Below are 288358 nucleotides of genomic sequence, written 5' to 3' on the forward strand. Positions count from 1 at the left end.
TTATATTTTTCTTGAGAGTGAGCTGGTAGAAATCTTTTCAATACATCTGCATGTGTGGAAACAAGCTGTTTCACACTAGACAAGATTTTTTTCTTTTTGTTTTAACTGAAGAGGTTAAAATATGTGATATTTTTTGGTTTATTTCATGAATAAAACTGAAGTCAAAGGCTATCCTTCTTTTCCAAAGTAATTGCCTAACACCTTCCTGAATGTTTGCTACATAGATAAACAGTTTGCTAATTTGTCATGGTAAACACTGGAATATTTCTTATTACAGCTCAGTTTTTAAATAAACCCACATCTTTTCATATTTCCCAACAGTAGGTGACTGCTTCCTTCTAATAGGAAATGTTACAATTGTATTAACTTTGTTGGGAATGATCTTAAAACAATAGTTGCATTTTTTTTTTACCTTTAATATACAAAACATACATAGACACGATGGGTTTCTTTTTTACTTCCCTTCTCCTTCTATCATCTCACCTATACTAGCTAAAAGGAAGAAGTTAGAACAGGAGGTCTTACTTAAACCGTGCGCCACTGGAGGGTAATATTCTCTTTCTGTCTACCCTGACTTTTGGGTGAGGCAGCTTTGTATTAACAGGAAAAGCAAAAGGACTTAAACACAGAGTAGAATTGGGACTTATTTCTTTATTATGCACAGCTGCTGTAGAAAGCAAATAACATTATACTGAAATTGAAATGCAATGACGATTGCATATTATTTAACCTATTTTCAAGCCTCTTTTTTCCAAAGTATACTTGGGTTTTAATAGGATCATCTTCCTTTCTCAGGGTAGCAGAGTTAATACATGGATATCCAATGTGCCTTTTACAATCATTCTGACATTATAAAAGGGACATTCTTTCTGAAATGCATTCAATTTGATTTATTAAGAATATGAGATATGAAGTGACTGTCTTTTTCTGGCAAAATAACTGCTGCACTGATACAGAGGCACAAGTCTCATAGCAATGAAATAAAAATCACTTCTTTTCAGCCAGTGTAATCTGTATGTGCCTCTTGAGTAAAGATTGATGAATAGGAAGAAAAAATATTTCTGAACATTTTGAGGATTACTAACTAAAGTTTTGTATCCACTACATCTGAACACTTAGTGGCTCTTCATGAGCCCTTGTGCAACTTTTATTTTGTCTGATTAAAAGCAAATTTTGGCCCTGTAGTTTGGATTTACTTGATGGAAAAACTGAAATTAATTTCAGTAGGAAGTACAAATAGTTTACAAAGGTTAAGCTACCAATCACGTAATAGAAACAATACAATGTGAGCTAGATCACCATGGCACAAGGATTGAATTCCTGAATAGTCAAAATGCATATTTTATGAACTCTCTAAAGGCCGACATGTATTTGTTAACAGCATGGAATAACTTTCAACAGTGAACAAATTGATAAGAGAAAAATATGTTTATGGACAATTCATAAACAGGACCTGTAGCTAAATAATTCATTCATTCAGAATTGTAAAGTTTTGTAACATCACTGTAGAAAATATCTCTGACCAATTTAAAAGTTAAATCCATAGTTTTTTTTCTTTTAAGATCAAGAAAAGATCTTTAATAACAATATAAATTAAAGGGAAATAAATGATTTTGTTTACCAAGTTAGTAGTATACTTAAGCGTTACTAAGCCAATAATTGTAAAGAATACTTAGTGTGTAACACATACAGCATCTCAAGTTAATTGCAGGGCTTAGAGAAATAGAATATTAAACAGTACAGTTCTGGATGCAGAATAGATTATATACAAGTAGAGTGTTGCTACTATATAAATAAAACTGTCTGTCTATCTATATCCATACAACTATATAGTAATACTCTATCATGCACCAACAGCTTTAGCATTTGTACTGGATACTGAAACAGAGAGTACTTTGGTAAAATCATTGGATTCATATTATTTACTCTGACGGTTATAAAAAGATTTAGTTGCATGTTATCTTGTATGATATAATTAAGGGGTTAGTCCAGGATTCTTTATAAAAAATATTAATATGGTCTTCCCTGGGGACAGTACAAGATGTGCATTTTAGTACAAGTATGTACATTTCATAAGCTCTGGTCATAGGGAACTCCATCAATTCTGGGAGTGTTGACTCCTGGTAGGGTCAAGTCAGACAGGTTAGAGGGTAAAAAATTAAAAGCAGTTCAATCAAGGGGTTCAAAGAGAAACTGGTAAAAAAAAAAAAAAAAAAAAAAAAAAAGTAGTGTTTAAAAAAAACACAACAAACTGTCCAGGGAGAAATAGTAACCCTGTAATTTCTGGAAACTGAAACAGTAAGAGATGTTTTACTACTGTGAAATCCTTTACTACAGTAGTTGTTGTTGGAGTGGAAATACATGGGACACATCTTAGGAATGAAGCTAGGGCATTTGTTTCAAAATGCCTCAAGTCTGTAGGTGTGGCAGAAGGCCACCTCTGTTTCTCCCCAAAAACTCTGCCCTGTGACAATTTGGTTATTATGGGCTCTGCAGAGGTACACACCTTACCCTATCTCTTAGGTAACCTGAGCTGGATATATTCCTGAGGAAGGGGGGAAACCAGCTCCCTCTGCCTATGTGACTGGCATCACATACCTGGGTAAGGGACTTGGGCTCCCTGGTGCCAGTCTGCCCAGCAACTAGCTTTAATGTTAAAGCTTATCCTACATTTTAGCTTACTTATACTTATCTATAGGGAATAGAGAGGGAGAGAAAAAGTCAGAAATGGATGGGGAAGGGAAGGGAATGTATTTTAAAATAAAAGAAGAACTGGATTTTGCTACAAGGCCATTATATTTTAAACTAAAAGCAGCAATGAACCTAATGATGAATATATTAACAGCCTTTAGGTGTATAATCTCCAAAACATGTGCAGGTTTATAAACAAGATCAAGAGGAGGACAGTAACAGATTTTTTTTTAAAATGCCCAATGTTTCAAATTAAAAGCACATTTTAATTTTCCCTGTCATACACCTCTGAGTAGTTGGACCTGCCATCAGGGGCTTGTTTCATAAGCAGTAAACTTGGATTCTGGATTCCTAAATGGCTGGTATAAGGAATGAAAACTATTTTAAGTACACAGATACGATGTGCTTTTTGTTTTGTTTTAAGGTAAATTTGAGAACCTTACTCCATAGGTAAGGAGCATCAGAGAATCCTTGTGTTGATTAATGCAACATGTGTTTTGATCTGTAGAGGCAAAATAATGGGATTTCATAGTGGCATGTTGAGAGAGAGAGCCATACTTTAATTTATGCTAATACAAGGGGCCAGTATATGGGTTAAGAGATCTCTTCACCTCATGGAAAGATCATTTGTATGTGGTAGCAGAAGTTACAAAGGATAGCAGTGTAAAATGAGAGGACTGTGACATCTTACTGGGACCAAAGCTCATCTTACACTGAGTGCAGTAACGTCAAAAGGATAACTGGGGACAGCTGAAATATACAGATGAACATAGAGGAAAGAAGAGGGAAGGGTCCAAGAGAATAGAAAAAGAGTACAAAGAAAAGTGGAATGGCATTTAGTACTGGCTTCCTCCATGTCTGGGAAGCCAGTCCAATCTGTTGTAACTATATTTGGGCTTTTAGAATCAGACACAAAATAGAGATCTCTTGAAATAAAGGTAAAGGAAATGAGAAATTTCTGAATACCATGTGGTACCTAAAGTGAAAAGAAACAAAGAAACTATCCTGAGTAAAAGAATGGAGTAGTTTTGAGGACTACTCCAAAGCAAAATCTATCTTAGAATTGTGGAAACAAATCTCAGCAACTTGTAACTCCATATTTTCAAGCAATTGGTGCCAGCAAAAAAAGACATAACTTTAATAATGACAATAGGTAAACCAAAATTACTTAGTGAGTGCATTCACATGCATATTTTACAGTGGAGTAGACTAATTAGCTCTGCAGTAAAATGTAACTGTCTATACATGTGTTGGTATTAGGGTGCAGTAAATTAATTAATGCTGCCAAAAGATAGTACTGTCCCCAACCAATCTATAATGCTCATTTAAGATATGAAATATACCAGAGATATGTTTTTAAATAGAGGACTTCGAGGGTCCTGAGTCTCCACAAGAGAAGAAAGAGGGGATCTGGTGGCTGTCTATAAACTCACCAGGGGACCAGTGGAAAATAAGTGAGGCTCTGTTCCCCCAGACACCACCTGAGATAACAAGGAATAACGTCCACAAATTGATTGAGAGTAGGTTCAGGCTTGATATCAGGAGGCATTACTTTATGGTTAGGGCTCTCCCCTACCTTGGGGGTCTTCAAGAGGAGGTTGGACAGATATCTGGCTAGGGGATTATGATTGCAGTACTCGTTCCTGCCCAGGGCAGGGGGTTGGACTTGATGATCTGTTCAAGTCCCTTCAGACCCTAGAAACTATGAAGAACAGAAAATGAAACCACTGAGAAGTGTATGGCTGACATAATGCTTAAAATTTCTGATCTTGCAATTTTGAGGAGGCTTGTTTCTTGACTAGAAACCAGACTTTAATTGGAGTCTAGAGCCAGCAACACAAAAAGACTAACCCTTTAACAAACCATTGATGAAACAATTAGCCAAGCAAAGCAAGTAAGTGCCAGGAACCAAGAAAGCAGGCAAGCTAAGTTGTCCAGAAATGGTCCTGGTTACATGAGTGAGAATGACTATTAATGGCCAACATGCCCCCAGGGGACCTCAGTTGCCTCTGCATAGTGTAGCTTCCCACTTATAAGTAGCAGCCCTTTCAATGCCCTGCAGTATTAACCATGACCAGGTCACAAAAGCCCTGGATGCAGGTGTTGCAGTGGACGTAGGCTTTCTGGACTTTAGGAAGGCTTTCAACACTATTTCTCACCCCATCTTCCTCTTAAAATGAGATGACTGTGGTGTCAATGCCTACACAGGCAGATGGGTCACAAACTGGCTGGAGGGCCGCACCCAAAGAGTGGTGGTGGACAGGTCATTTTCGACCTGGAGGGACATAGGCAGTGGGGTTCCCCAGGGCTCAATCTTCGGACCCCACTGTTCAATATGACCCCACTGACGCCCAGGAAAAAGCCAACCTATTAAATAGGTACTTTGCGTCGGTCTTTCATCAGCCCCATGGGACGCCTGTGCCTGCTACAGGGCCGGGAAGTCCGGGTGAGGGTGATCCCCTGCCCTCCATTAATGCTGACTTTGTGAAGGAACATCTTGAGAAGCTGGATACCTTCAAGTCAGCCGGCCCTGACAATCTTCACCCCAGGGTACTCAAGGAGCTGGCGAGCATCATAGCCCAGCCTCTAGCGCAGATCTTTGAAAACTCTTGGCACTCTGGTGTAGTGCCCGAAGACTGGAAGAAGGCCAACGTGGTGCCTATCTTCAAGAAAGGGAGGAAAGTGGATCCGGCTAACTATAGGCCCATCAGCCTGACTTCTATCCCGGGGAAGATCTTAGAAAAGTTTATTAAGGAGGCCATCCTTAATGGACTGGCCGACGCCAACATCTTAAGGGATAGCCAGCACGGGTTTGTTGCGGGTAGGTCTTGCTTGACCAATCTCATTTCCTTCTATGACCAGGTGACCTATCACCTGGACAAGGGAGATGAGATTGATGTCATATATCTTGACTTCAAAAAAGCCTTCGATCTGGTGTCCCATGATCGTCTCTTGGAGAAACTGGCCAATTGTCGCCTTGGGTCCCCCACGATCCACTGGCTGGAAAATTGGCTCCAGGGTCAGACCCAGAAGGTAGTAATTGATGGAAGTCACTCATCGTGGTGTCCTGTGACCAGTGGAGTCCCCCAGGGCTCTGTCCTTGGACCCATACTGTTCAACATCTTCATTAACGATGTGGACACGGGAGTCAGAAGCGGACTGGCCAAGTTCGCCGATGACACCAAACTTTGGGGCAAAGCATCCATACCAGAAGACAGGCGGGTGATCCAGGCTGACCTGGACAGGCTCAGCAAGTGGGCGGATGAGAATCTGATGGTGTTCAACGCCGATAAATGCAAGGTTCTCCACCTTGGGGAAAAAAACCCGCAGCATCCTTATAGGCTCGGCAGTGCTGTGTTGGTTAGCACTATGGAAGAAAGAGACTTGGGGGTCATCATTGACCACAAGATGAACATGAGCCTGCAATGCGATGCTGCGGCTAGTAAAGCGACCAAAACGCTGGCTTGCATCCATAGATGCTTCTCAAGCAAATCCCGGGACGTCATTCTCCCCCTGTACTTGGCCTTAGTGAGGCCGCAGCTGGAGTACTGCGTCCAGTTTTGGGCTCCACAATTCAAAAAGGATGTGGAGAAGCTTGAGAGAGTCCAGAGAAGAGCCACGCGCATGATCAGAGGTCAGGGAAGCAGACCCTACGATGACAGGCTGAGAGCCCTGGGGCTCTTTAGCCTGGAAAAGCGCAGGTTCAGGGGTGATCTGATGGCCACCTACAAGTTTATCAGGGGTGACCACCAGTATCTGGGGGAACATTTGTTCACCAGAGCGCCCCAAGGGATGACGAGGACGAATGGTCACAAACTACTACAAGATCGTTTCAGGCTGGACATAAGGAAGAATTTCTTTACTGTCCGAGCCCCCAAGGTCTGGAACAGCCTGCCGCCGGAGGTTGTTCAAGCGCCTTCATTGAACACCTTCAAGATGAAACTGGATGCTTATCTTGCTGGGATCCTGTGACCCCAGCTGACGTCCTGCCCTTTGGGCGGGGGGCTGGACTCGATGATCTTCCGAGGTCCCTTCCAGCCCTAATGTCTATGAAATCTATGAAATCTATGAAATATATTCATCGGCAACTTGGACAAGGGGGTGAAAAGCACCTTGCTCAAGTTTGCAAATGACACTAAGATGTGGGGAGAAGTGGCCATGCTAGAAGAGAGGGACAGGCTACAAGTAGATCTGGACAGGTTACAAAGGTGGGCAGATGAGAATAGGATGGGTTTCAATATGGACAAGTGCAAGGTATTGCACCTGGGGAGGAAAAGCTAGCAGCATACCTAAAGGCTGGGGAACTCCCCTCTTATCAGCACAGAGGCAGAAAAGGATCTTGGAGTCACTTTTGATTCCAAGATGAACATGGGCTGCCAATGTGGGGACGCAGTCAGGAAGGCTAACCACACCTTGTCATGCATCCATAGATGCATCACAAGCAGGTCCAAGGAGGTGATCCTCCCCCTCTATGCGACATTGGTCAGGCTGCAGGTGGAGTACTGAGTCCAGTTCTGGGTACCGCACTTCAGAAGGGATGTGGATAGCATAGAGAGGGTCCAGAGGAGGGCCACTCGCATGATTGGGGGCAGCAGGGTAGGCCCTATGAGGAGAGGCTACGGGACCTGAACCTGCTCAGCCTATGCAAAAGAAGGCTGAGAGGGGATCTGGTGGCCACCTACAAATTTGACAATGGACCAGCAGGCAATGGGAGAGTCCCTGTTCCCCCGATCACTACCAGGAGTTATAAGGAATAATGGCCATAAGCTGACTGCAAGTAGATTCAGGCTAGACATCAGGAGGCACTACTTCACAGTCATGGCTGCTAGGAGCTGAAATCAACTTCCTAGGGAAGTGGTGCTCACCCTTACCCTGGGGATTTTCAAAAGGAGGCTAGACAATCACCTAGCTGGGGTCGTTTGATCGACCCCAGCATTCTTTCTTGACCATGGCAGGGGGTTGGACTTGATGACCTGCTTAGGTCCCTTCCGACCCTACCTACTATGAAAGTCTGAAACTATGACAAATGCCTATCTGCCTAGCCTCAGAGTTTCTGACTCCTTGTTTTTAGTCCTCTTTTCTCAAGCTATGCTTTCCCAGTTCCTGGGCCCTGCCTGTTTGTTCTTAATATCCTAGGCAGCCTATAGACATTCGCATTTGGGTTCTAATTAGAATGTATTGGAGGAGACTCAGTTAATCGGGTCTGCTCCACATTCAATTTAGAACACTCCAGTATTACCTTACCATCACATGTATTAAGACCCCCCCCACACACACATTTTCAAATGGCCACGGGGTGCTTTAATTAAACCTCATTGAATTAGCTTTAGTTAAAGCACCCCTGTGGCCATTTGAAAATGCACGGGGGTCTTAATACACATGCTGGTGAGTCATTTTAATTAAAGAAGCTGTCCTGAAACCTCTCTATTTCAACATATCATCCACCCCCTCATCCCTGACCATGTATAGGGGCAGCCCTAGATTTTACTTGTTTCTTCCTGGTTTCTTGTTTCCTGGCTTCTGCTTGTTGGCTTATCTTCATCCCTATTCTGTTTTTTGCCTGTTAGTTCCTATTTCTTGCCTGCCTACTTCTTGTTCTGCACTCCAGCCTAGGCCCTGATGCTTCCAGACCACCTCTCTGGTTCCTTGACTCCTTTTTCTTCTAGACTTCAGTTCAGACTCCTGTCCTCTCACAGCTAGATCCTAGCTTATAGCTTAGTTTGCCCACATGCTAATCGTGTACAGCTATAGCTGCTTCCTCAGGATACTCCAGTTAGTGCTTCTACCCAGGGGGACCATCTATATTCCAGTGCTTTATAGAACTTGGCCTCCTGATCACTTGACTTTAGTTTGAACTTTTGTTCTCTGACCTTGTCTATCTCCAATACCCTGATTTGTGACTCTCAAGGGTTAAGACTCAACTACCTATGTTCTGGTCACACCCCTGACAGTTCGCCTAGACTGAAACTCATGGAGTGTGGACAAAACCCTGACACAAACTTTATAAAGATACAAAACAGTACAAGGCAAAACAGTATGGAGAGCCCACACTATATTTAGCACAGATAAATCGCAGAATAGCACCAGTAAAGTATGGGCTGTCATTTCGCTCAACAGAAAACTAAAAGTAAGGATGTATACTCCATGCAAGTGTGTTGTAAAATGAAGTAAACAGTGAACCAGAAATGTCTAATTTTTGGAAAATGGACATTTAAAATTAGGAAGAAAATATGCAGGCATATGGAAGGTCATTTCCCAATGATTCTATAGTGTTTGGCTTCAGGAGCACGTTGACTCGGATAGATATATTGAACTGTATTTTGCAAATAATGAGGTGAACTTAAGATCAAATATATGGGGGAAACAAACCATTCCGACTGTGGCACGTATGACATAATATCTCCCAGATTTTTATAAAAGGGTCATGACAAAGATCAGTTGAACTCAGTCACTCACTCATAATTGGAAGCTATTTGTTTGGGGCATGGGTGTGACAAAGGAGCCATGAAAATGAATGCCAACAAAAAGCTGGAATGAGTAACATGGCTGTTCTAAAAGATTAAGTAATTCACTAAGCTGAAATATAAATGTTTTGTAAAATATAAAAGTCAGAGTTCCAGCATTTTGCCAGCATAAGTAAAGCATTGATTAACGTTTTACATCCATTGAAAAGATGCATTGTGTTAAGTGTTCCTGGACAGTCCTTAAGAAAATTTGAACACTTTCCACTTCATTTCTTTATCAGTGCCAGCAAAGATTATCCCTAAGATGGAACTGGGCCAAATCAAATATATCCTCTCTCAGCTTGGAGTTGCTCATATATTAGAAAGCTCATAAAACCTTAATTGTATTGCCTCCAACTTCAAACTTAAACTTAAAAGAAAATACACCTGGCTGGGTTCCTTCAATGGTCTTAATCGTATCCCTCCCCTCATTAGAGTTCATTACTACATTAACAGTGGTAGAAAATAAAATGATGTTAATAAGATAGTCTGGAATATAAGGTATAGCATTATGTATATATTTTTAAAGAAACACAATTTTTCTCCCTACTAAACCTGAAGTATCTTCAGATTCTCCATAATAAATAGCTTACAGTTTTATTTCAGATGTCATTGAGGCAATGTTTATTTATAGTACTATTATTTTTAGACTTACTGCCTTTAACATCCTATTAAACATAACAAGTTTTTGTTCCTGTAGTCTTGGTCTGTAAGCAAAGGCTGCATACAGACTTTCAGGGAGTTTAGGGGGAGGTTAGATCAAATTAAAAATAGCCATCTGACCTAAGGTAAGACAGGATGGGGGAGCTAGTGGAGGGCTTGGGAAGGATCAGGTCCATGGGAGGATCAGAGGGCCAGGTGAATTCCATGGGGCTTTGTTGGGCTCTGAGAAGGTTTGACAAGATCAGTAGAGCTAATGGGGTCCATGTGTGATGGGGCTTGGGGAATGGGGGGCTCTCTCCACCAGTTCCCTGGGACCAGGGGCTATTTTTAGTCCCCTGACCCCTCCCAACCCCAAACAAACAACCTCCCTGCCTACCCCCCCATTCCTCCCACACCTCCCCCTCCCCGCCACTCCAGCTTCCTCAGCTCCCAGCATTGGTGTACACTAATAAAAGTGGAACTGGGAAGGGCTTGCAGGATGGTTTGGTGGACCGGGGGAGGGGCATGACTGGTCTCTGGGGAGGGTGTCCATGGGGTCGGGCTTGAAGTAGCTTGGTTCCAGGGAAGGGGTAGGAAAACCCTGGGGCTGAGACTAGTAGCTGGACTTTCCCAGCCACAGGGCTGTTCTGGGAACTGTATAAAAGTTAAGTTGGATCAGTCTTGCCAGACCCGAGCTAAGTTAGACTACCTTGGAGCTACAGTTAACTTAGATCAGGTTGGCCCTTTTTAGACCAATCTAACTGTCCTGAACTCTGTACTGTTTCCACCTAGATTCACCTAAATAGTGTAAGATCTTCCTCTGGGTGAACTAAGTTAGATCCATTTTTAACACAGTCTAACCTCTCCCTAACCTCCACAAATGTCTGTACTCAGCCAAAGTTAAGCAACTTTCAGAGGCCAGCATTTTCTGATATAAAGTTGAATAACCATAAAAAAATAATAATACTTCTTTCCTTAGATTGCTACTTATTACTCTTTATAGACATCATTGCACAAGCTCTCAATAGTCTATATGTGTCAAAATACTAGTTATTGTCTTGTTTGTATTTGTATATAGAGCAGGTAACATATGGAGATAGCTGTCACTGCTCCACCAAATAGCCATCAGTGTAACTGCCTCTATTCCAACTTAATAAGAAAAATACATCAGTAGTAACAAATGCAGATAAGTCTCCATATCCATTCAATTGTTTGTCTCTCTGCAACTTCTATCAAAGGTGTCACCTAGTATTACTGAAAAGGTATATTTTGTGATGTGCACTGAGAATAGGACTAACATCACCTATTCATTTTCACATACTGTGATAAACCACCAAAAAGATCTAACTGCTCTGAGAGCTCTGCTGTGAATATGACTGCTGTGAATATGCACCAGTGACCCAGAGGCATATGGCTCTGTATCTCATTATTCTTACCTCAGCCATGGAAATTGGATATTAGTTATGTCACCTAAGATCCTAATATATTTTTATTCATAAATTGGTTCTACCTGTATCTTCTGTCTCTAGGAAAACCTTACCATTGAGATCATAGACATTAACCAATGCTGCTTTTTTTAATATCACTTTAAATAGGTCTAGGGACTTGTTCCCATTGGGCACATCTACATGAGTCGTTTACTGTGGAATTGCCTAATTAATTCTGCAGTAAAGTCTCAGAGTCTATGTATATGGACCTGTTAGGCTGAAGTGAACTCATAAATGCTGCATTAAGTTAGCAGTTGTAAGCACAAGTACTATCCTGTGGTCCTGCAGAGGCATTATTTAGTGCATGGCAACACAAGTGTAGGTACCCTAGCCAGCCCCAGACTGGCAGCCTGACTCCCCAGGCCTCCTGCCAACCAAGGCTGCTCCAGTCCAGCTCAACATGCTGTAGTCCTGAGCACATGTATAAACACAGTACCCAGGAGCAATAAAATCCAACACAAACTGTACTGGAGTTTATTCAGCCAAATTATGGGCGTAGGTGTACCTATTGAATAGTATTTTACTCTGTAAATACTCCTAATGTAATTAGTAGGAAAATGAATATTGAGACAGGGTATCAGGCTTCATTAGCTGCTCATTTGTTCAATAGCATTTGTAGGAAAATACTAACTTCTTCAATAGGGTGGAATGTTGCTCATATATTTTTAATTTTACTGGAAATCATCCATGCTTCCATAATGGATGGCATTTTTTTTCTGCCCCCTTCAAATACCAGTTCTTTTTTGACCATTTTCATGTGTTTTTTTCCTACCCAGAAAATCTTTCCATGTCTTCTCTTTTCTTTCTCTGAGCAGTTTATTGTCTGTCAAAGTCTGATCCTGACACTTTTCTTTGCTTTGTTTTTTGTGCACAAAGAGCAAAACATACTTTTAGTTTAAAAGACTTTCATTTTGGACGAGAGAAAGCTGAAATACAAAGTGAGAACAAATCTCCATGAGAGGGAGGGAGGGAGGGAGGGAGGGAGGGAGGGAGAGAGGGAGAGAGGTGAGTATCTGTAAACTCTGTAGAATAAAATTTTTTGTAAAATCCTTCATCCCTAATCCTTTTACAGCCTTGTCACAAGATGACAGACAGGTAGAGAAACTTTTCATTTTAGGGTGTAGGAAGGATGGATTTGTGGGCAAGGAAGTTGATTTGGACACAGAAAATCCCAGAAGATTCAATTCCTTTCTTTGGCATAGTCCTCCCTTTCTACATATCCCTGGGCTCACCACAGCCATTCTCTGAACTTCAGTTCCCCATCTTGGAAATGGGGAGAATAATGCTCTTCTCTAAGTAGTTTTTGTAATCTGAGAAATGTTTTCTCTTGAGAGTTGTGTCCACAATTATAAGTATCTGTCTGGCAGCGTTCAAATATTAGAACACATTTGTTATCATGATATAATAATATCCCCAATTTAGGCAAGAAGCTGAGCATGCAACATTCGTGGAATATGATAAGTATATGCTTAAAGTTGGAAAAACAAAACATACAAATGTTTGTTACAATGTTACATTTAATACTATTAAATGTGCATGGCAAAATGTAAGCATTTAACAGATTTTACCACAAGTTAGACATGGAGATGATGAAGAAAGCTAAGATTGGTTTACTTTTCCATAAGCTATCCTCAAACTTTAAACAAAAATCAATTTTTTTTTTAATGTTCAGTGAACATGAACTGCTTTTGTAAAGATAATTTCAATGCAGTCTGCAATGTCTTTCAACAATACTGTTAAAAAATTCACATCAGAACTTGTTATTTGTGCCTCAAATGCACCCTGACACTTTATTTTAATAATGTTCATGTTTTTGTTTGATGGCTTGATATTGCCTGTGTTCTTTGTGCTTTTCAAGGTAGGTAAATTATCATGAAACTGATTACCTTTCCAGTAAAGGGTGATAATGTTAGTTTCACACTGACAAAAACATGTTTTGGGGTTATTTTTTTCTTGGCACCAAAACCCAGTTTTGCTCTTCTCTTTGAACTATTTCAATATTCCAAATCCAATCCTACTCTCATTATAGTCAGTTGAAGCTTTTCTGCTGTCTTCAAAGGAATAGGATCAGGTACTTTTAATCTGGATAGAATTCTCTCAGATGTGGAAGACCAGCACAAGCCCTCTCTGTACCAGATGTACCACAAGGTAAAGGAACTGCCTAGTAGGCACTAGGGACATCTGTATCAAATGTCATGGCCTCAAACTTCCATACAAGGAATATGGCAATGCTGGAATTTTTACTCAGTTTATGGTGTCAATTAACTGAATGAAGATTGAATGAGTGCTTCTGACTCTATTAGAGATTAAGTTAATTTCAAAGGAGAAGACTGGGGATTTATTTTCAACATCTGAATCCAGGTTTTGTATTTCTCCTGTACGTGTTGCTTTTAGGTTTGGGCCAAGTCGGAAACCAGTCACTTGGCAGAGATTTCCTTTATAGATTTCATAGATGTTAGGGCTGGAAAGGACCTTGGGAGATCATCGAGTCCAGCCCACTGCCCCAGGGGAAGGAAGTCAGCTGGGGTATAGGATCCCAGCAAGATAGACATCCAAGTGTCTCTTGAAGGCATTCAAAGTAGGTGCTTGAACCACCCCCAGCAGCCATCTATTCCAAACCTTGGGGGCTCAGACAGAAAAGAAGTTTTTCCTTACGTCCAGCCTGAAACGGTCATGGAGGAGTCTGTGACCGTTCAGCCTTGTCATCCCTTCAGGCACTCTGGTGAACAGATGTTCCTCCAGATCCTGGTAAGCACCCCTGATAAACGTATAGGTGGCCACCAGATCACCCCTGAGACTACGTTTTTCCAGGCTGAAGAGTCCCATCGCTCTCAGCCTCTCTTTTTAAGGTCTGTTTTCCTGACCTCTGATCATGTGTGTGGCTCTTCTCTGGACTCTATCAAGCTTATCCACATTATTGTTGAATTGTGGAGCCCAAAACTGGACACAGTACTCCAGCTGCGGCCTCACCAAGGCCAAGTACAAGGGGAGAATGACGTCCTGGGATTTGCTTGAGAAGCATCTGTGGATGCAAGCCAGCGTTTTGCTTGCTTTACTAGCAGCAGCATCACACTGAAGGCTCATGTTCATCTCGCGGTCAATCATGACCCCCAAGTCCCTTTTGTCCACAGTGCTAGCTAACATAACAAAGCCAAGCCTATAAGCATGCTGCAGGTTTTTCCTTCCAAGGTAGAGAACCTTGCATTTTTCAGTGTTAAACACTATCAGGTTCTCATCCGCCCATTTCCTGAGCCTCTCAAGGTCTGCCTGGATCTCCCTCCTGTCCTCAGGTGTGGATGCTTTACCCCAGAGTTTGGTGTCATCGGTGAATTTGGCCAGTCTACTTCTGATACCAGTGTCCACATTATTAATGGTATTTACAAAGTCTTTTCTGGGATATATGGTATCACTTGCTACAGCAAATACTGTCTTAATGTTTACATGGAAAAGAAAAGCAACCTCTATAGTATTATTTGTCTTGGAAATTATTATTTGTCTTGGAAAGGGTTAAAAGCCCACAGGTATTGGAGGGAGGAAGTTGGTGAAAGGCTGAATGAATGGCCACTGTATGTGCTCCCACTTCACTCTAATGAAAAACAATGCCTGATAGGAAGAAATTACCATCAAGGTGTACTTTAGCTTATCTATCTTTCCTATTCACACCCTTATGGAACCTGATTTGGGAGACCAGCAGCCATCAGGAAAACTAATCAATATAGATCCTTCATAAATAGTGCTTTCTGGACAACTGGAAACTAGTTTTTATATAAATATATATAAAATAAATATATATATGGATTTCCTGAGATACACAGATTTCAAGAGATCAAGCTCTCTGAGATGCTGACCCCCAGAATTGTCACCCTCTCCTGAAATCAACTGAAAACAATTAGTGATGATCTAAAATCATTAATATAGAATGTAAGTACTATTACACTAAATTCAGTTCTATAGCAGCTTTATTATCACAGTGGGAACATCCTAACTGTAAAATCTTGCATTAGCCTTCACCACTTTTTTTCTTGGGCTTCTACTCTCTCACGTCATAATGGAAATCAGCATTAGAAGTCTGTTATCCCCAATGCCACATGTGGGTTGGAATAAAAATAGAGATCACCCTGCCAATATATGGTGTCAGCTACACATTAGTTACACTATAATTAAAGTAATAAACAATAATCACTAAATTGCAGTTTGTCAGACATAACGTAAAAGGAGGATGGCAGCCATAGATTCCAAGGGCAAAAGGAAAGTGCAATGTATCTTTATGCCTAGTTCTCCAACCTACACTAGTACTAGAATCACTAGAGACAACTACGACTACTGACATCTAAAGGTGACATTCCATATGTTTCCTTCCTTAATAGCAGCCAACAGCTTCGTAGCCAGTTTGAACATGCCTCACTTGCTCCCGGGATGTATGAATGCAGTGTAATATTTCACAAGGAACATTTATATGATGTTTATGAATCTCATAAAATGGAACTCTTGCTTGAATATCAATATTTATAGCAACATATATACTTCAACAAAAATAAAACTTAAAATTTCATTGTAAGACAGTCAGTGCAAGTAGTATTTTTTTTATTTGTTGAACAGTAGAATGGGCATTTTAAGAGGATGAAATAGACACATGTACAAACCAATATTAATAACATTTAATATTTACATAAAGTAGATTAGTTGCAACATAGCAATGGGCTTCAAATGTATCAGACTAACCATTAAATTGACCATTTGGGGGGTTTTCCTTCCTATCAAGATTAATGGCATGAAAGGAATCTAGTCACCTATGGTGTCTCATATTTGACGTTACTTCCAAATTTCTAATGGAAGAAACATCTACATGGAGATATAAAACCTTGTTTAAATAGGAATTATCTAGCATGGAAATAACCCACCCAAACAGGTAGCAGCATGACAGATACCAGAACCAATCCAACCTCATAGTTACCACAAGAACAGCATCTAAGAACTAAGACTGGGAAAGAGGTTGGTATTTTATGAGGTATGTAGGATCAACAGTGCTTGGATTCAGTTAATTTTGACCTGTTTGTTTAAATATAAATATGTGTTTAAGATTAGAGGGGGAATGAGTAGGTTCATAAACCTGAAATAGTTTCCTAACTCTAAAAAGAAAAAAAAGAAAAGAAAAAAGAGATCTGATGCTCCATTACTTAACATACACTTTAAGACTGCACTCTCAAAAACAGTCTTCCTTCTTTCTTCTTTCCTCCTCCTTTCTTCTGTTCTAGTTGCCCTTTCTTGTTGTATACATAATTAGTTTTGTTTTGTTTTTTCCTCAGAGATACTGGGATAGCATAATAAAGAGGAACAGTCTCTTTTTGTATTTGATGTGTTTAAAAATGCTTCATTGTTTCAGTGTTAATTATGGGATATCTTTAGAAAACTGGCACCTACTGTATGTGTATAACACAATTTATTATTTATGAATTCTGACTGACTGTTTTTTTCCCATTATAAATTGAATGGCTTTCAAATGGCTAGCAGTATGTTCCCATCTACATATGGATTAAGTACTTCTATAAATGTTAATGAGCTTTTTGTGGAAATAATGGAAGAACTGGTTCAGTCCATTTTTGTTTTTCAAAGTGTTCAGGGAACACAAATATTTGCTGGACAATATAATTGTGGCAAGCCATTGAGTGGAACTGTGATCAACAATTAGCATGTGACATTGCACTTTCACTAGAAAATGATGTAGGAAACTTCTGTTCTTTTAAGGTGAATGACTGGGTTAGTTAATAGCAGTAGTAGGTGACCTAAGTACATGAAGACTTGAGGAAAGCCAAATAAAGAGCAAGTCTTTATGTATTTCTTAAATAACAATATGATTTCTGGTGTACTTTAGCATTATTCCTGTTAAGGATTTCTCTAATTAAATGGCTAGTAAAATCCCCCATGAGTTTCAGTCCACTAAGAACTGAATATTTCCTTTCTGTAGAGATACTTAGCATTTATAGGATTAGACCCCTATTTACCCTAATGATCATAAGATTTGGTTTTGCATATATTTACATAATCAGACTCCTGTATTAGTTGCTTAATTGTTACAACTGGATTATTGTTATTCACTTTTTTTTTAACAGATAAAGAAATGGAAGGAGAGAAGTTAAGTGATTTTTTCTGAGTCAGAAATTACTTATTACCAGGTAATTCCTCCCATGTGTTCCATGTAGAAACCAGCATTGACTAATAATCCATAAATGGAAAAAAGAAAATCATAAATCACTGTGGTTTTTCGTAATTAACTCAAATGGTTTTCTTTAGCTCTAGAGAGCTTTGATGCCATGGTCTTTATATTATACCTTCTTTGCTTGGATTACTATCTTGTTCTGTTCAGGTACCTATACCACACCTATAGCTTTCCACTGTTTGGACACTTGTCAGCTTGTTCCTGTAGTACCTAAGAATGGTAATGAAATTTTCATAAGCATTTGTGTAAGATTTTACTCACTGTGCTGTCAGTTAAAATGACTAAATAAAACAATGCTTGTAAAACTACTTGCAAGAATGTCATTTATTGTTATCAGCAGTACAAACTTGGGATGGGGAAGAATTTCTTCAATCCTATTATTGGATTATATTTTGAGTTTGTGTTTATTTTCTACACAGGATTCAGTAAGTATGTTTTATGTTTGCTTCACTCTAGCATAATTCAGGGCCTACAACTACACAGGAGTGTGCTTTAAAAATCTGTAGAATTTGAAAGGAGGAAAAAAGTATTGTCGTTTTCTTGTTTACTTAGTAATTATTTAGTTTATATTGTTATGTATTCCAATTCAGAAGCAGCTGAGGAGCTGATGTTTCTTCAGCATCCCAAAGGGATGTCAGATTCCCTAACCCCAAGTGGGTTGAAACCTTGGCTAACCTGCGAAGATGGAATCAATTCAGACTCAAGCTTTTTGAATGTTTGTCCCTAGCCTAAAAGACATTGTAATAGCTAATCCACTAGCTCTAAAATTCATATTTTGCTTTTTAAAACCAATCTAATTTTAGATCCAGTGGATAAAACTAGCGCTATTTTTCTTAAAATAGAATTATAGAAATCTTGATAATGCTGCAAAACTAATGATGTGTAGGAGAGAACAAGTGTAACTACAAGAAACACCAGGAGCTGACTACCAGTTGGTCAATTTGTTGTGGCTGAAAAACTGCTAGGTTTATGAAAATGTTGGGAGACGAGGAAAGAACTGAAATTAGAACAATGAAAATACAATTCCCACAAGAAATCTCAGCAGATTTGGGAAAGTAGATTTCAAAGTATTGATTTAATTTGAATCTAGAGAGCACTGATATAAGTTACACTGGAAGATGGTAAGTTAAATGAAATTTGGACAGATTTCTGAGATAATTAAAAATGGGAAAAGTTAGTTGGATTTCCTAAATTCTTACCTTTCTAGGCATCCCTCTCAGGGTTTTTTTGTAAAAAAGAGAAGCAATGAAAATTATATCTAAGGGAGCTTATGAGGCTTCCTTTCAATAAGGTGCCAGCTTGTGTTCTGTCTGTTATAAACCTTCTATTTCAAGATTTATTTTGCATTTAAAGGAGTCCAGTTATACTATATCCTGTTAATGAATTAGTTTATAATTAAGAAAAAAATAAATTGCAATTTTTATGGACATATCTGCAATTTGTAATCATGCCAGGTGGATGAATGATCCTATGTGTGTCCATCACATTAATTTGATAAATTAAGAATAAATGAATGAATATTTTCCTTCATAGATAAGGGAAGGTTATTTGTTTCTAAAGTTCTCTCTTACTACACATAGTAAAAAGATTGTATCTGTAGCTCATCTTACAGTTCTAACCTGCGCATTTCAAAAGAACAACGGAATGGTGGTAGAATAAGATTAGGTCTCATCAAATATAAATTTCATTATGCTAGCAACAAAAAGCATGTGCTTGGTGGGAATATCAATATTTTTAATCTGCTTTGATACTGCTTGAAGTATAGCTATAATAATTTTACTCCTCTTTTTCTCATCTAATTTTGATAAAGGATATGAATTTAATGTAAGCTGAAATGAAAAATTCTTATCCAGTCTTATCACCCTCGGATTTTTTTTGTAAAAGAGTCAATCTTATTTACCATACTTTTCTTGAAGAAAATCATGCTCTTCTCTGAATTATTCAAAAGTGTGTGTTAAGTGGTCAGCAAAGCTATAGTGTATTGTTTGTGCCTTGGTACTCCAGGCTACTTAAAACACATGAAATTTCTTATATATCAATAGCCACATTTTTCATTGTACACTGGAAAGCACCTGAATAAAAAATAAAAAAAAAAGTTAAATAGCACAGTAATAGGTCAGCAAAGGATCCAGATCTTTTCACATGCAGGTTTCTCTGTAAATGGTGAAGGTAATTTGCCTTTGAATTTTCAGGGAAGAAGATTAGGTCTATAGTGGATATAATAATATCTATGTACTTAATCATCATTTTTAAAATGGTTTGAAATCTTGGATGAAAGACAGGACATACATTTTAAAACCTCACTATTTATCTTGGGTTGGATTTAGATTTAATTTCCTATGTTTCCTTTATTCTTGTAGATTCTGCCCTCCGCTGTAGATTCTTTAGCAGATACCTTATAAAATCAATTATTTATCATATATGGCACCACTACCCATTCTGTTGCATAGGCCTATAATTTGTTGTTCTGCACTAAGCACTCTTCCTAGACCTACATATTCAGACCATTTATAACTAGCCAATTGCTCATCAAGAATGATGGGGGGAGCAGGCAGGGATGGAGCACTATGCCCCCACCATCCAGGCCCACTCCCCACTTCCCTCCTTGTGCTTGAGGTCTGGACCCACTCCTCACCTCCCCACCACAGTGACAGGGAGAAGGGAGGACTGGGCCCAGGCCCGATGGAGGCCCAGACCAGGCCCAAAGTGGGGAGAAGCCAGGCCACCATAGCAGGGGTGTGGGGAGAGCAGCGGGCCTGGGCCAACCTGGTGACAGTGAGGGGACAGGAGGAACGGGGCAGGGACTGATGCCGAGGAGGGGGGGATGAGTGGGCCTGGGCCTGGGCCTGGACCCGAGTGGAGGAAGGAGACCCACACCTCCCCTCCCCTCACTGCTGCTATGTTGAGCTGGGCCCACTGCTCCCCCCACACGGCTGCAGCAGGCCAGCTTCTGCACCCCTCCTCAAGACCAAACCTCCCCCACACCCCCTGCATTAGACTCATTCCCAGGCCCACTCCTCCCCTCCCCCCACCACCACTGCATCGGCCAGGGCCTGCTTCTCCCCACCCCCCACTGTGGTGGGCCCGCTTCTTCCCCCACCCCCCATGCTGGGCCCACTCCTCTCCCATCTCCCTATGCTGGGCCCAGGCCCACTTCCCCCCTTCCACTTGGGGTCCAGGACCACTCCCCCATTATGCACCATGAAAGCAGGGGGAGGGCAAGAGCATGCACAGGCCCACTCCTCCCTTCCCTGATGCTGTGGCCGGCCCAGGCCCGCTACCCACCCATGCTGGAGCTGGGGCTACTCCCCGCTGCCACTTGGGGTCTGGGCCCACTTCACCCCATGGTGCTGCTGGCCCCAAGGTGAAGGGTGGAGGAAGTGAAGACAGCTCCTTCCCCACTATGTCGGGCCCACTCCTCCCCTCACCACTGCTGCATTGGCCCTGCAGGTGGTGACAATGGAAGTGGGGAGGGGAAGGTCAAGACCGGTGCTAGTGGCTTTGCCTCCCCACTACTTCCCAACCCCTCTGCCATGCCCCCATGCCTCTGCCGCTGTCACCTCCAAGGAGCAGGTGGGGGGCAAGGCTAGCTCTAGTGTCCTGTCTCCCCCCTGCTCCATCATCACTACCTGCAGGGAGCAGGGCAGGGGGGGCGAGGCCATTCCATCCACTCTGTTGCCATCACCTCCAGGGAGCAGGGTGCTGCACTGGCCTCGCCCCCACCCCCACTCCGTCCCCTGTGTCCCCATCATCATGGTGGTGGGCTCCCACCTATCTGAATGCTTCTTTGTGCTCTAATTGGCAGTTTATCAGCCAATCAGAGCATGAATAAAGTGTTATGGACAGACATACAGAATGAACTTAGGCTTTTATATTATTAAAGCAATGCTTTTTCTTACATGCAACATCTAAAAACTGTTTTACTCCATATGTACAAAGCCTGGATCCTCATTTAAGTCCTTATTGTTTCCCATCTTGAATACAACAAATTCCCTTTTTCTGTCCTTGAGAGATCTCGCTTCTCTCAGTCTATTCCAAATGTTGTTGTTACAGTCATCTTATCTTCCTGATTTGAACATATCAGCACTTTCTTTGATCTTTACACTGACTACCATACCCATAAGAACATAAGAACTGCCATTTACTATGTCAGACCATAAGTTCATCTTGCCCAGCAGCATGTCCCATAATGGGAGAGAATGGATGCTGAAAAGCAGAGTGGACTGGGTGTGATGAGGGTATTTTTTTTTCCCACTGTTGCTCTCACTTGCAGGCTCTAGCCTTTAAGGTCTAGGAAGTTCTAATTCGGAGGCTATATCCCTAACTCCCATGCTCAAGAGCTACTGATGCCCCTTTCCCCCAAGAATTTATCTAATCCCTTTTTTAATCTAGCTAAAATGTCAGCTTTCACAACATCTGGTAACAATGAATACCGCACTTTAATTACATGCAGTGTGAAAAATATTTTTTTTTGTTAAACTTTCTACCTACTACTTTCATTTTGTGACCCCTAATTCTTGTATTGTGAGAGAGTAAATAATCAATCACTATTTATTTTTACCATTTAGTATTTTTCAAACCTTTATCATGTCCCCGCTCAACTATCTCTTTTCTAAACTGAAAAGGCCTACCCCCTTTAGTTTCCCCACATAAGGAAGTTCTTCCATATCACTCATTAGTCATCCTGTTGCACATCTCTGTACCTTCGATTGAGGTATGGGGACTAGAATTGGACACAGTATTCAAGGTGTTGACACACCATGGATTTATCAAGGGGCATAAGGATATTTTCTGTTTTGTTTATAATACTCTTCTTAATTGCTAATTTACCCCTTCATCTTCTTCATTAAATACAGGTAATTTTGGTTATTTTTGAGGTGCCGAATGACTGTCCCACTAGCTTGATGTGATCACTTATCACAATATTGATTTCAGCCTTTGCACAAACCATTACCTAGTTTTTATTGCTTATAAGTCAATTTCTCCAATAATTATTTCCATACTCACACCCACTTTTTGCATTGAAAAAGCACATATTTATCTTTTGTGAATATTTACCTTAAATTCCTAAACAGAAAACCAAAATATGGAATTTGGGGTTGAAAAAATATTTATCAGGGAATTTTAACACTCAAAACTCTTTATCCTATCAGAAGCACATATATTTAAATTGTAGATAAAAATTAATTGCACAGAGTACAGGCAGTGATTGAATAAATAAACAATTTAAGGTAGGTTTTGAAAGATAAGTATTTGATAGGGCTGTGTGAAGCTTTGATCCCTGATTCAATACAGCAGACATTTGGCCCTATTCAGTGGCTGAATCTCTGAATCTGAATTAAATCAGAATATCCTTTAATCTCTCTTAATTGAATCAGAACCCTCCAAATTGATTCAGAGAGATTCAGAAAGATGTGGCGATTTGGACTTAGAGACAGCTTTAAATGTTTTTTCTACATACCTCTAGGTAGCAGGCAGCTTGTGAGTGCTGTGATGCTGGGGCAGATGAAGTGTCCCACAGAAGCATGGGGGGCTCCCCAGCACACTGGGCAGCAGACCCAGAATTGGACCAGAAGCACTTCTGGTCCACTTCTGGGTCTGCCTGGGACCGCACTGCAGGCCTCCCTGCACACACCCCCAGCTCAGAGATTGGTGCCTCCTGGGTTGCAGGGCCACCTGGGATCCCCCTGAGGCTGATTGCCAAGCTGGGGGAGCATGGAGGGGCCCTCCTGCATGCTTGCTGGCAAACCCAGAAGTGGACCAGATTCCAGTCCACTTCTGGGTTCACTGCCGAGCATGTGGAGGCCCCCCTGCACTCCTGTGGGATGCTCCATGTGCCCCAGTGTCGCAGCGATCACAAGCCACTGCCAGCCCTTCTGACCCCTCCCGCTCCCCCAGCCCCAGCTCCCGGTACTTTAAGAAAAGCCCTGGTACTCACCAGGTGCTGCCAGGTGGGGGGTGATCCCTGGTGCTCCCCACTTCCCCATGCTGCATGGTGGACTCTGCACAAGCCCCCTCAACCCCGCTCCCCCAGCTGCCCTGCCTGCCAGGGCTCTGGTCCTTTAAGAAAAAAAAAAAGCTGAGAAAAGCCCTGGGACTCACTGCTCCTGGTGCAGCCTCAGGGCTTTGTGGGGCTCATGCAGAGCCCCCATGTGATGGGGGGCAGTGGGGATCACCCCCTTCCAACAGGAGCGATGAGTCCCAGGGTTTCTTCAGGTTTTTTTTTCCTTAAAGGGCTGGAGTTGGCCCATGCAGGTCATCCATGAGGGGGCTGGGAGAATGCGGGGGGGGGGGAGAGGGCTCGTGCAGATCCCCCCACGCGGCATGGGGCAGTGGGGATCACTCCCTGCCTGGCAGCAGCTGCTGAGATGGGGCTTATTTTCTCCCATGTCCTGGGAGCTGGGGCGGGCAGGGCAGCCATTGCTGGGCTGGGAGAGGGGCAGGGGATGGGCCTAGCCTGGCTGATTCAGAGATTCAGCTGAATCAAATCAGGACAGTGATTCGAATCACCGAATCCAATCACTGTCCCCGAATCAGCCTAATTTGAATCTGAAGTGAATATTAGCCGCTTTGCAAAGGCCTAGTAATGAGTTCTTAAAACTAGTTTCAGGTGTTAATATGTGGACAATCCAGGAGTTAATGCTCCAGGAGCCACTCAAAATTACCATGTAACAAGGCCTTATGAGATTCAACAGAATTTCCTGTCATGATTGAACTTTAATGAACCCTTGTAGCTTCCCAGTTTAGGGCTACTCTATAAGCTAGAGCTTGGTGCAATTTGGACATCCCTAGAAGCTTGCTGTGTAGGGTGTGCTAGATTTCTTTGACTGTTCACATGAACAGTAACTCTGCTAAGTCATCTCAGTGCTGTGTGTTGCAGCCTTGTCCTTCACTCCTCCTGTCTTTCAGAATGTTTTCCAATGGAACTTGTAGTGCGGTCCTTGGGCTTATAGAATCATAGAAAGTTAGGGTTGGACAGGAGCTCAGGAGGTCAGCTAGTCCAACCCCTCAAAGCAGGACCATCATCAACTAAATCATCCCAGCTAGGGTTTGTCAAGGCCAGGCCTTAAAAACCTCCAATCACCTTTCTACGTAACCTGTTCCAGTGCTTCACCACCCTCTTAGTGAGAAAGTTTATCCTAATATCCAACCTATACCTCCCTTGGGACAATGTGAGGCCATTGCTCCTTGTTCTGTTATCCATCACCACTGAGAACAGTCTAGTGCTATCTTCTTTGAAACCACCCTTCAGGTAGCTAAGGGCTACTATCAAATCCCCTCTAAGTCTTCTCTTCTGCAGACTAAATAAACCCAGTTCCCTCAGCCTCTTCTCATAAATCATCTGCCCCAGCTCCCTCATCACAGTCCCTACACCAGTGCCATACTGAACAAACATAACTAGGGCTTTTAGTACCATTTTATGCCAGTTTGATCCTTTTATGAGACATAAATAGCTCAGAGAGGAGAGATTTTTACCCAAAGACTGGAGGGAAGATTACTGTGAATGAAAAGAAAATGAGCTGCCTGTATGAAATCAGAGATGCAGGGTGGAATAGTGAACCCAAAGACATATAAAAAAAATCAGTTCAAAATTATCATTAATAGTGAGGAAGAAGAGGTTTTGCCATGAGCTATTTGACACAAGGGAGGTATAATCCAGAAGTTCATGGGAGAGAATGTTCTCATTTAGAGCACAGGTACTGAATGAAATAGACTTTTCTCAATCTTTTTGGTGCTGAAGTGATTTTTGGCATATTAAGTCTGACCTCCATATCTATACAGTGGAGGCAAGACTAATGCTTCTTTTTTTCTGTTTCAGACTGTAAGCTAGATGTGGGGTAAAGTCTCTTATTCTGCATACATAGTACCTGTTACAATAGGTTCTAGTTTCAAGTGGAGAATCTGAGCACCAGAATGAAAACATAAATAAAGATTTCAGCAAAATTATTTATTGACTTTATTTATTGATGTACTTATGTGATTTTATATGCTGCCTTTGCCAGCAAAGGCTCAGGGAGGCTTACAGCAAGGGAAACAGAACAGCTTTAAAGGACAATAAGAAACGATAAAATAACAAAATAAAGCACAGACCCAATAAATAACATCTAGGCCTCACTTTAATGGCTAAATCCCTGCCCAAGCAGAAAGGTCTTGTAGTGCTTCTTCAAGAAGTCCAGGCTCACGCTCTTGCTGGCCTCAAGGGGAGGGGAATTTCAGAGCTGAGGGGAAACTTCTGAGAATGAACTCCCACATGCTTTTGCCAAGTGAACTTGGTATACTGATGGTATTTGCAGGAGGTTGCTCTTGGCTGACCAGAGGGATTGTGATGGGGCACAGGAAAGAAGGCAGTCCTTTAGGTATGTGGGTCCCAGACCACTTAGGGCTTTATAGGTCAAAACTAATGATTTGAATTGATCCTGGAAAGCCAGAACTTGTGAAGATGCTAGAGGACCGGAGTGATGTACTTCTGGTGATCCACCCCTGTCAGAAGGTGGGCCACCATGTTCTGCACCAGCTGCAACCTCCTCATGGTTTTCAAGGGTTTGGGTGGCTTCATATGGAGCACATTACAGTGGTCTAGCCTTCAGGTTCTGAAGGTATGGATCATAATCTGAAATGAAGGGTCACAGCCTTCTCACCAGATGAAGTTTGTAAAGGGGCTTTTTCAAGCCACTGTTGCCACCTGAAGATCCAGGTTCAACAGAGGATCCAGGAGCCCTATGAGGCTGTGACCCTGAGTGACAAGGGGAGGCTGAATCCTATCAGTGATAGGTGTCTCAGCACTTTGTGTCCCCCAAGACATGTGGTCTGCCTTTGCAAAACTTTCAATTAAATATTTCTTAGGCAAGTCCTAATGCAGCAGCAACAGCAGCCTGTACCACATAGAGCTTGAATTTATTTTAGCAAGCCAACAGTGAAAGCTCTTCACTGGAATAGAGCAGGCCATCCTTTACTGCAGCATATCTCTGTTGAGAGCAGAAAAAACTGACACTGAGTCCACTAAAATGTCATTTTGCTTGCTACTTCATGTTTGCTTTGATGACAGCATAACTTTACAATGTGAAGGTTACCTTTGATTCTGTCTTGAATAGCCAGTAAAGTCTCTGTTCAATAGAAAACTTCTATTCCTGCTCAGTCAGCACTGAATTCTGCTTTACTTGCTTATGGTGAGTCTCACCTTAATCTGTGAAGAGTCCTATAGAAACAATCAGACTTCTGTTACATCCAGGAGTGCAGAACATGTGTAAGTTACTATTCAGCCCCAGTATGGCTAGTACAGCCCTGGATGTTGGACAATGTTTGATGAGAGGGTTCTTTTCTTCTATTCCTCTAATTATGCCAAGTGAGAATAAGATGCAGATCTCATCATTCAGGTGTAGTCTCATAATTCAGGCAATGTTCATGACATCCCAGAGGATTTTCTCAGTTTGTATCACTTGATTCAGAGGACTAATTGCATTACTGAGAGAGGAATGTTAGCTTCTAAAATAATGGGTACTGTCCACTGATGGAAGAAAGATGCCAGTTTCTCCTCTGCCCAGATGTGTTCTCAGAGTTCCGAGCAGGTGTAAAATGCAGAAGGCAAAAAGAATCTGGAGGTCAACTGAGCTTGAAAGAAAAAAAAAACCTCAGACAAATGACAATCTTGTCAGTAATGTCAACCTATTAAGCTTCACAAAATCAAAGGTCTGCTTCTGGGCTGAGTTCCATAGTGAATCATATGAATTCTATTTAATGACACAAAGATCCAAGATAAGCCTCTGATAAACCATCTTAACCCTTCTTGCTAAGCGGAGAAGGCTGAAAAGAGAATGGATGTGATAACTGGTATCGTCAAGAGCGCGCGCGCGCGCACACACACACACACACACACACACACAGAATCTTGTAATTCAGTATGAACTGTCAGGTAACCTGTCTGGACCAAGAAAGCCCCAGATATGAAATATTCTTAAAGGAAAATTTACAAAAGAGAAGTGGTACCTATTGGGAAACAGATACAGTATTTCAGGTAGAGAAGTAAAAGTTGATACTCTTCTCTCTTCTCTTCTCACTTCCTCCACCCCCAACCCCAGGACAATACATCTACTCCAAGAATGAAATTTGGTACAACAAGTCTTAAAGGGTTTTTTCACATGTAAGTGGGTGACTTGTCTTATGTTGAAGTCAAATGGTAGAAGTGTTTAGAGGATTGGTGCCTAAATCATTATTATATGGTACAAGGCCATTGGTGCTCAGCCTCCCAGATTTGGCCCATGGAGCTGTATCATCTAGCTTGTGGGTCTCCACCCCAGGTCCAAAAAGTTGGCAGTTAGGGAAGTAGTGTTAATTATTAATTGCTACTCTCTTACTGCCAAACAGAATTAGGGAGAGCCCTGTGGGCCAGATGATGTGACCCTGTGAGCTAGATCACCGGTCCATGATAAGGCAGACACATGAGGTCACTCTGCAGCTGGATCCTGGATCGCACCTGTCTACTGACCTTACTCACAAAATCTAGCCTGCAGACCAGTGCTGTGTTGTTTACCCAGCCTGTGGAGCCAGAAGATTGAGCACCAGTGCTTTAGGTGCTCAATCAAAACTTAAGCATTTTAGAAAAGCAGACAGTATTTCTGCACGTGTTCCACAAGCTATTTTAGTAAACTAAACACAAGGATACTGTAGAGCTGAGTGCAGCAATTTTATTGAAAAAGTCCACTTGTGTGTGCAATTCCTTTATTAAAAGGTTTCAAATACATTGGACAAGGAGCCATTGATGATCAAGATTTAATTATACCTTTTTATACATATTTTATTTCCAAAACTATACAAACATTGGAAAACTTTCCTTGTTCCTCCATATTTCCCAGGATTCTGTAGTGACAACATACATATATATCTCCCACTACAAACCACAAACCTACTTCCTTTGAGTTGACATTTTACATCTTTGACAATAAAAAAATGTCAGTAATATTTACATGTGCTTAAGGTTGCATAATTGAGCATCATACAGGTTCTGAAAACCAGTTGCTAAATGAGTTTCAAGAGTCACCCAAATGGGTTGAATGGTTTTAAATGCACATACACTACACATATGTGATTTATTAGCAAAGACTCTCCATTCCCTTTTATGATTTCAAGGTTATCTATAAGTTGTATGCTAGACATGGTATGGGTCAGTATTTTAATAAAGGTACTCACAGAGTGAAAAGCAGCACTGACAATGACTATTGATGATCAGAAACATGAGTGGTGAATTGAATATGTGTATATGACACAAATTAGGAAGTTCCAAATGAACCTGAAGTTTGCCAGAAAAAAGAAATGTTTACTTGTTACAGATATGTTTCCCATCCTTCTGGCTAATTTAAATGGATTGTGTATTCCTTACATTACCTTGAAAAGTTCAATCTTAATGTGGGAAAGAATCACTGAAAACGAAGGTAGTGAGAGTCTACAGCAGATCTTGCAATGTTGAAGAATGTTGAATAATTGGAAATTCAGCTGAGACAAATTATCACTGAAAAGTAAAGAATAAAACAGCAGCAAATACATAGAGCTAATTTTGCTTTGTAACCTAAGGGTTATATTGGCCATATAAATTGTTCTGTCTACATGTTGTTTGTTTGTCTCTTTAAGGCTTCTCTAATATCTTACGTGAAAGCGTTGTCTGCTTGAATCCTCCATGCATGAGAGAGAGGGGCAATTCTGCAAGGGAAAAAAAAATCCACATTTTTGATTATAATAGCATAGCCAGAAACACAAAATAAAAGACAATACTTTATGGTACCTTTGCTGCATTTATTTTGGCTCAAAAAAGATGCATGCACTAGACTTTAAGTACTACAAGGTACTGAAATATTTACAACATTGTACATGTGCTCTTAAAGGGAGGGGAGAGGGAAAAGTCTGTTTTTATTAGTGTGGGAGGGGAAGTTACTTTTCTAATCTAGTAACACTTATTTGAAGTGAGAGATGACTCTTCCAAAAAGAAAAGCAGAGGACAATGTTATAGCATATTTATAGCCAATGCTTACAAACTGTACAGTACTTTACCTTGGAATTCTAGCTTTGATCACTTATGATTGAAGTGACAATATCTCACCATTAATGACAGTCACCATATTTTCACTGTCTTGATACTGCTCCATTTCAGCTGGTAGAGCTGCATATTAGCTGTTTATAGTTCCTTATTTCAAATCACTTAAACATACGCAACAGTGATGTTTAAATCACAATAACTGTATGGTAGTTTTGGACAAACAGTATGATATAGTTGATATTTATTGGGTTTATGGCACTATAGAATTCAGACCACTATAAAGTGTATCAGAAATACTTTAAGTGGACTTAAAAAGGAAACCATCTCTCTAAGAAATTTAGTGAGTAAGGCTTGTATCACCTATTTCTATTCTGATTTTAAAGGTAAAGGTAGGATACCCAGTACACCAGGTTAAACAAGCAGAAGGCAGTTGGAAAGAATATACGGGCATAAGAGTCCATTTTGGCAATGCGGATATGTATTCTTCCGTGTCGCCATGCCCCTGTTCGGCAATCCTCAAAACAGCAGAAAAAACTGGCACAGTCCTTGCCATCAAGACACTCATACCCATACTCTTCATCCCTTTCTTGGAGGTGTGTAGCATTGTTCATTTGAATAGTTGCTGATCTTGGTCGGATATCAATTGTAGGTGCCTGTGGTAAAGGATTGGCAATATATGGGAGGGGGAAGAGGAATACAGCATTACAATCTTCATAAGAAAACTTTCTAAACAGTAATGTTCAACTTGTACAAATTATGGTTTTAGTTTAGGCTAAATTCCTAAAGAATTAGGAGTTCTAATAATTTTAAATCTTTAAAAATACAGATTGCAAATATTGTAATTGCAAATATATTGCAAGTATATATACTTAAATTTTATAGATAAACAATGCAGATTATTATTACGGATTAATACCTATGGAAACATAGATGTCAAATTTAATTCCAAATAAGCTAAATAAATTCAGAGCCAATAAGCTAAACATTTGAGGTTAAAGGAGACATTCAGAAATGCAACTAAATGGCATTCTGAAATCTTCCTTTTAGTAGCTGATTGATAGAGGATGGTGATTTTTGGTGTTGCACATGAAAGGAATTAAGATAACTGGAAATGCAGGATTTTCTTAAACACAGTTGTTTTACATGCTAATGAATAGGCAAATGTATATAATTTGCAGAAAAAAGCAACTGGGTCTTCTGAACAGAGAATGCTAGAGGTTCTCTGTAATACTCTCTACTAGTTTGCATTTATTAATACATGCAGCTCAGCATATACTACTGTTCACCATCTAGAAGCCTCAACATGTCCAACACTGTCAACAGTAGGTGGACATGTATTTCTGCAATGCGTTGAGCTAATTAAGCATTTAAAGCTATTTTGAGCACTTGGTGAACATCGACAGGCATGGCATAATGCAAACTACAAAAGTACTCACTGATACCTTGCCATTTTTTAAGACAAAATATAATTACAGCATTTTTATTTCCACAAAATATGTAAATGTTATTAGCTTTACATTTAAACATTCTTTCCCTCCCCCCAGAACTAAATCTCTGCATTTCTGAATGGATATTAGATTTAGGTGCAGTATACAGCTAGCTATATTCACTAATTTGAATAACAAGAGTGTGTGGATCCAATGATAGCATTAGAAAATGTATGCATTTTAAACCCTTTCAAAACTCTGACAATAAGCATGACAAATCATTGGAGTTAATTATGACAGAATTTTGCTCAACGCTAGAACAGAATTAAATTTATTATTTTAAACTAGATTACAAATCTAAAGAAGGCATCAGAGTTGAGTTCTAAAAGGGTGTATCGCAGGGTTTTGGTGTAGCTGGTGGTATTGGATCCCATGGGCAACTGAGCAAGAGAGCAACACAGATGCCTTGAACAAGTTAAACTCTCTTAACTCATGCGATCCAACAATGTTGGTAACTGTTGAACTTAATATAAGTTCAAAACCATAGTGAGTCAGTGTTTGGGCTGCTGAATCAACTCTACAAAATTATTTAGAAATCTGTAGCCATTCTACTAATTACAGAGGGCACCTTGAGTAGAATGTTATGATGTCTAATTAAAAAAAGTCATTTAAGCTCTAATAGTTAAATTCAGCAGTTGCATGCAGTGAATTTCCATTCCAAAAAACTTTATACCTTGAAGGAAAACATCCGAAGAAGCTTTCATTTTGTAGACAGAAAAGAGAATCAGAATTTTTTAAATTCAAAAAAGAAAGAAAGAAAAGGGAGAAAGAGACAAAAATAATATAATATAAAGATACTTTTCTAAAACATAGTAAGTCAAAAAGAACTGAAAACATAGAAAGGTAAAGGCAGGAAGGCTATTAAATAAGGGTCTACTGACATAGGACAAGAAAATTTCTGTCTTAGCAACTTGTAATTAAAGGTGGATCAAAGGTGCACAACACAGAACATCATTTCAATTTTCATAGTCTGAAGGAATTAAAAACTGTCATTTAAACTGGTATATTTGGATACATGTTTTAGGCCAATATCTTGGCTATTGTAAATTCTCTCTTCAACACTCCACCCCATAGCTTTTTGTTTCTTAAGATCAGCCCATTGTTATTTCTGTCTCACGTACTCTACTCAACAGACCTAAATAACCCAGTCAGGGCACAGTGCTAATATGGCTAAATTGTTTTCTCTACCGAAGATAACTCATTTCTACACTTATTCTCTTGTGCTGTGCATTGTAAGCTAAAGAGAAAGCTGTCAAAATGCCCAAAGTTTTTAGTGCAGTAAGTGCTATTGCCTTTATTTCATTTCCTAAGTTGCATTTGAAAATCTACCCATGCAGAAGTAGATCATTTGTGCAGTCTGCAGTGCGCAAGTGCGTGTGTATATGTTCACGAAATAGAATCTGGTAGATTTTTATTTCTTTTCTTTTTTGTTACTATCGCCACCTACTCATAGGTTTTGTTGTCATAGGAGGAGGAGAAGTTGATCCTTTTTGAAAGGTCAAGGAACAAGTCTGGCTGGAACAAAATATTCTGCAAATGCAGAGACAACAAGGGGATTTTTAGTATTGTGTATTATGGCTGTAGAAAGGTCTGTTATTGTGTACTTGTTCCTCCCATACCAGAAAGCATTAATGAAATCACTTTCTAAAGAAAAGAAAATAGAAAAAGAAAGTAGGAGAGAGAGAGGCTACAAGGCAAAAATAAAATAAAGAAGCAATGAAAAGGAAAGAGAGAGAGACAAGGGGAATTTGCAAGAAATACAATTTCACAGATTGAAAATAGAATAAAAATAACAACCCAAGAGATCTGAATCCTTGACTTTTGATTCTTCACTCCCCAGTAAGTAAGGGTACTTAAAGACAAAATAAAATCAAATAAATCTATATGAAAAGCTAAGGGAAACATTTGTATTGTGATCATGAACTTTTAAAAATATGGGGTGGGGGGATGGTGAGAACAATACAAACCCAATATTAGACTATCCATTTTTTAAAGTATGCAATAAAAAGCTCATAATTTCTGTAGCACAAGCAGGAACCTACTGTGTGTACATTGGCAGAAAGCATCACCCAAGAAAGGACAGGGATATTGATGATTCTCATAAGAGTGATTCTATGTACTGTACTTTGAAATCAGGATGTTGATTATAGCTGTAACTCAAAAATACTTTGGCTAGATGGATCCTGCCAGTAAGAAATGTCTTTCTGGGCATCAGGACAGTTATAAATATATCATCTATACATTCCCAAAGATTGAATGAGTTTGCATTCTTATTTACCTCTTATTTCCACTTTACATCTATAGCATAATCTAATAAAAGGATTAACATATAGTGAGCTTTAACTATTATCTCAAAACATATAATTCAGATTTATGCATATCTATTTAATGGTAAAACAATACATACTGGGTTTTTCTTCTTTTTATCTTTATCCTTGCTTGGTTTTCTGTTGCTGACAAAGTAGTGCAAGGTCCCATATTCCACCAGTGCAGAAAAAACAAAAATAAAGCACACTGACACAAAAAGATCCATTGCTGTCACGTAAGAGACCTTGGGAAGAGATTTACGAGCAATAGTACTGAGGGTGGTCATTGTCAGGACAGTTGTAATACCTGGTGAAAAGGAGACAGAATTGAACAAAAATATCACTATTTTAGGTGACAAAGTAAATCTGTCACTTGTCTCATGCTCACTAGTTTTGAAGGATACCCTGAAGTGCTGACATAGTGACAGTGTTGAAAAGCAGCATCATGAGCATGGAGAGGCTTGTGTACTCAGTGAGAGCCTCCAGGGAAAAACAGAAAATACAAATTACAACGCATGGTTTCCTGTAAAAGAGACTTAGGCTATAACCCCTACATGAACACTGCGGGGCAGCGGGCAGGAGGACAGACACACACATATACGCGCACACAACTTGTCGAGAGTTCCCCCAGACTTAGAAAAATAAAATGTCCTCAGAAACTCTAACCATTTTTAGTTCTGAACTTAAACCCAATCAAGTTTCTTTGTTGCTGGGGTATATTTTCTTCGTTTTTAGATTCTGGGCAGCAATGTAAGTGCCAGTCCCAAAATGTCCTAAGAAAAGTGACATTACAAGGAGTAGAAATGCCTGAAATCTCACAAGAGAACATAAGAAGAAGAACATCAAATCGAATTGAAGATTAGGAGAAAATGTAGAGTCATGGCATATGTAATTGTCAGTTGAGATTTTGGTCATGACTCTGAAACTAATATCCTTAAGTCTGAATAAAACAGAGCCAGAACTTAATTCTTAATGTCACCTGTAATATCTTTGTTGATCTCTTTAATGTCAACAAAAAGCCAATACTTCTATTTAATGTTTCATTTAAATCTGATGTTTATTAAAATGAGGGACTAAGGCTGTAAACAAATGGCACATATATCCCAGGATTAAGCCATTTTATCCCAAGACAAAGTGCAATTATACAGACATCCATGTTCTTTGTCCCAGGATAAATCCTAAAAAGTTTCCCAGGAAAGAGGTAGTAACATTTCATCTAAGGCTATTACAAAACACATCTGTACAGTTACTCTGAGATTTCATTACTGAATCAATGGCAGAAAAGTGGCACTACTTTCAGCTGCTCACAAAACCCTGATTATGAAGGTGACATGTACGTATCAATCCAGGGATATATTTGTTGCAAGACAAACACTGGCATAAATTATCCAGGGACAAAAGCAATGTCTCTTCCTAATTTAAGAGCCCAGTTCAAAATGTATGGATGTTTGTGGATAAACGTTCGTTGACTTAAGTGGGATTTGAAGATAATTTTTATAGCACTGATAGACTGACTAGCATATACAGTGCAGTGCAAATTTCCTCATATAATTCTGTCAATTCATCATAACTGTCACCAATCCATTGTCTTTGAAATTATGGTATGAATCTTAAAAAGTCATTGAAAGCTCAGAATTCCTATGGGAATTGTATTTGCAAGCATTGAAAACAGGACCAGTATTCCTATATATTTTAAGATTTGGATTAGGCTCATAAAGACATTACAGAAAAGAGACACAATCCAATTTTTTATGATGATAGGATTTTAAAAATATATATTTTTAAATGTTACATTGAATATCAGTATTGATCACTAACTAAAAAGTGAGCAATATATTATGGCAAAGAATTTATTTTATATACTACAAAAAAGGGGAAGGGGAAAAAGGGCTTATTCATGACTTCCCAAAATCTGCACAGAAATTATACGTATAGAATCTCTGCTGACCCTTGTAAAGCCAGAGGTTAGAGTATTTTCTCTACCAGAATGTCAGATGTGGTCCAGAGCATGACTTAGAAATTTTGCTGAAAAAATACTAATCTGTGCCACAAATTGTTCCCTTTTAACTCCTTTGGGGTTCCAGTGCACTAGACCCAACCCCAGAATTTAAATCCAGGTGTTTAGAGATGAAAAATAGGTTCTTAATATTGTACTACATGGACACATACTTTGTATTGTTAGTGCTATGACCTGTTTCTCAGGAATAAGGTTAGTTTTATTTGTCTTAGTTTATTTTAAGATCAATCCATGAAGAAGTGACTAATTTTAATTAATTGCACATGATACTTTCATGACACCATATAATAACAAGTGAAACAAATGCCACCAAGTTCATTTGAGGTTAGGCCCAGAGGCTACATTTGACCTATGGTCCAAAAGGTAAAAAATCAGTGCCTGCAAAACAGAAGTCTGACATCTATGCTACCATGAAAGGGCACATTACAGAGTTAAGCTGAATTCTAATTTAGGCATAAAACAAATGCAGCTATGGGAATCCTCTTTATGCCCATATAAATATTGATCATAAACCAGATTCAGCCACTGTTACTCAATTAATGTTTGACCACAATGAGAAGGCGTACTCAGGGAAAAAGGGATTATTGAATTTGAATGCAGCTGGCAGAATTTAGCCTCACATGGTCAGTGATTTATCTGTGAAATTCCTAGTAGGAGCAAAATTAAAATTTGCAGGCTTTCTGACCAACTCATTTTATATATATAATACCATATTCACTTGAATAGATGACCCCCCAATAATTAGATTTTTATTAGATGACAATAATTTCTAATTATTGAAGGTTTGCCTGAATTTGTCCCTCTCCCACACCTTCAACAGGGAAAATACATCTGAGGGGTAACAACAGCAGTGAAGATAGAGCAAAATGGATTCAGTGTGAGCTGTACAATGTAAAGTGCCTATGTTGCTGCCTGAAAGTTTAGGCACCAAGTCTACATTCCTCTAGCTAGACTAATACTAGTACTTGTAGACCAACTCAATGGTACAATAATTTCTCTGATTGCAGTGTATAATTTTGGCATTTGCTAAAAAAGAAAATTCTCTCCTCCAGACAAATGGCCTGGGAAGTATGCAGAGAATAACTGACCCAATAATTCTCTTTTATTTAAAACAAAACCATACATTTAAGAATGAAGGATGCCAACATGTAGACAGATAGTCAGTCAGTGAGACTTTCTCAGACTTCTTTTTGAGATTAATAAAACATGTTGGCCTAGAAGCCTACCCATTTGCAATACAAAAATGCAAATAGCAGGACATTACTAGACTGCAGTTCATTCTTGGGAGACTTGCATTGTCATGGGCAAGTGGATTTGGACCCCAAAACTAACTGATAGTAACTAACTGATATAACTGATCTAAGCCATAGAAGAATGAAAAAACAAAAATCATCCCTTCCCATTTCTAATGTTGAAGTCAAACATTAAATCATAGTTTACAAATATATTTTTCTTTTCTCTTTTTCATTATTGTTCATTTTCACTGATAAGCAATAACATTTCTGTCCTAAATAGAAACAAAATCACTCAGCCCCAGGCCTTCAAATGCACACAAACAAAAACTATTTGCATATAGACAAAAAACAAAACCAATAACTATTAATGCTTAATAGACATAAAAGAACAACTTATTTAATGGTTTTGGCACACGTATTTATACATAAAAAGAAGAGTTGAAGTTATTTCTTCATGAATACGCATCTTCTAACCAATACATTTGAGTCTTCAGCACTTTTATGCATAAACTGTTCCATGAGGAAAACTTGATTTCACATAGAGGTGTAGCACCACAGCTCTGTACCTGGGGCAGCTGCATGGCACTTGGGGCAGCAGCAATTCTTGCTGTGCCAGTTGCAGCAGTGTAATCAGTCACTACTGTGGCAACAAATGCTTTTGCATAAAGGCGTTGCCCCAGGTTGCTGTCTTAGTTGCCCCTCTCAGATACGCTACTGATACATCCATAAATGCCATGGATGTATCTATGTCTAGTATTGTATCACATACATAACATGCATACTATTCCTTGATATTGGCTGTATTCATGGTATAGGCCACAACATTAACATAAAAACAGATCTTGTCAGAAAACAGAAATATATTCCTCATCAGTTGTACATTTTTGATGGAAAAAAAGCTCTGCTTTTAATTAGAAAATAGTTTTGTTAAAACAAATAGTTAAGTTTAACAGCCAGAGTATATAAAAAAGACCAAATGGGTCTGAAACTGGGTCCTGTGCAGACTTTTTTTTACAGTCAGTGTAAAGCATGAAGCCCCTTTGCAGATTCAGGGCCTAATACAGTAAAAACGAGGGAATCATGCAGGATATATGCAAATGGAGTTTGATCCATAGTATACTCTTATAGGGGATATAAATTCTATTTTCTAAGTAAAAGAAATCAGAAATCTCGTATATGATCCACCTGAATCCAGATGTTCCCCATGCACAGGATCTGTGCTAGATACACGGATCATTTCATACATGCTTTAGTAAACAGAGATGGAAGGTACAACAACTCACCCAGTGATGTTCTTGCTGGAACAGCATCTTTATTAATCCAGAAAGAAACCCAAGACAGTACAACAATGAGTGTACAGGGGATATATGTCTGAATGGTGAAATAGCCCATTCTTCTGCTCAGGTCAAAGTAAACAGACATGACTACATAGTCTCCTGTAAAATAAAGTTATAAACAGGGTAACAGGTTAAAAACCCTCTAAATTTATCAGCTAAGTGCATAGCTGTTCCACAAGTGAGATGTGTATATTTGATTGCTTTACCAGGTCTGAATAAGAGGTCATGAAATAAGTGAATATGCATGTTCTGTGGAGTTATGCAAGTAGCAGTAGTTTATTTACTGCTTTTGCTAAAACAATACAATAAAATTAAAATTAAATTATATATAATATAATAACATTTATATAGCTAACAATTTATAATTTTTGCTAAAAGCATACAGTACAATACAATTCTACCATTTGGCACAAAATTAAAACAGAACATAGTATATGATGATAAAAACATAAGTAAAACAAAGCAATGGATTGTAAAGTAAAGCAGGGAAATTCTACTTGATTTTGGCTCTTATTCTTTGCACAAGTTACCACAGTTACATCAGAAGTATAGTACAGATGCTTACCAATTAAAGAAAAGCATTTTTTTTTTTCCTGAGTAGCCCACTATTTTAAATTTTCCATTAATGGAAAAATCTAGTTTCCTCTTATTTTTTAAATGGTGATTTAAGTCATGTGTCTCATTCTTCCCACAAGGACATATTCTATCCAAATGTGGGGTCCAAATCCACTTGCCCATGACAATGCAAGTCTCCCAAGAATGAACTGCAGTCTAGTAATGTCCTGCTATTTGCATTTTTGTACTGCAAATGGGTAGGCTTCTAGGCCAACATGTTTTATTAATCTCAAAAAGAAGTCTGAGAAAGTCTCACTGACTGACTATCTGTCTACATGTTGGCATCCTTCATTCTTAAATGTATGGTTTTGTTTTAAATAAAAGAGAATTATTGGGTCAGTTATTCTCTGCATACTTCCCAGGCCATTTGTCTGGAGGAGAATATAGATGTAATTTAACCATCCAAACAAAGGTTCATTTGGAAATAGAGAGGCTTCTAAATGCACTTCTTAGGGTATTCAGTAGGTGTAAAAGATCTAATTTTCATTCAATGGTTTAGAGTTCTTAACTGAGCTAAGGTGCTCACAAAGTAATTAGAGAGCTTTCCTATTTTTGAGCAGCCCATAGTTCTGCTTCATACAATAAAATGGATGCTACCTTAAATCTCTAGATCTTTAGTGCTGCCAGTATTGCCCTTTTGCCCATCATATTGTAAAAGGATAAAACTCTACCCAAAGCTCATTTTGCTCTAGTGCTTAAATTTGCAATATGTTTATTCCAGCTCAGATTTTACTTAAAAAAGATTCCAAGATATTTAAATGAAGACACTAATTTATTTTCCTGGAAAATTCAAAGTTGTTTCCACTTTACATTCCCCAAACCCAGTACCTTGAATTTAGCTGTGTAGATTTCTGAACTATCTGAGGTGAAATAATGCTGAAAAACTTCTAATAACCTTTGGAGGAATATTTGGGATTGCAACATTAATAATGCACCATCTGCATAAAGCGAGACAGGGATAGAGCTGTTCAATATCATGGGTGTGTGGTATTGATTCCCTGTTAGCACATTTTAAAACATGCAATATATTAAAAAGTGACAAAGCAAGAAAAAAAAAAAAATCCTTGTTGTATGCCTGTCAGTTAGGGAAGCTATTGGACAGGGCATTGCCAATCCCGTAATGCAGCCTAGATGTTGTATCTGAATAATAAATAAGATTTAATTATTAAATTATTTAATAATTCTAATATTATAAAAGCTTTAGTCTGTCCATAATCCTTTCCTTGCACTCTGACTGGTTGTCTGAAACAACCAATCAGAGTGCTCCAAGAGCATTTTGGACAGGAGGAGGTGGTGGAGTGTCTCCATGATAGTGGAGACAGAGTGGGGCGGGTGAGGCCAGAGCTGCTTGCCTTGCCCCTCCTGGCCCTGCTCCCTGGAGGCAGCAGTGACAGCACGGGGGGTGGGGGTAAGGCCAGCAGCCTCACTCCCCCCACCTTGCTCCTTGGAGACAGCGTGGCAGTCGGTTGAATAGGCCTGGACCCCAAGTAGTGGTGGAAGGGAGGGTGGGGAACAGCCCTGGGCCCCAGACTCCATGTGGCAGGGGGGAAGAATGGAGGAGTGGGCCTGGGCCTGACGCGGTGGGGGGGAGGGGAGAAGCAAGCCCAAACCTGATGCAGTGCTGGTGGGGGGTTGGGCAGGGAAGAATTGGGCCCGGGTCTGACATGGCAGCAGGGAGAGAGCCTGGGATTGACACAGCCGGGGTGGGAAGGGAGGATCGAGCCCAGGCCCAATGTAGCAAGGGAGGGGGGGAGCGGGGCCAAACCCCAAATGGCGGGGGCGGAGGGGGTGAAGGGAGGGAACGGGCCCAGAATAGGTCGGGGCAGAGATGGGGTTCTGTTACTGCCCACTGGCCCCATCATCCTTGACGGGCAATTTACTAGTTCAAATAGACCTATGCAAACACAGCTGTTTTGGTGATACAAGGATAGTTCATATACAGATTGCTGATCACTTTCCAAAGTATTGTAATAAACATACCCCCTCAGATTCCTTCAACAAGCTTGCATGTGAATTCCAACCTGCAGGGTAACTTTCTCCTGAACACACTGCCTCCCTACAACCTTCCTTCTTTCACTTTCAACCTTCCTTTTTGAGTAATCTGTAAATCCCTAGCATAGCCCAAGATATTAAGCTATAAAGTTTTCTGAGCTGGGTTTCCTTCTCTTCTTTCTGCTACAGTTGTTACACTCTGTATAAAACACTAAGGATAGGTATAGACACTACACTTATATAAGCGATCAGAAACTGCTCTATATCCATAACAGAAGTTCAACACGCATAGACAGGTTTAAAAATTCCAGAACCCGGTCTAAGATTTGCACCCCCCCACCCCCCCCCCCGAAGGGCAAATGTGTGTTCTGTTTGCTACCAATCTAAACTACGCCACTTGTAGAAAGCCCCATAACTTAGATCAATTCTGCCTCCAGCTTTTTGAATGTCTGTACTTAGCCATAGTCACCGAGACAGGTAGTAACAGTTCGCTTAATGGTTTCTTGCATCTTTTTTTAGAAGATCCGGATATGAGAGCTGGATTGGATGGGCTCATATCTAAAGTTCTACATAATTAGTTTGACTATTATTTTCAACATTTTCTCTTATTTCAGGACTGATCTCTGGACTGATCTTTCAGATGCTATGGTTACTCACCTCTCCAGACTTTTTAGTCACCAGAATAGGTTATGATAGGGACAAACTCATGAGCCAACACTCTTTACACATATTGATACCAAAATCTAGATTTCAACACCAATCCAGAAAAAAAAATAGAATGATTTATTCCACCTACTTATATCACTGGGTTGCTGTAAAACCCCTTTTCCTTACTCAGTAGTACATTACACATGCTCCCCCACCAAAGCAGTACTGTGGTAAAGAATAGAAATGAATAAGTATAATTATATTATACATGCCATGTCTCTGTACGGCTAGCTTACCTGTGCAGCCCTTGTATATTCAGCCTTCTGTCACAGTACTAAAGCTTGTAGAGAATTGAAAACAGAGGCTAGATTTGTCGTTTAGTGCAAATAGTATGCTTGCACTTGATAGGAAGTAATTAGTAAATTGAAGTTATATGTTAAAAAATATAACCCCCCCAAAACAGTACCTACTAAGAGCTTTTAAGATGTTAGTAGGCTGTTGTAGCTCCTGACCTTTGAGCAAATGTAAACATCATTCTGATGTCAACAATTCTCAATAATTTATTTCCATAGAGATGTGTAAATGCCTTTTTATATAACACTTGTTATACCTACTGGAGACAAGAGCTTTTCTGTTGCCAGATTCTTATATTGTAAATGTTTGAAAATAGCATGTTTCTGTCAACATGTTCACTTGATTCAGACACTGATTTGCCTTCCCTACACAAACACTTTTGTGTTTTTTAAATATTGATGTACTTCCTAAGGAAGTATCCCTGAAAGTGTCAGGTTGCAGCAATAGAATCATAGGGTACCTATACATGTGCCCTGGGATGGTGGTGGGGAGCATTTTAATTGGAACTGGTCTCAGGAAATGGGAACTGGTCTCAGGAGCTGCTCTAATTAAAACTTTTACAGCATCTTGTGCATTCATTATCCCACATTTCAAAATGGTAGCAGAAGCACTAAGGCTTGTTTGATGAGCTTTAAAGCACTCCTGCTGCCATTTTAAAATGTGGGGGCACTGAATACATGAGATGCTGTGGCATGTTAGAGCATTCTGATTAGTATCTGAAAAGCCCTAATTGCCTTCTCTTTAAAACACATTGGACCATGTATAAAAGTGCCCAATGGAGAAGTAGCGCTGGAAGGGATCTCCAGAGGTCATTTAATACAACCCCTGCCAAAATCTAACCATATCTATATAACTGTATAATCATAATCTAAACTCTATGTAAGACTATCATCAGCCCTGACATAACACAAACCTAAAACCCTAACCTGCCACAGGTAAAGCAGGGGAACCACAGCAGCCAAAGTCCTGCTTCTATGAAAAGTTGTTAATCTATGCTCGAGAGATCTTGGATAGAGGTCCATGCCCCACAACCACCAGTCTGTACCAATCTGACCATAGGGTAAAATTCCTTCCTGATTCCTAATATGGCATTTGGTCTGACCCTGAGCAGAGGGGCAAGATCCTTTAACTAGGAATCTCCAACTTTGGTCCTAGCAGCAGAATTGGCACACCTCAATCAAAGTCCCCAGCTTTACCAGTAGCCAACCCAAAATGCCTCTGAGGAGGTTCTTTGGGTAAATCTGATATCTTTTATTAGACCAACTCAAATAGTTGGAAAAATTCTTCTTATCAAGCTTTCACATTTAAATACCCTTCATCAGGCTGAGGAAGCATCTGCAGTTGGTGTGTGCTCTTCCTGGATGGAATGAATAGCAAAGAAGCCAGAGGCTGGTATGCATGCAAGAAGGTAGCCAGGGAAGATGTAAATTGAGGAGTCAGTGAGTGAGAGACAGGCGGGTGGGGGTGTGTGTGGAGGATGGGGGAAAGGGGAATGAATGTAGTTGGTACATAGTGGAGAGGTACCTGGGAGTCAGACTAGGCAGGTTATAATGTGTCATAAATCCAATACTTATATTTAGTCCTTGATTTTTTGTGTCCAGGAGGTTGATGAAGTGAAGCTCATAGGCTTGTCTGTGAAAAGTGTTTTGTAAATTCCCTTTGTGGATTAGAACTGATTGGAGAGAGAGTGGTTTTCTTGTGAGAAATGTGCCCTCACAGGTAATTGGGTATTTTTAGCTTCAATAGATTTCCCAAGAATACAAAATGACCTATGGGGGCACATTTCTCATAATAATACCACTCTGGGAACATCCAGACAAGCCCACATGTGCTTCTTGCTACATCGAAAGCAGCTTGTGATGCAGCAAGAGGCATCCTGGGAAAAAAAAAATGTTTCCTGTGCTGCATATTTGCAGCGGGGATTCAAAATTTGATACCTGGATATCCAGGTATCAAAAAAAAAACCTTGCAGAAAAAAAGGGGCAGACAACCAGAGGCAACCAGGTTCCTCAAAAGAGATGCTCTGGTAGCCAGCCAGAGCATCTCTACGGCTGCCCCATAGCCCCAGTGCTGAAACACACTGCCTCCACATGCAGGGCAGCCTGGACCAGTGCGGGCTACATGGACCCCAGCTCTGCCAGAGGTAACTAAGGGACTGGGTCGGGGGGGGGTGCCCTCCCAAACCTTCCTCTGCAGCAGCAGCCCGTCAGGGAGCTCAGGGCCCTCCTGGCAAAGCACCCCCCACAGTGCAGGGCAGTGGAGCTCAGTGCCATGTGCATTTGGGTAGCTCCAGGCCACTCAGGCTGTCACCCAGGGCCCCACACCACTTGCAAGGACTGCCTGTCATGCCAGGCTGGGTCCTGCATGCATGGGCCCCACCTGGGCTGGTTCTGTTCATGCAGGACCCGGGCCAGCATAACAGGTGGTCCCTACAAGTGGTGCAGGGCCCCAGATGACAGCCTGAGTGGCCCAGAGCTGCACAAAGCATACAGCACCAAGCTGGGTGGGGCCTGTGAGATATGGTACAGGCAGTGCCAGGTGCCAGGTGGCCAGGGCCAAGTCAAGCTGCCCCGCACCATGCAGGTGGGCTGTGCCATGAGGCCCCAATGCCTGAGTGCCCCAATATCTGCTACTGCCATGGGTGAACTGTGGGTCATAAGGAAGGCTGGGGCTCTGTGGGGGGGGGGGCTCTGGCCCCTGCTCGGATTTGTGGCCCCTGGTGGGGGGGGCAGTCTGTGAGCTGTGCAGGGGGCTGCACACTGTGAGGGGCAGGGTACCCAACTCTCCTGAGCACATGCCCCCACCACACCCACAGTCTCCCTACAATCCACCTACAAACCCCACACCCCCACAAACCCCTCACCCACATACCTGGCCCTGTTGATCAGGAGTGAAGGGACTGGGGTGAAGGGCAGGCTGTGAGTGGGGGGCAGGCTGTGAGTGGGGGGCAAGTGCAATGCTGCTCAGTGCTGCACATCCTGGTGATCAAAGTGGGTAGGGGCAGCTCTTGTTTTTCTATGACAAAAAAGCCAAAAGTAAATGCCAAAGTGTATGGATATTTAGAATGTATTTTATTATGATGATAGAGGCACTGGTAGGCTTCTAAATTGCTTTAAACTTGTAAATATATGAATACAACTTTGCTCAACTGATCTCTCTCTATATCGGGGGAGGGCAATCAGGTGGAGGACTGCTTACTGAGTTTTGGCGAGCCGTCAAGGGCCGCATAACAGGCAGCCAGGGTAAGATATATATTAATTTTCTAAATTTTTTAGGGCCCCATGGACTGGATAGAATGGCCCAGCGGGCCGCATCTGGCCCATGGGCCACATTTTGCCCACCCCTGCTCTATAAAGTGACTTTTCATTTTAATAGTGAAAGAACACTTTTGGGGTATTTCAATGAAAGAATTTGGGTTTCTTATCAGAGAATTTGCAATATTTAAACTGGGAACACCAGGATCTCTGCTGGTGGGACAAGTGGCAAGACCAAGGCAGAGGATCCTGTCCAGGGCCAGCATTGGGGACACAGGTGGAGGGCAGATGAGGTGGCTGACCTGTTGGCCATTTGGAGCCAAGAGGACACACTTGGAGAGTCCAAACCAGGCGCTGCAAGAAGCACATCTTCTGGGTGATAGCTGCCCAAATGGCAGAGCAGGGCCACCCCATCGGGGTCTGGCAGGCCACAGGTCCAAGGGGGTGGATGCTGTAGCAGGTGGCAGCAAGTCACAGCCAGGCACCAGCCCCCACTGCCAGGCTGCTGCAGTGGGTAGAGGGGGAAGGGGCCACTCTAGGTCAGGGCTGCTTCAGCAGTCTAGCTGGCACAAGGGGTAGTGTCCCCAGATACCAACTGGCTGGGGCTCAGAAGCTCCTGAGGGCAAGTAACCCTGAGATGCTCGCCGGGCCAGGTTTTTATACTGCTGGGCTCTATCTTCCCCAGGCTCTAGCTCCCCCTGGCAGCAGTTCTGGGAGGAACCGGGCAGGGTTATTTTGCCCCAAGTGTCACAACTTGCCCCACAACTTGCTCCAGCCTGTCTCTCACCCACTGACTCTTCAATTTACATCTTCACTGGCTGCCTTTCTTGCATGCATACCAGCCTCTGGCTTCTTTGCTATTCATTCCATCCAGGAAGACCACACACGAACTGCAGATGCTTCATCAGCCTGTTGAAGGGTATTTAAACCTGAAAGCTTGATAAGAACTTTTCCAACTATTTGAGTTGGTTTAATAAAAGATATCAGATTTACCGAAAGAATCTTTTCTATGTCCTTAGACCAACATGCTACAACCTACACCTCTAAGGAGGTTCTAAATTCAGGAAAATAGTGCCAAATTTCTACCAGAAGTACTGCCATAGACGAAATGCACTGGGGAGTTTTATCTCAATAATTGTAGAGGATTGCAATTCAAATGGTAGAGGATGCTTCTGTCAATGAAGGCAAAGTTAATATTGAGTTCTGCAGGGAGAGAAAGGTAGCAGGGAGAAAGAACTATTTACTGTATTGAGTATTTAGATGATAATCAGAAAGATAATTTCCCAGTTTAAGTACAGACTCATTGTGTGAAATCCTGGCCCTACTGAAGCCAATGGAAGTTTTCCACTGACTTCAAGTAAGCCAAGATTTCTTCTTTTCAAGTGAAAGTTTTTTAATCTTTCTTGGACTTCTGTTCCCATTTGTAAAATGAAAAACAAATCTTCTTTATCTCAGAGGGATATTGTGAAGATGAAGTCTATTCATGATTAGGGCTTTTCAGATACTATGATGAAGATAGCTCATATAAGAACCCAGTTAGGGAAAAACTTTCTTAATATTTTAAATAGAACCAAGTTTTATGACATGTAGACACAGAATGTCTTGGTTCTTCTGTTTTACTTTTACATGTACAGTGAAAGCAATGCTATTAAGAAACACTTTTAATAACAGACAAGTATCTGCTGAAGTGCCTTTTTTTTAATGAGTGCCCATTGACTCCTCAATCTATATCTTCACTGACTGCCTATCTTGTATGCATACCAGACCAGCCTCTGAGTCCTTTACTCTTCATTCCATCCAGGAAGAGCACACACCAACTGCAGAAACTTCCTCAGTCTGCCAAAGGGGTTTTGAACCCAAAAGCTTGCTTAATTTCCCCCCCCCCCCCCAACTATTTAAGTTGGTCTAATAAAAGATATCAAATTCACCCAAAGAACCTTGTCTGCTTTTTATGAAATGATGAGCTTGTTTCTTCCCTCAAACCCTTTTCACATCAGTATTTGTTTGGCATCTCCAGTAGAGTTGTACTTGATTTCCTAATGTGTAAGTCTGCATGAGCAGATACATTTTTGTTTTTCACCTCAACATCAATACTGCATAAAAATTCCAGGGAGCACTAAACTATTTTACTGAAGTAGTAATGTTGTGCTAAAAGACCAGAACATCTTTCCCCTACAGCAAAAAAGTGAAAGAAACGGTTCTTACTATTGACTGAAATTTCCTCTGGTCTTTGAAAACTTTAGGCAATAGGCATACCGAACCTAAGGGGCATCCACTAAAGAACTTTCAGCAGTATTCCCCTGGTGCTAATCAGGAAAGTCAGCAGAAGTGATCTTGTTCACTCTTTCCCATGGTGGTCTAAAATCCAACTTAAAATTTAGAGAAATATGAGAAAACAACACTATGAACTCTGCTAGGCCATAAGTTTAAGAGCAATCAACCCCAGCATAGGGTCTCCATGCTCAAGGTCCTCAAAAAACTCCATATAGAGAAACAGTCATATCATAACAGGTACCCAACAACTCTACTCTCTTTACAGGACACATGGTAGATATGTTCAGTCATTCTGTTTCCTAGGCTGTCTTCCCTACCTATTCCCAAGTATTGTTTGCCATGCAAACAGTCCTGCCTTCTCTTGGGGTGAATGCTACAGGTGCAGAGGATCCAACTTGTGAAAGAAGTACCAGTAAACTCTTAAAGGTTGCTGTTTGTTTTTACAGGTTTCTTACCCAAGGCACTGGGTCAGAATAGCAAACACAAGACAAGAAATGTCATGAAAAACTGAAGAAAAGCAGTTAAGTTATATTTTTTTTGAATGAGTGTATGTTCCAGGATTAAAGTAATATATTCTGTCTTAAATAACATTACAGAGAACAATGGAAATGCAAGTGATGGGATATTAGATGGAAACATATTGCTAAGTGTTTGCTAATTTATGTAAGTGATGTTGGAATCTCATGACAAGAGCCCCTTGGTGTATATTAGATTCTGACTAACACTGGTACTTTGCAGATACTGAAGACATAAAACAGCAGTAAGCATATGAGTCAATGTGGTGCCTAATTCCTGCCCTGGGACCAGACTAAATCCATTGCTATGTCTACAACTCTGGTGTAATTGACACTCTTGAGCCAGATTTTGACTGGTTCTGGTTCAGATGTTAAAAGCCTTCCTTGTTCCTTCTCTGACATGGAAAGATCAGGAACAATCACTGTCCAAATGCTGGGGATACAGAAGCATGCATCTATTTCAAGGGCATGCATCAACTGAGGAGGATAGGTGGCACTACAGTCCTCTCAAGCTTAATCCATTTCTACTCACCCTGCACACTGGTGAACTTAAAAAAGTACTGTGTTTTCCTGAGGCACAGCCCTTCCTAAGCTTCCCTGGTATGTTGAAACTTGCATTATCCTTAACAATGTCTGCATCCACATGACACAATTTTACTTTTGACATCTTAAATTCTGTAACTTCGAGTGTAGTGGCTCAGGATTTATGATGCCACTGACATGCACAGTAGCTGCATTTGGGAGGTGGAGAAGGGAAGGGGCAAACATCTACCAATATGCTTCTCCTACATTACATCACTTGAATTGAAGATCCCTAATAACCTTGTATCCCACATCTTCGGTGGCAAGGGCATATCACTTGACAACAGCTGATCAGTAGTAGATTGGAGGGGGCAAAGGATGGTACAAAAAAAGAAACAAAGTTTCTGTCTCAGAGAAAAATGTATGAAAACTGGCTCCATCACATATGAAATAAAATAGCTCATTTCATTCTGGATTTACAATGTTGTGAAAAAGGTTGCCTATTTCATATGATTTATATGGAGAATCAGCTACTTGATTGATTTTTATTAGACATTGTTGAAAGTGAGAATGTAATCACAATTAATCATCATGAGTCAATACTAATATAATCCTATTTGTGCATATATGTGAACACTCAGTAATGCGTCTTATGCACATGCTACAAGCTAAAGTATTTAAATTATTTTAATAAGTAGATCTGAAATTTTTGGCAATAAAGTTATATGTGAATTTTGCGCAAATGTAAAACCAGTGCAGGCTAATTAGAGAACCACTCTGAAAGCATATTCAAAGGTAACTATAAGGGGTTCTTTTATTTGGTTTCTTTCAGTGCACCATATGATAGCATTAGAATGTCCATTAATTAGCCTTCTTCACTGATACCTATACATTGCCCCCTGTCCCCCATTTCATAAAAGTTTTACAGCTGATATACGTACACTTCAGCTGTTTCTGAGAAGGAAATTAGGGAAAAAATATTATTTCACTTATATTTAAATCTAGCTTTAATATCTCCAAACTTTAGGAAAGGAAACTAACATTTGGCAAGGGCCTGCAGGGATGTCTCATTAGTCAGACCGGCACAACTGGCCAAATGTGACCAATTTACATGCTTCTCAACAAAATTGTATTACAGATTGTGAGTTACATCCTCTACAGAATTTATGTGCATTGAACAGGCTTAAGCACCCTCAGAACTGCTCCTATGTGCTAACTGAATAAAGGATAAATCTTCTCCCTCTGAGAGCAGAGGGCATGCTGCATCCAGTATGCATAATTTGTCTGGGATTCTCCCTATAGTCCTCAGTCAGATAAACACGGCCTTGTGGTATGCAGTGCTGCAGACACATCTGTGGCACCACATACCACACATTCAGGTGTTCTCCATGCTGCAAGGTAGCAATGTGGGGGGTGAGGTTTGACCCTTGGAGATCCCAGGGTCAACCTGCCCCCCCCTCCAAAAAAAAAATGGGGCAGTGCATGCAGGGACAGTGCACGCTGCCAAAAACCAGACTACACCAGAGCCACACTCTGACTGCCAGCCAGGCACTGAGCAGCAGGATCGCTGCTACTGCAGTCCCAGGAGGCCCCCAGAACCCCAGGTAACATGCACGAGCCATGCCTCCAGCAGCTGCGGGGGCACGGCAGTGGCGGGAGCACAGCAGTGGAAGCTTGGCAGCAGTGAGCAGAGAGTTCCTGCAGATGCCACCGGTGCTGGCGGCAGTGGTGAGCGGGGTTGAGTGCTAACCAGGGGTCAGTGACGACCTGCAGGCGCTGGCGGTGGTGTCGGCAGCAGGGTGGTGAGTGGTGCCTTTATACAGGGGGTGCACTGCCATGTGCAGGGGGTGCACATGCACCTGTATGCACCCCCTACATGTTGCCCCTGCCAGGTAAGGCTGCTGGAGCCAGCCCAGGGCTTCTAAAAAATACACCAGAAAAAGTAGTGGGGGAATGATGGAAAGAAAAAGGAAAAAATAACAATATATAAGGATACATATAAGTGTTATATTTAGACCAACCTTACCAGGATTGGATGAATCTAAATGCCCACTTGTGCAGGTGTTCAAAGGGTTTAATTCAGCCACAAAATGGCTCACCTGATCTAAATCAGCTCAGATCTCTTGGCTCACCTCAAGAGAAAGGGTTAACCCTATCTAGGAAGGGGTTAACCCAGTCTTGTGAAGGTCTGCTGGTGTCTGCAGTAAAGCCACAGGGCTGAAAAGCCCAGCTGCTCTCCAGCCCTAGGGGATGTGCTATTCCTTCTCCCCTGACCCTGACCAGGCTATTTTTAATTTCACCCTGGACCTGCCAGCCCACACCTACTTAGACCTTCCTCACCCCAAGCTGCCCCCACTGCCTAAACCTAGACAGAGTGCAGCATATGCATGCTCCCACCCTAAGCAAATAAATTGCAATGTATGTAGGTTATTGATTGTTGTTAAAGAACTGATCCAGATAGCAGCTGGAAATAATGTGGGCCACTGTTTATAAACTAGGCAGAGTTTTGTTAATACAGTAGGTAACAGCCATGTGGCGCTCACAAACCCAGGCATATACCATCAGCTGTCCATTTTTTCCACTCCTAATTTAAATAAAAAAAAACCCCCATAATTCAGAACGTTTGCAGAGTATGTTCACTGGGCAACATGAAGTAATACATAGGAATGGGATTTTTTTTAATCAAAATTAATAAACACAAAAGGAAAAAAAAAAGAGTACACTATTTTATGTAGAATCCTATATCCATCAGTTTATATTAACTGGAAAATACTAACAGTCATTCCTTAGTAATACATCTTTTGGTCACCCAAGGTATATGTCACCTAACAAAGGAAAGAGACAAGGAACATAGGTGGTTAGCATGTTAGTTTGCAACCAGGACAAAAGCAAGACAATATGACACCTTAGAGACAAATTGAATCAGAGAGGCATGAACTTTTGTAGGCAGCAACCTGCTTTATCAAATGCTAGAAATGGACTGATGGAGAGAAAAGAATTGATAAAGAAGACTATATAAAGAATTTACGAAGACAAGAACATAAATTTCTCAATAGAAAACAAAATATTGAAGATATTAACCGTTATTCTTCATATTGATTTGCACAAGTGCATGTGAGGCCTTCTGAATTCTGTAGATACCTAACACTGTGCCTCTAAAAGGGTAGTGAAGTACTGCATGGAAAAGACTGGTGCTGTTATTATATTGAATAATAATGACTGACAATTTATTTGGCAAGATTATGTTATCTCGGTAATGCTAGCTCAGAGGAATACCCTAAGTGTAAATAGTCCCCTTGCTCTCTTGTGTCAGTGCACTGTACTGTTATGTCTGGCATACTGGAGGGTAGCAGGATCATCACGAAGCTGCTAAAACCCATTTCTCACTAGTAGGCAAGGAAAAGACAGTAGGTTTGGGATATGGAAAGAGGACCCTTGTTTCATGCTTCACAGAACTGCTATACAGGTTCACTGAGGATAATACACTGTGCTGGCCGTAGCCCTGATACATTTTACTCCTTCCGTTGAGAAGGTATAATCTTTTACTCAACAGGCAGGGAGACTAAGAGGGAGACTGTAATTAGAGAGCCACAATTTCTTTTTCTTCTTCAAAGCTGTGTGAAAGTCATTGCAAGAATCTAACCCATTATTAATCACGATGTAATCTGCTAAAATCAGTTGTCTGCCTTAACATTTCTGTACTTGTTAAGTATTATTTTTATATATGATTTGAAATTGAAAATGAGGCTTCTTCTGTTTACTTTTCAAAACACATATTTTGGATACTGTAAAGTCTTGCTATCATTGGTGGGTTACTGGTTTATGTTCCATAGTTAAGGAAGGACTGAAAAATGCAGTTCAATGAGATGTCTTACTATCTCTTGTTATTTTATGAGAACAACATAATTCTCTCCTTAGCTCACATACTTTACCAAGGGACCATGATTTAATATATGTGAAGCATCTAAATAATTGTATCTGGAGGTCAATCATCAAGTCATTCATCCACTCTCCACCCCCCACCCAGGTTTATAAACTTCTCTGGGTCTTAACACTTTCTGACCTTTAAATCTCTGAAGCTTGGTGGGAGTATTTCTTCTGACAGTATGAGTTTACATTTTTCACCATAACTGCTTTAATTTGAGCCAACGCATTTGATGACAAATGCACATGATTAATGGATTTTAATATGGACAGCACTGGTGTTTAACTACTAAGAAATACAACAAAATACATAACACCACTAAAAGCCTTAATTGAATATTGAGTGTCCAGTGTGTCATGCATGATTACCACTGATACTTCATAGCTTATGAAATGAGTGGGTTCTCTCCCCCTGCTGTCAATTCCAAATACTCATTTCCAAGCCATGATTATATTTTGATTATGTAATGAAGTAAAACAACACTGTTCTTCGACAAAGCTTGCACTGTAATCCATTTATAGAAAATTATCTCTGGGATTCAGATCTCTCCAAGCCTTGTTTTCAATTTACATTCCAGAGAATGAATCCGGCTACATTCAGCAACACAAAGGGAATGCTTTTTCTTTTCTTTTTTTTTTTTATTGAGTACACCAGTGTGTGTAAATGCATTTCTGACGTCAAACACATTCTGTTCATGTAGAAGAATTGGTTTCTCTTTGTATAATGACAACCCAAGCTGATGAAACTATGGTAGAATATTATGAATCATTACTGCTATCCAACAAATGAAGCAGCTCTACATATGAACCGACTTGCATCCTGACAATTCATGGAGTTTGTTCAGTCCTTGCCCACTCATTTCAGTTTGAATTTTGTTATCTCAGTTCACTTCACAGATTGTGTTCCAATTTATTTCAGTTTCCAATTACAGGAGGGGCAGCTGTAATGCTGCTAGAAAGTAGATAAATGGCGGTCAAAACTATTATTGTAATTTGCCCCAGCCTACTCTTTCCCCAGTGAATTCACAGGAACAAATCCCAGTCCTGAAAATTCATTGCAACATTTTTGCATGCATAATTTCATTGTGGAATTGGGAAAGGTTGGGTATGTGTATGATAAACAATACATATTTGAAAGCTAGTAATTGAAAAAAAAAAGAACACTGGTGACTGTATACCCAGTCTTTTATTCCAATGAATAATTGGTGCTGTTTGAGATGCATTAAATACCAATAAGTCCTTTTATTTTAAAAAGCAGCATGGCAAATGTAGTGGCATTTTCAAGTACTTAGCAGCCAACACAGAAGTCTTTTGGTGTTCAGAGTAGTGTTCATACGTGTCAGCAGCATTAATGTGATAGGCAGTAACAGTGTTGAAAGAATCATTATGCTCCAGTGTGTGAATAATCTGATAAGTAAAGCACCTTCTGCTTCCTTTCCTCCTCCTCCCTAGTAACCCTGCAGAGGAGCTCTGTGTTTCACCTCTGAGCTGTTAGGATTGGCTAGAAGCTTTTTTTCTAATTAACCTATGTGACTCACTGTAAAAACATAAAACTTCAGCAGATAGCAAATTTAAAATTAATGTACATGCATATGACTGAAGCTTAAATGTTAGAGCAGCTAGAGCAGAAAATATAGGGTTGTACTTCCAAAGTAACTCAGAATATTGGGTTTGGAGTTCTTTTGTAAATCCAGCTACACATGTTATAAGGGAATTTGCTGGGGCCTTGGCTCTTTTTTGCAATCCATCTCTAATTTAGTTGCCTAAATAAAAAGCTTCAATCTTTGAATATATGGCCCTGATTGTGGGTACAGAATACTTAAAAAATATGAAACTCAAAATTTATTTTGAACACCCAACCTATAAGAGTTATCCTTTTAACTATGAATGTTTAAAGGAATAGTTGAAACCACCAGATTGTTCCACAGAAGAAACATTGCCCTATAATACAGCTTTTCACAGTTAGAAACACTGAGCTTGAATACCCCTTTCTTAGGAGTATTCAACCATAGCTGCTTTTAGGGAGAGGATACAGTACTGGAGGGAGTATTATCTTGTTTCCATATGGACATTTCAAAGTGTTAAAGTCAAAATTAATTTACCTATCCTTTATAATTCAGATTAGATACATTGCTAATCTTATAAACCTGTATGAGTTAGAAATTGTAAAGAAGCCATACAGGTAATCATGATATATACCTTATGCCTCCTTTGGATAGTTTCTATCAAGAAAAGAAATTAAACCAAAAATATCCATCCTGTTATGTAAGGTTTGGGAAGGTTAAGACACATCATTGAATAGCTGTAATAGAAAGGTAGGTCAACATTTGTATATTTTGAGGCAAAAATGTATTTTCAAGAATGGCTTAGATGATGAGGAGAAATTCCACCCCCCTGTGATTGGGACATGATTCTGCAGGTACCAGGATTCAGAGAAGAAAGAGGTATGGAAGTAGGAGTGAAATAAACAAAGCAAGAGAAGACTTTGCACTTTCAGAATGGATGGCCTCCAGCTGTGTGAAGTCCTTGCATATCGCATCACAGAACAAGAAAGCTCTTTGTACCTACTTGTCATCTTACACATCCTTTTTCAAATTTGCCTAGCAGCTCAAGAGAGAACACTGGCACATTTATTAAATGCTGAAAGTGACCTCCACAATAGAAGAAAGCAAATTCATTAATACTTCTTATTGACTTAACAAACAACTTCCATTTGGTGGAAGCCAAGCTCCCAGGCACTAGCACAAGTGTTCAATGAATGCATGTCCTGGGCACTGATGTAACTGTTAGTGAGTAGTATATAAAATTGCTTCCTAGATTCGCTTTCAAGTCTTTCTAAATTGTCTGTGACATAACAAAGGTTAGTCTGAAATTTTGCTCAAAGCCTTTCCTTCTGAAAAGAGGAGAAAAATTCAAGGATACTGTGCATTTAATCTTTGATCTTTATATTTCCAGTTATTTTCAGAGCCAAGAAGCAGCATTACATAACCCTGAGACAGTAATGAAATTGGATGCTTTTCTTCCACTTTCCCTTAAGAGGAGGGAGGGCATGAGATGTGGGGAACAAAAGTACTAGAGGGAAGCTAAAGATTTTATAGATTCATTCTGTCTGAACCCCCCCAGCAGGAGAAATATTTATACAAGAAAGTACCATCAGAACACCAGTGCTTCCACTGAATTCACACAGAGATCACTAGAGAGAGAGTCTCATAAACAAAAAGCTAGGGGGATGCTGGGATGCAGAGGGACACAAGCTGCTTTATTGCTTGAGATCTTGCATTTTTTTCAACCTCAGGTCCATTTATTTTTGGTTTCCTTTAAATATTTCAGAAGAATTGCATCAGCGTTTCACTGGAATATTTTGTTTTAAACCCCCAGGAAACCAATCTAAGCAACCAAGAAAAAAACAAAACTCGCCCAGGGAAACAATCCTGGAGGGTAAAACTTCAAGGAGCAAAGTAGTCAAGATCAAAACCAACTTTTTCCAAAGCTCAGTATGATCAGCTCCCAAATGTCAGGGGCTTCAGAAAGTCAGGGCAGCTCAGTGATAAAAGGAAACAAAATTCAGCATAAGCACAAGAACAAAACAAAGATACACAGAAGAAAAAGTGGATTGGCTCCTTGGCAAAGAACAGGCAAAGAACCCACAAGGAGGCAGTGTTGAACAGGGCACTGAATCAGAAGTTCTGAGCTTTGGTCCCAACTCTGCCAGTGACTAGCTGTGTGATTTTAGGCAAATCACATTTTTCTCCGTGTCCATCAATTCCTTCTCAGAAACTTTATTTCTTCAGAATTTACAGCTTTATTGTATGGTACCTGGTAGTCTGTGACCCTGAATTATTCTGAAATTTCTAATACGATGATTTGATAAAGGCTGTTTTTCTTCTTTTCTTTTTCCCCAGAACTGAATGACACCACTTTCAAAATCTTTAAAAAAAGGGCCATTTTTTTAACTAACAATAGTTTCCCCAGTTTAAACATACATCTGAATGTATTACTTTACATCCTGAAATAATATTATTGTTTTGGCATAATAACGTTTATACATTATAGAAAAAAGGGGCCTTAGAGTTCTGGAGGTGAAGAAAGCGGCAATTAATAAAAGAGCACTTTCCCTCATAATGTTAAACTTCTTCAACTACCGTTCATATTATATGTTTCAGAACTGTGTTGTCTATTCCCTTTTTTTCAAATATAAAGGCAGGAAAAAAGAGATGAAGGGAAGTTTCAGCTTCTGGGGCTGCTGATTTGTTTTCCTGTATTCAAATAACACTTCATTCAGAGTCTAATCCGAAAATTTAAATGGTCTTATATGACAGACTTGCTATTGTTAATCAGGTACAAGTAGCAATGACAACACATCTATTACCATTTTTTTTCAAGCATGAAGGTAGAGAAATGGGCATACATTAATATAAAATGTCATTCCTGATTGTAGTACATCATTATAGTATTGTATCAAGAAAAAAAAAAAAATCAGAACTCCCAACATTTTCACTAAGAATCCCTAAGAACGCCAGGACAAGAACTGTTGTTCCCTCTAGCTTTTCTCTTTTTCTCTACTGTGCTATAGCAGCGGTACTGAATGTTAATGGGGCATGGTCAAGGTAACCAATTTACTGCATGGGTGCTTTTGGTGCTCATAAAACAAGCTGCAAGATGGGGATGATTGACATAGGCTATTGTTGTGGGACAAGCTTGGTACTGTGCCTTCGTGTTATTGCCTACATTGTTTGTATGTTTGAGGAACATTGAGTAAGGATTTCATTCCAATATATTATTAGCTAGTTATGTCCTTTATCAAAACAATTTGGTACATGTTTCTGTTTTTTGCAATTTGTCTTATCTCCCATTATTTAATGCATGGAAAAAATCTCCGCTAAAAAGGATGCAGTCACTATAAAAGGCATTTGACCATGGTGATTTCTTTGGAGGCCCATCTCCTGGGCAATGGATACCTTAGTAACTACAAAACATGACAGAAAGGTCAGGGGAAAGGAATGAGAGAAGTACCTCTACTTCACTTGTAATGATTTATAGGTTCTTTGAGCATCATTGAATTGAGGAAGTGAACCAAGCAATATTACAATTGTGGGCCTGATGAAGCGACTTCACCTATTTCCCTCATTGTTAATGGCAAGAAAAACATCTGACACTGCCCTTAAAGGAAGTCACAACTAAATTTCCAGTTCATTGGATATTCCAAAATATTAAAAAAAAAAAAAAGAAAAAGAGAAAAGGCAAGCAAGAAATGTTTCTTTTCAGGTAGAACACAATATTTGGATTGTTTTTTTTACATTCAAGGTTTCTTTTTCCTTTCAAAATCAGTGTGAAGACATTCATAATAAAAAGCTATTTTAAAGAAGTAATTGAAAAGTTTCCTATAGAAAAATTCAAAAAGAAATATTGTGACTTTTTTAGAATTTGTTGGTTGAAGTGTTTTGAAACAAATAAATTAGCAAACCCCATATGGATTTGTGAAGTATTTTGTCTTCCAATCTGCATTATTTTTTAATAAAAAAAGCTTGACCAGAAAACTATCTAGCTCCAATAAGGAGGGATTGTGTTTCAGAATGGTGTTGTTAAGAAGCAATATTTCCTGGAGCTACTCCTAGATTTGTAGACCTTAATAATAGGTCCTTGCTCATGGCTGTGCTTAAAGGCACAATCAGAACTTAATTAAGGGACTTCATGTACAACACCTTTAAAGAACATTTTGTGGGCCCTCATTCCAAACCCAGAAAATTTCAATTATTCCTTGCTTCACTCTACTTGCTCCTGTGGTAGTACATTCCTGATAGCCTTTTGTGACCATCAGAATGATTTGTTCCCACTGTAATGGTTTGCCTTAATAGACTATAAGATCCACTCTTATCCAGTCTCCATTTTTATGGTTGCATATTCTGGTTAGAGGAAAAGGATCTTAGGAAAAATGAATTAGGCTTTTCCTGTCTATTTGTAAAATGCACAATACTGATCAGTGTATGTCAAATAATAGAAAGTTGGGATGCTCTGCTCCTGTTCCTGCTATCAATTTGCAAACAAGTGTAGTCATTCTGTATAATATGTATTCCTGTGCACTGAACTCCTAAAAACAACCTGTGCACTTCCTATCCTCTGCCAAATGCAACTTCTGTCCAAGGTGCTCAATGCCATTATTGCACATTGCTTACTTGTGTCATTATCGCCTCTTCCTACAGTGAGTGTTGCACCCCACAGGGGTGAAAGGAATGTACAATGTTTGCAAGTAATGGTCATTGCTGGAAAATGCTGTATCTATATACATCTAGCATTAAATTGTTATGTATCAGTGCCCCCTCTCCCCCCAATAAAAATGCTTCCAAACTGTTATAGGAACCTAAGAATTGTTGCTATTCCTTCCTTCCGTTTCTACAACTTGCCTACCCAAACAATTTCACATTATCTCCTGCTATATAAAATATACAACATTTTGCACATAAACAACATTGACCACATGCAGCATGGCAAAACATCAATGCCATATGATGAGTCATAATACTGAAGAGCCTATATGATTTAGTAGAGAGAAATTTAGTATTTGAGAAGGAAAGGTTCTGTTCCCAGCTTACTGGGTGACCTTAGTTAAGACATTTAATTGCTCTATTTCTAAAATGGGGATAACAAAGCCTACCAACATTTTATAAAGTACTTTTGGATTTAGGATTGAAAAGTGACGTAGAAGAGTTAACTATTAGAAGTTGTGTAGGATTTCCTAATATTTCCTGAATAACATAGACTCTGTGTAGGGATAGCAGCTGAGTTTAAACCTATTTGTCCATTTCTAATATAGCTACCAGACCAATTACACCTGTGGGGTAAAACCTTTAAAACCATTGGTATAAAATATTATATGGTTCAGTAAATGAGGTTATAAGATTGGAATGCAAAAATGCACTGCAGTCTTGTAGAGATTTGAAAGTGTGGTGAAAAAGTCACCAAGCAACAGTTAAACAATATCCAAATTTGACTGGGACCATTTGGATTTTGGTAGATTTTAAAATAATATTTTTCAAATTCCCTCCCTCTCCCTAAGGAAGATGAATCCAAGCTCAATACAGAGTAAACACATACAGAAAGTTGAACAGAGTTTTTTCCTGTATCAGAACTTTAGTTGGCTGATTACAAGTGCCTGATCCTGAGGCAGTCCTAGCCACAACACCATGTACAGCTGGTTCCAGGCAGCTCAAAGTCAGGTCAGTAAAACAGGGTCTTTAAGGAACTTTAACCCATTCCAGTACTGCTGTACATGTAATCTCTATGGCTGTCTATAGACATTACATTTTTCTAGTTTTAATTCAGACTACAGCCATCACTATTATACATGTGGATGTCTATAGTCTGAATTAAAATTGTCTCCAGTCTGAATTAACTAATCCTTATTGAATGAGGATTAAAGTTAGTGCAGACTAGAGCAGTCCAAATTAGCCAATTTAAACTGTAGTAATTAGCATGTATATATGCCATTGCTTTTAGGAAAAACAGTCCTTAGGAACTCAGATAAGCATTCCTTAGAAATGCAGATAAGCATTGCAAATATCAGTCCCCTCAAGGGAAACTCAGTTGGGTTTTTGCAACACAACAGAGGCTATCAGGCACAAACTAACACCTTTGCAAAGTCAAATGTGCCAACAACGCCTCAGGATGACTAGGTATCAGTATCCTGACTAAGCTCCCAGCCCTGCCCAAGCACAGGAGCTACTGGTTTGTGAAGAAGAGGGAAAATCTTGACTATTAACCCTTAATTTGAGTTGAAATTTGATTTGAACTGTGTGATGCGAATCAGTTAACACAGTTTAGAAAATGGTGAGCACATCTACAAATGGCCTACACGTCTCCTTTCCAACACAGTTGCTATGGTAGCAGGGAACTGTAGCTGCAGAGATATAATACATCAGCAGGGAGTTTCCCTACAAGAGGGGAAATCTTTCTTCATGAATCCGGATTCATGACCCTTCTTATATGCTACCCAAGTGGAACAAAGATCCAAAACTGAGGTGAAGAAACCAGCCCAACATGTTGATTGTCATGATGGTTATACAGCATGCAGTCAAGCCTTTCAGAAGCTGGATCATACCTGAAAATATATTTTCTTCAACAACTGAATCAAAAGATAGAATTTAAATATATAAACTTTGGAAATACATTTTAGAATGGCAGAAATATGCTTCCAGATGTGTCTCCCATTGAAAAAAAAAGAAATTTCAACAATCTCAATATTCTGTGCCTTTATCCTAGGGTCTTTTATTTTCAACCTAAATTATTTGAGGTGCTGAACACAAACAAGAAGATGGGTAAAAAAGAAGACATAGCCTGTGTACATGTTTAAAGAATTTGCCAAAACTTATTTCTTCATCAGCTTGCATGCAACCATAAACAAGTATGTCCATATATTAGTAAAAGGCTCTTATTTTATTTGCAAAACATTCCTGGAACAGAAATGTTTAACTAAATAACTATTATACTGCAGTGCTGTTCACCTCACAGCAATAGCTTCAGGAAGATCCCTTTGTGTTAAATCCAAAAACTCAGTCCCTGTGCCAAAGATCTTACAAGAAATATTTGATAGCATTTGCTTGACTTAAAAATCTACTTACCTTGTTCCCATCACTATGGTATCTGGCTACGTAGAGTTTAGGCTTAAACTCTACTTCCCTCGTATTTCTATTTTTCATTTTGTCTTGTTTTTTTTTCAAATAAAATCAGTTGGGGATGGCATGTCTTTTTTTTTAAGTGTCTACTTGAAGGTGAATTCTACTGGAAAGTATAAACCTTGTTCAGATATTGTGTATGTACATATCAATATCAACATGTGAAATTGTTTGATGAGTCTAATTAAACATGTTTGCATGATCTCTCTATACCATACTGCCCATTGTTTTGAAGGTAACAGTTAAATAAAGGCATTCAAGAAGCCAGTAGCAGAAGCCCTCTAACTTTTGAGCTTTAATCTAAGCACACATTAGCCCTTTGGGGGGCTTAGGGGCTGTGAGCCTGTATGCACGGCCCTAGCACAGCACGTTGTGGGTAGGGGGGAGTCTCACACTCCTCCCAGTGCGTCCCATGGGCTCCCTGGACTGCTGAAGACTCCCAAATGGAGCCAAACAGCCAAGCCATTCCTGATTGCCTGACAGGGACATCATGACTTCCCATCTGGACCTGATGCAGCAGCAGCTCATCATGGCCACAAGCCATCAGCCTGCCATCCCATGCATGCCAACCCATCACACCCTGCCCCTGCCAAGTATGTATGCATGTCCTGGTCACCTGGGTTCTGGATATGCATGTGTCCCAGATGTCTGTATTCCCACCCAATGAAATTGGTGGCCCCAACCCCACAATTCAGCAAGCTGCCTAGATCCACAAAGCCCTGCTGAGTAGCTTCTCACCCATGTGGACTGGGTGCCCTCCCCAGATAAATAAGATGGAGGGCTTCAAGTACCCTCACCATGGCACCAGGCCATAGGCATCCTACCCCAGGCTCTTTTGGCCCTGCATCATGGGCAACACTGACCATCACCCACACCATCACCCTACCCTTCTGCCCCACTAACCCTCTCCAGGGGCACACAGGATGTGGGGGAAAGCAGTGTGAGGAAGAGATGTACCTTCTTTTAACCAAATGTTGAATCTGCCAAACTTTTAGTGTGTTTATTTTTTAAAAAATTGTGTAATGTTCCCCTCTGTTCAGCACTGGTGAGGCCACATCTGGAGTACTATGTTCAGTCTTGGGCCCCCCACTATAGAAAGGATGTGGACAAATTGGAGACAGTCCAGTGTAGGGTGACAAAAATGATAAGAGGGCTGGTGGATGTGACTTATGAGGAAAGACTGAAGGAACTGGGCTTATTTAGTCTAGAGAAGAGAGGGACCTTAATAGCAGTATTCAACTACCTGAAGGATGGTGCTAAAGAGGATAGAGCTAGACTATTCTCAGTGATGGCAGATGACAGAACAAGGAGCAAGGGTCTCAAGTTGCAGCAAGGGAAGTTTAGGTTAGATATTAGGAAGACTTTCCTCACTAGGAGGGTAGCAAAACACTGGAACAGGTTACCCAGAGAGGTGGTGTAAGCTCCATCCTTCAACGTTTTCAAAACCTGGCTAGACAAAGCTTTGGATGGGATGATCTAGTTGGGGATGATCCTGCTTTGAGCAGGGGGTTGGACTAGATGACCTTCTGAGTTCCCTTCCAACCCTCACTTTCTATGATTCTATGAATGTTGCCAACTCTGGAACCTGGAACCTTCTTCTCAGTTAAGTTTGAGAGAGTGGGGAAATCCCTGGCTGTACCAGGTGGTTATGATGTTGGGGGGGGGGGGGGGGTCGGGAGGAGGGTAGGGGAATGGGCTCAATTTAACAAAACATAATACCTTGGGATGACAAGGGGTATGCCACACTCAAAACTGCCACCCTTCAGTCTAATTAAATGTTGCAGCTGCCAAACTTTTTCGTGTGCATAATAAAGAAAAACTCTGGAATGTTGCCCACTCTGGAACTTGACCAGAGCCCAGGAGACTGCCTATCTTCTCAGAGGCTGAACTACTCCCCCAACAGTGTGACCAGTCCCACAGTGGCCTTGTCCTGTAGGTTGGTGTCCCTACCCCCTCTATTCTGAGTACTCCTGCCTCCTTCTGGGGCTATCCTGGAACCTCTTTGTGGGGCCCTGTGCTATGGGGTAACAAGTTGGAAGGTGGATGGAGTCAATGCCAGTGTTGGCATCAGTTCTCAGCAGTCTGGTCCCCTTCCCCTCCCCCAATGCTGCTTCTTGGAGTGGGCCCTGCCAGATGCCTTCTTGGTTCCTTGATCATGGGCCAATGACTCCCATGCATTGTATTTCCTGTTTCTGGGCAATCAATGTGAGTGGTGTATAGTGTTCTCCCTCTGCAACTATCCAGGGTCCCCCCTCCATGGGCATCTCTTGGGCATGGCATCCCAGGAAGGAGTCCCTGGACTGAGGCTTTCTGTGGTGGGGTGGGGTGGGGTGGGCAGAAACCTGCCCTACAACTCTGGCCCAGTAGCACAATGGTACTCCTATTGGAGGTGGCACTGACACCACTCAGGGGTGTTGTAGCAGGATCCCAAGTGCTCTTTGAGCCTGCATATAAACTCCTCATCCTACTGCTGTGACTCAGTTTGTAGCAGCACAAGTGGCCTCCCTCAGAGAGCAGCTGGCCATCTGTAGACTTTGTTCTTGGACCTTTGCAGTGCATTCCTGGTCCTGGGCCTCACTTGTGTGCTGCAGCACTGTTGGTGCAAGCAGTTGCTAACCATTTTAACCCCTAACATTGAAGGTCCCCTTTGGTCCTCATGTTGCCAGCACTGTTTATGCACAGGTCTCCAGTACTCTGCAGGTGTCCAGGTGACCAGCCTAGATCCATCACCTCAGGTTCTACAACCAGGCCTTTTGTACACAAATACAGAGCCTGCAGACAGGGAGACACCAAGGGACCTCTGATGAGTACCCTGTCTGGACCCTTTCCCCCACCCAAGGTTGGAAACCATGCAACTTCTTACAACCTAGCACTGACCATGGCACAGAGCCCCCACATGCTGCCTCCCAGCTGGGGAAACCCAGACTCCTGAGTTCCATCTTGCTGCTGTGGGAGGGCTGGGAACCCAAAAATCAGGGACCAGAGGGATAAACCTCCAGTTCCCTGGAAGGAGAGGGAGGAAGGGAGTGAGGGGAGAGGAGGGTTGCTTGGGAGAATTCCTGATTCCCACTGCATCTTACCTGCCACAGTGCTCATTAGTAGCTGTTCTGCCAAAAGGCGAAGATTTCAGTGTATATCAGAGTCTGTTTGGGTTAGGGTTTGTGTCAGGTGGATCCAGGTACACAGGCTGGCCTCTCTCAGGAAAGCAATGCAACCTTGAGGTATGGAGCAGTCAATTGTTAATTACCCAGATTTATGGTCCCACTCAATGTAACACAAACTGATAAGCCTCCAACAACAGCAGGGGGGACTGAGCCTGGTGCCACACCTTCATTCCAGGCCAGTGGTGTAGGGGTTGGGAGAGTGGTTCTTTGAGAGGCAAGAGGCCAATGAACATCAATAAATCATTATCATCCATCTTCCACCTGGACAATTGTCAAGCCAAAAGCATGCTAAATATCAGAGTAGCCAATTACATCCTTCCCCATGAGCATACCCCAAAGAGTCACATTAGACAGTTCCCTCACCTATAACCATCACATTCAGGAAGTCAGCAGTAAAGTCTCTGAACAAGTATCTGCCTTATGAGGTTTAGCCAGCACAACATGATATGCCAACTTCAGTGCTCAGAACCACTGCACTGGCAATGGTTATGCCCCAGCAGATTACTATGCTCCTGTATGGTCCAGACGTTATGACACAAAAATTCTCAACACTGTACTTAACAGTGCACAGAGACTCATAACAGACTGCACAACCCACACAAACACAAATGTATTCTCTGCACTCCAGGGCATTAGACCAAGTGACATAAGAACAAACTGCTCCCCTGCTGCCACGTTTCTGGACCTGTGGAGAGCCTAACAGGCTGGGTACTCTGGCCTTGTGTGTTGTACTAAATTTAGATGAAGGGTGGGGTGAATGGAAATGAAATGATCACTCAGAGTAATATGGTCTGAAATCTATTCCTATATAATTTTATATCAACACCAAGCAAGTTCCCCAAAGGGCAGAACCTTGACAGAGAGGCATGGATGAAGCTGAACAGACTGATATATGGACACAGATGCTTCAAAACACCACTGTACAAGATGAACATCTTAGATAACCCCCATGTGAATGCAGCACAGAGTTTCCCAACTGGTATGCTGCAGCCCAATGGCATGCCATCAGAAATAAGCAGGTGTGTTGAGGAATTTTGGAAAAAAAAGTCATACATTAGAAAAATAAATAAATGAATAAATGAAATGCATTGTTTATATAAATTAGTTTTGTGGATGGAACCAAAGTGTTTTGTGTCATATTGCTGTTCCTGTGTACAGACCCGAGATAGTACATCTAATGACTTTGCATATGGTAAAAAAAAAAAATTAAAAATTGTGTTGAGTAGAGTATTCATGGAGTGTACAGTTACAGTGGTGAATTTTGAATAGGAAAGATAAAATGGATGAATATTTGAAAAGACAAGATGCCTACACATCTACTTGCACTGATGAAGCTGAACATGATCACAAGAAAATCAAAGGGTGAATTGACACTACTGTGAAAGTTATTTGCATTATGGATTTTCATTTACTGGTGAATCAACTTGCCTTCTTCTACTATGTCTGGTGTGTGGGAAGAAACATTCAAACCATGCCATGAAGTCAAGTCAAAACAACAACCTTCAACCCACCTCTTGCCAACAAGGATAAAGATTTTTTTCAAGCATTTTAAGGCTCAAAATGAAAAACAAATGTGAATGATAAAAGACAGTGTAACATTGTCTAATAAAGCGCTGGAGGCACTTTATTATTTGGTCACTGAGCTTGTTGTGAAGACAAAAAAAGCCACATACAATCACAGAGTCTTTAATTTTACCAGCATGTAAAGAGATTGTGAGAGTAATGTTAGGTTCAGATGCAGTCAATAAAATCTCAAAGAATCCCCTTTAAGACAACATGATAAGTTGCCGCATTGATGATGTCTGCTGACATTGAAACTGTTGTTCGAGAAAAAATAAAATCAAGCGGAAAATTTGCTTCACAGCTTCATAAGTCAATAGACATCAGTGGCCATGCTCAGCTCTTGGTTAGTGTCAGGTACATTGATGGAGATGGTATAAAAGTATATTTGGTATTTTGCAAACAGCTACCTGGTAACACAACAGGAGAGGAAATATTCAGGGTGATAATGACCTGTCTTGAGAAGGGAGAACTGGAACAGAAAAACTGCCTGAGTGTCTGCACTAATGGGGTGGCCTCTATGACAGAGAAAGTGAAAGGGTTTTTAAACAAGGTTAAGCAAGAAAACCCTGATGTGCTGGCGACCTACTGTTTCCTGCACCGTGAAGCACTTGTGGCCAAAACATTGCCAGGAGAACTCTCTTCAGTACTGGATAAAGCAATAACAAAAGTAAACTTAATAAAAACACAGGTCTTGAAAAGTTGCCTTTTCTCATTGTTATGTGAGGATATGGGAGCAGAACATCAGAGTTTGCTTTTGCACACAGAAGTACATTGGCTTTTCCATGGAAAAGTTCTGTCATGTTTGTGTGAGCTGAGAGAGGAAGTAAAAATCTTCTTAACTTTGGAGCAATCTGCATATGGGGACCTGATTGCTGATTTAGCATGGTATGCAAAGCTTGACTACCTGGGAGAGAGATTCCAATGCTTCGATGATCTGAACAGGAAAATGCAAGGAAGAAATGAAAACCTTTCCAGTACTGATAAACTGCATCGGTTTAGAGCTAAGCTAACTCTCTGGCATGAAAAAGGAAGGCAAATTAGAAATGTTTCCCCTGGCAAATTCAGCAGATCCAAATAGCTGTGGTTTGGCCAATGTAATTTCTCAGCATTTGAAAAGTCTTGAAGAGATACTTAGTATTCATTTCCCTTAAGTTCATATTGAAGATTTTGACTGGATCCATGATTCTTGGAGTTCATCTTCAGTCATCAGCAATGTGTAGGGGATGCATGGGGGTGCATGTGCATCCCCTAAGAGCCTGGTGTGCTTGGCTTAGGTGACGGGCAGGGAGGGGCAGGTAGAGCACTGGTGTCCCCCCCGAGAAGTGCCGATGGCACTTCCGGGTACATTGCCGGCACTTCCAGGCTTAGTGTCTGGCCATGGGGGACACCCTCCCCTGGTCAGCAATCAGCTGTGGGGGAGACAACCCTCCCTGCCACTGTTTCTATGTTTTGATGGAACAGCGTTTTGTTTTGAATTTCGTTTCAATTTGAAACTGCTGTTCTGTTTCATTTTGTCGAAACAGTTTCACTGTTTCAATGTTTTGCCCATAGGCTATAATGGGGAAGCACAAAATAACCTACAACTTTGTCATTTCTGGCATGATCTGGATGAAAGTTGCAGGAATAGTAGCCCCTTCTGAGGGCATGAAGCCTGCCAAGGAACAGCGACATGATTAAACATCAGAATTGGACAGCAAGGAATGATCAGAAAGCACTAGGACTTAACAGTTGGCCTGTGCAAATAGGCAACTATTCAATTTGGATTTGGATTCAGCTGATTTGGATTCAGTTGATTCGATTTGGAGATTCAAATTGCTTTTCCAAATCAATTTGGAAAAGATTCGGAAAAGATTTGGCAATTTGGAGATTCGGTCATAGAGTATAATGAGGAATCAATGAAATACCTAAAACTTTGTTGTTTTTTGGCTGATTTGGATGAAACACGCAGAAGTGGTAGTCTCTCATAAGATCATGAAGCCTACCAAATTTCAAGGAGATAGGTGCAGCGGTTTCAGGGAAATTGCACCTCAAAAGCTTGAAAGCAAAAAACTCATGTCACTTGTATGTGTCAAGGCACAGTGAGGTCAAAACTGCAGGCTTGCTAGCCCCTGCTAAGGCACCATAGCCTGCCAAGTTTCAAGGAGATAGATGCAGGGGCTTGGGGTAAAATGCACCTCAAGCTGCAGACAAGAAAAACTTGTGACATGGGTGACATTGTGTGTTAAGGTGCAGCAGGGTGAAAACTGCAGGCCTGCTAGCCCCTGCTAAGGCCACGAAGCCTGCCAGCTGTCAAGGAGATGGATGCAGGGGGAGTCTGGGTTCTGGGGCCCTACATCTCTAGCTGCTGACAGGCAAAACTTGTGACATGGGTGGGTGACACTTGTGTGTGTGTTAAGGTATACCCTCACTCAACTGACACCAAGGCAGAAAGCAGGGCAGTTCAAACAATGCTGCCTTTTATGCAGTTTTTCCATCCCTCCCTCAGAGCACTGGGATCGGAAGGGACCTCAGGAAAGGATGACAGTCACTGGCCAGCTACACAGTCAATAATGAAAGCCCTCCTTCCCCCCTGTTTCCCCCTCTTCTCCCTCCCTCTCCTTACTTTAGTTTCTGTTTCGCTGCAGGAAAGCTCAGCTTGAGCTTTGAAACTCAAAATGTTTCAAAAATTTCAAAATGTTTTGACTTGCCTCGTTTTGTTTCACGGCTGTTTCAAAGCTTTCTGTTTCATTTCAATTTTGCTGTTTTGAGCTTGAAACAAGTCGAAACAGCGCTGAAAGAAAACTGCCAGTGAAATTTCACACAGACCTACAGAATATGTGATCTCAGTTTTGTTTCTATTTTCAACAACATAACTGCGTGAATTTTTTCAAGCCTGACTAACATAAAAAACAAAGTGAATGCCTGAGATCAGTGGAGCAAGAGGTCTGAGTTGTACTGTTATCTGTTCCTGCCAGGATAAAGTGCCACTGTACATTGAGACAAGCCCAGACTTCACATTGAAAGTAAGTTTTGTTTAAATATTCATAAAGTGCTGGGGGACGAGGGATTCACCTCCCTGTCTGACATAGGACGCCTCCAGGGAAGAAGCCTGCTTAATCTGTACATCACAGAGCAACCTTCTCACAAAAGGACTCTGAAGTACCCAAGGGAATAAACTTCCACCCTGTACCTGCCCTGTGCAATATGAAGTTTCTTTTCTACCTAGAAGAACTTTTACAATCTTTGAAATCTCCTCAGCCTGAAGAAGGGTGTGTACACCTGAAAAGTTGCGAAAAAAGCAAAAATTTTGCTACTATTTAGTTGGTTTAATAAAAGATATCACCTCTGACCCAAGAGCTTTGTTTATCTCTATTTCTCAGACCAACATGTTTATAACATATATCCCGTTTTTCTAAAGACATTTGACACAGAATAAGGGAAATGGTTTAACTTCTGAATTCTAGTTTTATGTCTGCCACCGAAGGGCCCAAATGACACTTTTCACTTACATAAGACACACAGGTAAACTTAACTCCATGGATGTTGATAGGAAGAGAATCTGGATGTCTCATTGAGCCTCACAGAACTGACCGAATCAGGGAAACATTTTTAATTCCAATTTACAGATGGAAAACAAGCTATTATAAAGTGTTACCATTGGTTACTCAAAATCAGATCATTCATCAGTATCAAAATTCTTTCACTTCCATGACTAATTAATGATTTCCAGGAAAATCACTTAACCACTTCAGACTCTATTCTTCCTATTTGTGAAACTGGGTTGGTTATAATTTTGTGTTTATATAATGCAATAGAGAAAAGTACCATTTAGCAGACATTAAGGGTATCTGGATTTAGCATTTTAACATTCCTTTATATGACTTTTAACAATATAAACAATTTTAATCATAATACTGATATTTATATTATTATTTAGGAGTGTTTTCAAATACAGAAAAAAAAATGCAATTCATTTTTTTTTTCAATTTGAAATGTCACCCTAGAAAGTGCCATTGCAGACTGTGACAGAAAGACAAATAAATACCATTATTCATTCTCATTCTGCCATCAATCTACCTAAGGATGATGCCTCCTTTGTTTGTACATTCCAAACTAATCATGGTTTCTTGAGCATTTTGTCTTGTCGAAGCCAGGTGCAAACCTTCTGCAACGTGCAAATTAATCTCATTCACAATCACCAACATGTAACAGTACAAGCAAATGCTGCCAAAAGTAGGTGTCACAAAGCAGTGTAATGTGTGATTGGTGAGGAAATTGAACAGAGGAAACTGGCTTTAACAGAACAGTTATTTATGTCCTGGGAAAGGAGATGACAAATGTGATTGTGTATATTTTTAGCCTTCTTGAACTTTTTAGAAGTGTATTATTGGTGCCAGATGTAGAAAAAGAAAGGTAAAATCCAGAATCCCTCAGTGTTTAGATAAAAAAGAAAGCTTAGGGAAGGGTTAGGAGGAAGAGAAATGTGTCTTGTAATTAAAGAACAAGAGGGCATAAAGGCACTTACTGACAGAAATTTAGGGTTTTGGTTAATGGAATAAGTCTGAATAGAGTCCAAAAGTAGAAACTATCGGAGACAACAATGAGCAGTGCAAAATGCCACACATAGTGGGTGTGTCTATGCGTCCATGAAAGCACTTTTCTTAATGCACATTAAATCTAGTACTTCCAATGTGAGGGACTAAACAAATGTGTATTAGGCTGCCGTAAAGTAGTGTAATGAATGTGCATGGGTTTTAAGTGACAATGCACAATAGCCTATTTTACTGTACATTAACATGTTTTCTTTACATGACACTTTAATGTTCAGTAAAATAGGCAACTGCACATTAAAGCACGTGCAGATGCATCTAGTGAGATGATATTCTAGTCTAATAGACCAAATTGGACATAAAAGAATGAGAGAGGGATGAGGTCTATAAGAGACAAATTTTGATAGAAGAGAGAGAGAGTGTTCACCCTCTGGACCAAGTCTGAAAGAATTCAGCTGAGGAAAATGATTATTTTCTGTTCTATGATATAGCTGGGCTGGAGTGATTTGTAGCTATGATAATCCAGGAAATATTCAAGAAGTAGGTTTATTTTTTTGGTGATAGCTCTTATTGAACCAGCTATTTATTTGGGAGTGTGAGACAAGAAGCCAGAGGCTCCCATTACTTTAAGTAGAGAGTGCACCACACCAAACTTGCAGTGCGGGGCTCCAGCAGAGGAGAACATAACTAGAAGAGATGGGGCTGAGAGGCATATACATGCACAGTCTGAGGCAAGAGAGGCAGTCTAGCCCTGCATGCTGTTGGGGAAGGAGCTCCTAGGAGAGAGGGGCTTCAGGAAATAAGCCATTCAAGCTACTCAGGGAAGCAAGACAGAGCAGATAAAGGGGAATTATGGCTTGTGGCTGGTCAGTGACCCCAAAAGGGGGTTAAGTTTAGTTTGGGAAGAAGTTTGCTTATATTTGTGTTATGTTTAAGTCTATGACTAGAGGACCAGGTTGTGGCTATGGGAGCGGTATAGAGGCCACGGGGGCTACTGAGAGCCACCCAGAATGGAGACCTTAAGGGGCTGAGCAGCAGCATGAGAGCAGCCTGACCTTGGTCAGGACTCCATGGGGCTGGGATGCAAGACAGCAGCTTGCCTGCATCAGGGACCCCAGGGGCCCAAGCAGCCCAAGAAAGGAATGACAAGGACCAGGGCCCTAAGCAGCCTGAGAAGGGCAAGATGGAGATGGAGTCCAGAAGCTGAGGTCCAAGGCAGTGGATCTAAGCTGAGGGGCACAGCTGGAGAAAAGGGGCTGAAGCCAGGAAAACTGAATCCCCAACAAGTTTGAGGCCTGAGTGGGGCAAGTGTTGCACTGGGGCCAGGGGTCCTCTCCAAAGTCTTAACAATTAGCAAAGCATGGATGTGGCTACAGGGGAGGACAGAGACTTTGTTTAATGCCCCTAAGGTGATTTAGTGCCTGAAAGCAAGGCTGGTGCCAGTCAAGCGTGTGGAGCACAAGGCAGTAGAGGGACTATGGATCACTCTGGCAGCCTCCTGCAATACTGAATATTCCATCAAGGTATGGCAGACAAGTAAGAAAGGGGAGGGTACCCCAAGGAGCTGGAGTGGGGCAGGACCACCAGCCAACAGGGAGACATGATGGCCACTCTTGGGCCCAAGATGTTGCTTCAGAGAAACATTAGACAATTTTTGGGCACAAAGTGCTCTTATTCAGTTCAAGACCTTCATCTTGAAATCTCTTAATCCCTTTTCCAGTCATACCCTACTTACTCTTCAGAATAAGCCTATACAAGAGCATGTTCATAGGTCCTACAAAAGGAATTCCTCTAGGAGACTATATTTCAAACTAAACTATGACACTCTAATTGCTTCTGGTCTATTCAGTTGAAATATTCCATTGTATGTGTATGCGGGTGGGGTGAGGAGCATAAGTCACTTAACATTTCCAAGTGTTTTGATCCAGGAAGCCTTAGAAAAATGGCGGAAAATTTTCTTTTAGTTCTTCATCACTTGTTAAGATTTTCATTGCTTAATTAGAATAGATGAAGTGAAAGGCATAAGAAAAATCAAACAGAGATCTCAAACTTGACCAGTGGGAAGAAAATAAGAGAGGGATAAATACAAGCTTTGTATCAGTGGAGACATCATAGTCAGTATCAATGTTTTGGTAAATTTAGAATCCAAGTTGGGCTGGCCAACTTAGGGGTTATGTTCCCCACTTCTGTGTGTGACTCCTTGCCCCAATCCATTTATTGCAAGACTAGGCCTGGCTGAGTTCACTGACTTTTTGCAAAACTTCCTCTCACTACAGTGAATATGGTGGCAGCCCTAAGTAATTACATTGAGCTTGATTGATGTAGTCGTATTTTCCATACATTCTGTCCAACTGTATTTAACAGCCCAGTGCTCAAGGTAGTGGAGAATCAAAATTTATGCCTTTCCTATCCAAGATGGTTATCCATTAGGACACAAGATAAAAATAAATAAATCAATCAAAAAGTTTTCCAACACTTCATAATTTTGCAGTCATAATTACACGTGGGCACAAAATTCTGAATGCAGCTATTTATATGTTTGAAATAGACTACTAACTACACACATACCAAATATAGTTTAGAACAGGAACTAAAATAAGGTCCTACAAAATCCATTAAAAGATTAAAGCACTAGCATACAACAATTGTGACTTTTTAATATCAAGGTACCAGTCTTTTCTGGGAGCAAAAAAACTAGGGGCAATATCAAATTAGAGGCTTCACCTTCTTGCCCAATGTGATTTTTTTCCTATCATTTTAAAATATGGTGTTTGTTTTTTTTAAATGAAAAAGGTATGAAAACAGGGAATGGGGAAAGGATAAGGATTGTTTAAAATTTGTACAATGGAGGACAGAATATTCTAGGATATTAGTGATGTGCTTCAGCGGTGAATTCTATCTACTTTTCATTTTGTTGCCAACATAAAGTCCATATAATTGTGTTTATAACTGCATTTTAGAGGGAGCGGCATGGTGCTGCATTGTAGAATGCAGGTATCTTTCTATAGAAAGTCTGACTCACCTCCCCTTGGAATCAAGAAAGGAAAAGATCGATCTTAAAGAGAAGGTTATTAATTTTGACATATTAGGTAAAGGATGTGGACACACTTTGGGATGATAGTAAGGTTTAGGGGCTAACTCAATACTCCCTCCCTGAATGAAGCAGAACTGATGAGTACAGGAGAACTGTTGCAAAATTCACTTTCTTAGGAAGTCTGGAACTAAAGCACAAAAGGAACATGAAAAAGGAAATGGGGATAATTCATAGAATGATAGAATTACACAAAGTTAGGGTTGGAAGGGTCCTCAGGAGGTCATCTAGTCCAACCCCCTGCACAAAGCAGGGCCAGTCCCAACTAGATCATCCCAGCCAAAGCTTTGTCTAGCCAGGTTTTGAAACCCCCCAAGGATGGAGCTTCCACTACCTCTCTGGGTAAACTGTTCCAGTGTTTTACTACCCTCTAAGTGAGAAAATTCTTCTTAATATCTAACCTAAACTTCCCTTGCTGCAACTTGAGACCACTGCTTCTGGTTCTGTCATCTGACACTACTGGGAACAGTCTAGCTCCATCCTCTTAAAAAAATGGACTTCAGGTAGTCGAAGGCTGCTATTAAGTCTCCTCTCAGTCTCCTCTTTTCTCTACACTAAATAAGCCCAATTCCCACAGTCTTTCCTCATAAGTCATGTTCCTCAGCATCCTCACCATTTTTGTTGCCCTTCATTGTAATCTCTCCAATTTGTCCAACTCCTTTATGTAGTGTGTGGCCCAAAACTTAACACAGTACTCCAGATGTGGCCTCACCAGTGCTGAATAGAGGGAAATATTTACTGTCTTTGACCTACTGGCAACACACCTACCAATGCAACCCAGTATGTGTTAGCCTTCTTGGCAACTAGGGCACACTGCTGGCTCATATTCAGCTTATCATCCACTGTAACCCCCAGGTATTTTTCTAGAGAGCTGCTGCCCCTAGCCTGTAGTGCTGGATGGGATTGTTCCATCCTAAGTGCAGGACTTTGTACTTATCCTTGTTGAACCTTATGAGATTCCTTTTTTCCCAATCCTTCAATTTGTTTAGATCACTCCCAATCCTAGCCCTACCCTCCAGTGTATCTACTACTCCCCCCAGCTTGGTGTCATCTGCAAACTTGCTGAGGGTACACTCTATGCCATTTTCCATTGCATGGCAGTTACTTGCATGCATAAGCAGTGGAAGGGAGAGACTAATGGGGCTCAGTCCCCACAAATGCAGAGCAGCAGCAGGCATGGCCTTAGGGCAGCCCAGCCACAAGCTGCTGCAGCACGGGGGGTGGGGGGCAGGGCAGGTACACACAGCTGTCCTGCACACTCGCAGTCAGGATCACAGCTGGCTGAGCCACAGACAGATAAGTTTCTTTTAATCTGTTTTCTTTATCACTGTCTGGGCTTGGAGAGGGGGGAGGGGAGGGCAGATAGAGACCCTCACAGTGCACAAGACAGTAGGGAAGGGTAAAGGAGAATTATTCACCCCTGCCCCTGCCCTGCTCCCTGCTGCACTATGGGGATTATCCCACGACCTGGCCCATCTGGGGCTCCATTCACATGGCAGTGCCTGCAGCTTTCAAAGCAAGGTGCAGAGGCAGCCTGCAGCTATGACCCACCCTTTCCCTGTGCAAAGATTGGAGGGCCACATGCCTCCCACCCCTTGGCTGCCCGGCACCACGCCTCTGGAGGAACCACTAGGCTCTTCCTGAGGATGATGCATGGTGGGATAGGGTGGGCACAGGAGTCCCAGGGGCTGGCCCCACTCCAGACCCCAGATCTGAGCCACCCCCCACAGGCAGTGTGCAGTCAGGGCCAGGGCAGGGAGGCAGCTGGGGCTGGGGCCAGGGCTAGGAGGCAGCCAGGGCTGGGGTGGTGTTGCGCTAGGTAATGCTGCTCCCCCTGTGGTCCTTTCCCCTCCCCCTGCAGACTTTCCCATGGGGGGGCATGTTAATGCATGTGTATGCATATGCGCATGCTCAGCCCACCCAAATTATTTTGTTCTTCTGCCTATGCTTGCATGGCAGTTTCCTTGCATGGTAGTTTGGGAATGAACAATGTAATAGAAATAGAGGCTCCTGAAGTACCACAAAGTTTGTATACAGCCAGCACTGCCATGGTACTTATGATATCCCAATGATGTTTCTTGTAAACAGATGTAATACCCAGATACAGCGGCTTCACATTGGCACTTGTTTGCATGGGCTACATTCTGGAGCCCTTACACCCCTCCACAACCATTTTGTCACATGAGAATCTTACTGAAGTCAGTGCATGGGCAAGTGGTCAGAGAGGTGACCAACATTTCTAAAATCTGACCCCTTTTTACCTACGTATGTTATTAAAACTTATTTATACTACCATAGGACCTAAGGCCACACAATGGGCTAAAATCCCCTAGTGGTCAGTGATTTACAAATGGAGAAATAATGAGTTTCTGCCTTAAAGAACTTACAGTTTAGGTGAATTATGAGAGCGAATACTCCAAAATAATATAAATAAAGCTGACTGATATTCCATATGAGAAAATTATTGCTCTTTATTCTTTGATTTCATTTTAAATATTAATACTACTAACAACAACAACAATAAAAATAAAAGCAAGTGGAAGAAAAATGAGCAACATCTTTTGTTTATTCAGTAATGTCCTTGATTTTCTCAAAATAGCAACTAACCTGATATTTTTTTACAAGTTATTTTGTAAGCAGGATATAGACTAATCCTAGGATAGCAGCAAATGTAGCAGAAATAATAGAATGTTTTAATAAATTAACTTTGGTAAGTGATATTGAACTATAGAGTCAGTAAGAGAAAGAGTGATAGTGGTGATCAACACATTTACTTTCTTTTTTGTGCCTGTACCCTTTTTATTATTCCTGATAGCTTTATTTTAGATGACCATCCTACCCCAGTAACCTGAGAAAAATTAACCTCCAGTGTACTGCAGGAAGACCTGTAAAGATTCAGTTTGTAGATTTTAGTGATTTTTTTTTTATAGTAACAAAAATAATTTCCAAGAAATTTTACTTCTCTTCCACCCCACAAACCCCCAATTGTTACTAGTTTTAATTTTTGCATTTACACAGCTTTGGATTAACTCGCCACCTGAACAAAAGAGAGGAGGTCAACATTGTAGACCTAGACTTCCAAAAGGCCTTTGATCTGGTATCCCATGATGTTCTCCTGGGAAAATTGGGTGATTGAGGGCTTAACTGCTTGACAGTTAGGTGAGTAGGAAATTGGCAGTGGGGTAGGACCCAGAGAGTTCTAATGAACAGATCCGTGCCATCCTGGCGAGAAGTGACCAGTGGTGTCCCTCACGAGTCTGTGCTTGATCCAGTACTTTTCAACATCTTTATCAATGATTTAGATGTGGGGGTGAAGAGCTCACTGGCCACGTTCATGAACAACACCAAGTTATGGGGGAGCATGGTCACACTTGAAAATAGGCTAGAGATACAGGTGGATCTAGACAGGCCTGCAAATTGGGTGGATCAGAACCAGGTGAAGTTCAACATTGAGAAGTGTAAAGTGCTCCATCTGGGGATGAACAATCCCTAACATACTTACAGGCTTGGTGGTGCCAAACTGACTAGCAACACGACTAAAAGGGACCTAGGGGTAATAATAGACCATAGAATAAACATAAGCCATCAGTGCGATATGGTAGCCAGTAGGGCAAACAATACTCTGACATGAATCAACTGATGCATGTCAAGCAAAACCAAGTGATTCTTCCACTTTACCCAGCATTGGTGAGACTGCAGCTGGAGTACTGCATCCAGTTCTGGGCACTGCATTTCAACAAGGACATGGAAAAGCTTTAGAAAGTCCAGATAAGAGCTACCCATATGATCAGAGACTTGCAAGACAAGCCATACGAGGAGAGGCTGAAGGGCCTGGCTCTCTTCAGCTTAAAAAAGAGAAGGCTGAGAGGGGACGTGGTAGCAGCTTACCACTATATCAGGGAAATACATCAAGGGCTTGGTGAACAACTGTTCACCAGGGCACCCTGGGGGAAAACCAGGAGTAACGGTCACAAACTCCTGGAAGACTGTTTCAGGCTTAACACTAGGAAAAATTTCTTCACAACTAGGGTGTTCAGACTGTGGAATGAACTCCCTCCAGAAGTAGTGCAATCACCTACTCTGGAAATCTTTAAAAGGAGACTGGATGGTCACCTCGCTGAGGTCACCTGACCCAAATTGTCTTTCCTGCCTTGTGCAGGGTGGCTGGACCTGATGATCTTGTGAGGTCCCTTCCAGCCCTTTACAATCAATGAATCTATGAATTTACATATTATATCAATAAAGATAATATTTATTCAAAAGGTAAAGGTTTGATTCAGATCACATTTCTGCTTCAATAATCCAGGTTGGAAATACAAATACCAGTTGTTTGCTGCTAACCAACTCTGATGGTACCACAACCTCAACCAAGTGGCAGCCTGAAGTAAATCATCTTTCCATCAAAGAGGAGAAGAGAGGGTGGAGGAAGGGAAAGGAGAGGAATCCTAGCTACAGCTGACTCTCTCCTGCAGAGACCTGCAACTTCTGTATATGGATCTGTGGCTGAAGAAATGGACTCTGAAGTCACCTCAGGACCCATCAATGAGCTGTGGCAGAGATCCTCCTTAAATCAAGGGATTGCTAATAATGACAAACACCACAATATGATCAATGAGACCAATCATCTGTATTTTAAGATACCATAGTCAAAGGAAACTGATGTCAGAAAAAGATTTATTGGGGTGGGTTTTTTTAATGCACAATAGGCAATGGGAAGGAATAATTTGCATAAAAGATCTGATTATTAGCATTTCTTCAATTCTCAGAATTATTCACTTCTAAATGAGAACAAATAGAAATATTGTGAAAAGTCCCACAAACATTTTCAGCTCTTTGTAAGAAGGAGCTATAGCAAAACTTATCTGCTAAAAGGTGAACAGGGAATGTTTTATTTGTTGATTCTTGCAAAACATTTAAAAAATTTGCCATGTATGGAATGATATAAGTAGAAAGTATTATGACATAACTTTTATCTTGGTCTCTACTTCTAATAATTATACATTCTATTCAGTGGTAGTAAGGGATTTATTTAATAGACACTATGGGCACTTCCTCACAAGCGTACACATGCAGTTTGCAGTGGCGCAAACTGCACATGCCACATGCAGGAATTCACCGTGCTGCTAACTTCCAGTATGAGCATTTTTTTGACACCAGGAGATCCCAGTGCCAAAAAAATCCACACCAGAAAAAAGCAGGGCAGCACAAATGGCAGCAGTGTGTGACATCTGAAACTGGAGCCTGGCCAGTCAGAGCCAGGTTCTGGCTGCCAGCCAGGCTGTACGTGCTCGGATCACCTCTGCTGGAGACCTGGGAGGACCCTGGGTAAGGCTGTGGCCAGTCCAGGTGCTGGCCTCAACCTCCCTTACCCCATCTGGAGTAACTTACTGCACTCCAGAGCACTTGTACATGGGTGTTCACCAAATGTGTGCCACTGCTATTTGGCCCCAGGGAATGCATGTTCCTGCATGGGGACATGCCTTATGAGGTTTTTAGATAAACGGCATATTTATAGCAGCTATAAAATAAGTCAGAAATTATTAAAGATATTCTTTATTTAAAAGGAAATATGGAATCATACTATTTATAATAAAGAATTCAGGTTAACAATGGAAAGAGGGACTGACTGTGTTCATTTATTAAATCCTGAAGTCATAAGGACACAAATGCAAAAATTACTACATTTAATGTTACCCTGCTATGTTTTTCTGGCTGGAAAACAATTGCTGTGTGACAGAGAAGTATTTTAAAATGCTACCAAAGCAAAAAGATCTCATGTGTGCAACTGCAGAGCACATCTACCAATAAATGTAAGATAACAGCATGTGCAATTTGTACCTACAGGATAACTATATTACAAGGAATATTAAAAGCCTACACATACTGTGCCTGTTGCTAGTTAAATGCCTATCTCTATTTTCTGTTTATTTCTAATATGTTTTAAATTGCTATTTAGAAAAAAAATTTAAAAAGCTAGGCCTAATGGAGCTACACCAATTGATACCATCTGAGCATCTGGTCTCTTTAAAACTCAGTGGTCTTAAATTCGTTTTCATTTTGTTTTTCACAATGGAATATTTTACTTCATTTGAGTGTTATTAAGACACATTAATGTTGTGTGACTCTGACTCTTGTTGCACTGCCTTGGGTTTATTGCATTTAATCAGGCTTTTCAATTATATCTACTCAAATATACTGATAAAAAAAGCCACGGCCTCTCCGTTAAGTAGGTTACGAAAAATGCTATGTAATGACATGAGGTTGAGAAGCTAGCAGTTGCACTTACAGAGTGAAAGGATTTAATTGGGCAAGAACAACCTTGGAGGCATATGTGTTTATTATTTAGGACATATATATGCCAGAGGCAAATCCAAATTTACTTCAAATGAGCAATCCCTCCACTATGCAACCTCCACATCAAACCATCCCTGCCTTCAACCATTTTTGCTGATGTTAAATTTAACCAAGTGTTATAACTTTTTAAAAACTTATTCAAATATATTATACCCACACAAAGAAGTATAGGAATGAGCTGAGGAAGGAAAAGGTAGAAAGGAAATAAAAAAGAGAGAGAAAAATAATTATAGTGAATCAATAATCATTACAGTGAATCAATTATTATGTTTCATTGAAGGGAGGATCCAGAACTAAAGCAGGAAGAATCCAACGGTCAGTACAATGTGTGGATCATACAATCCATTTCATAATTCCACAGCTGCAGAATAGTCCAAAATTGGAGTTTACGATATCAAAATAGATTCACACCCTAGTTTTATTATACAATTGTTTAATATACCGAGTTGCTTAGGACCTGGAGCTTGCTAGCTGTTGAAAAATTTGAATAGCTTTTCAAGTAGGTCACCAGAATACAGCTTTTATTTCTATATAATGTACTTAAAATATGGATTCATTGTAACTTTAAAGTAATAATGAATATATAGGTTCAACCACTAAGCAATTGTGTATAATATTTTGGAAGTAAGGATTTTTCATCACAATTCATTATAACTAGATCCTCTCCAGATGCAAACAATGAAATTACAATGATTTTCTTATGTGATACTACAACTGTTTCTATGACAATCAATCATTAGGTGGAGTATTATGATTTCTTTGCAAACAGGAAGAAAAAAAATCCTGGCTGTGAAAGGAAATCTTTCATTTTAATATGCGTAATATGTCTTGAGACTTAGCTGTACCTACAAAATATATTCACAACTGCACCAAAGGCAGCACATTTGTTTGTATGATGTCTTTTAAAGTACTTTGCTAGAAAATTATTTTAAAGATAGAATCAAACTATGGATCCCATTTATGTTTGTTTTTTTATCATGGAAATGAAAGCCAAACAAGACAGCTCTATTTTTTAACCTACTTTACAAGATCTATTTATTTTTCCTATTACTGTATTAAGTCGGTAAGTAATTTCTTTTGACATTACCTTTTGTTGTATCCAGAAAATTGTATTATTTCAAAACCAATTCTTGCATTTAGTAGTTCTGCTTTTTCCAATAGCTCTTCATTAGAAGAATGGAACTGTTTATAAAATCTGGCAGCCCCCTTCCGTTCCACTTTTTTTGAATATTCACCTACTTCATCCCTACCAGCCCTTCCTGAAGTCCATTTAATACTGCAGCAAACCGTGCCTTCAGGCAATTACAGAGCTATGCAAACATGACCCCAAAGAGTATTCAACAGGGCAATTCTACTGTATGATGGTGAGAGAGTTTTCATGCTTCAGCTGTTCTTCCCTCCAGGGAAAGTTATCATTTTACTTTATAGTGGGCAACTCAGGCAGTTTTACAGCTGTGAACAGGAAAGACTGATCAAGGAGTAAGACAGCTGAATATACTGTCATTGGAATGTCAACACCCATGTGAGTACCGGAAACTTTAACCTTCCCCAAAGAGAAAAAAATATTTTTCCAAAAGATTTTCAATTCACTTTATGAGTACAGCTAGTAGCAAAGAAACTTGAGGCAGAATAATGGAAATTTTAAACAGTATGTTTTTTATAAATGCAAAATTAAATTAAAAAAATCAAATGATTTAAAAAATGGAGGACTTCAAATTATGCATTTCCAAAGGAAGACAGGATATTCTCTATCCATTCATACCGTTTAGATACAAAATCTAGGCTTTCACTATAATAAAAGATAAGAAAAACTCTGGAAGACTTTTTGCTCTGAATGTTTTTGTCCATCAATACTGACATTGTAATCATCCCTCAAACTCAATTATGAGTGATTTATAACACATTACTAATGTATTTTCACCATTTCAGCCTTCCTTATGGCTCAGTCAAGCTATTTTCCAAGAATCCAGATAAGACAGCTTACAAGGTTGTAGAAATGTATCATTCCTGGAGCAGCTACCATTGTCATATTAGCCCAACAGTTTCCACCAGCAGTTGTTACTAAAATAATGACTCAATTTTCACAAACCATCAAAGCTAAGCTCTATTGGAAGCTATATTGCAATCCAATAAAAATAATTATGTATGTAGTAGAAACTCCTGTTTCTTGGTGTGGAGCTTGATCCTAAAGTAGAGAGTCAATCTGAAGTTTTACTCTTGGTTTCACCTGCCACATGAGCAGGCTCAGGGTGATCAACAATAATTTCAGTCAACTGGCTTTGACCATTCCATTTAGGCAGATCCCAAAGAGGTACAAGGAGCAGTTACTTCTCCTTAGACATTTATAGAGTTCTACCTCCTCTTCCCTATATAGGTGAGCCATCTCAGGGAATTTGTGATATTATCTGGACTTTGGAATAAGATCAGCCACTTGCATCTTGACTTAAAACAACTTTGTGCTACCAGGAAACTTTCCCAATGCCTGCCATGGCTGATTGGAATTCTCTCTCACAAATGATGAACAGCAGGCTGCCAATTTGCCAGCCAGGCTAAGACACAGATGATATTGGGAAAAAGAAACACATTGTGATGAATACCAGCTACTGAGGATGTTTTCTCATTGATAAAAGTGTGGACTCTTTAATCTCCTGATGGATTTTTTGTAGCTACTCTAGATCAAAATAATATAAAGCTCAATTTTCTCTTTCCATCTTTAGGTAAGAGACTTAAAGGGAATGAGCTTTTCTACCATTTATACACTGGCTTTAAATAAAGTTGCCTGCAAGAATGGATAATAAGTAGGGTACATGATTCGTACCAAGAAAAACTGGATCTGGTTCCTGACTACAGACTTCCAATTTGACCATGGACAAGTCATTTAATCTGCCCTAGGCATCAGTTTCCTATCTCTAACAATGGGAAAAACTCTACCTTACCTCACAAGGTTGTTTTGAGGCTATAATTCGTGACTGAATATAAGGTGATCAGAGATTACAGTAATTAAAGGTATCTATGTACATAGGCCTCCTTGGGCACTTATATGTAGTGGGCATAAAGGTTTATTTAAAAGGGAAAAAAAACAGTCCAAGAAAAAGGTTGAATGCCTAAATTTGAGTCATCCATGACATTTTGTGAAACCATGGACTTAACTTATCGTATAATTGACAAACATTAATAAGAGAAATATTTTTGTACACTAAAATCACCCTTTAATTTTTAAAGAAGTGATCCTCAGATGTGGACAAATTACTTAGAGTGAATAAATTTTATTGAAAATAGTTCTGATCTTTACAAATATACTGTCTATAAGTGATGAATTGTTTACTGAAAAATTGGAGGGACATTCAAGAAATATATTTACTATGCATATTTACAGTTCTCCTTTCCTGATTGTACTGTAGAGTTGGACAAAGAAGGTATCTTGATATTGAGTCCTGTAAGCTTAAATAGAAAGCAGCCCTTTCCTGATCCCAAATTATCCATAACCCTTATTACATGTGGGTGTAAACAATAAACAATAACAAATATTGAAAGTTCATATATTGTGATTAAAATCAAAAGTATTGATTTGTCATATTATTGTCAGTTTTGCTTTTGGCAAATAAATATGACTAAATTTTTTTATACCTGAGTACTCAGAAATCACTGAATAAAGCAGGGATAGAAAATAACAGCTTTGTTAGTGAAAAATTCACTAATACTTATTTTATGTATTCAGTCATCTCTACCCCAAGGCTGCTTTAACAAACAGGTAGCAGGAAGACAACTAAAAGAACCTTCTTTGTAATTCCTTTAAGAGCATTCACCAAGAATCATTTGAACTCACAGAAAGAGAGGTCACAGCCACTGTACCATTGGCTTGTTGAACATAAAGATCCGGGGGTTCAGTCTGCTCTCTCTGCCTGCTACTTTAAATGTTTCATTATCCTACAGCGATGATGTTCCTTGGGCTCTTTCATCTGAAGTAATAATTTAGTATGGCTGTTTTAACGCCAGCATATTGAGATAAATAGCCTGCTAAAGGATCTAGAGAGTAATAAAGATACACAAGACAATGTCTGACATACTAGGCTTGTTTTCTCTACTGTCTTGCAGCATTTTATGTCATCTTTTTTGTCTATGCCAAGTGAGCACACAGTAGCTACTGAATGCTGCTAAATCAGAATACTAGTATGGTGCACACATTCATTAGGACAAATTCTTCAGTGCTGCTTAGGAGGGATTGTAAGCATAGGTAGATTTAAAGCACGTATTTCTTAGGACTTGCTCACTTTGCACCAGGCTGGTCTCTCAAGTAATTGTAGAACATCTTAAGGTTTGTTCTAACTTACATTGTCTGAAGGAGGCATTATAACTTTATTTGACTTGTAGCCAATGTTATGCAGCTTTGCAACAGTACAACAGTTTAAAATCTAGCCTAATGCAGAAGAGATTCTCTCCATCCTGGAACCTCACCTCCTGAGTTGGCTATGCCAGCAAGATTCATCCCCTAGCCTAAATTAGAGCAGCCTAACGACTGCTCTAAAATTAACTGATACATGAGCAGTGTCACTATTGATATAGGGAGGAACTGGCCATGATTCTATTTCCTCTAGCATGCAGCAATGGCTAAATTAACACCAGCCATTACATGCCATAGTGTAATTGTTGTCTCCTCTCCACTGGAGGAAATCAGATCATACCTTGATGCCTAGTATTATTGTTGGTATGAACATTCAGAAAACATTATTTAGAGATTATCAAATGGATAAGTAATATGTTTGTGAATAATTAGGCATAGAATACACCTTGTGGCACTTTATTTCTTCATTGCTATCTTAATTTCCCAGCAGAGACCTTTACATATGACATGTAAAATATACCTGTCAATACGATATTTCAACTTAATAAAGAAACATGAGGGGAAAAATGTTTGTTGTTAGATCTATGGGACCTGTGGGGATTGACTGTCTGCCAACAGTTCACTTAATTACAATAGTACATTAAGATAAAATAGAAGAGTCTGTAAATATGTTCTGTTTAACAAAATAATAGCTCTGAACAATTTTTTGTGATAAAGTAGAAACCAGACTAAATACTATTTAGTCATTTATGCAGCTTAATAGATACAGAACAAGATAAATATTTAATTACCAATCTGACACTGTTGATCAGCTATAAACAAAACACCGTTTACCCTGCACAGTTCTGATCAGCACTGTAAAAATAAAAATAAAAAGTCAGAACAGGAAGAAAATATAATGAAACAAGCAAACATTAATTTTATATTTTCTGGGACAGATCCTCTGGTCCTTACTCAATTTTATTTGTACATGTCTTTTATAACAGATATTTGCCTTACTATGGGAACTAAAGCTAAAAGATTTGCAGATGTATTTATACAACAGCCCAACTCCAATCTAGAAATACGAAGAATTCAAGCAATGAGACTAGGTATGTGAAGAATGGGAGCTGCCTGTGGCCCTGTTTAAGTAATTATAGCCATGTATAGACATTTATCTTCTTCTCAGAGAGTTGCTGCTCTCCCAGTATGAGCCATGACTGTACAGATGTTCAGGATTTTTCTCCCAGAGCAACAATGGGGCCATTCTGGGAGAAAAATAACTTGGAAATAATCAGAGTTAAATCATTCCCAGGAGAGTTTCTTTTAGGAGAGTGAATGTCTGTACATATTTCCTTCTAAGAGAAGCCACAGCACAATTCCCTACCATCCCCAGGTGTTGTAAACCCCCCCCCAACACACACACACACACACACCCTGGGAGACAGTGTGTCACTCAGGTCGGACTCTACTTCTTCAGATGAGCAAGGAGCAGAGAATGTTCCCTTCATAATCTCCACATTGTGCTGCAGGGAGACACTGGGTGACCCTGAACAGCCTGGTCAGCCAATCAGGTTGCCCTTTACAATGCTGCCATCTCTCTTCAGGCAGACTGAGGGAACCTGCAGAACACATTGAAATGTGTGCACAGGGGCCTCCTGGCTGTGCAGCACCAGCAGTGCAAGCTCTTTACTCTTCAGGAGCTCAGCATTCAAATGTCTGTTCAAGGATTTCTGGGTAAGGTTTTTGTTTTTTAACCAGGAAAACAAATCTATGTAAGTATTCATAAACCATTGCTGGCAGATGTTTGCCTAATCTGCTCTCAAAAAACCCTGCTGTGATCAGGGTTTTGTGACTTTGTTAGAGTAACATGCCCCACTGTTTAACTGCCTTCATACTTAAAAAGTTTTTTCTCCTACTATTTAATCTAAATCAGTCTTGCTACAAATTAAGCTGATTGCTTTTTGTCCCACACTTAGTGGAGATGAAGGATGGCCAGCAACCTCTATATAACAACCTTTTACACAATGAAATACTTTTACCATGTTTCTAGTCTTCTCTAGTTCAGTGCCTAGTCTAGTCTTCTGTAGACTCTCTCCAATTGTATACATCTTTTTTTTTTTATGTGGTCCCCTAAAACACATATGGTACTACAGCTGAAAGCACTTTAGTGCTGAGTACAACTATTACCTCCTATGTCTGACATATGTATTAATACAACCATGAGTGAGATTTGTTTTTAATGAAATAGCACCCCTTTGTTGCCTTAGATGGAGTTTATGGTTCATTATATCCCTCTGTCCTCCAGCATTCTCCAGAATTCTAATCCTGTCTTACAAGTTGTTTGCAAACCCTAACAGCATTTTTTCCATGCATATTGGTGTGAACAAAGTGGCACATTAAAGAGAAATAGGTTATTTACCTACTGGAGTGAACAATATTGGGCAAAGATTGAACATACTTGTAAGCATCACCTGGGCTTCAGGGACTTTATTATACCTCAGAGCTCAAATGAGTATGAAGTTCTTGCCAGGTATTTCATACAGCTTTGGAAATGAGTTACTGTAATGCAAAGAATGAATATGAGCAAAATCACTGTGCTACAACAGCACAGATTACAATACACAAAGAACTTACTTAAGAAAGGGAAAACAGTCCCCTTTCCTCATCTCTCAATCTCACTTTATCCACAGCTCAATCACAGACATTCTGCACCAGCCTTGGAACAGTTTTTCAGTGAGAGAGAAAACTAATGCATCAACTGAAACTACATGGCATATTTGTAGACAGAATATTATTATTTCCACTTCAAAATCTGATGCTGATGAGTTATCTCCAAACTCAGAGTGAAATTATTTGACAAGTAAATTAACACATCTGGAGTATTGTGTTCAGTTTTGGACCCCCCCCCCCCACATCCAACTACAGAAAGCATGTGGACAAATTGGAGAGATTCCAGCAGCGGGAAACAAAAATGGTGACGGGGCTGGAGGACATGAGTTATTTGAGGAAAGACTGAAGGAACTTAGTCTCATTTAGTCTAGAGAAGAGGAGAATGAGAAGAGATTTAATAGCAGCCTTCAACTACCTGAAGTGGGGTTCAAAAGAGGATGGAGCTAAACTGTTCTCAGTGGTGGCAGATAACAGAAGAAGGAGCAATAGTTTCAAGTTGCAGCAAGAGAAGTTCAGTTTAGATATTAGGCAGAATTTTCCCATTAGAAGGGTAGTAAAACACTGGAACAGCTTACCCAGAGAGGTGAAAGAAGCTCCAGCCTCGGAGGTTTCCAAAACCTGGCTAGACAAAGCTTTGACTGGAGTAAGCTAGTTGGGGCTGGTCCTGCTTCGTGCAGGGGGTTGGACTAGATGACTTCCTGAGGTCCCTTCCAACCCTAACTCAAAATGATTCTATGAACCCCTTGAAAACTTCCAAACATTCCAGATGAATTCACCCAGAATGCACCAATTACATTTCTCAAATGTTGCTATAGCCTTTTTTAAACATTAATTTTAGGCAGCACCTGGAACTCTTAACCCCTAGATTGTCCACACGTTAACACCTGAAACTAATTTTAAGCACTGATACTCATTTATGCCACTCCAAGGCAGGAATACCTCTGATCTGTGTTACCCAGTTTGTGTTGCACAAAAAGTATAGCCAGTCTAGGCTACACTTTATGGTGAACACCCCACCTACCCCCTCCCCCCCACTGGCCCAGTTTGGCCCCCTCCATGACCTCTCTAGCACCCTAGATCTCCACCCTCACACACACACTTGCTTGTGGCTTCCCATGCTGCTTGTCCCATGGGAACAGGCAGGGAAGGGTTAACATGCCTGCCTGGCCACCACCGCTCCCGCCGCCACTGCTGATCTCTGGGCGGTTCAGCCCTGAGAAGAGTAGCAGCCCAGCAGTGACAGTGGTGGGAGTCAGGCAGGCAAATTAACCTTTCCCATCCTGCTCCCCTGGGACAGACAACAAAGGTTTCCAAAAGTAAGTGGTGGCAGAAGCCCAGAAAGACAGACAGGGAGCCCTAAAGGTGGAGGAACCAGGGAAGGACTAGAGGGAAGTGGGCAGGAAAAAAGCCTGGAGGCAGGGAGTAGGGATTCTTACTTTTCAGTTGTTCAGGCTCCTGTTGGCCTGAATCTGTGACTGTTCCAAACTTTAGCTAACACCAATCAACATTTGAGCAGCCCACAGTATAATGTGTAACAAGGCCCTATGTTGCTGTGTTATCCATTTATTCTAATGGCATACATATAGGCAACAGAAATAGCAAATCAGCACCTTCAGAGTTAATATTTCTTATGTATCTCTAATCCCAGCTGTCCTAGAAAGCTATTGCCCATTAGCTGTCTCTTCATCTTATTTTTGGTAGTACCAAATAATTACTGCTCATTCACCTGCCCTTCTGTGTCTTGTCCTGCTGTGCTTAACCATATCCCAAATTAGAACTCACCCATTCACTGGGGCTTAATAGGTGCTAACACGGACTTTCTGCCCATCTTTTCCCTATTCCTGCATATAATGCATATTATTGAACCCTGGGAAGGAGAAGGCAAGAGTGGGTGTGACAAATTAGGAAGGGAAAGAAAAGGGAACAGGTGCTGAAATGAGGGGAAGGCAGTCCCCCTACTTCTCTCGAATAGTAAGGCTCTCATTGCTATACACTGCTTGTACATGTTCATTAATGTACTGTAGTTACTGCACATTAAGTTTAGTACATGAATAACCAAGTACTAAATCAATGCACAGTAACTCATGCTATTGAGCTGTAGTGACGATGCACAGGTTTTTTTGGATGTTAACTGCGCAATAGCCTAATACTACTGTGCAGTAGTGTATTAACATGGGTTTTGCCCAGCACACTACTGTACAGTGTCATTAGGCTACTGTGCAGTTAGTGTCTCATCTAGATGCAACCAGTTTATTTTCTACCTATGGGGACTTTTTACCATCTTGTTCCATCTATACTTTTCCCAGAGCCTGACAAAGGGACTTTAATCATGAAAGCTTGCAGAAAAGGACACTTTTCTTGTGATTTTCCAGTTGGTCTAATAAAAGGTATCGTTTTGGAACCAAGAGTTCTAGTTTTTTGTATATCTTTTTGTCTCAGACCAACATGGCTACCAAGTACACCCCAGTAACTGTTAGCCATCCTCTACATTCAGTTCTTAGGCTGTCTGGATATTTCTGCCATCCAAAATGCTTTATAAGCTCAATTAGAAACCTATTTGACAAAATGCCTCCCACCACTAAGCCAAATATCTTGTCCACATATCAGAGAAATATTCTCAGTTCTTCTGCCATCCACCTAGAGGAAGGCTTCATCATTATCATCAGCTGTTGAGTTAAACAGACAATAGAGCCTAGATAGACTGACCCTTTTGTATATTCAAATACCTGATTTGCATAAACACAAAGACCCCAAATGGGCTGTAAACAAAGTTAAGAGTATGGAGTAATCTTTCAAAGTAAGTAGGTCTGAATCTTATTTTCATATCCTTATTTTTAAAGGAGCTCTGTAAAATAAAGTTGAAATTTCAGGCATAGGTGGAGAACAAGCTTGTCTGAGGAGAATTGGACTTAGCTGCAATTACCAGTATGATAGAAAGTTAGCTACATGCTGCTATCTTTGGCCTCTACAGCCAGCATTTATATTAATATAGAAGCAAATACCCCTGCCCCCTGTTCTACTAATCACTGTTTTCACATTGGATTTATATGTGCAACTGTCTGCACCTACTTTGGGCAGGATCAAAGTCAGAATCAGTTTTCATGCAAATATTTCTTATAATAAATAAAAAGGAGCAAAGAAAATCAAATGTACAAACATACTTCAGGAAAAAATGCCTTTGAAGAGAATGTTTTTGAAAGTTTTCTGAACAGCCCCAGCATGCCATTCAGAGCAGCTCAGCAGGACTAAATTGCTTTGAAGAGTATTTCCTGTTACCAAGCAAATGTTAGCTAAAGTGAGCTTTTACAGTTTTAAATGCTTAATTACTATTGATTACTTTATTTGTTCAAGCACATGAAAAAAGGCTGATGTGCAACATTATATTAATAATAAATCTCATCTTTAAGTTGTAATGGTTGCATAAGAGCATGACTGCGATTTCTCAAATAAGATTTTCAGTCCCAGAGGAAGATGGTTCTCATTGTAGGGTAATGCATTGTTCCTTTAGATTAGTTCTGTCTTAGCATTACCAGGTACATTATAAAAGGCCTTTTCTTCACAAAAAAAGGAAGTAATGGAATAATGAGTCCAAGGCTTGGAATACATGGAAATGTTTCTCTCGGAGAAAAGACCCCTCCATTTAGAAAACAGGGAGGAACCACAATGGAAAGAGAAACAGTAAATAAACTCATGTCAAGTCTGAAGAAAAATGAAGTCAATGTGAGATTTGCTTCAAGTGAGTGCAGGATTATAGACTAATAAACAAATATTTATTTACTGCTGTCTCCTCTGCTGTGCCTCTTTTTAGGACATGTCTGAAGTGAAATATAGCACTGATATTTTCACTTTCTTGTTTATTTTTGCTTTGGTGGTTACTTCGTGGCAACCATTGATCCTTCCGGATCATGGTGTATGCATGAGGACTACCCAGACCTTCAATGCATATGTCTGGGCAGGAATTTTTTGGCAAAGTGGAGGCTACCCAGACCTTCAATCTTCCCTTTAGGCCACTGAAACAGAATCCAAAGTCCAGGTGTTTGGTGCCTCCATGACTGTAGTTGTATAAGTGTCCAGGAACTAAACCCAGGTCTCCTGTACGAGAGACAAGGACTCTGCCACTGAACCACAGGGGACTTTCTTTGGGTATGGGGTAACTACCATGTCATATATAAAGCAAAATATTAATAACCATGTTCTCTGACCCCATTTCTTGTCCTCTTTTGTACCTTTCTTTTGCAAGGAACTGTGAAAGGTCAAACTCTTTCTTAATTAGCTGACAATATTTCCTACAGTTAGGATGGCAGAATATGCTGTAAAACAAATGTGGTTACAACTGCAAGGCTTCACTCCTTTCCCTCTGCTTTCAAGACCAAATATGTTATCAGTAGTTAACTTCCACATACTCAGGAACTCAGAACCCAACAGATCTTGAACTGTTTTTGTTTGCACTGCAGAGGTATGCACAGCGGGCAGCCCTCAATGCTATCCGTGCTCCTGTGCTCTACTACAACAGCAATGCTGAGCTTTGAAAAATAATTATTGTCACAGTATTCCTTTTAATGAATAGAGGAAAACTTAAAATTATAAAAAAACCCCAAGTGTCTTTGAACTTAACTCAATAAAATAACATTGAATGAAATCAAAAGTAACCTGAAGAGAAAAAATCTCTTTCATTTCACTATTCCTTTTGAAAGTAAGAAATCAAAGGCAAGGAGTTTGGTGTACATGTAAGAATTTTAGCATGTGATTTCTTTCTGCAGCCTTAATGACACTCATCAGTCTTCAAATATCTATTTTTTTCCATCAACCAACACTAGAGCATGTACGTTTCTGACTTAATGCAGTGACTTATTAAGTTCCATACACTTTCCTGCTTATTTAATGGGTAAATATTTCTACTTTTATTAAAAACCAAGTCCTCCCTGGTTTATCATTGCACAGTCTCTTCTAAGTACATGAGAAGAGTAACATAAATGGAAATAAGCAGCACAATTACCGGAAATACATTGTTTCTAGTTTGTGGTAACCTTTAAAAATATAGGGCTAAAAGGCAGGTTTGCCATCAGGCACACATCAGAGGCAGTGTTTAACTGCTGCTGCAGAGACAGGTGCAGGAGGAAACTATGATTTTTAATTATTCCCATTACTTTGGGGGGCGCGTAAATCATTAAGTACAGACTAATAGCAGATTAATGCCCTTTCCAAAACAGTTCAGTTTCACTGCCTGGTTTATTGCGGGGTTTCAGACAAAGTTTCAGTTTTTCCATGTCCCATTCCTCCTACTCCCCATCACTACTAGGTACTAGGAACTGCTGCATGACAACAACAGACAATAGACAGCTTATCACTTTGCAACTGGAGCACCATTTTGTAGGATTCACTAAGATACAGAAAATGTTAAAATAAATGTGTTCTACAAATTGTCAGTGCTGAGTTCTAGATAATCAGATATCTTATTTTTAAATATCACAAAGATACTATGAATGAAAACCAAATAGAAAAAGTTGCTGATCTTACCCGACGTTGTCTTCACCACTTCTGTAGTGTTTCTCAGTCCAACAAATGAAAATTGGTAGAGCCTCCAAGATCTGGTGTCTCCAACTTCCACTGAACTGCGCTTCCACTGGTAAATAATCTCTTCTCTTGGGTAGCCATCTTCAAGTGAATCAAATACAGTTTTACAATCATTTCAATTAGCTGTCATTTACATTTGTGAAAAATGTCATTTTTTATTTATCCAGAAAAATATGGAAAAGTATGTGCTAGTGGAAATGTTTGCTATTATTCTTTATTATTACCATTTATATAAATCCATATGTTATTGCATTTAATCTGGAATTGAGTCTTTTTTTTTCTAAAGTTAGGTTTTGAGTTTATTGGTTTTTGCTTCCCAATCTGAAAGATCTAGACTGAAAGCTATGGCTGTACTGAGGTCAGTGGAAAAAATTTCTATTGACATTAGTAGAGCATTGGTTATCCGATTTCTCAGCGACCAAGTGCCCCTGACTTCAACTGTTGTATGGGGAGTGACATCCATATACAACCAGTATGAGAACTTTACAAGGTTTTAATACAATGTAACACTCATGATGCCAAGTAGAAGGCATAAAATAAGCATTATGAATATATAACTTTTCTTATACATGCTGTGTGTCACAGAACACATACTGTTCTCAGGAAATATTTTTATCGGTGCATCTATAGAATGTACACATTTCTAAAATAAGGTTCTGATCACCTGCTTTTAATCAAACTGAAGACAACACATCTATGCTGATTTACACTGATTTAAAATCTAACTATGACTATTATAACTCAGCTATATAAATATAAATCAAGTTAACATAGATGATTTTTTGAGTTGTATAGGTAGTTTTGAGTGTACTGCTTACAGCTTGAAAATTCCAGTGGGCAGGAATGTTCATCCATTGGGAAATTGTGTAACTGTAACTGACACTCAGCATCTATCGTCAATCTAGGAAGAAAGAGATGACAAGGATTTAATATCAGAATGTACAAAGCATGCTATTAAAATTTCTACTGAAATCTACAGCGGAGCACAAAACATTGTATTGTCTAACATATACAATACATAACATTCTACACTTACACTGTGTACAGTGAGCATAATTAAAACATCAAGATTTATCTATTCTATTCATTTTCCTATTACAGCTATAGGACGCTGGTTGCTATACATGGACATTTCTGAGCAGTACATCTTGCCTTTTTAATTGTACTAAGCACACTCTATATACATGTATTTGCTGCTGACAAAAGAATGTGCTTTGTGGTGTGGCATCAGATGACAGTATTATTCATGAGTTGCAAAGTCAGGAGTGAACTATGCGGGTCATCCCAATACCAGTACCAGTATAACTGGTCATAGTATGCCATCTTGTATTATTTAAAGGTATTTTACAAGGGAAAACAAATGTTTAAAAAACTGAAGAGTTTAAAAATGTGTATTGAAAACTAACCTCTTCAGTGCTATCGTTCAATGGGACCTGACAGATGTGACAGTGGCATTGACAGATATGACAGTTTATTGCACAATTGGCCACTGAAAGTGCTCTACAGCCATGCACTGACAGAAGTGCACAGCTTCAGAGTGCTTTAAAAATGCCCAATCAGGAGACAAATCTGAACCTTCATTATATGAGGTGTCAGATGAAAGCACTCAAAAGCGGAGCACTGTCATTATTATCTGTCAGTGCTGTGGGGAGCAGGACTCGGCTGATGCAGCTGAGCTGTGGTGGTAACACTGTCTTTGGAATGGGAGGAGGGGAAGGGAGCAGAGGGAGCTCATTCTGGGGGTTGCCCAGCTAGCACTGGAGGGTGGGGCAGGTGGATTGGAGCCCCAAGGTCAGGGGAATAGAGCGAGCTCCTGCTAAAGACGAATTACAGCGGGGATCTTAATATCTGTCAGTACCCTATATGTAGTCTCCACAATCTGAAATGTGTTGCATGGTACTTACATCAGAGGGAATCAGTAGGGAAAGAAAGAAGTCTTGAAAAGCCTAGTGGAGCAAAAAGGACTGCATAGTGCAGTACTACCTGTGGTTTCTTCTCCTCCTTCTGCAATTCCTATTGAAACTCATAATATCTTTGGTAAAAACTTTCTTTGCTGGTCCATCTTAGCCCCTCTATGAGTTTGTATTGCCTCCTGAGTTTTGTATGTTTATATTTTCTGACTTCTGGTTTCTACTGTGTGAGACTAAAGAAGGTATGGGGAGTAAAGGCCACTAATCTTCCTGACCAGCTAAATCCATCCATTAATGATCAGGGACCTGATCCCACTGCCCTTGAAGTAAATAAGAGTTTTATCTGTGACTGAAATGAAAGCAGAAAACATCCATTGATTCTTTGTACTCAGAATATTGCCTTTCCTTCCCCCTCATCAATTCTGCTTCAGAATCATCACAAATATACTAAGAAGGCAAAACACTCTGTCCATGATATTGATACTGTCTGCTCTCAATATAGATTTTTCATTGGTGCCTGTGTTTCAAACAGTTTGAACTTGCTACCTAGTCAGTAAGTTCAGTGACAGTTTTGATTTGTTTTCCATTGTGGGGACATTTAAATTTCATTCGCTTGCATAAGCCCAATTGGATTTTTCACGAATGCAATAAAGCTTAAATCTGAGTGACTCAGTCTACTTTTAGATTGCTTTTAGTTAGCTAGGACATAGCCTCACAAATTCAGAGATGCTTATTATTTTGATTGGAAAACCATTTGAGATTTGTTATTTGTCACAAGAGTGATCAGCAGCACTAGGTATGTGATAGATTTTTTCAGCGTGGATCTGAGATAAGGTGATCCTACTTCACTTTGGACTCAAACTAGGATTTAAGATCAGAATATAAACATTATGGCTGCATCCAGGTGAGTGTGGATATTTGCTTTCCCGGGAACAAGTAGCAGTGATGCACCTTGCGCTGCTGCTATTGTCCCCAGAAACTAACATGCCATGCAGCAAGTTACCCTGGGTGGGGTAGGGGAGGCTCGGGCCAGCCCTGGGCTGGCCCCAGCAGCCTTACTTGGGGTCCTGAGGGACTCCTGGGCCTGCAGCAGTGGCAATTCTGTCATGTAGAGCCTGGCCAGCAGCAACAGCATGGCTCCAGGTGGCCTAGCTCCACTTTTGAGTGGCATATGCTTCCTGTGTGTGAACTGCTCTGCTTCCCCCCGCAGGTTTTGTTGATCCCTGAATATGCAGGGGTCAAAAAAAAGGAAAAAAAAATATGCAGGGGTCAAAAAAAACCCATGGAAAAAAAATGCAGAGCAGTGTATGCACAGGCAGTGCTCCCTTGCAGTGTGGAGAACATCTAAACGTGCGATATGTGGCACTGCAGACATGTTTGCAGTGCAACATACTGCACAGCCCTGCTTGTCTGGATGCAGCCTACTAGTATTACTCCTATATAATAGCAGGTTTCATAGTAGTTTGGGGTCAGAAGGGACCTGAACAGATCATCTAGTCTGATCTCCCACCACTGGCAGGAGCACACGCTGGGATCACACGACCCCAGACAGGTGCTTGTCCAACCTCTTTTTGAATTTACCCAAGGTAGGAGTGAGGACCACTTCCCTAGGAAGTTGTTTCCATATCCTAGCCACCCTAACAGTGAAATAGTGCCTCCTAATCTCTAACCTGAACCTATTCCCCAGCAGCTTCCTTGTCACCCCAGGTAATGGGGCTTTTACCCCATTACTGAAAAAGAGAGTCAGGAAGCAACCAACTGACTCCAGAGCCCTGGAGAATCTGTTAGGAATCTGTTAGGAACAGAGAGGCCTTTAAGAAAAATGGCTGCTTGCCCCAGGTGTGGAAAATGCAATCAGGGCTGTGATTGATGGGCCTGATGGGGAAATAGTGGGTCAGGTGACCCAGGGGGTAATGGCTACAGGCTTCATAACTATAGCACCATTGCGGAAGCTCTGACCTGCCATGGCAAAGGAACTCCAGGCGACTGGATGAAGCTCAGTAACACTAGGCATTGAAGTGAAGTTATTTTTGTTAAGTTTATTCATTATCATTTTGGTATGAGGCAGACCTAGGCTGGAAGTAAATTTTAGTGTATGCAGCTAGCTTATACCTGTGGCTAAGCTTAAAACCAGAGGGCTGGAAACAACAGTTAAGGGAGGTTGGAGGCAGCAGGGAGCACCTGGAGCAAAGGTGCCACTGTTTCTAGAGGATGAAACTAAATTGGGAATCAGAACCTGAGGTTAAAAAACCTGTGTAAGCAGGTCCAGACCCTGAAAAGGCAGAAGGAAAGGCCAGAAGGCTGAGGAACCCAAAGCCTAAGAGGGTGAGACTACAGCTGAGGAGCCAAGGTCCCAGGCAGTGGATGTGGGGTGAGGGGTAGAGCCAGAGTAAGATGGCTAAGACCAGAAGGCCAAAGCCCTGATGTGTTTAAGTCCTGAGAGGTCAAGTGGTGTGTTGGGTGTCTCTCTCCAGATTTATACCTAGTGATACATGTGAGGCATAGGTGTGGTTATAAGGGAGGACAGAGGCCACAATTCCAGCCCTTAAGGCAATTTGGGCAATGGAAATGGAGCCATGAAGACAGAGAAATTGTGGGCTGTGCAGTAGGTACAAAGGCAGAGGCAGAGACAAGCCTCTAAATAAAGCTGGCAAAGATGAGCCTAAGGAGGAGCAGGGTAGGAAGCTTGAGCTCCCTGGCCTCTGAAGACCACCTCCCTACTTTACTTCAACATCAAAGCATGGCAGGTAAGACACCAGGATGAGACCCTGAAAGTAAGGCAGGCACTAAGGTTCAATACAGCCTTTGGTGCCTGTCGTACAACATAGCACAACTGACTACATGTTAAAATCCAATCATTAAAGAGAGAAACTGAGTGGCTTGAAGACAAAGGTAGTAAAGCTCAGACAGCGAAAATAGTGTAGGTTGAGGTATGATGTCCAATTTAACATTTCAAAAGGAGATCAGGATCTGATTTAACAGACTAACTTTGATTTGCAGTAGATTTTTATGTTAATCGTTATTTTATCACATCTTGAAATATGCATAATGAATGTAAAATAACTACATAATAAAACTCTTTTTGTAAGTCACATAGTTCTTCAAACATCTTGAAGATTTTCTTATCTAAGGTTTCAGATCTGTTCATTAGAATCACGATGGGTATATTCTCTTTCAATATGTAGATTTGCATCTTATAAAACCACAATTTGTAGCTTGAAATGGTCCTCAGATCTTAAAGAATTTGATTATGTAGAATAATTTTAGAATCTTTACATTTTTAAATGGTAATCTCTTCTAAATAGAATCTATCTTTTTATCTTTGTTTGTATAGTGCCCAACAATAATGGAGCTCTTATTCTATTTAGTACCTTTTATGCTACTATATGCCTTAAGTTATGTTTCTGTATCAGAAATTATTTTAAATCAGTTTGGAAGCATTTCCTATTTATGCTAGTCTTGCATAAACACAGTTTTCTTTACTTAAGGAATTGAATTTAAAGTCAAATTTGAATACCTTAGTGTATATAGCACCCTGCCATCGTTCCAGATCCTGAGCATCCTATTGGGAGTTGTTATCCAATGAGCATCAGCCTTCTTGGAGTTTCGGAAAAATGTATCTGGTATCCATATCTTTCCCACCATGTTGCTATTCAACCGAAGCACTTTTATAGTACTGTTGAATTTCAGACGTCTGTCATACCAGGTTTGGGCAAAAAATATATCGATTGTATACTCCTGTTGTATCAACCAGAAATATTGATGAAACATTGTCAAAAGTAGCATTCCATAGATCATATCCGAGCTTCACTTGAAAAAAACTTTGTCTTAAATTTGCTCCAAGCACTTTTTTTCAGATAAAGCTAAGAAGACCTGACATGAGCACCAATAAAATAATGGATGTGATCAATTTGGGGATTGATTTTTTTTTTTTCCCCTCATTAGTAATGCACTTCAAATTGACCCGAATCCGAATTGAATTGAAGACTTTATCTTTTTAAAGTCATGGTGCTTAACTTCATACCAAATAAATTTCAGATGGGAGGCAGTAGGGAGGCAGGGGGGTGATGTTTGATCAGTCTGGGGAACAGTTGATCCCAGTGCCCTCACAGAAGTAGGCAAGCAGTTCTCTAGTCTCCTCTTCCTGCCTTTCCCTGAACCCATCTTCTTTATGAAGATCATACCTTGGCAATGAGCATGAGTGTTCTTCTTGTCTGCTTGCTGAATACAACACCCACAGGACATACAACTGCTTCTATCCCACACTGCCTAGACTGGAATGTACTTATAATTTGAGCTATATTCTCCAGATACTTTAAGGTTTTCTCTGAGTATTGGGAAAGAAATCTCCTCTTAAGGAAATATTAATAAGATAGATGATAGGTTCATCAGATCACAAAAAAGTAGGGTTGGAAGGCTTCCTACAAGGTCCAGCCCCCTGCTCAAGGCATCATCATCCCTGAGTAAACCATTTAAGTCGGGTTGTTTGCCTTCCTTGAAACATCCTAGGAATCATCCCTAAATATTGGTTATTTGACTTGAAATGATTTAAATGGATCCAGGTAAATTTCTAATAATTTAGATAGAAAGTCAATCCAGGTTTCCCAAATTGCAAGTTGATGACATTTAAGCTTTCCAAATTCATCTCTGTGTCTGAGTTTCATTCTCTTGCAGAACTTGGTCATTCTTTATATACATGTAGTATAGTTTCATAGGAAAATAAGACTGGAAAGGACATCACAAAGACATCTAGTCCAGCTCTCTGTTCAGTCATCCATGACTAAACTCTCCCAGCCAAGTGTCTGTGTAACCTGCTTTTGAAAGTTTCCAAGCATGGAGATTCTATTTCTCTAGGTAACTTGTTTCAATGCTTGACCATGATCATAGTCAAAACATTACTCCTAATTTCCAACCTAAGTTTCCTCTGCTGAAGATGGAGGCCATTGCTCCTAGTCCTGTCCCCTACAGCCTCAGATAAAAACCTATCTTTGGGTGCAGACAGAAGTGCAGCTTCCAGGTGTAACTCAGAACAATTTTTGTAAAGAATTCTGAGTTACAGCATTACCTCGGACCAAACAGAAGTTCACTGTTGGTTCTGGCGGGGAGGGGAATCTAGCTGCCAGCTGGGAGCCTGCAGCCAGGTTCCCACAGTAATGGCCAGGCTCTCTGCCAGTGCTGGATGTTTTCAGAATTGGAGGGGGAAAAGGAAGCAGAGGGAGCTCATGCTTGGGGCTCCCCAGATGTTGCTGAGGGATAGGGTGGGTGAATTGGAGCCCTCCCCTCCCCCCACCTTGGGGGGACTGCAATATACCTGTCCTGCCCTCTGTGGGATGTGAGGGGGCTGAAAAAACCCTGATTGAACTCCCTCTGCTCCCTTTTTCCCCCTCCCATTCTGAAAACAGCAACAGGCTGGGAGCTTGGCAGACACAAGTCACAAAAGAGAAAATATTTTGAATCATCTTTATCTGATACCTCATGTAATAAGGGTCAGATTTTCACCCAATTGGCCATTTTTGAAGCTGTTTGCAGCTATGCACTTGTGTTTGGTAGTAGCTCTAAACTGTTTTCTGTGGCCAGGCAAAAATTGTCACTTCTGTCTGCCTGCACCCTTACCCTCTCTTTAATCACTTTTCAGGTATTTGAAGCCAATCCTGCCTCAATTTACTCTTCTCCAGACTAAATGTCACTAATTCGTCTTGCCTCCCAGATCCCTAAACTGTTTTTGTTGCTCTGTGCTGGACTTTTTCCAAACTGTCCACATTCTTCTGGAAGTATGGGACACAAAACTGAATACGGCACTCCAGGCAAGGCCTCACCAGTGCTGAGCAGAGGGGAAGTGATTTGCAAGTGATGCTCTTGTTAATACAACCAAGTATTTTATTAGCCTTTTTTTTTTTTTTTCAGCAAGAGCACACTGTTAGCATATATTCAAACTATGCTTCACTGTAACCCCCAGTACTGCAATTCAATTCTCTGCAGTACTGCAGCCCACTAAGTCATTCCTTAGTCTGTATTTGTGCCTCCATCCCAACTGTAGGACTTTGCACTTGTCCTTTTTGAATCTCACATGATTGATAGCAGATGATTTCTCCAGCATAGTCAGGTCATTCTGGACCATTAATGAGATCATCAACTAAACATTTAGACATTGATGACTACTTTTTGAGTATGATGATCTAACCAGTTATGTATACATCATCCAGTACTTTCATCTTGCCTGTATTTCCTTACCTTGTTAATAAGAACGTTGTGAGGAACAGCACCAAAAACTTGCTAAAGTCAAGGTATATCGCTGTTCTCCCTCCAGCCACAGAGACTCTCAGTGTATCATATAAGGAAATCAGTTTAGTCAGGCATGACTTTTCCTGGTAAATCTATGCTGGCTGCTCCTAGTCACCTTTTTCTCCTCTTGGCATTTTTGCAGCAGATTCCTTGAAGACCTGTTCCATGATTTTTCTGGGTATAGAGGTCAAGCTTACTAGTCTGTAGCTCCCTAGATCCTCCTTATTCCCTTTCTTAAGGATGAGCATTGTATTTTCCATTTTCCATTCATGAGGGACCTCACCTGACCTCCATGAGTTCTCAAAAAGGATAACCAGTGACTCAAAAACTACCCCCAGATAATTATTTCAGTATCTTAGGGTGTACCCTGTCCAGCCCTGATGACTAGAAAGCATCTAGCTTCTCCAAGTAGTCCCTAGCCTGTTCTGGAATTACTCTAGGCTGTTTATCTTCTTCCCTATCTTAGCTGACAACTGCATTTATCAACTGGCTGCTGCCCCTACTTGTGAAAAATGAAGCAAAAATGGCATTAAATACTTTGGCCTTCTCAGAATCATCCATAACTAGATTGTCTTCCACATTATCCTGTACTCCTCTTCCCCTCAGACTTGCCTTCCAGGAAATCCTACCCACCAGTTCCCTGAGTTTGTCAAAGTCTGCTTTTCTGAAGAACAGTGTCCTTGTTCTGCTGCTTTCCTTTGTTCCTCCCATTAGGATATTGAATGCTATCATTTCATGCTTATTGTCATTCAAGTTACCTTCCACCTTCACATCCTCAACCAATTCTTCCCTGTTTGTGCCCAGTAAGTCAAGAACAGCTTCTCCCCTTAGTTGGCCTCTCTACCATCTGTATCAAAAACTTATCCCCGGTACACTCCAAGAATTTGCTTGCCTGCTTGTGCACTGCTGTTTTCCTTCCAGCAGATACCCCAACAATTAAAGTCCCACATAAGAACCAAGTCCAGGACTTGAAATCTTCCATTACTTATTTGAAGAAAGCCTTGTCCACCTATCATCCACCCACAGTGACACCCAACAGTGCTCTTCCCTCTGACCTTTACCCAGAGGCTATCCACAGGCCTATCTTCTACTTTTGCACACGCAGACATATGTAAATTGCCTTTATAATACTACTTCAATTCTGACACAAATTGTACAATATCTATTTTACACAGGCTCTTGTTTGTGAGATATGAAGATTATCAAAATGCTGATACCCGCCCCCTGAATGTTTAGCATGTTCTAATCTTAGTCTTTCAAGCCTTCCATGATGGACATAATGTTGTAAAACCTGTGCTGTAAAGTTATCAACATTATTCTTAATGTAAAGCTAAGATCCATTTCCACCTTCCCACACAGCCATGACCTACCCACCCCTCAATAGCAATGATATAAAAAATTATTAAAATAAGTGTATACTGCAATGCCAAAATATTAAAATTGATACAGTTTTGCACATATAAAGGTTTATTACATGCATCAAATGAAACATGCTGAACAAATAATGTAACAAAATTTACCTACCATATTGATAGCATTCACCGGACCAATGCTGTTTACATACATGTCAGTGTGAATTACTGTTGGCTTCACTAGAAGGAAAGTAAAAGAATCAGTAATACAAATAAAAGTCAACATCCAACATGCATAAGGCAATTGTGTCTAGAGTATCTCATAGGTATTTGTGAGTGGGTGTATCTATACATGCTATTAACGTGGAGCAATAAACTCCAGCACATATCACACCAGAGTTTATTGCTCCCAGGCACCACAATTACACATGCATCTGGGATGGCAGCATGTTGAGCAGGGTCAGAAGAGCCCTGGCTGCTAGAGAGCCTGGGCGGGTCAGCCTGCCAGCCCGGAGCTGCTCTGACCTAGCTCAACATGCTGTGGAGGGGCTGGCTGGGGCACAAGAGTGTTTCAGTGTGGGGCTAACTGGCAGGCAGCCCCACACACTGAAGCACTGTCATAGCCCAGCCAGCCCAGTCAGTGCCTACATGAGCACTGTTGTGTACTAAAGAACACCACCATAGGCTAGTACTTGTATTTACAAGTACAAATCTAGGGTAGAGTTAACTAGTTTCCTGCAACCTAACAGATGTGTAGACACTGAGACTTTATTGAGGAGCTAATTATGCAGCTCTACACTAAACATCTTGTGTAGATGCGCCCTGTCTGTGGTATATATGATAGTCCACACACTAACTGGGGTGTAGACACATGTAATTAATAACTCTCAAAGCCAGTGGCCTCACTATAGTATAAGTCAGGTCAGCATGAGATTGTGCATGCATATTTGTATGGAGCGTCTGAAGGAATGGTTGCAAAAAAATAATTTATCTGTGAGCACTATTTGAGAGAATACATTTTTCAAATTCTTTTTATGACATATTACATTGCTTATTCATATTATAAGACCAAAGGCACGTAACTGGCATAGCCTGAAGTTAGGGCTGAAGATAAACAGTAGGGGTGTGCAAAACAGGCCATATTCAATTCAGATTTGAATTTGGCTTGAATCGAGAACAGTAATTTGATTCATTGATTCGGATCACTGTCCCCGATTCGATTCAGCCAAATCTAAATCTGAAGATTTGATGCTGATTTGGAGAATCAGTGATTCGGCCATAGATACAGCTTTAAATGTTTTTTCTATATACTTTGAGGTACTGGGCACAGCTCGTGAATGCTGCAATGGTGGGGCAGATGGAGCGTCCCACAGGAGCGCGGGGGGGGGGGGGCCCTGCAAGCTCAACAGCAAACCTGGAAGTGGACCAGAAGTACTTCTGGTCCACTTCTGGGTCTACCAGGGAGCATGCTGTGGGGAGTCCCATGCTTCCCCAGCTCAGCAGGCAGCCACGGGTGCCCCCCCCCCCAGACCCAGAAGGCACCAGTTGCTGAGCTGGGGGGACACAGGTGGCCCCCCACATGCTCCCTGGTGGACCCGGAAGTGGACTGGAAGTGCTTCTGGTCCACTTCTGGGTCTGCTGCTGAGCACACTGGGGAGCCCCTTGTGCTTCTGTCGGATGCTTCATTTGCCCCAGCAGCTCAGCATTCGTGAGTCACCTGGTACCTTGAGGTATGTAGAAAAAAACATTTAAAGTTGTGTCTATGTCCAAATCGCTGAATCTTTCTGAATCTCTCTGAATTGATTCAGATGGTTCCAATTCTATTTGGAGAGATTAAAGGGTCTCCTGATTCAATTCAGATTCAGAGATTCAGCCACTGAATCGGGCTGAATCTCCACCGAATCGAATCAGGGACCGAAGCATCGCACAGCTCTAATAAACAACAACTTCTTGGGCACATCTACACAAGATGTTTACTGTGCACTTGGCTAATTAGCTGCACAGTTGGCATCACACATCTACATGTGCATCCCTATTAGGCTGGATTAGATTAATTAACTCTACAGCAAAATAGTACTTGTAAATACAAGTACTATCCTACTGCGGAGCAAAAAACTCTGCAGCAGCACATGTAAATGCTGCTCCAGCTGGCCTGGCAGCTAGCCCCACAATGAAGCACCTTCATGCCCCAGTCAGTCCCTCTGCAGTACATTGAGCCAGGGGGAGAAGCCCCAAGCTGGCAGGCTGACCTTGCTCGATGTGCTGCACTCCAGGTGCATACACAGATGCAGTGCCCAGAAGCAATAAACTCCAGAGCACTAAAATCCAGAGTTTATTCATGCACCTTAATTGCATATGTAGATGTGCCCCTTGACACCAAAATTGCAACAGTATTTGAAGCTTGTAAAACAGGCATGAAAAACAATTATATTCCCTCATACTGACCACATTACTCCTAGGTACCCCTGCCTAAAACTGAACCAATCTTTCCAGATGTCTTTTTATGAATTATTCATTCTTTTTAATTCCTTAACTTTTGGATTGGAACAAGAAGCCAAATAGCATTTCTGTTCATGTGTACCATAGGAAAATCCTCTCCTAACTTTATGATCCATATGCATATACTATCACTGAGTGTTAATTACATAGGCCCTCATAATAATTTTCATTGAAATTGAAAATTGTCCTAGTTGATTTTAAACCTCTCTACTGACTTGTTTGAACTAGCCAACTACATAGACCTCTCTCCTCTCTGCTTCCCTTTGCTCTTGTTCATGGATTCTCTTTACTCCTTTCTGTAATGTCATTATATTCTCTCCCACAGCTTTAGGATATGGAAAATAAGTTATACACTGCTCTGCTTCTTCAGGTACTCCTCTGCTTTTCAAAGCTTATCTGAAACTAATATGAGTAAGAGCCCAGCTAATGAAAATGATTTTAGAGCCACTGACTTCCACATCATGAGGATCTGGCCTATATATAAGTTCTCCTATATTTATACTTACTTTCCTCTCCCTCTGGTTCTAGTATTTATAACACTATAATTATATTATATATCCATATAAATAAATGCTAACATTTCCAAAACTAAATACTGAAAAGTTAAGTGCTAATTTCTTATGTGGGCATTTAAATATGAAAGTAAGTCAATGTTGTTGAGATCCTGCTGCTTTCACAAATAGAATTTGTAAATATTCCTCACTTCTACAAATGAGGACAGTTAAATGTATATGTCTTGCTGTGGATCTAATGACCTACCATATATGCCCATGTTTTAAAACTTTAGCCACAAGCACAGAGTTCTTGCTCAGATAGGACTCTGAACAAAATTAAGATTTACTGGCCGTATCTACTGGAGACTCTGACTGCGCAGTTGTTTATGCACAGTCATTTAGTATTTGCATAAGAAGTACTAAATGACCACACAGTAGTCGACATTACTGCACAGTAGCATCCCCGAACAGCTTCCTGGTGATACTGACTGAGCAGGAGCTCATAACTACTGCTCGGTAGCATTGCATCATGTTTTGTGCCACACAATGCTACTGCACAGTAATAAGAAGCTGCTGTGCAGTCAGAGTCTTGTGTAGACATGGCCACTGTGTTTTATTTTGTTTGCATCTTATCTGGGGGATTCAGCTTCCAAAACAATAGCAAATAAGAATTATCTTTTTGCCCCACTTCCCCCCAAATTCAGGCTAAAGTAGGTTAAAAAATTTACACACCTCCTATATCAGGCCGCAGCTTGTTGTCATATCCCTCAAGCAAACCATTTAAAATAAGAGTGACGTCACTCTCATGGACTTTGGGAGTCAAAACCCAAGTTTTATTAGTTGTATAATCTTCATAATCATCATCCCCCTTTTGGATAGAACTGTTAGGAAAAAATATTGGAGAAAAGATCCATATGAAAAGTCTGTATGTTGCAGTTACATTCATACATTGCCCCTTTAGGGAGATGCACTGAATTAATAATCTTCTTTTAACAGTACTGCAATATTGTACAAACCCATTTGGGTATTATATCTAGAATGTAACATATTAGTTGAGGTTACCACTGACTGTAGAGAACTTCCTTTTCAGTAAAGCAGAGATTGTTTCCTATCTGTTCTATGGTGAATTGATGGTTCTGCCCTTTTAACATGGCTATATCTTCTGCTTCTGACTGAAGTAGGATTTATTATAAAACAAATCTAGTTGTCACTTAGCTTATGCAATATTCTACCAAACTATCTTGTTGTCCATGCACAATGCTGTTATGTCACTTCCCTTTGAGAAGATAACTTGATGGATTCTATTACTGACGGGACTAATAATTAAAATAGTTCAAATAAACAGTCATGGAGCTTCTGTAGATTTAAACAAACCTGTGGTGGTTCTGCAATTGGAAACCTCATCACATATTTTTACTTATAATTTTCATTTTCACTTTTGCTAACCCAGGCCTATGCCTGTGCCTAACCAGAAATAAAAATAATCTGCTATTTTTTCTCTGTCTCCAAAGCTGTACTCACATGACATGAAACCTAGCCAACTAAATACTGAAGAAAAGAAAATACAGCTACCGAGGCCTGAAAAAATAATAGCTGCTGGAGGGGGTCCTGCAACACAAAACTTCAGTAAGTTCTTCCCTTCCCCTGTCTTCCCCAGATATTCACTTTTTTGTGGTGCCCTACATGGAACACTCTTTTGTAAATAAGGAGAAATGGAGATCATAGAGCCAGTTACCGTGACCTAGACCACATCTCTCCCGTTCCCAGTTCAATCTGAAAAGATACCTAATGCCTCCCAAGAACTGAAGAGATACCTAATGCCTCCTGTGCTTGAAACCATTGAGAGTTGAAAGCATTTGGGCTATCTCAGTAAGCAATGCAGCCTGGGCTTTTGAGTACAAGACAGGACCAAGAGGTCATATAATCAATGCAATACATCCCAGAGTGAGTGTTCCTGGGAACAGTGGTCTAGAGTCAACACTCTGCTTATTTTGCATGCTAGTTAACACTGGGAAGTTTGAAGTAGAGAGAGCACATGACACATCTTTAAACACTTATCTTCCACTATTAAATGCATTCCTCCACCAATGCTTGCACTCCTCCCTCCCCCTGCCCGCTCCCCACCCCCACCCCCATTACTACTTAGACCTTAGACAACCTGAGCCTCCAGTCAATGCTATACAGGTACTACCCAACCTTCCTCTTCTTCTCAGACACAGAGTTACAGATAATGAACCTTTAATGTTTTATTGGTGATCAAAGGATCAGTTTTAATTGGCATTGTGCTGCATAACACTCTGCTGTATACAGACAAACAGTACATAGATAATTAAGCTGGTAAGGGATACTGATTTATTCAACTGCATGGAGTTTCAAAGATCTAATTGCATTTCAAAGGAACAACTGTTTAGTAAGGTACCTTACCTTCCTGTGTCAAGTAAGAACCCATACAGTTTTATTCCAAATGTAGGGCACTGGATTCCATGTTCTAACTCTTTGTGAAATATATGGAAACTCTAATTGATTGACTATCATGTTCCCTAGTGTGTAATCCATTACAAATTCTTCTTCTGAGGTCCAATGATCTCTTTTCCTAAATTAAATGGAAACTGAACATAAAATATATCCTTTCACTTGTGAAATGTATTTCTGAACATGAAAGAAGTGAACAAGTGTAAAATCTTGTGTTCTTGATTAGATTGATCCTTCATGACAAACAGAATGAAATCCTTAATGGTCTAAAAGGATAAAGCTTGGTTCAGAGAAGACGTTACAGGTTGGATTTGCAGGTTTCATGCTGGCTGGTTTGCAATGCCCTGGTAGTGCAAGATGACTTAAATCCAGTAAAGTGGCATTTACAGATAGTCATCACCAGAGCAGAGCACAGCAGTAGGAGAGAGAAATGATGAACCTGACTCATAATTTTAACAATGACTCTTCACTAATTATGTTCTAATAGTCATTGTTTTAAGACTAAACATAAATCAGGATATTATACCACGTAGATGTTTCTATTTCAATTTGTTGATTTTTCTTGCTTTGTTTAAGATCTTTCATATATATCTTCAAAATGTAGATTTTTGGATGTATTAAGTAGATATATGACAATGCAGAACATAATCTTATAAATCTGGCCTGTAATATAATAGTACATTTTAAAAGTATTCTCTAGACCACCAGTGCTAAAGTTTATTATTGGAAATGCAATGTACATTTTAGAAGCAATAGTCAACTTAAAATCATGCTCCTGATACATGGGTCTGGCCATGGTTTAGTCCATGCTGGTTGGGTCTGACCTTGGTTTAATCAATACTGGACACAAAACAAGAAAAAAAAAATTGGATCCAAGTCTGAAAACAGCTATATAAAAAAGACGTTTTTATAATCACAGCTGTTCATTGTTGTATCACTTGCAATTTGAAAAACTGCAGAGCCAGCAGTTATGAGAGGTTTAGGTCCTTTCTGCTTAGATACCTACCATAGAAATGTTGGTCCAGAAAATACTGTTTTATAAGAATTAACTCACATAATAGTATTGCAGGTGATACTGTGTAAGACAGAAGGTGGCATTTCAAATATCAGACTAAGTAATAATGGCTACTCAGAAAAAAAAACAACCAGTCTTTGTACTTGTAAACTGAACCAATGTAATGTGGAAATAATATTTTTAAAACACCTAAATAAAACTCCAAATCAGTTCATGGAACCCCATAAAACTATTTTTCAAGCAGAACCTGCCTTTAGGTTGAGTATATGCTCAGGCCACAAACTTTCTGCAAACATGGAATATTCATTCCAGAAAGCTCAAGTTTATACCAAAGAAGAATTCTGATGTCTCTAAACTGAGTTTTCTTTAATATGATACTTTCCTATTTAAATAAGACAGAAGTTCATCTAGCTCCAGAGATAATTTTATAAATAAAATGGACAATGTTCTAAACACATGGGGAACTTTTACAAATTCTGGATTTAAAAAAAAATATTTTCAACATTTAATAACTAACACAGCTTTCTACAATCTCCTTTTCTCCTTGTCACTTATATAGTCAAAATATGATAATTTCATATTTTTAAGTTCAAATGTATGCTTAATGCTGCTGATCTTTATGTTAAGATATGAAGTATATTCATGCTGTTTTAAAAGGTCAGGGATTAAAAATAAGAAATTATTATCAATGTTTGAATAAAGCAAATATATCTAATCCTATGAAGAAATGAAACAGGGAGGAGACACAACTGGTAACAAAAAGTAAAGAAGCCATAAGGTTTCCCAAAATATCAGAAATAATTTTCTATCTAATTAGGTTAAAGCTTATTAGGCCAAGAGTTGCTCTTATTGTGTGCTTGTTGGCAAACCTACCATAACGTGATCAGATCCTCTATTATTTACAGTAAGGGACTAACTATATTGTTCATAATGATTATATGCTTCTTTTAAAAAATAACTTGAGAACGACTCACTGCAATACCGACAACATGTATTGTCAATGAACTGGTCCTGAGAGATACTGTGGACTGTAATATTTGTTACCTTTTCAAATTTTCAGCAGACGTTCAGCACTTCTCAGGATCAGACTTTATGTTAAAGATAGAAATGTACCCTGTTTTCTACCACTCTGGAGACTTTTTCTTAAGTCCACAGACAATGTTGTTGAGTGGGAGCTCACTAGTACTGATGGTTGTTGCCTGTCTAATGATGGTTTGCAGGAGTCACAGAGCAATCTGCTCCTTACAGAGAGTGTCTATTAACCCTACATTAGCTGCCATGTCTGGGTGTTTTGGCATTCCAAACCTAGAAAAGTGTAAACATTTCATTCATTTGGGAAATAGTCTAATATCTGGAAAGAAAGGGCACAAAATCCTACAAGGAATAAGAAGGAATCATATGGTAGTATATGTAATTTATAGTATACAAATCTGTCTATGCAAACTTATGTACAACAGTACCTGAACAACCAAAAGAATTATCCCAATCTGATGTTCAAGGTATTAACTGTCCAAATGCCATTACTGCTCTTTAAGGTTGAGACTGAAGCCTCATTCATATCCTTAAGACTCTCTGAGGCCACGTTATCAAAAACAGGCTGCCCTGTCTTCCAAGTAATGTTAGTGTCCTGAAACAAATCTGGTAAAGCTGTCCTCTGAAGACTGGTATTATACTTGTATCCCAATGAATGGCAGAGGCTTCAGACTGAGTACTCAAATGGTAAACCAAATGAATGTATAGACTTACATTGTTGCATATTTTACAGTATAATATTTAATATAACAAAGACAGGTATATGAACCCATGTTCTGTCTGTATATGTATATACAGACCATAGGTTTACATATGTATAAAGGTTTGGTTTGAAGGTGTATATATATTCAAATATATATATCTACTGGTTTGAGGCAGAAGTTCTGAGTTTGAATCCAAGCTGCATCAGTTACTCTTACCCTTTCTCTCTTTCCATTTCTTTTCTCATAAGAAAACATAGGAATACTACTAATATTGTCATAGGTCAGATTCTGGTCCCCTTCATGCTGAACAGAGCATTTGAAATCAGTGGAAGTCCTTTGGCATTAAGGTGCTGTAGAATGTGACTAAAGGGGTCAATCTGAACCTCAGAATTTGGTCCTGAAAACTTTTGTACTCCTCTCTGACTTGTCAAGCTCATAAAGTTATTTATGTGCAAGCTTGCTTGATTCTTTTTGTAACTCGAGACTCATGTTGTGAGTCAAGTTTCTGATATGCATTTTTGCAAAGCACTTTGAAGCTGAAAATTGCTCTCAATTAATAATTATTTATTAACTTAGATCAGAGAGTATATGAATTTAGAGCACAAGAAGCCTCATGTGACAACACAACACTATGAGTTGCATATTTGTTTTATTTATTTAGATTTATTAAAAAGTGACCAAAGCTCAGAGCAGAAGTAGATCAGTCCACAAATTTGGAATCTATTCCCAGTTCTGTCTCTTTTTTTTTTTTTTTTTTTTTTTTTTACTTCAACGCTTCTGTGTCTCTGCTTTTCTTATTGTTCAATATGGATAGTAATCTAAAATTAATCTAAAATGGGTGCAATTTGGGTAGGGGCTTGGCACCCTGGGCTGAGCCAAGCAGAGCCCCAAGGAGCTGCCACCTCTGTCACAGGCTGTGTCTAGCAGGGAAGCCGGGTGTTTGCCCAAGACAGAGCCGGTCAGAGAAGGGAAAGCTATGCTGGGTGCTGGGGTCAGATGCAGTCCCAGCCCACCTGCTGCCACAGGCAGGAGCCCCAGGGCTGGCTTCTAAGGGTGCCTGAGTCCTGGGAAGGCAGCGAGGCATCCAATCGCTACAGGAGCTGTATTGCAAATCTGTAGTGAGGCAGAGGATGGGAGAGCTGCTAGTGGCAGCAACACCAGCTGATATTTTTCTTCCTGATGGCAATGCGTGGACCTGTGGAATAGACTGAGGCCGGAGCAGCCAACACACTGTTAAGGTGCCATATAACATCTACACATGGGTTACAACTTAACTAATGGGGCCTAAATTTGGTCCCTGTTTTATGCAGGTATAACATTTAGTGACAGATTTCCCTGAGTCGCAGTATTTAAGGCAGATTAATCATGGGCACATGTCGACCTGTCCTTAATGCACCTTAAATATGACAACTAATGTGACGTTTTAGCCTTACATTGCCTTAAGGGTGCACATGTAAACATGCCCCTTGATTATATATTTTATACTATTGGGCTTTAGTTCATATTATGATACAGTGCTTATCACTGCAGTTTCTTATTGCTTCCACGATAACACTAAATATCATAAAGAGAAATAGCTTCAATAAAACATTTTATTAGGCTTGCTCTTCCATTGTAATCATCAACTCAGAGAAAATTTGATGTGTTTAAAGAAAAAATCAGTCCCAATATTTCTTACTAGCTATCCCTAGCATGTGAAAAGCAAGATGCAACCTTTTTATATAAATCACGATCAGTAATAATCATTATGGCATCTACTTTGGACCAGACTGAAAATTTCTTACTTCCATTATTGAGTAATTACTCACACAAGAAGTCTCTCAGAAGACTGGACAGTAACTCCTTACTAATATGAATTAGAGGTACCTAAGCAGGGATTTCCCATTTTAATTGGAGAAAACATGGGTTTTCCCTTTTAACAGGGAAACCCATAGATTTTCCCCTTTTGCAAAGAGCTCTGCAGGCTGGCTGAGTTTCAGCCTGCACATGCTGTTTGCAAAAGGGGAAAGCCCTGCCTGGAGGGGAAGGGAGATGGGGAAAGGGCAGGACCTGATGCAATCGCTTGCCGGAGGCTGCTGCAGGAGAAGAATCAGTCTATTTTGTTCCTGGAAGTAAGTGGGGCTTCGGGGTTGTGGGGCAGGGCTAGGAGGGAAGCTGGCTGGGGGCTGAGGGAATGAGGATGTGTTGGGGGAAGACATGAAGTGCCTGCCAGATGGCAAGCACTCCTGGTGGGGCTTTTCCCAGCACTTTCCCCTCCCTTAGCCCAGGGAGAGGGAAGGAACAGAGCACACCCCGGGGTGTAGTGGCAGAGGGGTGAAAGGCACTGCCGGTTCTCCACCTCAGCTCTCTCTGTGCCTGCTCCCAGGAGCAGTGCTGGGGGGCGAGAGCAGCAGGGTCCCTCTGTAGGCCACAAATGTGCTGCCTGGCCAGGCGGGAGGGGGAGCTCGCATGTGGAAGCCACTGCCACCACCGCACCTCACGCTGCTTGCCTGCGGCTGGTGGCAGGAAAGCCACATGGGATGCAGGGTGCAGTGGTGTGGTGGCAGCTATCACGTGCTAGCTCCCCCCCAGCCAAACAAGCATGTGTGGCCTGCAGAAGGGCAGTGCTGCCCTCACCCCTGCTGTGGGCAAGCGGCGTGGGGCATGGCAGCAGTGCAGTGGTGCTGGCAGCCACCACCACATGAGCGGAGGTGCAGTGTGGGGGCAGCTGCCAGCAGTGGTGCAGTGTCAGCCACCAGAGGCAGTGGAAGTGTGGTGGCAGCAGAAGCCGCTGCATGCCAGCACCACTGCACCACCGCTGCTGGCCCTGCACCACTTGCCCAGAGCAGGGCCGGGGGGTGCAAGAGCAGCGGTTCCCCTCTGAGAACTGCACATGCTTGCCCAGCTGGGGGGGAGTGGACCTCTACCACACCCCATGTCCCATGAGGCTTTCCTGCCACCGGCCGCAGGATAGCGGCATGAGGTGCAGTGGCGGTGGTGCACTGGTGGCCGTGGCTACCACGTGTGAGCTCCTTCTCCTCCCCAGCCAGGCAGCATGTGTGTGGCCTGCAGAGAGGCACTGCTGCCCTGCCCCCCCCCCGGCCCTGCTGCTGGGAGTGGGCACAGAGAGAGCTGAGGCAGGGGGCTGGTACTGCCCCTCACCCCTCCACCCCTGCACTCCAGGGTGCACTCTGTTTTCCCCCCACCCTCTCCCTACCTGCCCACCTGCCTGCCCAGGATGAGGGAAGAGAGTGTTGGGGAAAGCCCCACCAGGAGTGCCTGCCAGCTGGCAGGCACTCCATGTCTTCCCCCAACACATCCTCATCCCCCAGCCAGCTTCCCCCCCCCCAGCAGTGGTGGTGTGGTGGCAGCCACCACGTGTGAGCTTCTCCCCTCCACAGCCAGGCAGCACATGTGTGGCCTGCAGAGGGGCATCACTGCCCTCACCCCCGCTCCCTTCCTGTGATGTACTCCTCCCCCATTTTCAATTTTCCCCCCACCTCCTTACTTTCCCCCCATCCCCCTACACACACCTACCTGCTGGTGTGTATGTGTATGTCTGTATGTGTGTTTGTCTGTGTATCTGTGCCTGTGCCTGCAGGTAGGAGGCTGAGGGGGGCTATCGTGGGGGGAGTAAGGGGTGCAAACAGGATTGGGAGACTGTGGGGAGCGGGGGGGGAGGAGTGAGAGGCACTAGCATGACCAGGGGAGTGGTCCATGGAGGGCCTTTAACTTTTATCATGAATTTTGGACTTTTTATCAGAGAATTTGTGATTTTTTTATTTTTTTTTTTAATCAGGAAAACCAGGATCCCTGTTCATAAGAAAGTACTTCACAGGCAGTTTGGTTTATGTTTTAGAAGGTCACTCATTTGTTAGAAGCAGCATTATATCCACCCCCACACCTGAGGGGCCACATATGTAGATGGTATAAATTCATATTATTCAAATGATTTTAGGTGAGATATGCTGACTTACCCCTTAGCTGTGGATCTGTCCCTAGATTTATTTATTTGTATTTGAATATCAACTGATTTTGACCATTTTAAGGTTTTCCATTAAAGAAACATCAAACAGGAGTCAGCCTTCCCTGGAGGAATCTGCCAGCTATATCCATTACTTTTTGCAAAGAGAAACCTGAGTGGTCATGTAGTGCCTGAAGAGAAAACTTGTATCAGTACTGGACAGCCACTAACTAATTAGTTCAACTCCAGTAAAAAACATTTTCTAGTTTGGTTGGTTGGAGTTTTTTGACAATCTAATCTTTTATACCAAGCAGGCCATAAAAGCCATAGAGCCTGAAGCAGTTATTTAATAGACAACTCACACACAGAGTAAATCTTTCACTTAAAGCACTGATGTTTTCTTCCTCACTTACAAGAATTTAAACAAAGCCTTCTGTCTTACTTAACAATGCTGTTTAATGAACAGTTGAGCTGAACTATTCTCTGGTATTCATAAAAAAATATTCCTATCTGCCTGTCATACATTATTCATGATGATAATAGGGGCATCTGAGGCAAGTTCCCAGTGAGGATAGTGAGACATGCAAGTGGGTAGAGAAAGGAACTTTTGCAGGAGATTACAGTATATCTGGCAAGGTATCCATATTTGTAGAATTTTAGTTGATTACTAAAGCTATTTTAACTATATCAAAACTCATTCAACAGGAAAACATGTTAATAAAAAACTGTGGGCCAAGTTATGACCATTGCTATAAGCACTTAAAACTAAGGAGCTTACATTCTTTAAGTCTCATGGTAGTGCCCTATCTGCTAGACCATACTATCTATGTTGCACTAATACTTATACTTATTAGTATGACTACTTGTCATTACCATTAGAATTAGTATGAGATGCTATTTATTACTAGTGTGATAAGCCCCAGCACTGTAACTCATGTAACAAAAAGGTGGTCTCTGTCCCCAGGTGTGTACAGAAGTTACACTTTGCTTGGGTGAGCACCAGCCCAGCCTCACCCCACCACCAGGGCTGTCACAGAGAGGAGTGAAAAACCTCTATCTCCTCCCTGAGCAGATGGGGGGTGGAGGAGTGAATCCGCCCCTGCACTGCATGCCCCATGCTGGGTGGGAGCCGGTGAGTGGGGGCTTTTTTGTTCCAAAGAGCTGGGAGATGAGGCCAGACAGGACAGGGGATAGGGCCTGTGTGATTCAGAGATTCAGTTGATTCAGCAGCAGCCAAATCTCCAAATCAGATTTGGCTGAATCGATTCGGGACAGTGATTCAAATCACCAAATTGAATCGCTGTCTCCCTAATCGGCCAAATCTGAATCCAAAGCAAATACTAGCCACTTTACACAGGCCTATGAGGCAAGTGGGGGAGAGAAACAGAGCTCCCCACCACACAGGTCCAGCCCAGCTACCCCTGCTGAGGTCTTACAGGGGAACCAAGCTGGGGGGGCCTCTGTTTTTCTCCCTTGCCTCAGCTCTGCTGCCACTGTCAAGACACTCATGTGGGAGGCAAGGAAGAGAAGGGAGCCCCAGCCACCATACAGGTCCAGCTCGGCTTCCCACAAAACCCCAGAAGGAGTAGCTGGGGTGGGGGGGAGCATGTGTGGTGAGGGAGCTCCCTTATCCCACCCCCCATGTAAGTATCTTGACAACCACAGAGACTGCCACTCCTGAAAGGAAGGAAAACAGAGCCCACTCCTGGTGAGTCAAGACTAGCTTCCCCTAAGATCCCAGCAGGGCTAGCTGGGCTGGGCCCATGAGGCAAGGAGATTTTGGTGTCCCCCCCACCACACCCCGTCACCACCCCAGGTCTGGGTGAGGCAACCTCTGCTGTTGTCAAGATGCTCATGCAGGGAATGTGGGGAAGGGATTCCTGGCCCAGCTCCCCCCAAGACCAGCATCCCTCCCCTCTTTCAGCCCAACCACTAATGACAGTTGCTAGTTGGTAGGTGGGCAGGACTGGGGGGAGGGGCAGTTCAGAAGCCTCCTGGGGGGATGCTGGAGTGCCCCCCTCTGCTGGCTTGGGCCAGTGAAGGCAGGCTCTGAGCACCCCACCCCACTTCTAAGAGGTGAAAGCCTGCTGAGTTCAATGGTGCTCTAACTCATGGTGCTTTGTATAAAGTGCCACAGTTAAAGCATCTCCCCAACAGGCTACCTGAATTTCTGCACACCTATTTAAAGAAATGATATGGGAAGTAGTCCTGTTTTAACCAATAGGACTACTTATAAAAAAAGGTGAGGTCTATTCTTAATACTTTTGTCAGGGTGTTAATGTCACCTCTTAGATGATGTGATATTTTTAAATTTCTTCTAGGATAAATGCAATAATATAATTTAAAAAGAAAATAGACCTCCCCCACCAGACAGCAGTGAGGGGAACAACCCTGCACCACCACCCCCACTGCTCCAGAGCAGGCCAGGGGTATGTTGCTAGGGCAACGTGGGCTTGTAGCAGCAAGGAGCTTCCCTGCTCAGCCCTGTTCTTCCCTGCTTCACCCACTGATCTGTGGAGGCCCCAGGGGGAGGCCAGTAGGTCAGGGAGCCCAAGCCCACAGTGGAAAGCCTGCCTCTGCACCCGCCTCCACCCAACATGGAGACCTGTGGAGCACATTTCCACCTGCTCCCCTGGGAGTGTGTGCAGCAGCAGGAGCCAGCCTCCGCCCCTGTCCAAGCCCACAGTTGAAAGCCCACACCTGGTCCCCCACAGGCTTGGCTTTGGCCATGCCACCTATGGAGGAGGGGAGCTGGGCTCTGCAGTTGGGCTTCAGCAGCTGCCACCTCCCATGGGCAGCACCTAGGGCTCAGGCACTGCTACAGGAGGCAGGGGTCTGTGGACCTGGGTTCCTGGCCCTGTAGCTCTGGCCCTGTAGCCTCTGGCAAGGCTAGGAGGAAGGGGGCTGTGGGTAGAGGGCTAGGAGCAACAGTAGGGCTAGGGGATTGTGGGTGGGGAATTAGAGGCACCAGCAGGGCTTGCGGGCTGTTGCTTGGGAGTGAAGTGCCGGGACTTGCATCCTGGTGAACTAAGAGGGGAGGGGAAGCTCTGATTTTCCATGTTAAAAGCAAAATCAAATATCAAATGTATAGGTACTTAGAATGTATTTTACTGGGGTGATTGAGGTACTGGTAGGCTTCCAAATGGCTTTAAAATTGTAAATAGATCAATAAAACATTGTGTTCAATTGATACATTTTATATATATATCAAGCCACTGCCTCTTCATCGGGGGTGGGGGGGGAGGTGTGCACACTCAGATACCCTGCACAGCCAGGATTGTAGGCAGGTAAGTTTCTTTCCATCTACTTTATGGCTGCTCGGAATTGGGGGTGCAGATTGAGACCCCCTCACAATGCAGGAGGGAGTGGGGCAGAACCATTCACCCCTGCCCCTGCCCCACTCCCTCCTGAACTGTGGGTATTGTCCCATGACCCAGCCTGGACGGGGCCCCATTCAATGTGAATAGGGCCCCAGCCAGGTCATGGAATAATCAAACCCCAGCAGCTTGTCCAGCGGCACAGTGCAAAGGAGCCAAGGAGGGGGCACATGGACCCCCGATCTGTGCACAGGGCAAAAACAGGCTGCAGCTGAGGGCTGGGATCTTCTTTCTGCCTCCGCACCTTGCTACCATTGCTTTGAAAGTGGTGCAGCATAGCACCATGTGGGTTCTGCCACTGGGTGGGCTGGGCAGTGAGGTGGGTTAGTCCCAGTTCCATTGAGTACCACCCGAAGTGCAGTACAGCTCCCCGCCCACTGGTAACAGCCTGGCACTACCCTGGCCCCAGCCTGCAGCAGCAACCTGCCCTACCTGCGCTGTGCAGATCCAGGGACATGCACCCCCCCCCCGTGCCTCCTGGGACGTGTGCAGCAGCGGAAGCCATCACCTCTCCCCATGGCCCCCAGACAAGCCAAAGCTTCTTCCCACCCCCTCCCTGCCCACGCAGGGCCTGCCGGGGCAGGCACAGGGGTCCTGGGGCCTCCATCCCCTTTAGCCTAATGGCATAGATGAGCCTGGCCCTGGCCCGGGCCCCCCTGGGTGATGCAGGGCCAGGGGCCAGGGCTGGGGCAGGGAGGCAGTCATGGCTGGTGAGGGTCTGGGGGGCAGTGGATTTGTTGGCATGGGGGATACTGGCACTGGTGCTGGGCAATGAACCCAGGCAAGGGGGAAGGGGCAGACACACGGGGACAGTGGGATCCAGCCCCGAGCCTGGCTCGGCTCCCTCCCTCCTGACCCCTGCCCCTTCTCTGTAAGGCTTTCCCACGGGGGGGAGGGCGTGTGTGTCCATGTGCGTACACGCTCACCCCCCCCCCCCAACATTTTTTCTCCCTCTGCCTATGAGTGACATTTCACTTTAATTGTGGATTGAGGGGTGGGGGGTCATTATCAGAGAATTTGTGATTTTTTTTCTTAAATCAGAGAAAACTATGATCTCAAATCCTCACTATTTGGTAAAGATAATACTTTGCAACTGGGGCAGATTAACTTGACACAGCTAATAGTTACTATTCCATTAATTTCTAAGTAGTAACCGCCATGCACTCCAGCTAGTCACATTAAGAGATTAATCTTTTCCAGCACCATTAAACTAATTCCCACAGTAACTCACACAATCATGTCATGCATACTGTGAGTTTCTGCTAGGGAGGAGAATAAACTACTCAGCAACAAATCTTGTAAATCTAATATTAAAATACTAGAAAAGAAAACAATAATGTTTCTTTCTTCAGTGCTATGAAGATTAAAGCATCACATTTAGGGATATTCATAGCAAACATCCTAACACCAAAAGAGACAGGAAAGATGTAGATACTTGCTAAAGCAGGATTTTTCTCGAAAGTATACTTTCTAGGTAAATTGCTAGTGACCAAAATATCATACCTTGCATTATTCTATTAATTTTAAAATTCAACAAAAATACCAATGCACTTTGCAAAATCATGGCAGAATCATCAAATTAAAAACCTAAATGGCTAATAGAATAGAAGCTCTGTTGAAAAGGACAAAATAAGATATTTAAAACCTTACAGTGGAACACTGATGATCAATTGCCAGAAGTGACTCACTTAGAGTTCTGTTGAAAAAAACGATGAAAACATTGTCAAAAGACAATATTAAGGAACAAAGAAGATGATGGGGGAACTTCTATGAGGTTTGCCTCTAAGTGATCTGTTGTGTTCATCTCCATGATATCTGAGTTTTTGTTGGTCCTGCATTTCCTTGATATTGCACTGACCTATTCCCCATTAATAAGTAATCCTTTTAAGAAAACTACATTCTAGACAAAGAGATTTACACTAATTACACATACGAATGTTAAGATTGTTCAATATGAATTTCTTTGGCTAATATTAAAATTTATCTCCTTGTAGTAAAGAAAATAGTGTCATTTATTCAAATAAGTGAACATGTGTCCTTGAAAATATAAAGGTGTTATAGTAAAGTAGTATTCCCATATCAAGCTTTTAAATATTTGGTTAGTTGTTTAAAACATTTTAAGAAAGAGAGAAGAGAGTGCTTTAAAAATCATTAGAGTCCTTTTACTTCCTTTCTGCTTTTTGAGACATATATGTTTAAACTTTTTTTCACAAGACTAAGAACTAGAAATGTACTACTTAAATGTAATGAATACATAAACAAACATGACATTCCCAGGCAGCCTCATGACTCAAGGAGGTCAGGCTTGAAAGAAATATAGAAAGACTCACAACTAAACCACAGGAACAGAAACGCAGAATAAATTTGACCTAAGCCCACAAAGCATAAATGGTCTACCTAAACTGACAAAGAAGTAAAGGGCCACATGCATGTTTACAACTGAAGAATCTTATCCCCCCAAAAAAGTTTTTTGTATGTCTTTTTGTCTCAGACCAACACAACTACCAAGTACACACCTGAAACATGGAAGATGCCGAATTTTAGCCAATTTTGTATTTTAAACTTCATTGCAGAACAACAAGGACATTTTGTTACCTCCCTGCCTGCTATCTGACACCTCTAGGGAAGGAATTCTACCTGATCAACACATCAAAGAGCTACTTAACACACTCTCATGGGCCCAGAGGGACAGCTTTCCATCTTCAGCTCCCTCTGTACAAAAATGAAGTTTATTTCCTACCTATGGGGACCTTTTACCACCTTGTACCATCTATACTTTTCCCAAAGCCTGACAAAGGGACTTTGATCCCAAACGCTTGCAGAAAAGGACAATTTTCTTGCCATTTTCCAGTTGGTCTAATAAAAAGTATCATTTTGGAACTAAGAGTTCTATTTTTTTGTATGTCTTATCCCCAAAAAGGCACTTGTAAGCCTCTTCAGAGAAAGGCCTTACATTTCAGGGATCTGAGATATGGGGTTTCAGCATCTCTAAAGTTATTACATATTGAAACTTGAAATCCAACAGCTTCCTTTTTTTTTTCTGCTAAATATGGAAATATCTGTCAATTCACAAACTAAATACAATGCTCTGGATGCTACATGCCTTATTCCAGTCATTCAGTATTTCAAATCCACTTTCCTGGCATTAGTCAGTCATTGCACGCATAACACTCCTATTCTTAAATCTTTTTACTGACTCTTCCTAAAATATTGCATGGCATTTGAGGTTTTACTAGTTGCTATAAAACCTTTAATCATAGAGAGCTGGTTTATCCTATAGTCATATCGTATCCACCCCCAAGACATTCACCCACATACGCATCTCTTCTTTATCACATCATAAATTTAAGCCCTTCCACAGCTGTGATTTAACTAGCTATGCTCCACATCTGCAGATTCAGCTGAGGTTGACTACTGTATGATTTTGTCCATGTAACAGTGCAAAATGCAGAGTTCAAGGAGGTTAAAACACTGATTAGCTTGTACCTTGTATCAATTCTTCTTCATTATAATTTCTCTTTCAATATAGGTGAAGAGTGCTGGGTCAGTGCATATTGCACTTTATTGTATGGTGTGATTTATACTGTGAATTTGCTGATTTGAAAAAGGGAAATGAAAGACAGGATGGCTCCAATGACTGCCATAGGATTTGGTTCCTCAACTCTAGTCCAGAATAGTAATGAGTAATACCATGACCATATGGCAAATATTTGTGACTAACAGTGAAATGGGACAATGGCTTCAGATTTGTTCCAGAATTGAGACCCTAGGGTACCTGTAGATGTGCCAGGAGGCTGCTCCAATGTGCTGTAATTACAGCGTACCGGAGCAGACTCGATTGAGTCTGCTGGAGCATGCTAATTAGCATGCTGTAGCCAACCTCCATGTCTTGTGTATCAGTGTTCCCATGCTTCAAAATGGCAGCAGGGGTGCTTTAACTAAAGCTCATTCGACACTGCCAGAGCTTTAATTAGAGCAGCTCTCAGAGCCACTTTAATTAACGTCCTGTCCCCCCTACCCCTGGAGCACATGTAAAAATGCCCCTAATTACCAGGAAGAGACTTAATTGTTGGCAATCTCATTAGAGGCCTAATATTAATAGAAGCCTAGACTGAAATACAGCATCCCAAACCAAACAAAGAAAAGCATGAATTACACGTGCCCCCAGTGGCTGGGGGGACATGGTGGCGGCGGGAGCACGGCAGCGGTGGTGGGAACATGGTGGCAGTAAGCAGGGAGCTCCTGCAGATCCTGCCAGTGCTGTCAGTGGCAGGGCAGGGGTGGCAAACACTGACCAAGTGTCAGTGACCACTCGCAGACACCGTTGGCAGTGACCAGCGGGGATCACTGACCACCCACAGACACCACCAGTGGTGTTGGCGGGGGGTGGGTGGCAAGCAGCGACCACCCACAAGCACCCTCAACAGTGCTGGTGGTGCCTTTTTTGTAGGGGGTGCACCACCACTCTCAGGGGATGCATGTGCATTCATGTGCACCCGCTATGCATTGCCCCTGAAGAAAAGTAGAAATGCAACAACTGAAAGATTTCATGCTGATAAATAAAGGATCTCACTCTTCAAAGCAGGTAGGATGAGCAAATACTTAACCAATATTAAATTACATTATAGTACCAGGCTGCCTGGTATAAGTGTTTCAGGGAAATAAGTGCAAGCAAGGAGGTAAAGTGTGCAGAATGACTAAGGAAGAAAGTATCTATGAAGAAACATAATTAGGGGACAATTCAAATACATATGCAGCACTTATTTTGGCAACCATGACAGAGTACAATATGTCAGTCCTGCACTTACTACATAAAGTCTGATAGTCTTAAAAGTCAACAAATGAGTCAAAGAAACACCTACTATTTCAAGCGGTTATTTTAATGTATCATACATACACCAACCAAAGCTTGAAGTGTGATAAAAATATTTTTCAGATTTTATATCATGGAAATTATATAACATATCCAATTAAGTAAAGTTTCTTCCTATTGTGCCTACTACTATGTCACTGAAATGTCAAGAACACAAGAGCAGCCAGCTTACCCCCACCCCCTTCAATATTTCTGTGTAGTTAATTCCAACCCTGGGTAGAGATAGAAGGAAGTACAGATGTAGGTGGAGATGAACAAAAGGAAAATTAAGTTGTATATAACCATTTCACAACAAGGTTCTATTCTGGTTTTGTTCTCATTTTATCCACAATCGCACATTTATCCTTAATCCCAAAATATTAACATTGAAAAAAATATGATCCTTAAAAGTGTATCTGTAATTTGGAGGTCAGCTTTTTCAGAATGGGTTATGGGTTTTGTGTGCCTCTGGTTCTACATTACAAAAATGAGGCACCTCAGACCTAATTGTCACAGCTCACATTGCTGACTTCCTGCTGTTTTCAGCTGGAGCTGAGTGCTCAAGAACTTTGGAAATCAGTCTTAAGCTGAAAACTCAGAAATTGAGGTACCTTAAATTGGCAGTCACTTTTGGAAAAGTATGCTGTGTTTGCCTAGTGCACACACATTCTCCCCAGTTAGATTTTAATGTTTCTAATTGCCAGCTGGTATTATATGTAATTTCCTTTTTCCAAATGAACTACATTTATTTTAGAAAAGCTTGTCCTAACATCTCAATAAGAGATAATAATAAAAGGAAAAAGCCCAATTCTACTCTCACTAAGTAGGATCATGATTTAAATGAATGCCGTGTAGATATCTATTTAAAAATTAGCAACTCAAAGAACAGCTCTGTTCCTCAATAAAACCTAAAAAAAATATGGGTTTTGTAGTGAAGGATTCACATCCACGTTTTTCAGGAGCTCTCTTAGGACTTCTAGTATTTCATCAGTATGGCTAATTCTGCCCAATGACACAAAAAAAGAGGGGTCACTTTTAGAATCCATCATATATGATGTAGTCAGCACCAGTACCATAATGTAGCAATTCTTTAAACTCATACTTATATGATGCTTGATCCCAGGTCTAGCTGACGGCACAACCTTGAATAACTGCTGCTTAATGCATAGAATCTAAACACTTTTAAACCCCATTTTTGGCTATAAATGTATTGTTTTAACAACAAATTAAACTACAATACTTGGCCATATGAAAAACATAAATACTGTCTCTCTATGAATTTCTTATTTTTTTATCTTCCCTTACCTCATCAGCTGGCAATTCAGACAACGGGAAAAAGGGGTATTGGGCTGGATGTCAGATGCTTGGATACCTATCTTAGGTCTTTCACTTCTTTAGTCAAGCCACTTAACAAACAAGGATCAATGAAGTCCAGCTATGTAGAATGTTTTGTTATCAGTAGATGATGACATCCACTATGATAAATATTATTAGGATGAAGATATAAATGATTGGAAGGAAAGTTATGAAGGTAAATGTTACTGTGTCCTGCTGGTTTTCCAATAGATCTGTTATCCAAGTTGTCTTTATGTCTTAATAAAAACTATCAAAACAAAAACAAACAAAAAGGGCTGATTTATATTGGTGTGGAGATTTTCTGCATATTGCATGTAAAGCAACATTAAATAAGGCTTATAAACTTGAAATTATTATTTCTCAGTTACTTGTTCTCAGCTGAAAGTCGCATGCAATCCAAACTAGAATGATAATAAATGGAAATCTAGGGCATCAGTTATTACATTTTGAATTACCCTATACAAACAGCACAAGAAAGGAAGGAAGAATAAGCCCTCTTCTTTCTCCTGCATGGTTACATTAGGTGTTTTGATTGTGGCTTCCGTGCAAGTAAAGAGAAGGAACTGCATATCTATTACATGCTCTCCTATCAACAAATGTGTTGGCAGATCCAACTTGCACACAATACAAGCAAGGCAAGAAGAAGAAAGCACCTTGCAAATGGGTGCACTAACTAATTCCAAATTACAGAAGTAATTCCTTGCAAGTAAGAATCACAAGCATATTGTCCTGGAGTTCATTTTAGGGCTTTGCAGTGCTCTGACATCCCATATTAATGGGTAAGCTGAATGGCTTAAGCAAACCCCAAAAGAACAGGCATCCTGTGGTGTGATTCAAAAGCAATGAAGAGCAGTCTTTGTCTGTATATTGTATTCTCATTTCTCATTCCTTTCAGCTGAGGGGAGGATTCTTATTATTGAAATGCTTCTCAGAAGTGTGTCTTGAGGAGGAATTTGAATGGAAAGCGAATGGTCGTTTGGTACACAACTTACTAATTAACTCATCATGATGCTAACGCATTCACAAAAGTTCATGAAAACAGAAAGGACTGAGCTATTTGAATTCTTTTTTACAATGCATTCGATTTTGCTTCATTTTTAATGCACAGAATATAGTAAATCTTGTGTATGCCTAGATAAACCAAGTGATATAAATCAAGACACTGTTTGCACTTATGCTAAAAAAACAAACAGAATGTGCAGGGGTGGATTTTGAGGTTAGTCCTTATCACAGTGCAGATGTATGATACTTTAAGAAAATACAGTGTATGTTAATGGCTTTGTGTTAGCTGAGTGGCAATATCTGTGTTATAAATATGGCCATGTGTAGACATGTTTTATTTGTTTACACTAATATAATACACCTGTTATCATGTCTTTATGATGTACATAGTTTGCTGTGTGAATGGAAAAATAACACTAATCAGTCAGTCAGTCACTGATGTCATCACAAGTAAACACAGTGGAGAGCAGGAAGCAGATTCAGGCAGATTTGGACAGGTTGAGAATGTGGGCAGGACAGAACAGGATGCAGTTTAACAAAGATAAGTGCAAAGTGCTGCACCTAGGGAGAAAGAATCACCAACACACCTACAGACTTTCTAAGGAGCACAGCAACAGAAAATGATCTCATAGTCATACTCGACTCCAAAATGAACATGAGTCGTCAATGTGATGAAGTGATAAGTAAAGCCAACTGCACTTTTTCATGCATTAGAAGGTGCATCATGAACAGGTCTAAGGAGGTGATACTTCCCCTCTATGTGGCATTGGTAAGATTGCAGCTGGAGTACTGTGTCCAGTTCTGGGTATGACACTTCGAGAGGGATGCGGATAACCTTGAGATGATCCAGAGGACAGCTACTCATATAGTTAAGGGCTTGCAGGGAAGATCCTACAAGGAGAGACTGAGGGACCTGAATCTCTTCAGTCTCCACAAAAGAAAGCTGAGAGGGGCCTCAGCCTTGTGGCCATCTACAAATTCATTGGGGGGCAGCAAGGAATAGGGGACACACTGTTTACCAGGGCACCCCTTGGGGCTACTAGTAAAAATGGCCATAAACTGACAGAGTGCAGATTAGGATTAGACATTAGGAAAAAAATCTTTACAGTGAGGGTTGCCAAAATCTGAAATGGGCTTCTAAGGAAGGTGGTGCTCTCCCCTACCTTGGAGGTCTTTAAGAGGAGACCAGACAAGCACTTAACTGGGCTCACCTGACCCCAGTGCTCTTTCCTGCCCTGGGTGGGGTGTCAAACTCGATGATCTACTTAGGTGCCTTCTGACCCTAAAAATCTATGACAGAGTAGGCAGTATGCCTTTCACTGAATCTGGATGAGGGCCATTAGTACCCGTCATCTTCATATAAATGCAGATATGGTCACTGAGGACACATTCATCTCTCTTTTATTTCCATAACTTTGCATTTGATGGTGAATGGAGTTTCCCTCCTTGCACTTGCTCTACCTGCATAACCATCACACAGCAGTTGAAGGACTGCTACTGAGGTGCTCTCTGTTGATAACGATTTGCCAAAAAGAAACAGCATAGGAGCTAACAGTAGGCAGCTAGCAGTCTTCATGCTTATATATCAGTTTGCTAAGAATGTAATGCATTGCTCACAAGAAGTGCATGCTGTGCTGCTTTCTGCCAACCAGATCAATGGGAAGGTCCTGAGAGGCTCATTCTACCTCCATTTTTCCCCTTTGGGTAGTATAAATCTTTTTCTATGGTCTATAGCTAAATACCACAATTCAGGCCTTGATGAATGTAATTAGATTGTTCAGATAAAATTGGTCAGCGAATACACTTAAAACGTATTCACCAAGCTTTAAATATACTATTTAATAGGCTTGTCTATTACACTCATGCTAAAGAAAATAGAATATGAAGGAGTCATGCTAGAGTTTGATCACAATGTAGATGCTTTAAGATGACACATGGCTTTAAGACGACACATGGTACATTCATGGCTTTACTAATGAATCCTCCTTACTTTAGAAGAAAGAAGCATGTCCAAAATCATTCATTTATTTTCAATAAAATTCATAGCTAATATCAACTGATTTGATTAAACTTTTCTATAGCAAAGTAGATTGACTTTCCTGCATTAACAATAAATGTCCCAGTCATAAGAAAACTCAGAAGTTCCTCTCATTGCCTTATTCTACACTATATTCTAGCTCAATGATACTATGTTTAAATCCAGTTTGCTAATTGTGAGCAAATTCTTGCTAAAATAAGTCATGAACCTATGTTGTACTGCTGAATATCCATTAAAATATAGAAATAAAGGGGCTTTCCTATTTGTCTGTACTATTAAGTTTGACTGGGCATAGAATCATAGTTTCAATCAGATTAGGTGAATTTGAATTCTGCTCATATCATAGAATCATAGAAAATGAGGGTTGGAAGGGACCTCAGGAGGTCATCTAGTCCACCCCCCTGCACAAAGCAGGACCATCCTCAACCAGATCATCCCAGGCAAAGTGTTATTATCTATCTGGGTCTTGAAAACCTGCAAGGATGGAGCTTCCACCACCTCCCTGGGTAACCTGTTCCAATGTTTTACTACCCTCCTGGTGCAAAAATTCTTCCTAATATCTAACCTAAACTTCCCTTGCTGCAACTTGAGACCATTGCTCCTTGTTCTGTCATCTGCCACCACTGAGAAAAATCTAGCTCCATCCTCTTTTAACCCCCCTTCAGGTAGTTGAAAGCTGCTATTAAGTCCCCTCTCAGTCTCCTCTTCTCTAGACTAAATAAGCCCAGTTCCCTCAGTCTTTCCTCATAACTCATGTCCCCCAGACCCTTCACTATTTCTGTCACCAGCCAGTCAGCCCCCACCTGTACTGGTGCGTGGGATTGTTCCATCCTAAGTGCAGGACTTTGCACTTGTCCTTGCTGAACCTCATGAAATTCTTTTGGCCTAATCCTCCAATTTGTCTAGGTTACTCTCAATTGTAGCCCTACCCTCTACTCCCCAACTACAAATTCATAATTTCTACTGTCCAGCTACAAATTCATCATTCCTTTTTTTCACCTATAGAATAAAGTGGATATTATTAACCTAAACCCATCTCCAGCTCTCAGCTTCAGCATTTCTGAATTTCTGTTAAGATACCTCCCACCTGTGTTAGCTTTGCTCACTGTACCATCCTCCAGTCACTGACCCATTTTGCTCTTCTACAGTCTGTGTTTGAACATACTCCAGTTCATTCCTTTTGATGTGCTACATGGCATATTGTCCTTCAGTGCTCGCACTATTTCTACCTAAAATGGTATTTAAGTTACATTATATCTGAACTGGCTTTCCCCATTGAGAAACATTGGAATAGAAGGAAGAAGAGAGGATCAATGCCAAAATGAACTCGTACTACTCTTTTTAGTTCAACAGGTGTAATTCTGATGAAAATGTGCTTCTAGTGACCTTCATGATGATCTCATACTATTACAAAACAGCTGAAAAATGAAAGTTAATAGTGGCACAGCCAGCTTTTGTTGTAGCGTAGATTTTTTTTGTGATCTTGATAGGGAAGAATGAGCATTTTTAGCTACCCTAATCATACTATATAAAAATCACCTATACTTCCAGGTTGAAAGAGTGAATGATGGTGCCAAGATGCCTCCTAGCCAGGGACTTCCAACATTTTCAATCCCTCTATCAAAAGAAATGGAAAAGAAAATGTTGCAGTATATTTTCTACAGATGTGGGAAATACATTATAAATACAGGTTACATAGAAGTAAAAAAATATATCATTCTGGTTTCTGTATGTCACTGTAAAAATGTCACTACTCTTTATAAAGGTGGTATATGTTACTACCAATACTTTGAATAAATCGTGTTGTCCTACTCACTTTATGAAGGTAAAACAGACTAAATCCCAACAGATGTTGTGATGTTTTTGTCCCTCTTTTGCTGCTTTTCTCAGTTGCCAGTAGTAGCTAAAGCAGGACAATAGGAACAACTGCCTGTAGGTGCTGATGTGGGGGGTGGAAAAGGCAAAAAACCAGCAGCTATTGCCAGCAGCCATATGTTTCTGAGTGTGGTGGCAACTACAAGTTGCTGCTTCTGCTTTCCCCTGGGTGACTAGCTGCATCCCTACACTGCTGGTGGCTAGTAACCAGAATGTGAACTTCATAATGCACAGAAGTTCAGTGTTTGGATCCACAATGCATTATTGGGTCCAATGTTATGTAACATCAGTGTGGCAATACCTTCCTTATATGAATTAATTGCCACTCTTATATTCAAACATAAATTAAGGGAAAAGTAGAGAAATATTTCTCTTTTTTCAAACAATGAACATTTCAGCAGATATTTCTTGACCATCTCCAATACTCACTTTATCTGGCAAATAATGTCTCCATTCTATTACTGAAAAATGTAAAGCTTTATATTTCGAGGTAACTCTAAAATTAATCATCTAACAGAGAGAGGTCATGAGTTAGAAGCAGAATGTGCTTGGGGCAAAGTAAAGATATATGCCCCCAAACTTTTAAAGAAGTCACGTATCTGAAGTAGAAGCTGGAATGGACTGAGCTCAAAGGAGGCTTAAGTGATCAATGTGTGGAACATTCCAGAAACAATAAAAGAAACATTTAGAGGGAAGCAAAGATTGCAGTGTAAAAGTGCTAGACAGGGGTGTATATAAGACATTCCTTGAGGGGAGAAACCACACAAAAAGATCTCAGAGATGGGGACTGAGGTAAGTAGAGTTTCATAATATATTCAACAAAGAATAATACAAGCCACAGAAAGTCATACCGAGGTAAAAAGCCTCCCTTAGCTGGAGGTAAGTATTAGGAACCAATGAATAGATAACTTAAGGAGGGAATTTTTCACCTCTCCACTGTAACAATAACACACAATTGATGGATCACCTAAATGGGTAATGTACTCTCATTTAGATTTAAAATAAAAAATCATATATCATGCCTCACAATATTTGTGCAAATGCAAGGTTTCTCAGGCAGCCACGGATAGAAAAATTAGTCCTTCCTCACAGAGCCCACAGGGAGTACCCACATTGTGCATAACTGACAGCTACAAAGCTGAAAGATGGATGATCACAGATTCAAATCCAGACCAGGTAGTGATGGAAAGTCGATACCATTGGATCCTACTAGCCTGATTTGAATTAGTCCAGTTTCATTGTACAAGTGGTCCAATAAAAAGAAATAGCTATTACACCCTTCATTAACTGGGAGACTTATTCATAGTCTCATCAGAGAAGTCAAGGACTTGTTGGCACTAAGGGCATTTATACACATGCTCTGGAAGTGGAGGGGGGGAGGGGGCTTTAATTAAAGTGGCTCAGAGCCACTTTAATTAAAGCACCCAGAGCATCAAATGCATCAGCATCCCTGCACTAAAAAATGGTGGCTGGGCACTTTAACTAAAACTCATTGCACGAGCTTTAGTTAAAGTACCCCCGCTGCCACTTTTCAGCATGGGGATGCTGATACACATGATGCTGGAGTCTGCTGGAGCATGTTAATTACCATGCTCTAGGAGACTTGATTAATCAAGTCTGCTCCAATGCTGTGTAATTACAGTGCATCAGAGCAGCCTAGCTCCAAAAGATCCTAGTCCAGATAGCTCTAAAAATAAAGAGGATCTTTGCAGTGAATCTAGTACCTAATTATTTCAGGCCTGAAGTGTAAAATGTGCCTATCAAGTTAGGATAAAAACAGCTGTTCGGGTAAGATGTGTGAAAATTCCTTATGAATTTATCCTGAATTCCATCCACTAATAAAGCCATTTTGTATCTGTGGCTAAAGAGCTAGCAAGTGAATGTCAAAGTTAATATGCCATGTGTGCCTAAATCTCTTATGCACTTCAAAAATCTCCCTCACAATTAATAGATAAAATACAGAACATTGTAAGTATCTGTATGTTTTGTCATAATGTGTCCAGTTTTGGAATTTCTCTAGAAAAAAATCCTCTTTTAGGGGGAAAAGGATACAGTGGAATTGCCTGGTTACTGGTTTTGGTATGTTTTGCTTATATTACTCACTGTTTTCAGGGTTATGACTTAATCCTACAAGGTACTGAGGTCAGTGACCCCAGTTTCATAATTTATTTTATTTATTATGTGGTTAACTCCAAGCAAATGCTATGCTTATATCCCTGCAGGATTAAGCCATGATTCAACCCTTGTCTTCCAATCTGTTGTTTGTAGACACAAAATCTCTATTTAAGAAACACACACATCCCAATTTATTTTATTGCTTGGTATGCTTGCTGTTAATTGAACTGAAAATTCCTAATAAGAGTACATGCCATTTATAGTTATAAATTTCATTTTTAACTTTCCATCATTAATGAAATATTTTCATTATTATTATTATTATACAAGAAAACTGAGAACAGCACACAGGTAATTTAATTACAGATAACAAATACTTCTAATTCTTTGATTTGAATGACTATCACAGTAAATTGTACATTTAAGTCACTTTTATTTTTTATCTGTACTAGAGAGTAAAACGTTTGACATTAGATTGTTGAACACCAAAACTCAGCACTGGTTTTACATGCATTGTACCTCTTCATTTTCATTAGTAAATGCTATAATTAAGGCTGAAAAACATGTTCTCCAGTTTTCATATTCATAACTCTCTTAAAAGTTTCATTTTGGAATAAAATTTCTCATTCTTTGTCTCTGGCCAACAGTGAATTTTATTGGGAAGTGGAATAAAATCCACTTGTAATGTCTGTGATGTTTTAAAATGCCATGTTTTCGTTTCAAAATCAAAGCCATACTTTTTTACACACAAACAATAAGCACAAGTACATCAATGGCCAAAGTTTGAAATATATATAGATATTAACTGAAAAATAATGAGGAACTGGCTATTTATCTTGTGTGGAAATTACCTTTTTCTGAAGAATAGGGGTGGGTTGGAGGCAGTTGTTGGAGAGAAGGAGATGGACAATGTCCACCAAATCTACAAGAGTAACTATAGTATGTGTGGAAATCCTAGCTAATTGTACAACCAATGGGATATAATAGAGGCAGCCAGAATGGTTTTACAAACCACCAGGCTGTATGCAGGATTTCTTCTTGTAGCATTACCCATATAAGACACCTTGAATAAGGTGGTTATTCTCATTGTACATGGTGGTTAAGTATTTTGCTGCAACTGTTTAGGATAACTTAATCACATGTATTTCCTTATTAAAGTCTGAAAGCCATTAAGTACAAAACTGCTGTCTTCAAGTCCTTAAAAGCATAATCAGGGTTTTTAACCTTTCCTTTAGAAACCATGGAAAAAAACCCCCAAACCCAAAAAACTACTAATGTAAGGATAGTTTAAGCTCTTTGTAACAGGGGCCATCTCTCCCAAGTGTACCATAGCCCAAAGCACAACTGGGCCTAATTCATAAGCAGAGTCTTCTGGCACAACTAAAGGACAGTTTAGCATTTGTTTTCCAGCTTTGCAAAATATCTCATCACTAAAAATCTCCAGAACCTCCAATAACTCAAGCCTACAAAAAGTAGGCCACACAGCCTCATACCTAATGGGGACAAAAAGCAGAATCTTTGTTTTTACACAGAAATGAATAGAGTGGCTTCAGAAATATTTCTGTTTTTCAAAGCCGATGCATGTGTTGGTTCTGTTTTCTTATAGAATTCAGAGACTAGCCAAACTCCTCAACTTTCCTTCCAAAACTTTTTTTCTTGTCTCATGTCCTGTCAGTACTGATATAATCTTCATCCTGTCTTGCACTACAATACCAAAATGTCTTTGTCTCTCATATTTGCCCTACATATACATGACATTCTTACTTCTTGTAGATCAGTATGTCTTTTAGATCAGGAGTTGTGTAGAGCACGTCCATAGGCTGGATTGGGTCCATGAACCTCCTTGCTCCCCCACCCCTGCTGCTCCTGCCTCCCCCGCCAACACTTGCACACAAGCATGCACATGCCCTATCTAGCACCTGCAGGACATTCTCTGGGATGTTGTATTCTCCAGCCAGCCTGGAAATATGCCATATGGTAGCTGCCCCTGCCAGTTCAGGACTACACTTTATGTGGCATCCGTTCCTGCTGGCTGGGATGTGTGGCACATGCAGTGCCCACCAGGGCATCGCATGCAGTGCAGGTCCTAGACTGGCTGGATTGGACACTGCATACAGCACAGTGCTGGACCAGGTGCAGCAGGCACTATGTGTAGTGTGGTCCCCAGACCACCTAGAACGGGCACCCCATACAGTGTGGACAGGCTGGAGTGGATGTTATGTGCAGCGAGCACCACCTGGGTTAACTACAAGACCCAGGGGCAGTACCAGGGGAAAAATTAGGAGTCTTTGTTGGTCAGAGCCTATTGACACCTGTTGTGATCATTTCCTACTTCTTCCTCCCTGACATCTTTACGTTGTGTCCTTTTATTCCCCATAATGCCAACAAATCCCTCATTTATGTCCTCATGATAAATTTCCAACTTCCTTGCCTCTGACTTCTAAACCATGCAAATTGTCTTATACCAACTTATACAAATGCCAACTAAAGTCACCTTCCTTGCCTGTTCACTGTTTGAATTCCTTTATTGGCCTTATATCTACCATATTTACTCAAAGACAAGATGAGGTTTTTTTCCTCCCAATTGCCATGGGGAAAAAAACCTTGTCTTATAATCGTACACAAGTAAATCTCACTAAATACATTGTCTATCATCAAATTGCTACCAAAAGCAGCATGTGCTCATCAATGGAAACCAGCTATGAAATTGATCAAATGCAGCCAACACTGACCATGACTTTAAAACACATGACCCACACTGGGCAAACATGCTGATGGGAGCCAGGCACACCTGGTGAACTCGGACTGGTGGGGTGGGTGGAGCAGCACACAGGAGCGGGAGTGGGGGTTGCAGCCGGCTAGGAGTGCAGGGATTTGCAGCCTCCCTGTTCCTGGGCAGAGTGCCCTGCCGGCTGCAACTCCCTCCCTCCCCTCCGCATGATGCTCCATCTGCCCCACCAGTCTGGGTTTACCAGCCACACCTGATGGGAACTTGCCATAAAAATCAGTTAGTACAGCCCATCTGAATAAGACATATGGTAATGCTCATTAAGTGCAGCCTGCTAACTGCTAACTCTTTCACCCAGAATCCCTCTGTTGCCCCTCTCTTCACCTGGTGCATATGATTAGTGTAGTTCTGCCCTACATGAGGTGAAGTCATACCAGCTTGCCTTTGCCTCTCTGGCATATAAGTTTTTGGAGTATCCCAGGACTTGTTATAAGAACACCCAATTCCAGTTGGGGGAGGGGGAGGGGTGGGGACACTGATTAGCACATTAATTATTTTGTGGGGGGTATCTGGAGTACACATACTGAGCAGTGCTGAGCTGTGGGGTCACCTTGCCTTGAAATACTGTTGACTTTGGTGGAGACCAGTCCAATGAATGTGGAAAATCATGAGCTTTTGGCTTTGGAATAATATCATGCATAGTTTGCACGCTTCTCAGCCTTTAGGCTAAAATCAAGCAAGACTGCAGGCATCTGAACCCCAAGGCTCTGCACTGCAAATTTGCAGTGTGGGGGCAAAATTTGCTATAGAGATTTCCCAGTAGCAAAAAAAGGGGCTGAGGGAAAAAAAAACAACATAACATGCAAAAATTGCATACACTGGTACAAACAGAGTCTTGGTCCTCCAGTGAGACACTCTGGATACCAGCCAGAACAGCTCTACTGCTCCATTTGTGCCTCTGCTGCTCCAGTAGACCAGGAGCCAGGAGAAGCTGGACAAGGGCAGTTTGCCCAAAGCAGGACTATCTGTAACACAACAAAGCACATGTGCAGGTGTGTGTGCTGAGGCATAAAGCAGTTATGCCTCAGCATAAGTTTATGGCTCTATTTGTGCCAGTGCAAACACATGCCCCTGCACATCGGGATGTGGCCTGAGCGTCTGCCAGGTAAGGTGTATCTGATAGGTTGCTTCAACCCTGTCCTTCATGAACTGTCAGAGTTACATCCATCTAGGCACTACTGGGAGCATTTACATATGATGCTATAGTGCTGTAGTGGTGCACTATAGTGATGTAGCATCTACAGGTGTCTACTAGTGCTATGTGAAGCTTTGGTCCCTGATCTCCAAATCTGAATCGAATCAGGAAAGCCTTTAATATCTCTGAAACAAATCGGAACCTTCTGAATCGATTCAGAGAGATTTGGAAAGATTAGGCAATTCAGACATAGACGCAGCTTTAAATGTTTTTTCTGCATACCTCAGGGTACCAGGCAGCTCATGAATGCTGCAATGGTGGGGTGGATGGAGAGTCCCACAGGAGCATGGGGAGCTCCCCAGCACGCTCAGCAGCAGACTTGGATTGGACCAGAAGCACTTCTGGGTCCACCGGAGAGCATGCAGGGAGCCTCCCCCCCACCCCCCCGCCACCACAACCCCCCCAGCTCAGTGACTGGTACCTCCTGGGTCTGGGTGGGTATTTAGGGTCCCCCTGTGGCTGATCACCAAGCAAAGGAGATGATCCTCCAAGGAGATGATCGCCTTAAGGAGATGATCCTCCAAGCTGAAAGGAAAGTAATTCCTACATGAATCCAAGGGGGCAAGAGGGCGCAAAGGCCCCCATGGCTCACCAAAAGCATCCAGGAACGTCTCTAAACAAAAAAGGAGGCGTATACCCCTTGGAAGGGAGGGGCCATCACAAGTGAGGACTATACCTCAGTAGCTCAGGAATGTAGGGGGCCAGTGAGGAAAGCCAAGGCAGAAATGGAGCTGGGACTAGTAACCCAGATCAAGGACAACAAGAAGTCCTTTTTCAAATATGTAGGGGGGCAAAAGAAGGTGCCAGGTAACATGGGGCCTCTGCAGGACACACTAGGAAAATTTGGTCATCTCACCAGACGGTAAAGCTGACATATTCAACAATTTCTTTGCCTCCGTATTTCTGAGGAGGGACCCAGATATCTCCCCCACTGCCCCCCCACCCCCGAGGGCCCTGTGGTTGGCACACCCAGGTCTAGGGTTAATGAGGACCTTATCAGGGAACTTCTGGAGGGACTAGATGTATTTAAATCCACAGGTCCTGATGATCTCCACCCCAGAGTGCTGAAGGAACTAGCAGGGGTCATTGCGGGACCTCTGACACAGCTCTACGAGCACTCATGGCACTCAGGCAATGTGCTGGAGGACTGGAAAAGGACCAATGTGGTCCCCATCTTCAAAAAAGGGAGGAAGGAGGACCCAGGAAACTATAGGCCTGTGAGTCTTATCTCAGTCCTGGGGAAACTTTTCGAAAGAATTATCCTGGCACATGTCCAGGAAGGGCCAGCAGGGGAGGTTATGCTCAGGGGCAACCAGCATGGATTCATTAGGGGCAGGTATTGTCAAACCAACCTGGTGGCCTCCTACGATCACGTTACCAAGTCCTTGGATGCAGGTGTAGCAGTGGATATAGTCTTTCTGGACTTCAGGACGGCCTTCAACATGGTCTCTCACTCCATTCTCAGTAAGAAACAAAGAGACAGTGGTGTTGATGCCTACATGGTCAGATGGGTCACTAACTAGCTGGAGGGCTACACCCAGAGGGTGGTGGTGGATGGGTCTTATTCAACCCGGAGGGATGTGGGCATGGGGTTCCCCAGGGCTCGGTCCTCAGGCCCGCACTATTCAACATCTTCATCAGTGACTTGGGTGAGGGGGTAGAAAGCATCCTGTTCAAGTTCACAGATGACACTAAGATGTGGGGGGAAGTGGGTATGCTAGTAGGAAGGAACAGGCTGCAAGCAGATCTAGACAGGTTATAGGGGTGGGCCGAAGAGAATAGGATGGGGTTCAACACTGACAAGTGCAGGGTAATGCACCTGGGGAGGAAGAACCAGTGGCACACCTACAGGCTGGGGAACTCCCTTCTTGCCAGTGTTGAGACAGAAAAGGATCTTAGAGTCATCATTGATGCCACAACGAACATGGGCCGACAGTGTGAGGACATGGTCAGGAAGGCCAACCATACCTTGTCGTGCATCCACAGATGCATCTCAAGCAGGCCCAAGGAGGTGATCCTCCCCCTCTATGCGACATTGGTCAGGCCGCAGCTGGAGTACTGCATCCTGTTCTGGACACCGCACTTCAGGAGGGATGTGGCCAATATGGAGAGGGTCCAAAGGAGGGCCACCCGCATGATCAGGGGTCAGCAGGGCAGGCCCTACAAGGAGAGGCTGAGGGACCTGAACCTGTTCAACCTCCAAAAGAGAAGGCTGAGAGGGGATCTAGTGGCAGTCTACAAACTAGCCAAGGGGGACCAGCAGGCATTGGGAGAGTCCCTGTTCCCCCGAGCACTCCCAGGAGTTACGAGAAACAACGGACACAAGCTAGCGGAGGGTAGTTTCAGGCTAGACAAAAGGAGGTGCTAGTTCACTGTCAGGGTGGCTAGGACCTGGAACCAACTTCCAAAAGAAGTGGTGCTGGCTCCTACCCTGGGGATCTTTAAAAGGAGGCTGGACGAACATCTGGCTGGGGTTGTTTGACCCCAGTATTCTTTCCTGCCACGGCAGGGGGTCGGACTAGATGATCTGCTCAGGTCCCTTCCGACCCTACCAACTGTGAAACTATGAAACTATGAAACAAAGTGGGTGCAGGGGTGCCCCCCACATGCTCTTTGGCTGACCCAGAAGTGGAACAGAAGTACTTCTGGTCCACTTCTGGGTTTGCCGCCGAGCACATGGGGGCACCCCCCACCCCACGCTCCTGTGGGATGCTTCATCAACTCCAGCATTGAAGCATTCATTAGCCATGCCTGGTACCTCAAGGTAAGTAGAAAAAAACATTTAAAGCTGTGTCTGTGTCCGAATCGTTGATTCTCCAAATCAGCATCAAAACTTCAGATTTGGATTTGACTGAATCGAATTGGAGACAGTGATCCAAATCAATTAATTGAATTACTGTTCCCAATTTGGGCCAAATCTGAATCCAAACCAAATATGGCCCGTTTTGCACACCCTTAATGCCTACACATGACCAGCAGCTACTTTGCTTCAGCAGTGCACTCCCCCATTATAGCGCACATGCTACGGCAAAGTAGCTACTAAAAATAAGTGTGTGCTGCATGTACAACACAGTACAGGTTGTTAACTGCACCATGGAATTACTAAAGCATGGCACAATAACAACGTCACCATACGGCAACATGTAGATGTGCACACTGAAGTATCTAACCTATGTAGACAACTGCATTGTCCTTATGCTTACTAACCCAGGCTATCAAGTGGTAGCAACAACTTTCCATCACTTCTTTGTAAAACAAGTGAGTACTGAATTGTTTCATGACTGTAGAGGAATTATGAGGAAAGGAGGAAGAGGAATAAGAATAGATTTGACAAAATACTTTAAGTGTTGCAAAAGGAAAGGATAAGAGACTAAAAAGTAGGGAGGGATGTGCAAGGGCAATGTTTGGAGTAAAAAGAAATTTCCCTCAATGATAAGTTGCCCCCATATATGCACCAATATTTGCTCTTTTTACTCTTAAACCTAGAGGTTGACCTCCATACCAAGTGAATATTACAAAATGTTTCTCTCTTAGTTAATAACGCTCCCTTATATTACTGCCCTTGCGTGCGCCTTCTTTCTCTCTCCCTCTCTCTCTCTTATTTTTTGCAAGATTTTATAAGGGAAATTTAGCTAACAGGCCAACTGGAAGTGCAATTTAGCAGTTAATCCTCAATCTGCCAGACCGTAAAGACTTCTGTTTATAGCTGAAGATATCCCTATGCAGATTAACAAAAGCCTCATATGACCAGAATATACTATTTATATTACAAAAACATAACAGTGAGGAAAAACATTCATTTTCTACTCCTATCATCTACTTATTTCCAGGGAATTATTCAGCCTCTTAGAAGGGTTATTTTGGGTAAGCACACTATGCCCTTTCAAATGTGTTTCCATCATAGCCCTATAGTAATATAGACAGTTCTTCAAACATGGAGGTTACATGAAGTTAAAGAAGATATAAGGCTCTGAGATTTGTTAGACTTTCATCTGAAGGCATCAGGCTGATGTCTAAAATAAAATATAACAAGTATTAAAACTTCCTGTTGCTATCTAATTTGAGCAGGCCTAATACAAACATAAAGAGCATGTCTACACGCCACCCTACGTTGCCGTAGTGACACACTATGTCACTGCATGGTGCACTACAGTGACGTAGTGATGACTTGAGTCTACACGTGATCAGCAGCTATGATGCCATAGTGGCACACTCCCCCATTTTAGCATGCCGCTATGGTGATGTAGTGGTAAGATCTACTCGTATGTCACATGCACAGCACAGTACGGGCAGTATTCATAGCACAGTACTACCTTTTGGAAGTAAAGCATAGTGCTGTATAAACATCACCATAAACCAATGTATAGACATGCCCAAAATGTAAATGTTTTCCTCATTCCTTTCAAATATTCCTAAATCAATTTGTCTTTCTTAAGTCCCTACCTGAAGTTTTTATTCACCTTAGACATCAACTTGAAAATATGCATCACATAACAGACTCCAACAAACAGCCTCTTATTTAATTCTTTGTAACTTAATAACTATCTGTGTGTGAAAGGTTGATTAATTTATTTTATGCTTATGCTGTCACTAAAGTGTTTGATTGATCCAGGAAACTGACATGCTTGTGTTTATACTTGGTATATTTAAGAAGATACACAAGAGTTCCAAAGTGATCTTTACTTTGTAAAAATCCAATAAATAAATACCATGATAAAGGAACACTGCTTATATGTGTTCATCCAACATCTAGTCTGACAGAACTCTCAAACTATGAATTCCAGAGACAAATGGTATATAATACCCCAAAGATCACAGAACTGGATATAAACCTCAATACATCTTCTTGTTGCTTTCATCAGCCTACTAACATCACCTCTCCTTTTAATCAGTGTTGAGCTTTAGCCAGCTAGTGCACACAGGGATTTATGAAAATCTGGCCTGAAAATGCTTTAATTTTGTCAAACTACTTTAGTGACAATTTATTTTCAGAATTGGTGATAAACATGATAGACATAATCACTCACTCCTCAAAGGATAATGTTACATTTAGTGATTTGTTTTAAATTTTTTAGTATTCATTCAGTGTCCTGATGGGTCAATAATATTATTCTCATTTTCCAAAAGCAAAATGAAGTGTGCTAAGAATTTACTTAAACCAAATCTTGGCTAGAGCAAGAAAACCAAGCCTGGCTACTTTTAAATATTAGAGATGAAAACCTGGTCCTAGTTAAGACAATGACAAAGCTCCTACTGAATTCATCATAACCTTCATAAATCATAAATTCATATAAAAGAGGATATGAAGTTTAAGAGGATATAAACCTGTAACTTACACCTTCTTTTGTCCTTACCAATGTATTTGTTATGCCAGTTTATACTCCCAGAAAGTTACTTAAAAACTTTAGGCTTAATTACTGGCTTGGGCCATGATCCAGGAAAATGGAAGCATGCGCTGAACATTAACCATGTAAGTAATCCCGTTAACTTCACAATGTATCCCATTGACTTAAAAGTGAGTGTTAATTCTACAGTGTCTAAGGATTGATGTAACATAGCACATGAGCATGTACTTATCTTTAAGTGAGAGGAGTCCTGCTGACTTGTAATTAAGTGTGAAATAGTAATAGCTAGGAATAGAACCTAAGTTTCATGAGTTTCAGTGCTTGGCCACATCAGGCTCTTGGTTATTTCTTAGACTCATGTGTGTAACTTGCAATTTATTCCCTCAGCCCACATCTTGTAAATTATACTTGAATTTATCCCAGTGAATCTAATGTGATTCGCAGTCCAGAAACCAGAAGCATGGCAAAAAAAAATAAGAAGATATCTTTGGAAGTAGGAATCATACAACTGTTAAAACATCTCCTGGATCATCAATTCTCTGCTACTGTAGGCAGCCACATTATGCATTTGGACACATCTGCATGTGCATTAATACACCTATCCTAATGCGTATTAAATTAAGTACTTCCAATGTGAGGTACTAAATAAATACTCATTAGGCTGCCCTAATGTGCATTAACAAAAGCACACATTTTTTAAATGACACTTAATAAACCTGTTTTAAAGTGCATTAGCATAACTGCATTTTTATGTGACATTTTAATGTACAGTGAAATAGGCTACTGCGCATTAAAGTGCACATGTAGACATGGTCTCTGTCTTGTAAACTGATCAAGCTTCATTTGAAAACTAATTGGTTTTATTTTTTGTCCCTAGTATGCCTATTGGGAGGCTGATCCAAAACTTCATTCCCTAGTGGTTAAAAGCCTTTTATAATTTCCTGCATAAAATTATTCATGTCCAGTTTAAAATTGTTTGTTCTTATGCCAGTGTTGTCTTTTAACTTAATTAGCTCTGCTCCCTCTCTGCTGTTTACCTCATGGTATAGTTTTAGGGGCCAGTCACATCTGCTCCTTTTGTTAGTTCAAACTTGCATAACATAAGCGCTGCATTCCCTTGATCATCCTAGTAGTCTTTCTCTGTACCTGTTCCAGTTTAAATCATGTTTAAACATGGGTGACCCAGAACTGTACTCAGTGTTCTTGTGCATTGCTCTGGAAGTGCAGAAAAAAAAAAATGCACGCGTTTAGACTTTCATATGCACCCTATCGGTTACAGGATATAATTATTTCTAAGGAAATCACTTCTGAATTTGATGCTATGGGTGCCTATACACATGCCCTGATGTGTTCTAATTAGAAAACTCTAGCATTCTGCAGCATCACATGTATAAGCCCTTGTGGGCTTAAAAATGACTGCTGGGGTACTTTAACTAAAGCTCATCAAATTAACTTTAGTTAAAGCATCCTGTGGCCACTTTTAAATGTGCAAGGCTTAATACATGTGATACTGCTGTGTTTTAATTAGAGCAACAGTCTGGGATCTGCTCTAGTTAAAACACCATCCTCCCTCACCCCCAAGCACATGTATAGGCACCTTATGAGCCTATACAATTGTCACTGTAGTTAAGGAGAGGTTTGTCACTAATGTTTTGGAAACAGGACTTGGCCTGTTGCACATGCTGTTCAAAAGTAACATGTGTCTCACTATTAATGCCACCCATTGTTCACAGTCCATTTTAAGAAGTTCCAAGCAAAGTTTGTGCTTTAGTGGAGAAATTCACTTATGTCCAGAGAGTCAGAACCTTGATCTCACTTATGATCAATTTAAGCATTACTCTTTGAGCTGAAGAGGTTGATGAACATTGTGCTGGTCTTCTCTATAGCACTGAATTTTAGCCTAAAAGAAAGCAGTGTATGTAATTATTGTAAATGAATTATCTGAAATAGAGAATGAGAGATCTCCACAATGAATAAATGTAAGGAAAAACACAGAATAACATTTAAGTGTAAGTAAAAAGAAAAGAAAAAAATACAAGGAAATTCTGATATAAAAAGTTCCTACTTGAATAATCTCACTCATTTATAATATATATTAATGTTATCCTGAGGTTATTTTCAAGTTTTTTTATTTATGAAACCATAGGTAGATATAAGAAATTATAGTGTATTGTCTCATTTTTCTCTATAACTAATTTCAACGGCTGTAGTGCTAGTCTGAGGTGAGAGTTGCCCATCATATTCATCACTGAAATTTTCAATTACTTAGACGTTAGTTGATGTTAATGGGACTTCAGCAATCTGATGCCACATTCTGCATTTAAAGAAATTAATGATGTAATAAGCTTCCCTAAAATTTGTGATTCACTGTGTAGTCCACATGGGATGGAAACTGAATTATTTTTAAAATGTATTGGTAAAAAATATATTTTAAGTTATTTATCTTCAAATCCAATCTGTGTCATCACTTCCTGAGCTGGCATCTTCCTGGGAGTATCCATTCAGACCACTCATTTAGCCTATGATCACACTGTCAGTCTATTTATATAGAGCAGTTGTGTAAGAGTGTTGGATATGGCTGTGAATAGTCATCCCCTACCTCTCAAGACCAGAGAACAACTGCAGTGAAACTTTAAACTGCAGCCAACTCTAGTTTCTCAATAATGTTTGCTAGAGGAATAATTGGAATGTTAAATACAACCACTTGTTGCTTTAATAAAAAGAACAATAACCTACCTATGTGTCTATGTACTATTACTTTAATCACTCTAGTATTTGAGCAATTTAAGTACAGATAAAAAATGGTAGGAATATAATAAAAACAAAACCCAAAGAGTGCATGTGTAACCCAGTGTGTTTGTTTCATACCCAGCTATGGAGAGTTAATCCTTTATCTTACACTGTAGTAGTCCTTGCTTTCACTCCTGACTTCATGATCTGGTGTACTGAGCAAAATGAGGGCCCTCATATAAATAGGGGCTTTTCTGGGATTTACCTGTTGTGGGACCCAGATGTTCTGAATGACTTTCCTTTGTGCAGGGGAATTATGCAAATTCCAAAGCTAATCCCTTCACTTCTGTTCACTTCTTTTTCACTACACAGAATTCTCATCTGAGATCTGTAAGTATGAGTATCTGTGTTAATGAGTATGAGTATGCCTCTGCTGCTAGAATAGAATATAAAGAAAAAGGTGAAATAGTTAGGACTGAGACAATAAGGTTTCTTTTGATAATAGTTAAAAAGTGGGAATTTTTTTAAAGTGTAGATCTAATGAACTATATAAGAAGTTTCACTTAGGCCCTCTCTACATGTTACAGGTATTATACAATGAACTGGTTAATTGCACAATTGCCTTAAGGCCACATACATGTGAAAGGAGCTATCACATGATAAAAAGCTCCAACCAGCTATAAAGTTAGAGCACAAACATATGTACTAATTTTATAGCTGGTTGCTGTCAAGCTTTAATTTGCACATTTAGCAGAGTCTCCCCTGAAGCTGGGAGCCCTGTCAGCTGAAAGGGGTCCCAGCCACAAGTGTGCACCTTGCCCAGCAGGAGACCCCTGAGCCCTGATGATCACAACTACTGTGATCCCCAAAGCTTAGGGCACAAGAAATCCTCAGCCCACATGGGGCTCTCATGAGGTGCAACCAGGGTCAGGAGCCCTGTCAGGTGAGGAGCTCCCAGTTCTAGTTTCATGTGGCCCCCATGGCTGGGAGGCCCCTCAGCAATAGGGGCTCCCAGCCATGGGAGCATTATTTTTGCCAGTTCAGGGGGATCCTAGGATTTAGCCAATAAGGTTCAATTGGATCTAATACATAATCCCACATGTGGCATGGCAGGAGCTGTGATTGTGCAGATTGCTCATTAGATCCACTCATGCCTTTCCCTGCATGAGTAGAAGGGTCCTTAATAAAAATAATTAAAAATAGCAAAGTAGTTTATAAAACTTAGAACTCCACTTGCCTTAGTATAAAGTTAAAACTAATACTTTTCTTCTTCCATCTTGGAGTCTGTGAGATTAAGGCTCTTTATTAAAGGCTTTTTAGCATCACTTTGCATATGCACCAATGGAATTTGGAATACACTAAAAGCATTTTGGTATGAAAGAAATAAGGAATGTATGTGCTAAAGCAGAAGTTAATCAAAAGGCTTATCTTACTTCTCAAAAGTGCTCCACACCAAGGTCTTTCATGTATTATTTATAAACTTTTAGGGTACTTTTAGGCATTACATTTGTATCAACATAACCAGGGTTAGGTTGAACTAAATGCCCAATTATACAGGTGTGCAAGGGGCTTAAATTGCCCCCAAATGGTGTGCCCAATCTAAACTGCACTAACTTAGATTGAGACTGAGTTAACCCTATTTAAGAAAGGGTGAACCTGATCTCCAAAATGCCTGTGTGTGTTCACAGCACAGCCCCAGGGCTGGAAAAGCCCAGATACTTGTCCCAGTCCTAGGGCTGTGCTGTTCCCAATTCCTGACCCTGACTGGGCTGTTTTTAGCTTCTCAACCTGACCAACCCCTCCTGGATCCTGACAAATCCCTCCCCCAACTCACCAAACCCTCTGTAGATGTGCTATCCCTACTCCCCCTCCTCCAGGATCCCACCTGCCCCTTCCCCAACTGAGTTACTAAAACTGGGCACCCAGGAACAGCTAACAGCTACACATGCTGCTCCTAGCAGTGGCAAATTCCTGCTCATGCCCATTCCTGGTCTAGTAAGCCTGCTTACACCTAGACTAGGTGTAGTGAATGCTTATTCATACCCTTAAGCTACAACAAGATATTAACAGCAGGATACTGTTTTAGGGACTTTTGTCTCCCTTGGCTCAAATCTTGGCCAAGTCAGATTGTTTCATGGTTTGTATTCACTGAAAAAAAAACAAAACACTGATCACTGGAATTTCAGTTTTTAGTGGTCTGGCAATCCCATTACACTACTACTTTAACTTACACAAGGTGGAGCTCTTTCTGGTAGTTTCAGCAAAGGTTCCAAAAAAGAATGGGTACAATCAACTAAACAAACTTGCACTCTCTGCTCCCCAACTCTGGAATACTTGTAGACAAAAGCAACAAACCTTCCAAGTCTACTCCCCAAGCTGTACCCATTCTGTTAGAACTACCAATTCAGTATCCAAGATAGTCAATCCAGAATCCTAAACATCAAAATAATTTTAACAATAATGATATAAAGGCTACAATGACTAATGAAACAGAGTATTTTTGTGTCATGCATCATGACATTTATTTACATATGTCTTTGCTAGGTCACTAATTTTATGTAAGGCTATACCTTTTATATCCTCTCTATATATATCCTATATACAGAACAGAATCTTACTGAACGAAGGGGCCAACTGACTGTATACGAACATTCAAATATTAAAATACTGCTTGGCATGTAAAGGTATCAGAATCTTGTACATAATAGGTACACAGGACTATGATGTGCAGTAGGGCAACCAGAGCATCAGTCCAAGGTGTCTACTTAAAGAATATAAAAGAACAGCAGCTGCTACCACCAGCACCCCAAATCCTAGCACTACCCCTTATTTCACTGCCACCCAAGGTACAGACCCTGACTATTATGTTTCTGTAAGTGCAGATGGTTGAATATCTGAGTGTCTGAAAACAGTGTTCAGCATTTACTCAAATTTGGAATTGTTTTTCTGTTAAACAATTTTTGTTTCTCATTATTTATTTTAATTATTTCTATAACTACAGTGCGTAGGAGCCCAGGTTGCAGACCAGAAGCCCAGATCATAGGCCAGGAATCCCTTTTGCTAGGTGCTATAGAAGCAAAGAACTTTACTATCTAGTCTCATTTCATAGTTAGGGTTTGTTTACATCAATATTTAGGAAATACTTTGACATAACTATTACAGGCACTTGCTTTTCATTCTTTGCTGCTAAGTATTATTATCCTGTTTTAGCCAACTAATTATGGACCAAAAATATTGCCATGTGACTGAAGTGGCAGCACAAATGAAAAATATCCAGAAGTCACTTGCCAACATTTCACAAACTGGTCCTTTGACGTTAGTTCACATGAACCATTTTTCCAACAAATGTGAGTTGCAAGGAATATGTAAAAATCAAATCAGTTCAGGATTGATTTAGATTTGCCAGAATATATATTCATAACAAACAGTTCAATCAACTCCAGTATTTAGATGTACTTTGGTTTGTAATTACATGTGCAAGGCTCAGTAGTAAAGGATCTAACTGAAACAAATATTTAATATTTTATAAATATAAAATATATAATGTGTTAAATTTAGTGTTATCAGGTTACAGTGAAGCTTCTCTTACTTTCCATTGCAGCCCAATTTAATATTTGTATTTTAAAAATTATTCTTTACAAACTTCAGAAGCTTTGAGTCTAATTCTTGTCTCACTTTTGCTGAGTTGAATGACACTGCTATAAAAAGATTATAAGGGAATGAGAATCAGCCTAAATTATGTAGTAAACATATTTTTTTAGGTAATATAATAGTTTTCATGAAAATTAAGCTGTAACAAAGCATATCTTAAAACTTTAGTGTGTACAGTCATAAAAGTGCTCTTTGTGCAAGCATTAATAAGAAAATAATAAACTAATACAGAAGTTCAGTCACTGAGGTAATGTGCTCCACTATTCTGTCACTTTTCTGTGATAAATGAAACTGTGGTGTCCCTGAAGCCAATGGCAAAACTCTGATGTAAATCAAAAGCAAACAGCCCCCCCAAAAAAGTTATTGTATTATTCCCGGTCTCTTCTTAATCTTTTAGATGTCAAAAAAGTGCAACAAGTGAACTCCTCTTCCTAAAATAACTTGATCTGTTTATTTGTTTGCCTTCTTAGTAAAAAATACCCCAAGAGGTTTTTTTAGATAGATTTTATGTGGATTTAATTATTCTGGGCCCAGTTTAACTCTAGATACACCAGTTTAACTCTTCTGGTGTTTATACTCCTAATGATGTCAGTAAATGTACTCACATACTTATTATGAAGCACATGTGTGAGTGCTTTGTTCTAATTAGCCATAAATATTTAGGAGTTCTATGTTTCAAGACAACTGTTACATCAAGCAGCAACAGACAAAAATGTTCTTTGTTAAGTTTTCAATATTGCCAGGGTATTAGACTCCTTAAATACCTTTTATGAATAAATCAGATCCAGAACAACTTCTCCAAATCTCTTCTTCCATATGTTCTGAAGGCTAATATTTTAATATTAAAATTCCTTTACATTAGAAGGAGAAAGATGTATTTTATTATCTTCATTATTAAAGTTCCTGTCCCAATCTAATGCATTTGAAATAATTTTAATGAAGTAATGATTAACTTTACTTTTTTAACATGATGACATGTTAAGATGACTGGTTCTTACTTTCCTAAATGTGAAGTGAGTGAAGTTACATCAAAACCATTTCAAATATCACCGTAATAGAAATCTCTTAGTTTTGGTGGGTCTGCATATACCAATTCTTAAGTGAAAGGTTGCGGGTTTTTTGTTTTGTTTGTTTTTTATGGCTGGTGAAGGCATGAAAAAATATTTCTCAAATGCATTCATTGAGATACCAACAAGATGAACAGAACATTTTTTACCAAAGTATCTGCTTGTATTCTGTTTGAAACAAAATGATAGTATAATCTGGGAATGTGTGTGCAAACTAGCATATTTTCCAGTAAAGAAGGAAGAGACACATGTAACAATGTAAACATTGACTTCACCTCAAGTGAAGGCTGCTCTGCTTATTCAGGGTGCTTTTCCCTTTAATTGCCAGTAAAGTTATTTTTCCTATTGCTTCAGTTGTTTTAATAGGGAGGCATTCTTAAGGATTCAGAGAAACCCTATATCTACCCTGTAACTCAACAAAATGTTTTCTCCTAGGTTCAACAAGTTTTTTATCAGTACCACACTTATGCTCCATTGCCAGTCATTCTACATTTGATTTGGTGCTGTGGGAAAATCAATCAGAAAGGAAATAAAATTTTGTTTCTGTGCACAAGAAAACAAAGCTTTCTGCCTTGGAATAAAATCATTGTTCTGAAAATGTCAGACTGATTTTTATTTTTTAAAATATTAATAAAAATTGTGGTAGCTTATTTTCAATATGGCAGCATACAGAGAAGCTAAGAAGGAAGGTACATATGAACTATTAGCCCATCTGTTTCTATACTAATTATTTAAAATATAACAGGGTGTGGATACTACCTGCCTTAGTATATCAAAGAAAGCAGAGCTTGTGTGATTGTGGAAAAGATGCTTTTAGAACATGACTGGCCAGGTACTTTGTAATACAATGTTAATTTGTCACCTAACCTGTTAAATACACAGTCCACAATTTTTATAAGAATGCTTGGTTCAGCATAACGCTTGGCACTGCAGCAACACTCAACTTCCCCCTCCCCCCTTTCCCACCACCACCACACACACACACATACACATCGCCTCTTTCTTCCTCTGCTAGTAAGATTTTTTTTTCTATTTACATTTAGATATACAATATAATACAACACACAGTGCACACACAGGGCTCTATATACAGTATGTGTGTCAGTATCTGTCTGTAAGGAACACATAGGTTATAATAGCAATGTAAATATTTGGTTAATATAACTGACATTGTGGATAATGTACACTCTGATATTACATCCCGTTGCCTACTCCATTGGCTCTAAATGCCATCACTAATTGAGAAATGCAGATCAGCACTAGATTCCTCTATCCAGAGAGGGCTGCATACTGGACTGGATTGCTGTCCTTGGTCCTAAATGTTTATACTTGCTTTCTTAGGTACTGAAGAAACATAAATACAGAGCCAAAAGCCCAAGCACAGCCATGATGTGCCTGCTTAGGTGTAAGCAAGTATGACTATAGTGATATTCTACCCACAAAACAGGGCATTACAATAACTGTGCATTATAACAAATGTTAAATCAAAGAAAAAAAGGCTTCATTAACATGGCATCAAATTCCATGCAAAACCTGGGCATGTACCACCATCATAGATACCCACTGTTTAGCTTCCCCATTCCTCTCAATACCACACTTATAAGGCAAATAAAACATAGCAACAGTGAAGGAGATAGATGAAGGCAAAGCTACTCCCCAAACCTTTAACATTCTCACTACAGCCCTCTGCATTTGCAAACAGCATCTTCGCCCCCCAACCCTTCCCCCCCCCCCAACCAGCAAACAGAAGCAGAAAGCACATCTTACCACTGGATGAGAGAGAGGAACACAAGTGCCCACACCATCATTTTGAGAGAAAATGCAGGATTCAAGAGTGCACTGCTTCCCAGGCTTGTTGGATTTGAAGGAAACATCTCTCTTCCCCCCCCCCCCCTTTTTTCCCTTTTCCTCTTGGTTTGCAGATGGATCCGTCCCCTTCTTTTATTTTTTTTTGGTGGTGGTGGTTTCCCCCCCTACCGGGTCCCATCAGTGGGATGATACATTGCACCCAGCTGCATGGATTAATATTCAGGGGGGCAGAAATTAGATCTGCACAAGCCCTTTGCAGATACAATCAAAAAACGTCAGCTCAGGCAGCAGGCAGCAGCTTCCAAAGGTAGGGGAATAATATAACTGGGAGAAAGGGAAAGATAGAACACATACACAGAGAGAACAAAAGCATGCAAGGGAAGCAGAAACACATACACTTGCACAGACGCTTGTGTACACAGAACAGAATTCAACCAAACCACAGGAGAATGAGAACATAGGGGGGAAAAAAAGAAAAAGAAAGAATAAAGCAATGCAGCTTCTGCCTGAATGCAGATTAACTCTGAGGTCAAAGTGGAAATGATGCACACTGCTGCAGCACAGATTAACACATGCGTGGTGTCAGCCAGGGTGCTTTTTAACCTTTGATTATACATATGCAGACAGCCCAGGTCTTCATTTTGGAGGCAAGGAGGATTTGGCAAGCACAAAAAGAGAGGTCGGAAGGAAAAGCTTCCCTTACGCTGATGAGCATCCTCATTTTTTCTAAACAGTCTGGAAATCATGATTGCAAAGGGGAAAAAATAAAAGGATGGATCGGGGGGGAGTGGAAGAGGGAGGGATGGTTGTTGCTAAGTAACTCAGGAAATGGGAAAAGCAGCATTGGTGGAATCACTATGAATGAGGTGGTTAAGTGTGTGATAGGATTAGGGAGAATTTACTAGGATATCATTTGCCCTCCCCTCAATAAAATCAGACCAGACAAGATGCAGCAAATACTCTAAACCTGAAGAAAAATAGGTGTGTGTAAAATCTGGGCTGTGCCTGATCCTTCTACTCCTTGTCCCCAGCATTTCACATTCCACTCTCCAAAGAGGAAAGTCCACTTGCTCTCATTGATACACAAAACTGGGACCCCAGTGCTTACCACTGCAAGAACAGCACCTGGAATCTGTCAGAGACTGATATGCTTTTCCCTCCAAATTTCACTGCGTAAAGACAGAACACATCTGGAGGCCTTAACTGTCTCCCCAACCATCCCCAAACTGATGGATCACAGTGCAGAAGTGAAAACCTGGATGTGGCATAGGTACTCAATGGGTGTCTTTTTCCTTTGGGGCCCCCTTATTCAATGCTTACTGCCACAATAAATGAATAGATATTGCTCAATGGAGAACAAATGAGATGTTCCAAATAGAACAAACACTTCAGGTCTTCATGACCTACAAGTGCAGCAAATACAGTTCTCCCTTGTCTATGAAAAGGAGACAGCGGCACTTCTTAGTACAACAAACCCTCAGAAACTCAGACTGATATCCTACTGGATGAAGCCAGTTTTTGCTTTCAAACTGCATAAATGTGACCCTATAAATAGGCAGGCAAGGTTCTTGGGATAGATGTGATATCCAAAGAACCTTGCCTGCCTATGTCCGTAAACCAACATGGCTACATCCAAAAATCCTATAAATAGGGAACAAGTCTAACCACTCTTCATTCAGGTGGAATAGCTTGACCCAGGTGTAAATATTCAGTCTGGGTTTCTTCAGAACTATCAACTCTCCAGCACCAAAAAGGTCTCTAGTACAGAAATGAAACTCTTAAGTTGATGAGTTTACCAGTGAATATTACATCAGTTGTTTTACATTTTGTGTGTATTTTGTCACAATCTTATCATATTTTTGCTTTGGCACCATTACATAAACGTATATTAAAACGCTTAAAGACTATTCTTCAAATTAAAATTAGAGCCTAGAAGTGACTATAATCTTTGAATTATTTTTAGGGTTACATTTTTCACCTGATCATATTTGTATTTGTGAAAATTGAACTGGAGCTACAAGTAGTCTGCTTCCTATTCTTTGATTTGAAAGTTCAGGTCACTTAGACATCATAGTACTTGGTCACACCATAAAGCCGATATACAAATGTCCAAGATACAGCAGTGTGGGTACATGTTGTTAGGAATACAAAACTTCTCCTGCAGTTACCTAATTGTATACATGAAAATATGGCTTTTATTGAACAGCTGGCTTTTGTAGTCTTTTTAATATACTTTTCCCTGGGTACATAGAATTTTTTTTCAACAAGCATCTATGTATATTTGTACTAAGTAGGAAGAAATGTTTAGCAACCTGTTTTCTACTGGTACACATTTTATCAAATAGGCATCTGTTTTTTTTCTGGCTGACACACTTGAATCAAACTATGATGTTTTAAATAACCAATTCAAACTATACCGAATGAGAACAAAGGGTCAAATTTAAGCCAGCTATGACTTAGTAGCTTATTCTGTGTATGTTAAATTTCTTTATGTGAAAATTAAAATCTGTCCATTTAACCTGACATTAAGAATTTTAAGTGCAAATGCAATGATTTCACAATCTATGACCAACAATTTTCAGTGCAAAGCACCTTTCTGAACATGAAGTATAATATTTATAATATAGTATAATAATTATTCCTGCCAAAAAATATGTATTCAAAGTTAAACCTTTTGGTTTAAATGACCTTGAGTTAAATTAAAGGTAATAGTCTCAAAAGTACTTATAAAGGACATAGAAGCCTAAGTTCATTTACTAAATATCTGAACAAATTAAGCACAAATTAGACACTTCTGAGTAGGGATCTACCTAATTCATGGGGGCTGATCCCTGATTTCACAATCTGAGTACAGCGCTGGTAGCCATTTTCACAGCACACTGGGTGGGCACCCCCACCCCATGTGTCTGATTGGCTGAGGGGCCCCAGAAGTTCTGCTCCTCCTCAGAGACTGACAGATGGCTATCTGTCAATCTCAGGGGAAGGGTGAGACTTCTGGGGCCCCTCAACCAATCAGTGGTGTGGGGGCCCTCCTGCCCCTCACCAGATGGCCATCTGTCAATCTCCAGGGAAGGGTGGGACTTCCAGGGCCTCTTGACCAATCAGAGGTATGGTGGGGGGCTCACCATGCTCCAACATGAAAATCTCCCTCCCCCATCCCACTTCACCATGAAAGTTTCTCCACCTTTCCCTTTTGCTCCCCCCACCTTGTGCTTCAGAACACCAGGGCTTCCCAACTCTCTTGGCAGCTCCCTTCCCCCACCCCATTTACTGGCCATTTTGCAGCCTTTTCATAGGGAACAGGCTTTTTCATAGAGGGCTTACCAATTTTTCAGTTTCCATGAAAATCACAAAATTGTGAATTTAGTAGGTCCCTACTTATAAAGTCAAATCTCATTGGTTTTGAGAACTTTTTAAGATCTCTGGCAATGTTGTATTTTGCAATTAAAGGCTTTGTTTGTTTGTCAAACTGGTAAAAGTAAAGTTTTTTCAGCAATAGCCTACTGAATAAATTCACAATCTATCCAGTGAATGAAGTTCTAAGTGAGGCCAGTACTCATCATATGCCCCAAGCCCAGCCCCCTTGCATTCATGTAACCTTGTCTCCTATACCCAGGGCCCAGATGCTATTGATTCCACCATTAACTGCCTGCCCTTTTCTAGCCTCTGGCTCAGCTCACCTGGGCAGCTACTATAGGTTGCTACTTTGCCCTCAGGCTTCCCACACTCCCCTCTCTTCCTAATAACAGGGACAAGGGTTCCTCATTCCATACAAGAGATACTTCTCATTCTTTTCATTTAGTTCTTGGCAGCATTTAAATAAGGTGAGTGCTACTGCCCAAAAAGTCCACTGGGTTTTCAGAATAACTTCCTAAGACTTTATTTAGAAACAAGCAAAGACAATATAATATATAAGGATTTGTGGTTACAAAATTGACCAGTAGTAGAAATTGTTTTCCTGTATATCTTATGATTAGCTGCAGAGCTCATAATCTGTTGTGGTATTTTATGTTGTTCCTATACTATGATTGAAAGGTGGTAGAAATATGCAGTTGTTAATTCTTTGGCCTCACACTTGTTCTTTCTGTTGCCTGCCTCTACTCACCTCCATTTCTCCTCTGCTACTCCAGGGAGTATCTGCAGAAATGAATTCCAGTGCTGAATAGAGCCCTTTCATGGCCTCCAGGTTTGTGCCTTCCCACTCAAACAGTTCTTTAAACTCTATATATCTGTGAAACCATGAAGGACAGAGTCTGGGTAATAATGAATAACTTTCAACCACATATATTTTAATGGGCCCTTTTTATTGTTGAAAGTTGTAATGTTGATTCTTTGCCCCTAAAGGCATAGAAATTATGTTGTGAAGATTCTGTCTATTTAGAGATACCAGGAGAAAGTACTAAAAAAAAAAAATCCCTAAATCTGTGGCAGTGACCAAATTCTTCAGGCTTAAATGATAACAACTTTTTGACATTTGGTATAACTCATTAATTTTAGTGATGCTGTGTCAATTTTCACCAGGTGAGGATTTCGCCCCATATATATTACAATAACTACCCATAATAATAATAAAAATGTAACTAGTTCAGACTTTGACAAGAAAAAAGCAAAGTTTTATTTTTCTTTCTAAATACTGTGTAAGTGTAATCATGCCACTGCATATCTAAATCAGATGCTTACTGTTGACACTGGATTTGGACCCGGCACCTATACCTTTGTTCCAGGTAGGCACAACCCTCAGACTGATCACAACACCTGCCAGTTGATAATAAGCTAATTTATTCATACAGAGTAAGATTAAAAAAAACAACAACAATACAAACAATCAAACAATTCTATATCTACCAATCCTAGGGATGTCATCAGAATCAACATACAACTGGTCAGGATGCAGATTCCACTCTGAGGCTCTTTCTTTCTAAGGTGTCAGAAGTCTGGAGGTGGGATGTCGAGGCCTACAGCCCCCCTCCACTGGATGAGAAGGGCTGCTGGTATGCCCTTGGTCCATGGTGGCCTCAGGGACCCTTCCCAGGGGGCAGGGATGGGAATGGGGATGGGGACCCCTCTCAGAGAGCAAAATGGAGAGGAAAGGGACAAAGGGAAGGACAAGAAGGAACAGGGAGGGGCAGGAGAGACTCTCTGTTAATCTTGTCTGTGCTTTTGTATTCTCCTCCCCCCTTGATGACTCCTGATGACTCTTCATTCGTGGCTATTTCTGGTTGGTTGTCTATCTCTGGTCACATGTCCATGTAGCCTTCCAAGCCTTCTCCTAATTTGATCTGTTTCCGCAAAACTAGAATGTAGGCCCCCCTGCTCTCTGAGGCCTTGTTGCTGGTGTCATGTACCTTGTGTTATGGAACAGTATGGTACATACTTCTTTGATTCCCAGGCTGTTTCCTAGACTATGTGTCCTTGCTGGCCTTGTTGTGTTAGACAGCCTGTCTGCCTTGAAGGCTGTGATCTCATGTTATGGCACACACCCCTTCATTTTCAGGCTGTGTCCATCTGTTGACCTTGTTGTGCTAGACAGCCCATTTGCTTTCAGGGCCATGAGAAGCTGTGTGTGTGTTTCCCAAGCTCTTTAAAAATCCATGTAACTCCTGCTGCCCATCTTGAACCCTTATAATGCATATACCTATACCTATAAGCCAATTCCCAGAAAACAGACCTTTAAATATCATTTCTAAGCCAACATATCCCCTACTTGAAGATATATCTTCACACTATACTGGAGCATAATCAATGGTATCACTTGGAATATCCATGACATTTGTGGGGAGGACATCCACCAGTCAACCTGAGAAAAGTATGATGCCATTCATGGTCAGGAGCTCCAATCAGGCTGGATGCTGCGATGAACCTGTAACCATTATTCAAATGTCGCCCATACCCACTCTGACTTGGTCTCTTGCCTCAGTATTCCCTAGCCCAGCAACTGAGTTTTAGCCAATTAGGTTTCAGCAGGCCTCCCATACTGGGACTGGGGAACGTATGGCTCAAGATGCCTACCAAACTGCAGTCAGTGTTTTATTTGATTGTCAAGATGGCTATTCAGATCAGAAAAACATTTTATGGTTAGAATCTTTGGGGACCAGACATGTCCTTGGCAATTTTACCCCTCCTGTATACCGGGCAATGCTTTCTTGTTGTCTCAACTGGATGCTTGGTGCCATTGTTGCACTACCTGTGCCCCTCCAATCTGAGAACTGCTCTAATTAAAGTGCCAGCAGAATCATGTGTATTCAGCATCCCATGCTTCAAAATAGTATTGGGGAAACTTGAACTCAAGCTTGTTTGACAAGCTGTACTTAAAGCATCCCAATGCCATTTTGAAGTGTGGGGAATAGATGTGATGCAGAGTCTGCTGTAGTGCATTAATTAACACATTTCAGTAGATTTGATTAATTGAGTCTGCTCTAATGTGTGCTAATCAGCATACGTCAGAGCAGACATCTGGCATACGTATAGGTGCCCCTTGTGACCAGTAATATATTTCTTGCATTTGTATACAAACTAAAATATGAATCTTTCTTGCTTGCTGTATTATAAGCTAGAAGAGCTAATAACTGGAAAATTTTCTTGGTTTAATGTAAATTTTCATTCCTCAGTTAGTAACTAGAGCAATATGGCGGAATGAGTAGAATAGGGAGAGTTTAACATCCTCAAGAACCCCTTTTTTGCTGTAGCAAGCCATAAACATTCTTAAATATTTAATTTTCCTGGAGTGTAAATAACATGAAATTCCAGAATTCTGTAAAGTAGATGAAAATAATAAATTGAAAAAAAAGAAGAAATAACACATGAGTTTATCCTCCACTTAGCCAGCCTGATTTTTAAAGTGAAATAAAGCAAGAGTGGGTGGTCCTAATGCAAACTGATCAAACACTGTCTGAAATTAATTAATACTAAAATTATTTCCTTATATATGAAGAGGTTTAAAAAATTAACTGGGCAAAAAAATCTCTGTGCATGCTTCAACACTTAAAATATCTTTATAGACATGTTGGTTTAAATGGAAGTGCTGACTCCTAAGTGATTTTAAGTATGCTTAAATAATCTGTTAGGTAGTTTCATTATAATACCACAGAAAATGTTGTAAAACAAACTTTTAAAGATGAAACAAAACAAGTGAAGGATGTAACCAAGCTCATTTCAGTAGAGGTGCAAGGTACTCTGAAAGAGACCTGGAGAACCATAGCCATAAACATGTACAGACAGAGAACTCCAGCAAAGGGTGGAGCAGTAGTGTAGAAGGCTGAATACTGGGAATGGTGGGAGGTATTGAGCTATCCATTATTTATAAAATAGATGTGATTGTTCCTAGAAGGGAATCATCTGTGAAGATCACTTCACTTTGATTATAATTCTTTCTTTATCTCATTAAAACTAACCTTTCAGCCATCTATTTCTCTAGGAGCAAGGTAAACTCAGACTTTTTTGAGAGAATTTTGAGATGGGCATCTGAAATGATTATGATAAGAATGCAAAGATGTGTTACTTCAGGGCTGTCCAACCAGTGGCCTGTGGGCTGCATGCCACCTACAAGGGTGTAAGATGCATCTCCTGCCCAGCTGCCACTTCCTTCATCATTGTGGCTGTGACAGCAGCCAGAGTCTTCTGATTCTCTCCTCTGGCTTTTGATTCCTGCCTCCTGTCCCAGGGGTTGGGGCAGTGTACTACATTGAGGCCAGGGGAATTGAGGGTGAGCCTGGGCCTGGGGGAAGAGGGGAAAGGCACATGATAAAGTGGGTTGGGAGATGCGTATGGGCCTGCATGAGTATACGGAGAATCAAGGCAAGTGCACAGACCTGCAGGGGTGCTGTCTCTGCCAAGGCATCCTACAGGGCCATCAGCTCCTGGCTTCTTGGAAGTTGGAAACCCCTGAGTTAGAGTATGTTTTTTTTAAGAGATTGAAAAATAATACTGTAATCATGCCCAGAGTATAGTATGCGAATTTAGCGTGTGTGTGTATGTGTGTGTGTGTGTGTGTGTGTTCACTAGTTATATATATATATACCCAGGGATCCATATATACCGCTTTTCTCCGACCCCACCCCCCCCACAATGGTTCAGAACTCCAGGGCTTCCCACATCTCTTCGCAGCTGCCTTCACCCTTCCCTCCAATTTGCTGGCCATTTTGCAACTTTTTCATCAGGACTGGGTTTTTTCATGGAGGACCTACCAATTTTGCAGTTTCCACAAAAAACACAAAATTGTAAATTTAGTAGGTCCCTACTTATAAGCCCAAATCCCATTGGTTTTGAGAACTTTTGAAGATCTCTGGCTAAGTTGTAATCTGCAATTAAAAGCTTTGTTTGTCAAAATGGTAAAAGTAAAGTTTCTTTGACAAGCTTCTTTGTCACTAAATTCCCACACTATGCTATATAATTTTCAAGAAAAATAAAAGTAAACAATGAATGTAATATTTTGGGGTTGATTTTTTTGAACTCTGCAAATTCTAATGCCATTTGTACATGCAAATTGAATTTTCTAATAGTACAAGCAAACAAGACCTTTTCTGATATGGGTATTTTACAATTTTTGGTCAGAAAGTTTCTGGATAAAAAAAGTATGTAGATTTTTTTTGGTGGTGGGGCAACAGGCTTATGGCCACAGGGGCAGTTGTGATGCCCTGTAGTGGCCTGGCCACTGCTTCCTCGATCAGGCTCTAATGTCACTCTCCCTAGATTGCTCACCAGCCATGCCTTGCTCTTAATATTATAGGTTGATTCAAGGAGGCTCCCAACAGGCCTGAGAGTAAGTCCTAATCCTAATAAGTTCCCACTGGTTCTCTCCTGAGGCCCCACTAGCTTCAATCCAGCCCTTAGGCCTGACAGGTCCTTCTCAGCCTAACTAGGCCCCTGTAGGGCACCTGTAGCCTCAAGGGCAAGTTATGTGACTCCTTTTCCTCCCCTACACCACACCCCAAATGTTGCAGATGTTGTCTCTTTGAATCCCCTGGTCTCCTGTGGAGGCCTCCTTCTGTACTTTCAGACCCTTGGTCCCACATGAATCCCCTCTTCTGTGTTGGTTCTGGATTTAGGACCCAGAGGCCTGGTTCGAAGGGGGGGGGGGGGGCGTGGGCACCTTCAGACCAACCACAACCTTTCCATTCAATAATAGGCAAGTTTATTGGTTCTTTAAATAGGCTTTGAGCATATCCCATCAGGGCTCAGGGCTAAACTATTGGTGTAACTTAAATAAACAAGAAGCATCAACACTCTCTGACAGGCACCTCAATCCCTCTGGGGATTTAACATAAATAAAAGCCTGTAAACCCAGTCTTTCTCAGTCCAAGGAACTTGCTTCTGTTTCCAGGCCTCTGGAGTTGTTCAGCCAAAATCCAGGTCCCTTCAGGAGCCCTGACACCCTACCACCAAGAGCTCCTTACTTCATGGTTGCTGGGGAGAGACCAACTGACCAGTGCAGGCTCTGGGCTTATATAGCCCTCTCCTAGTCAGGTGAGTCCCTTATTAGCCCCCCTCTGCCGCTTGCAAGGAGCCTCTCAGGCTGCTTGCTCTCTTAAAGGAGCAGGCACATCCCAGTACCCTGTTAGAGGGGTAATAGCATGTTTTCATAAGCCTAAAATGTCCAAAATTTATTTGTTTGTAAGATTTTTTTTCATAATGCATAATCCAAAATACATTTAGCTTTGAACTGCAACAAGTTTTTGTGGGGAAAAAAACAATCTCCATAGCTAGCTTTTATTCACCTCAAGATTTAAGTACCCCAAAATGCATCAGGTTGAAAAATGGGTCTCAGAAAAATGTCTCAACAGCCTTTCATTTGATACCTTCCAAAAAAACTTATTATTTATACTTTTGCCATTCATCTGAATTATGCTCTTATATTGGCTGCTTGAGTGACAAAAATCTCACTTTATAATAAATAGCACTGAGGCAATGTCTTGATTGTACTTTTTGGAAAAAAATAAAATCAACCTAGAGCAGAGTCCCATGAATTCACACTTCCATAATTTGAACACATCACTCTTCGCAATGATATATGATCTGTCACTATCACTCATACAGTATTAAATAGCAAACTGATGTAGTGAGGTCTTATATTAGTAAATTTTGACTATTTTCATTATATATACTATAATACATTTACTTGTATCATGAGTAAGTAAAGCTAAACTGCATTTACCTAAGTAAGTAAATATTGGAATGTCACACATGATGCTTGATAGTTATGTTTTACTTAATACTTAGTTTTTGTTCACTTTGTACAAACAAAAATGAAGAAAACTTTACAAATGCAGTGAAATTTAGTTAGAATTAATTAATAATGCTTTTTTTCAAGACCTAGACATTCTGTCCATTAAGAAGTGGATAATTATCTCAGAACTGAGATTTTAATCTGGCTCTAAGAGGCATGTCCTTTATTCAGGCCACATGTCTACTTTGGCTCTTCTGAAAACTAACCAATGTTCAGCTTCAGGCTCCTTATTATGGTCTTTACCTTGCAGTGTCTTGTCATGACAAAATTCCAGTTTCACCACTGATGTTTCTTGTGTGCAAAACTTAAAGATACACAGATATCTACCCACCCATATTTTGTAGTTAACTAAAATATTAATTAACTTTCCTCTTTCTATACAACCCTGCATTAAAAGTCTTAGTTCTTTTGTGTCAATACTTTATATTATTTTTTTCCCACAACTAATAAGTGATCACTCTTGGCTGCATCTGGTGGTTAGCACACAGGCCTGGGGGAAAAATAGGCATGGACTGTATTCTTAACTTTGGTAATGAGATGTGATCTGAATTTACTGGAAGGTTATGAAACTTTTCAGTGTAATTTCCATTTGTATAATGTTATATACACACACACACACACACACACACACACACTTCATCTGTAACATGGGCTTTTATACTCACAGAAGAAAGTTATTATGGACAACTTGAATAATAAAAATTAAGCATTTGAAAAATATCATAAAATTATAAGATCTTTGTATATGTTTATACAGTTCGGAAGAATTCTGACCAGCTCTCTAAAGGGGTAAAAATAAGTTCACAGTCTCCTAAATGACTTATACAATAATTAAAATGTAGAATCTGTTGTCCTTTTATCAGCATTTGGCACATATTCCTTTGAATATACATTCAAACAGGACCATTCTCATAGTCTTGATTTTGTTTTTTAAAAAAAAGAGAGAAAGAAATTCTAGGTTGAAACAAAAACATCCTGAGATCCAAAAAAATAATATTTTTTCTTCTTCATAGATAACTTCACAATTTATTGAGCTTGTTGTATTTTTTAACATGTAACATTTTGAATGCTGTTTTCTCATTTTTTAAGTAAGGAAGTGTGAGGGATGAGGGAAAAGAGCAGGGCAAGAAGAAAGGCCTGAGAAACCCAAATGAGACACTCACCTCAGGTGCAGAGAGATTCTCGGCCAGAACAAGGAGCAAGCCACTGGATTCCCACAGCATGTGCTCCCTGCAGATTGGCAGAGGGAGTATGAGGACAGGTATTTCCAGGCCTGGAGATGGACAGCCAGTGAAGGACTATGGACAGTGGACCAAGGAGACACTGGAGGCCTTCCCAGCTGGCCGTGTCTCATGCCCAACCATGAGAGAAGCAAGCGAGCACACTGGTCAGAATGGTTGGAGGACCACTAACAAAGTTCAGGACGTACTGAGCCAGGAAAACACTCAAGAACAGCCAGGTGAAGAGTAAAGCAGTGGAGCCACTGTGAATGAGTCCATGAATCACCAGGGGCACTTCTTCCTTTTGTTTTTTGCTCTCTGTATTTTCTGAGTTTTTTGTGAGGGAAGGAGAGGGTGTTGTGGTTCCCTCTCACTGTGCCGGAGAAAGCGACAGGAAGGAGAGCTCTCCTCCTTGAAGGTGCCCATTGGTCCTGACCCTGTGGAGTTAAGGCAGGGTTGGAATCTCTGTGGAATTAATTTCATTTGATTATTGGATGCATCCTTAATAGACTAGTTTCAGTTGATTGATCCAGGAGCCTAGGATGAACTAATTTCATTTTGATTAGACCCTTAAGGGATCAATTTCTGTTGATTGCTCCAAGAGCCAGGAATATTGATTCCACTTGATGATCTGATGGATCCTTGAAGGACTGAGTGCAGTTGATTGGCCCAGGAACCTGGGATGTATTGATTTCATTGTTGATGATATATTTGGTTATCAAATTGAATCCTTAAGGAACTGATCCGGACCGAGTAACCCAGGAACCTGGAATAAATTAATTTAAGGTCATTGGTCTTACAGACTGTAGCTAGACTTATCTTAATCAATGGACCTATGAACCAATGGGTGATGAATTTAAAGATGGCCTTAGGAAGCCCAAATGAATGTGTTTAAACTCCTAGACATTCATTCAGTAAGGCAGCGCTTAACTGCTAGCGGCACAGGTTTCGATACAAAATCCAGGCCCTGATGTGTGTCATCCAGGAAGTAGTAAGGTTAGATGTGTGAAGGAGGTGAAGCCCCATGAAGAGAACCCTCCAAGAGGATAAGCCAGGATCTCCACCAGTCCACACATTCACCTCCCAACAGTTAAAAGAACATCAAGGCATGGAAGTTGAGAAAAGAATATCAGAGATTGGAGGTGGCAATACTCTCCTGTACTTCTTTTATTTATTTATTTTTTTGAGCCTGCTCCCCAGCAGAGATGCATGGATTCACACCTGTTGTGCCCCTGGGAGCTGAAGACCTGGACCCAGACCCACGAACAAAGAGCCAGGAGTTAAGAGCTGGGCTAAGACAAGGTGGGTGAGCACAGAAGTTGAGGGAGTGTGTGTGTGTGTGGGAGGGTGGATGTGTGAGTCCATGCCAAGTGGGACATGCTGGCTGAGGGGAGCCCGGGAGAGGAGCCCAGGGTGGATGTGTGAGTATGTATGAGTCCATGTCAGGAGGAACTTGCTGGCTGAGGGGAGCCCTGGGTCTCTACTTAGCTGAGCCCCCCAGGGAGGCCCACAACTAGAGCTGCACCAACAGAATACACAGACATGGCCCAGCTAAGACATGGTAGTTTGTGCAGAGGGGCACGCAGAAGTCACCCAGAGGGCTGGTCGTAGCAAACAGCCTGAGCCCAGGGGCCTAAAGAGCAGCAGCTGAGACCAGGTAAGTATGAGAAGTACCTCACAGCCATGGCAGTGACCTGTTGTGCCTGTCAGCATCAGCTTCTCTGCACTGATACCTCCACAAAGACAGAGCCTGCAGTCCTGGACTGTGGGGGCTGCCTGGTGCAGCTGCTGACATCCAAGCATGGGAGCACCCCCACTTGTGGCACGTGCTCCTTAGTGGAGTCCCTGGAGGGCTGAGTGTGGGAGCTTGAGGAGGAGGTATACCAGCTATGCACCATCAGGGCCCATGAAGATTATATTGACAATTACTTCCAGGCCCTACTCCAGGGAAACAGAGGAGAGAGGAAAAATGTGGAGGAGAAGGTGGTAGAAATGGCCACAATGAAGAGTGGAAACAAAGACCCTCGCAGAACTACCTGGAAAACAATCATCTCCAGGTCCAGAGCATGCAGAGCTTGGGCCACTTCTCCTCCGGCACTGAATAATAGGTAGGCTCCCCTCCTTACGCATGAGGAGACTCTGACAGAGATATCAGAGGAGAAGGTAAATATTCAGGAGGTAAGTATTCCCACCCCTAGGAGGAGCCACCAAGTTGTGGGGGGGGACTCTCTCCTGATGGGTACAGAGGGACCTATCTGCCACCTGGACCCTTAGCCCAAAAGGTATGCTGTCTCCCTGAGGTCCACATCTGAGAGATTGCAGAGAGGATCCCCAGGCTTGTTCATCCTTCAGACTATTACCCCATGCTCCTCATCCACGTGGGCATGAATGATATGGCCAGGGGTAACCCTGACTGGGTCATGAGTGACTACAGGACTCTGGGAGATGGGCTTAAGGGACTGGGGGCTCTAGTTTTCTCTATTGTGCTCCCTGTTGCAGGCCACAGACCCAGGAGGGAGGGCTGTGTAGAAGAAGTCAACAGACACCTCAAATGATGGTGTTACTGTGAAGGGTTTGGTTTTTTTGACTACAGCACACACTTCAGAGAGAGAGGACTCCTAAGACCAGATGGAATTCACCTCACGCAGAGGGGTAAGGCCCTATTCTCTGCCAGGATGGCTGATCTACAGGACAGGGCTTTAAACTGACTTTGCTGGGTGACAGGAAAACTCCAAGTGGAGAATGCTCAGGGACTGCCTAACAGGAAAGCTCCCTTGTGAGGATATTAGCATAACTGTTTTTGCAAATGTTGACGCCAAACAGTTCTCCCACAGCATCTCAGGAAATTGAGAGTGTCAGCTGGGGGGCCTCAGCTGCCTGTACACCAATGCCAGGAGCATGGGGAACAAGCAGGAAGATCTCTGCTTGTTCCCCATGAGCCTCCTGCTCTCTAGTGGGCAATATGACCTGGTAGGGATCACAGAGACCTGATGGGACTCCTTGCATGATTAAAGCATAGCTGTAGAGGGCTACACCATGCACAGGAGGGACAGAGTAGGGAGAAAAGGTGGAGGGGTAGCTCTCTACATGAGAGAGCAGTACTCCTCTCTGGAGGCTGATATTGGCTCCAAAGATAAGCAGCTTGAAACCCTCTGGGTCAAGCTACTGCGGGGAGGGGGGCTAGGTGAGAGAAACCTACTGGTAAATGTTTACTACAGGCCACCAAACCAAGGAGAGGAGCTGGATTTGGAGTTCTCTTGAGAACTGACAGAGGCTGCATGTGCAAGGGACTTGGTTGTCATGGGTGACTTCAATTACCCAGACATAGATTGGGAGGAACACTTGGCTAGGTCAGATTGTTCATGCAGTTTCTTGACTGTGATTGAGGCACTCTTCCTGACACAGGAAGGGCCAACCAGAGGTAGTGTTCTTCTAGACTTGGTCTTGGACAAGGGAGATGATTTGGTGTGTGGCTTGAACATTGAGGGTAACCAGGGCAACAGCAACCATGAAATTATTAGGTTCACCATCCACTGCAAGGTTGACAAATCAACCAGCAGGATTGAAGTCCTGGACTTCAAAAATGCTGACTTCAACAGCCCCAGAGCATTAGTAAGGGAGGCAATGTGGGACCAGAAAGGAAAGGCAAATAGGGTGCACAAAGAGTGGTCATTGCTTAAGGATACAATCCTCAAAGCACAAAAGAAAACCATTCCTGCAAAGAGGAAAGGTAGCAGAGGGGCTGGCAAGCCCTCTTGGTTTAGTACGGACATTGCGGTCCTCTTAGAAATGAAAAAAGAGGTGTACGCACAGTGGAAGCTAGGGATGGTCCTCAAGGAGGACTATACAATAGTGGCCAGCACTTGTAGGGAAATGATCAGGAAAGCCAAGGCAGCGACTAAGTTTAGGTTAGCTACAGGAGCCAAGGGCAATAAGAAGTCCTTTTTTAGGCATGTAGGTAGTAGAAGGAAAACAAATGGAAGTGTGGGACCCTGCTTAACATTTCAGGGCAGCTGGTAACTGACATTCAGGAAACAACTGAACTCCTGAATGCCCACTTTGCTTTGGTATTTCACCATACCAAGGGGAAAGACAAGTGAGATAAGGCTCATAAGGGGCATACTTGGAATGACAGCTTCCCCACTGTGATGCTGAGCAGGTGCAATACCAACTAGAAAAGCTAGACATTTATAAGTCAGCAGGACCAGATGGACTTCATCCGAGAGTGCTGAAGGAGCTGGCTGAGGTTATTGCGGAACCCCTGGCAAAGCTCTTTCAGAATTCATGGTGCACAGAGGAAATCCCTGAGGATTGGAGGAGGGCCAACATTGTTCCCATCTTCAAGAAGGGGAAGAGGGAGAACCTGGGCAAATATAGGCCAATCAGCCTTACCTCTATCCCAGGGAAAATCCTGGAAAAGCTCATTAAAGAATCTAGGTGCGATACACTCATGGAAGGTAAGATTCTTAATGACAGCCATTATGGCTTTGTCGTGTGTAGGTCTTGTCTTACCAATATCATCTCCTTCTCGACCAGGTCTCTTGCCACCTGGACATGAGAGATGAGGTAGACCTAGACTTCTAGTCTAGTCTATACCTAGACTTCCAAAAGGCTTTTGAATTAGTATCCCATGATATCCTTATGGGAAAACTGGAAGATTGTAGGCTCATCTGTTCAACAGCTCCATGGATGGGAAACCAGATACAGGGTAGGACCCAGAGAGTTCTCATGAATGGATCTTTGTTTTCCTCATGCAAAGTGGTCAGTGGTGTCCCTCAGGGGTCCATGCTTGGACTGGTGCTTTTCAACATCTTTATCAATGATTTGGATGGTGGAATGAAAATCTCACTGGCCAAGTTTGTGGATGACACCAAGTTATGGGGCAATGTGGTCATGTCAGATGATAGGCTGCAGATACAGGAAGACCTGGACAGGCTTGAGAGTTGGGCAGACCAGAACCAGATGAAGTTTAACACTTCCAAGTGTAAGGTGCTCCATCTGGGGGCAAACAACCCTCAACATACATAAAGGCTTGGTGAGGACTGTTTAACTTGTACCACAACTGAAAGGGACCTAGGGGTAATGATTGACCATTGCATGAATATGAGCCATCAGTGCGAGGCGGTGATCAGCAGGGCAAATAACACCCTGGCATGCATCAACCAATGCATCTCATGTAAAACTAAGGAAGTGATACTCCCACTGTACTCAGCACTGGTGAGACCACAGTTGGAGTACTGTGTCCAGTTCTGGGCACTGCACTTCACTAAGGATGTGGAAAAGCTTGAGAGGGTCCAGAGAAGAACGAACTGTATGATCAAGGACTTGCAACCATAGGAGGAAAGACTGAGGAATCTGGACCTCTTTAGCCTAAAGAAGAGGAGGTTGAGAGGGGACTTGATAGCAACTTACTGCTATATCAGAGGAGTACAGCAGGAGCTCTGTGAACAACTGTTCACTAGGGCACCCCGGGGAAGACAAGGACTAATGGACACAAACTCCTAGAAGGCTGCTTCAGACTTAATACCAGGAAAAGCTCCTTCACAGTCAGGGTGTCCAGACTGTGGAATAAAGTCCCTCCAGAGGTGGTATAGTCACCTACCCTGGAGGTTTTCAAGAGAAGACTGGACAGTCACCTCACTGAGGTAACCTAGAAACTATACCCCGGATGTCTTCCTGCCTAGAGTAGGGGTGCTAGATCTGATGACCTGCAAGGTCCCTTCCAGCCCCTAACAATCTATGAATCTATGAAACGGCTTATTCCAGTAAGATGTTGGGATGGTGCAGGCTACAACCATAGTGCACCTACCACCGACACTGAGCATTTGGGTTAGACTCATGTTATCTGATTAAACTCTGTTGGGGTTTTTTTTTGTTATTGTTCATTTTTCTTCTTTGTGTAATAGCTGAATAATATATTTGAATTGTATTAATTTATATTCAACATGTTGTACACTTCTGTCCTCTATCTCAGGTATGTGCCTATTTCCTTGTTGTCTTTGTTGTACAGATGAAAATCATTCCAACAGAAATGAGTTTTTAAAATTCCCCATGAAAACATATGTCCTTTTTAAGGAATAAAATAGCATTGTACTTTAGGGATAATCTACTTGGCCCCACTCCTCTAAGCATTTCTACATAGGCTTCATTATAGAAAGGTTGTCAGCCATGATATTGTGAAGTCAGGCAGAAGATGGAACAAAGTGGCAACTTAGAGATTCACTGATTCTGAGAGGCATGAGCCTTTGTATACAATGGCATCTCAAAGCATACTATCAATGGGACTAAGCACAATGGTCAAGTGAAACGCCCATTAAAGTGTTCACAGGTTGGGGCACTGGAATTGCACTTCATCAATTTCTGTTAATGCTAGTGTGATAATTTACCCCCAAAACTAAGGATCTAGAACCTCATGTCTAGGAACATAATGTCTTAAGGATACACATCAGATTCAGACCCCTTGGTTTGTATTTGTCTGCCTTCTGATATTTTTTTCAAGCTCTGTTTCAATAAATGTTTATGTAAATAATTAAATTAAGCTAAGAAAAATTAGTAGCAACCTTACTCAATGACAGTCACAATTGTTGAAGATTTTTTTTTTTTTTGGTTAAGCTTTCCCATTGTTATACTTATCCAAAGTAAAGCAGGTTGAAGAATGCAAAAAAAACCATTGTGTTAATTTGGTCAACCTTTTTATTGAAAGCTTTCTTTAAATATGAAGTTTTGAAGAAGAATGCCACTGAAATGTAAAAAAGGATTATAGCAGTATTTAACAGGAAATTCATATTGCAAATAGAATTTGGTAAGGTACAATGTAATCCTTCTCTTTGTGACTAGAGGAATGAACACAGTTTCTTCTTTAGGATTAATTAAAGTAGGTGAAACAGTTTTCCCACCTTAAAAAAAGAAGCAATTTAAAAAAATTGTCCAAATCAGGGTTAAAGGAAGTCAAAATATAAAACCATTCATGAACTAACAACATTGACAACAAAAAATGGCTGAAGATCATTTAAATGATTTCATTTTCATACTCTTAAAATATATGCTTTCAATGTTGACCTTTGCAGTGTTTTACTCTATTTAGCTTCCATTCAACAATGAATTTTTTGAAAAACAATATTTTAACAATTTGGAAATAATAAATTTCTTTTTAAAGTGTAAGACATTTATACTAAATGACTTCTTGCTTTCTGTTCAGTTCTGGCTAATTTTCCAACAAAAATGTTTCATTATAAAATTATGCTAATGTATAAAATAATAAATAATAGCATGCAATGGACTTGATATTCCCAGGTTGTGAATAGCCCAAGTGAAGTGGTACTAATTCTTAGTTGCCAAGGAGTTTAATTTATTATTATTCATTACTAGTATTCCAATAAGTTGTAGAGGCGCCACTTACAATGACATACTGTACAAAACTAAGAGCTTTTAGTCTAAATAGACAAGGCAGATAAAGAAGAAAAAGTGAGATGAAGTGACCTGCCCAGGTTATACAGCGAAGAGTAACAAGGTAGTGATATAGCAGTGATAACAGTGATAATCAGCACCTTTTAAACGAAACTGTAGTATCTTGCAGGATCATATTCTGCATAAAGGATGTAAATGAATCTGAAAGGAGTGGTTAAGTATCTCAGATCATGGCTTATTCACAGATGCTCTACTATGTAGTTGTTAAGACCTTGCCTTTATTATTGTGCTAATTTAAAAATAATTGGAACAATCCCTTTGTTTTCTATATCTCACAGCATTGACAGAAATTATGTGTACTTCTTTAGTAAATCAAGAGCAATGAAAAGAATGATATTCTAAGTGTTTATCAAAAATAATTCAAAGGCCTCATTTTTATCATCAGGTGGACATCAAATATTGAAGGCAATCTGAAATAAGAAGTCTGGTTTTGAGTTCATAACAAAATGGAGATAAATAAGTTCCTAGAATGTTATGAAAAAACAGGTGACTCTTTTCCTCTGTATCTGTAGTGTGAAAGCCCATAGTTACACGTAAGGCATGATTAACCAGTTAATCATAAATTAAGTGCTACCTGGCCATGCATTCAATCAGTTTATGGTGTGATAGAAAGAGGAATAAGCTACAAAGTTATTTCACATTTGGTGGAGTAATTTAGTAGCTTATTCCTCTTTTTTAACATACCATTAATTGAACACGTAGCCAGGGGCCCCTGTGAGTGGAAGCCTGGTAAGCTGACCAGAGCTCCCAGCTGGGGGTCCCATGTGCATCCCTGATCCTGGGAGCTCCAAGCTGACAGGGCGCCCAGCCACAGAGGAGCCTCCATGCATGCCCATCACTGGGAGATCACCTCTCCAGCTCCAGTCTCCAAGCTGTGCAAGTGCATGTCAAGATTGCTGAGCAGTCTAAGGCACTGTGTTCAAGTTGCATTATCCCCTGGAGTCATGGGTTTGAATCCCATTCCTGACAAGTGATATCTGCAGGATCATCAAGCTTAGAGGGTAATAGTCAATGGTTCAATGTCTAGTTGGCAGGTGATGTCAAGTGGAGTGCCCCAGGAGTCAGTCTTGGGGCTGGTTTTCTTCAATATATTCATCAGTGAGCTGAAGGATAGGATGGAGTGCACCCTCAGCAAGTTTGCAGATGACACCAAGTGGGGAGGAGTGAATATGCTGGAGGGTAGGGCTAGGATTTAGAGAGACTGAAAAATTGGAGGATTGGGCCAAAAGAAATCTCATGAGGTTCAAAAGGACAAGTGCAAAGTCCTGCACTTAGGATGGAACAATTCCATGAACCAGTACAGGTTTGGGACTAACTGGTTAAGCAACAGCTCTGCAGAAAAAACATTGTTACATTGTGGTTTGCTGGCTACTCTGTTTTGTTCATCCATCAAATCTGTCCTGGGTGCCATAGTTCCATCGCAGCAGGATAAATGTTAGTGATTTTGGATACCCCCGGCCTGTAACTAACAGAGAATTTGAAAGGCTGTGAGGACAGGGCCCAGAGCATTATATATTCATTGTCACTCTTCAACTTGTGCAACCATTGCAGTGGTGCATGGTCTGCTTTCAGGGTAAATTCCCTCCCAATTAAATAATACCAAAAATACGTTACTGCATGCTTGATTGCAAGACATCCTCTTTCAATGGTTGTGTAACTATGCCCTGCTGCATTCAATTTTTTACTTGCATATGCCACTGGTCTTTCGGCCCCCACCTTTTCTTGGCATAATACTGCCCCCACAGCCATGTTGGAAGCTTCCGTCTGCAGGATAAAAGGTTTGGAAAAATCAGGAGTGACCACAAGAACAGCATTGCACAAGGCCGTCTTGACGTTGTTAAAAGCCTCTTCCATTTTTGGTGTTCAACTTATTTCGCCTTGGAACCTACCCCTTATTGCACCTGTTAGTGGTGCTGCCATTTCCATGAAATGTGGAATAAATCTTCAATAATAATTTGCTAGTCCAAGAAAATATCTCATCTTTATTTTTGTTTGTAGTGGCTTGTACTTCTCTATTTCCTCTACTTTACTTGCCAGAGGGGAAATGACTCCTTGTCCAACACGAAACCCCAGATAGTTGGTTTCAATGTGCATTTCGAGGGGTTTGCTGTCATGCCAATATAACACAATTCCCTAAGTACCACCTCTAAGTATTATACATGTTGGGCCCATAATTGTGAGTAAATTACGATATCATCCATATATACAGCCTTATACCTGGTATAGGGTGCTAGAATACAATCCATCAATCATTGAAATGAGGCCGCAGTGCTGTGCAAGTCGCATAGCATTCTAGTGAATTCAAAAACCCCATGGTGTACTGTGAGCTGTTTTAGGCTGATCTCTTTCTGACATCGGGATCTGCCAATATCTCTTTGACAGGTCTATGGTAGAAATGTACTTTGCTTGGTCTATCCATTCCAACACTTCCTTGATGTGTGGCATCGGGAATGCATCAAAACATGCCATAACATTTAGTCTCCTGAAGTCCACGCATATTCTCAAGGACCCATCTGGTTGTGGCACAACCACCATGGGGCTACACCAAGGACTTTGGGAGGGTATTATAATTTTCTGTTTCAGCATTTCCTGTATTTCTATATATTTTTGACTGTAGGTCATGCAGGATTGGTCTCCATCGCTCCCTCATAATCGCCCCTTTTGGAGTAGTTATCTCATGTACCACATCTTTAGCCTACCCTGGTGCCTCATTCAATACATCCCTAAATCTGGCAATAATACTCTCCAGTTCATTTTGGTGTTCTTTTGTTACACTTACACCTGTCATTATTTTTTCTTTCTGTGACCCCTCCTCAATTTCAGGTTCATGTTCATCTGGTGCATCCTCTGGGCTGAACCAACCTTCTGGTTCCCTCCATGCTTGCAATAAATTAACATGATATGTCTGATGTTCCCTCACATGTCCCAGACAGTGAACCTCATAATCCACAGGCCCCACTCTCCTATTTTGAAGGGCCCCTGCCATTTAGTTAATAACTTACTGGCCAAAGTAGGGAGCAACACTAACACTTTGTCCCCTACTTGAAATTCTCTTTCCTGTTGTTTCTGATCATAACTAGCCTTTTGGCATTGCTGATTCCCTTCCATATTTTCATGTGCTAAGTGCCAGGCCTGCCAAGTGTTCAGTCATGTCTTGCCTGTATTGCCATGCCCCAACTCTTTTATGTCCTGAATTTTCCCAGTCCTCCCATATGATCTGCAGTAGCCTTATAGACTTGTGGCCAAATATCAATTCAAATGGGGAGAATTGGGTTGATGTCTGAGATGTATCTCTCGATGCAAACATAAGGAGTGTCAACAATAAATCCCACTTCCAGGGCTCCCCTTGCATATACCACCATAACATAATTTTATGGTGCTGTTTAAACGCTCCACTAGACCATTGGTCTGTGGATGTTAAATTGACACTCTTAGTTATTTAATCCCTAACACTTGACAAACTGCTTTCAACACTCCTGACATGAAATTCATACCTTGGTCAGTTATAATTTCTCTAGGTACTCCAACCTGCAAAATCCACTTCAGCAATTCTTCCTCAATCCAGGAGGGGCATCACAGCTCTAAGGTGAACTGCCTCCAGATATTGTGCTGCATAATCAATCAAGACCAGAATATATTGATGCCCTGCACTGCTTTTAGACAAAGGGTCAGATATCCAGTGCTACCCAGTGGAATGGTGTATCTATAATGGGCATGACTTGAAGGGGTGCCCTAGGTAGTCACCTCTCCTCGACCCTCTGGCACTCCCTACAGGACTCACATTGATGGGTTATTTCTACTCTCATACCTCACCAAAAAAAAACACTGCCCAACCTTAGCCAACATTTTGTCTCTCCCAAAATGCCTATCTATGAGAGTAGAATGAGCTAAATCCCACACCATTTTTTTTAGAAGGCCATGGCAATAACAATTGTTGCATACATTTTTTCCCCCCTGGGGTATTCTTCACATGGTACAATAAACCCTTACATACTTCATAGTGTGGTTCACTTATATGTAAATCAGGTCACACAACTTGGCCCTCTACACTGGCTACTTCATTCCCAAGTATCTCTGCGAATTCCTCTTCCTCATCTTATGCTATTTTAAACCAGGGTCCCATAGTTCCAGTTCCCAAGTTAACAAACAGCTCCTCTTTTGATGAAGTGGCCTCATCTTCTTCTACAATCCACCACTATACCCAGGGCCATCCTTTCCTCTCTAGTTCAGCCTGTTTGACTTCTTCTAATACATCGTATAGGGGCGTCCAATCCCTCCCTATTATCATCTCTCCATCCAGCTCCAGGGTGAACCCAACTCTCATTTTTCCTGTTCTTTTAGCTACTTTCATATCCACATAGCCCCTCTGGTATTGTTCTTCCCTGCCATGGATACAGCGCATCCTCACCAGCCTATGCCATTCTATGTTATCCTCAGGGATCAGACCGGCCCTTAGTAATGTTTGGGAACACCCCGTGTTCAGGGTGGCCTGGATTGCCTTGCCCACCACCCAAGGTGTGACCACTGGACGGTCCCATACCATGACCTCATCCCCATGACCAAAACCGTAGTCCATCTCTTTTACTGTCTCAACATCCTCAGTTTTATCCCTTCTTATCTGGGTTCCTCTGTCCTGTTTCTACCTGTCATGAGTCCCTTGCATACATTCTTGGGCCACATGACTGGAACTGCCACACCTGTAGCACATTACACCCTTCCCTATGTTTTCCAGCACCCCTTGGCACCTCTCATCCTCCCAATGGTAATTAACTTTCTCTCTCTTATAGACCTGTTCTTTACTCAGCGCAACCTTGGAGGCTGCAAACACCTCAGCAATGGTCAGAAGTTCCTCAGCAATACTCGGTAAATGCCATCTAACCCATAATTGCATCTCTGCTTCTAGGTCTCTTATGGATTGTCCTAATAGTATTTGATCAGCCAGCATCTTTCTATTAACACTAGCTGGTGGCACCCATTTATCATGAAGATCCATTAATATCTGCATTAAGACCCTAGGCTTCTGTTGCAGTGCACTAAGGTGTGCCTGCTTTCTTCAAGAATAGAGGCACCTTAGCTAGGGAGCCCTGAGAGCTAGGCAGGGCTCCACAGCTTCAGATTGCCTTGTCAGTAAGTTAATCAGGGCATTAGCTGCCATCTGAACCCAGTCAGCTGACCAGAAGGACACAGGGCCCTGGGCATATATAAGCCCCAGGGATGGGGCTGGCAGGAGGTTAGTTCTCTGTCAGTAGCCAGGGTAAAGAGCTCTTGCAGAAACTCTACTCAGAGATGCTTGGTTGCCTATTCTGCTGCTGATAAAACTAATGGGCTCTAGGAGTTCCTAAAGCATCTGGAGCTAGGAGGAACACATTGTTGAGGGAGAAGCATGCCTCCTTAAAGGGGCAGGGTGTGACCTCCAATGTTATTGTTGTTGTTAAGTTATATCCCAAGGGCTTATATTCACATTGTTATTTGAATCTGGTGGACCAGACTGAGGTTATTGGGGAGGAGGAGGCCTCACTGGGGACATGCTACAGTGTGGAGACCCCAGAGCCAGAGGGTGCACAGACAGGGCTGCGGAGAGCCCAATGCCAGTGAAAGCATGCAGACAGACATGAACATTGTGTGCCTCTGGTGGCTGAGGGGGCACAGCTGCACTGATGGCGGCAGGAGCCCAGTGGCAGTGGAAGCCCAGCGACGGTGAGCAAGGAGCTCCCGCAGATGCCACCAGTACTGGGGCTGGGGGTGGTGAACACTGACCAGGGGTCAGAGAACGCCTTCAGGTTCCACTGACAGTGTTGGCAGTGCCTTTTTGCAAGGAGTGCACCACCATGCTCAGGGGGTGCATGTGCACCCACTTGCACCTCCCTATGCATCACCCCTGCAGGCAGGGATGTGGAGAGCCAAGTGCCAGTGAAGGCATGCAGACAGAACTGCAGAGAGCCCAGCAACAGTGAAGGTGCATATGCAGGTCTGCAGGGAGCCCGGCACCAGTGAGGGCATGCAAACAGGGCTGTGGAGAGCCCACCGCCAGTGAGTGTGCAGACAGGGCTGCAGAGTATCCAGCAGCAATAAAGGCATGCAGACAGGGCTGCGGAGAGCCCAGCAGCAGTGAGGGCGCACAGACAGGGGCCAAGGGCCCAGAGATGACAGGAGGCCAAGCTACATCAAGACCTCAGAGGGACATTTTGTTACTTTAAATTTCAATTGCCAAATCATGAGCGAGACCTTATAAAGGGGAATAAGGCAAAATGCTGTGTTTATTGATTACATAAATTATACATAGAGGTTTGGACACACCACTCATATAGACACACAAATTATCATATACATCATTACACACAGGCATACACATACACAAAACAACCATTCCATCCTCACATATACCAGATATAGTTACCAGCAATAGTTGCTTAATATTAGCCCAGGGTGGCCAACCCCAGGCTTATTGAGTAGATGATGAAGTTTTGAAGATAGCAGCTTGGAGCAGGGTGAACAGATGCATCTGTGCTCCGATGAAACCACAGTAGAGAAAGATTCACCCAACCCAGCATCATTCAAATCTTCCTTTTATAGGGTTTACAAGTCTTTGTTTAGCATTGTGAGGTTTTTCCATTCTTACTCTGTTTCAACAGTTGTTTCACATCCATCTTCTGCTTATCTCAGCTCGAGGTTGTGCTGGTTGTAAAAATTGGTCTCTCCACCTCGAAGTGTCCTTGTTGCCCATCTGGCAGGATGGGTGCATTCCTTCTCCTAGTTCTTCATGCTGTAGGCCTCAAAGGGATTATTCAGCCATTCATTAATTAGTTTACTGACTGATAACTTACATTTGGCACCTTGTTGCTTATATAAACAATTAAATCTTCTTCTCCCATCTCTATGTCATTGTCTCACCATTCACCCTTTTACACACACACATTCATAAAAGCTAGGCAGATTTCATTCACTTATGTCAAGCAGAAAGATACAAAATGGAGTTTTCAATTTGCTTACAGGACAAGACTAACATGGTTACATTTCACTATTATTACACTTTATGTTAACATCAGCTACATTAGTTTAGTTCATGCTACAGTTTGAATACCACCTGCAAGGCATGGGACATGGTAAAGGGGCAGTTTTGGAGCCACACATGTAGCCTCTAAGGCTTTGGGTGTGATGCACTTACTTAGAGCAGGACCCAGCAAGGGGTCTAAGAACACACACTGTTTAGTGGGGTTCACCATAACTGTGACTGCGTGGCAACTTAAGGGTGGCCTCCCTATCTACTATCTATTATATTAACCATTAAGATGTGGCATATGAGACTAGAAGGCACCCACAGGGTGAAAGTGGCACAGTCACAGGGACCTAGAGGCATCATGTCCCTCTCTAGGGACCCCGCCCTGTGACAGCTTCTAATCTTCTTTTTCTTTCCTAGCCCTGAAAAGTCACCTATAATGCTTGAGCATCATTTCCAATTGATGCAGTATGGCTGTTTTAACTTTGTCATAATCGTATGTCTCCTCTCTTGGGAGCATCCTATAAGCAGCTTGGACCTTTCCCATTATAATGATCCTAATTAACCAGGCTACAGACCCCTTTGTAGCCCAGTTTGTATTGTAATTCTTTTAAAAGACTCAATATAAGCTTCTGTATCATCTTCCCTGGTTATTTTATGCATCTTGAAGAAAGACCAATTTTGTCTAAGCCATTCATGTTGTTGTAGGGCCTCCTGCTCCTGGACCACCAAGACTTTCATCACAGCCTGCAACATCTGACCCAACCAGTCAACCTGGGATACCATATTAACCTCCATCCCTACATCAGCCTCCAAGGTGATGTCCCTCTTCTCGTTACCGGCCAATGTACCAATTTGTAATTTTCCATGCCGGTTTTTGGCTCACCACTTAGATCTTTCTACCCGGCCCACACTGTCTGCTACTTTATGGGTCAACAGTTTGGCCAGCAGTGTAGATTATTAAAGTCAACAAGGGTTCCTACCTACCATGTCTTGGATGTAAAGGAATCTTAGGGAGGATGATGTTGACCTCTCCCCTTTCAGCGCCTTTACACTTACACATGATGTAACCTGAGCCTGGGGCTCTGCCTCCCCTACACCCCACCTAATGACACCCTGATGGTGCAGTGTTGAGTCTGATATATATTTGTCTTGCCTCGCTCAGTTACCAGAGTCTCTGGTATAATAATAGAGGTACAGGCCAGAAGTGACAATGTCCACAATAAATATCTGTATTCCTACTCAGTCCCATGTATCTTGTCCCTATGCAGGGAACATTGGGCTTGAACATGCCTAAGCATGGTCTGAGCCTTCTCACTCATGGTTTCACTTTCCATTTCTCTTTTGTCTTTCAGGTTTGTTGCCAATTCAACTCTGGTCACCAGCATCTGCCTCCCATGGATGCTGCTTCGGTAAGTATACTGACTCCTCCAAGTCTGTGTTGGTGTTCAGCCTCTCTAAACTAGGTCTCCACCAATCGCTCCTGCTGGGGCAGTCCACCTTTTCATGCTATTCTGGTTGAGGTGGGGAACTCACTTCTGGTTCCACTTTGATACTGACCCATGGCAGTTTTAAACCCACCCCTGTGTTCCACCCCATGAATGAGCGCCGGCACGCATTTAACAAGGTGCGTCTACACTGGGGCAGATGATCTCTCCCCTTCCCCTCTTCCATTTCCAGCACCTGGTCAACTCATAGTCCCGGAGTCTGTGATAAGTTGCTTGATGTGGCATGCTCTTCTTCTCTGTCACAGTGCTTCATCAGCTGAGGGGGCTCCCAGGCACAGTGAAAGACTGGCTGCAACACCTTAATACCTTTATTATATTTCTTATAATATAATAAAAAGGGTCCAGAGGGTAGTTAGTCCGCTCTCAGAGTCTAGGCCTTTTGATCTATGTCTTTGTAGGTGGTGGGTTTTAGGGTGACAGACTGGACATTGGACTAAGGTCCATCCCCATCCAACCTTTATAACTACACAAAGATCAATCAACATTCAACAGAAATTTGTATTGGAACTGTAATCATAACATTAACAAACCTCAAGTCTACAAACACAAATGCCTATATAATCATAGACTGTGAAAAATCGGAGAATGCTTACCCGGGGTGGGCCCCTGCCCATGAGCATGGGTCCGGCAGGAGCAACACAGCCACACTACAGCTGGAACTCCCGAGCTGCCCAAGCTCTCCTTTACCACCTCACCAGGTGAGGCAGATTGGTGGGAATCGGTGGCCAGGCCAATATCCAGGACTGAGCAGGGAGCCGGAGAAGAGAAGTGAGTGAACTGGGAAGACGACAGACAGGTAGGGCAGTTGCCATACCTGGCCCAGAGACTGAAGTCCCCAGGAATGGGGCAAAAGACCAACCTCATCTTGTGGGGTCGGAGGAGTCCTCATAAAAGGGGAAGAGGGAGAAAGAGTGGAAAGGGACACTCTCTCTCTCTCTCTGCTTGTTTGGTTTTTTTTGTGTGCTGATTAATCGCCATGCACCACCAATTAAGTTGGTGCGGCGGAAAATAGGAATGGAAGCAGGAACCCCTATCCCCCCAACATTTTGCTCCCAACCCCAGGCAGCCTGGTTCTGCAGGGAGATGAATCCAGAAAAAGAACTTCCCTGAGCCTCTATTTTGAAAGGGGAAGCTCAACGTGGAGAAGAGGAAGAGGGGAATGTTTCCCTTGCCTAATCCATGATCCTGACTGATCGCTGCAGGTGGTCAAGTGAGCCAGTGTGGCAGCAACTAGAGAGAAAAAAACAACCCTGTTTGCCTGTGGCGCTGACAGTCAAATGCCTGGGGGAAGGTGGGCAGAATAGAAGGGGGTTGTCCTGAGCCCCAGCAACCAGGAAGGGAACTCGGTGTGGCCAACAAATTTTCTTTTAATTTTTTTTTCTTTCCATCTTTCGCCGTCATGCAACCCGGTGGTGTAGACCAGCTGTCAGTCATCATTGGGGGCAGGGAAGTCATCACCCCTCCCTTTTCATTTATACCCTTAAACATCAAAGTCGTGGCAGGAGAAAATAGAAGCAGAAAGAGCCACCCCAACTAGACTGATGGAGGGTTAATATGCATGGGAGAGAACTGGTGAATGCCAACTGGGTGCAAAGGGGCACCCCCCACCCCCCCATCCTGTGACCACCTGACATAGACAACACTGGCATTTAACTGTGACCAGAAGTATAACACTTATATAGAACCTGCCAGAGGGCAGTATAGTGCAACAACAGGCCCACCCTGCGAATCCCAGTCATGGCAGTAGCAGACATTCTGACTGAGTTTATAGATTCTTTCCCCGTGAGGGTACTCAAGTCTATAAATGTTAGGAGGAGGGTGATACTTTACCCATGACCAGATGCCAATCAAGGGCATCGCCCTCAGGTAAGTATTCCTTAGTTACCATGGACCACTCTCTTTACTCCACGTTCATTAGACCTTGCATACACCTAACATCCCTGAACTTCACACGCTCCCACAATTACTATCCTCACTCTCACCATGCATGTGATGGGATATGATTTATGATCCCACAATTACACCTCCTGCCATGCACATATGGCATATCAGGAGTTGTGATTATGAGGCTCATGCATTAGATCCCATTTCACCTTTACCACACATGTAGAGGGGGCTATAGATATTCCAAAGCTAAACAGTTAAACCTATTATGTTTCATAATTTTTGGTTCTGTATCATTTTTAGTATATATCTTAATCTTAGGATCTCTTAGAATAGGAAATATTATCAAAGTCACAGTCCTTTAAGGTTTTTTTATTCTTTATATTCCAAGCTATATGTTGGAGCATTTCCCACAAATTATGAATCCACCTTTGCATCACCAAATTAAAGTAACAATAGGGACCATAATATCCATTAAAAAGAAGATAATCTTAACACCATTTTGGTCCTTTTTTGTCAGGTTTTCTTGTTCATAATATGTTGAAAATTATAAATTCTTTAAGACAGAGGCCATTGTATGTGTGTAGAGCACCTACCATAGCAAGACCTTCAGTAAATTTAGATGTTTCACTGAAATGCAATTTGGAGACCAGACACCATTATTCATCTTGACAGTTTTATATTATATTACATTAAATCAGTAGATTTGTCTATGAGGTTCTATGTACGATGACATTCTAAAGTATCAGAACCTCTCCACATCTGTGTTTTTCTTTATATTTTATGAAATCTTTCAACAAAACACAACAAAGACAGAATACTTTTCCACCGAACGTATACTCAGCAAATCAAATCAGTATCAGGGTGCATGTTTCCTGTTAGGGAAGCTACTCCACATAATCAAATCCCTAATTAATATGCATTTTAAAAGAAACATGTGTCTTATTATCCTTTTGGACATAGCCATAATTCAGCTCAAGAAACTCTAGAAGAAAAGCCAAGCAATGGCAAGTAGCATAATAACCCTTGCCCACAAATAGTTGTACAAACCCCAGAGCAGGAGCTCAACATTTCTACTGGTTTTGTTATATAGATTTTTTAACTGGGTTAAAATGTGGGCTACAGATACACAGCTAAAGTTTAACTTTTTTAATGAAGAAATGTAATGAAGTAGATCCAGAATTCTAGCACTTCACTTTCTAGTCCAATAATAAACAAAAAGTATTCATTTTAAGAACCACTGTCATCATCTTGTTAGAATATATTTCATTTGAAATTTTATTATGTACCAGCTTGCTACCTGGTGACCCTTTTCACGCTTAATATTATATTAAATGTCCTTGATTTTAAGGCAATAGCTTACTATGCTCTTTTCAAAGGCTGCATTCATATGTTATTTTATTGGACATTTTGTTACAATACAAACATTTGTATTTACTTTATTTGTCAACTATTTACTTCATGTATACTTCTATTATGGCAAAATGAAGTAAATGAAACAATATTTTAGAGAAAAATAATTGTGAAAAGCTCAGCAAATAAAAAAAATAAACAAAAAGAGTAACATTTCTAATGAGTTAAAACAGGGAATGCTAATTAAATCTCCACTTTCTTGGTCATCCTTGAAAATAAAGCATTTGGTTCCCTGACAGAATATATATCAACCAATAAACTGATGCTACAGGAAATCACCTGTTCAGTGGGGGAGGAGGAGATCAAGATTGCCTGCACTACCCCATTCTCAGCCCTAACCCCCCACTCCAAGCTCCAGGGCTGTCAATGCAGGGAGGGGGAGGTGATGGGAGGGAGTAGTACTGAGCTGCCAGCTGGGGTTTGCTGCCTGACTGGAGCTGGAGGACAGGTGGATAAGAGCTCCCTTAAACTTACAGTCCCTCCCCAGGTACCCCAGCTTGGGTCCTGGGGCACAGGATCCAAGCCAGGCCATGAGGTGAAGGGGCTCTGTTCCATGCCCTCCTCTCCAGCTCAGGCTTGGCAAGTTGGTAGCTCAATGCCTCTTGCTTACCCTCTATGCTCTGTTGGAGAGGGGAGGGGTGGAATGGAGCCCTCTGACCTGGTGGGCCTGGCCCTGCTCCTGACCATTTATCCCACCCAGGGTAGCTGTGCGGGGGGAGGGAATGAGTTGGGGGAGGCTCTGTTTCACCCTCCTCCCCTCAAGCTCCAGCCAGGCAGAAAACCCCAGCTGGCAGCTTGGTGCCAATTCCTCCCTCTAATGGACAAAAAATTAATCCTAAGGAACACAAGTTTCCCTAGGGTGGTCTCAAGTAGAGTTCATTCACCTAGTACCTCATTTGAGGATGGTTCATTTTTCACACAATTGTCCACTTTAAAAGTGCTCTTCAGCAGTGTACATGTGTCTTGGCATGGCTGTAATGTGCTTTTCAGGGGCCCAATCATGCAAAAAAATGTAACGTGTGTAAGTGACCTATAATGCATCTAGGTTCAATAAACATAGGCATACATAAAGGGGAAACTAAACACCAAACAATTATGGAGTGGTAGACAACCTCTGCAGACCCATTGTCTCTCTAACTACCTGGCTTTTTCCTAACTAAGGGAACATCTCTTAATTCCCAACTTCCTCAGTCTCCAGTTAGGCAGCCTCTCTAACGTCTACCACTATAGCAGTATCAAGTGTTTTGGATAAAAACTATAATGTAGTTTCCCATTTAATACTTTAAATGTCCTTTTTATTTATGTCACTTGCCAGCTGTGGGTAAGATCTTTTTTCTTCATCAATCCTAATGTATTTCATATGGGCATAAATAAATAAATGCCAAGCTTTTTCCTATTCCATTAGATGCTATGACTTTTCATTTCAGCAAGCTGGTATGCTAATAGAATTGAATTTCTACATAATATTTACAGGGGAAAAGAATCACCACTTAACACCATTTGAAAGAGGCAACAGATGGCAGGAACGTACCAAAAATAATCCTCCTAAATGGCCCTTATATGCTCAGTTTTGCTGAAAGACAAAAATATCCTCTCATGACATCTGTGGAAGAAAATCCATAGAAAACAAAATTAATTAAATACTTTTAATCAGGTGAAGAACTGAACAAAAATCCAAGAGTTTTTACACTAAGTTCATTTTTGCTTAACCTATTTATATACTCTCATGACTCTTCTCAGTAATTGAGCAGAATATCTGGATTTCTTATGCCAGATCATGTCCTCTGTACAGAGCCTTTTGCATTGCTTCAGGATGGGGGAATGGAAAGATAGCTTAAATGTACAGCAGGTGAATTTATTTTGCATAGGTAAGTTCGCAAGTAGTGCCAACCTGAATTTTTGTATCAGCAAACGAACTGCCACTGCCAGTCTAAAAACATTTTGCATAGGTTAGTTCTGTCTGTCCTCTTGTTACCAATATTACTTGTATATTATGTGTTTAAGTAATATTAAATCTGTTTTCTGATTTGGAAACTGTATTGCATAAAAATCTTTCTATAGCATGAGGCCTCGTGGTGCTAATTAATGAGCATGTCCTGAATGTTTCTGCTCAAGGTATTCACTCTTTAATATTGCTTTTCTATATTTGAAATATTTTAGTAGTTGCCTGCTTCTTCTTTGTTTTTTTCACACTCCTTTAAAAAAAAAAAAGTCCTGACATTTTCAACACTTCCACAATCACTGTTTGATTAGTCTGTTAAAGTGTATGATGACAAACATTGTTTTAGATTTTCCCAGTAGTAAAACACCACAGATTGAGCTTCAGTATTGCTGAAATTCTCTGAGTAAAAGCTGAGGAAATGCAACATGAGACTTGGGGAAAAAATTACATGCTGAAAATAGGAATAAGAACAGATGGCCCAAATTAGCCTCCTTAGAGATCATATTACATAAGGTGGTGGGAGGCAAGATAAAAGGATAAGTAATAGAAATGTTCTGCCAATGTCCTGATAACCCAAGCTCAACGTATATCATGGAAGTAAATAGGTATGCTTTGTAGTAGTATCATATATTATTTATTTGTTATACCTTCATGCATATATGAAAGCTGAAAGCCTCAGGACTAAATGATGTGATGGTAATATCAAACAGACATTGAAGCTAAGATCTAATTCACATGGACCCCTGCAATAATGATGATTTTCTATGTTTGTGGTTCTTAAAACCATCTCTTGTTTTGTTTGGGTTTGCCATATTTATTCAAATACACAATGAGGGTTTTTTTTCCTCCTCAACTGGGATGGGGAAAAAGTACCTCATTCTATAATTACATAGAAGGAAATCTCACTAAATATATTGTCTATCATTTAACTGATGCCAAAAGAAGCATGTGCTAAGCAATGGAAACCAACTATGAAGTTGATTAAATGCAGCCCATAGTCAGCATCACTACAAAACACATGGCCTACATTGGGTAAACATGCTGATAGGAACTTACCAAAAGACTGGATTAATGTAGCCCATCTGAAGAAGCCAGGTTGACTAAAAAATAACTAGAATGATGTGAAGTCAGATGAAAGTAAGAAACTTTGGAATATCATTCTATTTAGTTTATCCAAACAAAGTTTAAAAGATGTGATTTCATTATGGTTTACAAGTATCTAAAAGAAGAGGAAGAAAGTTCTGATAGAAGATAGCTTTTAAATCTTGCAGGGGAAAAAAAACACAACATGATCCAGTGGCTGAAAAATGAAGCTAGACAAATTCTGACCAAAAATAACACACATATTTTTAGTAGTGAAAGTAATTAATTAATAGGGCTGTGTGAAGCTTCAGGTGCTGATTCGATTCAGAGAACATTTGGCCTGATTCAGTGGCCGAAACTCTGAATATGAATCAAATCAGGAGACCAATTAAAAGGTCCGAATTGATTCAAAGCTCTCCTAATTGATTCGGAAAAGATGCAGAGAGCTTCAGAGATTCAGGCAGTCCCTGCTTGCTGCTGCAAGGAGCTGAACCTGGACTCCATGCTGCTAAGTAGGGGGTGGGGGGGGGAATCATGAGGGGCCCCCACCAGGCCCCATCTCCTGCGTGCTCCCCCAGCCCTCCTGAGTGCCCCCTGACCCCCGCCCGGCCCCAGCTCTTAAAAAAGAAAAAGCCCTGCACTCAACAGCTGCCGCAGTGTGGGGCATCAGGGATTGCACCCTCCCTCCACCTGGCAGCAGCTGGTGAGTGGGGGCTTTTTTTTTTTCAAAGAGCTGGAAGAATGGGCAGGGGCCTGGGCCTCATGACAGAGCCCCATGCAGTAGCCAGTGAGTGCCGGGCTTCTTTTTTCCAAAGAGCCGAGAGCTGGGGTCAGGGAGGGCAGCTATTGATGGGACTGGGAGAGCAGGTGTGGGATGGGGCCAATTCAGAGATTTGGCTGATTCGGCAGCAGCCGAATCAATTCAGGACAGTGATTCAAATTGCTGAATTGAACCACTACCCCCTGAATTGGCTGAATCTAAATCCAAATCAAATACTAGCTGCTTTGCACAAGCCTATTCACTAACCACTGGAATAACTTAACAGGGGAGCTAATGAATTTCCTATCACTTTTACATTTTTAAATCAAGGTTGAATGTATTTTCTTAAAGACAAGATAGAGTTCAAACTATTTGCAGATGTTGCTAGGTCATGTTGTACAACCTTCACTATGAAGGAGGTCAGATTTGTTCATCAGAATGGTTCCTTTCTGGCTTGGAAATCCATAAAACAGGTAAAAATTGGAGGAATGTAATGGAATCTTCACTTTCATCTTTCACTATAGGTTATGATAGAAAACACTAAAATCCAGGACAAGGGAACTATTATACCCAATCAAACTGCTTGCTTTTCTAATACAGTATCCTATCCTTCCTGGTTGCCAGTGCCAGTTTCAAAGAAAAGCAGAATACATTTTATAATGTAATAATATGACTGGAGATCAATTTTCTCCTAACCTCAGGAGTTAATTATTAGCTTATGCTTAGAGACATTGACATTCATATTATATGTCTTTTTATCCTGTTGAACAACTCTTGATCTTCTTCTTATATGTGTAAATAGCTAACTATTTTTTAATCTGGCCAAGCTCAGATCATGTAGCAATACATCACAGAGGTTAATCATGCATATTTTAAAACTATTTGCTCTCAGTCTGGTTACCGCCTGCATCCAGGTCCCAATCAAGCAAAGCACTTGGATACACTGGTTTGTAATAGAAGTAGCTGTGCTTAAAATTATACTGTTTGGGCTTGTCTGATTTAACTGTGGATATTTCTTATAAAAAGAGTGAAGGCAAAAGGCCATAAAACTATAATAACACACTGGTAAGTTTTGTCAACTGAACATTTTCGTAAAGTAAAAAGAAACACACAACATAAAGAAAAAAGAAAAAAGTAAAAGGCAAATTATAAAAGACTTAAAATAGAACCAAACAACTATTTTCTTTCCTGAAATGTAGGAAAACCTAATTCAGAATGAGATTTTTAAAAACAGTCAGCATTAGCCTATTTCTGTGCCTACTAAAGTCCATGAGAGTTTTACTTATGTGCTGATGTAAGTGTGTTGTGGATTATTTCTCCCCAAATGGAGCACTTTACATTTCTCCATATTAGATGACATCTGGTTGAGGTCCACCCACCTTGCAAGTTTGTCCAGGTTGGTGTGTATTGCAAGCCTGAGTTCAAGCATGACCACACTCCCCCATAGTTTGGTGTCATCAATGAACTTTTCTAGTTCACTTTCAATACCCAAGTCCAAAATGTTGATTAACATATTGGAAGCACTGGTCCAAGTATGAACCTTGATGGATGCTATTGGTAACCCTCCACCATGATGACTCAGTTCCATCAATCAATACTCTCTGGGTCCTACCATGGAGCCAGTTACCTAGCCACTGGACTGTAAAGTAGTCAAGGCTGCATTTTCCCAATTTTTTCAAGCGGACTTCATGGGAGACCAGGTCAAAGACCTTTTGAAGTCCAGGTATATGACATCATTTCCCCCATCCAGGTGGTAAGTAACCTGATCATAGAAGGAAATCAGGTTGGTCTGGCATGACCTGCCCATAATGAAGCCATGTTGGTTATCATTCAGAATACTGCCTTCTGCTAGCATGTCTTTAATGGATTCTTTGATAATTTTCTCCAGGATTTTAACAGGGATTGAAGTCAAAATGACTGGCCTGTAATTTCCCAGGTCCTTCTTTCTCCCTTTCTTAAAGATAGACATCACGTTGGCCTTCTTCCAATCTTCTGGGACCTCTCCCAAGTGCCACAAGTCTTCAAATAACTTTGCCATCAGTCACACGATGATATCAGTCATTTCCTTTAGCACCCTCGGGTGTAGTTCATTTGGTCCTGCTGACTGGTAGATATTTAGCCTTTGTAGGTGCTCCCCCACAAGATCTACACCAACTATAGGGGGTGGGCAACCCCAACATAATCATTCTGTATCCTGTGAAGCAGGCTAACACCCTTGGACTGGTGGAATACCAAAGTGAAGTACTCATTCAGGAGTTTGGTTTTGTCCTGAGTTTGGTTTTATCCTGAGTGTCAGTTATCAGCCATCCAGTTTCATTAATCAGGGGCCCTATATTTCCCCTATTATTTCTCTACTTCCTACATAACTAAAGAAGGACTTTTTTGTGTATGTGTCCTTGATTCCAGTTGCCAATCTATATTCAGTTTGTTCTTTTGCTGTCCTGATCTCCTGACTTGTTGTCAAGTACTCCTCTTTGGTAGTTATTCCATCCTGACTTCCATCGTTTGTAGGCTTCTTGTTTTAATTTCAGGAGGTCCATGACTTCCCTGATGAGCCAAGGGGATCTCCCAGCCCTTTTGCTGCCTTTCTTATGAACAACTAACAATCCATCCTGTTACAACTGCTTTCTTATGAAAGGGAATGGACTTCCTTTGAGGTTTTAGGATTGCTTCCTTGAGGAATGACCACTCTTCTTGTACACCCTTCTTCATCAGACCATAGTTCTGCAGGGCTTCAGCAACCAATCTCGTAAGCTTGTGGAAGTCAGCTTTCCTCAAAATTGAGGATTTCTACTTTACTGGACAATTTCCCTGACTTATGGTGGTTGGAGAAAGTGATCATTTCATGGTCACTGTTGCCAAGGTTCCCTTTGATCCTAGATCATGCTCACTAGATCATCCCCTTTAGCCAGAATGAAGATTAGAAGTGTCTTGCCCCTAGTCATCCCATACACTTCTTATATTAGATAGAGCTCCTCAATGCAAGTGAGGAAGCATTGTGAGCAATTGGACCTACCTGAGTAGGTAGTCCCATAAGTAGGTAGTCCCCACCTGAGTCCCATAAGATGTCTGGATAGTTGAAGTCACTCATGATGACCATGCTCCAAGAGTGTGCAGCCTCTGCCAGTTCTCCAAAGAATTTCTGGTCAAGCTGTTCCTCTTGGTTGGGAGGTCTGTAATAGACTCATTTGGTGAAATCCCCTTCTCTGTGCTCTCCCTGTATCTTAACCCAATCAGTCTCAAGTCACAGATTCACAGAAGTTTAGGGGTGAAAGGGACCTCATGAGTTCATCAGGTCGCCCCCCCCCCCCCCCCCCCCGCTCTAGGCAGGAAAGACTGCTGGGTTAATTAACCCTAGCAAGGTGTGCATCCAGTCTTCTTTTGAAGATTTCCAGGGTAGGTACCTGCCCCACCCCTTCTGGGAGTCTATTCCAGAGTCTGGTCACATGAACAGTAAAGAAGTTTGTCCTTATATCCAGTCAGAATCCTCCTTCTAGGAGTTGTTTGGTGAAGAGTTGTTTGCCTAGCCTCTGATGATCCCCATGATATATCTGTAAGCTGCCACCAAATCCCCCCAAAGCCTTCTCTTTTCTAGGCTGAACAGTCCCATATCTGTCTGCCTTTCCTTGTATGGATTACTCATCGGGTCTCTAATCATATGAGTGGCTCATCCCTGGACACTCTCAAGCTTCTCCACATTGTTCTTGAAGTATAACACCCAGAACTGAACAGAGTACTCCAGCTGTGGCCTCACCAATATTAAGAAGAGCAGGAGAATAACTTTTTTTGCTTGAGAGTCATCGGTTAATGCATGTCAGTGTATTGTTTGCTCTGCTACTTGTAGCATCACACAGGTGGCTCATATTCATTTTATGGTCAATTATGACCCCCAGGTCCTTTTTGGATGTGGTGTTAGCAAGCATAGCACCACCAAGCCTGTAAATTTGTTGTGGATTTTTTTCTCCCCAGATGAAGCACTTTATACTTCTCAGTGTTGAAGAGCATCTGGTTCTGGTCCACCCATCTAACTAATCTATCTTGTTCCACCAGCATCATCAGCCTATCCTGAGGTGTGGCTGCACTTCCCCAAATCTTAGTGTCATCGGCAGACTTTGCCAGTGTGCTTTTCACCCCCACATCCAGATCATTGATGTAGATGTTGAAAAGCACTGGTCCAAGTACTGAACCCTGGGGGACCTCACTGGCTACCTTCCACCAGGGTGACACAGATTTCTCTATTAAGTACTCTCTGAGTCCAACCCCACAGCCAGTTTCTCACCCATCTAACTGTTAAATTGTTGAGCCCATAGTCCCCTATGTTTTACCTTGAGAGCCTCATGGAACACCAAGTTAAAGGCCCCCTTAAAGTCCAAGCAAATTATGTCAACCTCATCTCTCTTATCCAGGTGGTGAGTAACCTGACCATAGAAGGAGATGGGGTTAGTGAGACATGACCTACCCACAATAAAGCTGTGCTAGCTGTCATTCAGAATTTTGCCTTCTATTAGCTTATCACATACGGAGTCCTGGAGAAATTTTTTGAGGATTTTTCCTGGGATTGAGGTTAGGCTGATCAGCCTGTAGTTCCCTGGCTCCTCTCTCCTCCCTTTCTTGAAGATGGGCATAACATTGGCCCTCATTCAGTCTTCTGCAACCTCTCCTGAGTGCTACAAATTATCAAAGAGGTTCACCAGTGGTCCTGTGATGACTTCAGCTAGTTAATTTAGCACTCATGGATGGAGTTCATCCAGTCCTGATGACTTATAGATATCCAGCCTCCCCAGCTATCCTTTAACCAGCTCCACATTAACTGTCGGTATCTAATCATCCCTACTGTGACTATTCTGCATTGTATTTGCATTTGGCAGGATATCACACCTAGACTGGTGGAATACAGATGCGAAGTACTCATTCAGGAGTTCAGTTTTCTTCTTGTTGTCGGTGATCAGATGTCCAGATGCATTGAGCAGTCGTCCCACATTTCCACTGTTTTTTCTCTTATTACATACATACCTATAGAAGGACTTCTTCTTGTCCTTGATTTTGGTTGCTAACCTGAATTTGGTCACTGCCTTTGCTTTTTTAATCTGTCTCCTACAGGTGTGGGCCAAACTTATATAGTTCTCCTTGGGGCCTATGCCTAGCTTCCATTGTTGGTAAGCCTCTCTTTTCTTTTTCAGAAGATCTGTGACTTCCCTTTTGAGCCAAGATAGCTTCCTGGCCCTTGTGCTAGCTTTTTTATGTACAGGTGTGGACAACTTCTGTGCACCTAAGATCATATCTTTGAAGAACAACCACTCTTTGTCCACACACTTTCCCAGAAGTCCATTATCCTGTAGGGTATTACTCACTAAAGCCCTTAGCTTATTGAAGTCAGTATTTTTTTTAACTCAATAATTTGAACCTTACTGACAGATTTCCCAGCCCTGTTTCTAATCTTCACTTCTAGGGAGATGTAATGTTCCTTCATATAGAGAGCTACTATGATGCCCTTCTTCCCAACATAATCCCTCCTATACAGGGTGTACCCCCTATGACTGTGGTCCAGTCATAGATGGAGTCCCACCAGGACTCCATGATACCTATGAGATTGTATTGGTTGTTGGTTAGTAGGAGGGTCAGTTCCTCCTTCTTGTTTCCCATACTTCTGGCATTAGTGTACAGGCAACTAAGCCTCCCATTGGAGGCCCTAGGCTTTCAGGTGAGCTATGGAATAACCTGTCCATTGCCCAGTGTTGGTGAAAGCTTCCTATTGTACCCTGGGATGCTGGTTTTGAGGTTGCCATTTTGGGGGCTTGTGCTAGTGGTTGATGGCCCATCCCCTGGGCCACATTACTTCTAAATTTGGGGGATTCTTAAGCCCTTAGTTGTCTATGCCCATGGTTTATGATGTACTGCTGTACTCAAATCTAGTACTAATGCAAAAGTATGATATAACAATACAGTTGATGAAAAATGTAACTCAGAGTCCCCATTCCAGTAAAGCACTTAAACATGTGAGGAGATCCTTTGAAGGCTACGTATAGATTTAAAGTCAAGAATATGCTTAAGTAATTTGCTGGATCAGTGCCTTAGGCCCACATCCAAATAAGGAATTAGGCACTGCAATTCTGAGAAATGAAGCATTTAACATTTAGCTACTGGGCCCTCACTGCATAATCTACAGCCTTGCAGGATGCACCTGTCTCCATACACAAGGTACAGGCAAATCCTCTAAATGCAATTAATTAAAAGAGACTTACCCACTGCATTTACATGAACAGTAGACTGCACAGTTGTTACTAAGTGGTCATTTATTACTTGCATAAGCAAGAACTAAATGACTCCACAGTAACCTTTGTTATTGCTCAGTACCATCCCCATAGTTTTTTTTTTTTTCTGATGCTATTTCACAGTAGCAACAAGCCACTGTGCAGGAGCTCATTATTACTGCACAGTAGCATTGCATCAATTATTTATCACATGCCAACTAGTCCATGGTAAGTCCCAACCTCTTTTCTTCAGTTAATATCATTTAAAAAAATCTAAAATTCAGTGTTCATATTGGAATGATGTTGTAGCCCTGGTGGTCCAGGAATCATGTGAGAGGTGAGGATTTTTGTGTACATTATCTTTTATTAGATCAACTGGTTGGGATATACAAGCTTTTGAATGCAAATCATAAAGTTCAGTGTTTAACTTTTCAGAGTTAGAAGTTTTATCTACATCAAGAAATTGGACCATGACTGCTAACACCTTTGTCTATATTTGTAATATTTTGCAAATAAATGCTACCCACCTGCCCCTCACACCTACCTCTCCCCTGAGCCCTTTCCCCCTTCCATTCTTCCTGCTTCTCTTTCTCCCTGCTTTCCCCTTTCTTTTCTTTGCTTTGCTTCCTGAGTCCTCTAAATGCTGGGCATCTTCTCCACTCCCCCACTGCCCCATGCCTGGAGCAGAGCATCCCAAGCATGGGGCTCCACATGATACCTGATAATCCACTCTGTCCTGTCCAACCCCCCAAACTCTTTTGGCTGCTCCAGGTTGAGTTCACCCCATTTTGGGGACTAAGGCTGTCTTTGAAGTCTGTTTCCTGGGATTCTGTCTAGCCTGGTTTCATGGCACCAGTGAAGCACTGTCCCTTATCCTGAAGGCCCAAAAGGGACCCAGCTGGTCCAAACTCAGGCAATGCCAAACCACCTGGTCCTGTCATTTTCTGCATCAAACTTGCAATACCCAGTGGAGCCAAGCAGTTTTGAGCAGCTTCCAGGCTTGGTTTAAGGCCACACTTGATGGAGAACCCAGTGTAGCCTGTTTTTCCCATGGTCTGGTTAGCATCACTGGTGAAAACAAATGTTTGAGTCTCTCTGCCTGCTGTTGGAACTTTGCTGCCTCTTTCTGCTCAAAGAGAAGATCTGTGTTCTGTCAGAAGTCTCCATTGCCCCCACATAGGTGCCATGCTCCCATCCCCAATTAACCATCTCTTGGACAAGCAACCAATTCAGCTGCTTAAGTCTCATACTGTAAGACAGCTTATAAGATCCTGAACCATTCATGTAGCTTCTTTTTCTTATCCCTCTACCAGTTCTCATTCCCTACCCCCAGGAAGCTATTCTAGAATTGCTGTTGCCCTTTCCCTTCATATCCTACCTTCATCATCTGGAATAACTTCCCCATGTAGACAAGTCCTGAGATGATCCAGGTGGCAGGGAGGGGGAAGAGAGAAGAAGAAATGAAAGCAGAGAGCAGAGCAAGTGCAAATCAGTTGCATGGAGAAACACAGTGCTGTTGGATCAATGTTCAGAGCACAGGGTGCCCTTGTACATTACCAAAGACACACAGGTACCCTGGTCTGAATCTCAGCAGCACCTTAAAGCACAAGCCTGAACCACCTGATTAAAAAATGTCTTTGCCTTGGTCCTGCAGGTGGTTATAGATTCTGGGGCTTGCTGCTAGTGGGAGATATGGCCACATACACTGAAGAAGTCATACCATGCACTGGGGATAGGAATTTTAACTCCAGTAAGAAGCACAAAAAATTAGGTGAGTGTTTGGAGGCTTTGTGTACATGCACAATGTAATGGTACAGGGTGCAGAGCAGTGGCTTAAGAACATTGCAGAGACCTTTGAGACTTGTGAGCTCAGAAAAATGCTTAGAAGGTTTGAAAAGCTCTAGACTCTGTGTGGTGCGCAGCCCAGCCCCAGCCCCAGCCCCAGCCTGCACATAGAGTTGGCAATGGTTTCTTTCCCCCTGCTGCCAGCAGCTTTACCCAGGCCTGAAACTGTGGTATTGGGTAAAGGGTTTGGGGAGGGGGTGGAGGGGGGAATGTAGGGAATAATTGGAACCTGATTTCCCTCTTGTCTGGGACTCCAGCAGGGAAGAGGTAATTTCTGAGTGCTTGCTGCAATAGATGGGCAAACAGAGCAGAGGGAAGTTTTCCTTCTGGTGTAGCTGGGGGAATAGATGCTGAGCAGACTTGAATGCAGCTGGCTCTGGCATAAAGTAGCCTTCCCACTGCCATCTTTTGGGCCCTGTGAGTTGCTGAGTCTGTGGCAAGCCCCCAAGCAGTCAACCATGCTTCAGACTGACTCTGGGGAGAGGGCTCAGTTACTAACAGACTGGGATGGCTTAGTCAGGGCAATCCCACCTTGAGCAAGGGGGTGGACTAGATAAATTCTAGAGGTACCTTCCAGCCCTGCTTCCCTATAATTCTCATTGTTGTGTACATGGTTCAATTAGACTATTAGTAATGTCAAACCATAGGGTTAACAAATATTGATGAAAGCATGATGCCGGAACAAATCAGGTGACTATAAGATCTACCTGAGCAAATCTTAGTCAGATCCTTTTCTGGCTTATTTAATAGGAAACACAATTAACACATGATATGATTAAATAGAACCATATTGTACTTAGTTCACTGAATAGATCCCTGTATTCAATGAAAGTGTATTGCTCAAGGGTTTTAAAAAGATAGTAATACTGGGGAAATTTGATAATTAAAGGCAGTTTCATTACATTTTCCACAATCTCTATATGTTTCCTAGTAAATGTTTCATTGGCTTATTTTGCTGAGAAATGAAAAACCTGCTGGCACTTTCAATTTAAGAACCAGACATTCAAATTCATAACTATCAGAAGACTCTTCTTGCCTTACTAGATTAGATTACTAAAATTAATTCTCAGATTCATCCTAAATCTTTCAGTCAAGATTTTATTGTTTAGAAACCAGACAAGAATTTAAAATGTGCTTATAAAAGATGGTTGTCTTCATAAAGTCAAACAGACCATTCTTTTTATTCAGATGTATGTTGTATCAAAGTCAAAACAGCAAAAACAGCAAAGTGCATGGAAAAAATTAACAAAATATAGTGCTCAGAGCCTAGATTCAGTCAAAGACTTACTCCACACTTTTGTTGTGGAAGTACCTTCTTTCAATATCTGACTTATAAAGTAGTTTCTAGTACTATAAAGTGTTGTTCTGTATGCTTTATCCCTACAATATCTTGCCTGCCATAGCCAAAACCAAGACCATCCTGACTTCAATCATGAAGCTCCAGTACACTGATGATGCTATAGTGTAGTGTGTGTGTATGTTCAATCAAAGCAGACCTTCAGGCAATTGTCAACATCTTTACCAAGTCGTACGATAAAATGGGACTGATGCTTAACATTTAGAAGACTAAGGTCCTCCATCAACAAGCTCTTAATGAGCAGTCCCCAGCTCTGGTAATTCAGATCTATGGGATTTACATTGAGACTCTGGAGAATATTCAGTATTTCCCATACTTCAGAAGCCATCTCTTGGCTTAAAAGTGCAAGTGCAGCCTTTGGATGCCTGAGGAAATGGGTGTTTCAAGATCACAACATCAGATCCAAAAGCAAGGTCATGTTTTATCAAGTACTCATGATCCCCACCTTACTGTACAGAGCTGAGACATGAACAAGGTACAGGAGACACCTCAAGCTGCTGGAGCAGTACCATCAGTGATGCCTGCAGAAGATCCTTTCAAATCCAGTGGAAAGATATACACACCAACATTAATGTTCTCTCACAAGCAAACACCATGAGCATTAAGGCAATGATAATCCAAAATCAACTTCACTTGGCCAGCCACATCATCTGGATGTCCAGCTCCAGACTCCCAAAGCAAGTTTTATTCTCCCAGTTCAGTCAATGTGTATGCCTAAGAGGAGGACAGAGACAGCACTTCAAGGATGCCCTCAAGGCCAACTTGAAAAAATGTAATATCAACCTAAATTTATGGAAAACTGTCACCCACGACTGCCCCAAATGGAGGAAGAGTCTGCTGCAAGGATCTCAGCATTTACAATGACAACAGGAGATGGAAAAACAGAATCCACAGAAACAGCAAGTTGCAGACCAAATCAAGAATCCAGAGTCACCCATCCCACATGGAACACATGCCTGAGTTGCAACAGTCAGTTGATCCAAGATCAGCCTCATCAGCTATCTTTGGACCCAAAAGTAAAGCAATCATGGAAGGCAGTCATCCTCGACTGTGGGGGATTGCTGATGATTGATGACCATAGCTGTCATGTGGTACTTTTTATGAAAACAGTGCAGCACATCTTCTATATGACGAAAGTAGCTTACATTCTTACATAAGCACGATAGGCCTAATTTAGGGACTATACTACAAATTAATCATTAACAATTTTCAAATTACACATTGTTTTATAGTCTGTATCCTGGATGACGTTTAGGTGTATTTGCAATAATAGTTGTCCTGGTGTACTTATCGTTCTTTATATCTACTACAAGGGAAAAGGCATCAGGTATAAGACAAGTCAGCTAACCATACAATACTGAATTGTTCTGGGTTTTTTTATTAATTCACTTTTATCTCTTGAAGAACCATGTTAACATATCTTGAGAGTCCCAGACTCCCTTGAATTTCAAGAAAGACTAAGTTTTCTAAGAAGGAACATTATTATCTTATCTCAATAACTATTCTTACTTAGACTAAGGGCCCCTTGGTCTAAGTAAGAATAGGAAAAGGAAAAACAAGAAGAGAGGTCATTCAATAATTTGCCTACCTGTAATTTAACCAAGTGTATATAATTCTATCCATTAGACATGATTGTCCAAGCTAAAAAATGTTCCTATAAATTCCTGTCATACTGTGCTGAGCTAGCAGTATTAAGTGAATTACAATAGAGGGAAATAACCTCTTGTTGGGGTATAGTGAGCCAGACTTATGACACAATAATGACCATACCAATGAGAAATGGTTGGGAAATTATCATCCTTACAGTACCTATCTAAATTACTGAAGATATTATTTTGGTACTTTGTTGTTGGTAAAAGGAGCATGATGCATTATGATTGTAGATAACATAGATAATAATACAAAAATAATACCAAAACAATCAGAGTTTTTGCATAGTTTTAAAATGTATGACCCATTCATTCTATTCTTTCATTTTCATTAAGTTTAATCCTGTTGGGTGAACAGACATTACAAGAAAAATGATTAACTGAACCTACATAAAAAGTATTCTCTAAATGCTTTCTCCGCAGAAGCAATTTTTACACCCATATTTCTGGAAACTTTTCAAACCTTTTTGCTCTGTACTTATAAGTCAAGTAGCTGCCAGAGCCAGGAATATCCTTGTTGCTACTAATTCAATATTTTTTCCTGTTGGCTTTCATTCACTTGAGATAAATTATAAAGATAGGAAATGTATTTGTAATAGTTTTGAAGAGTTTGTAAACAGGATGATAGTAAATATGTATGGCTTTAGATTTATTATTGACTAGCAATAATAAGATCTCTACTATGGACATAAGAGGTAACAGAATTAAAATATTGGGTATGTACATGTCCTTAGTGGCCAAATATCTTTATTTTTTATGCCTGTAGTTGGCTTGTGGCTACTACCTTTGAGATCTGCTCTTCCCTTTTGCTATTAATTCATATTCAAAATAGGTAGCCTCTCTTGCATGCCTCAAAGCATTTTCAAAATATAAATAACATGTCAAGAAATAGAAGGGCTTGCCCATCTCTAAAATGCATCCATCTCTGTGATAGAACATGACAGCCATTAAAACGATGCTGCAAAAATGAAAGGCACATAGGAATTTCATCACTTTGCGAGCTAGTCCTAATGCCTAATGTCATTGTGAAATTGCCACTTTTTAAAAAAGGGGATCTCTGTGTTTGGGAAAAAGAGAATAATATGTCAGACAAGAGCACTACAATTCTTGGATAGTGTAATATCCACTTGGGTTTGTATATCAACTGAATAAAAAAGCTGTGAACATTTTTAATAAGCATCAGTTTGAAGTCATATTTATTAAACATGAATAGATTTTTTGCCTTTATACATAATGGAAATAGGACCACCAGCAAATCTATAATGGATCCCTGGGCTGATCTGTAATAGCCCTGGCTTGGGATTGCTATAGTTTAAATCCTTTGCTAATGATTTCCAAGAGTTTGACAACCAGATAGACATTCTTGGTGATCCTGTTACAATCCTTATGAGCTTTTCTGCATGATTGAGAAGGATAAACACAGGAAACCCAGGCTAAGGTAGAATTTTTCTACCAAGTCTGAGATGAGTTAGACAAATGGTCATGAACTTCTACTCCCTGCTCAAAGAAAGGGCAGGTTCAGCAAAGTTCAATTTGTTTTCTAACAATGTTTTGACAGTTAGAAACCAAAAAGGAAGAAGAAGTAGAGAGATGGAATTTGGTTTACTGGTCCCATCTGGATGGCATTAGTTGTCAAGGTTCTTGTATTCAGATTTCTAATATTTTAAATAATAATATAGTTAGGTTCATATAAGTGTAACATCTGCACATGCCCATAGTGGCATAATTCAGCTGGCCAAAAAAAAAAAAAAAAAAAGTAGTAATAGTAATTACTTGAAGCATAAATCACATGAACTATCTTGAGAGCTAGTGAATCAATGCAGCCAGGCACCCACAGCACAGGGCCACTGACAACTTCCTGTTGCCCCTACACCACCAGCTTGGTTGTGATTGCATGGTTGTCAGTGGTAGCCACCTTTTTAGCCTCCTCCACTTCCACTCACTTCTCCAAGTCAGCATCTCAGAATGTGTGTAGACAAAACGATATTTCCCATTTACACCGATGCAACTGTGTTCGTGTTTGCATGACCCAGAATTTCCTGCTGCTCTAAAGTCCATTTAGTGCATTAAACTAACACTACTCAGAGATGTGTTAATTTGTGGTGTTCTCCAGTTATGCTGCTCCAATTGTGGATTTCTTTGTGCAAACAGCCAGAGACTCCACACACTTCTAATTAATCCCCTTTGCCATGGCAGGGCATTGTGCTCTGGCCTTTAGCCAGTAGGTGTCACTACGTGTTGTGTTTTACCCTCCCCACCCCTCCCTCCTCCCTTACAGCATGAAGTGGAATGGCCATAGGTTTAGGTTGGGACAGGTCCACTCAGAAAAAATTATTATTATTTTAAAATAGGAGAGGCCAATAATCCCTTAAATTTCTACCCACTCTTACTTCTTCCACCCCCTGCCACCTATAGTGTATGCTCTCCTGTCCCTGCCCATGTACTATCCTGTCCTCTCACCCCTCCATACACTCTCCACCTGAGCCCCCTGCAGCTCCTGTTCTGTGCTGCCACTGCAGTGGACATAGCTCCCAATTACAGCTGCAGCGTCACCATAATGGTAAGATTTTTGCAAGTAGTTCGAACTTTGGAGTGAGTGGTTACATGACTTCCTTCAATATTGCAAACGTTTTGAACTTTATCACATTCCATTTCAGAACCACAGCAAAAAAAAGTCCAGGGGCAGGATGCTGCCTGCCAGATCTGACACCCAGGATATGCAGTGTCCTGGGTGATATTCAAGTAATATGTCCCACTGACCTTGTAGGGGGGAGGGGCAAAAGTCCAGTTTTTCAACTGTGCTCCAAACCCCTCTACTCTTCCTCTTCTTCCTTTTTCCCCCTCCTTGCAGAAAACTTTCCTGGGCAGAACTCTCCAGGGACAGCTACCAGTCCAGTAATGAATGAAGAGAGTGAAGAGGAGAGTGAAATATGTTCAGCTTTGCAGTTTATTTTTTTACATTTTGTTTTTTACATTGTATATTGTTAAGCTGCTGGGGAGGAGGATCCCATTTCTTGTATACAGTGTTTTCAATAAAGTGTTTTATTTTTGCTCCATGTATGTGACATGTTTTGTTTGGGGTGCATGGGTGCATGGCTGGGTTGGTTTTCAGAAACTGCGCCCACCTCAGTGTGGGGATGCTATGCTTGTGGGGGTTTATGGAGTCATGTCATTTGTGAAAAGAGTTGCAAGGTGGATTGTTATCAGAGGGAGGTTGAATGCATGTTAAGTGTTAGCTAGGGTGCACCCAGTATTTCTTGTAAGAAAAAAAACTAAACAATCCCACCCACCCCCAGCGTCAAGCAGGCAATTTGCAAAACTTCTCCATGCATGGACCTCCCAGTGCCTTTATCAACTCTTTAACATCTTTAGTGAGTTTTTTAATGCATTATAATACATTTCATATGCATGGTTGCTGAGTGGGGTGGAGGGGTGGGGTTAACGCCTGCTGCCACAGCTCCAAAACAGCTTCTATTTTTCTGACCTTTTTCTTTGCAGGTTGTACTGTTATGGGACATGCGATGCAAAAGTGTTTTTTTTTCCCCCCTTTCTTTGCAATGTAGTTTTCTTTACAAAATCCTGCCTACGGTACCTTTTGGAGCCAGGTCTGCAGATCACCCTCCCCCTCCTTGCAGAGCACAGCACTGGGATGCAAGTGCTGTCTAAAGCCCCCATGCAGTTCAGGTACCCTTTCTCATTAAAGCCACATATGACTTGCTGTGAACTGGGTGGCAACAAACACCCACACACCCACTACTCTAAACCCTGAACATTTTATGATATCATAGCAGTTATTATAGCAGCTATAGTAAATAAAAGAAAAAAAACCCACATATTTGTAACATGGTGGGATGGGAAGAGAAACGAACAGGAAGGGAGGATTCACGTGGTTTATCTTTGGGATTGGCATGGGGTCTTTGGGATTGCGTACTGATGGAGAGAGACCAAACTGACCAAACATAGTTAGGAGCAAGTGACAAGGATTTTGGGGTGACCATGACCATGCCCAGGGGAGACTCCCAGTGAGAGCCAGGACTGGCCAGTGAAAGTCCAGAGGCAGGGACTGGGGAGGCCAGGTGGTTTACATGCACCTCCTGCTGTTATACATTAGGAAGGACATTACAGGAGGTAAATTGATATTTGACTCACCCTACTGAAATCTGTGGGGAATGACACACGATGCTGAACTTGGCTGGAAAGCGCCATTCGTTCAAACAAAAATTCACTGCACCAAAAACAGCCACATTAAATTTTTCAGATGCTCTACATTAACTCCTGTGCCATCTACACATGCCTTCAGGCAGTTGCCTTGGTCATCCTGCCTTAGTGAGTCTGCTGCTACCTATATAGTAATGCACATTTACATAAAGAAAAAAATTTGACAAAATAATGTTCAATTTAAGCAGTAATTTCTGACCACCTACCTAAAGTCCTTGCAACTGTAATTCAATCAGCAATTTTAACTTTTTCCTATGCAGTAATATTACATTTCCCTTTTGAATCATTGCTGGGTTTAAAAAAAAGTGCAAAGAAGTGAAAAATCACCCAAAACGAGTGCCCTAACTATCATGTTCTAAAGTATTCCAGAAAAGGGCACAATTAACCTTTTCTGTGAATGCTGTTTGACTTGGCACACATAATTAAACATTCACTGCAACTTAGGTGAATCAAGTCCCAGAACCTTTTTCCAGGCAAATTCATCCAGAACTTGTGATTAGTTATAGAAGAATAAACAGAAGAATGCTTTTCAGAATTGTTACTGTTCACTGAAAATATGGCTCCAAGCTCTAGTTAGTATATTAATAAGTCTGAAAAACATTTGGGGCTACTTCTATATGGAAGGCTTTATAAATATAAGCTAGTTTTGCTGACTCTTATTCATTTGCAAATAGTTGTTCATTGAACTTAATCTCACTGTGGCAGCGAGGTGCCCCCACAGGCTCTCAAGAGAGAGAGAAGAGAGCCCACAGACGCCAGACCCAAAGAGCAAGCCCCCAGAGGGGTGTACGTACCTTCTGTAGAGCAGTGGGAGCAGGAGCCACGTTTGCAGCTGCAGCCGCGTGAACTGGCATTACACCGGCTGTGGCATCAACTGTTCCCGGCGAGGGGAACAGCTAAACCAATCCCAGTGGCCATATCAGCCGCTGCTGGAAGATTTAAAAACGCCAGTGGAGCGGGGAGAGAGAGAGAGACGGAGAGAGAGAGCACGGGCTGGCAGCTTGTGAGGTGAGCTCTGGCACGGGAAGGAGAGGACCCAGCCTGCGAGACTCAAGCAGGCAGCTCAGGGAAGGGCTTTAAGCCTTCTGCAGGAGGCAGAGCAGGAGGCAGACAAGGAGTGCAAGCAGGGGCACTCTTTCAGTCTCCTGAAGCGGTTACACTCAGGAGGCAAGGGAGCTCCCTGCTTGTGGTAGGGGAGAGGAAACAGCTGAGGATCCAAGAGGGAGCTGGAACAAGGGGGATAACCCTGCAGCTCCTCCTGACTCAGAGGAGTATTTTCTATAAAAATGAAGAAAAAAGAGAAATCTCTCCAAGAAGAGAGGGAGAGCGACTGGAACCCGAAGAACCGGTCTGAGGCCGTCATACGAGGCCAGGAAACATCTGTAACGCATCACCCAGCGGCTGGCACGTGGACGGGGTGTAGGGGAGGCGGAGCCCCGTGGAACACCGTGTCGGACGACCCTGAGTACCACCGTCTATTAGGAGGCCCATCCAAGATAAGATCTCCACTGTAGACCCCTCTTAATGTGCGTTTAACATCCAAGTCATGGCAGGCGAGTTGAGGGGAAGGGTAACACCCCGATAGACTGGGCGGACAGAGGGCCAAGCTCCACATTGACATTTCTGCGGAATAATAGCCAAGAAGGAAATCAATTTGAAATGAAAGCTTTCTACTATTAGGCTTGCTTCAGAAGATAATATAACAAGTAGCAGCAACAAGCAGTATGAAGATGAGCTAAATACGTGTAAGTGGTATATGAAGGAAAAAACCTTTAGTTTTATGTATAATGCTGAGCTGGGAATCAGAAAAATTTGGGTTCTAGGTCTCTGCCAGAGACATCTTGCATTATATAATGTGTCTCATTTCACTATATGTAAAATGAGGGCATTTTCTATCTTATCTATTTAGATTGTAAGGTATTATAGAATTAACTGTTTTTTTAAATGTATGCTTTAACAGATCAGAGGTTGGTTCTCACTTGAATCTTGAAGCATCAGTCTATTGAAAATAAGTTATGTAGCAATAAGAGAAACTAAGTTTGAAGAATTTTTAGTCTGTCTGCCAAACTTTTCATCTGTGATTAAGATCCCAGCAGGGACAACTATGTTTGTATCAAAATCAAGCTGGATTTTCTTAATATGCTTACGACATCATAATAAGAATTACTGTATGCAGATATGCTACTTATAATCAAATTATCATTTCCTCTACCAGATTGGTAGCATTATTAACTGACACTTTTGATGATTAAATTATTTGTGCTCTACAACAAGAACATAATTTCCTGTTTTCAACAACAACAACAACAAAAAAGTCAAGATTTAGCAACAGATCTGGTGCATAACACATCTGGACCAAGTGTGAGGAAACGGAGGTGATCCACAAAGAAGTTTTACTCCTTTTTACTCTCTTCATAAATGGAACTCTCCTTTGTTTTCTCCCTTTCTGTGCTTGCTTGCCTCACTCTTACATATTTTTCTTATTAACGTACACCACAAAATGATAGTCCAATCCACACTGATAGGAAGCAATCCCTGATAGTAATAAAAAAAGGGAAAGTACTAATGGTCATTCTGTTATGTCTGTTAGTATTCTGAATAGCATCAAACAATTAAAACAATACTAACAGAATACTAAAATAGTATCTGATGCTGCAGAACCTTTGACTTGTCTACACAATCATATGGGAGCTGTTAGAGTATACTTTTCATTCAGACAAGACCTAGAGTGTAATTCTGGGTAATTATTCATTGTCTTCATATACCTTTCAAAGTGAGGGAATTTAGACATCTTTCTGTCTAATAGGTATTTGAATCCACCAGAGAAGAATGTGAGGCATTTGGGCCTCCAATGTCATCAATATGCCCGTGATATGGCTCCTTTTCTTCAAACCAAAAATGCATGATCTCATTAATAGACACTGGTATCTGGATGAAAATGAACTGGATGTAACTCAGTGTGAATAAGGACTTTCAAAGATGAATTTATTTGGTTTATTTTGAAGAATAATTGTGTTGGATTTTATTATTTGTAAATAAAGGACTTGGCTTCTACCATGATAGATATTATCTATTAGCATATTATTTATTTAGCATAAGGGATAAAATAGAGAGTAACTTTGTAACCACAGAATCAAGCTCATATATTCATCTGTATAAACTTGATTATTTTTTAGTTTTATTTCTTCAGTGCAGGTATTTATTTTTTATTGAATCAGCTTTAGGTAAAAGCACCAAAAAGTCCCATGAAGTGCCCAGTCTTTACAGATGCTGCAGAGCCAGGTTGAAGTAGCACACACTGCTTCTTTCATTAAATGTGTTGGGTTTTATTGTTTGTTTGTGTCCCTACAAGCAGTCTCAATGTCATTATCGTTATTGGTTGGTTTCATTTGGAGTAATGATGATCTCGCTCAATGTTAATTTCACTTTACAAATAATATACTGAAATTAGGAGTGGGGCTGGACCCAATGATCTCAAGAGGTCCCTTCCAGCCCTAAACTTCTGTGAATCTGTGAAGTTTTGATATTAGTGAAGAAGTTTGGCTTTAGCTTCAATGGAGTCAGGATGCCATTTAGGGCCAGAAAATTTACCAGTTAGCCCTGGGTACTAAAACTCACATGTAATTAGCTTTATTCATCTCACTAGCCACATTGCCTACTTCTACATTCAGGGTTGGAGCCTAAATATCAATATATTGGGTTCTGTATTGTTCAGAACAGCTGCATAAGACATCCATCACCTACATAGAAGTATTGTTTGCAAGTATTCAAATCATCTACCATAGTCTGATTTCAATATCAGAAATTCTCACCAAGAAGCTCTCAAATTGTGAAATCCTAGCTGCATTAATAGAAATCCAAGAGCACAATTGTCTTAGTTGGACTAAGAATCAACAGGGAGATTCTATTTAAGTCTGTCTGTCTGTCCACACATTAGATAACATTATTTGCATAGCATCTCTCTGCTGATTCATATATATATATATATATTCTACTACAATAAAAGGCTTAGTCTGCCTGTAACACTTTTGCCGAACTGTGCATGCACCAATTGGCTGCATGGTCCAAGTGGCCAGAGGTGGGGCCAGCAGAGTTAAAATGAGAACTCCTTCATCTCAGCAGCTCCCTCCACCCCACCTCCTCATGGACCTGAAACAGGCAGGGGGCTGGGGGGGTGCAGGGCTCCAGCCCCGCTGGCCTTCCTTCCCTGTCATTCTTGTTGGACAATTTGCTAATATCAAGAGAAAGCGCAAGAGCTGAAGCATTTATTTTAAATATGAGTAAGATCTTTCTTACCTTACATTGCCCTTGCACAAGTTATCCTATTATGGTTTGCCCTCAACTCCTGTATTTTGTTTGTTTAACTTGGGGCGGGGGGTTAAAGTATAATCCCCATTTTAATATACAGTAGTATAAACAGTGCTGGGTGACTGGGTCATGAGTCATAGGTGCTGCCTGTGGTTTACAGGCACAATGGAAGCAGGGAGTGCTGGACTGGTGGTAGGGGTCTGAGCTTGGCACAGGCTCACTGAGCATCTGGAGGTTGGGACAGCACAGGTACAGGCCTTCTCCACCTCCTACTACTTTGTAGTCCACAACTACTGGATTACAGCTGAATTGTTGTGTTTACAATTCTGTTCCACATACAGCTTCTGCTGAATTATGAGATGGTTAACTTCATACCTGTTACAGTAGTGGTGTCTCCCATAGGGGAGGGGGACTAGGCCTGATGAGGGGAATCTGCTCCTGCAGCCCCTGGGTGATCTCATGCCTTCCTCTCTCCCTGACTTCTCCACTCTTCCCAGGGCACTGAAAGAACTAGCTACGCCTCTGGCAATCAGTTTCATAGTTTCATAGTTGGTAGGGTCAAAAGGGACCTAAACCCTCTACCATGGAAGAAAAAAGTACTGGGGTCAAATGACCACAGCGAGGTGTACGTCTAACCTCCTCTTAAAGTCCCCCAGGGTAGGAGCCAGCACCACTTTGCTTGGAAGAAGGTTCCAGATCCTAGCCACCCTGACTGTGAAGTAGTGCCTCCTGATATCTAGTCTGAATCTACCCTCTGCCAGCTTGTGACTGTTATTTCTAGTCACTCCTGGTAGTGCTTGGGGGAACAGGGACTCCCTCAATGTCTGCTAGTCCCCTCTGATTACTTTATAGCAAGCCACCAGATCCCCCCTCAGCCTTCTCTTGTGGAGGCTGAACAGGTTTAGGTCCCTTAGCCTCTCCTCATAGGTCCTGCCCTGCTGCCCCCGATCATGTGAGTGGACCTCCTCTGGACCCTTTCCATGTTGTCCACAACCCTCCTGAAGTTCAGCGCCCAGAACTGGATGCCGTAGTGCAGCTGCTGCCTGACCAGTGCCGCATAGAGGGGGAGGGTCACCTCCTTAGACTTGCTCGAGATGCATCTGTGGATGCATGACAAGGTGTGGTTGGCCTTCATGACCGCGTCCCCACACTGTTGGCCTATGTTCATTTTGGCATAAATAATGATTCCAAGATCCTTTTCTGCCTCTGCACTGATGAGAAGGGAGTTCCCCAGCCTGTAGGTATGCTGCTGGTTCTTCCTCCCCAGGTGAAGCACCTTGCACTTGTCACTGCTGAAATCCATCCTGTTCTCATCTGCCCACCCCTGTAACCTGCCCAGATGCAATTGCAGCCTGTCCCTCCCTTCTAGCATGCCCACATCCCCCCACATCTTAGTGTCATCAGCAAATTTGAACAGGGTGCTTTTTAACCCCTCGTCCAAGTCACTGATGAAGATGTTGAACACTGTGGGTCCAAGGACCAAGCTCTGGGGGACCCCAGTGCCCACATCCCTCCAGGTCAAAAATGACCCATCCACCACCACTCTCTGGGTGCAGCCCTCCAGCCAGTTAGTGACCCATTTGACTGTGTAGGTGTCGACGGCACAGTCCCCAAGTTTTTTAATGAGAATGGGGTGAGAGACAGTGTCGAAGGCTTTCCTGAAGTCCAGAAAGACTACGTCTACTGCTACCCCTGCATCTAAGGATTTTGTGACCTGGTCATAGAAGGCCACCAGGTTGGTCTGACAGGACCTGCCTCTAATGAACCCATGTTGGTTGCCCCTAAGCATAAGCTCCCCTGTTGGCCCCTCATGGACATATGCCAGGATAATTCTCTCAAAAAGCTTACCCAGGATCGAGTAAGACAAACTGGCCTATAGTTTCCTGGGTCCTCCTTCCTCCCTTTCTTCAAAATGGGGACAACATTGGCCCTTTTCCAGTCATCTGGCACCACAACAGAGCACCACAAGTGCTTGTAAAGCTGTGCCAGGGGTCCCGCAATGACCTCTGCCAATTCCCTCAGCACTCTGGGGTGGAGATCATCAGGACCAGCTGATTTAAATATGTCCAGTCCCTCCAGAAGTTCCCCGACTAGATCCTCGCTGACCTTAGGCCTGGGTGCACCTCCTCAGGGGCCTGAGGGGGTTCCAGTAGATGGGCTGATCTGGTCCCTGCTCAGGAAAATGGAGGCAAAGAAATTGTTAAATAGGTTAGCTTTTTCATCTGGTGTGACGACCAGATTTCCTAATGTGTCTTGCAGAGGCCCCACATTACCCAGTACCTTCTTTTTGCCCCCTGTGTATTTAAAAAAGGACTTTTTGCTGTCCTTGATCCAGGTAGCTAGTCCCAGTTCCATCTCCACCTTGGCCTTTCTGACCGCCTCCCTGTAGCCCTCAGCAACCAAGGTATAGTCCTCCCTGGTGGTGGCCCCTCCCTTCCGTTGGGTGAATTTTTCCTTTTTGGCTAGGAGACATTCCTGTATGCTTTTGGTGAGCCACGGGGGCTTTTGCACCCTCTTGCCCCCTTTGATCCTTGTTGGGATTACGTCCCTTTGGGCTTGGAGGATCATCTCCTTAGGAACAACCACTCTTCTTGGACACCCGACTCCCCTCCCCTCCGGGACCTCAGTACCTCCCCAACTATTTTCCTTACCTCATTGAAGTCTGCCCTCCTGAAGTCCAGGGCTGCTGCCTTGCTGCAAGCCTTTGCCACCTTGTGCTAGATGGTGAATTCCAGCAGGCAATGATCACTGTCACCCAGGTGGTTGAGCACCCACAGCCCCTTCATGAGGTCGTCACCTGTGGCCAGCACCAGGTCCAACAAGGCATCTCCCCTGGTGGGGCTGTGCACCTCCTGGGTTAGATGAAGGTCCTGTATTTTGGCTAGGAACCTACGTGAGTGGTCAGACCTGGCTCACTGATCTTCCCAGCAGAAGTCTGGAAAGTTCAGGTCACCCATGATGACCACGTCTTTTGACCTAACTACCTCTGGGAGCTGACTTAAGAATTCCTGGTCTAGCTCTTCCCCTTGGTTGGGTGGCCTGTAGTAGACCCCCACCGTTAAGTCCCTTTCCCCTTGACTTCCTTCTATTCTAACCCACAGCACTCCAGTGTGCCCCTCATTTGACCTTGTGTTACTTGATGAGGATATGTATTTCTCCTTGATGTAGAGTGCCACACCCCGACCTTTCCTCCTTGTCCTGTCCCTCCTGTACAGCCTATAGCCCTTGATATTCACTGCCCAGTCGTGCATTGGGTCCCACCATGTTTCTGTGAGCCCCACTATGTCTGGCTTGGTGTCAGCTAGCAGGAGGGTAAGTTCCTCCTGCTTGTTCCCTATACTATGAGCCTTTGTGTAGAGGCATTTGAGGCCTCCTGAAGATGTATGCACTGGCCCCCTGATCTCAGTACTGCCCGGGTCCCTGTTGCTTATCTGGGTATTCATTCTGCTTGTCGTCAGTTTAGGCTGGGCTGCTCTTGTGGTTTTTTTCTGTTGTTTACTCATTTCTTGTTGAACTTTTCCTTACCTCAATACTGTTACTTCCTTTCTTGCATTAAATTAACATTCAGTAAAATACTTCAGGATAAAAAATAATGTTGAAAAATTCATAAAGTGAAGGGTTTTTTCCTAAGCTTGGTGGTATTATTCATACAAAACGTCTACTAATTTCTGTGGATGTACTACCAGCTTATTATGGGAGAATTTTGCTATAACATCTAAATTTATCAGCTCCTATAAAAATATATATTTTTTTAAGTTCTGATTTATTGACTGTGAAGTCAAATTTGTCCACATTTCTACCAAAATATTTTCCTATGTTCTTTTTGTAGCTCAAAAATTTTTAGATTATGTTTAGAATGATCTGGTGCATTCTTGGTCCAAGCTGCCACATACATGATATTTGGAAAACCTAAAACTACTAAATCTTTTGCAATTTTTTTTTCAAATGGTATTCCTATTTTAGCACTTTTATCACTGGTATTGTGTAATTAAATCAGGGTGAAATGCAGTATGTCTTATCTGTAACATGCCTTGTAAATAATGTATCTGTGACCTGTGAAGGGTTTTCCATCCCACATATTTCTATTTTAAATGCTGCATGAATATACAAGGTGTGTAGAAGTTATTCTAAGGTATTATTCCACCTACACCTTGTCAGTGTGGATTTTTGAAAAGTGATATTAAAAAAAAATTCTGATCTAAATAAGGTGAAGACGGTGGGAGTTATTATTACATTTGTTATGGCGGAATATGTGAGCTGTTCATCTTTCTCAGTTAAAGGAGAAAAAAAGATAAAGAATTGTAACTTTTCAATCTATAGTTTTGTCAAAGATTACACGAATTATTGTATTGCCAAGATGTCAGTGACTTATCTAAGGGTTCAGCTAATTTGTTGCAAATCATATTCAATTGTTTAACATATTCCTACTCAGGAATCTTTCTACGTCTTTTTTCCCCTCTCAACATTCATTGAATAAATGAGTAGCTGCTACTGTTTTGTCATATCCTTGTGACATAATTAAAAAACAGGACTCTTCCCAGTGTGGGGGGGCTGGACCAGGGCTACACTTGGGGTGGGCCATGCTGGGAGGCAGGGGCTATAGCCACCCTGAAATTCACCATAGCCCCCCTCCCAGCTCCACTGCCTGCCCTGCCCTCATCCACCCCAAGTGTAGCCCTGGCCTAGCCCTCCCCCCACCCCACACTGGGAAGAGACCAGCACAACCCCTGGTCTCAGCCCATAGTGGGAAGCCTGCCCTAACCCAGTGCACAAATCCAGGGGGCATGTGCCCCCCATGCCTCCCTCAGGAGTGCATGCAGTGGCAGGAGCTGTGGATGAGCCACCTGCAACTCTGAACTGCATCCCCCCCAGCTGGGCAGCACTTGCATCTGCCCCAGACCCACTCCCTCCCTCACCATGGGGGCCTCAATCTGCACCCCATACACTCCTTCCCTCCCCCATGCCCCTTCCCCACCACAGAATTACTAGTTCCCTGGATGTTCTTCTGTTAAGGAAACGGAAGCAGTAAGAGGTCACCTTGACAAAGCTGAGAAACACAGAAGTTAAATCTGCAAGAGAGGCTCAAAAGAGTTTTTTCCACCTTTTTTGCCCCCAATGTTTCCTCTAAGGAGTAGCAGTCTGTCAGCATGTCACTTCAGTCCGTAAGCATGCTGCTTCAGTCCCATCTCCCCCTTTCAGCACGGTCCGCCTGTAAGTGTCCCAAAGTAAGTGTCCAGGTGGAAACAGGCAGGGTTCAGCCACTACCCTTCTCCATACTAACTGCTGCCCAGAGCAGCGTAGAGGAGTGCTGTGGGGCAGCCATGGGCCAGACACAATCAATTGGTAAAATTGAGGCTGTGGCCCAGGCATGGGCCAAGCAAAATCAATTGATAGAACTGCAAGGGTGGCATCGGGGCTGGCATAGGACACTTATGGAAGGTAAGCTCCTCACTTCTCACATGGGGCAGGCAGCGGCTCCTCCCCAAGGTGAGGCAAGGCAAAGCAGGGGTGGGGGCTGGGGATGGTGCCGCCTACACTTGGCTCCCAGGAATTGTAGAACCTAAAACTCTTAAACATTTTGCTAACCTGAACTGTATTTCTAAGGGGAGTGTAATTGCATTGTTTGTCATTGAAACATGGTGCAGAAAAGTAGAGCTTTTCTGGTAAGTCACCTTTTACAAATGCAAATTTATCTATATTTTAAGTAGGCTCCAAATTCATCTCCAGTGATACAAAGACCCAGGAGTTATAATGTAGTTGTTTTGCTTTATGCACATTTAACATTAATTTTTATTTGCTTTAAGAGCTGCAGGGTATGTGAGGAGTTGCAAATATATAAATACACTTGGGTACTGATGGGAGCTGGGGCTGGCTCCGGCTCTGGGGAACTGCTCTGCAGGCTCCACCAGCTCTGGGGAACTGCTCCACTCCCCAGACATGACATCATGTGCTTCCTCACTCCCCGAGGTGATGCAGGGGTGCGGAGCAGCTCCCCAGAGCCAGCAGAGCCTGCACCAGCCCCCATCCCCAGCCCCGCCTCGCCTTGCCTCAGGGAGGAGCCGCTGCCTGCCCTGAATGAGGAGTGACGAGCTTACCTTCAGTAAGCGTCCCACGCTGGCCCTGGTGCATCTGCTGCACTCCACACCCAGCTCCTCTCCAGGCGGGTGCGTGGCCTTCAAAAGTTTGTGTGCAGCATGATTTTTACTTGTGTATGGCCATGCACGCACGCAGCTTAGGGGAACCTTGGTTGCCCCCCTCCCCCCCACCCTTAGTTGTGCTATTGGTTGGTCCTATAACACATATCAGAAAAGAATGCCTTGCCTCTTGTATATTTCTTGGACTGTCATGGCAATAGCATTTCAACTGTATTACTAAAATAGTAGTCATTCCTCAAGACTTGCCATTTGGTTTATTTAAACATGCAGCAAACCTACTTCTCTTGGGAAAATGAAGTCCTATTCTTAGGCCTGATTCAAGGAGGTGTGGGACCTCTTTGAGAGCCAAGTGGCACAGGCTGCAGAGCAGGATGAAGGCAGCAGCCCTGGTGCTGAGGGTGCTGGTACAGCCTGCCCTAGGGGGCCACCTGTGGCACAGGGCAGCCAAGGTAAGTGCCACAGGGCCTTGCAGCAGCCCCCCACCCTCAAGCTGAGCCAAGCTGCAGTGCCTGGTGCCCAGCAGCCTCGCATGGGTTCCAAGCCAGGTTATGCTGTGGGGTCGGCACTAGGCAGCACCTCTGCCGCAGTCCTCAAATGTCGAAGCATAGGGTCCGGAGCAGTTGCCCTGCTTCCCTGTACCCTAGGGATGGGCCTGCCTATTCTCAACATAATAAATTACAGGTGGGGATAAAAGAGAAAAAAATGAACTGAATCAAATAGAAGTGTCATATCGTTACAAAAAGGTATATGTAGCTTACCTTACCACACTCCTGGCTTCAATGAAAAGCAAGTAAATGTTGGAGAAAATGGACTGGTTTCAAAATTAATTAGTTTAAGGGCACAGGGCATAATGGAAAATAGTACAGTACTGGATAGCAATATCATAACGCAGATTCCAGTATAGTGCCCAAGGATAACAAGGAGGTAACTTTCATTAGATATGATTAATGAGAAACATTTGTGTGCCTGATGGTTTTATCATGTAAAATGGAAAAAGGTGAAATAGAATTAAAGTCATATCAAAAGAAAATGAGGAAAAAATCCTAAGAAGTTCCACAATTACTAGTCCAAATGATGTACGAGTTTACCCTCCTATCAAATTTGTATTCTGGTATTGAGCTCACTAAAGCACTCTATGCCAGTTTTGGGTGTTTAGCATGATTTTTTAATTTATAGCTGTGATTGACTTCTGGAAAATCTAACAAGCATTGAGTTTCATTTATTAACATCTAAAGTTGCAATATCCATCATCAGTAGTTTTAATTAATGTTCCCCTTCAGTAATGATATACAACACTTAGGTGACCTTGACAAGAGAACATTCAATACTATTAAATAATAGACGTTCAGAATATTATTTTGATTTCTGTCTCGGCTGATTTGCTCATTCCTTTGGCAAAACTTGTTCTGAATAATCCAACACACTGTGAGTCCTGGGACAATTCTTTGAATTTTAATCCATTTTGCCTAAACCTTTATATTGAAGTTTGTTCTCTTTTGGGGCTTATGACTTTGGATTCCAAAGGTCATTTACTGATGAAGATGAACTATTTTTTGTGTGTGCTGTTTCTGTACTGGATGTTTTTCTCATCTTTCTATTTCTATTTCTGATAATACATTGAAAAATCATACTAATAGTTGCTTTTATTAATAACCATACATATTTATAAAGTAACTTGCATTAGCATCACTCAAGGATATATTAGAGAAAACAATTCACTGAGCTCAATCAGAAGACCTGGGAAAACAAAGCATCTTTAACGTGCCATTAACAAACATACAGAAGATATCCCAAATGATTCAAATAAAATGCAAGATAAAAGGTCATGAGGGCCCATATCAAGGAGAAAAATATGCTTATACATAGGAATTTTAGGGGGAAAAAAACTTCAAACAGTGTAAGAAGTTCAGAGTAGTGAGAGAAGAAAAAATGACAGGAACAGAATATTCTGTACTCAGGAATAGTGCAACTGGTTTAGCTCATGTTCTGATCAAATAATCCACCCAGATTCCTCATTCTTGGTAGCAATGAGACAATTAAGAGTCACAACAGGACTATATAATGTTGGAAGGGACTCCCTGCTGACATAAAAAGGCTGGATTTGAGGCATGCTGTCAGATTTGCTGCTGGATTTTATGATCAGTAGATGCCAGCCATGGGGAGAAAGTATGACATTATCTGAGATAAGGCTCATTAAAAAAAGAGAAGACATTTAAAATAGGCCAATAACTCCTCTAGGTCTTCAGCCACCTATCCATAGAAAGCAATGTAGCAACATACCCCCAATATTTGTCCAGTTATGTTGCAAAGTTGTTTTTTTTTATTATTTTGTTTTTGTTTGTGTGGTAAATAATGAGAACAAAATCAGCAGTGTCAATGGATGCTTACAGAAAAGAAAAAAAATCCTCTTTAATATACAAGTAATGTTCTCTCACCTGTGAAAAAAAGGCAGCAGCATCTTTATGAACAGTAAAGGTTATACGGTCATGTGCCAGGATGTTGCTGACACCAACAAAGTAGATAGCAACCCTCATCACCTCTCTCACTCAAAAATATTAAATGATAGCTATCAAGGGTATTCCAATTTCAGCAGTGCTTGTTTTTGGATTCCAGACAGTTCTCAAGGTGTAATTTTCTCTAAAAAATACCCAACAAACTTTAAAAAGGACATTGAGCCAGATGTAAAATTGCTGTAAGCAGGTGTGAGCCTGGCAAAGTCCACCAGTCTCCACATACCCAATTTAACCAGGTTTACAGAATAGCCCAATGAGCCAAATTTACTTATACTCTTCAGTTACTAAATTTGACTGAGGCAGGAAGGGTAGGACCATGCCACACAAATCAGCTCCAGCACTCCCAGCAAGGACAAAAGGGTGTTACTCTTTGAGGCAGGGTAAAGAGGAGGATTACTTCAACATGCTTTAGCAGGGGAAGGAAAGCTTGCTCCTTTCTAAATTCCTATTTTAAATGTTGATTCTCTCAGCTTCATATACATCAAGTTTGTTCAGGTCACAATAGGTTCTTTTAGCTTCTTTGGTTACAGCTAGAAATACACCAGAGCAAGATGAACTGCTAATTGATACCACTAGCCTGCAGTCTGCTGCTAATCAGTAATCTGGTAACTGTTGATGAGTTATAAGACAGGTGGAAAAGGTGAAGCACAACCATTTCAATGGGAGTTAAGTATAAAACCTACTTTACTGGTTTTGACAATCTATCTAAACATCTGTAGCTCCTAATTGCCTTAGAAAATCTGTTCACGGGTCACACTCAAGAAAGTAATTTCTGAAGAGTTCTGATTTGTAGAAACACTTGCCTTGCCAGGAAAGGACAACTCTAGGTAATAGGCTCTGAACAGGATACTCTTTTGCAACTGATTATATCCCAGTAGGGAGGGGCAACAGGGTATGCTGGTACAGACATGCTGGTAAGTCTTCAGAGGCTATAAAAGCCTAGTTGCAGAGGGGAATGGCTAACTAGTGATTGTCTGACATAACATTGCTTTGGGTTAGGTTGTAAGGGTTTGCTCAAAGGTAGAGGGACAGGTGTCACATTTTATCTATTTTTCTTTCATCTGTGTTAGTAGGAGTCACAAAAAATTAGTATGAGTTAAAGAGAAGCTATGGGAGATTAGAGTGAGGTGATCTAGTTTCAAATGTACATGAAAGATACAGTTTGCTTTCATTTGGTGTTTAATTCCCCTTGCTGTCTTGAGCTAACTTTACTAGCAGGTGCTTTTATAGTTTTCTGTAGATTACCAAAAACAAATCCATTTTTCCTTCCCTTTTTGTTTAAGAAGGCAGTTTCTAGTTTACTAAAACCTCTTGTATGGAGATTCATCATAAAATATCTTTGGTTAAGATACAGAAATAAAAATATAATATACATAGCCAGAGCCTACCTATATTCTGAAGGTGCTATAACATACTTGTTTATGACATGTTGAAATCAGAAATGTGTAAACCTTTAAAATGAAGAGTGGATCACACCTTAGGTCGCAATAACTTTGTTGCATAGTCAAGAAGACTGACTGCACCCAAACCTTCGATGGGGCAGAAAGTAGCTAAATATTGCTGAACCACTTCTGATACTGATCTGTGTTATGCTATATGAAATATTTCACTGTAATTATGCAAAATGATTGTATGTGCACTTACTTTGTTAAATCCTTGTGACAGAAGCTATGAAGAAACATGCAAACCTAAATCTCAGGAATAATTTGATCTTGTAGGTTTATGTTCTTTGCTTTTTATTTTAACGGGGAAGTTTATGTGGACAATCAAATTATGGCAAAACTAACTGTGACAGCAAAAAAGCTCTTGATTAAATGGAAATCACAAGTGCTGTCTTGTATTTAAAAGTGAAATAAGCTATTTGATTAGACACATTTAGAAAGAATCTTGTGCTGATACTCTGTATGTATTATCTTATTTGGAAACCGTTTCCAGATTTGCAAGGTGGAGCTTAATCTAATATGAAGTCTATAATAGTTTTGCCATAACTATTACATCAGTTTGAAAATAAGAAACACAATTCTATTCCAAAAGACTGGAGAGGTTACATCTGGTATTTTCACACTTCCTAGATTTCTGTTAGAGTTGATCAGTATTATTGTTAGATGCTGCAGCCCATGAAAACACAAAGTTATCTTCTCACTTAGCATTGGGCAGAAATGGGCTGTCTTTTAAGAAATTCATTTCCTTTATGTGCTGTACATGATCCTGTTCACCTTATGTTGAGGAAGATGACATGTAGGTAACAACACTGGGGGGGGGGGGGGAAATATGCTTGGGGTTTGGAGTGTTCAATTTGAGAGAGAGATTGCCTGCCTTGAAAGAAGGAGGCAGCTAATCTGCCATGCTATTTCCATCTGTCCATATAAAGACACTTTCATAGATCATTCTTGGATATTAATAGCAATCAAAAAAGAAAGGTATTGACCCAGATTTGAAAGCCTCAATTTTGTGTTCCCCTTAGAAATGAGGGCCAAAATCAGAACTAGAATCGAACTATTACCTCATTTCACCAGGATAACTTTGTGCTTTTTAAATGTGTAGCCACAGCTAAATATTTAGTAGTTATAAAAAGTACTTTATATATAGTCATAGTTTAAATGGTAACAAGTCAAGGGAATGAGTTACATAAAAACAGTTTGTTCAGGCAACTATCCACAGTCCTTTTAGGTCACCAAAAGCATTAGTGGGTATGACTTGTGCTGGAGTGAAGATCAAGAAATTAAAATTTAGTGAAATAGTATAGTCAGCTGGTCTGTCTCAAACATAATCCAGCCCTGTCCTGAGGTGGAAGCACCACAAAAGTTTCAAAGAACTAAAGCAGGCCATATGGGAAATTGTATACAATTATAGTAATGAGAGACAATAGAGGAAATGGGGCCATTTGCATCTACCCAGGCAAAGGTGCTTTTTATATAAAAAAGAGCAAGCTAAGTACAACTGATATTTGGCTACAGAACAAAACCAAGGGAAAAATTAATGTATTTTAATTAAATATTTGTGTCCAGTAAGAATATGGAGCATTTTACAGTTTCCAAGATCCACCTGATTATTTGTTGCCATAGACTATGTTCTTGAATCAGCAATGCACTATCAGAGCCTATGATGATTCGTTTTAAATAATTCTTGCCTTACCTGTGTGGCTACCAGCTCAATAAATGTCCTAATCTCTGCATTTCAATAGCAACATAGAATCTACAAATAATCAGGAAACTAATCCCAGCATTGAAAAATAATGTAGAAAATCGGTAACATGAGAATATAACTGATCAGAAAACTCTGAGGAAAGTGTTCTGATGTCTCACTTTCTTAAGACCTCAATAAAAAAATAATAATTTGCAAGTTATTTGCCAGTTATGATATTCTGAAAGCTACTTACAGCACTATCATCTTTACAACCATTTGAAATTTTGCACCCAAGTCCCATAGGCACTTTTGACTGAGGAAAACTGAATACCTTAATCTTCTGACTATTTATTTTATTTATGGTTTCCTTAATGTACTTCTGGTTAGATAGATCATGAACCCTTTTATTTAGTTAGCTCGCAAAAAAAAAAAAAAAAAAAAAAAAAATAGAAAGCTAATTGATTTAGCAACTTCTGAAAAATAGATCGTAAAAAGACGCTGTCTTAAACTAGTGATATCATTGTTAATACTTACTAACCTGGAGCTATCTAAATGTGTGAACACCAAGGTCACTTAGACTGTCATGTCAAAAAATGAAACTAAAAATCCTTCTTCTTTTTTTTTTTAAATCAATAACTTTTCTACTACCTTTTCCATTTTTGTGTGCACCATCTAGTATAATTTACTGAGCGCATGTACTCACCAAAATGTGATATTAAATTGTTTAACCCTTTAAGTATCATAAGCTCTTATTAACATTTTAAAAGCAAGCCTATGGTACTACATGTTCATGTTTGGAACCACAGTACAGGGTATGTTAAATTTCATTAGAGCAGCATGTTTCTTGGAAGTGTGATTAGCAGTAGGGATGGAAGAAGGAGGATTGCTGAGTTCTATTCTAGTTTTGGCACTAGCCCACTGGTGGGTAGTAAGAACTCACCTGTTCTATGCTTTTATTAAATCTTGCATGAAGTAGGTATAATAGTACCTAAATCACAAAGTTGTTGTGAGGCCAAGTTGAGCATAAAAAATTTCAAGATCATTCCAAAAAAACTGAAGATATAATTACACAGTATTATTATTATTATTTCTATGGGAGGCTTAACACCAGCAGAAAAGGTCAATTGTTTATACAGCTGCATGACAAAATACTTTGAGATTGAGGTCATTTGTGAAAACTCAATTGGCTATGATCAATGTAAATGAAATATACAATGTAAAACACTTAGAGACCATTAGAGACATATAGTTGAAAGAAAAGATGCAGCAAATTTTATTAAGGTATCTACTAGAACAGTATTTGAAAAGGATTGGAACAAGAATATTCAGAGTATAAACAGCTTTAGGAAGTTTTGATTAACTGTTAGGCCTGTATGTATTTACATTATTCAAAAATAGGCTACTTTAATCATCATTTTAAATTCAACCCTTATGTCAAAACTCTGTTCAGCTAATTCCTAAAAGATCCATCATACCCTTTATGGCCATCATTTTAATAGCTTCAAAAGGAAGAAATAACTTGCAGTGCAGAAATAAGTTCAGTATCTAGTTAGAAGGAATGTGTGACACTTTAGAGAAAAGTCAATGGAGGGAGATAATTTACTTTTGCTTGTAGAGATTGCTATTAAGACACACTTTCCTGATGGATAGTGAGGATTTTAAGCTGCCAGCAAGGTGTCTTGGCCAAATGCAGGGCAACTGTGTGTGACTTTTCCAGATCTTGTAAAGATTAACAATGGAATTTTGAGGTGAGAACTACAACGTGGTTTTAAACACAACACTAACAATAACCTGGGAACCTTTCCTTCAATCATTTAAAACTTTTATGCAAGAGTCTGATTCTACCAAAAACAAAGTGAATGATCTTTTCTTTTGTTTGACTGTCAGTTGAGTGAGCAGACCTGTAACCTTCCATTTCCCTTGAAATCCCAATCTACCAACCTAAGCCTTTGCTATTTATCTACTACATTTAAGCGATGTTCCTTCCTTTGGCAGTTTGCAACACTGAGTCTCAGACAGATAGTATATAGCTACCAGAATCTGTTCTTTTAAATCATTAGGGCTAATAAAATGTTTTGAAGTAATCATTTTGATAAATTTCAGCATATCCATCACTATCAGGACTGCTCATTACATGTGCCTTTAAGTGACCCATATATACATCCATTAGAAAAAAATCTTGATATTGCCACCATGCACACAAAGATTGATAATACCTTTTAGAATGCTATTTATTATAGTGTGACAGCATAAAAGGGTTGAACTCGCAATATAACTTCAAGTCAAACCTTTTGATTTGATAGCAGGAAAAATTAGGTCGTCTAGCTTCAGATAAGCATATAATTCTACAGCAATTAAAATCAGCACCATGGAAAATGTAATCATGTTAGAATGAAAAAAAATCTTCAAAATCATCCAACTGTACAGTAAGTATCCTGGAAATACTAAAAGGATGAGCATGTGAGTGTAATGCATCTTGTACACTAATACATTTTCACTACAATATTCTACTCCTGAAATTTCAGCTTAAGTGACTTAATTCTCTCCTGATTCTCCTCCTGCTTCTCCAATTAGTCCTTCAACAGCAGTTTGATGGGAACTTCTTTCCATCTGTCCAGTTTTTGTACGATTCCATGGGGCCCTGTCTTTGTTCTCCCATGTCTTTCTCCTCCATACCTTCTCTGGATGCATCCATTTCAATCCATCAGAACAAAAATCATGATGTACCTAACACCTAGGATGACTAGTCACATACTCAAGCTTAACATGGCTAAAATAGAAATCTTAAATCACCAAGCTATGCCCAATACCTCCTTTTCCAATATTGCAGACAACATTGCCATACCAGCTATAACCAAAGTGTCATCTTTGATTTGGAGATCTCATAGTCCTCATAACCAAACTCTCTCTAGGTCTTTTAGATATTTTCTGCATAATGTCTCCAACATGCAACCTTTTCTACTATCTGTACTCTTTTCCAGGCTATAATCCCATGTTGTGAGATATCTGTCTCTCTGGCCTTGATAAATCTTGATCCACTCACATTGTGACAAGCTATAGTTTGTTGTAACATTTCTGATTTAAAGGTGTTCATGTTGTAATAATGTTGCATATCTCAGTTTGAGAATGGTCAATAAGGTACTCACTAGGCGTCAGAGCTGCCCATGCACTAGGTATCCAAGAACAGAGAACTAAATAACCTTGTTGACACTTCAACTGAGCTTGGCAAACATTCCTTTAACACCCCATTTCCCTAGAGGCAAAGCATTGGCGAGATAAATGGAACAATGGAGAACAGCCTGAAAAGGGAGGTGTTGACCTGAGAAGTGGGGAAGTAGAACTAGCTGAACTGGTTTGGCAACAGCATGGAAGCTTAATATTTTGTAGAGGGCAAGGATACTCTTTGCTATATTAGGGTTGTCCAGTAAATTCCTTTGTTGAAGAAGAGCTGCTTGCTTTACTGCTTGGGACTTTGAGGGGCAATCTTTTCCCCTCTGAACTGGGGAGCCATAGGAATTGAACTGGAAGGACCATAGTAGCAGGGAGACCCAAAAAGCCATGCCTAGGAATCCAAGATGCCAGGGTCTCACCCAACTCTAAAAAGCTACTTTCAGAGAGACTATACAAGGCTGGAAGTATGGAACAAAAACAAAAGAGGGATAGATGCCCATCCAAAATTATTTTCAAGAGTTCTTTGTTATCATGTCAGTGTCTTCTCTTTCTGTGCATACCTCCTATGGAGTGTTTTTTTTTTTTTCTTTTTATTTGCATCAACCCACTAGCCCATGACTAGGGCTTGGTCTGAATTGTGGCCCCAGCTCGTGGCACAGCAGCTCCTTTAACACTGGAAATCCCTGCCCCACACGTGTCTCACTGCTGATTGGTGGAGAGGCTCAGTCTGTCTTGCCATTTGCTGCTGATGGCCACAGTTTAAATATGCTATGGTTTTTACCTCCCACCACTTGCTGCTGACCAGATGGGAGGCAAAATCTGTGGCATATTTAAAATTGTGGGTTTTGCCTCTCAGCTTTCAGGAGTGAGCAGCAAGCAGCAGAGCTAAAGGGACCCCTCCGCCAATCGGCAGCAGGAGGGTGCAACTTGAACTCCAAGATTAAAGGTAGATGCTGTGCCATGAGCTTGGCCCACAATTTAAACCAGGCCTCACCCATGACTGATTCCTAGATGTTAAACTATTATTACTAGTACTAACAGTCAATAGATAATTGGAGAAAGAAAGCCACAAATATGTTACTGCCCACGTACCAAATGGGAGTGGGGGGTCACACACAGAAAAAAACCCCAAACCTACTGATGCTCCTTGAATGAAAAACACACTTGAACCTAGGTTTATTATCTATATTTTTTGGTTCATTAGACTTTAAACAAGTCAAAGTTACAATATGACATGATTTGTTTGGAAAAACCCTAATAATAACTACGCTAAATTTAAATTTTGCAGATGAGACTGAGGCCCAAAATAAATGTAAAATAAATTACAATGATTATTGTGTATTACAGTTAATAGCTTCTCTTTACCTTTGGACTATTCCTACTTATCACAGTTTGTTTTGCTTGGGATATTATCTATATGGTGTTATATATGAGGTAAGTGAAATCCTGGCTCCATTGAAATAAGTGACAAAATTCTCACTGATACTACAAATATTTGGCACAACATGCTTATTCACAGACCTAATCAAAACTTTATTTTGATTTGGCACACCCCTAATACAATCATAGACAAATCAGGGTTGGAAGGGACCTCAGGAGGTCATCTAGTCCAACCCCCTGCTCAAAGCAGGACTGTCCCCAAATAGATAATTCCAGCTGAAGCTTTATCTAGCCAGGTTTTGAAAACCTGCAAGGATGGAGCTTCCAGTACCTCTCTGGGTAACCTGTTCCAGTGTTTAACAACCCTCCTAGTGAGAAAATTGTTCCTAATATCTAACCTAAACTTCCCTTGCTGCAACTTGAGACTGTTGTTCCTTGTTCTGTCATCTGTCACTACTGACAACAGTCTGGCTTCATCTTCTTTTGAACCCTGCTTCAGGTAGTTGAAAGGTACAATTAAGTCTCCTCTTCTCTAGACTAAATAAGCCCAGTTCCCTCAGTTTTTCCTCATAAGCCATGTTTCCCCAGCCCCCATCATCATTTTTGTTGCCCTTCACTGGACTTTCTCCAATTTTTCCACATCTTTTCTACAGTTGGGAGCCCAGAACTGAACCCAATACTCCAGATGTGGCCTCACCAATGCTGAATAGAGGGGAATAATCATTTCCCTGGACCTACTGGCAACACTCCTACCAGCGCAGCCCAGTATGCTGTTAGCCTTCCTGGCAACAAGGGCACACTGTTGGCTCATATTCAGCTTATTGTCCACTGCAGCACCCAGGTCTCTTTCTGCAGAGCTGCTGCCCAGCCAGCTAGCCCCTAGCCTGTAGTGGTGCATAGGATTCTTCCATCCTAAGTGCAGGGCTTGTTCTTGTTGAAACTCATGAGACTCCTTTTGGCCTCCAATTTGTCCAGGTCACTCCGAATCTTATCCTTACCTTCCAGCATATCTACTGTCCCCCCAGCTTGGTGTCATCTGCAAACTTGCTGAGGGTGCACTCTATGCCATCTTCCAGGTTACTGATGAAGACATTGTACAGAACTGGTCCCAGGAATGACCACTGGGGCACTCCACTTGATACGTGCTGCCAACTAGACATCAAGCCATTGATTACTACTCTGAGCTCAATGCTCCAGCCAGTTTTCTATCCACCTTACAGTCCCTTCATCCAGCCTATACTTCCCTAGCTTGCTTATGAGAATGCTATGGGAGACAGTGTCAAAAGCCTTGTTACAATCAGGGTACACCACATCCACCAGTCTCCCTGCATCCACAGAGCCAATCACCTCATCATAGAAGGCAATCTGGTTGGTCAGGCATGACTTACCCCTGGTGAATCCATGCTGACTGTTCCTAATAACCTTTTTCTCCTGCAAGTGCTTAGAAATGGATTACTTGAGGATCTTCTCCATGATTTTTCCAGGGACGGAGATGAGGCTGGCCACTCTATACTTCCCTGGATCCTCCTTCTTCCCTTTCTTAAATATGGGCACTATGTTTGCCCTTTTTACAGTCATCCAGGATCTCTTCTGATTACCATGAGTTTTCCATCATGATGATCAATGGCTCTGCAGTCACATCAGCCAACTGCCTCCGCACCCTTGGGTGCATCCCATCCACCTCTATGGACTTGGACATGTCCAGCTTTTCTAAGTACTCCCTAACCTGTTCTTTCAGCATGGGAGGCTGCTCACCTCCTCCCCAAACTGTGCCACAAACTGCAGTAGCCTGGTAGCTGACATTGCCTGTGAAGACTGAGGCAAAAAAAGCCATTTAGCGCTTCAGCCTTTTCTGCATCCTGTCATAAGGTTACCACCCCCATACAGTGAGGGACCCACACTTTCCCCAATCCTCCTCTTGCTACTGACATACTTGTAGAAACACTTCATGTTAGCCCTTCACAACTCCAATTACTCTTTGGCCTTTCTGACTTCATCCCATGCATGCCCAAGCAACGATCTCATTCTTCCCTAGTTATTTGTCCAAGTTTCTACTTCTTATAAGCTTCCTTTTTGTTATTTAGTTTACTGAGGAGTTCCCTGCTAAGCGAAGCCTGTCTTCTTGCGCATTGGGGTGGCTTGTTCCAGTGCTTTCAGTAAAGCTTCTTTGAAGTAGAGCTAGCTCTCTGGGACTCCTCTCCCCCCTCAGTCTGGCTTCCCAAAGGGATCCTGCCCATGAGTTCCCTTAGTGAGTTGAAGCCTGTTTTTCTCAAGTCCAGGGTCCTTACTCCTATGCTATCCATCCTTCTTTTTCTCAGGATCCTGAATTCTATCATCTTGCGGTCACTGCCGCCCAAGTTGCTATCCACTATTACATTCCCCACTAAGTCTTCCCTGTTTGTCGGCAGCAGATCAAGAAGACTACGGCCCCTAGTTGGACACTCCAGCACTTGCACCAGGAAGTTGACCCCAATTCTCTCCAGAAACTGTCTGGATTATCTGCACACTGTTGCTCTGCCCTCCTGGAAGATTTCAGGGTGATTGGAGTCCTCCATAAGAACCAGGAAACTTCTGATAGTTGTTTGAAGAAAGCCTCATCCACCACTTCCTTCTGGTTGTGTGGTCTATCATAGACCCCCACCATAGCATCACCTTCATTGCTCTCCCCTCTGACCTTAACCCAGAGACTCTCAACAGGCCTATCTCCAGCTTCATACTGGAGCTCTGAGCAATCATACAGCTTTTTTAGATAAAGTGCAACTCCTCCTCCTCTTCTCCCCTGCCTGTCCTTCCTGAACAGTTTGTACCCATCCATGACAGTGCTTCAGTCACGTGAGCCATTTCACCAAGTCTTTGTTATTCCAATCATGTCATAGTTTCGTGATAGTGGAAAGATTTCCAATTCTTCCTGTTTGTTTCCCAGGTTCCATGCATTTGTGTACATGCACCTGAGGTAACTAGTTGATTGCCCTGATATCTCAGGAAGAAAGACAGTGCCCCCCCCCCCCCAGTTGCCCCCTCCTGCTTACTCTTCCTCCAGGTCTCTCACTTCCCCACTTAGCTCAGGGCTTTGGCTTCCATCCCCCAGTGAACCTAGTTTAAAGCCCTCCTCACTAGGCTAGTGAGCCTGTCTGCAAAGATTCTCTTACCTCTCTTCATCAGGTGGATCCCATCTTTTCCCAGAAATCCTTTTTCTTGGAAGAACATCCCATGGTTGAAGAAGCCAAACCCCTGCTGGTGACACCACCTGCACACCCAGATGTTGATCTGCAGGATGCACCGGTTGCTGCCTGGGCCCTTTCCCTTGATGGGAAGGATCAATGAGAACATAACCTGAGTCCAGAACCCATCACCCTTGCACCCAGAGCTTTGTAGTCATTTTTATATGCTCATGATCTCCCCTGGCAGTATCATTGGTGTCCACATGGATGAGCAGCATGGGGTAGTAGTCAGAGGGCCAAATGAGCCTCAGTAGTTCCTCCATGGCATCTCAGATCCAGGCTTCAGGCAAGCGGCAGAGCTCCCTAGGAAACAGGTCAGGTCAGCAGATGGCTCCCTCCACCTCCCACAGAAGGGAGTCTCCAGCCACCACCACCCATCACTTCTTGGTGGCAGTAGTATCAATCCTTCCTACCTTGATGAGTTCTGGCCTATCCTCCTCCACCAGTGGAACATGCTCCTCCCTCTCTGTTGCTAGGGCTGTATAAATGTTATCCAGATAAATGACTGCAGGTGAAATTGAAGATCTCGGCTTGCTGTCAGAAGTCACAAGCCTCCAGATTCCACCCTCTTGGATGTCCATGTCCTCTCTCTTCTCTAGCACAGCATCTGGAATTTATTCTCCCACAGTCCTGGAGGTCTCCTCCAGCATCAAGTCGATGAATGCCTCATCGCAGAGGATGCTTTGGAGCCCTGCCACCCTCTCCTGTAGTTCTTGCCTGTTCCCTGAGACATCACCTGGAGGCACCACTCACACTGCAGGCACTCCCTAATCCTGCTGTCACTGGAAGAAACCTACAAACTGCAGTCCCCACAGTGTCAAACCTGGACCTGGGTGGAAGCAATGATGGTGAGCGGTTGTGCCTGGACAAAAGCCTCATAGTTGCAAGCAGAGGCAGTGGCACTGGCCACAATAGGACATCCAAATATAAAGGATTCTTAAAAGCTAGTACTGCAGCTAAATGAATATTTAATGGGAACTTGTTCTACAGCATAAGACCCAGTATGGGAATGACACTTTATAGCCAACACATAGTGCTGGTGTCTAAGTCTTATTGTAATTTATATTCTGTGATCAACACTTATATCTGTCATCCTTTCGCAATATGATTAGTCACTAGTTCCCTTGATCTTTTATGTGTGGATGACAGAGATTCCTTAATTTCCTCAAATCCTGGGCGTGTTCTCTTATAAAAAATATGCCAATTTATTGAATTTGGGAGATTTTATCTAGCTTTTGATTCTACTTTTATCACCAGTACATGCATATTTTTAATGATGATTATACTGTCTGTTAGAAGGTACAGTCACTCCTGTTAGATTACTAAATTATTTTTTCTTCATCTTTTACCAGTCCCCCCCCCCCCACCTTTGTCCATTACTTTTCCAAAGTTCATGATTATCCATCAAAAACAGCTGCAACTGCCCTCTCCACTTTGGTCTAGGACTATTTCTTTATTTCATTGGTGTTATTGAGAAATCAAAGTAATAAAATATTATTGCTTTAATACCTGAGTCACTAGTCTTTCTTACTGCTATGGCATTCTATGGTTGACAGTGATACTACATATACTGTATAGTAGGTCTATTTAAAGACTAGTCCTGATTACAGAAGTGACTTGGCTATTCCTTTTAACTCATCTCACACTATATGATCTTTCATTAGAATGCTCTTTGTGAAACATTAATTTAATTAATGAAAGTGGTGGCGTTGAAAAATATAATCAAGCATAAAATTACTCGGGATTTTCAAAGGACTAGTACTGAGTCAAAGAAAAATAGCACCTAGGCAATGTACATTCTTCATAACTTGTCATGCAAGAAATGATGATCACATTAAGTTGGATTACATGAATAATTTATTATGCCTAGGCACTGTATTTGGGATTTTTAAAACCAGTGGGATATTAGTATGTAATTAACAATGTTGTTATTTATAGACATTAAACTACAAAAACCTCTATTAAAGTATCATTAAAATTTTGTTTTAAACTAACAAATGCAACTAAATTCAATATTAGAATTGAAACCTAGCCCATTCTTTGCCCTCCCTTAAAGCAGCTTTTTGCAGTTTGTTTGTTTGTTTGTTTGTTTTTTTACTTTTCCAGTGTGTAATAACACCTGCAGGAAAGATCAAAGATAATGCCTTAGGTTTAATTACGAGTTCTTGCTGATGGCGATTTAAACACACAGAAGCATCACAGGTTTTTATTTTGGGGATATTTTTGGTTATTCTCTTTTGAAGTGTAATTTCCTCTTCCATAGGAAAGGTGTGGGACTTCAAGTCAGAAGACGGTAACCAGGGGGCAAGGGGTGGGGCTACTCTTGCGGCCAAATATAGTTAAGCAGCCCTCCAGCTAAAATAATTGCCCACCCTTGAGTTAAATAGTCTGTTGCTGAAGAGACAGTTTGAGGTAAGTGGCCTCTCTCTAACCCAGGACAGCCATGAACATATTTTATATTCATACATTCTTAAATTGATTATGTTATACTGCCCAAAACATAAGTTATAATGATAATTCATGGAACTGTAAGGATAATGTACAGATATAACCTATATACTCAGATAGAAAACAGGGTCCCCCCCCCCACAATCAGCATGGGGGGGGGAAAGCTCCTTGTCTTGCATTACTATACAAGGAAACTTCATTAAATACATTGTCTATCATTAAACTTCTGCCAAAAAGCAGTATGGACTTGGTAATGGAAACCAACTATGACATTAATTAAATGCAACCAACACTGAGCATGACTATAAAACTCATGGACCATACTAGGCAAACATACTGATAGAAACCTGCCACAAGAACATGTTAATGCAACCATTTGAATAATATACATGGTAGCTCAGTTCCATTGAGCTTAGTTCCCCTCAGTGTCAGCTCTTTTAAGTCAGAGTTAACCACTACATTGAATACATTTTGACTTCCTCTTCATTCCCATAGCTGAGCTGTGCCATTCTTTCCCATTTCCAAGGATTCCCATTTCTTCACCAGCCTTAAATGTCAGGGAAATGATACAAAATGGGGCCCCAACAGTTCACCCAGAATCCCTCTATCACTTCTTCTCTCACACTGTCACATATGACTAGTGTGGCCCTGCCCTCCATGAAGTGAGATGAGATTGCCCTTTGCCTAATCTGCATATACATTTTTGGAGAATCCCAGGACTCATGAAAAGAACACCCATGTTCCAGTCATGAGTGGGGAGCTAATTAGCACATGGATCCTTTGTGGCGGGTATTTGGAGTATACACAGATACTAAGCAGTGCTGAGCTGTGAAGTCACCATGGTTTGAAACACTGTTGACTGTGCTGGGGCCAAGCCCAATGCACTATATGGTAAATCATGAGCCATTAGGTTTTGGACTAATATCATGCATGAATCAAGTACAGTGGGTTCTTAGCCTGGCAGGGGAAATACCATGCATCTGTGTCTGTGACAGCAGTACTCCTGAACCACACCATAGGAGAGCTGCTCTCCTGGTGTGATTCAGTACCCACCAAGGTATAGCAGCTTTAAGTCTAGTTTATGGAAATGGGAGTCTCCTCCCTTGCTTGTTCTGAGGTCCTTATGGCTAAGGGCAAGTAAAACTCAGGCTATCTGAATCCCAAGCCTCCAGGCTTGGGTCTGCAAGGAAGATGCCCACCAAAGGTTTTGGAAACATCTGAAGCTCCAGGTGTGGGTGGAGGATGTTTGCCAGTAGTAGGGCTAGGGGTGGGCAAAATGTAGCCCATGGACCAGATGTGGACCACCAGGCCATTCTATCTGGCCCGCAGGGCCCTTAAAAATTTAGAAAAGTAATATTTATCTGCCCCTGGCTGCCTGTCATGTGACCCTCGATGGCTTGCCAAAACTCAGTAAGTGGCCTTCCACCTGAAAGTTGCCCACCCCTGACTTACTTTATAAAATAGGGAGGCTGCCCACAAGTTTCTATTCCATCATGGTCCTGATGGTTCCCCAACTAAACCCTGAGGTTCTTAGACCTCTTGCTGGGTCCCATTCTTTGTGCTTATTTCACAGGACACCTGAAGCCTTATGGGCTAGATGCAAGGCTCCAACACTGCCCCTTTATTACACCCCATGCCTCACAGATGGTATTCAAACATTGTCACTGAGGCCTGAGTCTAGCTCTGCCTCCTGTTGTTGCTGGGCTCTCCGCATCCCTGTCTCCCTCTGGTGCTGGGCTCTCTGCACAGTATTGTGCCCCAATTAGGCTACCTCCTCCCCAGTAGCCTCAGCTCAGTCCACTGGCTCCAATAGCATCAATACAAGCCTCTAGGATACAACATAACAACAAGAATAACACCAGAGGCCACACTCTGCCCCTCTAAGAAGGCAAACCTCTCCCTTGGCAAGGCATGCCTCCCAGCCCCAGGTACTTTGGAAGCTGCTAAACCCCATCAATCCTACCAGTAGCAGAATAGGCAACCAAGCATCTCTGTGTAGCTTTTCTCACTACAGCTCCTTCTCCCTAGCTACTGCCAAAGAACAAACCCAGCCATCTCCAGCCCTGGGGCTTATATGTGCCCAGGACCCTGACTAGCTAATTCCCCAATTAACTTGCTATGACAGCAACCTACAGCTGTGGAGCATTGCCTAGCTCTCTGGGTTTTCTAGTTAAGCTCTTTCTGCTCTTACAGGAGCAGACACACCTCAGTGCCCTGCAACAGAATACTATTCTGCTGCTGAGGTTTTACTCTGTAACACCACACGTATAAATGCTGATGGAGCTGGCTCAAGCACAAGAGCGCTTCAGTGCAGAGGCTGCCTGCTGGCTAAGTCTGCACTGGAGCATGATTATGCCCCAGTCAGCCCCTCCAAAGCACATTATGCTGGGTTGGAGCAGCCCTAGGCTGGCAGGTTGACTTCCTGGGTCCCCTGACAAAGTTTATTGCTTCATATTAATATGCATGTGTAGACAAATCCAGTGTTCTCAAATTTGCCCCTTCCTTCCATGTGCTCAGGGAGAGGAGGGTTTAACATTAAGACAGGGCAAGGAAGGGGTTGCAGGAGGACAAATTTAGGAAAAGCAGAAGGTAAGGGGGCCACCTGACACTCCCAGATTTATTTTTCCTGCTGTAGTCCTGGAAATGGGACAAATTCAAGGCAAACCTCCAATAATTAGATTGTACACCTGGAAAATTATAACAACCATAAATTTTCCATATAAAAATTTTTGGGGTCATGTTATATTCAGAACCATCTTATATTCAAGTAAATATGGTAATTTAGGCTGGCATCATATAATTTACAGAAAGCATGAATACTAAGTTATTTGTAAAATTTTAATCAGATTTTGCCTGCAGTTCTATTCATTATCTTATTTTGTTATTCTAACATGGGATAAATTATTCTGGTAGTGAGGTCTGATTCGAAGACAGCAATTAAAAAAACCTATTCAGTACTCTGAGCCTTGGACACAGACAACACCTAAAAGAAAAGAAATGTTAGCAGGAACATTCATATGGCAGTAACAATTTCTGACACCAGTGGAAAACATTTTCCCCAAACTGTCTCATGTATTGTGAATGCTGAATCTGTTTCACAAAAATTGTAAGTTTCTTTTAAATGAGCAATTATGGAAACCTTAGCAAAATCTGAAATGACATCTCATCAAACATTTAGATGGGATTGGACAGCTGTGCAGTATGCTGTGCCCTATTTAGATATATTTCTCCAAACAGTAGATTAGATGCCATTTCACTTAGAAGGCAAATGATGCATGATGGTCATTGTAACTTTATGTGAAAAGAAATATTATAACAAAATAATGTCATTAAATAGGGCCATCACCAAAATTGGAGGGGACTCAAAAATTAGAGATGATAATAAAGTTTTACAAAAAGAATTTCTTATTTTTAACGTCTCAAGCAAAGGCATGTTTTAATGACTTGTGTTGTGTATTAAGGAAAACATTATCTTGACACACTGGGTAAGCAGCTTGCTCCATCCAAGTCCATTGAAATTTTGTAACTAACTTCAGCAGAGTCCCAATCATTTTTTTTTTTCTTTTCTCATATAAGAATGTCCCAATATCTCTAATGATTTTCACTGTCTGGTTCTGGAATTTTGAAGGGGTTTTTAATATGGACCAGATTTTAGAAGGTATTTATGTGTCTAAGTCTTACAGAAACAAATTGCTTTTAGATGTTTGTCTGTATGTCATTTCCAGATACATATCTAGAAATGGCACTCTTCATTTACAAAATCCAAAAACAATATTTAATGGCATTACTATACATCCATGTTCTGCTCTTTCTTACTTTTTCTAACTTTTGCTTGCTGTCCTTGCTGCAGAAATTCTATAATTACAAAATAGATAGATAAATAATGTTCCTGGAGTTAAATCCAATATAAGTGTATTATACCAGATGATAATTCAATCAGTACCAACTTTATTCACTGGCCTTCTAATACAAAGGTTAATTCCTAATGCTTACTCCCATTTTCTTAGGTATGACATATTTTGACTAGAGATGGAAGAATAACTGTTTTGTTTTGGGGGGGGGTTCTTTACCAAAAATTGATTTGTGTGACTGAAACTACACTCATTCATTCAATGTTTTGTAATACTTGGAGGTGTGTGTTTTTAGGGGGAAAAACTTCCAGAAAATTCAGATGGCTTTAATTAAAGCAACAAACCTGGAGTTAGCAATTTTGACTTGCAGGATGTGATTATTTAACATCAGTCAACAAGGAGGCTAATTTAGTGAATACTGTTGTAATTTTCCTTTGCTAATTAATGGGATAGATGTCTACTTTATCCATTTTTTTTCTTTTAAAAGTTATCATGTTACAGAAATTTAGTCCCCTCCTTGAAATTGAGAAAACACTGGAAGGCTTTTGTGCTTGAGGGCCTTATGTTGAATCATGGTGTTCTAATTAGGTGCAGCCAGTCAATTGCCACAAAAAGTGGGCTCAGGTAGAGTCAGGACTCATCAGAATGGTTGATGCTAGAATAATCAAATTCTTCATCCCTTTCTAACTTCTCTAAAATGAATCTATTGTGTAGATTGTCATGCATACTTTATTGCCTGTTTGTAGATGGAATAGATTACTTTGGACATCTACAAAGATCCTGTTGGCACCTTTTTGATTGATCTCCATATGTGAGAATTTGTATAGGTATCGCTATCAGGAATCGTGATTTCTGGATGAATAATTGTGATTTAGAGAAGACCTTTCTTTTAACACCCACTTCATTGCCCTTGCTGCATTTTCTATGCAGTTGGGCAAATCTGAACATGATAGTAATTTGCAGAAGGCGATAAACTTAATGCAAGGGTATAAGTACTAATGACATCTCTGCTGTTCTATGAGCTATTTCCCAAAATAGCTGAATGAGATTGCAGTAGACTTCTGCAGATCCTTTATGGGTGCAACAACCCATGCTCACAATGAAGCCACTATACTCTGAGAGTTGCAGAGAATTATTCAATTTCTGTTGAGCAGCACACTACTTCGAGTTAAGATCTTGTGAAATAGCCCTTATTAGAGCTGTTCACCATATGCCATCTCCCTGATGAGTTCTTCTTGGTTCTCCAGTCTTAACAGTAAAAAAAATTAGGCCCATTAGCAGCTTGGGTGTTGATCTTTATATTCTCACTTGAGCCAGCATATTATATACTATTCTTTCCTCTGCTAGGAAAGAAAGAAGCAGTGTCAAGCAGTGAAGAATGTACATAAGCAACAGTAGTTATTACGTGAATCTTCTCAATGAAAGTACGTGTGTTCCAGTGTTAACATAACTACACAATTGCTGATTATATTTCCCTATGGCCACTTGATCACGTGTGCAGCAATTAGAGAATGATGCAGCATGCTTCCCTATGCTCATCTAGTGAGACCATAGCTTCAATCAGAGAGCAGCGTGAGCTTTATTTTTCATATTTAGCTAATAATGACAGTCTGCTTCCCTCTTATTTCTATGCTTTAGGTGTACACCATTATTGCTGTCTATTGAACGTTACATTTATCACATTAACCAGTGTTACTAAGCATATCAGGACATTAGATAATATGCTGTCATGCTATCCTAGCACAGATGTTTCCCTGACTTTCCATGCAAATACTTCCTCACTGGTATTAGGAAGGACTGTGATTCATGTTAGACTACACCAACCCTGTGTATCCTGGTACTTATGCTTCCTAACACCTATCTGTATGTCTCCATTCCAGTATACATTTAGGATGGTGATTCTGCAATGCGGGTGTGTGGGCTATGTGTTTAAGCATGAATGGTAATGTGTTGGCTTACACATACACAGGAATATTAATTATATAAATATTGTAGCAAGCCTCAGTGGATGATTTTAATGTAGGTATCATGTAGAAGCTGCACATTCTCTAAATGTATTAACTCAAATTTTAAAGCTGGGTATGTCCTTTTACAGTGAGTAAATAATTAGTTTGAGTAATACTGGATAAATCAGAATCTAGGCCAAATATTGCAAGAGCTCCTCCTAATGGAGCTAACATATTTAAAAAACAAACAAATAAAAACATTTTTCTGGATGTTACCTCATGTTTCCTAATATAAAGGGTTTCATCTGTTACCAAACATAGTTTTTAAATTCATATGTATTTAGATGAACATGTGGAATTTCTCTTAGTAAATTACAGAGTTTTGTTTAAAAAGTAAGGAACACAGTTTGATACATACAGAAAAAACCCCTTCCATTATTATTGGTGTGTTTTCGTGGTGTGTATGTGTGTGACAATTCTGATTTGTTTTGGTTACTGGAATTTTTTTTAGGAAAGACCATATTATTTTAAACAGAGCATACGCACTTGCCCTTTCTCACTGCATCAACATGCAAGAAATTAACAGCAAAATAAAAGCTTTGCAAAGTCACAAATTTGTATGCAGTGAGCATTCAAATTCCATTTACACAATGAAAGGATGACTGGGCTAAATTCGATTTTTGGCTCATAATAAAGTCTTATAGATTCCAATTCTGTTTCACCTCTTCAGCTACACACATGCATTTACTCACTGGCCCTGGTAAGGATGACAAAATGGAATCTTAATCTAAGTTGACAAAATGTCTTACACAAATAGATGAACATGTTTTTAATTCAAGCAGTCACCAGTAAAAGAATGGGCTGACGGCATACAACAGCCTGTAGCAGGTTGATAGAGAGACTTTTAGGCTTTTATTCTAATTCTTTGTTTTCCACCTTTCAATAGAAAAAGAAGTCACCTTGAAACACTTGCAAATAATCCATGCATGCTAAAACAAAGGTTTGATACAATCTAATGGAATATCATTAAGTGACTTCTGTAGGCTGTGACTGAAGAATTTAGTACTTCGCTTACTGAAAGGCATTGTGGTCAGATAAGTTTTAGAAACCAATGTGGGTTCAGCTTGGCACAGAACCTGAGGTTGCAATCATGGCAAAATAACTGTCCATGTCATTATCTTCCTTCTTTGTCCTTGCAGTTTTTCAGACCAATTCGGCCTCCAGTATAAATGCATGACTTCGGTGCTGCTCTGCTACAGCCAGATATAATGGCTTGTAAAGGGTCGTTGTAGTGTATGGGCATAATCAGAGAGTTACAGTCCCTCCACTTGAAGACCTCTATGCTAATAACTATGACAGAAAGTGTTATGGGGACAAGTATGATGGCTCCCCACAACTTGAGGATGCCCTTGATGTTTAGAATAGTTTCAACCACTACTGTGTCTTAGGGCTTTATTACATGAGGCACTTTTAGCTGCTCAAATTGTTGGCTCTGGATTTAGGATCCAGATACCTTGTTTGGGGTGGGGGATCCACCCTCAGACCAACCACAATTTTTCCATTTGATAATAGTCAAATTTATTGATACACAGTGATAACAAAAAAACCCCCACAACAATACAAATAATCAAACAATTCTATATATCTACCAAATCCTAGGGCTGTTATTAGAATCAAAGTACATCTAGCCATGGCTTCACTCTGAGGCTGTCTTTCTTAGGTGTCAGATGTCAGCAGTCTGGATATGGGATGCTGAGGCCCACAGCCCTCCTCCCGTGGGGTGTATAAGACAGGCTGGTTGTGTGCTCTCTGTGGCGGGCTCGGGGACCCTTACTGGGGAATGTGGCTGGGGATCAAGACCCCTTTCAGGGAGGAGAAGGAGCAGGACTGGGGAGGGACAGAAAGGAAGAAAAGGAGGGACCTTTTGTTACTCCCAAGTCTCTGCTTTTGTATTCTCTTTCCCTCCTGATGACTCCCAATGACTCTTCATTTCTGGCTATCTCTGGTTGGTTGTCTCCCTGTGGTCACACATCCACATAGCCTTCCAAGCCTTCTTCTAATTCAGTCTGTTTCCCCAAAAATGGAACTCAGCCCTCCCTGCTCTGAAGCCTTGTAGCTGGTGCCACTTATCTCATGTTATGGACAGTAAAGTACATACTCCCTTGGTTCCCAGATGTGTCCTTGTTAACCTTGTTGCATTAGACATTATGGTATATGCCCCTTCAGTTCTCAGGTTGTGTCCATCCATTGGCCTTGTTGTAGCAAACAGACAGTCTGTTTGCTTCCAAGGATGGGTGAAATTCTGTGTGTAAGACCCAAGCTCTTAGAAATCAATTAACCCCTGCTGCCCATCTTAAACCATCCTAATTCCCATATGTATGCTAGCACCATGAATAACACTTGCCTCCGGAGGCTGGGAGTGCATAGCGACTGCCCACAGGTGGTGGCAGTGGCGGCTGGAGGGGCATGGCAGCAGCGAGCGGGGAGCTCTTGCAGGCAGTCACCATGATGTTGGTGGCAGGAGGGGGTGGCAAGCACCAACCAGCAGTCAGCAACCACCTGCAGACACCGCCAGCAGCATCTGCAGCGGCTAGTGGCAATCGGGACCACCCGCAGATGCCTCCAGTGGTGTCAGCAGTGGGGGGAGGAGGTGGCGAGTGGTGACCACCCACACGCACTGCCAGCGGAATCAGTGGTGCTTTTGACAGGGGGTGCACAGATGATCTCAGGGTGTGCACATGCACCCATGTGCACCCTCTTTGTGTTACCAATGGCTAGTACTAACCAAACTCAGTAGCAATAACTAAACTCAAGCTAGCACTAAAATTGATCAGTATTTGTGTTGGCTTAGAAATGGCATTTAAAGGTCTGTTTTTTGGGGGAATTGACACGTGTGTGTGTGTGTATGTATGTGTGTGTGTGTGTGTGTGTGTGTGTGTGAATTCCCAAAAAACAGACCCTTAAATGCCATTTCTAAGCCATCATAAACACTGATCAATGTTAGTGCAAGCTTGAGTTTAGAGCAGTCATACCTTAAGGCCAAACCTTCTCTGACTGTCCTTGACCTGCACAGCTTTGATTTGCCACTAGGAAGCTAGCGAGCAGGGGCCTGACTAGGAGCTATAGCTGTGAGCTGCCACCACAGGTCTGGTGAGCTAGGCTTCTATCCTTGCTTTAGGGTGTGTGTGAGAGAGATGGATTAGTGGGGGTGCAGAGCATGAAGCTGGGAAGCAGAGTTAATAAGATGCAGGTGGGTAATGAAATGGGAGATGGAAAGGAAATGGGGGTGGGGAAATGAAGTCAGCCAGCTCCTGAAGGATAAAATAAAAAATAATTAAGAAACATTAAGAAGGAAATAAATTAAAGGTCTCATGTTTTAATCAATTGGAATTAGAGTGTGGGGGATGCTGGTCTTGCATCCCTGGGTGGGAAGGCACTTTTGGGAGAGCTACTGCCCTCACCCCAGAAAGGAAGCCCCAGCTCATGGGGACCCTTGTTCTCCAGTGCTCCCACTAGACCTCACTGCTAGACTCATCCATGCCCTGCAACCTGGCTAGCTGGCATGTGGTCTGCAGGCTGTTTGCATAGTGTTGCACCCCTGGGGGCAGGAAGGTCACACCCCTGGGAGTGGGAGTTGGCTTGGTGCCAAAACCACTCTCTGGTCAGTAGATTTCAGGGCATGAAAAGTTTGTCCACACAGAACAGGAGGGTGGGAGAGGGCACGTTGCATCCTGGGATGCTGCAGGACTGAAACTTGTGGGCATGAGGGAGTTATCTGTGGGTAGTGGCCAAACATTAATGGAACACAAGCTTGGTAACACAGATGAGAGAGAACTGTCCTGGAGTGGCTTAACATTAAAGTGTGTTTAAAACTATCCGTAGGTATTAATGTGGTGACAATCCATGGGTTAAGAGCTCCAGGAGCTGCCTAAAATTAATGTGTAACAAGACCCTTATTTGCACTGCTAAAGCAGCATGAAGCAGATTTAGCACAGGGCAAAATCTGGCCAATTACTTGTTTGCACTAGTACTCTAAAAACCTTATATTTCTTCTATTTGTAAATGAACTAAGGGGGTAAGTGTCATAAATACAAACAACATAGGTTGTTCAACACCAGAGGTTGAAGATAGCTGGTGATTTGAATCTAGACATATTGGACAAAATTCTGTTTTTTAACTTCTCCAAAAAACAGTGGGCTTACTCCCAAGTTACAACAGTATAGTTGAGGACAATTTGATCCATTTTCCAGAGGTATAGAAATACAGGTGGTGAAATAAGGAAAAAGACATATTATGCTTTATGCTGAAGCAATCAAATCATTCCATCCCAGCTACAATAAACTTTCCAGAAACAAAGCTCTGTCTTTTATTTCAGAATGATAATACATGATTAATAAACTGAGTCAAAGCTGTTTTAGAAATGGGGCATGAAACATAGTGTTACATTGCATAAGGGTTCTGTGTCATATAGTGCTCCAAAGATAGTTTTTCCTGGTAATTCATGCTTCCATAAATGTGCCAAACACAAGTGTCTTGTTTGTGCATATATTTAAACATCATTCATTCTGGGCCACATTTACTATAATATTTAGAGCACAAAATATACATATATCAAGTTGGAGTTTTGTAAAGCACATTAGCAGGTTGTGTGTCTGCTAACTCCCATTGACCTAGTTAGGCATTTTTTCAGTTTCCTATCTGTGTTTACATATTGTAAATGCTTAAATCTGTCCCTTTATACTTTCTTATCATTGTTTGGACCAAGTTCTGCCTTCAGCTCCAGTAGTTCAATTCCATACCTTAAATTCAAGAGGAGCTATATGTTTTTTAATCAGAATGGCAACAATAGATGCCAGGGTGAGGAACATCTTGGAAGCCATATTAAGTCATATAAAATAATTTTATAATAATGTACTACCTCTAGCAAAATGGCTGTGCCAGACAGGAAATAATATTTTTCTTCAACCCTTCTAGCATACTGGCTAAAGAACCCGACTAACTTTTACATTGTATACAGGATACAAGCCACCCAAAATGAGTTTAGTTTAGCAAATATTTCTAATACCAACCAACAGGGTCAAGACAAGGCAGTTGCTTGCGTACAACCTTAAATGCTTCCCACTAAGTTCAGCCAGTGTGAGTTGAGCTAGATTTGTCTTATAAAGACTATTGAGATCCATTTTATTATTAGCATGAAAATTGGAGCCAAACTACCTTCTGATCATCCACAAAACAATTTATTAATCTAGTTAAGTTTTACATCAATAGAAACATTCCAATTTTAAAGCTTTGGGCCATGAATTTGATGCAGACATGTGAATCTTGAAAAGACTTCAGGTTTATATCTAGGTATGGCTTCTTTCCACCTACAGTGCACTTCTCTGTCTCCTTTTTAAGATACCTGGATATCACATATATCTATGCCCTGTATGGTTTTACAGGAAATAATTACAGGACTTTTTAAATATGCCTAAACCTACCAATAAGTGCCTAATTGTGACTGTTTCATAAAATGGAGGTTTGGAAGTAACCATCAGCCTTGCTATTCCTGACATCTGTATATATTGTATAATTCTTAGAAATGGAGAGTTGAGGATTCTTGGAGAAAGACTGGTGGACCTTGCTGGTTATGTCAGCCTGACAGTTTTTCAGTATAATTATTTTAGGCTGTAATGCAAGATGCTGCATAGTCTGGTAGAACAGTGGACAGGTAATGGGGCAGCCTGTATTCAATTCCATTTTTGCACTACTCTGTACCCTTGGCCAAGTTGCTTCAATTCTCTGTGCCTGTATTCTGTGATTCTCAGCCTTTTCCTGCTGTATTTAGGTTATTTATGGCAGAAACTATCTTCATTAATGTGTGTGTGTGTGTGTGTGTGTGTACAACACTTAGTCTAGTGAGATTCCAAGCTTGAGGTTTTAAAAGTTATTGTAAAAAATATAGAAACATTACTAATAAAAATGTATTTATGTCTTTTGTCCGAGTGGATTGCTTATTTCCTCAGGGAGTAAAAGCAGTAGAGTGAGGATATACGTGACCTGTGCTAAAATGTATTTAATTATTTGTTACTGCACCAACATATGACTATATGATATATAAAAATATAGATTTAAGAGCTCCAGGTCCTGACTTAAAGCAATGAAAATGCATCAAGGCTGCTTTCCTGAATCTCAGAGATAAATGTAATTGTCTTCTTCTGAATGATCAAATTATGAAAACTGATATATTGTGGCCAACTAGGGGCCATGCTCTTCTTGACCAGCTGCTCACAAACAGGGATGAATTGGTGGGGAATGCAGTACTGGATGGCAACTTCAGCAGCAGTGACCGTGAGATGATTAAGTTCAGGATTCCGAGGAAAGGAAGGATGGAGAGAAGCTGAGTAAGGACCCTGGACTTCAGAAAAGCAGACTTCAACTCACTCAGGGAACTCATGGGCAGGATCCCCTGGGAAGCCAGACTGAGAGGGAGACAAGTCCTGGAGAACTGGCTGTACTTTTAAGAAGTCTTACTGAGAGTACAGAAACAAACCATCCCGATGCACAGGAAGAACAGCAAGTATGGCAGAAGAACAGCTTGGCTTAGCAGGGAACTCCTCAATAAACTACATCACAAAAATAAATCTTATAAGAAGTAGAAACTTGGATGAATAACTAGGCAATTTGGACAAATAATTGCTCGGGCAGGCAGGTATGAAGTCAGGAAGTCCAAAGTGCAACTGGAGTTGCACTGAGCAAGGGATATGAAGGGTAACAAGAAGGGTCCCTATAAGTATGTTGGTAGCAAGAGGAGGATCACGGAAAGTGTGGGTCCCTTATTGTATGGGGCAGGCAGCCTTGTGACAGAGGATGCAGAAAAGGCTGAAGTGCTCAATGCCTTTTTTACCTCAGTCTTCACAGGCAAAATCAGCTCCCAAACTACTTCACCTGGCAGCACAGTTTGGGGAGGAGGAGAGCAGCCAACAGTCATGAAAGAACAGGTTAGGGACTAGAGTGCACCATCAGCAAATTTGCAGATCATACCAAGCTGGGGGGAATAGTACATATGCTGGAGAGTGGGGCTAGGTTTCAGAGTGATCTAGACAAATTGGAGGGTTGGGTCAAAAGGAATCTCATGCGGTTCAACAAAGACAACAAGACAAAGTCCTGGATTTAGGATGGAACAATCCCATGCTCCAGTACTGGCTGGGGGATGACTGGATGGGCAGCAGCTCTGCAGAAAATAACCAACAGTGTGCCCTGGTTATCAAAAAGACTAATGGCATATACTGGGCTTCACTAGTAGGTGTGTTGCCACTACGAAATGATTATTCCCCTCTATTCTGCACTGGTGAAGCCACATCTTGAGTACTGTGTTCAGTTTTGCACCCCCCCCCCCCCCCCCCCGCTGAGAGGATGTGGACAAATTGGAGAGAGTCCAGCAAAAAGTAACAAAAATTATGAGGGGGGCTGGGGTACGTAACTTATGAGGAAAGACTGAGGAACCTGGGTGTGGCAGAGCACAGGGTGTGTCTGCCACTTTAAGGGCCTGGAGCTGGCAGCCTCCAGGTGCCTGATTAGGGCAGCCATTTTGGAGACAGCGGCTGCCTATTTAAACAGGGCAGTTGAGCTGCTAGAGGCAGGCAGCAACATTGCCTGGCCAGAGGGCTGCTGGGAACATCCCAGAGGTAAGGGGGAGCTGCAAGGGGTTAGTAAGGAGGCTCCTGGTCCTGGGCATGACCTGAAACTGCACCCTGCCGGGAGCGGGTGGTCTGGTGAGGCACTCAGAGGTGCAGGAGCCCCCAGGAAATGCCAGGCCAGTTACCACCCCAGTGAAAGGCGGGTTGGGGCGCCTTAACCCCTAGCTCTCACTGCTGGGTGGGTGACCCTGAGTGTTTGGAGGGGCCCAGAGGGTGGACTCCAAGAGTGTGATGGTGTATAGGGCATGGTGCTGCGGTTGCCCCTTTGGAGAAAGGGAGTAGTGGCACGGTGAGGCCTGAGGAGACAGAGTGAGGGGCTAGAGACCAGCCCGGAGTAGAGAGTACCCTCAACTGGCCCAAGCTGGGGCCAGGACCAAGAGGGTCAAAAGGGCCAGGGGCCCACCGCAAGGGATGCCCAAGAGCCGAGGGCCTGGGGTCCCGACTGACCTGGAGGTGGGCCAGGGCAAGTGGCCAAAGGTCCCTGGGGGACCAAACCCAAGAGGGGAACATGGCTTCGGGGGGGCTAGGTAGCCCGGATGACGGCGGACTGGCCGCCTGATAGGAGAGGATCATAGTGGGGTCCTGTACGGATGATTCTGGGGCCCAGTGTGGGGCCGGTGATTATAGGAACACCAAGATGCCATCTGCGAGGCTTGGGCTGCGGTATTAGGGGAGGTCGGAGCCACAGAGCGCCCCCTGGCATCAGAGCATTACAATGGGTAGCCTCCTGCTTAAGTGACATCTGTGATTGAATCTATTGTCATCAAAAGTGTGGCAGGCGAGATAGGCGGGCGGTTGCCCAAGGACAGGTGGGCGGGCCACGGAGGTCGGCCCCGAGTGGCCCCCTGACACGGTGACAGGTGGGCGGGCCACAGACCTCGGCCCCAGGTGGCCCCCTGTCACACTGGGCTTTTATTGTTTAACAAAGAGGGGGGAGTTAATAGCAGCTTTCAACTACCTGAAGGGGGTTCCAAAGAGGATGGAGCTACACTGTTCACAATGGTGGCAGGTAACAGAACAAGGAGCAACAGTCTCAAGCTACAGCAAGGGAAGTTTTGGTTAGATTTTAGGAAGAACTGTCTCACTAGGAGGGTAGTAAAACACTGGTACAGCTTACCCAGAGAGGTGGTAAAATGTCCATCTTTGGAAGTTTTCAAGACCTGGCTAGACAGCCTTTGACTGGGATGATCTAGTGAGGGTTAGTTGTGTTTTGAGAAGGGGGTTGGACTAAATGGCATCCTGAGGTCCTTTCTAACCTTAATTTTCTAGAATTTCTTTGATTCTATATATGATCTACTGAAATGGTATATATCAAGTCAGAAGGGATCTAAGCCTGACTGATCTTTTTACTTTCTGAGGTAGTCTCCCACTGGGGTCACACCACAAATCAGGTAAAATGTGATTTCTGGCACACATTCGCCAATAGTTCATTGATCCTCAGATATCCTTGTGCATATGCTAAGACAGATAGTTTTGTTTATTTTTTATTTTATTTTACAGGTAGCTTTACAGAAGATGACAGCCTAAATCACCAAGAAGAGAAGCTGATATCAGAGACATTAGATGTGTTCCCTGTAAATAAATATTAAAAACATGAAAATATGGAATTCTACAAAAATATTATTATGGCTCCTACTTTCCCATTGGAAAGTAACCAATCTCCATTCCTGCTATAAGATTTTGTTTACAAATACCATGTCTTAATATAACCCAAGGACCCAGAGGTTTGGTTCAATGGTCAGACCACAGAACTGATCAATGAATAAATTATGGTCCCTTCCCTAATAATGACTCATCCTGAGGCTGCTATAAGTCACCTTTGTGACTAAGGAGTTTGTTAAGATCCAAGAGCAGCAAAGATGTGTGCAAGGCCAGTGAAAAGCCTAGTCCCATACTCAGATTAACTTTGCTACAACACAAAATCTCAGTCAAGATCCTGCCAGTCATTCACTGGTTTAGCATGGGCCACAAAAAATTTGAGACTGAGGAGCAAGAGCAGAGCCAAACTAATGTTAAAATGTGGGTACTCTAAAATGATTGTTAAAAACCTCCAGAAAAGTATGCTAATTTGGTAATTTGCCTTGTAAGTTGCTTTGAGATGGGTTTATAAAAAGCATTCTACGTAAATGAGAGAGCATTAAGTTGTAAAATACATCCAAGGCAAGGTTATGCATGAAATATGGATTAACTTTACATTTAAATTCCAAATGTCATAATTCTAACATTATTCATCCTCGTCATGCACCCGTCTGCAGGGTACCCCCAGAGCCATGAATTTCTCCCTGCTGTTCCACTGCTTGGCTCAAGCAGTGCTGTGGGATAGCTCCTTATCTGCCCAGCATGCCCTAATACTGGACCTCATAGCAGTAGAAGGAGACTCTCTGCAAGACTAGGGCCATATGTAGACATGCAGGGGCATGCGATTGCAGCAGTACAAATTGCTGCAGTTCATGTCCTTACACATGCCCTTCAAACTGTCCTTGCTCAGCTCCTCCCAGCTCTTCAACCAGACAGAGCTGGAGACTCAGGCCAGCACCAATGCTGGCCCCAGCAGTCTTACCTGGTAGCCTGGAGCAGCAGGGACATAGGTCAAGCAGCATGGAGGCCTGGCCAGCAGCCAGAGCATTGCCCTGGAAGGCACAGCCTCTGTGTGTGCCAGTGCACATTTGTTGAGTGTGAATTGTGACATTTTTTCTTGCTTTTTTTTGTTGTTTGTTTGGTTTTTTGCTACTTGGAAATCCCAGTAGCAAATTTTGGCCCCACACTGCCAATTTGCAGCATGGGGCACCTTTTAATGTTCACAGCATGTGCTTTGTGGCACCACAAAGAGGCTTGTTATGCTACAAACTGCACATGCCTGCATGTCTGAATGTAGCCTAGGTAGCTTCCCTTTGCATTATGAGAGAAGTTTAGGTCCCCCTTTCTGTACAATGGGGTAATCTGAAAAATCACTCACCTAGAGATAGCCTGGAATATCACCCTTTACCACCAGTGATCAGTAAGGAGACAAAACAAGAAAGGAATTTATCATATAGGAAAGAAGAATTACTCAGGAAAAAAATTACCATAAGTTTTAGACAGTAAAATTCCTTACCCTCTCATCTGACTATGACCTGATCTTTTCAAAAAGTCCTAACAGTATTTTCAGAGATCAGCCTCCTTGATGATCCTGCCAGCCCTGACTGCTGGGGTCTTGGTCCTTCTCCAGGTGGAGTAAACCCAAAGATGCTGTCTGTCTCCAAGACAGTTTCCTACATATGGTTTCTGTCTGTCTTCTATTGACAGTTTCCTAAATATGTCCAAGGTACCTCACCAAAAACCGTCAAGCTACTTATGAGGAATCAGGACAATGTGGATGTGGGTTCCTCCACCCATATCCACATTGTCCTGATTCCTTATGATTAGCTTGGAGGTATTTAGTGAGGTAGCTTGGACTTATTTAGGAAACCATCTTGGAGACAACATCTTTGGGTTTACCCAACCTGGAGAAGGATCAAGACCCAGCAGTCAGGGATGACAGGATCAGCAAGGGGGCTGATCTCTGAAAATACTGTGTGGGGAACCCTGTAGGCAGGGAACCCACATCTACATTGTTCTAATTCCTCATGAGTCCCAGAATACTCTAGAAATTTATTTTCTGTGAGGGGCAGCTAGAATTCTTCTAGCTAAGGAGGGCTGCTTGATGCCTTTAGATGATCTGTCAGAGGCCACAAGGGTAGCCCCATCCCTTAGCAGGTACCCTGCCCCCTGATTGCCATCCTGGGACTGGAAGTCCTACCCCTAACTCCTGACCTTTCCACCAGAAGTCCCTCGCCTTGCCCCCAGAAGTACTCCTTTTGGGAGGGGGTGCTTGCCATCTTGGAACCCAAAAAAAAAAATAAAACAAATCATATACTAAAAGTCAAACATTTTCTATAACATATTTTAATTTTATTTCAAAAAATATTTTTGGTCTCATTTACATGTGTTTGTATAGTGTAGATGGAGGTGATTGCATAATAATTCAAAATAAAGTCTTATTCTTGTATATTGTGTGTAGGGGGTATGGCTTGGGGTGGGTGTTGGTGGGGTTGTGTTGGATTTGTCAGGGTGTGTGTAGCGGGTTGTGAAGGGGCGTGGGTGGGTGGGTGTGAGGTTTGTGGGATGGGTTGTGAAGGGGTACAGGGGCTGGTGTGGAGTTTGTGGGTGAGCTGTAGTGGGTGTGACCTTCCCCTCTGGTGTACAGTCCCTGCCACCAGTGGTAGCAGCAGCAGCAGGTGGGCCATCAGGATGTTCATGGCCCATGGCAGGCAGAGACCCTCAGTGACACGTGGCTCCAGCTGACTCCTGAGAGTTGCACATAGTGGCATGGAATTGTCCTCTCCTGGTCCATTGATGTGCACCTTTGGGCTGAACCAGGCTGGCCCAGGGCTAACACATAGTGGTCCTGACACTACAGATGGGAGCTGCATGCCATCAGGCTGGGCTGGGACAGCTGTTTCTCCATGTGGGGCATCCAGCAAGGAGTCACATGTGGAGGCATAGAGCCAGCCCAGCCCAATGGTGTGAGACTCCCCTTAGCTCCTAGTCCGTGTGCCACTGGGCCAGGTGGACTCCATGCTATGTTTGGCTCTCAACTATCCTTCCAAGAGTCATGCACCGTGGGGCCAGCTGCGTTGGCTCCTTGCCAGCTCATGAGGCTCCTGGCACTGTAGCTGAAAATGTGCATTTTTGGGCTGGGCCAGGCTGGCTCCATGCCTTCACATGCACTCCTCACTAGACTGCTGGAAGTCCCACATGGAGCCACAGAGCTGGCTTAGCCCAGCCTGATGGCACACAGCTCCCATCTGTAGTGCCAGGAACCCAACAGAGCAAGCCTGGTCTGGTTTGAAGGTGCAAGGCAGTGAGCCCAGGCAACACTAACTTAGTACTGCCATGCACAGCTCCCAGGACTCAGTTGGAGCCACAAGTCACAGGGAGCTTTGCCTGCTGTGTGCCATGAGTACCCTAAGGGTCCACCACATTCTGCTGCTGCCACCAATGGTGAGGGCTGTGCAACATGGGTGTAGGCATGTTGTGGGGGGCACACTCACCCACGAACCCCACATCCACCCATACACACCCACCCACAACCCCACCGCCCTGCAGGCAGGTGCTCCCCTCCCCACTCACCAGCTGTCCAGTTGTGTGCCATTGCACTCAGTGCCTCCACATGGGGCACCCAGCTGGAGTGCTGGGAGCCCCACAGACCTAGAGGCACAAAGCCTGCTCAGTCTGATGGTGCATGATGTCTGAAAGCCCACCTCCTGCCGGCTTTCAAAGGGGCAGCTGCGGGGCTGCTGATAATTATTTTTTGGAGGGGTCCCACAGGTCAGATAGACCAGTCTGTGGGCTGTGTTTTACCTGCCCCTGCTCTAGCTAACGGGTCATTTTTCTCAGATGCCTTTGCTACTGTAGGGTTGTTTTTCCGATTACAAGCAGACGATACCTTGGGTGTCCTTCTCACAAATGGCCCCTTCTGTCTGTTGTTTGAAGTGGCAATTGTACTTCACCTGGAAACATAAGGGCAAGAAATAAAAAAATTAAGTTTTTCTACTTTCGTTTTGAGGTATGTTTTCCTCAATTCCTTTGATTAAACCATATCCAAAAACATAAGAATATATACACACACAGCCTAACGTAATCCATACAGTGATAAAAGTAACATAAATGGAAGCATAGCACTGTCTTTTTAATGAAGCCACACACATCCTATCAATGAAACAAACCCATGAAACCCCGCATAACACCATATGAACATACAAACATTTATTCAAGATTTGTGACATTCCTATTTGTGATTCAGTTCCTATTCTTTGTTGTGAAATGTTTAACTCTGTGAGGCACCATTATCATGTAAACAAAAAAGTAGATATTTTCTTGAATACTGCAGTAGATGCATTTGCTGATATGGTCAAATTCTATCCATTTAAACGTCACCTGAACCAACAGCCCTAGCTCCTGAAACCAAAAATATTCAGAAAATGTCCAAAACAGCTCATGCACAGAATATACTTTTGGGAATCCTTGGAAAACTACAATGATAGCCATTTGAGAAGCAATACACTGTCAGTTTCCTAGTTTCATCTGATGGATTGTGCGTATATGATCCAAACAAATGATTTTTATTTTAGAAAATCATCTGCTCTGTGGCAGTTTGTCATAATGTCAGACTATATAAGCTGTCACAAAATACAAGGAAAAAAACCCTGAAGTTTCTTGTGTTTTAATAAGATACCTGTTTCCATTTCATGAAACCAATAGAGGCCAACCAGCCCCTCCTTTTATGTACTATACCTAAAACTACACAGAACAAAGCTAATCAAAACCTGCATTGTTTTATATCAGTTCACAAATATGGATGCCATCTAAAACAACTATCCTAAATCATCTAATTGCTGAACAAACTATTCTATCATTAATTTATTAAGCAATATGGTAACATAGAAACTACAAAAACCTTTCTTTAGACATCTTGAGAACGTATAGGACATTTCTGAAAAAGGAAAATCCAAAAAGAGTCACGTATTAACACACCTCTGGTGGAAATTAGTAATTCATTAGTTCTCCTCTTTCTAACAAATATTTCCTTAATTATATTAATGAAACCACACATGTCAAAGCAGTGCCTGTTTCACTAATTAAAAAGCGCATACTAAATAAGACATGGATTGCCTTTTTATTTTCATATTGCCCACTTGCTCCTCATGAGTCTTGGGAATGATAGACTTTGCAGTGCCTATACAGTTAAAAATTTGGAATTAAACATACTTATGGGAGAGTTACACAATCAAGGATTTCACAGAATGAATCTTGTCAAAAGTTCTCTTTTTTCCTCATATTAAAGCAGCTTCAACTGAAGGATCCTTTTTGACCTACAATATGCTCCCTTCACTTGGTGTCCCCCCTAGGTTAGACACCTATAGACAAAATTGAATATGAGAAATTCTACCCAATTTGAGGTAGACCAAGGCAACAATGGGAAGATAGAATCAAAACTGATTTGAATAGGTAAAGACGTGACAAGGTGAAAGTAGATTGTGCAAAATAGGAGGTGATGGAAAACTGTTGTTAAAGTGGTTATAGGCCCTTGAGGCCAGTAAAACCAGAGAGAATTCTGCCCAAAATCTTAATCTAAGGGTGCAAGGACATTTTTACTATCTAAGTACTTGATTTCACTACATTGTAAAAAATGGATTGGACACTTAACACACAATACTATTACACTGTAAATCACTAAACTCTAAAGTGAAATTATTTCTTGAAAAATATGTCTGTTCTCTTAGTCATTTTATTCTGAGGTAACTGTTTTCTCAGTTGGATCCTCTCCACCCTTCTCACCAAGTGAAGAGGTGCTGTAACAATGGGTCGCAGTTAGGTTGAGAGTACTGGTTCTATGTTTGTTCCTTAACAAAAAGTGACTAAATTATGGGATGAATGCCACTGTAAAACTGTCAATGGACAATTCTACATGTGTGCTTTACTGAGCAGTGGTAGATAAGACTTTCTTCAGACAGCTAGTGGAAGTTTCCCAATCACAAACCTCCGTCCCCATGGGGGACTTCAATCACCCTGACATCTGCTGGGAAGGCAATACAGCAGTGTGTAGCCAATCCAGGAAGTTTTTGAAGAGTGTTGGGGACAACTTCCTGGTGCAAGTGCTGGAGGCCATGATTTTCTTGACATGCTGCTCACAAACAGGGATGAATTGGTAGGGAATGTAGTAGTGAATAGCAGTGACCACAAGATGATTGAGTTCAGGATCCTAATGAAAGGAAGGATGGAAAGCAGCAAGGTAAGGACCTGAGACTTCAGAAAAGCAGACTTTGACTCACTCAGAGAACTCATGGGAAGGATCCTCTGGGAAGCCAGTCTGAGGGGAAGAGGAGTCCAGGAGAGATGGCTATGCTTTAAAGAAATCTTACTGATAGTGCAGGAACAAAGCATCCCGATGCACAGAAACATAAGCAAGTATGGCAGAAGACCAGCTTGGGTTAGCAGGGAACTCTTCAGTAAACTAAGTCACAAAAAGGAAATTATAAGAAGTGTAAACTTGGACAAATAACTAGGGAGAAGTATAAGAGCATTACTCATGCATGTGGGGATGAAGTCAGGAAGACCTAGCAAGGGATGTGAAGGGTAACAAGAAGGGTTTCTACAAGTATGTTGGTAGCAAGAGGAGGATCAGGGAAAGTGTGGGTCCCTTACTGAATGGGGGGGAAATCTGGTGACAGAGGATGCAGAAAAGGATGAAGTGCTTAATGCCTTTTTTGCCTCAGTCTTCACAGGCAAAATCAGCTCCCAGACTACCACACCAAGCATCACAGTTTGGGGAGGAGGTGAGCAGCCATCAGTGCTGAAAGAACAGGGTAGGGACTATTTTGAAAAGCTGGACATATACAAGTCAATGGGACCAGATAGGATGAGCCCATGGGTGCTGAGGGAGTTGGCGGATGTGATTACAGAGCCACTGACCATAATCTTTGAAAACTCATGGCTATCAGGAGAGATCCCAGTTGATTGGAGGTCGAACATAGTGCCATATTTAATAAAGAGGAAAGGGAGGATCCAGCAAACTACATACCAGTCAGCCTCACCTCAGTCCCTAGAAAAATCATGAAGCAGATTCTCAAGGAATCAATTTATAAGCACTTAGAGGAGAAGATGATGATTAGGAACCCAGTCAGCATGGGTTCACCAAGGGCAAGTCATACCTGACCAACCTGATTGCCTTCTATGGTGAGATGACTGGGTCTGTGGACATGGAGAGACCAGTGAATGTGATATACCTTGATTTTAGCAAGGTTTTTGATATGGTCTCTGACAATATTCTCACAAGCAAGCCAAGGAAATATTGACTGGAGGAATGGACTGTAAAGAAGATAGAAAACTGGCTGGATTGTCAGTATTAAGGGCATGAATGACTCATGCCTCCTGAGGTTGGGGGGGACATGGCAACCACCCATAGGCAGTGACAGCACCAGGGGCATGGCAGCAGCAAGCAGGAATTGCCCACAGGCAGCCACGGTGACATCGGCGGTGAGGGCAGGCTGAGTGGGGACTGCCCACAGGCTGCCGCAGAGGTGTTGGCAGTGAGGGGGAGGCAGGTGGCAAGCAATGACCACCCACAAATGCTGGAAGCAGCAGCAGCCAATCTCAGGCAGGGTGCATGCCCTCCCATGCCCCCGCTATGTATCGCCTATGTTTAAGGATGGGGGTGGAGGAGTGATCAATAGCTTGAGGTCTAATTGGCAGCTAGTATCAAGTGGAGTGCCCCAGGGGTCACTCCTGGGACTAGTTTTGTTCAATATCTTCATTAATGATCTGGAAGATGGGATGGAATGTACCCTCTGCAAGTTTGCACATAACACCAAGATGCAGGGAGTAGAAGATACCCAGGAGGATAGGGCTAGGATTCAGAGTGACCTAGATAAATTTGAGGATTGGGCTAAAAGGAATCTTGTGTGGTTCAACAAGGACAAGTGCAAAGTCCTGCACCTAGGACAGAACAATCCCATGCACCGGTACAGGCTGGGGGCTGACTGGCTGGGCAGCAACTCTTCAGAAAAGGACCTGGGGGTTACAGTGGACAATAAACTGAATATGAGCCAACAGTGTGCCTTTGTTTCAAAGAAGGCCAAAGGCATACTGAGGTGCGTTGATAGGTGTGTTAGTGGGGTTTCTTGTGGCTCTTTGTTTTTCTTCAGGCATTCACAACACATCAGAGATTATAGTAAATGAAAACAATGTTCTCAGCCCCAGGCATTTTTCAATACCAGTATCAGAATCAAGATGGGAGGAGCAAAAAGGATCTTCTTGCCTGAAACAGGACTTCTGATATGTTTCCTGGAATTCTTCCTTTAGTGACTACTAGAAGTTTAGATTTTGTAATTATACTTGCCTTAAGGATTTAAAGGAACATAGGAAAAAATAAAGCATGGTTGAACCTAAGTCTGTGACTATGCAATATTCTTTTGGGGTAGAGCTAATATTGAACATAGTGGGTTAGAATCCTAGTGGGAGGAAAGGGGTGTGTAAAATGCTTTTGAATTAATTTTATTGAAGTCAATTGAAATACACCTTTTTATGAAGGTTTTTCTTCAAGAATAAAAAATCATTCACAGACTGGATTGCGTTAAGTGTGGTTTAAACAGGGACTATGGATTCTTATCCCAATACCTGGGTTAACTTTGGTGAGTCCTTTGTTTCTATGGGTCTCCTGCTTGTTTGCCTGTCTCCTCCAGCATTGTCCCCTCTCCCCATGTCTCTATTTCTCCCAACCTTTCTTGTTTTTTGGATTCTAAATTTTCTCTTCTTTTTATACTCTGCTTTCTTCATGTTCTTTCACAGTATTGATGAAGCAAGCTTCAGCTGATGAAAACTTGTTCTATATTTAGAGAGAGAGAGAGTCATAGAGAAGTAGGGCTGAAAGGGACCTTCAGAGGTCATCTAATGCTACCCCCTGCCTGAGGCAGGATTATCCAAACCATGCCATACAACCATAATCTAAACTCTACATAAGACACCCTCAAGCCTGACACAACATAGACCTAACACCTTAACCTTCCACAGATGAAGCAGGGAAACCATAGCAGCCAATATAAAATGTTGTCAATATGTGCTCAAGAGGTCCCAAGTAGAGGGCCATGCTCCCCCGTACAGAGGGAGGCAAAAAAACCAAACAAAAAACAAACCCAAACAATCCCATAGTCTGTACCAATCTGATCATGGGGTAAAATTTCTTCCTGCCACCAAATATGGCAGTCAATCTGACCCTGGGCAGAGGGACAAGACCCTCTAGCCAGGTGTTTCCAACTTGGCTCCTAGCAGAAGAATTGGTGCACCTCAGTTGAAGTAGCTGTAGCCAACACCCAATGCCTCTAGGGGAAGATTAAAAACACCCCAAAACATATAGCAAAAAAAGGAGGGTGGGGAACAGGACCAACCAGTGAAACCCAGAAGCATGGGAAATACCCCTGGTAGAAAATAGGGATAGTTACACCAAGATCATCTCCAACCACTGGCTCTGGTTAGAACCTCTTCTTGAATACCTCCAGAGATGTCCACAACTTCCCTAGGCAGTCTATTCCTCTGACTCACCAGTCTAACAGTGAAGACAGTTTTTTTTTCTGGATATCCAATCTAAATTTACTTTACTGCAACTTCAAGCCATTAATCTGTCCTACTCTACAGCAAGGGAGAAAAGGCTGTCCTCTTCCTTATTGTAGCCCATCAAGTATTTGAAGACTGCTATCATATCCTGCCTTTTCTGCAAGCTGAACATGCCTAGCTCCTTCAGCCTCTCCTTGTGTGATTTGCCTTGCAAGCCCTTGATCATTTTTGTTGCCCACCTCTGGACCCTCTCAAACTTCTCCACATCCTTTTTAAAATATAGAGCCCAGAACTGCATACAGTACTCCAGATGAGGCCTAACCAGTGCTGAATAGAGAGGCACTATCATTTCCCATGTCTTGCACCTAATAGTTTTTTGATTAATCCCAAAACCACATTTGCCTTTTGTGCAGCTGCATTATACTGTACATTTATAATCAGTCTGAGTTTTACCAAGACTCCCAAGTCTTTTCCATAGAGCTGCCATCCATCCAAGTGTCCTCCATTTTGTAATTGTGTTTTTTATTATTCCTTCTGAGGTGCAGCACCTTGCATTTGTCTGCATTGAACTTTATCCTATTAGCCCTAGCCAGCTTTCCAAGCTGTCAAGATTGTTCTGAATTGCACTTGCATCTTCCAATGTGTCCACAGTTCTTCACAGTATCATGTCATTCACAGACTTCATCAAGAATCTTTCTATGCCAGAATCCAAACTAATAATAAGCACTGAACTGGATGAGGCCAGGGACAGAGCCCTGTAGGACTTCACTCAAAACCTCCTGACATCTTGACATGGACCTTTTAATAATTACCCTTTGGTTGTAGCTATTGAGCCAGTTATCTGTACAGTTTGTAGTGGTTTTATCCAGCCTACATTTCTCTGATTTTTTTATAAGAAGGTTGTGTGGGACCTTATCAAATCCTTGCTGAAGTCTAGATGCATGATATCCACAGTATTTCCTTTACTGCCCTTAGGTGAGACTAACTGGTTTGTAGTTCCTCAGGGCCCTCTTTCTTGCTTTTTTTTACAGGAACACTACATTGGCCCTTCTCCAGTCCTCTGTTATGTGATCTGTCTTCCATGACTTCATGTAGATCATTGCTAAGGGCTCCGAAATCTCCTCTGTCAATTACTTCAGGACCCTAGAAGGAAACTCATCTAGACCTGCTGACTTGAATTCATTCTTTCCTTCACAGATAACCCAGTGTACCTGGGAATAACTATGGATAGGAGCCTTACTTACAGAGAGCACCTACTGAAAATGTCTAAGAAGGTTAACTCTTGCATTGGTGCTGTAAGATGACTGGCAGGAACAACCTGGGGGAGCCAATTTCACCACTCTAAGGACAAGAACTCTTGTAGTAGTATACACACCTGCTGACTACTTCTTTCAAGCATGGGGACGCAGTAGCCACACCACCAGAGTTGATGTAATCCAGAACTCAGCAATGAGAATAGTAGTAGGGTGTGTAACATATATGCCTATCGACATACTGCCAATACTATCAAGAACAGGACCTCCCCAACTAAGAAGATAGAAGGCAACTATTGTCCTTGCTCAGAGCTCCCAACAAAACTAGGAGCACCTGCTTCATGAAGTCTTGAAGCAACCAGTACTTAAGTGACTAAAATTGAGAAACTCACTTAGACAGGAGGCACAGGTATTGCTGCAACAGTGGAGGTGGGAGCAACATCCTATGAGTGCTTGAACAACACCACAGAAAGTGGAATGAGACTGATTCTCATATCAAGCACTCAAGCACTTCATAAGCAACCCAACACCCTATCTACCTGGGTATAAGTTTCCCTGCAATTTATGGATTAATCTAAACAGGAGTCACTCTGGAGCTGGACACTTTAATGGAACCCTGTATAAGATTAGTTTAAAGGACAGTCCAATATGTGAATGTGGTGATGCACCATAGACTGCTGACATTCTCCTCACATGTGAGCACCCATGCACCCAGGAAGAGAACCTGGCAAACATCAATGATAAAACAGTTGTGTGGCTCTGCCACATCAATGATGTGTAGAGGGAGAAATGAAGTATACTAGAGAATAAAAGAATTCAGACCCAACAAAATGAATGTTACCTTCACCCTCAGCTTGCCCCCTTCCTGATCCAGATAATCCCTATTAGGTGCCTGGAAGCTTAATTTTTTTTGTGAAGATTGAGGCAAAGTAGCTGTTGAATAGCTATGCCTTCTTTTTGTCTTCTGTTAGGAGTTCCCCCTGGCTTGTTAACAAAGGATCCACAACTTTCTTGGTCCTTCTTTTCTGGCCAACATACTTATAGAACTTCTTCTTGTTGCCTTTAACCTCCTTTGCCAAGTGCAGCTTGTTCTTTATCTTGGCCTTCCTCATTTTGTCCCTGAAGCTTCTTGTTATTACCTGGTGATCCATTCTTCCATTGCCTGTATGCTTTCCTTTTTAGAAGCTCCTTGTGCAGCCACACTGGTCTCTTGCTATTTTTTTTTTTTTTTTTGTGCATTCCTCCTGTCAGAAGTTTCTTCTTTTATATATAGAATACACACGCACACACTTTGGTTAGTCTATAGGGTGAAAATCTATCCTGCCTTCTACTTGACTTCAAACTAATACAGCTAACCACCTCTCCCATTTCCTGTTCCATCCTATGTATTTATTCATAGTTTGGAGGCTTGGGGGAGGGGGGGGGACAATTTTAAGGGTTCTTTATAGATTTGTGTAATGCTAAGTGTGTCAGGGTACTGTGTATGCCTGCCACTTTAAGGGCTGAGCCAAGCAGCCAGATGGTGCTTAAATGCGGCAGCCACTTTAGATCCATGGCTGCATATATAAACAGAGCAGTTCACTGCTGTCAAGCCAGGCAGTAACATTGCCTGGTTACTAGGCTGAATTCAACATCCTGGAGGTAAGGGCAGGAGCTGCAGGGGATGGTTTGGAGGCTCCTGGTCCTGGGCATGACCTAAAACTGCACCCTGCCAGGAGTGGGTGGCCTGGTGGGGCTCTCAGTGGCACAGGAGCCCCCAGGAAATGCCAAGCCAGTTATCACCCCGGGGAAAGGTGGGTAGGGGTGACTTAACCCCAGCCCTCACCTTCCTGTACAGCTTGGGGTGGGTCATTTAGCATCAGAGCGGGGTAGGCCAGGTAAGCTTTGGGAAGTGCCTGAGCCTGCTGGGGGACTGACCCCACAAAGCCAGGCATGCTTCCAGAAGCACCTGAGCTAGGAATGGGTGACCCCAATCCCTGAATGCAGGCAGTAGGTGTAAACCTAACTGAGGGATTTGACTGGTCAATGCTGGGGCCAGGACTGGCAGGGTCAAAAGGTCCAGGAGCCCACCACGAGGGATGCCCACGATAAGCAAATAAGTTTGGGGTCCTGACTGGCCTGAGATGGGACCAAGGCTTATATGGAAGCCAAAGGTCCCATGAGTGGGGCCACACCTAATGAACAAAGGGGACAGTTGAGCCAACTGCCTGAGATGCCATCTGTGAGGCTTGGGCTCCAATATAGGGGTAGAACAGAGCCACAGATAGCCACCCTCCCCACAAAATTGGGCATACAATGGGCAGCCTCCCACCTTAATTAACAACCTAATTACAACAAGGCATGGAAGGTGAAACAGGTGGGTGGCATGCCCAGAGGCAGGTGGGAAACTAGCTCTGTGGCTAGTCAGGGACCCCTACTTTGCCACACTAAGCCAAATAAAGGAGTTAGCTCATTTGGATGCCATAGCATTAAAACTAATAAATAATATTTAACAATGGGCTGGTGTAATGTGGCATAGAACCACTGTAGTCAATGGATATATACTACATAAGCTGAGGATTTGGCCTGAAACGATGGATATATAACTACAATTCTAGTTATGATAAGGGGAACTCTTAGAATTAGGTTTCTAGGGAAAATATTCACATTTATTAGTTAAATGTTAACTTTTGTTATAATGTTAATTTAAAATTAATTTATTCACTATTAAGCTAATTTGCCACTATCTCCATGAAAAGCAAACACAAATGAGTGTAGAAGTGAATATGAAAAGATGTTCATAAAAAGTGTTAAATTACTCACCATATCTAATTATTTTGTACAGTGTGGCATTTAATCAATCTAGATGGAATGATGGAATTCAAAGTTAGAAAAAAGATAAATATTTCATAGTTTCTATGGGACCCTTCATTTTTCTTCTTTCTGAATGTTCTGCCATTGTATAATTCCATATAATCAGTTTATCACTATAATTAAAACACCAAAAGCAAGGTCTTTGAGATGGCTTAAATGCCCTAGAGAAAGCTTACATTTTACTTCCCTGAATCTGGAAGCTTCAATGTTAAAATTCAAAGATGTAAAATTATTTGAGGATGTATCATCTGAGCAATGTGGAAATTATCTTAGTTATCGCGCTTCCTGTTTTCACTTGTATAAAAATATGGGATTCTAAAAAGGAATGTACACAACATTTACCTGTAATAATCTATGACAAGAGAAATCAAAGAAGTCCTTGATAATTTGACTTCAGTGGAACCATGTTTTTTCCCACTGAGGCTTTCTCCATTCTTTTGCAGGGGAAATATGTAGTGCAGAAAAAAATCTAAAAGAAAATATCTCAATCATTTGAAAATCCCTCAAAGAGCATAAAGTTCAATGGTTCTAGAAAATGAAAAATGATCCTGGAATATAGTTACCTATTGAGACTAGGTTTAGGGTGTTTGATTTATTGTGAAGGTAAATTTTCAAAAATAATAATGTCAACTGATGACCAAAATTGTTCCTCAAAATGACATATATGAGGACAAAAGAAAAAAACTCTATGGGAAGAAGCCTTAATGGCTAGAGAAATTTTCTTAATTGTACAGAACTAAATAATAAGTTTTTCAGGAGCACAATTTTCTAAATTTAATTTGTTATAGCAGAAGAAAAATATATCTTTTTTTTTTCTTTTCCTGCTTTAAGGGGCACTGTGAGCTCATGTGGATAATGTCTATAAAATATTTTGAAATATTCAGAACAATCATGCTTAAATAAGTTTTTCAAGTTGAAAAGTATATACCAATGGTTCCCAAATTTTTTATCTTTACCAGACCTTCACATAATTTAATTCAGTATTAACACTGATGTAACACCCATGGAGCTGATGAATTGGCCCAAGATATGTTGAAGAAAAAATCTGTCCTAAAGACTTTAAAGTAGAAATATTATAACTAATGCAGCTAATATTAAATGTGTTTCAGTGAAAAAAATAAATACAAGTTAAATGTACATTATAGCACTTGCATAATTAATGATTAAGCATGCTGGGGCACCTACATCATATTATTTCACTGTTTTGGGGTTCAACATAAAACATGAAATAGGAAAACCTGAAAATATATAAAAATCTATGCCAAAATGTTTAATCTTAGGGCCTTGTTAAACCTTGTCTACATGTTTATCTGACTACAAATTTGTATGGAGTCAGCTAAGTTTACATGGAAATGTAGCCAGAATCAGTGTTCAAAGTGAACACAACTATCTTGTTGTGGTTTGCATTAAATTGATTGGGGAATTATATTGTACACAGGGGATGGGTTATTTTTATCCATTATTGAAGTCAAAACCTGTAACAGTGCATATATATTATGTTTGATACGCTATAAATTTTGTAGTGGTATAAAGAGTACACCAACTGCTTAAATACACATTTCTGGATCTTCAGTTTCCACACTACTTGCACCATTTTTTATTGTTGTTATTTACCAGCTTACCAGTAGTTTATAAATATTTTTAAAGCTGAAAATGTGTGAAGTTAGATGTAATACACAATATTTAGTTTCACCCTCTGTAGATTTTTATTATTCATAGCTTCCTAGTGGTACAGTAACTCAAAAGAATACAAACACAATTCATCCTACAAATAGAATAGGTCCTTTCCAAGTCATATAAAATTACACAGCTGCTTACTTTTTCTAAAATGGGAATGGGAAAATCAATTTTTGATTAAATGAGATCTGAACCAAACCATTCACCAAAAATTAAACTCAATCCAGACCTGGAATATTTTTTTTTCCGCTGAGATTAGAAAATATACAGTTTACTGCATGTTAATGCATATTAAACATTTAATTTTTATTTTTAATTTTCACCAAGACCTTAATTACTGCTTCTAAATCAGTATGGAGACTGAAGTATCAAAATATTACCAGAGATTTTATGGTATGCTTACTAAATTGGAAGAATTGGATAATTTCTGAAAAAAGGTTTAAGACAGTTTCATATCCCTAATCAGTTCAAATGAAAGAACTACTAGAAGAGGAGAAAAAAAGGGAAGCCATTTTGGGGACATACAGATCCTACGGCATGCCCTGTGGGCAACTCATCTAATAGCAGCAATTGAGGAGACCAAATTTTCTTATAATGCTGTGTTTTTAAATAACAAAAAGTTTTACAGCGTGGATCAGATTTTAAGCAATTAAGTAGCTACAGCAATTTGTCACAGGAGGGCACCCAAAAAAGCAGAGTCCAGTTTAAAAATGTACATGTCCCCTGCAACAATGTAAACATAATAATGTAAACTCAACAATGTAACTTTTTCCCTGTAGCAAGAGTGTTTTTAGTTTCTCTTCTTTACAATGTGAAAAAGGAAATAAAACAATCTTTGTCAGAGCAGGGCTCATTAGGTACTATCATTACCAATAGTAGCATTAACAAAACAGGAGGAATGTGCAACAGAAGTAGCTCATATCTCAAGACCAACCAAGTGGTAAAAAGAAAAATACGTTTATTTGGGGAAAAAGACTACATCTTAATCAAGAGATGAGATTAGCAATATCCACAAATATTTTTTTTTAAGTATTGGTTCTTCCTCCCTAGAGCAATCTGGAGCTTAACATGGTCATTCACAGGCCTCACAGCCTTTGCAAAGGCAAGGAATATTAGCAGATGCCTGCTTTCAAAGCAAAAAAAAAAAAAAAAATCCTGTTCAAAAGGTAAGTCTCTTGCAATAGCATCAATATTATATGAGTGACAACTATGATCTGGCCTAGACCAGTTCCTTCCAAACTCACTGAAGGACTATTCTGCTCATTCTGAAGTCAATGCAAACCTTTCAGTTACTTCACTGAAACAGGATCAAATCCCAACACACTGTTACCCAGGCATGCCCTTCCTATATATTGGGGGGTGGGGGGGTTGCATTCACAGAAATAGTGGTTTTTCTACTTCCATTTAGAAAATGGGGCCTCTGTCATTGACTTCAGTGGCTTAGTTTGATTTTTTTTTTTGAACTATTTTTGTAGTAAAAATCAGTAGTGATTTTAAAATACATATTGCAGCTGAAGTGGACTGTTGCTATATATTAAGGTTAGATGAGCTTTCTTACAAAGCTAGACTTCCAAGATATACACAAGATATGCACCCTCTCTTTCCATTATAGGTCCTGCATTTCACTCCCCATGATCTCCCACTCCACAATACACTTTTCAGCTGGTTTTGTTTATACTTTCCTTCTGTTTTCTACCTTGAGCCATGGAAGAATTTGGGGCCAATGACTGGCATCCAGGTTGTAGCCATACTGGTCTAGAAGCAAAAAGAATCAGAACTGGTGGTAGAAGTGGTATCTTTTATTAGACCAACTACATGTTTGAAAAAAAAATATTTATTTGTAAGTTTTAAGGCGCAGGCAGCTGTCGGTCCTATGGGGCTTGTGCCCTTTCCGAAATGATGTCTTTTCTTCTGTTACAGTGGGTAAGGGGACTTATATCACCCTTAACCCTTCCCTGTTGATAATAACACTTTCCTGCCATGACTTTGATGGTAAGTATTCTGCTCTTATTATTACAGGGTTGTGTACACACTGTCCTCAATGGGAAGATGTTCACCATAATACAGGGCAGAAGAAAACATTTATTGATGTGAAAAATACTCAACAGAAAAATTGGGTCTCCACCATCCCCTGTACCCCTGCCTCAGATTACCTGACACCCAGGATTCCTTCAGGGTATTAATCAAAAACAAAACAGCGCAACAACACTAAATAAAATAAAGTCTAGTTTGGACCAAAATATAAACATGCAAAATAAAGTCCTGTTTTAACCATTGCCTGCAGCTCTTATGTTTAAACCTACATTGATTTTTATTTTTTTTCCCCCTGCATTCCAGTTATTACCACTGGACTGTCACTCCCTCTGACTAGTCTCCAGTGTGTCTCGTACCCGACTGTGGGGCTCCTCTTGGCCTCTAGCATCAACTGTTGCTCAACCCTCCTTCATCCCCCTGCTCCCTGGGGCTCTTCTACAACCTGCTTTTTGGGTGTTCTTCATGCTCCTCCTTTCCAGGGTATGCACACTCCCTCTTCTCCCTCCTGGGCTCCAGTGTCAGTGTTTTGTTTTTTTCTGGCCATGCCCCCTGATCATTTCCTCCCTCACTACTCTTTCCAGCATCTTTCCATCTCTCCCTGGCATGGGCAACTGGTGCCTCCCAAGTCTGTGGGGGCACCAGATCATTGACTGGGGAGGGGGAGTCCCCCAGCAGCCAATAGCTGAGCCAGTGGTGAAACTGATGAAACTGGAAGTGCACTTCCACTGGCACTTCTGGTTTCACAGCTGGCACTTGCAGAGGGTGCACAGACCATCTCACTTGCATCCCCTATGCATCAACAATTCTCCCTGTCTTGGGGCTGCTCCCCTGTCTCTTCCTGGCTCAAGGCTGCCAGGATTGCTCCCTGGGTCAGGGCTTCTCCCCCCATCTCTCCCCAGCTTGGGGCTGTCAGTATTGCTCCCCGATATGGGGCTTCTCCTTGTGTCACTCCTTGGCTCGAGGCTGCTTTGGAATGCTCTTCTGAGCAGGAATTTATTCTGTGGACCAATGACTGTGCATTTAGAAAAAGAAAGTTTCCAAACTATTAGATTTGTGTAGATTGGAAATTCAGCAGAATAATTTAGTTCATCTGGAATAGCACTGACAGATGAGGAGAATTCCAGAAGTCCCTTTCATTGAAAAAACAGAGTTCAACTATATGAATTCAGTAGATAAGGTAGGGAAAGGTTGAGAAGTCAATCAGGCTCTGTATGCATAGGGACTGCAGGTATCACCAGGGAACAACTTCAGTTTGAAAAGGTTCACTGGTTGCTCAGCTTTGCCTAATGTATTCTACTTCAGATTATGAACAGAACAATTACATATTAAATTGTTAGAACCATAAGCATCAATTGTACCTTTGGGGACTTTTATTGGACATCAAAAGATCAGAGTAGACATCCTTGAGTAAAGCTCATCCTTTTCCATATCTGATTTAATTTAGCTCAATTTTGGTTCCCCTTCACCCCCCAACACAAGTCCTGAAGTCATAGATACTTTCTGGTATGAAGAAAGGACATAAAGAAAAAAAAAATGATCTCACAACTCCCTATGATAGTATTAATCAGGTTGCACAGACACAGATATCTAGGAGTGAAGATACAGAGAAATCCATGTGAAGGAAAAGAAAACCCCATAATTCAATTGACAATTTTGGGTTTTTTGGGTTTTCTTTATACTCCTCCATTATCTTTCAGGGCTACTCATGTGTAAATACTCAAGATGGATATACATTTGCAATTTTTTTTTTTAATGTTATGTTTGTTCCTTTTTAAGTACTGTATTTTCTTGTATACTGTGGCAGGGCAGTGTTGGTGCCTTCCACTTTAAGAGCTGGAGCAGACAGCAGCCAGGTGCTTGAGTACAGCAGCCATTTTGAGACCCACAATATATATAGGGTGAAGCAGAATTTTGTGGCTGGCAGCTCTGTGAGAGACATGAGCTGGTGGAGCTGAGGCTCAGGCACAGCTTGGAGGTTTATGGGTTGGGGATATGGGGATGGAGGAGGCTCCTGGTCCTGGGCATGACCTAAAACTGCACCCTGCTGGGGATGGGTGGCCTGGTGGCATTTCATAACCCTAGCTCCCACATCCAGGTGTGTAACCCCATAGTAGAGCCTGAGAAGGTGGACCAATGTAAGAGAGTATGGACTCTTGCTCAGAAGCATGACTTGAAGCAGTCAAGGGTCCTGGCCCCTTGACTGGTCAATGCTGGGTCCAGGACCAGAAGAGTCAAAAGGGCCAGGGGGCCACCATGAGGGAAACCCAGAGCCAAGGGCCTGAGTTTCTGACTGGCCTTGAAGGTAAGGCCAGAGCCTCTGTAGCCAAAGATGGAGATGGAGAGATGCTGGAAAACTAGACTTATTGGGGGAAGGGGAGGATGAGGTTGGAGGGAGCCTTGGAACACTAAACCAAGAGTTGCCTACAAGAACAGCCCAGCCAAGACTGATGACGAGCACAAGAAATACCCAGGTGAGAGACCCGGATAGTCCTGGGATTAGCGGGGTGGTACATACACCTTCAGGAGGCCTTAAATGCCTATACACTAATGCTCATAGTATGGAGAACAAGCAGGAGGAACTTGCCCTCCTGCTACCTAACACAAGCCCAGACATAGTGGGGCTCACCAAAACGTGGTGGGATCCAACGCATGACTAGGCAGCAAACATCAAGGGCTATAGGCTGTACAGGAGAAATAGAACAGGGAGGAAAGGTGGGAGTGTGGCGCTCTATGTCAAAGAACAATTCACATCCTCAACGAGCAGCACTGGGTCAGAGGAGGGGCAGACTGAAGTGCTCTGGGTCAGAATACAAGGGGGTTGGGGGGAAAGGGACTTAACAGTGGGGGGTCTACTACAGACCACCCAACCAGGGAGAAGAGCTAGACAGGGAATTCTCAGGTCAGCTCCCATAGGTAGTTAAGTCAAAGGACGTGGTCATCATGGGTGACCTAAACTATCCGGACATTTGCTGGGAAGAGCAGTCAGACAGGTCTGACCACTCGCGTAGGTTCCTAGCCATGTTACAGGACCTCCATCTAACCCAGGAGGTACGCAGTCCCACCAGGGGAAATGCCTTGTTAGACCTGGTCCTGGCCACAAGCGACAACCTGGCGAGGGGACTGCGGGTGCTCAATCACCTGGGCGAAAGTAATCATTGCCTATTGGAATTCACCATCCAGCGCAGGGTGGCAAAGGCCTGCAGCAAGACAGCAGCCCTAGACTTCAGAATGGTGGATTTTATTGAGCTAAGGAGACTAGTCAGAGAGGCACTGAGGTCCAGGAGGGGTAGGGAGTTGGGAGTCCAAGAAGAGCGGTCATTCCTGAAGGAGACAATTCTCCAAGCCCAAAAGGTAACAATCCCCACATGGATCAAAGAGGGAAAGAGTGCTCAAAAGCCCCCATGGCTCACCAAAAGCATCCAGGAATGTCTCAAAGCTAAAAAGGAGGCATACACCCAATGGAAGAGAGGGGCCATCACCAGGAAGGACTATACCTCCATTGCTCGGGATTGTAGGGGGTCTATTAGGAAGGCCAAGATGGAGATGGAACTGGGACTAGCAACCCAGATCAAGGATAACAAGAAATACTTTTTTAAATACATAGGGGCTAAAAAGAAGGTTCCGGGTAATGTGGTGCCTCTGCAGGACACACTTGGAAATCTGGTGGTCTCACCAGATGACAAAACTAACCTATTTAACAATTTCTTTGCCTCCATTTTTCTAATCAGGGACCAGGTCATCCCCCCCACCAGGATCCCCGGTGGTCCCAAGGGAGGCATGGCCAGGCCCAGGGTCAGAGAGGACCTAGTCAGGGAACTTCTGGTGGGACTGGACACATTCAAATCAGCAGGTCCTGATGATCTCCACACCAGAGTGCTGAGGGAATTAGCAGAGGTCATTGCAGGACCCCTGGCACAGCTTTAAGAGCACTTGTGGCCAGTGTGGTCCCCACTTCCAAAAAAGGGAGGACAGAGGACCCAGAAAATTATAGGCCTGTTAGTCTTACCTTAGTCCTGGGGAAGCTCTTTGAGAAAATTATCCAGGTGCACATCTGTAAGGGGCAAGCAGGGGAGTGTATGCTTAGGGGCAATCAACATGGGTTCATTAGAGGCAGGTCCTGTCAGACCAACCTGGTGGCCTTCTATGACCAGGTCACAAAATCCTTGGACGCAGGTGTCGTGGTGGACGTAGTCTTTCTGGACTTTAGGAAGACCTTTGACACTGTCTGTCACCCCATTCTTATTAAAAAATTAGGAGATAGTGGTGCTGATGCCTACGCAGTCAGATGGGTTGCCAATTGGCTGGAGGGCCATACCCAGAGAGTGGTGGTGGATGGGTCATTTTTGACCTGGAGGGATGTGGGCAGTGGGGTCCCCCAGGGCTCGGTCCTCAGGCCCGCACTGTTCAACATCTTCATCAGCGACTTGGAAGAGGGGGTGAAAATCACCTTGTTCAAATTCACAGATGACACTAAGATGTTGGGAGAAGTGGGCACACTAGAAGGGAGGGACAGACTGCAATTGGATCTGGACAGGTTACAGGTGTGGGCGGTTGAGAATAAGATGGGATTCAATACTGACAAGTGCAGGGTACTGCAGCTAGGGAGAGAGAACCAGCAGCATACCTACAGGCTGGGGAACTCCCTTCTCATCAGTACAGAGGCAGAGAAGGATCTTGGAGTCATTATAGACTCTAAGATGAACATGGGCCACCAATGTGGGGACGCAGTCAGGAAGGCTAACCGCACCTTGTTATGCATCCATAAATGCATTACAAGCAGGTTCAAGGAGGTGATCCTTCCCCTCTATATAACAATGGTTGGGCCAAAGTCAGAGTACTGCATCCAGTTCTGGGTGCCACACTTCAGGAGGGATGTGGACAACATGGAGAGGGTTCAGATGAGGGCCACTCACGTGATCGGGGGCAGCAAGGCAGGCCCTACGAGGAGAAGCTATGGGACCTGAACCTGTTCAGCCTCCACAAGAGAAGGTGGCTGTCTATAAACTGGCCAAGGGGGACCAGCAGGCAATGGGAGAGTCCCTGTTCCCCTGAGCAGTACCAGGAGTAACAAGGAATAATGTTCATAAGTTGATGGAGAGTAGATTCAGGCTAGACATCAGGAGACATTACTTCACAGTCAGGGTGGCTAGGATCTGGAACCAACTTCCAAGGGAAGTGGTGCTCGCTCCTACTCTGGGGGTCTTCAAAAGGAGGCTAGATAGACACCGTGCTGGGGTCGTTTGACCCCAGCATTCTTTCCTGCCCATGGCAGGGGGCCGGACTTGATGGTCTGCTCAGGTCTCTTCCGACCCTGCCAACTATGAAACTATTGGGGCCACACCTGAGAGGGGGAAGAGTGCAGGGAGCTAATCTGCCCAGAATGAGGGTGGAGTAGGTTGCTTGATGGGAAGGGGTCTAACTGAGGTCCAGACCAGAGCGTTATGGGGCCCAGTGTGGGGCCCAGACATTAAGAACTTAGATGCCATCTGCTTGGCATGGGCTGTGGTGTAGGGAAGGTTCAGAGGCGCAGCTATCACCCCCTGGCATAAAGGCAGGAAAACACAGCCTACCACCTGGGTAATATCTTAATCATTTTCCATCAATGCATGGCAGAAGATAGAGGCAGGCAGTTGGACCAGAAACAGGCGGGAGGGCCAACTTCCAGCTGGCCCCAGGAAAGCCCCCTGTTACATATACAACCCCAGAATAAGATATGAACCTTGTTTTTGAAAGGCAGAATTAAGGGTAAAAAGATCTTTCTGTGTAAATACATAATTGAGCAGCAGCAGCTAGTGAGCAGAGCCTGCTCATTATTCTCTTCTCTATGGATAGCATGCAGATTTCACTTTCACTTGTAAGCAGCAGGAACTGCTCTTACCATGTGTCTCGCATATAATGTGCACTCCAATTACTGCGTCTGGTTTTTGCAAAAAAAAGTTGCATGTTGTATGTCAGAAAACATGGCAGTTGGGCCCCTTAAAGTGTACTCTTCACCTGTGAACCACACAACCCATTTAACAGGTAGCTGCATGAAGAACAGTTAACTCTAAAATACAAATTGTCCTCAAAGCCTGGAGCACTGTTTTGATTTCCATTATCACAACACTGAGAACCACAATTGTTTAAGCATGCTGTATTTTAAAAAACAAGGTTGGACAAGACATTTGTGACCTTTTTAGGCTAATTAAAAGCCTGGGAATTCAACCCCAAAGGATGAAAAGGCTGAGGTGAATCAAACCTGATATTTAGGAGAGTCAAACAGGGAAAAAAATGAGGGCTTTATCAGGATACAGAAAGAGTCTAGTGGCATTCTCCTCAGAAGGATTGGCATTGGTACTTGTTACAACTGGTGCTTGTTGCAGAAAAAGCAAGTGTCTCTAAGAAATTCATATATTTCTACAACATCAGCCTTTCATGTTTTCTGTGAGACCACCATCTTATTCCTGTTCTGTGAGTTTTGCCTCCTACCCTAACACTGCAGTCCTTTATGTTTGTTAACAAGTCCTGCCATATACAAACCAGCCAACACAAGTTTATGAATGAAGTTTGGTGGAATACTCTTCTTACAGTGAGTGATAGCATACCAAATGAAAATGATGTGTGCTCTGGGGCTCATTCCTATATATATTAATGAGATCTGGTCTGAAAACAGATTAGATAATTTTTTTAAAAACATTTTCTCCTTTCCAGCTGAATCTTGTTTCAGTAATTATTTTTCATCAACTCCAGTATTTGGCCTTCAGGTACTGAAGTATTTAGAGGCTTTACTTTAGTGATTTCTTTCAGCACTTTCTCATAGACATTTGTGGATTGCTCAATGCCTTTCTATTTTGATATGACATTTAGAGACTGTTGTGATAGATGCTTTATGAGTACAATGGATATGTAGGTAGATAAATGGTACTTAGGTTTAAAATGAGATACCTAGCATGAGGATACAGAAGCAGAGTGTTCAGACCCTCAGAGGTGTCTATACAAGCATTAGAATTACGCACTTAAGAATTCTGGAGCAGCCTGTTTTGGTTCTTCTCATCTTTCACTGCAATTCATCATTACCCTTACTCCCAAAAGGAAACAAAGGCAATTATCAAAGTTAAGACTGATGAGACGCTTGACGAAGAGATCAATACAGCATCTATGTCTGACTGCCCTGAGTAACGACTTCAAAATAAGGAGATGGCCATGCTGGAAGATACTTAGGCTTAGACAAAATAGATGATGACAGATGATTTGCAAGTGGTACTGGGGGGAAAAAGTGTAATCTCTTTCTTTCTCTTCCTTTTTTCCTTTCTCCAATTTTCCCTTGAGAAGAAACAGTTCTGATCAGTAGATCCTGTGAATGTGATGAACTTTGTTCTGCAAAAATATTCAGCTGTTTAAAACCTGATGGAATAAAAGGAGAAAGCACATATGAATGGATTTTTACTGATTTTCTTAAATTTAATTGATAATCAACTATATATATTAAGCAGCATTATCTATACATGGGCATCTGGTGGAAATAAAACAACGGCTTTTCAAATGCTCCTAGATTAATAAGCTTTTAAACCTGGCTTTTGTAATGATGGTAGAGATTTTGTAGTGGAACCCAAAGTTAACAGATACTGTTGTATGGGCTGATAGAAGAAGGTTATGTAAAATAACAGTGCCACGCTTGAAGTAAGAAGCTCTGTAGGCAAGTGTACCCACTTACATATATAGAAAGTTTTAGTTGAAAGTTTAGTATTGTTAATTAAAAGTATCTGATTTTTAATGTGACGCATGTATTGGAGATATTAGTTTTATCTAGAGGAACATTGCACAGCTTAAAATAGTTTATAAATCCATTGACACTTACTACTATTTATTTCTAATTTTATTATCCTAGATTAAGTCCCTTTTGATTTTTCTAACAAAATTGTTGGCTATCTTAGGCCCATGCAATAAGATCCTTCTAAAATATAATACATATGCCAAACTGCACACAGCTGTCATTGCCTTCTTTGAACCTAACTTAGGGCTGGCTAATAATAGATTATTTTATTCCCATTGTGCCTATTGCTTATGAAATCTGAAATCTAGCCAGGAAAGTCATGTTACATTTTAAGTATGAGCAGACTGTTAAGGATGGAAATTGTGTGGAATAAAGATGAGAGGTTCAACTTCATCAAAACTCTGGAGTCCCTTTAAAAACATCAGTCACACACTTAAGCTGTTTTCCACCTACCGTTTTCCATATCTCAGTGAACTAGCTTGTCTTACCTTGGATAGATTTTGTTCTCCCCAACACTTGGCCGCTTTGTCCCACCTCAAATCTTTAAGCTAATTTGACACTCACTTAAAAAAAAAAAAAAAAAAAAAAGAGAGGGAGGGAGGGAGGACAAAAGCACAAAGGAGAGCATTAGAATTAGAAATAGAACTAAAAATAGGGGTGAGTATTTTGGAAGAAGAAACTAGGGACCAGTAGTGTAGCTAAGAGGGGGATAATCACAGCATACCAGTCCCACTTGTGAGTTAGTAGGGGTAAAAAAAATACCAGCTGCTGCACTGCTAGTCCAATGACCACCAGCCCAGCTCAGAGCACAAATATCCACAGGTGCACCTCTGATGAGGACACAGTGTACTGTAAGAGAGAGCTTGTTCTTTGATGTAGGCCCATTTCTTTCGTTTTGGAGGGTAGGAGTTTCTTTTTAAGCTATCAGACTTCTGACCCCAGGTCCAGTCTCTGCTGATTCCCCAAGGACTCCCAGCAGGTCAGTATCTAGCTGCTGCTGCCACTGCTGCCGTTCGTGCCAGCAACCATTTTGTCCCCTGCAAGCCCGTCTGCTCTGGACCCAGCCACCTGCCTGCCTGCTGCTGTCCTTGCTGAATCTGAAGATTGCCAGCTCTCACCCTGCAGTAACCCATCTTTAAAAGGTATTTCATCCTTCTGTCATTGGGCAGGGCAGGTGACCTTCTCTATTCTTCATTCTTTTGCTGATTTATGACCTCAGCCTTGGAGACAAGCCATGGATCTGATGCTTTTCAGATAAAATGGTATCAGCTGGATATGGGAGCATATATGTAATCTTTCCTTTAGCTATTTGCCATTGAAATGCAAAGCAAACACATTTTAATATACCTTTTAAACCACATTTTTGCCAGACATCTAACAGATACAGTATTATATTATGTACTTTCCTCTGTAGCAGAAATCCCTTAACTATATTTATTTGGTATCTGATCATAATTGTGATGCACTAAATCACATGATCTTATACAGGGCAATTATATTTTTTTTAAATCACAAATGAATTGCACAGATTTGGAGATGAATGGACATATGCACATATTCATCCTGATTCACTATTGCCCTCCTTCTTTTAGACCACAAATGGACAAGTGGCACAGGCAGTCTCCATTTGTGGCATGTGGCTGGTCAGAGAGGGGACCAGCAGAACAATGACAGATAGAGAAGAAAGCAAAGTAACAAGATTGGATAGGAATGGGGATTGGAGTGGCTGGGGGAGGATAAATGTGCAAATTAATTGAGAATTTGGTAGCATTGAATACCAAATCAGAATTGATAGGCTTTTACATTCACTTATGAGCAGTATAAACCTGTGGAGACCAAGCCTGTTGGCTGGCATGCTACAAACTATCCCCATGCCCTCTGTGAGTGCCACTCCAATGCACACTAGTGCAAATTAGATGGGAAGTTGATAGCATTTAAAATGAATCTTAAATTCATCTAAACATGAATTAGAGTGACAGTTTCAAAATATAATTGATTTTAGTGCATTGCTAACACTCCCTTTTTCTTCATTTTTACTTTGAAATATATTGGCAGCCTTTTCTCACTTGCTATCACATTAGTGTTTGTTTTCTACAGTGCTGTATAAATTATTTGAATTGAGCTACTGTGATTCATAGCTGAAAGTGGATTTGTGGGTAACTCTGTTATAAAATAAAAACTCAAATGTTGGCATACAGTTTCTTTTCTAAGGAAATAATTCACTACTTTTTCATCTGTTATTTTTAAAAGCTTCATTGAGCATTAGTGACCAAAAATTGTGGCACATTACTCCACTGGCTTACAAGAAAATGTTATAAGCACAGAGCGAATTTTGCAATTGAAAAGCATTTTGAAGGTATTTTTACCAATTGTAGTTATTTGAATAATATATTATCTTTTTCTTTTTTTTCCCTCATGTACCATTTCTCTTCCATTTGCAGCTTAGTTTGTCACCGTTCTGAAAGGTTTAGAAAATGATGGCATTCAAATGGAAATAAAAAAGGTAGGGGAAGTATAAAAAATAGAAGCCATTTGGAAAGAAACAGAGGTATAAGCAAAAATCCTAGCTGGCTATTGATGTATTTCTTTACTTGTTTGTTTGTTTGTTTGTTTGTTTATCTCTGTTTTTTCATGATTGTGAACGACAGAAGCAGTCAAAGTTTTTTCTAATAAAATACCCATGTAAACATTCAGGACAGTCTCAAGAATTTGAAAGTGATGTGATCTATCTGCAAGTCAGTGGAATAAAAAAAAATCTTTATAGGCTACTAAATGACTTTTTTCTTAATCTATAGCCTATGTCTCATAATTGTGCTGTAACAAAGTATGCTATTAAAAAAATAGAAAGCGTTCAGTATATACGAACAGCACATCTTGTTCCTTACTACACGTATAACCTTGGTTATAAGTCATAATGAACTTCTAAACATATAATCAGATTAGGGAATAATTTTAAATTATGAACAGTACATTTGAAGCCAATAGATTTCTTCACATGAACATTGAATATATCAGGCTGGATTAATCTATGTTAGGTGACTGACTGTATAATGATACATCTGTCTTGTGGTGTAACTGTCAAATATTCAGTTAGTAGATTTCATATTTTTATGAGGATATCCAGTTAATTGCTTGCAATCATTGTTTATATGTTCTTCGTATTTGGGGGAAAGTTTCCATTTACTAATCCAAGGTGGCATTTTGTATCAATAGGGGATAAAATATGTAAGCAAGGAGGTCTGTGTTGTTCCACGAGTCATGCACTTTTTAAGTGGCTGTATCATGGGATACCTGCCCCATGCTGGTTCCCTTCCCATCCTGGTCTTTGAGTGCCTTTTCTGGAGGGCAAGACATTATGCAGTCACTGTTCTGAATGGTAAAATGCAAATAGCCAATCATTATACAGTTGGTATGGTGGAGCTTTTTTTTTTTTTGTAAAGGATTTTTCACAGAATGTTATCATAGAATCATAGAATCATAGAAGTAGGGTCAGAAGGGACCTTGTAGATCTTGAAGTCTGACCCCCTGCCTGGGCAGGAGGAAAACTGGGCTCAAATGACCCCTGCCAGGTAGGCATCGAGCCGTTTCTTAAAGACCCCCAGGGTAGGAGCCAGCGCCACTTCCCTTGGAAGTTGGTTCCAGATCCTAGCCACCCTAACTGTGAAGTAGTTCTTACGGATGTCTAATCTAAACCTACTCTCCAACAACTTGTGGCCATTATTCCTTGTTTTCCCGGGGGGCTCTAGGGGAAACAAGGTCTCCCCCAAACCCTTCTGGTCCCCCCTAGTGAGTTTATAGATGGTCACAAGGTCCCCCCTCAGCCTTCTCTTGTGAAGGCTGAACAGGTTCAGGTCCCATAGCCTCTCATTGTAGGGTCTGCCCTGCTGTCTCCAGATCATGCGGGTGTGTCGCAGGGCACCCCGGTGCCTGCTCCTAGAGAGGAGAAACTGCCAGGGAGAGAGCCCTGGCAGAGCCAATTGAGCACAGCTGCGGGTTGCCGGAGCAACTAAGCGGAGCCAGCTGCCTGTAGGGGGCAGGACCTGGCCCTTATGAAGCCCAGGGCTGAAGCCAGGCTAGCAGTTCTCTGCCAGCAGCCTGGGAGGCAGGAGCTCTGGGAGTGAGGATGTGGAAAGGAGCCTAGCAGCAAGTACCATGGTCATATGGAGCAATGTTGTTATGGCCATAGGGCTTCAGGTTTGAGTTACAGCCAGACGGCTTGAGCTTGCATTCGTGTTACAGCCTAGGGGCTTGTGGTTTTGTTTTGACGTTGTGATATTACACCTGGAGGCTTGGGTGAGGCTGTAGGGGTTGGAGGAGGCCTCAATCATAGGGACCCCACAGAGTGTGGGGAGCCCTAGCGCAGGAGGGTGCATTGCCCTCATAAGAGGGCGCAGTGTCCTCATAGGGACCCCAGAGAGTGTGGGGTGCCCCAGCACCAGTGAGGGCGCAGTCTAGCGCCAGGAGAGCGCATCATTCTTACAGCGCCAGTGAAGGCACAGCTTGCACGCCAGTGCAGGAGCAACTGGCGGCGAGGAGCGTGGCCAGTGGGTCGCGGGCACAACCAGTAGGTTGCAGACGGGGGGGACATAGACCCCGGATCACGTGCGGGGTACATAGAACCCAGCCCCAGAGCGAGGGGCGATTTCATTGAGAAGCCCCGTGGGGGCACGGCGAGCCCCAAAGAGGGGGAGCGCCACATTGTATTATTGAGCAGCCCTAGAGAGGGGCAATACGGAGCAGCCCTAAGGAGGGGCCATACTGAGGAGCCCTAGAGCGGGGTGATTACTGAGGAGCCCTAGAGCAGGGCGATGCTGAGGAGCCCTAGAGCGGGGCCATATTGAGGAGCCCGAGACGGGCATAGCGAGCCCGGCCACAGGCTAGTGCGGCAACACCCCTCAGACCGAGGCAGGGCGCTGCGGTTGCCCCGAGAAGACAGGGAGTAGCAGCGCGGTGAGCCCGTATCAGAGAGGGTACCCGTGCGGTTGGCTGGAAGGGCCGGGGCCCGCTAGGGGGTCCCTGAGTGGGACCACACCATCAGGGGAGGCCCAGAGTGGGCTAGACGAGAGTCCCAGTAAGAGGCTGGGTACTAGAGAAAACCCAGAGTGGGCTACACTATAGAGGAGGCCCGGGAAGTGGGCGTGCAGACCTAACAACGTCTTTCCCATCTGCGAGGCTTGGGGCGTGGTATTAGGGGCTGGTAGGAGCCATGCATAGCCCATAAGGCTAGGGTGTCTGAGGAACACCCACCGTATCGGGAGACCCCAGGGGTCCCGGAACACACGGGGACAGAGGTCCCGAGTAGCCGTGCCCAGGGAGTCATAGGCAGCCTCCCAATCATATGTTCCAACAAGACGTGGCGGGCGAGAATTAGAGGGTGCCTTGGGCCGGCCTGACACGGAGCGAGGGACCTCGAGGAGATCACGGCCCTCCGCGAGGACCCCGCCATGACAGGGTGGCCCTCCTCTGGACCCTCTCAATGTTGTCCACATCCCTCTTGAAGTGGGGTGCCCAGAACTGGACATAGTACTCCAGCTGTGGCCTGACCAGTGTCATGTACAGGGGGAGGATCACCTCCTTGGCCCTACTCAAGAGGCACCTGTGGATGCACGATAGGGTCCAGTTAGCCCTGCCGACCGTGACCTCACATTGTTGGTCCATGTTCATCTTGGAGTCAACGATGACTCCAAAATCCCTTTCTGTCTCCGTGCTCTCAAGAAGGGAGTTTCCCATCTTATAAGTGTGCTGCTGGTTACTACTGCCCAAGTGCAGCACCCTACACTTGTCAGTATTGAAACACATCCTGTTTTTTTAGCCCACCCTTGTAACCTATCCAGGTCTTTCTGCAGTCTTTCCCTCCCTACTAGTGTGCCCACCTCACCCCAAATCTTGGTATCATCAGCAAGTTTGAACAGGTTGCTTTTCACCCCCTCGTCCAAATCTCTGATAAAGAAATTGAACAGTGTGGGCCCAAGGATCGAGCCCTGGGGGACTCCGCTGCCCACTTCCCCCCAGGTCGAATATGATCCATCCACCACCACCCTCTGAGTACAACCCTTCAGCCAATTAGCAATCCATCTGACTGTGTAGGCATCAATGCCACAGTCGCCTAGTTTTTTAATGAGGATGGGGTGGGAGACAGTGTCAAAAGCCTTGCTGAAGTCCAGAAAGACTACGTCTATGGCGACACCTGCATCCAATGCTTTTCTGACCTGATCGTAAAAGGCAATCAGGTTGGTCTGACATGACCTGCCCCTAATGAAACCATGCTGGTTGCCCTTGAGCATCATCCCTGCTGCCGGCCCATCACAGATGTGCTCCTTGATGATCTTCTCAAAGAGTTTCCCCAGGATTCAGGTAAGACTGATGGGCCTATAGTTGCCCGGGTCCTCCCTCCTCCCTTTCTTAAAGATAGGGACCACATTGGCTATCTTCCAATCATCTGGCACCTGGCCCGAGCACCACGAGTGCTCATAAAGCCATGCCAAGGGCCCAGCAATAACCCCTGCTAGCTCCCTCAACACCCTGGGGTGGAGAGCATCTGGACCTGCTGACTTGAACACGTCCAGCCCCTCCAGAAGCTCTCTAACCCGGTCCTCCTCAACCTATCTGTAGTAACGCTTAACTTAAACTAAAAAGGCATCATTCAAATTGATACCTGGGGTAGTCAAAAGATCAATGGATTTCTTTATAACCTTTACTAGGAGTTTTTAATACGAATATGTGAGATGGATTTACCAATGAGTGGAAAAAGTCTCCAGAATCCCAGGATCAAAGGATCCTGTAATAGGCAAAAGAAAACAAACTTCTCAGGAGCTCTCTGGAGTGCGTTTCAGTAATAAAACTTTAGAAACTAATTAATTTCAGTTTAGAACAATTTTAGCCATCACCATCAAAATATCACATTTCATTCATATAACACTTAAATGTACATTGTTCAGCACATGGTTACAAGGACTGTAATCTGTAATCTTGATTTTTTTTACCAGTTTTAAAACTTGAGACAGATAAAGTGTCTTGCTTAGAATCACTCAGCATGTGAGTGACATAGCTGGGAGTAAGTAATTTTTCTGTCTCAAAGACTAAAAGCCACATTTTATCTCTAACAAGTAAGATAAGGATGTTTTCAGAGCAGTAGAAAGTATAAACAGGGGTATCTACACCTGCATTTGGTCACAACTGCATTTACTGTGCAGTAAGCTAATGCGCAGTAAACTATTTTGGGTAGGTGTCTACACATGATGATGTTCAGGGTCCAGCAGTCATCATCTGTGGTCTCCATGGCCTAGCCCGGGATGTCATTTTGGGCTCACAGGACCTGCAGGTACTACTGTTCCAAGTCCAGAAGTTCGGCCCAGAACTTGCTCTACGCCCAGTCTCTCACCTCCTCCTGGGCAGTCTCCCAGGCAATATTCTCCACCCACCACCTCTCCTGGTAGGCCAGGTCCTTCTCCCACTTCTCAGCCACACCCCCCACTGGCCACTGAAGCAGGAGGGTGTGGTCTTGCATGTGCCACTGGTGGCACCAGCGCATCTGCATGGCTCCAGTGCTGAGTGGCAGTAACCCTGACCTGGAATCCTTGATGGGGCCACTCATGTCTCCCTCATGTCCGGATGCAGGCCCTGCAGAGGCAAGAGACAGAAGATTTTTGTCAGAGTTGGCAACATTTCAAAGCTAAGATGCTTTTCATGAGGGTCCGTGTACCACCCAGCCTCAGATCAGGAGTTGGCCATGCACATGTGCCCAGGGACCATGGTAAGTCAGGCCAGGCAATCCCAGGCCCAGGTGGCTGCTGGCCAAGCCCCGCATCCCTGCTCACTCCTTTGGGGCCTGTGACAGCTGGAAAGTGTGTCTGTGTGATTCAGGTGCTTGCTGAAGGCCCTGTGAAGATTAGACCAAGTGTTTTTTTCTGTATTTGTTTAGATATTAAGCTATATGTTGTTGCTAAAATCCTAATTAAAGTTTAAGATGTAGTGAGGCCTTGTATAAAGTAAGGCCTAGTAAATTTAGCAAAGCCTTGAAGTAGTAAGGCCCTGTGGCATAGTTAAAATTACCTTATCAAAGGTATGAAAGGCTTGTACTGCTATTGGTCAGTTTAAGGACTGTTGAAGTAAAAGGAATCTGAGTGGCTGTACATTATCAGAACCATTCAGAAGCTTTAAATTGGCTGGACTATCTGGAAACCATTCAGAAGGAAGATACAGCTCTGTGAAAAGGATGAGTTAGCTGTTGCCTGGATCAGTGGGCCTGGGGACCTCGAGGAGACCAAGGGCTGCATTCCAGGGTCCTTCCCAGTACCCTTCAGACAGTGCTGTTCAGGGACGCCTGACTTCACTGAACTTTGTAGAAAAAGAAGCTTGCTGTGTATCAGGCATCAGAGGGGACTGCCGATAAGTTGGCAATGTGAATTGCTTTTGTCTGTCATTGTTTGTTTTGTTACTATGCATAGTTGTGTTTTTGTTAAGTCAATAAATCTTTCTTACCTTTCTACCCCCGACCATACTCTTAATCCTGAACCATCTGCAGGCAGCTGGGACAGGGACAGTGGCCCACTGGGTGCTAGGTGCAGGCAGTCTGCCTCCTCCACCCCTTTCCCAGGGCAGGACAGGCCAGGATCCTGGCAGCACCTGCTGCTGGGACTCCAGACCCTGCTCCCCTTCTCTCCCCCTGCAGCCCATCTACTCTGCTGCATTGCCACCCAGATCACAAGCACTACATGTCCCTGCCCCCCTGCTGCTGAGAAGGACATTGCTTCTGATGTCGACACCTTCCTCCGGTTGTGAGTAACCTATGCCCACCCAGCTGCGTGGACACAGACTACTCAATAAAGTTTTGAACTGTGTCATGCCTCTGTGTGCTGTGCATAAGCAGATTAATGGATGGGCCAGCTGGGTCCAGGCCCACTACCAATGGAGCTCAAGTAGAGTTCCTCCATCAATGGGCCTGGGAGGAGCAGGGATGGGGCCAGGCCAGCTGGGAATGTTGTGCTGTGCCTGGTGTGGGGGAGGTTGGTAATGCCAGGCTGGGAGTGTCATGCTGCGCCTCTGCAAATGGGTGGCCAGCAGTGCTGGAGGGTGCCTTGAGGGGGCTATAACCCCCGCCAAATTCATCTTATTCCCCCCCCACCCCCCGTAGCCACCACACCCAGCACCACCACGTGCCTGCAGAGGTATGGCACAGCACTCCCAACCCAACCTGGCCTGGCCCTGTGCATCTGCGCAGCCACAAGGGACACAGCCAGGCAGCAGCTCTCTCCAGGTAAGTGTAATAGGGGCTGGGTGGGGAGCTAGACGGAAGCTATTACAGTACAAAATCTGCCCTTTAAGTGGATTTAAAAAAAGCTAACTGCCAGGTCTCAAAATTACACTGGAGCCAGCATGTTCTTATTTCAGGGAGGGGGTCTAGGCTATGTGGTGGGCCAGTAGGGGGCACTCCTGCATTGAGCCACCCACCTCACTGCGCCTGACAACCTTCCAGGCTCTGAGCGTCTCCCTGGGGGTGCCATACATCTGGCTGACCCCCTTCCTGGAGCACACCTGCTAGCCTGGGGGTAACACTGCCACTACCCAGTGATGGGCTTGATTCTGGCTCTGTGCACCTTGGAAAACACAGGCCTAGTAGCTCTCGAGGTACTTGATTCATTTCAAGAACTTGGGGTGCTTCCCTCAGCTGGAAGCACAAGTAGTGGTCTCCCTTGTTCAACCGAACCAAGGGGGCCCCAAGGCATAATTTAGACCCACTCCCAATAAGTCTTCCACACTAGGTACAAAGGAGAACTTTATCAGTCACAAGGGGTAGGGTTAGAATAGGGTACAGGGTAGAGCAATATCAGAGAAATCCCATAGAGCAAACTGGCATGGCTGGGTAGCCTTTGATCATGCATCTGAGTTACTGCAAGCTATATATTGAGTTAGATCTCAGGTAGCTTACTCACAAGTATCATCCAGAGGCAGGTGGAGATTCCCTCTGGGGGCAGGCAGTTCCTTGATCATGAGTTTTAAGAGAGACAGCAAGTTTCAGATGGTTCAGCTGTTCTCTCTCTCTCTGAGTCTTCCTCATGGCTGCTGCCCCCTCCTCCTGGGCAGTCCTTAACTTATAGCCCTTATGACCTCATTTACTTGGTCCAATGGAGGCCAGCACCTTTTGTCTGTCAGCCAACCAATTTGAAATGCATCACTAGTTGCTGGGCAGACTGGCAGTTCCTAGTTCCCCAGGGAGCCCAAGCCCCTCACCCAGATATGTGAGGCCAGTCACGTAGGCAGAGGGAGCAGTTTTCCCCCCAATCCCTCAGGAATGTATCCAGCTCAGGTTACCTAAAGAGATAGGGTAAGGTGTGTACCCTCTGCAGGGCCCATCTTAACCAAATTGTCACAGAACAGAGTTTTTGGGGAGAAACAGAGGTGACCTTCTGCCACAGGCTATTGGCCTTATAATATTTGTTGGGTTTTTTTTTCAGTAAGTGTGAAGGAAATATAAAATTATTACTGACAAAGTTTTCAGATACAAGGATTGAAGGAATAAGGAAAGAAAAGAATAAATTAGGTCACTGGTACAAAATTATCTGGATTGCTTAGCCAGCTGAGAACAGCCATACAACTCATGTGCTTAGCTCAGACAAGTCAAATCATATATCTGAACAAAGTCTATAGCCTGTCTTAAAGACCATCAGACTTTGTCCTGGGAATCAGTGACTGTGAAAAGACCTTGAGGATGTGATGAGTAATGATCTGAGAATAAAGTCTCAGTGTTATACCCTAGCTAAAAGGGTTAATGTGCTCCTTTTATACATAATGAGCACATATAGTATAATTACTAGAAAATTGAATAGTAGCAGGGGGAGGTATTATATTATATCTGTATTTGTCATTGGTGCAACTATTTCCAGAATTCTGTGCCCAGTTTTTGTGTCCACAGTTCATGAACGATGTTGATAAATTGGAAACAGTTCAGGGACAAGCAATGAGAACAATTAAAGAATAGGAAAATATGCCTTTTAGGAAAAGTCTCAATCAAAAGAAAGACCTCATTGATTATGGTACACTGCCAAGAATGCAGAGGGTATTAGGAAAACAGACTTAAGAGAAAGAACCTGATATAAAAAATATTATGGTGAAGCAAAGCAGTTGGAATAAAACAAATACTTTTCTGAATGGTATCAAACTCAAATGAGTTGACAAGCCATATCCAGACTGCAAAGCTTCTCACTGCAGCTGCCAGAGTGGCTTTGTTGATGCAGTCAACACATGGGGGTTAACACGGCTGCTGCCACTCAGTGCTCACCAGTGCTGCTGATTTACATGCTGAGCAGCAGTTAAAACCTTTAAATTATGTGCTGGGTAAGAGTGGGTGGGCGATATTAAAACCCTGTGTGTTCACAGTGAGATCTGTCCAGCCAGAGAGAAGCCCTGTCCGCCAGATGCCCCACCTCCACAGTGTGGATCTGGCCTGAGGGCTGTATGTTTGAAACCCTACTTCTAGAAAGTTAAATAGCTACATTTCCACTCTCCTCCCTCCTTTTTTGTGCCCTTAAGCGTTTTTCACTTCTGGACAGCTGTTGAAATGAAAATATGAAAATATTATATGTCTATCTTTTCACCATTCTACATTAGCACTGAGGCAGCCATTGTCTGTATGCTTTGTAACCTTGACAAGGTTCAGGGAGATGGGCAGAGACAGGAGAAAGTTCTAAACATTTTGCAAGTGGGCTTGTTCAGTTTTTCTGGCTCAAAGGATAATGGTCTAGTTCTGGTATTTTCCACACTTGGTAATTTAAATGGCTCTTATTTGTCCCCAGTCTTTATATGCACATGAGTCTTTAACTGAAAAAGAAAGTAAAAATAAATTATTAAAATATAGAATGTACTATTAGAAATTCTACATCTAAAGAAGGTTGGTTCCCAAATGTATGCACAAAGTACTCATATAAACAAATATCAGTCCTCACTATCATCCACATAATTTCATTTTCATGACTAAATTTTGCTTAGAATAAGAAATAGTAGAGACACAAGACACTCTGCTTAAGACCTTGGATTATTTGTAGCTTTGCATTTTCTTGAGATATCACAGGTCGAGGACAGGGACATGCTGGGCTGCTAGAAAACAGTTAATACACTAGCAAAAGAGAATTCCTTGCTATTTTCAAGAATCAACAAAAGTAGACTGGTTCTCAATCTTCCTGTAAGTTTCTATCTTAAATACTTTATCCTTAAAGTTCTCTGACTTCAGAATTCATAAACATTAATGCCATTCTGAGATTAATCCAATACTACTTCCAGTTCTTGAAACAATAACTGTAAACAGCAAAGTTTCAAGGTCCATATTAGCAAAGGGTTATTATGTAGGTGGAATAGCTGTTATGATCCACTTTTTCTATAGAAATATGTGAAGTTCTGAGGTGAAGGGAACTTTCTCTCCAGAGAACTGGGTAAATGTCACCTTCATCTTAATTTTTCTTGTGAGAAAATGACCACTGCATAACAAATTTGGCAAGGCTATACAAAGGTTGTGATCTCCTAATTTATAGTCATCATGCCTATTCATGTACTTATTTTTATAAATGCTAACAAATGTCCTGATTACAAGAATACTAGACAGATAAGACTGCAGGATGGAACGTGCTTTAGAAGCACGGGAATCGCTCTACTCAAGATTTATTAGTTCAATGCCAAATTCTGCTATTTCTTACTCCAAAACTGAGGGGACTGTCATATTCAGTTTTGATACTGTTCCCTGTTTGCATGTCCATAGTTCGCTATACTGATTAATATATCCATAGTTCCAAACCTATGTCTATGAGGTGGTTGAGGAACTATTTTCCAGATATTCACAGTAAAGCTCCCAAATACATTCCCATCACCATGAAGATCAGTTGAATCATGTCCTCTATTTCTTTAATTATAATATGTCAATAGGATGCAATCTTCTAGCTGGGTACTGTGCTAGAAACCAGCTAAAATGGGAGTCACTTGCATTAAACAGGAGGATTTAGCTGGTGGCTTCATTTTCATCTTAATACAAAACTCCACCCCTCCCCGCTCCCCTCTGAAAGAATCTGTCAGAAATTGTGACTATGCCCCCCTTCCTTCTTTTTCTATAGCATAACTATGAGTAATAATGTTTCCAGTGCATGTATTAATTACATTTCTAGATCTATGATGAGAGATCTAGTGCAAGGAAGTAATCAATACCAAAAAAAAAAGAAAAAGTTATGACATTTCTGTTCTAATTTATTCCACAGGTCTTACCTGTGTATTTCAAAGAACCTACCCAGAACATTGGGACTAAAGTGTAAAATGCCTGAAATATTATAGGGGTGTAGGTTGTAGCCGCGTTGGTCTAAGGACATAGGCAGAGAAGGTTCCTTGGGTGAGTCTGGTATCTTTTATTAGACCAACCCAAATAGTTGGAGAATAGTTATTAAGCAAGAGAGTGGTTTTCTTGTGAGAAATGTGCCCCCACAGGTAATTGAGTATTCCTGTCTTTGATAGATTTCCGGTGTTCATTCATTATGGTGCACAGTTGTTGTTTGGTCTCTCCTACGTATTTTCCATCAAATGCCCTGATGGAAAATACGTAGGCAAGATCAAACAACTGCCACCAGAATGAACAGACATCGGAAATCTATCAAAGACAGGAATACCCAATTACCTGTGGGGACACATTTGGGAAAAATTGGCCACCAGTCTGATATGTGAAATATGACATAATCTCTCATTTCTTTTATTCCAGGAGTTTCAGCATAAACAGCTGTAAATAAAAAGTTACAATAAACTGAAACTTAAGAGTTAGAATTGTAAGAAAACATTTTTTAAAAGGTAGCATTATCTACCCTTTCATTTTATAAGGATGCTGAAGTCTCTTTTCATCCCTCTTTAAGAGCATATTTATATGTGCTGTGGAATGTGTACCAGGCACTTTAATTAGAGAGCTACACTAATTCAAAGTGTTGCGGGTTACATGTATCAGCATCCCTACCTGTCCCCATTGCTGAAAAAAATAGCAGCGGAGCACTTTGAACTAAAGCTCATCAAATGTGTTTTATTTCATAGCATCCCACTGCCATTTTTTCAGTGCAGAAATGCACGGGGATTCTGATACACAGGGCACACATCAATTTCCACGCTCCCACAGATTCAATTAATAGAGTCTGCTCCAATGCGCTGAATTTCCTGAGTGTTGGAACAGACTCCATGCATGTGTATAGGAGCCCTAAATGGCTACATTTTGGAACAGAAGGCTATGTATTGGAATGCATGAATATTGGGAAGAAAATAGTCAAGAGTCTCTTGATAACACAGCCCATTTCACTTAGTGCTCTAAGTTAGGTCTTAATTATGGGAAATAAATGCCTTATTTACTAATCCACCCAGTCTTTCCTAATTGGTTATTTTATCTCACTAAGAATAATTAAGTTCCATCAAAACATTCCATCCGCTAATCCTCCCTAGAAGCTCTGCTTATTCAACCAACAGAATTTTTTTCTGACACAAAAAGCCCTCATACATACATATTTAATGAGCTGGGTTTTATTTGTGTTGGTATACAGAAACATTTTGACTTTTTTCAGCAGACATTTTAATTATGAGTATTGATGCCACAATTAGGAGCACAGTGAATTAGCACAGCCAGTCAAGGCCTTGCCATTTCTGCTTTTTCCAGAATGATTAGTTGTATCCCTCTATCCACAATGGAACAAATAAGGTAATTCAGTACTTTGGTAATTAAGAGGCTGAAATCAGAGATGATCCAGATCCAAAGGCCAATTAAACCTGACCCAAAGGACAAACAATGGCAATTGTTACTCAGTACCCCATTTTTATGAGAAATGAGCTGGTTTTATTAGACCTGTGTAAGCGGTTGTCTAAAAAACAAAAATTCAGGTGACATTGTTTGCATGGAAACATTTGTTTGCAAAATCCTGATACGGAAAGTATTTGAACTGGCCTGAAAGATTAAAAGAATGACAGCAACAGGTAGCAGTAGTAAGACCACTGCTGATTATGGTGATCAATACTGTCATTTGCTTGTTTCTTTGTACCTTCCACCTGTCTGATTCATCCATGGTCTCCTACACTGTAAGCGCTTTGAAGCAGGTGTCTGATCTGTGTTTGTACAACAACTTGCACAATGGGATTCTGTTCTGTGACTGGGGCTTGTATACATTATCACAATGCAAATAATAAAGAGGCAGCATCGGAGGAAGAATTAATTATCTGAAGCATAAAAGTCTTCTTAGGGTAGATGCATGCTGATAGAATAGGGAGGAGTTTGCAGTGCTATTATCTACCCTTTACCTGTTTAAGGGCAAATTAAGGATTGAGACCAAACATATCTCTTCACCAGAATTTTCTGACATGTTAAAACCAATAGGATTAAGCCATGCTTGTCTTTATAAAGCATCTGTTACTTTTTTGGATTCTGACCACATCTACACAAGACATGTACCGCACAGTAGCACGTTACAACTGCGCAGTAATAATGAGCTGCTGCACACCCAGCATCACCTGGAAGCCATGCAGGGACACTAGTTACTGCGCTGTCATTTAGTACTTGGTGATGCAAGTACTAAATGACTAAACAGTTCAGCATCTCATGTTGATGCCACCTCAGTGAACTGTTATTTATGTAGGTATGGACAAATAACTGCAAGTTAAAACGGTGTCATGTGCCAACTTCTCTACAGTAGTTGTTCATGCCTGTTCTTACATCATCATGAGTGGTAGCTAAATCATAACTGAGGTCTCACAAAAGAGAGGTAAATTACTAGAACTTAGCCTCCACTTATGCCATGAAATTTGAGTAGGTATATGAACAACTACTGCAGAGAAACTGGCATGTAGTCATTCCCCACATCCTTTGAACTCTCTGAAATTTGTTCATTTTTACACAACCTGAGAATGTTCACCTCTTTGAAAATATTCTCTCTAAGCATTTTAAAAAAATTATAATGCTTTCTTAAATTAGATAAGGCTGTAATTCTTGGGGGCACTATAAACAATGATGATTCAAGTCAAAAGTTAAACTGAGCCCAAAAGCCCATGGGCTAGTATGGTGAAGGCATGCCACCTTTGACTTCCCAGCCCAAATAATCAGGTGTCTGAAGCCACAGAAAGGTGCCTTAACCACTGTTCCCCTCAAACATGAGAATGCTAACAATATATTGGTCATTCATCTGTGTTTGATGTGATTAACATTCTTAAGGGTAGGAGAAACCTCTCCAGTTTCCCAGCATGCAAACCTACAGTAGAGAAGAGTCTGAATCCCTGGCATTAAATCCCCTGCAATTGTGAATCTGTGGGAAAGAAGCCTACCTTCCTTCTGGCAACTTTTGATGGATGAGTCTGACATGAGTCATGCTTCACAGGTTATCTTGCAACCATCCAATAGCAACCCAAAAAGGATCTAATGATGCTTCAGGAAATGTTAAATTCTGCTGAGATATGTCCTAGGATAGCACTGAATTATTCCATCAAGCAGTCACAATCAATCCTGTTCCACTTCCAAAAGTTTTTACATGTCAGGCTCTAGAAAATGGACATTTTTCTCATGTATCAGTAGGGGCAATAGTGCCATAGTATCAGAATTGTCTTTTCTGTGTTGGCCTGGTGAGATCTACTTAATAAGGGGCACTAATGAGTGTGGTATTAGGAAAAATACTACTTTTAGGGATAGCTCTTTGGGAAATTATATCCAATATTTGGTGACAGCTGGTTTGGAAGCAAGTGTGTGTGCACTCTACAATGCAGTGCTCTGCACCAATACCAATCCAGTAATAAACAGTTATCTTCCACACATAAAGCACAGCTGCAGATGCATAAAGTTCAGTATAAGCCAATACATCCTTCTAGGAGCTCCAAGCTGCAGCACTGAGACTGCTTCCAATACTTGAACTGGGTGATTTGTAGCTAGCTTTGGTATTACTACACTGCACAGCATTGTTCAGCATAGACCTACTGTGATAGATTACAGGTTTTATTGGTTTATTAATATTTATGTTATTATAGTATGACTCAGTTTACCCCTTTAGCCTGTGCACAGAGAATAAAGGGTTTAGTGCCAAATTTGGCTCCATTCAGGAGAAGACAAGATGGACTTTTAGCATTAACACAGTCTTAAATATCTGTGTTAACATATCAACAAATGTAAGATTCCCAAGACCCAGGGGAAGAGGAACATGAACAGAAGGAAGAGCAGGCTAGAAAAAAAGCAGCTTAGCAGCTCCAGGGGAGAAGTCTGGGGATTGAGACAAGTGGAAGAGATTCAGGGAATTGAAGATTCTGGAAAGGGAAGATCTGAGTATTTTGGTGGGCTATGTGGGCTGAAATGGGGATGAAGGGACTAGTTAACCCATTTAAGGGAGCAGAGACTATCTAGCTGTGTGACTTTTGCCCCAGTAAATGCCTTTACTGAAGACACTGTCTGCTTTGCTTCTTGGAACTGTGGGTTCCATTGGGAGCTTCCAACAAGAGATAAAGTCCCTCTCTCAGGAGCAGAACTGGATGCTAGCTTCTGAGTCAGGGCCATGGTGAACCAAGGAAGGAGAGGGTTCAAAAGACTGTGGTCTCAGCGTGGGAAAGAGTCTGGATTCACCTCTTGCTTCAGAAACCAAATCTGAGCTGGTTTCAGAGGACACTCTTAGAAACCAGACAATGCCCCCGAGGTCCTGAGCAAGCACTACTGGAAGGGCACTCTGTGACATACTCCTTATCAATAAATGAAATATCTAACCTGTCTGCAAGCTGCAATATAGAATTGTGCTCTGGGACAGTTGCCCTTTGCCTAATGTGCATATCTCAGTAATAAAAGAAGAAAGATAGGCAATCACAAAGGGCAGCCCTCAATGGAAAAATAAATTAATACTTACCTGCCTGTGGAATCAAATGAAGATTTCTGTGACGTCTTTCACTTTCCTTTTAAATTCATTGAGCAGATTGTTGATGTACTTATGAGCTGACTGAAAGCTGTCACTCAAAGCCTAATTGTACTTTTTTTAAAAGAGCAAGAGAGAGAAAGAAACCCTCAATCAATGCCTGCTGTGTTCTCCAGTGCCTGAGGAGCAACCTTGACTTTTGTCCTGAAAGTCAAAATTGAGAAAAAATGAATGAGAATAGTTTCTAGACTCTTTATATATTTCCTTAGCAAATTCCATACTACTGAAAGATAAGAAAGAAAAGAATCAGGAAGACAATAAAACCTCCATTTATTTTCAGTTAAGGATTATAAATGTGCTTTAGTGTTTTATGTAGTTTTTTTCATAGATAAAGGTTTGAGCATGGACAGATCAGCATGACTTTCTGGGCTTTTTATGATAATCTTGCCATCATGAAGGGTTTATCTGTTAGAGTAAGGCAACAAGTAAGCTGGGATCACTTAAATCTATTGATGGCAAAACTATTGACCTTTCAGTATTTTGGGAATTCAGACCTCTTTCATGTTTTTTTTTTTTTAATGAAAAAGGCAGTAAGGAAAAAGATTAATTTAATGAATCAGTTATACTTAGTCCTTTGCAGCCTAAGAATATTTGTAAGACTATTCCCCCACAGCTATTGATTGAGTCTCCAGGTCTTTATCTAGCCTCTTTCTGTTGCCCCTTCAAAAGGCAAGGAGGAGGTAAGGGAGAGCTAAAGAAATTAATTATTAATTAATATGTTAAAAATGCAGCATGCCTTCCTTTATTGGAGTTGGTATATACAGACCCTGGTTCTATTTCTGGCTTGTGCCATTGCCCTGAGCTAGTTTTTCTCCACCCAGCCTTTGGATACACGCAGAAGTTCTCAGGACCTAGTCTACAATCAGGCAGCTTACTTTAAGCCTCAAGATCCTAGATCCAGTCCCACTTGTACAGACGTTTGCCATTGCTGAGGAGCTTAATCTAAGTCAGGGTGTGTGGAAGGGCAGTCAGGATTGCTAGTTGGCCTCAGAGGGGTTGTCTGTCTATGTGTAGGGGGGTCGGGACATGGCTGTAGGAACACTGCAGCCATGGGGCTAGAGCAAGCGGCTGGGCTTTCCCAGCCCCAGGGCTGCACTACGAACACATACATTCAGTCAATAGACCAGGCTAACCAATTCAAAAGATAACTTGGACAGCTTCTCAGGTAAACTAAGTTAGATTGGTTTGGCCATTTTTTTGCCCAATCGAAGCTCCCTGATTGTCTGCATAGATCAGCACTTAGATCAACCTAAACCTAATTAGGTCAATCTAAGAACATCCGCATGTACCCCTTGTCTATCATGTCTGTTTACATGGCAAGTTCTTTGCATCAGGGACTGTCTCTTGCTGGTGCTTATACAGTGTCACAATAGAGCTCTGGTATTAATGGGGCCTCTAGGGTAATCTAATTTCATAACAGAAAAATGTATGATTTTCCTTAGTGTGGAACAAATGTTTGTGGAATAACTAGATTAGCATTTTCATGTTTAATTAACTTGTGCTAGCTGGCAAGGACAGATACAAGTTACAATAGAGCCACAAAGTCTAGTTTAAATATATTCTTAATGACAGTATGCTAAATGGCCAAAGGCAGGCCTTTCATAGAAGCCAAGTACATTAATAAGGTTTGGCGATGAAACTTATAGATTTGTTTCAGAAGTCAGGGATTCCAGTTACCAGCATTAGCAATCTGGTGTCTTTGATAGGCAGCATTCTGTTAAAACAAAACCTTCAAAGAAAATATCCCTGAAGGAATAATTTTCCCTCCAATTCTGACATATAATAGACCTGTTAACCTGAATCACTTAATGCTGATTAAAAAGGATTCAGAATACAATATTAATTGCTTTCATTACCTTCCTTGATTACATCTTCCTAACGATATGGGTAGTATGTTGTTGCTACATTTTTATTTGCCTAAAACTATCCCACAGACTATTTCTTTCTCCTTGTCCCTATTTTTAAGCTGTTTCTCTCTTTACTGTCAGTTTTTTCTGGGTCTCTGACTTTTAATCTGAAAAACTGATTCAGAGTAATTAACTTATCACAGCTGCAATTTTGAAGATATTTATCATTTTTGTCTTCCTTAAAACTTGATTAAATCTTGTTAAGATCTGAACCTAATTATTGCATATAGATTTAAAGCAATAAGTGAGTAAGATAAAAAATAAATCACCATTTCTTTCCCTAATTTATATTCAATTTCTGTCTGTCTTTGAGCTGCAGTTCTGATTTTCATTTTCCTCCTGCATGACAGCAGTGCACTGGAGCGAAGTTTGGAGATTTTCAATAGTGACTCCCAAATCCCTAAACTGGTCAGTATGCAGCAGCACCATGGTCTAGTCTCTCAGTGTTTTCTTGGGTAGTTTTTCAATTTTTTTGTTTACTTTAGAGCAGGTTTGTTGGTTTTGTTTTGTTGTTTTGTCAAATACAAGGCTCCCTCACTTATTTGCAGTAATCTGCTGTTCTCATCCTACAAATCCTAGAACTGATACCGTAATGTACTTTGAATCACATTATATCAATCCTCATTAACCATGACTTTCATTCTAATCACATCAGAAAACTCTGAAGATGACATTTTTGCCTGGAAACTGTCAAGTGAGATGAGCAGGGTGAGCTGATATCCTTGCAACCCTTAATCTTTTTGTGGTTGAAAATTGTATTTCACTGAATACCTCTTTCTCCATTCTCAACTCATTTTTCCAGCATCCTATGTAGGACTCCTGCATGCCAATTTTTCTTTTGAACAGGACTCAGCATAATATCATCTATCTAAAGTAGAATTATATTGAATGACTCTAATCCCTTCTGAATGCCTAAGTGCAAGAAGTCCACTTCCTATATTATATTGATTCCTGCTCTGACTCTTGAGGTTTAAATACAGAAGTTAATGCTGATTTTTCTAATGAGGATTGTACCTTCCCATCATATCTGCCAGGCAGACCTGAGTAAACTGACTGATTAGACAACTTTTCTTGATTATAATGCAAAATTGTGACTTTTCCAGATGTTTCTTTCCATCACACCAGGAGCTCTCTCACCCTGTGAAATGGAAATGAAGACTATGTCATATGCAAATGTGGACTACAGACATTTTGTCCTACCTATATGGTGCATCTACACATTGCCATATGGCAACATTGGCATGCCTTGCTTTAGTACTTGCTTCCGAAAGTATTAAAGCATGATGCAGTAATGGCCCAGACTGTGCCGTGCATGCAGCACACGGTTAGATTTTGCCGCTAAATCACTGTAGCAACATGCTAGAATGGGGGAGTGTGCCACTACATTGATGTAGCTGCTGATTATGTGTAGACCCACGTGATCATTACGTCACCATAGCACACTGTATAATGACATAGTGTGTCACTACAGCAACATAGGGTGCTGTGTAGACATGCCCATTATGTAGTTTTCCAGGGACTCAAGTAGGGTGGAATAGGATTGCATTTAGGGACCTGAGTCCATTTAGGAACCTAATAAATGGAACAGGATCTGGTCCCAAAAAGTCCTAGGATGAGTATACACCTATCCTTAGGTTTCCTTATTGAGTATCTGAGGTCAGTTCTCTTATCTACCCTCTTCAGAAAGAGGCCTGATTGTACCTACTAGGTAGACTCTACAGACCAGATAATCCATCTTTACATACTGAAATATGCTGAATATTTTGAGTTAACTCCTGGCCCCAGGGAAGCAATCATATAAAGTCAGCTGTTCATTTCTTGTGTGGTGTCACTGTAATTATTATGCTGCTTCACTGTCACCTTGTATTTTAGTCTTCAGTCTTGCCTTCTTTGTAACTCTTCTTGATCCATGTATTTCCATTATACATTTCTGGGTATTAAATTGACTTATTTCCTTTTAGTGTGTGTTCTCTCATATCTCTTCTTTGAAATACAGTTCTTACTGCCTCTTCTCCATTTTTATTTGCCCAAGAAACATTCTTTAAAGTAAAAATATCCAGTATAGAGTATGTTTGTATTTTTAAGTCTGAGCACAAAATAATTGTATCAGTATACCTAATGAAATCTTACATTTCAATGTGTGCCTCTGACTGGTTTTCCTGCTAACATATAGTTTTTGGTCTCTTACATACACATTATTATTGCACTTTATTTTCATAGAATGAAACAATGACTGTCACATACTCTTGATTCCCATCTCTTGCATTCCTAATACTCAGTATATAAGCACTTGGAGTCCATGCCTATAAGAAGTTCGAAACATTTGCTTGTCAGGTATGATATAGGAGAGGAAACCATAGACTTTGTTTAACAGTAATTACAAACCCAGCCTCATAGTGCATGTGGAAAAGAACCCAGCAGGAAAATATGCAGCTATTTTGTTCATCTATGTTTATGAAAACAGAGAAATATATGACTAGAAAAATTTGACCTTGCCTAAGGCTAAATAAAGAGTTATAAATTCTGTAATTCTGAGAAATTCCTCTATCTCATGACAGACAAAGGCAAAAATCCCTCAAACAAACCTGTATTTGTGATTTGTCAACGCATTACAAAATCCACTATTGCTGACCATGTTGTAAGTGCAAGTATTATAGACAAGGACAAACTATATTCACGATCGCTTCAACTACTCCTACAACTGAAAGCATCTTGTCTTCAAAAGGAATTTGTTTTCTGTCCAGTTTCACTCCCTTCCACCATCCCAACCCCACACATCTCTGGACCAGTGGAAAAACTGATTATATTTCTAGCACAGTTGGCAAATTTTAAAATACTATATCCATTTTCACTACCAAATTAATTTAACCAAAAAAAGGCCAGTACTATACATGTTTGAACTAGTTGCTTCCTAGATAACACTCTTCAAAAGGATTGCTTCCCTATTCCCTTTGTGTATTCAGATACCAGGTATTTTTATGAATTCTCCAACACATTGTGAGAGTGGAAAAAGAGATGAGTGGATGATGAGTGGAAAAAGAGAGCAGCTTTCAGAAAAAACCCAGTTCTCTGTGAACGTAAACATATTCAAAGGTTCTTTCTGTCTCCAGATGATGGGTGTCATCAGGATCTCGGGGAACGTCTGTTCACCAGAGCGCCCCAAGGGATGACAAGATCAAAGGGTCACAAACTCCTCCGTGACCATTTCAGGCTGGACATAAGGAAGAACTTCTTTACTGTCTGAGCCCCCAAAGTTTGGAATAGACTGCTGCCAGAAGTGGTTCAAGCACCTACTTTGAACACCTTCAAGAAACATTTGGA

General features: G+C 41.6%; 1 protein-coding gene across 2 annotated transcripts; it reads right to left on the reverse strand.

Annotated features, from left to right (window-relative positions):
* Nucleotides 1-28208: 28208 nt before the first annotated feature.
* Nucleotides 28209-149378, reverse strand: GABRG2 (gamma-aminobutyric acid type A receptor subunit gamma2). Of its 2 annotated transcripts, XM_006274647.4 has the most exons (10): nt 148845-149378; nt 105253-105401; nt 101700-101767; nt 97411-97631; nt 92802-92884; nt 91927-92064; nt 37894-38046; nt 33460-33665; nt 31726-31749; nt 28209-30218 (listed from the first exon to the last, which is right to left on the reverse strand). In XM_006274647.4, the coding sequence occupies exons 1-10, from the start codon at nt 148949-148951 to the stop codon at nt 29943-29945; spliced, it is 1425 nt and encodes a 474-aa protein (XP_006274709.2). In that variant the 5' UTR covers nt 148952-149378; the 3' UTR covers nt 28209-29942. The 2 variants fall into 2 exon arrangements, with proteins under 2 accessions (XP_006274709.2, XP_019333890.1); XM_019478345.2 differs by lacking the exon at nt 31726-31749 and having other exon boundaries at nt 148845-149374.
* Between the last annotated feature and the right edge of the window lie 138980 nt (nt 149379-288358).

The sequence above is a fragment of the Alligator mississippiensis genome, chromosome 9, assembly GCF_030867095.1.
Source record: "Alligator mississippiensis isolate rAllMis1 chromosome 9, rAllMis1, whole genome shotgun sequence".
Classification (NCBI taxonomy): domain Eukaryota; kingdom Metazoa; phylum Chordata; order Crocodylia; family Alligatoridae; genus Alligator; species Alligator mississippiensis.

Bases quoted from the DNA above. Each gene is read 5' to 3' on its own strand.
- GABRG2 (XM_006274647.4), bottom strand. From the start codon at position 148,951: ATGTTTCCTTCAAATCCAACAAGCCTGGGAAGCAGTGCACTCTTGAAT. The intron at 101,768-105,252 runs GTGTGTAAATTT...CTTTCCTTCTAG, and splicing joins GCTGCGGCCTGATATAGGAG to TGAAGCCAACAGTAATTCAC. The intron at 97,632-101,699 runs GTAGGTAAATTT...TTGATACAACAG, and splicing joins CGGTGAATGCTATCAATATG to GAGTATACAATCGATATATT.